Here is a 288,358-nt window from a genome sequence, read left to right as displayed (position 1 = left end):
TCTGGCCTCTGTGAGTGCTAAGCACTCTTGTAGTACACAGATAAACATGCAGGCAAACATCTATACACATAAAATAATGAGAATAGCAACAAATGATATTTATTTTAAAAGAGGAAATACGTCACTAAGGACATGCCTTTGAAGAGTGTCTCGTCATTGCCCCTCCCTCCTTTCTCCTAGCCACTCTGAGGTCCATCAAGTTTTCTTCAACTCCATGTACTGCCAACTCAACCAAAAGCAACAGCGAGAGTTGGCCATAGTCTGAACGCATGAACCAAAAGAGATATTTCCTGCCTTAAATGGTTTCTTTCCCCTATGTTTTCCACAGCTAAACATACTAAAATACAAGCATATGAATATCCAATAAATGGACTCAAAGATGCTCTGCATCATTAGTTGTTAGGGAAATGCACATCAATGCTACAGTGAGAGCCTTCCCCTCTCCTAGGACACTGAAAGGCACAAGAGTTGATGGTGCTGTGCAGGACGAAGAGATCTAAGACATTCATGGGGGAGAATCTAAAATGATGCTGGCCCCGAAGAGCAGGATGGCTTCTCATAAAAAACAAACAAAAAAATCAACGAACTGAACAAACACTGACTACGGACTTGCCATACAATTTGGTGATTCTGTTTGTAACTATCCTTACCCAAAGTGAAAACAAGGTCTATTACAGACAGTTGCATGTGAGTAGTTATATTAATCATAAAAATTGCCATTTGGGACAAGTCCATCAGATCAAATGATTAATGAAATCTGGTACATATAACAATATACTATTAGCTAATAATAAAGAGGCATGAACAATGGAGACAAGACTTCACTATGTAACTGTAGCTGACCTGGAACTCTATAGGTAGAATAGGCTGGCTTGGAACTCACACAGATCCTCCTGTCTCTGCTTCCTGTGTACTGAAAGTAAACGTGTGTGCTATTAGACTCTTCCACAAACAACTTCAGTGTATGCTACAATTTGAATGCACTATGAAATTCTTATACTTAATGGCACAATCCAGGGAAAGAGAAGTAAACATCATACATTTCCATGTATATAAACATTATGGTTCTATGGAATGCTTCAGAGGGAAATATCATATACTGAAAACAACAGAAATAAAATTCTTACAATTCTGGATTCAGGAATTCACCAGATTCGGGGTCTGGCCAGAGCCAGTTTCCTGATTCATGTGTTTGTTGTACGCCCACATTGCAGGGAGTGGAGGAGGCTCCTCTTGGGATTCTTTCACAGAGGTAATGATTCCATTTATGATGGTTCTATATTCCAAAGGAGTCACCTCCTGATACCAATATTCTATGTTACAATTGCCAAGTGTGAAAATTTGGGGGAATCCAAACATTTGGATCACAGCCATAAGGTACCATGAATAAGCAAATTAACATAGACAGAAGATCTAATTATGTCTACCAGGGATGCAGGGAGGGAGGCAAAATGTGCTGGTTAGTTTTTTCTCAACCTGTCACAAATCAGGACATATATGGAAAGAAGGAATCTTAACTGAGGAATTATTTCTATCAAATTGGCCTGTGGGGGCATTTTCTTGACTAATGGTTGATATGGGAGAACACTGCCCGCCATGAGTGGCTCCATCCCTGGAGAGGTGATCCTGAGATATATGAAAAAGCAGGCTGAGCAAGTCATGGGGAACAAATCAGCACTCTTTCATGCCCTCTGCTTTAGTCCAGTCCTTGCCTCCAGGTATCTGCCTTATGCTTTTACTCTGACTATCCTTTATGTCAGACCATAAACTGTAAACTGAGACCTTTTTTTTCCTCCAAGTTGCTTTTGGTTAAAGTACTTATCACAGCAATATGAAGTTAATTAAAATAAGGCGTTTTTATTTAATAATACATTTTAAAAATTAAAGTCATTATGGAAGTTTTGGGTACAGAAAGTGGTAATGACTGTACAATTTGTGGATATATTTAATGCACTAAACTGTAGTTAAAAATAAAAAAAAAAACTGGCCTTATGTGGTGGCTTATGCCTATAACGCCAGCACTCCCAAGACTGAATAAAGAAAACCTTGAATTTGAGGCTAATCGAGCTAATTAAGTCAAACCTTGTCTCAACTGGGAAAGAAAAGGTGAATATTATTATGTCTATTTTTTTCTGGAATGAAAAAAATAGGTCATCCCTTAAGCTGTTATAACAAGGGAGCCTGAGATCATCTGCCTAGAAGGGGCGGTGCCTCTGCTCTTGTGATGCTTTTCCCCATTGTCAGCATGTGTTTTATTGGTTTCCTTCTTTTTATTTTCCAACATAATAAGTTTTATTAAATAATTTGATTTATGTTTTCCAGCCGGATCACAGTTTCCCCTTCTGCCCTCCTTTCCTCCCAACCCCTCCCCCAACCTCTATCTCCACCACCCCCCCATCCACTCCTTTTGTTTTCTCTTCAGAAAAGGGCAGGCCTCCCTTGTATATCAGCCAGCCAGGGCATATCAAGTTGCAGTAAGACTGGACCCCTCCATTTTCAAGCAAAGTCTTCCTCCTCCCCAGGACTGACCAATATTCTCAAACCATTTCTGTGTCGTTTGCTTATTTTTCTCCCAACAGCATTTGCATATTGAAATAATCTATTATATACAACTGAATTTATTTTCCAGTTTTGAAAAGGAAAATAAAATACTGTGAGTATGATGTATATTGTGACCATCTAAAGCCTAGGTATCTGTGACATTTATTGAGTTGACCAGGTATCATGGGGCATTGTTAAAATGGTCAGTCCTGAAAACATGTAAGTACAAACAGCAATGTAAAGACTGAACAGAATGTATTTATGTGTTTGGGAGCACACACACACACACACACACACACACACGTAACAACAAATATAATAATTAAAGAAAAAGAGGACATGAATTGGAAAGAGAGCAAGGCTGGGGTTATGTGGTATATGGGAGGTTTTGGAGGGAAAAAGGGAAAGGAGAACTGATGTGATTATATTATAATCTCAAAAAATTAAAAAATGTAATCTAGTAATTGTGGCATGACTAGGCCACACACAAACAGAGTTAGAAAAACAAGTCTAATTATTCTATTGTTATATCACATAATTATCTATGATCAAATTATAGATTGTAAAAGGGATAATTATTCCTAATGGTCTCCAAGAGCTATCATTTTCTTTAATTTGAATGTGGCAGGACCTGAGTGAGGTGGTTGATTAAGAGGGGGTTTAGCAACGCATTCCAAATTTGAGTAATTCATTCTGAAGACTAATAATGCTGGTACGTTAAATAACTCTCCTGTGAGAGCCTGCAAACCTTCAAATAAAAGAACAGAATATTATGCGCTTTTCTGTCTCATAATTTGGAATAATTTTTTAGATAAATGCTCATAGCTTAAGGCATAAACACCATCAAAAAATAGAGGTGGGATTTGCAAGTTTTTATCTCTTCTTGGTTCAGACTAGAAATGATGAGTCTAGAATGGCTCCTCTGATGAATGCTTTAATTCTAAACAATAAGATGAATATTGACAAATTTGTATTCTGTAAACATTTTTATAAAATAATTCTCCTTCAATTAAATCCCTTTTATAGTGATGGTGACAGATATAGGGGATGCAGTGCTCTTGAGGATGAGGAATTCTATGATCTAAGTTAATTACACTGAAGTTATTTTATTGTATGTCCAATGTCTATTCCTACTTAGTTCTTTCATTAGTAATGTGTTTGTTTCTGAATTGTATAATTTGATCTATTTTTTCTAGATAGAAACAATTTTAAGTCCTTTTGAGCAAGTGATTAGAGTCTTTTAAAGGGTTTTTGTTGGGACTCAAAGAAGTTTGTGAATGATTAAGATGTATGTCTTTCTCAATGATCTAAGAGTTTTTCAGATGCTAAATGCTGTTAAATGCTGTTAAATACTTTTTTTCTTTAACTAAGAAATTGGTTGACAGAAAGATAAGCCAATTCATGGACTATTCAGGCGGTAGAAGCTGGTGAAATGTGATCAAGAATGTGGCTATATATACCCTACACCCCTGGTTTAAATTGTTAACACCTGGTTTAAAAAGTTCCCAATGTGGAACCTCATTTTTGGTCTACATGATTCTCTTAGATAGCCCTTTAAGTACAATGAGTAAATCAGTTTGGTTGCCATTTGTAAAACTTGTTGTTTTGGGCTAAATGTGACATGCAAATGTAAATTTCCATACTGGACCTTAGGCAGAGCTGAATTGCTTCACGCAAAAAAGGGGCAAGTATTTAAGGCTTCGTGTTTGTTTATAAAATAGCAGTTAGATGGAAAGACAAGATACCAGAACTCAAAGAGAAAGGTATCAAAGGAGGTCACACTCTTGGTTTTCTTTCTCAATAAAACATGCTAATCAAAGGAGACCTGTGCATTAGCCTCCCTAGTTCTGCTCTCTAGGTTTCCTAGGTGACTCTGCTAGTGCCGTGGAGAGGAATACCAGCGAAGAACCTCATAGCAATCTTAGAGATGCCCTCTGCATGTTCTCCATCCAGCACAAGAAAGAGAGCTGTGCTGTGGTTGGAAAATACCTTGGCTAGGCACAGGAATCTCATGTATGACTCCTAGGATTTTTGTGGTAAAATCTTTAGCAGTTATATTTATATCATTTAATGTGTATAGGGAAAATTTCTTGATAAAGTAAGCTATTAATGGAGTGGAAGTAAGCAAGTACACTTGGAGCTCTCTTACACTGAGTATAGCTGGCTCTGATTCAACACCCCTTGAGGTAGGTAGACATGTATCTGTAAGGAGGGGTTCAGCCGTACCACCTTTCTTTCTTATGTGATAATGTTCATTGTTGGTCATAATTTGTCATGTAACTACATGTAATTACATTCTTCTGTTGTCTTATCCAGAGATGTTAAAAAATCATCAGTTGGTTTTTCCTGGAGGACTACTTGGAGATTTCAAATGGGCTCTGAGAAAACAGGAGGAAATGGGAGAAATAGAATACAAGCTGGGAGGAACGGAAAAACTGAGAGGGAGGGAAGGATATATATATATATATATATATATATATATATATATATATATATATGAGAGAGAGAGAGAGAGAGAGAGAGAGAGAGAGAGAGAGAGAGAGAGAGAGAGAGAGAGAGAGAGAGGGATTTTCTTACTTCTGGAGTTTGCAGTTAGAGACAGTATCTGAAACCTGTTAAGTGCCCAGTCTAAAAAGCCTAATAGCAAGTTTACTTTGTGCTTTATTTTCTGTTTCCGGATGGTACAACTGAGCAGCATTTTGGAAGCTATATTCTTTAAATTGCAGCTAGGAAAACAGCAATCATACTTGAGTCTTTGACTTTTTCCTCAGGGGGTAATTCCTATGAAGCAAAAGCAACCATTGAGGACTTTCCATGACCAAGAGATAAACTCCCACTATAGCTGTGCTGCTTGGGGTCTGCTTGTTGCAGCAGTTGACATTATCTTCAATGTCTTTTTCATGCAGATTCACGGCTGAATAGAGATTGTTTTGTGTGAAGCAGGATCCCAGAATCAGGAGAAGCAAGTGTCTGAGCTGTGTAAAACAACAGGGAATGAAGAATGGTGAACTGATCATAATCCACCTGAAACCTAAAGCTGTAGTCACTATTCTAGACACCTTACAAGGTGTGTCGGTTATAAGGTAGGGAAAAAAAATATAGAGAGGTTAGACAATGCAAAACATGGCTGCCTCCCTCCGTGCTCAGTCGTTTTCAGTTTCCAAAAACTTTCGGTTTTCTCCTACGGGTTTCTCCTACGGGGGTTTTTCTTTGTTATGGTGGATCATATATATCTTCATTTTCAGAGAATTTGAGCATTTTGTTATTGAACTTCTAGCCTGTTAATTGATGACGTATTATCTATGAATAGTGGATGATATTGGAAAAGATCTGCTTGCCACCATAATAAAGCAGCCACCAACTTTCCCTTAAGTGGCCACGAGGTTCACAAATGGCTGTGAGAATCCAAGCCTTTGTCCACCGTTGCTGCTTTAGTAGCATGAGCAGCCCTAAGTGTCAGAGGTCAGTATCAACTTCCCACTTAGTGAAACAATAACTTTACTCCTTGGTGGAAACACGTCTCTTATGAATAGGAATGAAAACAAGGTGTTGGAAAGAAAGAAAATCCTTCATTGGTTTGTAAGAAAAAGTAGTGGAAGGCTCACTCCTGTCTCTGCTCCTTGATTTCTCAGCCCCCAATGTTCTGGCAAGAAGAGATAAAGCAGCACATTTTTTCCTTAGACGAGACATATGTCACTCACTCTAGCATCCTGTTCCAGCCACTCAGACTAGCCATGTGGGAAACTTCAAAGTCAGGGCACTCCATCTTTTCGTCAATCTGCTTCTTAGAGGGGGGCATGTGATAAAAAACAGAACATTCTATGGGTAGAAATCATAAAACTATAAAATAAGATATTTTGCCAGAAGTGTCAAGGATATTGATGCTGATAGAAGCAATATAGATAAAGAAAGACCATCCTCCTTTAAAACATACAAATTCGCCTCTGAAATTAGGTTTGGGTTGCTGATGATAAAAGGGAGTCACCAGTAATCAGGTCGCTAGGTTGTCTTCTCAAAGCTTGAGGGAATGTTATACAATGAGTGCTAATCCATGGTACCCAGTTGGCGGTGTTGATGATCTCCAGTCGGTATGAACACCAGAAGCTTGAGTGAATGCATGACCTCCTTTGGTGCCCTTGTTAATATCTGGTGTACACACAGCTCACTGAGAAAGTTCTGGGGTGGAGTATCAGCCCTCATCTGCCTAAGATTGCGAATCTTCTTTAATATTTCAGTTCTTGCAATGTTTAAAAGATATTCATTTTTTTCTTAAGATATTCTCTGCTGTTTATTGAATTTTGAAATTTGTCTCATAACATCATTGTTTCTTTCTTTTTTTTTTTTTGGTTTTTCGAGACAGGGTTTCTCTGTAGCTTTGGAGCCTGTCCTGGAACTAGCTCTTATAGACCACGCTGGTCTCGAACTCACAGAGATCCGCCTGCCTCTGCCTCCCGAGTGCTGGGATTAAAGGCGTGTGCCACCACCGCCGGTTAACATCATTGTTTCTTATGTTTATTTTTTTCTTTTTGAAGATTATATTTTGTTGTGGTATCTATTTTAATACTTGTTCAGAAATAATTCAATACCCACATATCTGTAATTGCCTGATGAATATTTTGGTTAGATATAGACTATGGAGTGTACAAAATTTTCTTTGTACTGTGATGGAAGAAAGACCTTATTCTATTTATTTCTGCTAATAAATAGAAATATTATTAGCTGTTATGGAGAATTCAGTTGACACTCTGATTCACAATCCTTTGTAGGTGACTTGTACCTGCTTTATTATTTTCTCTAGTTGGTTTTAAAAAATATTTTATTTCCATTTTATATTTGCATTATTATAGAATTTAATGCGATTATTTACGCTTGTTTCCTTAGTAGTGTTTAGGTTTTTATCTCAGTCTTTTCTATTTATTTCTTTGTTGTTTGTCTGTGTTTGATAATTTTCAGTTTCTCTCAAAAAATTTCATCTAAATAAATTTTTATTCTTTAAATGAATTCTCCTTAGAGAGTAAGACTTTGACTCAATGCATAAGAAAATAAACACATGAGACTTAGGATTCAGTTGAGGTGCTTGCCTTTCAGTCAATCATTTATTATGTCTCCTCTGGATCATCTAGTTGAATAGTTCTGGCCTCCATATTTTATGCTACTGTAGCAATAGAGTAAATAATGCCACTGGTTAAAGCAGACTTCCAGTTCCTTAGTCCATGAACCAAATGGAAGTTTGTTTTACTTCTCCCCACACTGAGGCCAGTGTTTATCTTCCGAGGCAGGAGTCCTTCCTGGGCAGAAGCTCTCCACGAGCAGTTACACCGCTTCTTGTTGCTGCCAAAAGACTTGAGGGAGAAGAGAACATGGTGGAGAGTCTCAGTCTGGACCAAGCCCGGAGGTAGTGTATTTCTGTTCAGACCCCACTAACCATCTGACCCTAAATGCAATGTTTATTTTGTATTCCGAAAGGGATAACAGATTTTATAAATCCATAGACTTGTTCTTGCCACAGTTTTTAAAATCAAGTATCTGCTGATGCTCAGTTGTCCACTGTGTTTATGAACAAAGAGATAGGCTGTTTATTCACCATAACTGACGAGCATTTCCTCTGGCAGTGCTGTCCTTCCTTCGTGGAAAGGCTGACTGCAAGTTTTCTAGCGGTGGGCGAGGTGTGTGGACTGGCAGACCCTGCTCAAAGATAAGCAGCCTCTACTCTGGAAGCAGTTCTCCTTCTAGGCTGTCGGTTCACTCCATCACATGACAGGGAGGCTTCCGTAGTCACACGCACAGATGTGACCTCAAAAGGGACTCAGAATCCATAGGAAGAACTAACAGCTCTTTAACACACTGAGCCCTGCCTTAGGTCCTTTCCCAGGATCCGACTATATGGCTAAGGGTCCCACCTCTCTCTCCTACACCTGCATTGTCCCACGGATCTCCCCACTCTGGTTTGTATACTACTGTAAACAGTCGCTGACAGACTTTCAGAAACTCACAGTCTCCTTTTGCCTTCATTTTCTAACAGCCATTATATCAAATGAATGAGTACAGGTAAATTTTTTTATGTATGTTCTTAACTAAAAGCTACTTTCTGTTAGCAGTATATCAATTTTGATGGCTGCAAAGCTCTGTTCTATACCATTAGTGATCTCCTAAACAGGTGTTAGAACATAAAAATATTCCATTTATGCCACGATTTACCTACTAAGACCCTTTAGGTGGCTATTCATGTCAGGTTGGTATTGTTTTAACAATTATAAGCAATGCTGCAATAGGCATTCTCGCAATTAGGATGTTAGAAATTGGATGATTTTTATAGGTCAGATCCCTTGTTGACTCAAATGCTTCTCTTTCTTTTACTCTATAAACACACAGGAGGTTGTTCTTGAGACACACCTTAGTATCTTATAGGTCCAATAGTCATAGGCATTGGCGTCTTCTAATATTCATATCATTTATTTTGACCAATACCATCAAATAACTGTGTATTTATGGCTCCTTAGTTGTGAAGTGTGGTCTAGGAATTGTGCTATTGCAATGATTAAACATGGCCCTCCCACATTTCCATCGTAAACTAAATACATAGTAAGTTTAGCAATGATAATTTGAAACAAATGACTAGTCACTTCTCAGGATTATTGTGAACACTAAATGACACAATGTGTACAAAAATAGAGAAAAAGATTACCCAGGTAGTTTATAAGTGTTTATTGCTTTTCTCCCTCATTTTTATCTGGTTCCTTGAATTCATCAATAACTTCAACCCAAGACTCTAGCAAGGACACAGGGACAGCAAACAAATCGTGTGTATAATGTCTGTGCTCTGGGCAAATAATAAACTTAAGCTCTCACCAATGAAGATAAAAGAGGATGGCTAAAGATTGACCTGGGAGGATTTATTTCCTCTTGGTCAAGCTTTCCATGCCCCTTTGCTTAGAGATGCCCACACATCTGTCTTATGAACACATTATCCCAAAGACTGAGACCACTTTCCCTTTCATAACTCCGTGCCTAAGCAACTTTCTGTTCCCTCCACCTTTACTCTCACTGTGTCTCTGTGTGCAAAGCATCAAGATTTTAAAAAAAAAAAAACACACACACACATTGTGAATATGACAAGGAACACTGAGAACTCGTTTCTGGTTTTCCAAAGTGGTGGAGGCCTTGATAAGAAACTGAAGGGACAAACTGTGAACGTAATAGGGAAAAAAAAAAAAAAAAAAAAAAAAAAAAAAAAAAAAACCTTAGGTGATAAATGTTGTGAGGGTGAAAGGGATAATCTTGGCCGTGAAAAGGTATATATCTAATACCAGAGAATCAGATTCTGAAATTATGAGCGCAAAGAGAAACTGAGTTTAACGGGCAGGCTGGTTTTCTAGGTGCACACCTGCCCTGGCCTTTATTGTGAATTCAGAATGAAACACTAGGAATAAAGAACAGTTTACCTTTAGAATCTTATCTCCTTTGTGCTCTTCTCTTCTCCTAATTTTACATCCTAGAATACACTGCAGCCTGCTAAACGAAGCCATTGCTTTACACTGCTCTTCAGCTCTGAAAATGGCTTGGTTCAGCATAAGTGTCACTAGACCCACTCAAGTAGTCATTGTGCCCTACTTTGTCTTCTACATCTGTGCTCCCGAATCGGTTTGACCATCCTCCATGCATTTTTTTTTTCCTTTGTGGAATAAATGTGCCAGTAAAACTGAACTGATAGGCCCCAGGATCAGTGAGCCATCTTCCCTCAAACAAAAGCTCAAGGGTGACTGAGGAAGAAAACCACGGCTGACCCTTTGTTTCCGCTTGTGTTGATATCTATGGGCAACCCCTCACCACCCCAGACACACAACAAAGTAGTAGAACCGTTTAAAAAACTTTAATTGGCAATGCCATGATGTTATCATTTTAGTGGATTTTTATTTTTGGTTTTGAGAATGGATAAGAACTATCAAGACATACCTTGCTTTGTAGGCAAGGCTGTCCCTAACTCACTTCTGCCTTAGCCTCCCAAGTAGTAGTATATGGGTTTGTATCAGCATGCCTGGAGGTGGATAGCTTTGATGCCAAAAATTTATACCGCAAAGTTTACTTTCAAAAATTTCCATTTGTCAAATAACGAATAAACAACTGATTAAATAACCTTATCTGCCTCAAAAGGAAAAAGACTCAATGGCATCTATTCTGAGTTTGTATCTGTGGATTGTTCATTTTTCTTCTGGGAAGAGATGTCAAATAGTCGCAGCTCACAAAAATCAAAGGAAGAAAGGAAACAAAGTTGCTTGCCCATTTGTTATGATAAGGAAGTAAGTTATGTGTGAGGCAGTAGGAAGCTAGCAAGCAGGCTGTGTGGAGCTTTGGGCAAGCTAGGTGTTTTCTTTCCACCTAAAATTCTGAGTGGATGTAGTTAGGACAGATAGTCCCACTGTGGAGGGATCTGGGATCCAGAACTCTGTTCTGTTTTGATTTCCTTAGGAACCAAAAATGAATGCAAGCTATCTGATTTGGATGGTAAGAAGCAGAATAGAGAGGAGAAAGTGGGCTTATACAGTTTCTTTTATGACACCAAGTGAAATTTGTACACAATGCTTACACCCCATGGCCAGAACTGATTTCAAACTGTATCTGGCTATACAGACACCTTGGAAAGATGTTTTAGGTTTTTTTTTTTTTAACCAAATATTCATGGGTCCAACTAAACATAATATCAGCTTAGTATCATAAATGCAGTAGAGAACAAGCATTACTAGGTAACTAGCATTTTTGCTATAAAAGGATATTTTACTTGGTAGGGAACATGAAATATACATTAGAATATGATAAAGTCTCATGTAGGTTGAATGCTGAATTTTCTTTGTAATGTATGGTTACTCATTTGTGCGTTTTAACCACTTTTGAATTTCTGGAATAAAAATCATCTTAATTAAAAAAGAATATGATAAAGTCAATTACTTTAAAGAAAGCAGTAAAAAGAATAAAAGTTATCCAAGAATTTGACTGTAGTAATCTGTACTACTTTGCATTAAGAAATTAATTATGAATATTTAATACCATAAGTACCAATTTTAAACTTGTAGAATCAAGTTATAAACAAGATACAAAAGTACTTGATTTTACTACAGAATAAATGTGAATATTGTCAGCCTTGACAATATGAAGGTAAAATTTAAGTTGAAATTTTTGTATGAAAAGAAGAAAAAAAAGAGGGAGGTTATTGGTGCCAATAGCATCATATTCTCACACGAGGAGACAAGAGAATCTAGAAGTTTTAAGTGTTAAAGAATATTGGTCTATTCTTTAGCTGTATGGAGTGTGAACACTTATTTGAGGTGCAAAAACAATTTGATGGGAATTTTAAATAAATAGTAAATAGTAAGATTCTCCTGGGAGAATGGAAGCTTAATCAGGAGAAAGACCCAATACCACGAATGATCTATACTCCATGCTCTGGTTGGGTCTGCCTTCCCAGTGAGGCAGTACCTCCAATTGTTCAGTATAATTGTAGACATGGATGGGACATATCTGTGTACTGAGGAGATAGTTAAGAAATCGCAACTATGATAGGAGTAGATTTAAAAAAGGCATAGAGTAGGTCAGTATGGGGGCACTTGCATATAATCTCAGCACTTGGGAAAGAGTTTAAGGCCAGGCTGGACTATATGAGAGCCTGTTTCAAACAAACAACAATATAGAGTATATGGATATACTATATAGGTAGCAGATAGATGGATGTAGGAAAATTCCTTCTCAACTGGATGTATCAGGTAAACCTAGGTTAACAGACTGTTTGAGCCATTGTTATCCATGAGTGACTTTCAGTTGTCATTTGAATTCCTGAATACCTTCTCTTCAGAAAAGCAGATGTGCTGGCTGAGGGGCATGCGCTTGGAATCCACAGCAATATCATTTTTCATGATTAAAATTTTAATTTACAAGTTGATCTTCTGCAGTCTTGTTGTTCACATAGCAACCGTTTATTTGAACTTGAGGGGACCATAAGACGGATTGATGGCAAACAAAATTACCTACAAGGAAAACTGAGAATTGTATCAAGGCTTGTGATGAGTTCACTCAAGTGTGTATAGAGAAATCTTTTGATAGCCAGCAAAGTCTTCGGGATGACATCACCTTTTACATTGCTCTCTCTCTCTCTCTCTCTCTCTCTCTCTCTCTCTCTCTCTCTCTCTTATTTTTGTTTTGTTTTGTTTTTTTGAGGCAGAGTTTCTATTTTCTCAGTGTAACAGCTCCGCCTGTCCTGGAGCTCACTTTGTAGACCAGGCTGGCCTCAAACTCACAGAGATCTGCCTGCCTCCGCCTCCCCAGTGCTGGGATTACAAGGTGTATACCACCACTGCCCCGCTTTAAATTATCTTCTCATCTGTAGAAGGATTCCCAAGGGAGTTAAACCCTGATTTTGTTTAACTTGCAGTTTTCTTCTTACATCTAACGACAGATCCTCTGTACGTTTTGGACATTTTAATGATCACCCTGTTATGTTTTGGATGTGAAATGATACTCCCCGAATTCCCCCCACCCCACCGTCATCTCCCGAGGCCACACACACACACACACACACACACACACACACACACACACACACACACACACACACACACACACACAGGCTCATGTTTTGAACTTTGTTCCCCAGCTGGTGTCACTGTTTGGGGAATCTGCAGGACTTTTAGGAAGTGGGGTGCCATCGAGGGAAGTAGGCCATTAGGCCCAGTTCTTGTTTCCATCCTGCCCACTGATTCTTGGTCTGTGGTGGTGTGAGGAGGGTCTGTCAGGCACCCTCACTGGTTTGAGTCCTGCTGTGTTTCCCTTGTGGTTCTAGGCTGCTGCGCTCCTCTGAAATTGTGAGCCCAAACCAACCCTTCCTCCATTAAGTTGGTTCTGTCAGTGTGCTGCGGTCACAAGACAAGAATTCTACATATCATTCCTGACTCTTGGTGCCTCAAGCACTTTCCGAAGATAAATGCATTTCTCCACTGTTGTCCCCTCTTTCCCTAGCTCCTCACTTCAGTCTCAGGTTCTGTGTTCCTATTCTTTGAGCAGTAGGATTGAAAACCATCTTCTATCATGGCTAAGATATGAGGTTCATGTGAGAAAACTGCTAATCAGAGTTGGGAGTCATTGTTTTCATCTATAAATACAATGAATGGATGTTCATGACCCCAAGGACTTCCACAGTGGGAAACACTGGACCTGTAGACTCACATGGGCTAGAAATAATTATTCTGCCAGTAAGTCCCAGCATATTCAGCTGAAGAGACTTTTTGATTGCCTGTAATAATTCAAAGGTTCAAAAATGATAGTATCATCTTATTTATTTAGGCTAAAACAATATTGCTTTGTTATAATTTCCTTTGCCAAGAACCGTGTCCTTCCTCTCACAGGCTCTGTTGATCAGACCTTTAATGAGGATGTTTTTAATCAGCACTCATCCTCCTGTGTCTGTTCTTATGGTCTGTCACAGGAACTCGCTCCCTTTGGCTGGCACTCTTCCTCCAGCACCCCTATACCTCAAGCCTGGCTCTTTATCCCCGCCCCTCCAGCTTTTCTCTCTGCTTCCACAGCCTGGTTCCTTTCACCCCGGCCGCAAGCTCTGCTTTGCTGCCTTCTGGAGATGTGGTTAGTTAGACTGGGAGCAGCTGCTTCCTTTTCTCCCTTCCTCTTTTCCCTTACCTCTGAACTCTCTAGACCTCTGTCAGTGTATTCTATTGCACATGTATCTGCACTTCGTATTGTGTGAATTCTGCTTGTGTCTCAGAAGCTGCTTGCTTGTACACTGGGCTTTGTTACTCTCCTTATTTGCCATTTTTTTCTTCTTTCTTTTTTTTTCTCATTTTTTTTTATTAAAAATTTCCATCTCCTCCCCTCCTCCCCCCCTTCCCTCCCCTCCCTTCCACCCATACTCACACTCCTCCCCTCTCCAAGACAAAGAGCCATCAGGGTTCCCTTCACTATGTTAAGTCCAAGGTCCTCCCAGCTCCCCCTAAGTCCAGGAAGGTGAGCAACCAAACTGACAAGGCTCACAGTGAGCCCGTCCATGCTGTAGAGTTCATGCTCATTGTCCTTGGTTTCTCAGTCCTCCTCCACCGTCAGCCACATTCAGAGAGTCCGGTTTGGTCCCCTGTTCTATCAGTCCCATTCCAACTGGACTTGGTGGTCTCCCGTTAGATCTGTCCCACCGTCTCAATGGGTAAACGCACTCCTCACGGTCCTGACTTCCTTGCTCATGATCTCCCTCCTTTTGCTCCTCATCAGGACCTTGGGAGCTCAGTCCGGTGCTCCTATGTGGGGCTCTGTGTTTTTCTCCATCCAATGCTTATTTGCCATTTTATCTCTACCACTGATGTAACAGGTTCAAATGATACAGCAGACACGCAGGGAAAGTATCTTTTAATTCCCTCTCCTCAACTCAATGCAGTGGTTTTTCACTGTCCTGATTTTTTTTTCCCTGAAGACTCTAGGCAAGTTGCCATATACCAACTCTTCTTCTAAACTTGTCTTTAGATTCTTTTCAGATGTGCACATTGTTAGGAGGGAATAGGAGAGCTCATTCTCTTGGCTTAGCTTTGGAGATGCTTTCAGGCAACCTTGTGCTGATGGTGAAAATATGTCTTGTTCATTATCTTTTCTTCTTTCTAAATTACAATGTTCTTAAACCTAGAGATAACAACCATGCTAGGGTGCTTTGTTTATTTGTTTGTCTTCCCATAATAGGGATTTTAAGGTCCATGCAGGACTCCTTTTTCTCTATTTTTCTCTCCTGGTGGATCTCCCCCTGACCTCTGTTCGTTCTCTCTCTCTCTCTCTCTCTCTCTCTCTCTCTCTCTCTCTCTCTCTGTGTGTGTGTGTGTGTGTGTGTGTGAGAGAGAGAGAGAGAGAGAGAGAGAGAGAGAGAGAGAGAGAGAGAGAGTTCTGCATGCTGGCACAACTCTGCATTGCAGAGCTGGCCTCAGCTACTTCACCTCAGACATAACGGATGACTGAGAGGATACTGTGACCTCGACCTGGCCACTGACAGCTTGGAATAACCTTTTTTTCCTCTATTTTAGTGACTCCCTCCACTTAACCCTGCTCGACTTTCAAACTTCCCCGGAATGGATGGGCATCGCTTCTTCAACCCTTGCCCAGATGTGTAGAGCAACTAAATTGCTCAATTGTTCTTCATTGACTTCTTGTAGCAATGGGTCATTTCCTCACGAGTAGAAAAGTACATTTAATTTAAATATACTTCACATTTAATGGAAAATTTATAAAATAAGGCCTCACGGGCACCCTTTGATGCAGCGTTCTCCTTTCATTCCCCCGCTGTGATCAAATGAAATAACAGCATCACTGGGAAATCTGTAACTTAAGAAGCGGCTCACCCAGGCATTTCTCTACGTGGCCCTCCTTGTGCCCTAATAAATCTGCTACTGACATCTCCATTAAATCAGCTGCTGTGCCTTGTACAATGTTCTTAGACCTTGTGGTTTCACTCCATGGTGTAAACATGGTGGTGCCTTTATTCCATGTCAACATAGCATGGGTCTCTCTCTCTCTCTCCTCCCCCCTCTCTCTCTCTCATATTTCTCTTCTTCCCTCTCCTTATATTTTATGTTTGCTTATACCAAGTTTTTAAGCACTTCTTTTTTCTTTTCTTTTTTTAACTTATTCTTTTTTGACTATGCTCTTAGAAAGTCTATCTTATTTCTAGAGTCCAAAAATTTGACCCTTGCTTATGTAGTGACATTTTAAAGATCTCTGATGAGATCTTATTGGTCTTGGGTTCCAATTTTCTCTCCACTGGTCGATGACTCAGTGCCCTGGAAGAGAATCTTATTGTCCTAATACAGAAAGAGAAAACAAGAAATTGTCTTGACAAGGGATGGGGTGCTCTGTGGTGTAGGGTCTGATATTTAATTACCCAATAAGTGCTTGTCTTTATCTTGCACTTCAGTTAAATTTACCTTTTCTTAAATCTAGCTTCCCATATTCCCTGACAACTTTACAAACTGTCCTTGGATTATATTGCTCTATGCAGAAGCCTTTAGTTTCAGGAGATGCTTAAGAATCCTGAAATTCTAAATTTCCGCAGCATGCCTATTATTAGCTTTCCAAATTCTTTTCAACTCTAGTGACCCAGAATACATGGTCAAAAATGCGGTCCCGTTTTGTGGTGGTTTTGTCTGCTCAACACTGTTGTGAAGAGGGAAATGAATTAGAATTTCTTGTCTCTGTACCTGGATTTTCTCTTTTTAAAATAATAACAGGGAAGCAACGACAAACATCTACAGAAATAGAGCACAACTCACCTTGCTTGGTTGCTATATCGACTCATCTACTACCCAAGCTTGGCACTGTGGACAGAAATATATAACCCATCTGCTTGCTCTGTTTCTTTTCTGTGGGGTGGGGGTGATGAGGAAAGCTCTCGCATTACACTGCCCTTTGCAGGATATGGTTATTAAGAACAGTGCCCGAGGAGCAGTAAGCTCTAATAGAGATGGAGGAAGGCATTGCCACCACACAGTAGCAACTGACTCCCTACTGCTCTCCCTGTGATGAGAAATAAGACATTGTGTAGATTAAACACTTGAGCCTTGTAGTCAGTCTGTGTTAGATTGGACCCAGATGCTGCCTGTGTGGTGTGACCCTGGGCAAGTAATTCAGGCTCTCCAAGCCTCAATGCCCTCATTTATTATATTTGATGCCTGCCAACTGCCTCCAGCCTTGTGGAGCTTTACTTTAAGGATGGTGAGGCCTGAAAAAAAAACTGATTTCAGGGGACACAGCAAGTAACCATGTTACTTGTTAGGAAAAAAAAAAAAAGAAACAGGTTATTTCTTTTGTCCCTCATTTAGAAACTTATTTTTGAAATTTCTTTGTACTTTATTTTCAATTTACATATAAAGTTGATTTCTTTGTTCATAAACACTTCCTTTGGAAACTCTTTGCCATCCTGAAACTTTTCCACGTTGCTTCTGTCTCCGCTTCCTTTGGTGATAATTCAATTAGAATCTAGCACAATCTTTGAACAGAGCACAGTGAGAAACTTCAAAGGGAGACGGAAAATGAAACTCTCACATCCTGGCTGCTCGTACTGCTTTGGGAATAAACATACCTGACAGGTCAGGTCATTGTTGTTATTGTTGTGACTCACTGGGGCCTTGAATTTGAATCTTAGGGAGTGTGTGTGTGAGAGAGAAATTATGTGTGTGTGTGTAATGCTTGTGTCCATTGGCCACTTGCCTCCTGAACATGCTTTTCTTGTTTTGACACACCACTGTATTGGGGTAACAGCAACCAGACACTCCAGGTTTCACCCCGACTTTCCCCTTGATGGCTCTTTTCCTGGTTGCCTACCCAAGTGTTTTTACTATCTCAATTAACCACACCCAGTGCTCTTCAGTCTGCCCTGTGCCCTATCCACTGTGACTAGCTCCTATTGACCGTCCTCTGTGGCACACAGAATCAGCCTTACTGTGCAGTTAGCATCTGCTTTTTGCATGCACTGTTCTCTTTTTTTCTCAACATTTTCTAGATTCCCAGCTTGTGCAATCTAAAACCTGTCTTTCTGTTCCAGCATCACACATTTTACTTTTCCATTCAGAGGTCTCCAAAATGAGTACCATAGGCAGAAGCACGGGAGGTGGTGGACTGATCTTACTTTTGGTCATCTTGACTCCTAATTTTCTGCTGGGTATCTTTTGAACTCTTTCCCTTTTATGACTACAGCCTACTTGAAATTGATGGCTTCACATTCTCTGCTGACCCATTTTCACATCCAAGGATGATTCAGGCCCTGATTCATGTTCTTTTCTCCATTTTCCCCCCCTCTGGACTTTATATATGTCGACAGTCTTTCTATTGAGTAACTCCTTGGGTCTTATATTTTAGATAACTCAAAAATATATGCTATAAATGAAATCAAGCCTCTTCTGGCAATAGTTTTCCCTGATCTTTCTACACTGAATTACTCACCATTATTATTAGGTGTGCATTTTTCTAGCCTTTCTTTTGATGCATTTTTGTATTTTACACAAAGTAAATAAAATGGAAATGTAAAGTGATCATCACTATAGACAAAATGAAAGGAAATGCATATGTACACATGTATGTGTTTATGCGTACAAACCAATATATAAACACCTACAACCAATGTATACATATAGACTGGTTTGCATATGTATTCATTAGCATATTTTTACAGAAACCATATTGCTTCATGCATGTTGTTTTGGCAACTTGCCTTTGCAGTTGAATAATATGTCTTGGAAATTTTCCATGTTACCACACATTGCTCTCTTTCATTCATTTCAATTTCGTGCTGCATGGCCTTGAAAATTATCTGCCCATTTATTTACCAACAGATACACAAAAATTCCATATGTCTTGCCATTTACAAATAATACTATAGCTTAAATCCCATTAATACTCAAATGTATATATGCTTTATGGAATTCTTTTATTTTGTTGTAGTATAAATGGCATGTACATTTTTAATGAATATTGCTAAGCTCCTTTCATAAAGTCATCTGAAGTTTTCTTTCCTACTGGGTATGAAAATGTTCCCCACATGCTCACCAACTTAGATATTATTGGTTCTTTTAACTCTGAAGATCTTTGTATCCAGTTTTTAAATTCACACTGATCATTAGTGAAATAAAACACCACTTTGTGTGTTTATTGGTCTTCATCATTGAAAGTCTATGCATACATATTATTCTTCTTTTTATTCTTCTTCAGAGGAAGAAATCCCCTTCTTAGTGAAATCTGTCTTTGGTGATTCTTTTATTTTCTACTGGATTCTCCCTTTAGCATCCTTAGATGTTTTATTTTCACAGATTTCTGCCTCTTGGCCTTCAAATATAATCGCATTACTAAAAACCTTGGCATAAAACAATACATTCTACTCCAGCACCTCCCTTGTACTCTGGACTCTGCTCTTTGCATCCCTAAGATTGCCTATGAATGTTCCATATCTGCTACTCTTGGCTCCTTCAGTCAGTGAAACTGATGAAGATACTAAGTCCTACTTTCATTGGCCTTGATATGTCTTCTTCACATGTACTGCGCTATCTTTCTAATCACAACATTCAATATGCCATCCCATTCTGCTTGCCTCCGACCACCTTCTTCGTTTCTCAAACTGTTTCTTCTTCTGTATAAAGTGTGGATAGCCAGAAATTCTGCTTTTGGTCATTGGATATGTTTTCTTCTTCACTAGCTTCTTTGGAGATCTCATCACTACAAACATTCCAACTGATGTTTTCATAAGTTATATGTAGGCAATTCTTGAGCAGCCATTACTAGTCCCAGTGTCTCATTAAAAACATACTTTAACTTTGACTTTTTTCCCCAGTAAATTAAATTCAAGGTCAGGGCACAAAGGAATCCATTTCATCACATTTCACCCAGTCAAGTTCTTCTTCTTTTTTTAAAAATAATCATTTGTTGTATGTGTGTATAGTAAGATGATAAAAATTTAATTTTCTAAGTAAGAGATATTTTTGCTTCCTGGGTAGAGAAGTTAACTATCCAGAAAAGTCTTTTGTGAGTTGCATTGTGAAAGAAAGTGGGTCAGAGGGTAACTCTGGCAAGGGTTAATTAAGCCTGTATAATAAGAGCTGGTCAAGTAGGTCTGATACGTTGTTGTTTCCCTGGAAATACTTTTCAAACTGAATGTCTGGGGCTGTAATGAGGTCGAGAGGAGCTGTGGGAAGACACACAGGAGAAGGTAGCTGGCATCCAGAATGGAAATCTGGCAAAAGAACGAGGCTGTGTCACAGGGACTCTGTGCAGCTCTGCCGTGCAGCACACACTGCAAATTGTTTGACTTGTCGCTTTGGAAAGTCTTCAGCATGAAACCGGTTTCTCATTTATTGCTTATAATTGACTGTGGTGAATTAATTAAAACATTATATTCATTATGAGACTCCCTTGCGCAAGTGTTCGCAATTGTTTACTGTTGTTTCCATGTTTCCATTGATTTTTACGCTGGTTTTGTGTAAGGTGTATTTGACAAGTAATACAATATTTAAAATGTATTATTTGATATATTTTAACCTATTAAACACCTAGGAAGCCACCAGTCAAACAAAAGAATTGAACTCACATGTACTTCAGTAGTCCCACCATCCCTTCTACTCCATACCTTTGCATTTTCTCGTTATAGGCTGCCATGCATTTTCTAGAATTTTATAGAATGGAATGATAAAATGTGTACTTCTTTTTATCTCTGATTTCATATCTGATAATTATTTGGGGATTTATCAATGTTGTTGTGACTATAAATGACTCATTCTTTTGTTGCTGAGAGATATGTCATTGTGGGCATATACCACAATCTCTTCATTTATTCATCATCCATTGATAGATAAAAGGCTTTTGACTAAGTTGGGGCTATTTCAGATAAGATTTTGATTAACTGTGACTATATATATATACATGTATACACATATATACTTTGTATACATACACACATATATGTATACATATATACACACATGTATTACTATACACACACATTGCAATCTATTTTCTTTTTTCATTTAATTCTGTCTTTAAACAAGTTTCAAACGTTGTTGAAATAAAATATATCATTTTTTGATGTCGTATGCTAAAGGATTGAGGACATGCAGCATGAGTGTCAGAATGTCTGGCAGTTTCCTCTGTCAAGCAGGAACCCTGAAGAAACATCCCATTTTTTTTTTTTTTTGAAAGTTCAGCAGTCACATTTCTTTGGGTCCTGCATGTCCAGTTTATACAGCACACAACCAAACAGTTCAGGCAAGAGCAGTTTCTTGCCCAAATGGCTAGCCTTGTCACATTGAAAGCAAAATCCGTAATGAGTTTCTTCGATGCCCACTGACCTCTCTGAAGTGATGGGTACTGCCAGAAGCAGGCAAGTATCACTGTTGAGAAAAATCTAAGTTCTTAAACATTTTGAATGTCATATTCTGTAGGTCTCTGACAGAATATGAATGTGAAATATATTCTGCAGGACACAGAAGAAAGCAACTAATGAACTTTCCCAGTACAAGGCAGAAGAGATCTTTAAATTCCCTGCTTCACTGAAAAGTCTGCCAGATATTAAGGGCCTATAGGCTGAAGATAGATGTCTCAATGATACAGAAGAAGTTTGGGTGATTGTCCGGGCAGTGAGATGATTCTAGACATCTAGAACTTTGGAAGTTGCTTACAATGTACTTCCTGTTTACTTTGGTACTGTTGTATCCTTCTGGGGTCTTTGATGGAGTTGAAGACTAGTAGTTATAATTTAGTTCAGCTTAGTTATAAAGGATAAATTAAACATGAAACTTTAGATGCACAAAGATAAAATAGAGGATAGAAAAAAGCCTTCCTTATTATGTAGACAGAAAAGGGGAGTTGATGTTGGATTCCCCTCTGTATGTTATGAATATTTTTTATTACCATTGGTTAATAAAGAAGCTTCTTTGGTCAATTGGTTTGCAGAGTAAAACAAGGTGGGGAATTCAAACATCTATCTATCTATCTATCTATCTATCTATCTATCTATCTATCTATCTAGAGAGTGAGCGCAATTACAGTCAAGCAGACACCATGTAGCAGCCAATGAAACAATATGTGATATAACACAGCACAAACTTCATGTTAAAATATAAAATAATAGAAATGGGTTAATTTAAGATGTAAAAGCTAGCTAGGAATATGCCTGAGCCATTGGCCAAACTGTGTTTTAATTAATATAGTTTCTGTGTGATTATTTGGATTTGGGTGGCTGAGAAACAAAAGCGCAGTGTCCATTTACAAACACTGATCCTTCTCTATATAGTTCTTCTAAGATACTGACAAAGAGGATGTATTTTAAAATTTTGGAAAATGAAATTAGAATTAATGATATACCAAGGCCAACCTTGGATACTATAAGAAAGAAAATTAGCAATCAGTATCTCTGGTGAACATAGATGCAAAAATCTTTAATCAGTTACTAGAAAATTGAATTCAATATCACATTAAAAACATCATTTACCATGATCAAATGGAATTTATCCTGTGATGCAAGGGTGGTTCAATATACGCAAATTAGTAGATGTGCTATACCACAACATCAGAATTAACAACAAACAACATGATCACTTCAATGGATTAAAAACGTATTATAAAATTCAGCATTTTTCATCATAAAAGTTCTTAGAAATTAGGTACAGAGAATGTATCTTAGTACAATACAAGCCATGCAGTATAAATGTAGTCAACCCATTCATAGTGAAAAGTTGAAAGCTTTTCCTTTGTATTCAGAACCAAGGGGCTAGAGAGATGACTCAATATTTAAGAGCATCTATGGAGCCTTCATAGGTCTGGGATAGGCCCTCTGCGTAGATGATATGACTGTTAACTTGGTGCTTTTTTTGAGACTTCTAAAAGAGGGAGTGTGTGTGGTAGGTGTCTCTGGATTATTTTTTTTACCTCCTTTAGGAACTCTTTTCCTCCTATTGAGTTACCGCATCCATCCTCTATATGACAGTATGTGTTTAGTCTTATTGTATCTTATTAAGCCGTGTTTGGTTGATATACCTGGGAGGCCTGCTCTTTTCTGATGGGAAATGGAGGAATAGAGGATCTGGGGGAGAGGGAAAGTGGAGGGAATCTGGGGGGACTGAAAGGAGGAGAAACTGTGATCAGGATGTATTGCATGAGAGAAGAAATAATGCTGCTGCTACTGCTGCTGCTGTTGCTGATGGTGATGTGATGATGATGATGATGGTGAGGATGATGATGATGGTGATGATGGTGTTGGTGGTGGTGGTGATGATGACAATGGTGATGATGATGGTGGTGGTGATGGTGATGACGATGGTGATGACAGTGATGATGATGATGATGATGATGATAATGATGATGATGATGATGTGATGATGTAATGATGGTGGTGATGATGATGATGATGATGATGTGATGGTGATATGATGATGATGATGATGTGATGATGATGATGATAATGTGATGAGGGTGGTGATGGTGATGTGATGATGATGATGATGTGATGATGATGATGATGGTGATGATGATGATAATGATGATGATGTGATAATGATGTGATGATGATGATGATGATGATGTGATGGTGATATGATGATGATGATGATGTGATGATGATGATGATAATGTGATGATGTGATGATGTAATGATGGTGGTGATGGTGATGTGATGATGATGATGATGATGTGATGATGATGATGATGATGTGATGATGATGATGATGTGATGATGATGATGTGATGATGATGATGATGTGATGATGATGGTGATGATGATGATGATGATGATGTGATGATGATGATGATGTGATGATGTGATGATGATGATGGTGATGTCTGCTGCTGCTGGTGCTTGCTGCTTCTGCTGTGCTGCCTGTGTCTGCTGCTGCCTGCTGCTCTGCTGTTGCTTCTGATTCTGCTGCTGTCTGCTGCTGCTGTGCTGCTGCTGCTGACTGTGCTGCTGTGCTGCTGCTGCTGTGCTGCTGCTGCTCTGTGCTGCTGCTGCTGCTGCTCTGCTGTGATGTGTGATGATGTGCTGGTGCTGCTGATGCTGTGCTGCTGATGATGATGTGATGTGCTGCTGCTGGTGCTGTGCTGCTGCTGCTGTGCTGCATGTGATGCTGCTTGTGATGCTGCTCTGGTGCTGTGCTGATGATGCTGATGTGCTGGATGCTGATGCTGATGAGATGATGTGCTGTGATGATGTGATAATGATGTGATGATGATGATGATGATGATGATGACGACGACAATGAGCATTGACTGCTCTCCCAGAGGCTCAGATTTGTTTCCTAGCACCTTTATCAGGTGAGTAACAATGCCCTGTGACCCCAGTTCTAGAGACCGTGAATATAGCCCGGCTCCTGCAGGCATCTACACTTGCATGTTGCACGTAAACTCACATGGGCACACAAACACATAAAAATAAAAATCAAACAACTGTGGTCCACAACTCCATATCACCAGATCTGTCTGTCTGTCTATCTATCTATCTATCTATCTATCTATCTATCTATCTATCCATCCATGATCTTATACTTACTCTTCTCATTCAAGAAGTCACAGCTGGGCCAATTAGGTTAAAGAACAACAAAAACCAGAAAACAAAAATCCAGCATGAACAAGAACAACAACAACAACAAAAAAACCCTCAAAAACCAAAACATCCTAGGACATTCAACTCTATGATGGAATTGTCTCTAAAATTGCAATAGTCTTTAATAGAAAATCATAAAGCACTCTATCTTAAATGATATGTTTAAGCTAGTCAGCAAATTCAGAAGTCTCAGGATACAAATGCTAGGTTCAAATTGGGCCCCCAAATAGTAGTGCTGGTGACGATGTTCTAAACAGAAGGATTGTGACTGGATGAACAAAAGGATTGCTACTGGGTAAACAGCCTAAATTCAGCATTTCCCAGGAATCTGAGGGTTTCTGTTTACCAAGAACTTCCTCAATACACCCCAAAGGTCAGCTACCTCAGGCAAGAGCATCTAGTTCCAGGCTAATAGGAACAACCTGCATCAGCCAAAAGACCCTCACCCTGCTCACTGATACAAAATCCTCCTGCTTTTACTGTTGTTTTGCTTCTCTTTGCCCCACTCTCACCCAGAGATCACCTTGGCAGTTTGAGCCCTAAAAACCCTTCTTTCTATCCCTGGAGTGGTCTAGTTTGGTGGCTTTATTATACCCTTACTTATAGCAAATCACTGCGAAAAATGCAGCTCTCTTTTCAAATGTTAACCTTGAACTATCAACAGAAAAGCAAAGCAGGCCCGTTTACAACTGAAAATGAAAACACGTGAGAACAAATGTCACTCAGGAGTTGAATTTGAACCAAATATTTTCTGCACACCAATGGAAATATCAAGGAAATGAAAAAGCAACCCTTGAAAAGAGGCAAAATATTTGGTTAATACTTAAAATTATAAAAAATTTATAGAGCTCAATTATAAAAGTAGAGATTCAAACCAAAACAAAACAAAATAAAAAATAACCCAATGCAAAATGGTAAAGTTCTTTTCTCGGAGAATAAACAAACCCTTATTTTTTCAAGCATGTGAAATAATGCTCAACTCTCTGTCATCAGGACATGCAAAACAACTTGCTGTCATCAGGACATGTAAATCAAAATCGTGATAGGGACTATCCCAAGCCTGCTCCACGGCTATGATAAAAACAACAGCAGGGTTTTTCAGTCTCTTAAATATATAAGATTTATCTGTGCTGTGTTTTATCAGGAAATTTATCTTCTTGTACTGTACAAAACATCGTTTTAATCTGGCTGTTCTTAGTGTTTTCTTCTAAAATTTTTAAAAAATAAACTTTATTATATAAAATGTGCAAATAAAAAACATCACATACTGAAATGAACTAGTCTTCTATACTTCATTGTGGCTTGTTTTCCTTATTATAATCGAGCTTTTAGCTTTGCTTTTTGACATAATATGATCTACATTAATCTTATCAAGTGTGTTTTTCTTGTCATGCATTATAGCTTTTAATCTCCATCAGTTTGATTTGGTGCTTTGGGATACCTCCCTGACTGAGTTTAACACAGTCAATCTCACTGCTTCTCCTTGAACATATGGTACACAGTTATAATTACTGTCTTAATGTCTTTGTCTTTAATTCTGACATCTGTGTCATTTCAGGGCCAGCTCAATTAATTCATTTTTGTCATCTTTATAAATTATGTTTTTCTACATTTCTTTACATGCCTGTACATTTTAATTAAATGCTACACATTAATTTTCACTTTTGTTTCTGAATTGTTATATTCTGCTAAATATCCTAGAGCTCCATTTTAGAACATTAAATTTTCTTGGGAGAAATCTAATTCTGTAGAGTTTGGCCTTAAAGATTGGTTGGTTGGGAGCAGAGTGGCATTGAGCTCAAGGGTAATTTTTTTTTTTTTTTTGCTCATAAACCAAAATACTTAGGAGTATGCACTTTCTAATCTATCAGGCTCACTGTCAAATTTATGTGAGGTCTTTGATTCATTTGATTCTGAGTTTTGTGCAGGGTGGTAAGAATGGATTTATTTGGATTCTTCTACATAGTGCCATCCAGTCTGACAGGCACCATTTGTTGAGGATGCTATCTTTTTTTCCCCCAGTGTATATTTCTGGCTTCTTTATCAAAAATCACATTTCCATAGATGAATATATTTCTATCTGGGTCTTCAATTCATTTTCATTTATTAAGAAAACAAATAACCACCTTTTAAAATTTGGGTATAGATCTATACAGAGAATTCTCAAAAGGGGAAATTCAAATGGCTGATAAACACTTAAAGAAATGTTCAACATCTTTAGTCATCAAACAAATGTAAATCAAAACTATGTTGAGATTTCATCTTACACCCAACAGAATGACTAGGATCAATACAAGTGACAACTCCATGCAGGCAGGGATGTGGAGAGGACAAACACCCATTACTGGTGGGACTGCAAACGTACACAGCCACTATGAAACTCAATGTGACAATTTCTTCCAGAAGGTGGCAATAGAGCTACCTTAAGATTTAGCTATACTACTTGTCTTAGAGTTTTTACCGCTGTAAAGGAACACCATGGCCATGACAACTCTTATAAAGGAAAATATTTATTTGGATGTGGCTTGTTTATAGTTGTAGAGGTTCAGTCCATTATCATCATGTTGGGGAGCATGGCTGCATGCAGGCGCATGTGCTGGAGCTGAAAGTCCTGTATCTTGTAGGTCACAAGAAGTTGACTGAGATACTTGGTGGTATCCTGAGCATAGGAAGCCTCAAAGCCCACCCCCACAGTGAGACACTTCCTCCAACAAGGCCATACTCAATCTAACAAAGTTACTCCCTGTGAAATTGGTAGTTCCAATTACATTCAAACTACCACAGTACTCTTGTATATTTACCCAAAAGTCACTTTATCCTACTATAGAGACGCTTGCTTAATAATATTCATTGCTGTTCTATTCATAATAACCAGAAACTGGAAATAATATAGATGTCCTTCAACAGAAGAATGGTTGAATAAAATGTGGTACTTGTATACAATAGCATATTACTCAGGCATGGGACTCTCTTCCTCCTATTGGGTTGCCTAGTCCAGTCTAGATAGGAGGGCTTTTGACTTGTTTTATTGTGCTTGGTAGTTGTTTCTTGGAGGTCTGCTCCTTTCTGAAGGGAAACGGATTTGGGTAAAAGAGGAGATGGGAGGGGGCTTCACCTTGGGGCTGGAGAGATGGCTCAGCGGTTAAGAGCATTGCCTGCTCTTCCGAAGGTCCTGAGTTCAATTCCCAGCAACCACATGGTGGCTCACAACCATCTGTAATGAGATCTGGCGCCCTCTTCTGGCCTGCAGGCATACATGTAGACAGAGTATTGTATACATAATAAATAAATATTAAAAAAAAAAAAGAGGAGATGGGAGAAAACTGGGAGGGGAAACTGGGGTCAAGCTGTATTGTATGAGAGGAGAAAATCTACAGGTAAATGAATCAAAAGAAAAAAAATCATCCTGAGTGATGCAACCAGACACAGAAAGAGAAATGTATACATTTGCTTAAATATGTGTATTTGCTGTTAATCAGTAATAACCAGATTATAATCCTTAGAACTACAGAGGTTTGGTATACATAAGGAACTAAGAAAAGAGATACATCCCCCTAGGAAAGCAAAATAAAATAGGTGTTATGGATGGATGGGAGGCTCCAACAAGAGGATCAAGTGTGGCGGGGGAAATGAGAGGAAGATGAGGGAGGAAAATGTATTAAGAGAAAGCTAAATTTAAAGGCCTTTAGAGGCACAGTATGGAAACCTAATACAGTAGAAGCTTCCTAGATGTATGCATATAGAAGGTGATCTAAATGAAATTGCCAAATAATGGGGGACACAGCTCCAAATGGCCATTACTTGCACCAATTGAAGCTTCCAGTACCAGAATCAGCTTACACCTAATGGACTTGTTGGCCAAGAGGTCCCATGAAAATCTCCAAACATCCCAGGCTGTTGCCAAGATGATAGATTGTTCTCCACAAACTGTCAGCAAGGCCCTGTTGCTGAAGACAGCACGTATACAACTCAGTGAACATGGAGACGTTGAGATGGTATTTGTATAGACCGTTCACACCTACATTCTAGTATCTTAGGTAGAAGAAAGAACTCTGCATGTTACCAAAAGAGAAACATAAACACCAACACAGCTTCAAATCTTTTGACCTACAATTATATCCTGTCTGCAAGATACTCAAGTGCAATGGTGGCACAAAGATTAAGGGAGTAATGAACCAATATCTGATTTGAATAAAGGCCCACTCTATATGATGAAACACCTACCAGAGACTGCTTGGGGAACCAAAAACCTGAGACTAGATGCCCAGGTGACTTAGGGTAAAACCAAATATTGCTGTCCTAAAAAAAATGAAAAGGATTAACAAAATGAATTCTAATGACATTCTGATATACTCATAGGTTGGCACCTTGCTCAGCCAACATTAGAGGAGATTCCTCTTGCATCTGGTGAAAATAAATACAGAGACCCACAGCTAGACATTTTGTGGACCTTGAAACTCTCAGATCTAAATGTGATGTCTCCATCAAATCCACCTTAAGGTTCAGGGAACCCTGCAGAAGAGGAGGCAGAAAAGGTGTAAGAGTTCATGTTTACACCAAGGAAACAAGGCCTTCTAAATCAACTTGATCAAAGTTAATATGAACTCACAGAGACTCAGAAAGCAAGCACACGGCCTGCATGGGTCTGTCTGAGGTTTTTCACTTATGTATTACGTTTTCAAGTTTAGCGTTTTTATGAGACTCCTGAGTGTGAGAATCAGTGGGTCTCTGTTTCTTGTGCCTTCTCCTTACGTTGTTTTCTTCTGTTTGACTTTGTCCTGTTATGAAATGTTAGGTTTCGGTTTGTATTACTATATATTACTATTATTCCTTAGAAGCCTGTTTGTTTACTAATGAGAGACAGGAAGGGGGTGGATTTGGATGGGAAGGGATGTGGGGAGGAACTGAGAGAAGTGGATGGAGGAGGAAATCATGATCAGAATATGTGAGAAAAAAATCTATTTTCAATAAAAGGAAAAAATACTGGTCTCCCATGTCCTTGAATTTTACGGTTTTCCAGTCTCACTGGGGAGAATTTACACCACTCTCCTTTGAGACTGGATGAGTATTCTCTTCACACTTTCATGCAGTTCCCAGCCCCCTATGTTAGGTAGATGTCCACATCTGTGCTTTGAGCAACACTTTTTGAATGTGGCAACTTCCTGGAAGCTTCTCTGTGTTCACCCCCTCTTTCCCATACTCTACCCCATGCGATGTACCTGCCTTCTTCCTGGATTCGCCTAAGTCTCTTGAACTCAGGACATTTGCTCATCTCTCCCTGGGGTTGGGGAGGGGTTGCTTTGTGCTATGGCCTGGAGACACTTTCAAGAATCAGCTTAGGCAACCAGAATTCTTTCTATGGGACCTGTGTTAGTCATGGTTAGACAAGGTGTGATGTCTAATAACTGGAAAATGGTTGACATATATTTTGTCTCATAGTTCATTTTGGTTGAAAATAAACTTTTAAATTAAAATATAAAATAAGAACTGCTTTAATACTTAGATGACATTTGCAATTGCGGTTTCACCACCACTATTTATCTCTTAGTAGCCCAGGAGGCCAAATTGTAAAATGTTAAGGAATTTCGTGAACTAGTTGTTAAATAGTTGACAGCTTAAATCTGGCCTGGCTGCAATATTCATGATATTTGCTAAAGCGTTAAATCTCATTTTTTTTCTTCTATTTTAACCCGCCTTTCTACACTCAGAGCCATCTGGAATTTTGTTCTTTATTTCCCTGAAAGATATATTTTAATAGTTCTTGTAGCAAATTCATCCCTCCTGCTGATGATTTTTAGTATTTTAAAATTTGCATGTCCAAGAAAAATTTATGAAATTTTTTTGCAAGGTACTTTCATTGAACAAAATTCTAGATTTGTAGATTCCCTCCCTACTTAAAGTTGTTGTCTTTTGCCTGGACTCTTGACGTCTTTCTTCAATTGCATGCTGTGTTTTTTATTCTATGGCTGCTTTTTAAAATTTCTTAACATTTTTCTTTGAGTGGGGGACACTTATGTATAATAGGTATGTATGAAGGCCAAAGGTCAATACTGGTGTCTTCAGTTGCTTTTCATCTCCGTTTGTGACAGAGTTTCTCATTGAATTTGCATCTCATTGTTTTGGCTACACTGGCCAGCATGCCCCAGGGATCCTCCTGTCATGGCCTCATCTCAGTGCTGAAATTATAGGCACACACTGCCATACTCTACTCTTTGATATGGATGGTGGACTTGAAGACAGGTCTTTATGGAAGTGCTTTACTGACTAAGCCACCTTGCTGTTCCCCTCCAGTCTGTTGTTGGTCAGTTCTTATTTCTGGTTCAGTTAGCCTGGAACTTCTGAACCCAAGTTAGTCTAAGATTTGGGCTCTTCCTGCTTTTGCCTGCACAGTGCTGGAGTTACAGATGCACACCACCGTGCCTTGCTCTTTGATATCTATTGGTTTATTTAATTTTAAAGTTGTCAATACTGATTTCAGGCTCTTATGCATGCTAAGGAGCCACTCTGCCGGTGAGATCCATCTCCAAGTACAAGAGCCTTTTCTTCCTTTTTGATTTTAAACAACGTGGCAGCTAGAAAGTAAAAATGAAGAAGAGGATGGTGCTAGAGCCAAGACGGACTCTTTAGATATCTGCCACCATGACCTGCTACGGTCCCCCTCCCTCCCCCACACGTCAGAGTCCACTCAAGTTTTGAATCCATAAGTGGATCAAATCATTGCTTATATCAGAGCCCCCACGTTCTATTCATCCCAGTCACCTACTTATGTGCATTTTACTTGTCCAGCCATGTCTCAATCTCATCAATTTGACACTCATTGGAGCTCTCAATATTAGTTGGCCTGAAGCTGTGCTAAAATTCACAGATGTTCTATTCATTTTTTTTGTCGTATTTTTCTACCCATTTTCACTCTAGATATTTATTACTTTATCTTTGTGTTCACACTGAGATATATAATTTGCTATTAATGAAATGCTATGTACTTCCAAATCATAGTCATTATACTTTTTCGTTTAAAAATATTTTATTTCAATATTTACTGTTCATATCTATTAATGTTACATTTTTTTACCATGTCGAATGTATAACACATATTAATTTTTAATACCCCTGCCTATTGCTTCTGTCATATGTATTATTCCTCAATCTGTCTCAACTAAGTTATTTTTCTCCTCTTTATGAACAATATTTCTTTTCTGCATATTTTATTAGATATCAAATATCTGAGCACTATATTGGTGGAGTACTTGCAGTCCTTTAAAAACCTCTCGATTTCGTTTGGGCATGCAGTAATTAATTATAGGGAAACAGGTTGGCATTGTCAAATCTTGCTTTGAAGGATTATAAGTCATATCTAAAATCACCTTTCATACATGACTAATTGGACCCAAGGCTGAAATAACATGCTTGTCAGAATTCTATTTAGCACAGGCTGAATGAGATCTCTACATTCTGCCTTATAGAGATGCCACCTATTTCTAGCCCTGGTGAATTTGAGGTAGTCCGCCTGCTCACTCTTAGTGGCTGCCCCTAGCTGTGGGCAGTGTCTTCGCATGTATTTGTTTCTTAGAACAGGTGAAAACTCTATTCAGGCATAATTAGGACTCTTAGCTTTAGAGTAGAAGACTTTTGGGATGAGCAAGTATAAAACTGTTTATTAAGAATTTTTAGGCAGATTATAAACATGAAGATTGAGAGAGAAAATAAAGAGGTTCTAGAGACACCTTCCAAAGCTGGGTGTGAGTTTCTTAGGGAGTCTTACAATGTAGTCTTCACAACAGCCATAAGGGTTTGAGGCTTTTAGAGAGCTATTTCTAGGGAAACTAAATGGATGGTTCCAGAGTGGTACTCACAAGATCGCCACTGATGAGGCAAATGTGTACGCTGTGGGGATGCAGAGAGGACAGCTTCACCAAAAACAACATTCAGTCCTTTTTGAGAGTCTCAGAGACTATGAGACAGGAGTGAGGCCCTACCCAAGTCACACACATTCAGTCTGTCAGCCTGGGTCACTACTATTCTAGCATAGCATATTTATGTCTGAAATGAATGCTTTGTGTGCTCCACCTTCACGGCAAATGCTACTTGTGCTGGAGCTCTTGCTTCTCGACCGGTGAGTAGCTTCCCTTTAATTCCCTAGTGAGGGGCTCATTTTTCCTTCCAGTGTCTTCCTACTCTTCCATTTTCCTAGCCCACCTCACACTGTGTTTAGTTTGGTTTTCTCTTTATGCATTGCCACCTAAGAAAACACCCCAGGGCTTCAGGCTGAGGCTATCAAGATCCTTGTTCACTTCTGTCAGGAATGAATATCTGTACCAAGGCCTAGAAACCAGTTTGATGGCCACTTTGAGGCCTTCCAAAGCTTCTAGAAGCTACCTGCCATTCTTGGCTCTGACCCATTTCTTCTTTACAAAGCCAGTAGTCTAATAACTCCTTACCCTCTGTCCTTCGCTGCTTTTTTGCTCCTTCTGTTTTCCCTTGCCATGTTCAAAAACTATTGCGATTAAATCGAACACATTAGGAAATTCTGGATATGCTCTCTAATTCTCCCTAATGTAAAGTTGTCCAATAACAAACTTTAATTTTGTCTTCGACATTGAGGTAAACAAGAATTTGTGCGGGTTCTTAGGGTTTAGGGTGAGGGCATCGATGGGAGGCCACAATTCAGCTCACCACAGGCATGTCTGCTTTCCAGGTTCTAGCCAATGTGACATGTCATGGATATAGGACCTTGTTTCTCTACACAGACAATAATCAAAATTCTCTCTTGATGTCTGGGTTGAGTTTCTAATTTTGCTCTCTCTCTTTCTCTCTCTCTCTCTCTCTCTCTCTCTCTCTCTCTCTCTCTCTCTCTCTCTCCCCTTTACCTGATTAGAACTCATATAAACCAAGGGAAGGAGAGTACCGTAGTCAGTTTTATGCTGCTGTAATGGAACACTGCAATTAGTACTTTATAATAAGCAGAAATTTGTTCATTATTGCAGAGGTTGCAATGTTCAAGATCAAGGACCTGATTCTAGAAAAAACCTTCTTGTAGTGCTATTTCATGATAGAAGCTCAAGGAGAAAAGTAGGATGGGAAAGGAATAAGAAGAAAGAGAGTAAGATAAGAAACAGGGAAGGAGAGAAGGACAAGGAGAGAAATAGAGAGAGGAGAGAGAAGAAATGATAGAAGACAGAAAGAAGGAGAGAGAAGGAATAATAATAATAATAATAATAATAATAATGAGAGGAGAGAGAGAGAGAGAGAGAATATGTCAAACTTACCATTTTAAGGAACTCATTGCCACCATAACACGATTAATTCATTATTAAGTCAAGTCTTCATGGTCTAATCACACTTGAAGGTTTCTATCATTGTTGGGGTAGTGATTAAATTTTCAATACATATGCCTTGGAGGACACGTGCAAGCCACAACAAGAAACTCAGACATGTGACTTTGACTGGCTCTCTGCCTCTTTCCATGAGCTGTAGTCATTTTAACTCCTGTAGAGGAACAAAGACACTTCACAAGTGTCTTCCAAGTTTATTATATAGCCATAAAAGTTTATAAATGATAAAGAAGAGCTGACTAATACAACCATTCTCTTCATGTGACTCATAATGTGTGTGGGGGGAAGCCCAAAAATGTAGCAAAAGGATTTGTTAGATAAATGGGCCCGTACCTACAAATGCTTGAAAGGTTAAGGAAATAGCAGGCCGTAGGTCAAGCCAGCCTCTGATTACATAGACTAGTGAACACCTCTCGGGGAGTTAAATGTGGCCAGATCCAACCCTCTCCAAGACCTGCAGTCATAGACTCCAGAGATCACGTCCCCACCAATAGAGAATGTCTTGAATGACTGAAGGAATAAGCAGTGTTGCAGATGGTGGTGGAGAAGGAAGAGAGCTTTTTTTCTTCCTCAGGCACCAGCCATATGGAAGGAGCTTCAAGCTAGAATTGTGATAATGATCAGGATTTAGGAGCCAGCTGGTTATTCTGCTCTGACTGCTATGCCTCCCTCACCCTCAGTCTGCTACTTCATGCTGAAGGAGGAGGACTGTGTTGTTTCTACACTTGGCAGTGAGACTGAGCCAGTCTGACCAATGGATTACGTCAGGTCCCATGGGCTAGGATGACAGCTAAATCTGCCAGCCTAATGAAAATATGATGCAGTCCCACTGGAAGCCAGAGTGATTAATTCACTTTCCTCCAGTGACACTCTCTACCTGCCTTCCTCTCTGTGCTTGCTTCTCACTCAAGGGCCCTCCCCTCCCATCCCTCCCTCCCCAGCAGCCAGCCCCGGAAATCGATCTAAGAACAAAGAAGAGTGACATAAATGGACAAAGCAGTCAAAGCCTGTATGTGTGCCTGTTATCTTGGGTCCAGTCCCCCAAATCCTGGCTTGCATATGTTCTATCAAGTGCTATCAACAGATTTGTATAAACGGAGACTGAGCAATTTTCCAACAGCCTTGGCCTCCTGGGTTGCCTATAGCCATATTTCTCATCCTCTTTCTAAGTGTTTATTGCGTGCACGATGTGAGCATCGCTTGCTTTCTCAGGAAAATAAATACTGTAAGAGGGTTAATTAGACTTAGCGAAGATGAAAAACCCCAACCAAACAAAGCACGCCCTTCATAAACATGGTGCACTCGGACAGAAACAAATGAAAACCGCTGCCCCTGAAGCCGTCGGAAGGAAGCGCTCCGATATTAATTAACTCCTGCTCTCACAGCATCAGCATCAATAACAAATGCATTAGGTCACCAGCCCCGGACGGACGAAGCGGTGAAGCACTTCAAACACCTCATTTGCTTCAGGCTCAAGCTCCCTGGTTGGCCGCCTCTACTCTTTCCTTTGCCAGGTCCTCACTTTAAAAACACTTCTCTCACATCTAAGATTGAATAATTGTTTTATAAATGAATGCTTCGGAGAACAAAGAACAGCATAAGTGAGGTTTTAAGGGACCAGTTGGCTGTCCTCCAAGAATCTTGGGGTGTTGTGTCTCATCTCAGTGGAATGAAGTTCCACCAGCTGCCTTTTAGACCTTTCCCCTCAGCTCAATGTCACTATACTTCTTGTGTCTCTGTCTTCTTCAGCTCCTACCTGCCGGGTCTGCCCCTTGTAGATCTTCCAGTCTTTGCTGCTCGCTTGGGCTGTAAAGGCAATAACTGTTAGAACACTCAACTGGGTGCCAGGCAAAACCACATCTTTGAGCCCTTTGTCATTTATTGGTGTTTTAGTCCTTCACATTGGGTATCATTCGTCACATCTAAAACACAGGACAAGTAAGGATCAGAATTAGCACAGGCTTCCTACACAGCAAAAGGAGAGAATTCTAGTACTGACCAAATCCCATTAAATTCCAGCCTTAGGAAGTGATGATCGCTCTGCCTCATGTTATAACTAAAGGGGAAAAATAGGTCTAGATAGGCCTTTGGAAGCACATGGAACGGAACACAGAGGCCAGTTTTCAACCTGCCAGACCAGGTCTCTAGTCCTACACACTCCTCTCCATCAGCACCCCCCTTCCACACCCACCCCGTTGGCTGTAGCAGCTTCCTTTACTCAGAACTACACTTTTCTGCTTTGAAATCCCAGGAGACCTAAATCCCTTGAGCTGCTCTGTGCTTTTATGTCCCTCCTTTCCAGCCATGCAGATGACCTAAGCTGGCACTGACCAAAATTCCCTTTCATTATCCTAGCAGCGTTAGTTGCTCTGATAGTCAAAGACACCCTGAGGTCTCCAGGAGGACCTAGAGAGTAACTCCTTGTTTGCAGGTAAATAATGAATCATTAGCTATATTTGCATACCAGAACATCAGCAGGATTGCAATAATGCTAACAAGTGCAGAGCACAGCTGGTTCCCAGGGAGGTGGGGATGATTCACCACCTGCTTAAGAAAGCCCAGCCTCATTTCCTCCCCAGCTCGAGGGGATCTAAACTTCCATTCTGGCAGCCTGTCTTGAGGTGGGAGGGGCCTGCACATCTCGGGCCTAGAAGAGGATGTACGGAGCAGACAAGTCCAGTCAGAGACCATCTTGAACTATGCTCCACTTTCTCCTTGCCTTTCTCCTGGGCACATTTTTGGGTGGGTTCACTTCTTTCTGGAAAGCTTCCCTTCAAATCTTTGCTCCCACCCCAATCACCCCAATACCTTTAACCTAGAGTCTTTGCTGCTGGCTTGCCTCTCCCAGTTGCTGGGATAAACACTGGCCTTTCGCCCCATTTGCAGTAGTGCCTCTCAGTTTTCGTATCCTTTAGAATGAACTTGGAACTCCTGGTCCTCCCATTGCCCTGAACATATTTCATTTCTGGCCCTTCCAGTGTGCTGCTCAGTTGCCTTCCCTGGGGGGGGGGGGGCTTCTTCTCTAAATAACTCTTTATCTTTTTTACAGGTGTCGGTGCTCAGATTATCCATCAACGGCCGGCTGTCAGTGTGCAGCCTGTGGGGAGTTCACTCTCTCTGGAGTGTACCATCAAGGGGAAATCAAACCCCAACCTCTACTGGTACTGGCAGGACAAAGGAGGGACCCTCCAGCAGCTCTTCTACTCTGTTAGTGTTGGTGATGTGGAATCAGTGGCAGCTAGGAACCTCTCGGCCTCCAGGCCCCAGGATGGCAAGTTCACCCTGAGCTCTAAGAAGCTGCTTCTCAGTCACTCTGGCTTCTACTTCTGTGCCTGGAGTATCACACTGACTGGGGTGGGGCAGGCGTCTGTGCAAAAACCACACCCTCTCCTTAGTCCTACCACCCTCCTAGGAGCCCTCGCTAGGGACGGGTGGAGGGGTTTGTCACTGAGTTTCTGGCTGGTAGCCAAGTCCAAGTCTGGAAAACCACATGATTCAAGTCAGAACTTTTCAAAGAAATTTATTAAATTCTTTATTGAGTGACTCACATGTGCAGAACCTATGAGTTGTCTACACATAGTAAAGTTCCTAGTTTATGGATATCTGGTAGTAGGCTAGCATACGCCAGTCCTCAAAACACGCTGTTCTCATCTAATGTCTTATGCTTGTCCAAAATTCTTACTGAGCTACATTGGGCATACTCACAGACATTTGTGCCCGAGAGAACTGAGATCTACCGGTAGCTGTACCTGATGTCAAGTAGACTGATGAGCAGGAGGGAATGCCAACTCATGTAGCTCAATTAGTTAGTTTCTCCTCTGAAAGTCTCTGCATCTTTCTGCTGAGGCTGGAAAGTTTACAGAGGCATGGACCTGAGACATTAATCAGGGAGAAACAAGATGTCATTAGACAGATATGCAGGATAAGCCTTAATATAGGGAGGTTGTCGGCATGCTCAATAAGGCCGAATACGAAAGTTTTGTGGAAAGTGTTCATTCAGGAATTAGGTGTTGTTGTTGTTATTTTGCTTTGTTTCGAGACAGGTTCTACTGTGTTATCTATGCTTGCCTTAAATTTGAAGCAATGCTCCTGCCTCAGCCTCGCGAGCTGCGCCACTAGGTCCAGTAATGGTCTTGTTGTCATTTTAACTTCCCAGTTCTTTTGCCTCTCATTTCTTCACGTACAAAAACAGAGATGAGACAGACAGATGGTGGCATAAGAAATGCAGGAGTCTGAGGATAAAGAGGAGGACTCTCTGTGTGTGATAGAAAAGGTTTAAAAAAGAATAGGGGCTTGGATGGAAAGGAAGAGGAGGAAAAGACTGATGTGAGTGGCTGAAAAGAGATACACTGGTTACCTTAGCAACTGAGATTCCTTTAACCCTTGGTCCTCACTAGCCCGAATTCCTAAAAGGGAATTTCCCCCCAAATGTCTCTTTTCGTCCACAAGAGGGCACAAGAAGACTTAAAATTCTCTGTTCCTGGCATCACACATATACATACCATCTAGGATGATTCTGACCTATGCTTATTTTCAATATCGTTTAATGTGCAGAGAAAAAAAATCAAAAGAGAGATACCAAATGATCAACAGAACACGTGACAATGTCCGAAGGTCCCTACTGCACTTGAAGGATGGCCTCTGTGCAAAGCAGCTAGGACACAGAGAGCAGTCATGAAGATTAAAACAATAACAAATATGAAAGATGCTATCAGGCAAAGTCACAAGTCACCCATTGAGCTTCAAGTCTCGATTTCCTAGTTGCTAAGACTTAAGGGGAGTTATGCAATCTCTCTAGATCTCATTTTCTTCTCCCGTAAATGTTTCCTCCGTGGATTGTTAGATATTAAATGAGACTATATTTTTGCCAAGTACTAGTACAAAGTCTAATATTTGGCAGGTGTCTTTTTCCTCTCTTGTTTGCTTACAAAGTGTTTTGATTGCAGCTCCTCCAAATCATCTCATTGTTAAACACTTAGCCAGAAAATACGTAACAAACATTAGAATGCTAAATACACTGTGTGGCAAACCCGGGGCAATTGTCCCACATGCTGTGTCTACACTAAATTGATCCTAGATCCTTCATGTTGGTACGCAATGCTGCCTCAGGATCTGTCTGCAGAGAGAAACATTGCAGGCATTGCCGCTAGTCACGTGGCACAAGTGGAACACCTTGGAGGTTTCATTCCTGTGCAGTTCTGCAGATAAATTCTAAAACTGACTTTAAAAGGAGAAACAATTTTAGCTGCATTTAAGACAATTACATTTCAAATGAGTGGGTTGTTTGAATAGAAACACAGAGATCTCAGTGAATTTAAGATCTGGAAAACAGTGGGAGAGAAAAAAATCCTGGTGGTGGCTGAAGGTAACCTAGCATATCCACAGACCAGATGAGGCTATTTAGGGAGATCCTCGAAGACCATGTGTGCACACTAGAACAAGCTAGCGTCCTGCAGTTAGTTTTCTGCCCTGGTTCATGCATAAGGATCCCGTTGTCATAACTGTTTCCATAGCACCCAGAACCCACAACCTCAGTCACTGTAACTTTTGAGGAAACTGGAAGGCAGTTCAAGATGGCGTATCCAAACACAGGTGCCAACTCCGGCCAATATCAATCCCATGCTTCCTGGCTAAGTGTGGCTCCTTTTCTAGAGAATTGCAGGGACCCCAGTTTTGACTCTGACTTTATAGGTGTGTTGATGTAACTATCCCCATATATCTCACGTATTTCACACATGTGTTACTGGGGACCACGGAAGTCAGAGAGACGCCCTTGAGGATCTCAGGCATCATGGGATTGGTGTGGGGATACACTGGGGCATCTGGACGGCTTTAGGAAGGTAGAGAAAGGCCCAGCCTTGGGAAGTTGCTGACCCTAAGACTGGGCTACTTCATGTGATTTTCAAAGGCTGTAAGATTTTTGTTGAATACAAGATGGGCCACTAACTGACTGCTATTGAGTAGGATTGGCTCATTGTGGATCTTGTAGAATTGGCTCATCATGGATCTTGCGACTGATCTCTCACTCCCACCTTCGAGAGTTTCTGAAGATCTAGCTTTCCATTTTTTCCCGTGTGTGTAGTTCTCTTCCTTGTCTTACCCATATAGGACAGGAAATATAAAACACATGAACTTCGCCTGCTTTACACAGAGGAGACTCCCAGTAACAGCCAGCCAAGGCAACCCAAACAGCTCACATGTCAAGAGACTATCCATTTTGCATTCTGTTTATTATTTAGCCTCTGTTCCTGTGACTTAGTTCATCCACGGACTCTCATTTCTTTATTAGAAGGAAATGAGAGATGCATGTGAAGAGAGAGGTTGGAGGGCCTGTGGGGGTGGTGGGAAGAAGGAGTGTCGGAGCGAAGCAGTGTGGAACCAGAGGAACTCCAATGAGGTCAGAGCAGTTATTGCAGCTGTCTCCATGGTGCACACTGCCGGCTTCTACTTCCTGTGTGACCTCCAGCAGGTGTGAGAGGGGTTAGGTGGGGGGCTTGAGCTGAGGTATAGGGGTTCCCCTTTAGAGACCCTCCCTGCCCCTCTTGCTCCTCCTCACTGTCATGGTAACAGTCAGAGGCCAAGGGAGAAAGGCCTGCATGAGAAGGGCTTGGGGGCAGGATGTGGCAAGTGTGGCTCCCAAAGTGCTCAGAATGTGGGTGAGGGGAGGAACGCTTCACAGGCACCCCAGATGTAGGACCTGGTAAATGTCAAGCCACATCCTGTTGTGACTCCCTGAGATGGAGCTAGGGCAGGTGGCTGTTCTGACTTGGTGCTGATGGTACTTCGAGATAAGCAGCCTGGCAGCCAGAACTGAGCTGAGATACTTTCATCCCTTCCCCCATTGTCTGCAGTCACCTGAAAGACCCCAACATGCATCCCATCACTTGCTGACGTTTGATGGAAAGCCATTCTTCTTATCACCGTTTTCTTATTTCATTCATGGTCCTATATATCTTTCTTGGAAGAGACCAAGGAAGCAGGTGTTAGAGATCCCAGTGTGCCTAATTAACTGTGGGACTCAAGATCAGCACTGTCCCTTTTCGGGTCATATGTCTTGTGAGATGTGTCACAGATATGTGTGCGTCTGGAGTTGGGAGGAACTGAAATTTCTCCAGTTATCATCTCAATGCTACAAGGCCTGCAGAATTTTGATCCCCCATACCAATGAGTAGAGCCTGAAGTCTCCTTCCAGAGCACCTTGGATCACAGGGATTGAGGAGGTTTGGAAGGCTGGAGAGGATAAATGCGTAATCTAGCACACTGTGGCTGGGGACAGAGGAGGGCGAAGTACTAACTCTTTGAGTCTTAGCAGATCCTGGACTCCAGGCACAGTTTGAGAACGTGTGCTCCATATGAAGCTGAGGTCTTGCTGTGTTTTGATGAATCACTTGTATAAGAATAAAGCAGGCAAGATGATCCCATTTAAGATAGTGTGAGGATGGAGGGATAAATATAATGAACTACAGAATTAGAATCCTGTAGAAACTAGAAACGTTGGAGCGATACACTAGAGAAATGTGAGAAGAATTACAGGACTTTTTGTTCCCTCCCACACCCTCAAAGATAGAAGAACGACGGTTTGCACCCACAGAGGGGATATACGGCTCAGGAGCAGCGCATGTGTGAAAGAGATAGAGTTTTGAGTCACAAAGCATCTCTGAGTCAATGGCAGGATGTAGATAAAAACTGAAAAGTTACCCCCACACAAATGACACCTAAGACCTTGAAAATAGGGTTATAACTAAGTCCCTCTTCCTTTTATGTAGGTCAGAACCCACCTGGTGTCGAGTCCTTCCTGAACATACTGTGTTATGCCTAGATCACAGAGTCCTTCCAAAATCAACTAGGAGACGGAGCCCTATATGTAAAAGCAAAGAGTCTTTATTCTTATACAAGTTTGCAAACTCAGATTCTCTCAGTGCCCAACATATTGGAATGATTGGAGAGCCCAGAGTTCATTTAGTGTTGGGTTTTTATAATAGCAAACGTAGGGGTGAGGGATTTCTAAGGTCCAGGACCTATGAATGACTGACAGTTGTCTAAGGGTGTGCTGGCAGGTGATCCTATCTACAATGGTTGGAATCTTAGGAATTTCCTTTGGATGGTCTGTTCCTAGATGGGACCTGAATGGTCTCAGTTTGTGACCTTTCATGGAACTAGGTTTTGCCTTAGTGTAAACTACAGAGACTCAGGCCTCTATTTGAACTTGTCATGGCTGGGTCCTACATCTGCCTTCAGAAGGCCAGAAGGATGGAAGTGAGCTAAAATTGTTTCATAAAAAAGTAAGCGATTTGTAAAGAGCTGAATGCTCAGAACTGTGTGTTTGAGGGGGGAAATGAGAGAACTGCCAACGCTGAGTATGGGAAACATATTTATGTGAACATAAATTACCGCACTTGGTAGTTACCAACTCTGTGCAATGTAGACATTGCATGGACTGACTAAGTGGTCATATTGAGTCTATCTAACACAAGGGGAAGCTGAGTCTTCTTTGGTGGCCACTTGCTTAAAGTCACATTGCTGAGGAAAAGCAGGGATAAAGCCTAAATCCAAATCTTTTTAGCTTTAAAGATTATGTTTATTATAGCCATTGTTTTTACTCTTGCTCATAGGTTTGCATAGTCCTCTCCAAGAGTTCCAACTGCTTCTGAAGCCCTCTCAGGGGAGCAGAATTATTAGCTGAGGAAAGTAAGACTCATGATATTAAAGAAGTAGGAATTCTTTGTAGGATGTCCAGGGATTGAAGCACTTATTCAGACAAGTGGAGATCTCTATGCGCAGGGACAGTTAAAACTACATGGAAAGAGTGGGAGGGTTCAATACTGTGTTGCTGTTCTTTGACATGTAGACTGTCTGTAATATCAAGGTCCAATTCAAACCAATTGATCATATAGTGGATGTGTAGTGCTGTAAGTTCTGATGTGTCCTAAAACTTTAATCTGATGTCACTGTTCCCAAACCCATCCCTTACATACAGCAATGCATCTGGCTGTAACACAGTGGGTGGCTGTACTTAGGGGATCAAGACACTCTTACATTCATAGATAACAGCTGGAATCAGTTTTCTAAAAATCTGATGAAACTTTGGAAACAGACACCATAGTTGGCCTATTTCAATGCCCTTTGCTAATGAACAGGTGGTGTTTTCTCTTCTCTGAGATGCTTTCCCCACAGGCAGCCTTCTTCAGAAAACAAGCACAGGATATGAAGAGACTATAGATAGAGAGGGAAGATAAACATGTAGCTGCAAATTAGGTGATGGGAATGGTTAACTGAATATATCTTGTCTGTTGGAAGGAGATGTTTCAGGTAAGATCTAACCAGTTAAAGTGAATCTCAAAGAGAAGCAGAGTGGCAGAAAATGAAGGGAGTTTTGATCTGCAAATATACAGGTTGCAAAAGGCCTTCAGAGGAAGGGGGAATATCTACCCTAACACTATGACATATTTTGTGTTTGAAGCCAGATTTCCTGAGCAATCTGAAAATGGACTTGTGGGCTCTAGTCACCCTTTGTTCCCCAACACTCTAAACAGAACTGACTAGGCATGCCCACATTTGCATTTTAACACAGAACTTCAGCGGAGTACATGAAGTACCAATCCTCCACTCCCACATCTACCCCTCATGAAGAGCTCTTATGTAAGGCATGTTGTACCATGCGTCACACCGTTCTCTCTGGGTCACTACAAAGAGGAAGGAAAGGGAAATGGCTCAAAATAAGAACTAGATTTGTTAGTAGGATATGTTGGAATTACAACGCTTTTTCTAATGTCGTTTTCTTTTTCTCCATAATTGCTTTATTAAGAAGGAACAAATCTTTGTCTCTCAGAGGATTGTGCAGACTCCTGAAGCATCTCCATTCCACAAGCTTACATAGCCCAACACTGAGAACTGTAGTGGGAAGATCTCCAAGGATACTGGTACCAATAGGAAAATTCCTTGGGGCTAATGGAGGTGACTCCAGTGTCATCCACACAGGAATCCTTTTGTCTTCCAGGAAATTGTCATTATCTTATGACTACCAGATGTCTTCTTACCCTTCATAATTGACAGATCTATATATGTTATGAGCTAATTCTTCTTTGAGAGTGCTATTTATGAGGAATTTGGGTGTATGTCAAAACTTGGGGACCTTCAGGAATTTTTTTATATGGTTTATTTTTTTATATTTAAAAATTCCCATCTCCTCCCCTCCTCCTCCCCCTTTCCTCCCCTCCTCTTCACCCATACTCCCCCTCCCTCCCTCTCCAGGCCAAGGAGCCATCGGGGTTCCCTACTCTATGTTAAGACCAAGGTCCTCCCAACTCCCCCCAGGTCCAGCAAGGTGATCAACCAAGCTGGGAAGGCTCCCACAGAGCCCGTCCATGCAGAAGAATCAAAGCTCAGCGCCATTGTCTTTGGCTTCTCAGTCAGCATCCACCATCGGCCACATTCAGAGAGTCCGGTTTCGTCTCATGTTCCACCAGTCCCTGGAAACAACCTAGATGCCCTTCAGTGGAAGAATGGATGAAGAAACTGTGGAATATATACATGTTAGAATACTACTCAGCGGTAAAAAACAATGACATCTTGAGTTTTGCATGCAAATGGATGGAAATAGAGAACACTATTCTGAGTGAGGTAACCCAGACCCAAAAAGATGAACATGGGATGTACTCACTCATAATCAGTTTCTAGCCATAATTAAAGGACATCGAGCCTATAATTCAGGAATTTTTTTAAGAGAATGTTTGATGTTTGTCTCTTCAGCCAGTAAGCATGCCTTGCCTCAGCCCTGTTGACACTTGTAGAGTTTGCTGTGGGCCATCTTACAATCTGTGTATCCTACTGACAAACAAGTTATATCAGATCTGAGTCTAGAGTGAGTGGACCTATTCAGATAAATGAAGGCTCTTTCTAGTGTCTTCCTTTGCAAAAATAACTCTGGACGCAACTGTTGTTTCACAACCTCCATCCTGAGATGTCCTGTGCTCTGTCTGGTCTTACGAGAACACTCACAGTTCACTCTCTGAATCCTAGGATCACATATCTTCAGTAGCCTCTCTGTGCTTACTTGTCTTAGATCCTACAACAAACATTATAAATAGCCCCACCTCACTCACTGATGCTCAGCTTACCCTCAGGGGGAATGGAAATGATGCCTGGACTGGTACAAAAGGATCCACTTTGATTCTAGAGAAAAGGACAGAGGCAGAAGTACTGTGAGTGTTGTGGTTTGTGTTATTTGGGACAGACAAGGAAACAAACAGTCGTTAAGACTCGGAGAGACATTTGGAGGCCTCCCTCAGTCAAGCAAAGCATTGGATGGGGGTAGAGTTTGTGATTTCATCTCCGTTATGGCCCCTTTACTGAGAGAGTGAACTCCTTCTGGCCTCATGTCTTCCAGAGGAAAGACCTGTTGACAAGCTCTGTGCCGTCATCCAGTAGGTCCTCCCACAGCCTCCCACCTCTTCCTGTGCCTGCTTTCTGCATCCAAAGGAAAGCAGCCACCAGGGCTTCAGACTCAATTATCTCCCACTCGGAATTATCCTCTCCCTACCTCCACTGTTGTCTAGTGCTAAAGGCGCTTCGTCCTTCACTGATCTGTTTATCCATACCTTGCTCTCTAACGCCCCTCCTTACTCTTTCCTCTCTGGTCCACAGAACACCCACACTTTCTTCAAAGCCTTTGTTTGCTCTTCGCATGTACTTAACTCCTCACCCCTACATGAGAATGGAAACATTGCATGTGCTTACTGTCTCCAAGGTCTAGGGCATGGAAGACATCTTTTTGTGAATGCTGGTATAGAGCTTAAAACACATCCCCACTGTTATTATATATTTTAGCCATCATCAAAACAACTACAGCAAAACTATATACAAGAAACAAGGATTACCACTAGAAAACCACAAAAGTAGTGCAATTGAGGCATCTAGAAAAAAATTATCATTTATAGATGTAACTAGAATGTTATGATCTCCTAGGCTGAGCCTGCCATGAGCCTCATCCTTTCTGGGCTGTGAAAACTTCCAATCTGGACATGCAGTGTCTTATAAGGAATAGACATTAGAATCATGTCTACCCAGACCCGCTGAAGGAGGCTTTGCTTGGAAAAAGGTCTCTGCAGCTGCAATTGGTTAAGGGCTCAAAATGGAAATGTTCAGGCTCTAAGGTGAGTCTAAAATATAATGACTCATGTCTTGAAAGAAAGACATGTGTACACAGAAACATGGGGAAGAGATGCCCAAGGCCAAGGCAGAGATAGGAGAGGAGCTGACACAAGGCAAGGAGTGCTGAGAGCAATGGGAAGGAAGAACAAGAAAGAATCACTTGTAGAAACCGCCAGAGAACACTGGCCTGCTGGCAGTGTGATGATTTTGGGCTTCGGGCCTCCAGAAATGCAAGAGAATTGATTTCCATTGCCCTAAACCACTTGGTGGCACTTTGTTGTATATCTTGTACATGTTGTATTGACAACCCTGGAAAACTGATAGTCTTTGGAATTTAGGCAGTCTCAGTGTGTTTCTTTCTAGAGGTCCTTTCCCAGAGGGTTCTAGCAGCTACTCTAGGGTCACCGTAAACACATGAGTGAGCACAGCACCATGATTACTGCTCCAGGGTCACCATGACTCCATGACTGAGCACACCATCATGGTCACTGCTCCAGGCTCACCAAGATGCCATGAGTAAGCACACCATCACGGTCACTGCTCCAGGGCCATTTTGACTCCATGACTGAGCACAACATCATGGTAGCTGCTCTAGGGTCACTGTGACACAGGAGTGAAAACAGCATCAAGGTTACAGCTCCAGGGTCACCTTGACTCCATGACTGAACACAACACCATCATGGTCACTGCTCCAGGCTCACCAAGACTCCATGACCGAGTACCCACTATCACGGTCCCTGAGAGGGTGAAGCTTCTAGATCATTATTTTTAGAAAAGCATACTGCAGTTTCAGATCTGCAAACCACAGTTTCTACAGCTATGAATTAGGAAAATAATTTACTAATAGTATCACTGTAGTTGTAAGCACGCGTGTCACTGCCAAGCCTAAGACCCAGAGACAGTGACAGTCTCTCAGAAAGGGACTTCCTCATTGCCTTCTCCTTTCTTTGCTTTTGGACTTTGCCTCTTACCCCGACACTAACAACTACTTTGATAGAGCCCCAACCCATCACTGTCTCTGTTCTATGCTATGTATTCTCTAATCTCTGCCAAGTATACTTTTCTATTATAATGATTAAACTTCATCGTTTGCACTTCCAAGGTAATTATCTCTGTCTAAGAACCTGCACCCAACATCCTCATCCCAATGTGATCTGGTCTCAATCTGACAGGGAAATTTACACATTGGAAGGGTTTACACTTCATATGTAATAAATACCTTAGCCTCGGCAGGGCTCCCACCCAGAATCTGAACGTGTGTGTCATGGTCCTGGAGAGACCACTGTTCCTAGACTTCACAGGTCAGTTTTTCTACTTTCATTGTCTTCTCTAAGACTCCAGGCTAGAGATAGAGAGTTGCACAGATCTTAAGTTAAAACTTTCAAACAAGATAAGCCAGAGGTATTAAGGACAAGCAGAGATAAAACTCAAAGATGTAACAAAAGGCATTGGACTCTGTAATCTATAGGTCTGTTTAGCCTCTGCCCTTTGCTGGGCGAGGTTATTGTTAGCGGTAGCTTTTTTTCTCTGTCCATATCCTGCTGGTGTTCCAGAGTGGATTCATTGCCTTTCAGAGGAAATGACTCATTTGAGGATTTGGAGTACAGTACATGGTGGTGGTGGCGGGGCTGGGGGGAGGGGAGGAAGAAAAGAAGCATTTTGGCAAGGAAACAGATCTGCCACTCTTTGTTTTTTCATACCCGTTGGAGTGTAACAGCAGGGCCCCCAAAGATACTGCTGAGACACAACCAGGTCCAGTCAACACTTTTATTGGCTTAGTCTGTTTCAGAGTCAGGAGGTCAGTCTTTGGGAAGCGGCAAGGAAAGACAGATATTCATGGAGGGGAAGCATGCTATGAAGAAAGAATAACTCCTTAGGAAGAGGGACGGGAGAAGGTGCAGAAGAATCCAGGATCAGGATAGAGAGCAACCCAGGATGCACAAGAGTCAGTCTCAGGAATTCTTTTTCTTAACCTGAGGAGGAAAGAACATTGTTAGAGCTCTAGAAGCCATGGAGGAGGACAGGTCAGGTAGGGTCTCGAGTATGATTTTGAAGAGAGTTCCTCATCCTCTAGGAAGGCATAGGTATCCTTTCCCGTATTTTCTCTTTGGTCTGCATCTCTTAAGGTTCTTTTGAGATGATGGGATATAATGGGTTCTCCTCTGAGATCCCCTTCCTTTCCACGTTCCGTAGTCTATACCCTCCCTTCAACTGCCTGTACCGTCCTACCATCCTTACCGCAGCCATCAGCACCAGGGCACTGACAAACACAGCATACAAGGCAGCCTTCCCCAGAAGGATCTCATAGAGGATGGTGGCAGACAGGACCCCTTGATGATAGGATTCTGTTGACAGGAAAGGAGAATGGGTAGTGACTGTGAGCAGGCCGTGCTGGAAAACCTCATCCTTGACGTTTGGAGGTTCTTGGCTTCCCAGAGTCCAGACCATGGAAGAATTAGAGAAAGGCTTACTCACCTGAGGTGATGCCACAGTCTGAAAAAAAAAAGAAGGGGCGGGGAGAAAATACGTGTTAGAGAATGCCACTGCTTGGGAATATTGAGTCCTAAACAACAAAATTTAAAGCTGGACTCAAACGGCACAATCACGTGCAGGTCAGATGGTATAGGCACCCCTGCACACTGCTATTCTTACACTGAAGAACAAGTACAAGACACTGCCACTGTGAACTTAAAACTCTAGAACCAGGGATGGGGCTGAGACACAGGTCGTAGATGCTGAGTGAGGAAACCCACCAGCACAGCTCAGAAGCACTAAAGAACTGCAGATCCAAAGGGCCTGAGCGGCCCCATTAAATTTAAGTACTCTGTGGGAGGAAGTAGATGCTAAGGTTTTCTAATACCATGTCCTGATTGTCCCTCTCAGCACCCTTGCTTTCCCCTGGTTCTATTCTTTGCTTCTATATTTTTCTGAGGTACTGGTGCTCTTCAGTCTCCTTAACAACATCCAAGATCCCACATACCTGCGCTGCCCCAGGCCTCTGCACTGATGTTCTGGGTGACAGGCTTGGGCGAGTCCTCGTTCCACACGTCTTCATCTGTAAGCCCATAGAACTGGACTTGGCAGCGGAAGCGGTTGCGAGGGTTGTGCCAGAAGGTCGCAGAGACCCTCAGGCGGCTGCTCAGGCAGTAGGTGAGGTTATTGTTCTCCATGTAGGGCTGAGGGTCTGTGCTGACTCCACTGTGGACCTCCTTGCCATTCACCCACCAGCTCAGTTCCACGTGGTCAGGGTAGAAGCCCCTGGCCAGACACACAAGGGTGGCCATTTGTTTGTCGACGATCTCTGCTTCTGATGGCTCAAACAAGGTGACCTTGGGCGGACTCACCTTGCTCAAATCCTCTGGAAAGTAAAGAGGGATGGGGTTGGCATTTTGCGGATCGCTGTCGGGATCTGCTAGAGGCTGTCTGTATCTGAGAAGAAGAACTCGAGAGATGAGAGGGTTTCTAAAAAAGCAATTGTGCTGCAGCGGGGCCCATTTGCTTTTGCAATCACTGTTCCATTTCTTTTTTCCTTCACCTGCTGTTTGTATTTATCTAGTGGACATCCATGTTCCCTGTCCTTCCATTCTCATAAGGGGAGACGATAAATGGTCCTGTTCAACACACAACACAATGTCCCTTTATTGACATTGTTTTAATTATTTTCCACCAAGATAAGGCTACTTCTGATCATCATATGCAGTAGTTAAAGGGGGCCTGCCACAGAAATTAGAATTGCAGAACTGAATCTCAACAGCAACCTCCCATGCCTGTGTGACCTTAGGAGAGTCGCTATAATGGCTCTGCACCGTGGTTTGTTTTGTTTTCTGCTTGCAGAGTGGGATGCTGTGCAGCACTGACTTCCAGAACTGACAGAAGGATTCAGAATATCCTGTCATAACTGGCTTCTCTGTATCTGAAGCTAAGGGGCAGAAAGAATGGAGGATAATTAAGGATGAGATAGATATTTGGCGTAAGGAAGCTACTCTTAGGCCCTAATCTATAGATGGCCCATTTTCATACATGACATGTGAAGATACCTTGGTCTACAGTGTGTTCAGGAGAATGTAAGGTTTGCTGAATTTTGTGGTGTGTGAAATAAACCTGTCAACTTCTCTGCCTCCAAACACCATCAGCTCTTTGTATTTTTCTGACTATTCTTGGTTTCCAAGCAATTTGGCGAAGATGAAGAGATAGACATATTTTGTTTCAGCAAACCACCGTCTTCTGAACAACGGAGAAACTTTATTCTGACCCTTTCTTATATTTCTACGGCTATCACCTCATTTCCGGACTCATGCCATTGGCATCCCACCTGCACAATTTGTGTACAAGATCCCAGACTCCTAGTGTTTGGTTTCCAACTCTGCAGCCATCTCTTTCTAGTAGAAGTCTGCAAATTTTTCTTTCCTGTTTCTCTCTCCTCTCTCTCTCTCTCTCTCTCTCTCTCTCTCTCTCTCTCTCTTTCTTTCTTTCCTTCCTTCTTTTATTCTTTCTCTTTATTGACAGGGTCTATGGCCCATAATGGCCTAGAACTCACTATATTGTCCAAGCTACCCTTGAACTCACTACGTAGCCAGGGTTGGCCTCACATTCCACTTGCCTCAGTTTCCCCAGTGTTAGGATTGCAGATGTGAGCCAGCACACCTGGCCACATTTTCCTTTTGGGTTAAGCTTGAAAGCAACCTCGCTGCCTCTGCATCTGCTCAGCCTCTTCCCCTGATGCCCCACTTTCTATTTAGCAATGTACCTAGGACTTTATGGGCTGAACCTCTATGGGAAAAATAATATTCTTACTTCTCTTTGTGGTCCTTGGTGCTCTCAATTCCACTGCTTAGGGTCTGACTAACCTCCCTGTGTCTCAGAGATCATGTCTATGAGAGTTGCCCAGCCTTCTGTGGGAACAATGGAATGCTCTCCTCTGACCACCTCACTCAGTAATCATCTAGTCTCTTTCTTCTGTGAAAATCAAAGGCTTCCTGAGTCAGGCATATCGCTCTCTGCCGTATTAGTCTAGGCCAAAGCCAGACAAATAGAGACAGATATGAACTATACTCTGAGGTATTACGTGCACCACTCCATAGGGAGCCTGGGTACCTATATACATCCATGTGTGTGAGTCCCCGAGGATTCTTGGGAGAAAGGATTGCCTATGAAGGGGAAGTGTGTTATAGTAAGCTGCTGCTGATATGTGCTTTGCTTTGAATGGCACTAGCTGAGGGTAAAATTGTAAAATTATTCTCCCCCCCCCCTTTTCAAATCACTGTCACATCTATCTCTACAGGAGAGGTTCACACATCAACTCACCTTATCACCAAAGAGCCAGGACTGAATTCAGCCGCAACTGGTTATAACATCTGGCTCTTTTCTCTATCCCACCTGATCACAGGAAACCAACATATTCTTTAGGCACACTTTAACATGGCTGAGTCGCCTTGGATCCAGCTTAGCATTCCAACCACAAATGCTGTCCACTGTTGCTATGGTTATTATATAATGCAAGTTCACACTCCCAGGCTGTGGGTTGTTTCTCTTCTATAGCTTCCATTCTCATTGCCAAGCGATAGTTAAGGTCCATTCTAGTACTGGGGTCGTAAGGTTGTTCAAGCATTTTCTTCATCTCCCAGACTAAATATTTGAACTTTAATGGGTGTTTGTGAACAACACCCTCCCTTCACACCTGTCTAGCCTGAAATATATGGTGTGCTCAGTGAAGATTTTAAGTCAGGATTCAGGGAAATGCTTTGAGGATAAATAGACCCCAGTGAATAAGATCCCCCTGACTTGGGACTGACTAGCCATGAGAAGGTGTGGACGCTAGCTAGGATTCCATCCCTGCATCAAGGGATCTCAAAGTCAAAGGGAAACAGTGATGGAGTTTAAAAATTAAAGATCTGTTTTTAACTGTTCAGGAAAGGAAAAACAATCAATAACATGTCGACACCACCAGGCTTTTGATTCTTCTGTTCCAGTTTATGTTTATCTGCCTGTCCTTGGTTTCTTGCCTGGCACATTCTTCCCCTTACAAAAGACCCTCATTCCAACGACTTTAGCTGATGAGACCAGTCTAGAGGTCCGCGGTACCAGCTCTGGGACCCCGCTCCCTTTATCTGCTCCTCAGTTCTTTACTCTCCTCTTAACTTATCAAAAACAAGTTTGTTCCAGAGCCCTAGATAAATCCTTTTCTTCACCGCCCACCCAGTGCGTTCAAACCTCAGAGAAAAGAGAACTAAACCGACTCTACCCTGGCTTGCGAAAGTAATATTTAGCACCAGAAACCCTGCCTCACACAGCCCTCCCAGAAGCGGTTAAGTTGAGAGCGGTAACCTACTGTTGACTCCCCAGGGAGCCCTAACCCTGGTCAACACCAGATTCCTCCAGGGAACCGGGAACAAAGGCTGGGAGCGCGCTCGCAAGATGCTTACCTAAGACTGTGAGCCGGGTGCCTGGACCGAAATACTGCTCATAGGAACACAGAGGCGCAGCCCCACACGCAAACCCCTACAGTGCAGCGAGCTAATGCCCAGATTCCGGACATTCTCTGTTACTTGGCCTCCCACAGGACCTGGGAACCCTGTACAAAGATGCCAGCTACCCCGAGGATCACTGCTGCAGCTGCCAAGCAGCTCACCTAGCAAGGTCAACTGGCTGCCAGTTCCAAAAGTCAAGCCAAGGACTGAGAAGCACAACCCAGGGACTCCCCAGAGAAACCCGGCCAAGGCACCGGCGCCCACTGCAGCCCCAGCCCGCCGGCACCGTGTGGGGCCCCAGCTCACCTAGCACGAGGAGACGCGTGCCTGGCCCAAAGTACTGGGTCTCTTGGTTCACGGCACCAGAGCCCAGCACAAAAACACCCCAACTCACCTAGGACTGACAGTCGGGTGCCTGCACCGAAGTACTGGGTGTTTTGGCTCACAGCCCCTTGGTACAGCACAAAAACTAGCCCTGGCCATTATTACCTGGGAATCCCGGTAAGGAGACATTCCCCATCCCCCCACCGCCATCACTAGCTCCAAACTTACCGAGCACAGTCAGTCTGGTTCCTGGGCCAAAATACAGAGTGTCTGTGCTCACAGCCTCTGGGCTCAGGACAAGAACCTGGGGTTGCCCACTCATGCTATCCCAAGCATTGCTCAGAGCCCCATCAACCACGAGTGCCCTCTTGATCCCAGCATCCACTCCAGAAATCCATCCACCTAGACAGGTCTGCTCAGGCGGAAAAGAAGCTGAGCAGCTGTTCTACTCTGTTCATCTTACCCCCCACAGTCCCTCCCCAGCGGCCCTGCTTACCCAGCACTATCAGCTTGGAGCCTTCTCCAAAGTACTGCTGCCCGGTGTTTGCACAGCTTTGGGGTTACTAGCACAAACCCTGTCTATCCTGATGCAGGGCCTCGGATGGCTCAGTGCCCATTCTGCTAAGGCTTTCTGGCACCAGGGGTCTTTCTGGCTTCCCTCCCACCTGTGTGGCCACTACCTTCTTACCTAGCACCGTGAGTCGCGTGCCTGGTCCGAAGTGCTGTTCAGCATAGGAACACAGCAGAAAAGGGCTGCCAAGAACTGTTCCTCTTTGTTCACCTTCCTTAGCATAGACTCAGGGTTACCCACTTTCTCCATCTACCTCTAGAACTGGTAAAGCAGTCCGGACGCTGCATGAGGCAAACTTCAATTTGAAGAGGAGATGCATCATTTGGCTTGGGAATTAATATCCCATCTAATTCACTCGGGGACTTGACAACAGTGAACTCGAAATCTGAAGGCTTCCTTGTGGGGTTGGGTAGCCTCTGACCAGAAAAGACTTGTAACGCCTTTCCACAATGTGTTTATTTATTTACTTAATATTTTTAATGAGTTCTTAATTTATCACTCATGTACAGATATATACTTTGCCAAGGGTAAGCCTTATGAAAGAGGCTAAACAGTGATCCTACTCTCTGGATAGGCTTTCACATTTATGAGAAACTGTCTAGGACAATGGGATGCATAAATATTGTAAGACCTTGTGAGATCACCCACATAGACCCCCCCTCCTCACACGACAAATGCATTCCTTGGGCTGAGAGCTGATGTTCTCCAGGATAGAGCTTTTTGTAAAAGCACCTCCTCTATTTGAATCATTGTGCCCCCCCCCCCAGTCCCCACAATGTTACACCATGATACAAAAATGTTTCATCCCCACAGATGCCCTCCCCCAGTGCCTTTCCTGCCCCAGGCAGGGACAGGAAGCCCAGGTGTTAGAGAGGTTAGCCCTACTGAGAGGGGCTGGGAAAAGACTAAGGCTGGGCAGATTTAAAGAGAGGAGGAGCTTGGAGCAGATCTTGGTACTAGTGTTGATGAGGTTGATGGGGGCAGGGAGCCCCCCTCGTTCTGATCACGCTCTCACTCTGGGAGACCATCTATGTCACTGGGTCTCCCCTCTTTGACTCACAGCGCCCACCTGCTCAGGCTGGCATTTATAGTGAGGTGGGTGGGAGGGGTGAAGCGGAAGGGCCCCAACAGGAGAATCTCCAGAGCAGTTGACGGCATCTTAGAACACAGAGACAAGTAGCTCCAAAGCTGCCATCAGTCATTGCTATTGCTTTCCGGATGAAATCCAGCTTCCTCACTCATTTATTCCTCAAGTATTTAGCAGGCACATATGTGTTAGGTCCCATGCTGTTTGCAAGGAGATGAGTCCATTCTCAGAGTGGCATGTGCTGGTATTATTTCTCAGCCTTGATCTTGATTATTTTTTTTTCTTACCCTTGTATCCAATAAATGGCTAAACTCTGAAGCCTCCAGCTATATTGTGTGTGCTTTTTCTGCTGCCTCTGGTGGGCAGGACCACTCCCTGAAGTGCACAGAGTACACAGTCTCATGCCCTCGTCTGATTATCTAGCTGCCAAGTGCAGCTTATCAGCCAGTTCACACAGCAACTTCAAAGCAACAGCTTTTATTTCTGCTTTTTCTTCATGACTTAGTCCCTTTATGGAGAAATCGATTTCTTGGGGACTGGCTTAGTTAGCTCTGTTCCCTGGGTTTTCAAAAGTAACACATTACAGTTATATTTGTTTAGTGAGCGGGTAATGTGAATGTACATGTAAATGTATGTGTCTGTATGTAGCTATACATGAACGTTGACATAGATTAAACTTTGAAATCATATGCAATACAGAGGGGAAGGACTTGTGGAAATGTAGATGACTGTTCTGAGAGGGTCCTACTGAGAAGACTGTGTCTAAAATAGGGTCACTTTTATGTCCCTCTTCATTCACAGATTCATTTAAAAATTACTACCAAGTATCTATCCTGAAACAAAATACCATGCAATATTCCAGGGTACTATGAAAAATAATATACTAGTTATGAAAGAACCACCAGTTACATGGGGGTTGTCAGATAAGAAGCAGTTTCCACTAAGTATGGTAAGAGTCTTGAAGGAGGTCTTCACAAGGCACCAGATGGCAAAATACAGACTGTAACTTAGGGAGTTAAAAGCAAGAAGTGAGTGAGCAACAAATGCTAGGGAAGGCTCCAGGAAGACACTGAAGCCAATGCTTAAAGCCAAATAGGGATTACTGAGGGAAGGGGGGCACCATGCTGTTCCAGGTAGGGTAGGCAAGAGAACATGCGGAATGGCATGGGAGTGATGGGAGGAGTTGGGTATGTGAGGTTATGAGATAAAGTGAATCATCAGTTCTTTATGCCATCTCCAGGATGGCAACTACCCCACCATGATGACATGACTCCCCCACCATGATGACATGACTCCCCCACCATGAGGACATGACTCCCCCACCATGAGGACATGACTCCCCCACCATGATGACATGACTCCCCCACAATGATGACATGACTCCCCCCACCATGGAAACATGACTATCCTACCATGCTAACATGATTACCCAACCATGGGGACAGCGAAAGAACACAGGGAGCGTGTGAAGGTTTTCCTCCCCCCCCCCCTTTTTTTGAAACAGGGTTTCTCTGCAGCTTTGGAGCCTGTACTGGAACTAGCTCTTGTAGACTAGGCTGGTCTCGAACTCACAGATATCCGCCTGCTTCTGCCTCCTGAGTGCTGGGATTAAAGGTGTGGCGCCACCACCACCCGTGAAGGTTTTCTAGATGAAGAAATAAGGCTTGTTCTTGATAAGAAGCAGCATTATTTGTACTTCTAGGCACAACCATGGGATGTTGTTTAAATCCCTCTATTTCACTAGCTAAAAATTTACCAACAGATTTATATCTTAAACAGAAGACACCTTTTCCACTGAAATATAATTTTCTAAGACAGTGCATGATCATGTGATCAGCTGGGAGCGTGGCTTGGTGAACAAACACATGTGTTCATTGAGAGGCTGAAAGGAAGATTGACACACAGGGACCCAAGCCTTGTTAGTCACCAGGACATGACCAGTTGCAGAGATTACATTTGTGTAACCTATACCTTCTCCCCAGAGTGCTTTTTTGAGGGCCAGAAACTTCCTGTACTCAGAACTCCTGTCTTTCTCTCTTGAGAATTTCTATTTCCCATCACCTCCCATTAGCCTCTTCTGTTACTCTCAGGGTTGGGGGCCCTCACTTTTCTTACCTGAACTGGGCACCATTTTTTGTTTTGAATATCTCATCTTTCATGATTGATCAGGGAGTACAAAGAGAGACAATAAAGACATCTACACACACTCGTTCTAGAACAAATTTATTGGTTATGTTTTTTGATTGTATATATGCTAGGTGCTCTTCAGGTCCCAGGGATTTCAGACGCACATGGGTAAGTGCACATGACTAGTAAGCAGACTTTGGGACACACAGACAAATGAGGACAGCTCTTCAGAAGTGCTGGCAAAAGAGAATCTGTATTGAAAGTTCTGGGCTCTGCCTCCAAGTCTGGCCTCAGGAATTCTTTCTTTTGACCTGCGGAAGAGAAGGGTTTTAGATTTACCAAGGGCCCTGCTCAGTGCAGCTTGAGGGGAAGTAGGAAGGCCATTCAGAGAAATGATAGGGCTCCTCAAATATCCCTTGGGGTTTTGGGTTACCACAGATGGTCCTCTGCATGGCTCATTCATTGCCATTCTGCTTGTCTTTTATGACACGGGAGCAGAACTCTCTCTATTGATTAGCTCTGGTTCTGCTAGAGCCCCTGAGCCCCTGGATCTTAGTTTCTTGTGTGCCCTGTGTCACCTCCTCTGTATGGCCCATTTGCCCCTTCCTTACCATCGCCATCAGCACCAGGGTACTGACAAGCACAGCGTACAGGGTGGCCTTCCCCAGCAGGATCTCATAAAGGATGGTGGCAGACAGGACCCCTTGTTGGTAGGATGCTGGGGAGAGTAAAGGAAAACAGGTAAGTACCTTTGGACAGGTAGCTAACTGCAGTCAAGGTCATGAGAGGTGAAAAGGGAGTCAGCTCACCTGAGGTAATGCCACACTCTGAAAGAAAAGAAAGGCAGGAAAATGAATGAGACCTCTTTTTATTAAGCAGACTGAGAATTAAGTCAGCCTTGAGGCTAGCATAGACTGACAGATCAGCCTCCCTGGGTGGCCCCAGAACCCTCGTTCTTCTATTGTGCCAATGCAAACCTATTATTCTTGAAACCCATACATACCTTAGGCACCAATAATAATGATTCAGAGGCTGCATTACACAAGGCCATGGAAAGGAGACCATACATGTAAGGGCTGCTGGGCTGAGGATCTGGTGTTAGGATTAGCTGTAGCTGTCTAATTTTGTCAAGTTTTAGTCTCCTGCCACTGTTTTTTTTTTTTTTTTGTGTGTGTGTGTCTGGACTTTCTGGCTTCTGCCTGCTTCTTTCCATTTTTCTTAGACACTAGCGATGCTCATTCTTCTTACCTGCTGCTCCCCAGGTCCCATGTACAGACGTACCTGCACTACCCCAGGCCTCTGCACTGATGTTCTGGGTGACAGGCTTGGGCGAGGACTCCGTCCACACGTCTTCATCTGTTAGCCCATAGAACTGGACTTGGCAGCGGAAGTGGTTGCGAGGGTTGTGCCAGAAGGTCGCAGAGACCCTCAGGCGGCTGCTCAGGCAGTAGGTGAGGTTATTGTTCTCCATGTAGGGCTGAGGGTCTGTGCTGACTCCACTGTGGACCTCCTTGCCATTCACCCACCAGCTCAGTTCCACGTGGTCAGGGTAGAAGCCCCTGGCCAGACACACAAGGGTGGCCATTTGTTTGTCGACGATCTCTGCTTCTGATGGCTCAAACAAGGTGACCTTGGGCGGACTCACCTTGCTCAAATCCTCTGGAAATGAAGAGAGGAGGGCTGCTTTGAGAGCTGTCTAGGTCTGGCTTAGACTGTGTGAGAGGCCTAGAAACGGTCATTCTAAAGTACAACTATGTCATAGTAGGTCCTGCTAGCCGTCTGTCACCATCTAACTCTGTTCTGGATCTCCCTTGATGCTCCCTCTTTCTTTTTTATGGGTTTATTTCTCCCCCATTTTCCTAAGGAGGAACCATAGCCTGATTTTCTGGACACTTTTGTAGTGCCTTACGTACTGTGACTTTGTTTGATTACCTGTGAAAAAGAATATATGCAGTTTTGTGTTTCAAAACCTTAATCCATGCATGACTATCTGATCTTTTAGATTTGAAATAGTGGAAAAGGCAGAGTTTGAATTTTGAGGCAAAAGTTTCATATTAACATCACGATACTAAGAGCTAAGGTGATTTTTTTCTTTTTTGCTTACTATTTTCCTTTTGGGGGTGAGGTACAAATTTTAATGTGTTTGGGTGATTCTACATACTATCAACATGTGTTGCCTAAAAGAGACATTTCCCCCCCTTAATATCCAGAAAAGTCTCCAAGTTTCTAAATACCTTGCTCAACTCTTCCCGCCCCCACTCTCCTCTGCATGCAGCTTGCTTTGAGGTTCCAGCTTGTCTCTGGCCAGCTGCCTATCTGATGTTCCACATCCACTCCTACGCTGAGGTGTAAGAGGGCTGTGGCGGCTTGCTCAGGAAAGCTGCCGTGCTGTGGAAGATGTTATTCATACGTTGAACTCTTCTAGTTTTCCAGTGCTCAGCAAACCTCCTCGATGAGTTTCAGAACTCAAGTTCACAGCCTAACTTTGCATCCCTTGATGAAGTGAGAGACTAATTGCTCCTCTAAACAAATCTTAAAGCAGAAAGGCCTGGGCCCCATATGCTCGGAAGAGGGGACAGCAAAAACTTTCTAGGACTATTGAAAAGAACCACTCCCTCTGAAGATGGAGTTTGCACACAACCTCCAAGCACCCTTCTTTTATGTGGAATTTAATGTCCTCCCTCTCTGGCTGGGTTCTGAAGGAAAAGCAAGGTTCTCAGGCAGAAACACAACAACAGGAGGTCTCTTTCTCTGTCTGAAGTTGAGGGCTTGTAAGGGAAATTGAGACATGGGTTTGGACAAAGACAAACAGTGGCTTGCAGTATAATGAGGTGACCTTTGAATCCTTCAAAAGAATTTGGGAAAGAGAAAGGGGTATGGGAGGAAGGAGAGAGGAAGAGGGCAGGATGGGAGTGATGTAGAGTCAATACTCATTCATGAAGTTCTCAAAAGTAAAAAACAAACAAAACCAATAATTTTGGTCTTAGTCCTTTAAATTAAAGTTAATTTTAAACTGTCCTTATTTTATATGTCTTGGAGAGCCTGGGACAGCTTAGCATTTTTTTTAAGGACTATCACCCCAGACAATCCACCCAACTTTATTTCTTTGAATCTTAGGCATTTGAAGCCAGTGTCAAGGAGTTTCCTTTAGCGTCCATGGCATCTGTCCTTTCTAGAAAAAAGTATCTATGCAAGTGTCCAGACCCAGGAGGATCGAGGTGCCCCATTCTCCCATCATTTTCTGTCTCTCAGACCTCATCGCTTCCCTCCCCACTACCGCAGCCTGTCTGCTTTCCTCCCAAGCACAATATCGGTTATGTTGGGCTTTCATGATAGATACATTAGTTTATTATCCCAAGAAGACCTGGGGTCTGAGGACCACTTATCTATTTTCTCTTTTTTTCGACATAATATCCTGCTAATATGTCATTTCTCTAGTTGTAAGCTTATTCATATCTATGCCAAAGATACCCACCGAGTACAAAGAACTTCAAACTCCCCTGCAGACAGCTAAAGCTCCTGAAATGCTATAACAAAGACTTGTGCCCGCTGCTCAGGATCAGCCTAATACCAGCATCCTGGTCCCCTCTGCCGTCCAGCCCTTAAACCACACTAGGAAGACAAACACAAGTCTTCAGAGACTGGTAGAGAGAGGGAGAAAGAGGAAGGCAGGATTAGATGTCTGCACTGGAGTTCAGGGTCATATTTGAAGTCAGAAGACAGAGCTATGCACCAAAGCACAGAAGGAGAATGAGATGGACAGGGTGGAGAAGTGGCACTAGAGAGAAAACAAGCAGTGCATCGGTCACAACGTACGAACGATCGGAGTCCAAAGAATAATAAAAAGAAGAGCGAGAAAACCCAAAGCCCCAAAGACAAGGCATTCTGTGAGTAGAAGGAGAAAGCAAGCCCAGGAATGAGCAAGCAACCAGGCTCTGGGGAAGGTTGGAGAGGGCATAGTGTTCCAGATGGGAACAGGTGACTCTACCTTCCAATCTTAAACCTAAGTTCCTTTCCCAGACCATCGTGATCCAACACAGGCACCCCTCCAGTCAGGAATAGAGCCCCCATACCTGTCACAGTGAGCCTGGTACCTGCTGCAAAGTAGAGGGGCGAATTATAGGAACACAGCTGCAGGAGGCCTTGGTAAAACCCACCAGCAGTCCCGAGGCAGAGAGCTAGCCCTAGTTCCCTGAGAGCCTGATGACTAGCACTCTCTGCCTGCAGGTAGGATTCTAGACTACAGTAATTCCATGGGGTATGTGACAGGAGGGGGACAAGAGCAAGGGACTCAGGAGGACATCCATGCAATCGAAAAGGTAAGATAACCATGGGAGGTAGAGAGGAGACCGCTCACAGACTGAAACAGTTGCTGGTTCATCTTGCCAAGAGGGAGACAGAGAAGTCGCTTAGATCCCAGCAAGTAAAGGGATAACTAAATTCCTTGGCCCCTTCCACCAGTGCTGGTGGGTACTCTGGCTCCAAGGGACAGTAGCCCCATCTTTTCAGTTCTGTAGCTTACCAAGAACAGAGAGTCGAGTCCCCTCTCCAAAATGCTGGGCCTGATTGTTACACAGTACAACACTGAGTGACAAACCCCTGAGGAACTGCTGGGACCTTCCCCAGGGGCTACGATACATCTCTCTCCACTCTTTCATCCTCTCTGAGCCACAACCTAGGGTAAGTTTGCAGTCCTTTCCGTCTCCAAGGAGCTCCCCTGCACCCCGAGACTTACCACATACCCTCCGGAGAAAGGAATCTTTTACGTACCCAGGACAGACAGCTTGGTTCCACCACCGAAAAACAATCGTTCGTTGGAACACAACATTAAAGCTTGGTGGTAAAACTGTCTCCTGCTCTCTGTCCCTCCTCCCCAGGCCCACCTGCCAGCTAGCTTCCCTCATCCCTGAGGACCGTTTGATCTCTGGGGAGTGGAAGGACTGACAACTATGCAGTATTAACTAATGAAATTGCCAATCAGTTTTTGTGGTGGGTCCATGCATCCTCCTCTCCGATGTCTGTCTTCTGTCTGTGTGAGAGGACCATACAGCAGGACTAGGGGCAGTATATGTAGCTGATTCCCAGGGGATCCTGCTTGCACTCGGCAGGGTGCCCAGGCTTGGCATAGCCGGCCTGTGAAATACTGAGACTGGACATTCTTCCCTGCTTGTAAGCATGAGCACAGGCATTTAGATCTTCCTGTCAGATGAGAACTGGGACACTGTAGGCACCCCAGATAGAGGCCCTAACTTACCTACAACAGTGAGCCGGCTTCCTTCTCCAAAATAGACTGTGCTTCCAGAACACAGCCTCCTAAGTCTACTTCAAAACCCTGCACTCTCTGTGAACCCACCTCCTTTCTCTTTCCTGTCCTCTGTCCCAGGCTCATCTTGACCCATCCAGGAACCTTCAGAGTACCTTTGTGCAATCAGCCTCCCTAGAATGTTGTCCCAGACACGAGCTGGTTTCTCCCTCAAGCAAAATCCATGAGCTAGCTCCTTCTTCTGGTTCCCAGGACACAGTCAGCCTTTCCATCCCACACCCAAACACCCTTAGGCCTTACCTAGTACCAAAAGCCTGGTCCCTGAGCCGAAGGTGTAGTCGTAATTTGCACAACAGTATACAGGTACCCGAAAATGGCCATGGAGGACATGCTTTGTCCTGGAAATTTATCTGAAAGATATCTTACCTATAACCGTGAGCCTGGTTCCTTTACCAAAGAAAACTTCTGTGTTTGCACAGTGCCATGGGGCAAGGAGGAAAACAAGCTTAAGGTGTGAAGAGACAATGGTCACAGCTAGTGTCTAGAAGAACCTAGCAGGAGTAATAACCTTGTGTGCTTTATAGATATTCCCAAAACATTTTGATATTAGATTTGTGGAAATGTAGAACATGGCAAATTCCATCCAGTAGGATCTACATCCCTTTTGTGAAGGATGCTCTCTCTATATCGTCTCTTTCTGAGGGTCCATTAAAATGAGGGAGGCCTGCTGAGAGCAGGTTCCTTGGACCAGAACAGAGCTGAGATCTCCATGGTTCTTTCTGAGCAATCTGCAGAACCATTCAATTCTGGTTCACCTTTCCATTGATGGTGGTCTTGTTCCAAAAAGGTTGTTTGAAGGGTGTCCCTGTAGCCTGTGCCTCTGGGGCCACTAAGTCATTCTTCTTATGCTTGTGTTGTTTTTGCATAGGAGGCTTTCGTTGATAAGGCTCTATTCTTTTCCATGATCTTGGTCTGGCAGATAGCAGAGGTGAAGTGGAAGCATTCTGGATCTAAACACCTCTAGGCCTGGGTCCTAGGAGAAAAGCAGAGGACTGTGGGTTTTAGGACAGACAGAGAGGTTTTTGTAAAGGTTTCCCATAGAATTGAATCACCGTGCCCCCTGTCCCCACAATGTTACAGCTTTATACAAAAACGACCCACCCATAGGCCCACCCCTTGGAGGCTGGAAGAAACCACCAGAACAGCTGCTCCTTTGAGGGGAGTAAAAGTTAAGGAAGGTGACATTTCCCCCATTGTGCAAGGTGGTGGGAAGAAGAGAGCCAACAGGGAGTTTCCTCCTTGCCCTGGGCCTTCTTTTGTCTGTCCTTTGTTCTTGGAGCTGGACGTCATTTGCAATGCTGTTTACTGAAGGGGATGGATCCCCTCAAGTATCCGCCCTTCTCAGGTTGTCATCATTTAAGGGAACCACCCACTCTATGAGGAAGTGACAGCCCAGTCTAGCCTGGCTCTGCCTGTGCCCCAAGGTGGTGCATCACCCAGAGGCGACAGCTTCCTCCCAAGACTAAGACTGTGCAATATACAGACTCTCTCTCTTTGTGACAGACTCAAGCCTTCTCCAGGGTTGACTAGACTCTGGACTTCTTAGAACGATGGCAAAGATGCACCGTCTTTCCAGGAATGGGTATGAAATGAGGTGAAGTGACCTCAAATGTTATGTTTAAACTCATCCAGATGGGCAAAGGGAGACAGAGATAAGTCTCCACGAAGGCTGCACAGAGACAGTTAGGAAATTTTTCTCATATAATCACAGGACCATATGATCGTAGCTGCATTGTGATCTTCTCTGAAGATGTTTCAAAACCATTCGTAGACATTTTGATCTTCCTGGCTCAAGATGAGTGTGTCAGGGAGTGAAAGCTTACACATCCTAGCATTGAGAGACAGAAGCAGGCAGATATGTGAGTTTGAGCCCAGTTTGGCCAATATGCAGATAGGTCTAGACTTTGAGACTCCATCTCAACAGCAGATGAGCTGACTCTGAAATCCAACCTGCCCTTGCGTGCCCTGCGTATCCCCTCCACACCCCATGTTTCCTTTCATTACCTGTCAAGTAGTGAATTAAAACTCAGGTGAAGAAAAGATAGACTTGACTATGTAATTTTGTCACATTTGTATAAGAAATAGAAACAGAATCAAAAGCTAAGTGAAAACCTGGGGAAATATTTGCAATTCTCACCACTAGGACTAGAAATCAACAGGAGATAATTCGACAGCTCAATTCAAAAAACAAAAAACAAAGGCAAATAGCAGATGTTTTAGCAAAATGGTGCTTAAGCATAGGGAAAAGTTCTCACCGTGGTAATACCAAAATACCAAGAAAACACATTGAAAGAATGCCTTGCAGCAATTTGAAAATTGGGCTATTAGGCACTGTTTTCTTAGGGACTTCGCAGAGAAATAAAGACGTTAGCTTATTTGTTGCTAGCAGGAATAGAAAAATGATAAAAACAACCCATATAGAAAATAACTAGAACCAACAATGAAACAAGTTGGTTCTCATTTTTATTTTCACCCAGAAATCTCACCCCAGGAAACTGACCTTGTAGGTACAATTACATGCAAATGAAATTTTAGCACTTGGGAGGCTGAGGCAGAAAGATCGCTATGAATTTAAAACCAAGTCTGATTTACAGAGAAAGAGCTTGTCTCCAAAAGTCCAGAAAGCTTAGGAATTAAAACAGTTTAAACAAGTGTGCAATAACTGTGTCATGTCAGTGTGCTCTCTCACACTCACTGTTAACTTGAAAGGACAAACTGGGGAATTGCATCGGTGTGTAGGCTGTGTTTGGTTGAACTCATGGGGTCGAATTAACTAAAGATCATTCCAGTGGACTTGTTTATATGACTTTTCATAAAGAAATCTGGAAAGAAGGCTGACAGCAATTCGTTGGTAATTGCTTGCATCATGGAGACCGTGGGTTTGAGTCCCCAGAACTGCAAAATAAAACCAAAAGGAAAAGCGGGTAAAAAGATGAAGCAAACTAAGGCCATTACCCCCTCAATAACAATGGCAGGGGATCTAAGGCCATTACCCCCTCAACGACAATGGCAGGGGATCTAAGGCCGTTACCCCCAACAACAGTGGCACAGAGAGAAACAGAGAACAGCCCTTTTCTCAGTGCTAATTCTATGGCAGGATTTCAATTTTGGAGCCATATACCTATAGTACTTGTTTTAAATGAAAAAAAAAAACAGTATCAAAGGGAATAAAACTAGTAAACTAGTCATTTTCTATTAAAAATCTTCTGCTGAAAAAAGTACTTAGCTTCAAGGTATTACTCTTTCCAAAGATTGGTTTATTAAGAAGCTGTTTTGTGACTGTCTTTTAGCTCCTTGAGGCCTGCGCTCCTCAGGAAGCTTGTCAGGGTGCAGATCTCTAGCCAATTCCCTGAGCTTCTGCATCAAGTCTCTAGGACTGGGTTTGCTAACACAGTTAAATAGATAACCAGAAGATGTTCTTAGGTATGCCTTTGTCACAGCGGGAGGCCAGCTACTTCCTAGGCCAAACAGGAACTGGTGCAGGGCAAAGGGGAGACAGTCTGTGTGACTCATCAACAGTGGCAGATCTTGGCACTCCACTGTAAGCTGCAGTAAAAAAGTCATTCAGTTTTACCACCGAATGGAAGGTGGGAAAAGCTACTCTTCATTCTTTTTTCCATTGAGCTACACATTTTATCTTGATCTAGTTTTCACCGTTTAATTTCTTACAACATTTTCCTAGCAATGATTTATTCATTAAGCCAGAGTTTTTTCCTTTAGTCATGTAGCTGGGTATCTTAATATTTTCTGGCCTTGAAGATAATAGTACCATGTGTCTTAGTGTCATGGGTTCTGGTAGCATTTTTCCAGTTTTCTCATCTGGGCATTAAGACCAAATACAAAGGTGGCAACATTAAAATAAAATAAAATAAAATAACATAAAATAAAAATTTATCCATCTGCTCGTCTGTCCATCCGTCTGTCCGTCTGTCTGTCTGTCTGTCTTTCTATCTATTCTGTTATTTACTTGCTCACTAGTTCATTGACTAATTCATTCAATTTTTTAACCTGTCAGAAATCATGTTGTAGTCATTCATATATATGGACAGCAGGGGGCAGCCTTTCCTTATTCAATCTCTCTCTCTCTCTCTCTCTCTCTCTCTCTCTCTCTCTCTCTCTCTCTCTCTCTCTCTCTCTCTCTCTCTCTCTCTCTCTCTCTCTCTCTCTCTCTCTCTCCTTTTTTAAGTCAGGGTCTCACTATGTAGCTCTGGCTGTCCTGGAACTCACTATGTAGACCAAACTGGACTCGAACTCACAGAAATCTGCCTGCCTCTGGGTCCCTAGTGCTTGGAATATAGGCATGCAACCCTAAAGAGGCCTTTTACTTTATTCTTTTCTCCTAATTAATTGCCATTTGGACTTAGCCAGCAGAGGGGATAAGAAGAGTGTGCAGAACACTGGTGGGGGCAGGAAAGGATTCTTTTTAAAGGTGTGTGTTTGTGCTGGTTATGGTGGCAGAAGCTGGTAGGATTTGCTGAAGGAGGCGAGGCTGAGACAGGAGGATCATGAGTTTGAGGCCAGCCTGAGTCACACATTTTAAAAAGAACAAAAAGAAAAAGATAGAAAAAGGTGTGCTTGTGGTAAAGGGGCTAGATAGGGAATCACACAAACGCGTTTACACAAGAACAATTTTGAGAATTTTAGAATATTAATGGGTTTCTCTCAGCCTGTCCTGCCCCCGTGAGCTTCTCAGGAACTAAAACATGATTAAGTTAAAATGAGTTAGCAAATAGTGAAAAGGTCACACTCGTCAAGACTCCTTATTTGAATTCTGGGGCTGTTGCACCTAGCTGATAGTTTCGTTTCTTGGGAAGTCCAATCCTGGTTCCCATCTTACTGGACTCATAAGGTCACCTTTTCTGGCTAGAGGACTTGGAGAAGTTATTAAGCCTTTTAAGCAATAAGTATCATTATATTTAAGGGTAATGATAGTAAAAATGTCTATTTTAGGCAGCTGCGGAAACCAAGTGAGATAATTCATGCAAACACAGCAGAGTGTGGTTTATTTTATTTTATTGACAAGTTTTTGTTATGTAGCCTTTTCTGGTATTTCTCTATTCAGCCCAGGCTGAATACAAGCTTGTATTCTCTTGCACCCACCTTCCTAATGCTGGGATTGTAGTGTGCACTGATATACTGGGCAACTAGGAGCACTGCTAGCACACTGGTTCTTAGGTCTCATCAAGATGAGAGCGGCCTGGAAGGTTCACTAAAGCACAGGTTACTGAGCCCCATCCCCGGATTTCTTACTCCATGCTCGCCTAGTGCAGGCTAGTGCTTTCTTTGCTAAGCCCTACTGATTCTGGTGCTGCTCTTCAAGGGATGTTCTTTCAGAACCATTCTGAAAAGTTGTCTTCGATCACATTTGTCTCCACTCTTCTTCAACGCTATACTCATTTAATCACTGCATACCAGGCTTATTTTAATCACTAGTATTGGGATGGTGAAGGCAACATTTCTTGTCAAGAGGTTCAGAGTCAGGGCTGGAGAGATGGTTCAGTGGTTAAGAACACTGGTTGCTCTTCGAAAAGACCTGGATTCAATTCCCAGCACCCACATGGCAGCTCACAACTGTCTGTAACTCCAGTTCCAGAGAATCTGACACCTTCACACCAATGTACACAAAATACAAAGTAAAATAAATTAATAAATAATGTTCTGTGCAGTTAAAGAGGCATAATAATTTGTAGGCTTGATTTTTATAAAAGAATCAAGTGTTCCATTCTTGGAGTTTTTGGATTTGATACATTTGATGAGTGAGTGAGCATATTCCTCTACCTTGTTCTCAGCACCCAAGTCTCTCTTCCAGTTGATCCTATGAATTCGTGAGGCTTTCCTCTGAGATTTTAAAATTATTATTACTATAGCTTTTCAGCACCACTTGAAACCAGGGATGGTGATGCCTCCATGCCTCCATCAAAAAAAAAATTTGTTTTTACTGTTCAATATTGTTTTTTATCTATTCTGTTTGTGTGTTCCCATGTAAAGTTTAAATTATCCTTTCAAGGTCTGCTAAGAATTGTGTTGGAATCTTGATGGGATTGCATTGAATTTGTAGATTAATTTTTGTAGGATGACTATTTTTATTCTATTAATCCTACTGATTCATAAGCACAGGCAATCGTTCCATCTTCTGGTATTCTTTTCAATTTCTTTCTTCAATGTCCTAAAGTTTTTGTCATATAAATCTTTCAATTGCTTGGTTAGATTTACCCCCAGGATGTTTTACATTGTTTGGGGCTATTGGTAAAAGGTGTTGTTTCCCTGATTCTGTCTGTTGGGCATTTGTATATAGTAAGGGCTCTGATTTTTCTGATTTAACTTTGTGTCCAGCCATTTTCTTGAAAGTGTATATCAGCTGTAGGAGTTTTCTGATGAAATTTTTGGTCACTTTTATATGATAATTTCATCTACAAATAAGGACACTTTGGCTTCTTCCTTTCCAATTTGTGTGCCCTTTATCTCCCTCAGTTGTCTTCCTGCTCTGGCTAAGAGTACAAGTACTATATAGACTAAGTATGGAGAGAGCAGAAAACCTTGTCAGGTGTAGAAGGAGATGCGGACTGCATTCCTGCCACCCGGATCCCAGCTGCCTGGCTAGCTTATGCCCCAAAACAACAACATACAAATTGTATTCATTTAAACATTGCTTGCCCCATTAGCTCTAGCCTCTTACTGGCTAACTCTCACATCTTGATTAACCCATTTCTATTAATCTGTGTAGCACCACGAGGTGGTGGCTTACCGGAAAAGATCTTAACTTGCGTCCATTTCGGAAAGGAGAGTCAAGGCGACCGCCTCATTTCCTTCTTCCCAGCATTCTGTTCTGTCTACTCCACCCACCTATGTTCTGACTTATCAGGCCAAGCAGTTCTTTTATTAATTAACTAATGAAAGCAACACATAGAAAGAAGACCCACCTACATCATTTCGCCTTTTTCTGTTTAAAAAAAAGAAAGGCTTTAGCTTTAACATAGTAAAATTACATATAACAAAACAGTTATCAAGTAAGAATTATAGTAACAATATTTATATCTATTTTATCTTTATCATAATAATGGAAAACTATAACTATCTATTTATTCTTCAACTCCATCAAAGACTCTAGAAGGATATAATATTACCTAAGCAAACAAGAAATAAGCAACTTCCAAACTCTAGAAATGACAGAGACATCTCGCTGCCTGGACAGTCACCCAAAGTTCTTTTGTACCGTTGGGGCATCCATCTTCAGCCTATAGGCCCATAGTTTCCAGCGGACATTTCCATGAAGCAGGAAATTTCAAAGGCAGTTTAGTCACTATCTGCTGTGTCCTGCAGAATGTCTCACAGACTCTTTCATGAATCAGGAACCCTGAAAGACCATCTCACCTTTAGGCATATTTAGCAGTTCTCTCTTTGTGGGTTCTTTGTGTCCAGTTTATGCAACAGTCCAGGCAAGAGCAGTTTCTTGCCCAAATGGCTTTCAAACTTTATAAGGAGCCTCTTCGATGCCCGTCTTCCTCTTGAAGTAGATTAGTGATGCCAGGAGCAGATGTGTCTCATTGTCCTGAAAAGCCCTAAGTTATTAAAACATTAAATGCCATATTCTGCAGTCTTTGAAAGATATGAAGAATGCCTATTTTAAATATATCTATGCACATCTAGAAAATCTAACATGACTACAAGCTTGAGTATTATTGATGATTATCTATTAACAATCTATATACATTACATTTTTTAATGAACTACATAATCACAATACCTTAATCAAGATTAGAAATATGCATATACATATAACAAAATTGACCTTAAAATCCATACCAAAGCAAGTTATTCATATCTATATCATATCCCCCTTTAAATGTAAAAGAATACTTATAAACAATATTTGGGAATATGGGCATGGTTATTTCTCTCCAAACTGCTTCGGGCTGAATGGAGGCACTGTTATTCAGGTCTTTCATGGTATAACCTATGTGCTAGATTCATCTCAGTCAGCAGTTGAGTGAAGTAATTTTTTGAAGGTGTTCACAGCAACCTTTCAGGAGGGTGTGGTTTATCATACCATATTGGGATAGAAGCACAGGGTTTCATCTGTGGAAACAAAAGAAGACCCTCTCCAAAGCATCATATCCTTAGACCCAAATTCTGAAATCATAATATTCTTATGATATCCATTCTGGTTTAGCTTGGCAGCCCATATAATGAAATGTCTCTCTGTACTTAGCTCCTTCACAGTCAAAAATTTTAAAGAAAACACAATAATACAAAGAATCCAGACTCTCTGTGAATTTTCCATTTTTATGTGCCTTATTTTTACTCTATCACTTTACTTTATTCTGTCTCTTTAAAGAATTTACTCTTTTTTAAAACTATTAACTTTATCCTCTATATTCTTTTTCTTCTCTCTCTCAAGCCTACGTACACTCATCCAACACTGTGACCCACTTAAAGGTCGTTTATGTATGAATCTGTCCTATTGTGAATCTGTAATTTTTTTACTGTCCAGGAACATTTTTAATTTGTGCCTTTAAATAGCTAAGCACTTAAGAATCTAAGCTGTGACATTCCTAGGTAAAAAACAGCTACAGCCTGCTTGCCATGCCCAGTCCAACATGGCGGAGCCACTTGTGCCTCTGAGCTGCAGAGCCACCGGGCTGCTCTGGATGTTGGCTCCACCTCTCTCCAATTTCAAAATGGAGGATGTGCCATTTTCTACTAGCTCTGGGGCTGCCAGGTAGGAACCGTACTCAGCACTTTAACTCTGAGACTGAGCGTGCGGCACAGAAATTCTTTTCATCCAAGTTACAGCCAAATCTGACATGCAGAGCACAGCGCAGTCTGAAAACATCCCTCTGTATGGTGCCAGAAATCTGCCATGCTCTCCTGCCTGCCTAAGCCTGATCCTGCCATCTGCCCAGGTGCAGGCCGAGAGCACTGAGCCATTGGCATGGTTCCAGAGTACTTTCCTTCCGATCCTGAGCAGGAACACAAACATCCAGTCCCATAAAAGTCATTGAAATGCTTTAATTCAGAGTTTGTACTGGTGGCACAGCCCCAGGAAACCGCGTTTTAAAATGACGCTATTGCTGAAACAGGAAATCTTTCTACGGCACGTCCTAGCAAACAGCAGAAAGCTGTGTTAAACTCTTTTTCTCTCCTTTTTAAGCTCTCTCAGGTTTTACACGGATCCAGTTTACCACATTGAGGCGCCAATTGTAGAAGGAGCGGCAGGCTCCATGCCTGCCTTCCTGCCTGGCTCCCACACGGCTAGCTTTATACCCGAAATAACAACACACAAATTGTATTCATTTAAACACTGCTTGGCCCATTATTTTCAGCCTCTTATTGGCTAACTCTCACATCTTGCTTTAACTTATATTTAGTAATCTGTGTAGCACCACAAGGTGGTAGCTTACCGGGAAAGATCTTAACCTGCGTCTGTCTCAGAGAGGAGAGGCATGGTGACTGCCTCACTGCCTTCTACCCAACATCCTGTTCTGTTTACTCTGCCTACCTAATTTTCTGTCCTATTAATGGGCCAAGGCAGTTTATTAACCAATGAAAGTAACACATAGGTAGAACACCCACCTATATCATTATTTCAGTGGAATTGCTTTGAGTTTCTCTCCATTTAATTTGATCTTGGCTATGGGCTTGCTAGAAACTGCCTTTATTATGGTTAGGTCTCTCCCCTTTATCCCTAATATCTCTAGGACTTTTATCATAAAGAGATGTAGTTTTTTTTTAAAGTTAGTTTATGTGATCAATTACAGTTTCTGATTTTCATATATTGAAACATCTCCTGCATCTCTGGAATGAAGACTACCTGACCATGGTGGATGATCTTTTTGATGTGTTCTTGGATTCAGTTTGCAAGCATTCAATTGAAGATTTTTACATCTATGTTCATAAAAATAACTGGTCGGTCATTTTCTTTCTTGTTGGATTTTTATGTGGTTTGGGTATCGGGATGACTGTGGCCTCATAAAATGAATTAGGCAATCATGTTTCTGCTTCTATTTCTACCATTTGTGGAATATTGGCATTAACTCTTGTTTGAAAATCAGGTAAAATTCTGTGTTAAAACCACCTGGCCCTGAACTTTTTTGTTGTTTATCTGTTCTTAATCTAATTTTGGTAAGTGGTACCTATTGGGAAAATTATACATTTTTTTTAAGTTTCCCTGTTTGGTGAAGTCCAGGTTTTAAATCTCTTTATTGTTCAGGTGGGAGCTCCACTCTAAGTTCCCCACTTCCCTGGAGTTGTCACAGCCCAGACTCTGTTTCCAAGAAAGCCCACCATTATGCCCAGAGGGCATTAAAAGGCCACACATCTTGGGCTTCCCCTGTGGCCTTATCTATTTCCCCTGGGGTCATTTAGGAATGCTTTGCTCAGAAAAGAACCTAGATTTATTAATTTGGTTTGATTGAGTTATTTCATCAGCGGTGGGTGATTCCCACTAACCAGGGATTTAATTTAATACTTAGATTCTTTGTGTCTGTCCTTAAAGTATTTATAATTTTGTTAGTTTGGATATTCTCCCTCCATCCTTCAGTTAATTTGGATAAGTGTTCGTCAATCTTATTGATTTTTTTTTCAAAGAAACAACTCTTAGTTTCATTGATTCTTTGTATTAGCTTTTTGTGGGTTTTTTTTTTTTTTTTTTTTGGTTCCTATGTAATTGATTTCAGCATTTACTCCTTTTGGGTGTGATTTCTTTCTTTTGTTCTAGAGTCTTCATGTGTTCTCTTAAATTTCTAATATGATATATCTCCATGTTTTAAAATGTAGGCATTTAGTACTATAAACTTGCCTCTTAGAACTGCCTTCCTTGTCCCATAAATTTGTCTATGTTGCGTATTTTTTTTCATTTAATCCTTGGAAGTCTTTAATATCTTTTTAAATTTCTCTCTTGACCCACTTTTTCATTCAGTAGTGAGTTGTTTAGTTTCCATGATTTGTAAGCTTTCTGTTCTTTCTGTTGTTGATATCCACCTTTAATCTGTGGTGGCCAAATAAGGTGCAGGGTGTAATTTTAACCTGTTGAGACCTGCTTTGTGTCTGGGTATGTGGTCTATTTTGGAGAAAGTTCCATGACGTATTGAGAAGAAAGCGTATTGTTTTGTGTTTAGGTGAAATGCTCTGTTAAGACCTATTAGGTCCATTTGGTATATAACATCAGTTAGCTTCAGCATTTCTCTGTTTAGTTTTTGTCTGGATGGTCTCTATTGGTAACAGTGGGATATTGAAGTTTACCACTATCAGGGTGTGAGGGTCAATGTGTGGTTTAAATTGCAGTGGTGTTTCTTTTACAAACTTGGGTGCCTTTTGTTTAGGATGTATGTATTAAGAATTGTAATGTCCTCTTGGTCAATTTTTCCTTTGATCAATATTTAGTACATTTTCTTATCTCTTATGATTAGTTTTTCTTTGAAGTCCAATTTGTCAGATACTAGAATGGCTATACCAACTTGTTTCATAGGTACATTTGCTGGGAATATTTTTGCCCATCATTTTACTGTGAAGCATTGTCTATCTTTGATGTTAAGATGTGTTTCTCAGATATAACAAAAGGGAGGAGCCTGTTTCACATCTCTTCTGTTAGTCAGTGTCTTTTTTTTTTTTTTTTTTTTTTTTTTTTGGTTTTTCGAGACAGGGTTTCTCTGTGGCTTTGGAGCCTGTCCTGGAACTAGCTCTTGTAGACCAGGCTGGTCTCGAACTCACAGAGATCCGCCTGCCTCTGCCTCCCGAGTGCTGGGATTAAAGGCGTGCACCACCACCGCCCGGCTAGTCAGTGTCTTTTGATGATGGAATTGAGACCATTCATATTTAGAGATATCAATGAGTAGTGTTTGTTGATTCCTGTTATTTTGTTTTTATGGTGTGTGTTTGTGTTTGTGTTTGCGTATGTGTGTGTGTTTATACCTCTTTTGATTTGCAGGTATGGGATTATTTGTTGCTTGTGTTTTCATGGATTTGGCTAACCTCTTTCAGTTGGAGCTTTCCTTCTGTAGGACTGGATTTGTAGATAGATACTGCTTAAGTTTGGTTTTATCATGGAAAATCTTATTTTCTCCATCTACAGTAATTGAAAGTTTTGCTGGGTGTAGTAGTCTGGGCTTTCATCTGTGGTTTCTTAGAGTCTGTAGAACATCTGTCCATGGCCTAATGACTTTTAGAGTCTCTACTGAGAACAGGGTCATTCTAATAGATCCGTCTTCTGATGCTTTTTGGTTTTTCTCCCTTACAGCTTGTAATATTCTTTCTGTGCTCTGTACACTCAGTGTTTTGGTTATTATGTGTCAATGAGACTCTCTTTTCTGGTTCAGTCTCTATGGTGCTCTGAATGCTTCTTGTACCTTGATAGGTGTCTTCTTATTTACATAAGGGAAATTTCCTTCTATGATTTGTTGAAAATATTTTCTCTGTCTTCCTCTATTCATATAATTCTTAGGATTGGTCTTTTCACAGTGTCCTGGATTTCCTGGACATGTTTTGTACCATGTTTTTTTTTGAAAGATCTAACATTTTCTTTGACCATTTCTTCTGTCATGTTTTCAATACTTGACATTCTTTCTTCCATCTCTTGTATACTGTTAGCAAGGCTTGCTTCTGAAGTTCCTGTTTGAGTTTCTAAATTTTTATATCTAAATTTTCCTCAGTTTGGTTTTCTTTATTGATTCTATTTCCTCATTCAAGTCTTGAACTGTTTTATTTATTTTTTCCATTGTTTGAGTTTTTATAGATTTTTTTAAAGGATTTTTTTTCATTCTCCTTTAAAGGACTCCTTTCATATTCACAAGGGTATTTTAATGTCTTGCTCTTGCAGTTTAGCTACGCTGAAATACTCTGAACCTACTATAGTAGGGTTGCTGAATTCTATTCAAGGCATGTTGTCCTGGTTGCTATTGAGTGTATTTTTATGCTGGTATCTAGGCATCTGGGTTTGGAAAGATTTTAAATCTAGGTGCTGATATCTAGTCTTGTTTTTGTTGGGTTTAATTCCTTGATTTCTGCTGCCCTGCCTAGTTCTTAGGAGAGTGTGGTATTTGTGCATTGCCTGGTAGAAAATTCCTCTGGGATCCTGATCGCTGTGGCCACCAGTGTTCCAGGCAAATGTGTTCCTAGGTATTAGAATATAACACATAGGAATGGGGATAGGCTGTGAGGGGACTGAGGGAGACCATAGGAGAGAGGAAATCCAGAAGTTCACCAGGATCTGCTTAGTTCCCTGGGAATGTGGGCAAAGAATGAGGAGAGTCCATAGCAGGTAGTCTGCTCCAGAGCTAAGGATAAAACGGGGAGCTTGGATATGGAGGGGAGAAGGGAGCATGATGGTCTGAAGCTCATTCGCCGGCTTCATTGATCTACTTGCCTTGCTGGCAGGTATTGTTATTGGGCTCTCAGAGAAGCCTGCTGGAGTCAGAATCTGGGGTAACATTGGGGAGGAGGTTTGGAGGAAAAAAGTCTGCACTTTCTATTGGAGATGAGGGCAGGGAGTAGGGGTGGTTACAGCATGTGATCTGCTACAGAGGTGGAGGTGAGACTGCCTGCCTTCTAGGCTTCCCAGGGAATGTCTGCAGGTCATGGAGACTAAACGAAAGAGGTGAGTGGAGGGGGAAAAGGGTTGTAAGAGAAGACCCTTTTCACTAGACACAGGGTCAGGGAGGGGGATGAGGTTGCAGCAGTTAGTCTCTACAGAGCTGGGGATGAGACTGGGAGATTGGACTTGGAGTAGAATTATATGTGGCTTGGGTTTTGGAGGAGACTTGAAGATCTGGAGTTAGATTGTTTGCTTCTGTAGCAGAAGTGGCCTGCAGAGTGGAGGGGGATGTCTGCTAGAATTTGGGAATGGGATAAAGCAATGAGTCTTGGGAAGGAAATTGGGAGGGGAAAATCTACTTGATCCAGTGGGAATTGGGGTTGCCCAGTGAGACCTTGTCTAAGGATACCCGCTATTAGGATGGAGTAGAACTACATTGGCATGAACATTTTTTTATGTAGAGAGTCAGCATTGCTAAGGTTTACATTGGATACAAAGAGTTTCTGCCATAGTCAAAGAAACCAGTAGTCTTATGAACCATAACAATCATTACAACTTGAAGCCTCACTGAAGAACTAAGGAAGAAAAATCGTTAGCTCTATTATTCAGACATGACATTTTTTTTTGAAAAAGTAAAATGAAATAAACTTCCCATTACGATTTCACTGAAATTATTTTTGTGTTTCATGTGCTGCTACTGATTATCTCAGGAGGCCCATTTTGCAGTCCAGGATAACTTTCCATGGAGACTCTGATCTCACGGTCTCAGATAAGAGCTTTCCTCCCAGAGCTAAGGTGCTAGAGAGGTCAGGCAGAGGAACAGGCAGTGAGGGCAAATGCACTTTATTGACATGCAGGACTGAGGAGGGATTGTGGATTTTTAGTTGGCAGCAATAGTCTCCTGAATCCAGTTCACATAGTTGCAGACCTTGGTGTACACGCCAGGACTACCTGCCAGGGCACAGCCATAGCCCCAGGAGACAATACCCTGGAGCTCTCCGTTGCAGACCACAGGGCCACCGGAGTCACCCTGGAATGGAGAAATAGTGTTTAAAGAAGGGTCATGCAGAAAAAGGATCACATCTACTCTTACCTTAAGACCTCATTCTAGCTACCTTGTAAATCCATTTGTTTTTCATTGAAACACATCCTCTAATCTTACTAATGAGATGGAATTACATCTGGAGTAAATCTCACTTGCCCCTGATCCCACTGCGTGAAACTTCTAGTCTCACAACATTAAACTTTCAAATCCCACTCCCAGGAGAACAGGGGCTTCATATGCAAAGGGAGCCAATCACCTGGCAGGAATCTTTGCCTCCCTCCAGGAAGCCAGCACAGACCATGTTATTGGTGATTTCCCCAGGGTAGGAGGCTTCACAGTCAGCCTGAGACAGCAGTGGGGCATCCAGGCACTGGAGCAGGTCTGGGTTATTCACTTTGAGGAAAGGTAATGAGCAAAGAAAGAAGAAATATGCATTAGAACACCCTGAGGAACAATAGTTTATCCCTGAACACCATTGGTAACCACCAGAGTGATCATTAAGACTATGAATTCTAGCAAAGAATTATAGCTTTCTAAATCTATAAAATGACCATTATTGATTCTTTTTTCAGTATAATAGCATTTATTTGCCCTCTTTAGGTTACAGGGATGAACTTCTCGGTATTTTGTATCCATTTGGTACCAGCTATAACTCTATTCTAGTTGGCACTTCAAACATATTTGCATCATAAAAGTCAATACGTTCAAATCCAGAGACATGGCTGGTTTGGAAAACATGGGAAAGAAGGGATGTAGCAGGTGACCGGTTCTACTCACCACCGAAGCTGAGTGTATTGCCCCACCCAGAGATGAGGCACTGAGTGCCAGCAGGTGCACAGGAGGTGGGCAGAGCTACAGCGGCCACTCGAGCATTGAGGGCCACAGGAGACGCGAGCTTGATCAGCATGATGTCATTGTCCAGGGTTCTTGAACTGTAGTTTGGGTGCCTAATGCTCTTGGAGGCAGTGATGAACTGCTCATTGCCTTCCAGGAGGTTGATGTTGTGCTCTCCCAGCCTCACTTGGATGCGGCTGTTGGAAAGAAGAGACATGGCAGAAGGGTTTCCGCACATTACCCAGAACACCCTAGGCTCCTAAGGTTCATGTTTGAGGTGCCTTAAAGGAGAAGCTCTCCAGTGGTGGACAGTTTCTGGTTAGGCATCCTGGCCTCTTTATCTACAGAGATTGTCAGTACATGGGGCATAAAATAAAGGAGAGCAGTTTGAATTGGTTTTTAATCTTCCATAACACAGTCCCTCATTTATCCAGGGATGTGGACCCCAGGTAACATTTAATGCACACCCCACTCTCTGAGTCTTTGTTAACTACAATAGGAACTATGAATAATACTTCTCACTTTGTTAAAAACTATTATGTGGGCCCTAATCCTGTGAAAACCAGATTGTTATGCCAGGACCCACACCAGTGTGATATAGAACTCAGAGAAATTTACATTCTTGCTTCAACTCCAGAACTATTATGAGCCAGAATCTCGGCCTGGGTTCAGTGTTTTAAGACACCACATCATGTTTGTGATGCACACTCAGGGCTGAGAACATACAGTAGAGACTGCATTAATTTCACCAATATTTAGCTGTATTTTTGAAAACTTGGAGTTCATTATTCTTTTTGGCTAGTGGTCCTTGTACAATGTTCTTGCTTAACTTTCTCACTGATGTCTAAGATAGCAAGATAAATTCTTGGTTTAATGATCCATGATCCTCGCTATTGTATGAGTTTGTTTGAGGAAGTGAGAGGCTTCCTAGTCTGGTATCACATTTCATTCTTGCTCATGTTACTTTGAGCTTCTGCCAGCAACTTCTTTTCTCCATGGCTTTCCCCATTAACCTTACAACTTCACCACTTGCTCAAGTGCTATGTTCTAAATATGACCCAGGTTGTGGGCTCTGCAGCCAGGTCCATCACTTACGTCTTGTAGCAGTGAGCTGCAGACACCACCCACTCGTTATTGATGAGGGAGCCTCCACAGAAGTGGTACCCAGAGTTCAGAGACACCTGGTAGGGGACAGAATTCTCGCTGCAAGTGTAACCTCCGACGATCTTGTCATCATCAACAGGAAAAGCAACTTGAATGGAGATAGGAAATGAAAACAAGCCAATTTATCAGGGTGTTAGAAGGTGAAGCCATTGGCTCTATGGCAGCTTAAACCCTAAGATTTCTTACTGAGCCTAATGACTGTAGGAAAACTGGGATTACTCTGTCTCCATTACGTAAGATACATTCTAGGGTTCCCCAGTATTGGGCTCTACAGGACAGATAGATGGTCCTCACAGTGCTCAGATATCTTCTGAGCATCAGGGTTGAGACAGCAAGAACTACCTAAGAACACACTTAGGGAGATCCCATTAGAAGCCAGTTTGCCCATGGCCTCCTTTACTTGTTTGTGCCACATGAATGACGGTTTTTTTTTGAATATCAGGATAATTTGACATAGGCCAGCTTCCCACAGAAATCAGCACTATAGCCTGAGGCCAGAACAGAAAGGAATTCCCAGCCACCTTAGACACAGGGAGAGCACAGCAACTGGGAAATGTAACAGCACTTCTTAACTTTCAGTATGTGACTGGTAAGATAAACCTTATCTCAGGACTTTAGTACCCCAGTAAACCGACAGGACCCAGTCAGAACTCTAATGGTCAAATCTTGAGCAAAAATATGTTTTCAGTGTCCTCAGGCATGCTTTTCCTTAATAATATCTGTGGAGGAAGTATTACAGACCCACTGGGACCAAGCAGTGGGCATGCTGGCTCATTTCACAGAACCTCTGCCAGGCCTACCTTTCAATAGTCCCTGCTCTTGGCACCAATTACAAAGAAGACTGGTGGCAAGAGCAGATTAAAGGGGGAGTGAGAAAGATGAAGAATGAGAGTCCAGGAAAATGGGGAGAAGACCTGCGTGGCTGGTGAGGCTATCAGAAGATAGAGAGACAGCATTGGGAAAGTTCATACATTCTAGTTAATGGGCTGGAACGAGCTTGGAGAAAGGCATAGAACTCACCAGCAGCTCCCACAAGGGCCAGAATCAGGAGAGCACTCATGGTGGCAGAAGGTAGTGAGTATGGGGAGAAAGCCTGTCTTTATAGCTCCCTAGAGAGAGGAAGGCATAACAGTGGAGGGGTCATTGTCCTGCGCAAACACAACTGCACATTTCTTTTTCCCAGAGTCTTGCATCAGCTTTGATGTCTGGTACCCTTGTCACTAGGAGACTTACAGGTGACAGGGAACCTTTTTTTCTCAGGCCAGAGAGTGAGAGCAAGCAGGGGAAGTCAAGCCCCCGTCGACAAAGTGGGATTTCTAAGGCTGACAAGAGATGAGATCTCATCTTCCTAAGATGAGTGTCAGGAAGAAAGAAAAGTGTCTAGGACCCTTAGAAATCCTCTGACTTTGTGGATGTTAATTTAAGAAATTTTGAGGATGGGCTAGTTCTGGTAGCTAGCTAGTGGGGCTGTTTGGAAACAGCCTGGCCTAAGCCTTTCACCTGAGAAGAAATTTGAGGGCCCTGAGGCTCTGAGGTCTACAATTAGAGCAGCAACGATGGAAAAGCAGGAGCTGCAGAGTTCCTTACAAGTCTGAGCTTTCAACTATTTTTTTATTCTCTAACTAGGCTCATGGGTTGCAGGGGTCTTGAACAAGATGGAAGAAACTTAAGTAGGCTCTTCTTGGATACATTACAGGGATGGAATACTTACACCCGAACTGCGGTCTTTTTTTTTTTTTTTCCCTTTGCATTTGTTAACCTCGTGTGTCATTTTTAAGAGTCATCAAGGCCCCAGACAACTGCACTAATTATAAATATCCCATATTAAGAAGACGTCTCCTAACCTAAGAGCATGCAGGATATTTTGGATATTAGAAAATGTTTGGACAGAGTCTGTACTCTGATCAGAGAATCAGCTGTGTAAAGATACGGAGGAACTCTGTAATTTTCTATTTTGTTTATAGCAAGAGAACTATGCTAGGCACAGTCCTCAATTTATTAAAGTAAAATCCGGCCAAAGGAGCTTATTGACTGACGATGTGTCAATCTGAATTAATTATACAGTCACTTGGAGGAGCCTTGCATCAGTTGCTCATCTTTCACTTTCTCCACTCCGACCAGAGGCTTAGGGAGGTGTGAGTTGGAACTTAGGTTATACATCAGTTTTCTGCAAGGTACTGAATGTTCTAGAGATGCTAAATAAAGGTATACAAACTTGGTTACAATTGTGGCGATTGTGTTAGAGATGTCAAGATGACTGGAGGATGGGAAAGATCGAATGAGCTACAGGAAAGGCCAACATGGGTTTCATAGGCTCTGCTGTGGCCCCATTCCTGCCATTGTTAGGCCAGCATTACAAGGAAGTATCTCTACTAAATGCTCTCATCTCTGTAACCTACACCCAATCTAAAGGCTTTTGAGCTCATACATCCTGAACAGTGTCTGACAGATTTAGAAAATCTCACATTTTTACTTTTCACCAATGATTTAGTATGAGGTATTCAGAAAGGATAGATTCACAAGAGTTCATTTTTACCCATGAAATTAATCGGAAACTGGCATGTTTCCCCAAGACTCTAAGAAACCATGGAATTTTTCAGAGTGTGAGATTTGTTGCAGGTGACTGTCAACTAGGAGGTCCTCATGGGACAAATTACACATCCGCTTTCCTTTTGTAAGCACCAGTCTTTCCGGAATGACATGAACAAGGAATTTGCATTCCACGTTGTATTTTGTCTCAGACCTTTACCTTGCCATGAACTCTCATCAGGTGCATGCCAGACACATTTGCAAACACCTCTGTGTTTATAGACTTAAACGATTTCACTCTGTGTAGTCTAGAATTTTCCACAATGTTGTTAGCATGCTGCTGGCTGGGCTGTGTTTGCAGGACTTCTATTTTAGTGGTGAGACGTTTGCTTTAGTGTCTGCTTATTTCCTTGTGCCCTGACAGGTGGCCCATGGTGAGGAGATCAGCAATATCTAAGGGATGATTTTTGACTAAACGGAGTTTAGGATTTGTCCTTGACACGCTGTATTTATACGTGTTTATGTACCTCAGACTTGAAGATAAGCATGCACTTGACATATTGCCAGAATGGAGTCTTTCTATTGTCTCTTTAGTGTGAAAGTCATCATCCCACAAGGTGGATGGGATGTCACCAATATGATGATAACTGAGATGATGTAAAATAGACTCCAGGCAGAACTTGAAAACCTTCCTCTAATAAGCTATACTACTGGAGGACCCAGCAAGGTCTTACTTCTTTATCGTATTTTGAGTTTTCTTCTCTTTTACTTTCCCTTTAACTGTTTTTTGTTATTCTCATATTTAATATTTATTTTATTTAAAGGTATCTTATATTTGGGTTTTTTATTATTATTTTCATGACTTTATATACATATTTTTTTCTTATTTTATATTTGGATTTAAATATCCTGCTCTTTTTATCCTCATTTCCTCATTTTCTTGCTCTTATTCCTTATAAATTACATTTTGAATATGCATATATTTTTTGAGAATTTCATCCATGCATAAAATGATTTTGTTCATTTCTATCCCTGTTTATAGCACATTATGTTTTTTGAATTTTGTTTTATGATTGTTAGTGGTATAGTATTTGACTACAATTATTCTCCTATTATGAATGAACATAAATATAAATAATTTATTAAAATAGTCTTATAGATCATATACATTTTAATTTTACCATACATTATTTTGGAGTGCATAACACTAAACTTTCTACACAACCTTAATGCATGCATTAATTTTAAAAGTATTGTCAATTGACTAGAAGGATCTTTTGTTTTTATTTGTTTTTCGAGACAGGGTTTCTCTGTATATCAGTTTTGGCTATCCTGGATGGAATTCACCTTTGAAACAGGCTTTTTTTGACTCATAGAGATCTGCCTGCTTTCGCCTTCCTTTTGATGGGTTAAAGTCATGAGCCACCACTGTCTGGATGATTGGAAGAGTCTTTTTCTAAAAGCAAAATGAATAAAATGAGATTGAAAGGAAGAAAATTGCCATCTTACTAAATGCAATTTTCAGATTCAGTGTGATCCATATAAAAATCCCAACACAATTCTTCACAGACCTTGAAAGAGCAATATTCAACTTTATATATATATAAAAACTCAGAAGAGTTAAAACAATCCTGAACAATAAAGAAACTTCTGGAGCCATCATCATCCCTGCCAGCAAACTCTCCTATAGAAATAAAAGGAGCTTGGTATTGGCATAGAAACAGACACGTGGATCAGTAGATTTGAATTGAAGACCCTGACATTAATCTACACACCTATGATCACCTGATTTTTTGACAAAGAAGCCAAAATGGTACAGTGAAAAAGGAAAGAATCTTCAACAAATAATGCTGACATGACTGGATATTGACATATAGAAGATTGCAAATAAATCCATATCTATTGTCATGCACAAAACTCAAGTCCAAGTGAATGAAAGGCCTCAACATAAATCCAGTTACCTGGTAGAAGAGAAAGTGGGAAGTAGTTTTGACCACAGTGGCACAGGAGACAACGTTCTAAATATAATACCAGTAGCACAGATACTGAGAGCAACAATCAATAAGTGGGGCCTCCTGAAACTGAAAAGCTTCTGTAAAGCAAAGGACATGGTCAATAAGACAAAATGACAGCCCACAGTATGGGAAAAATTTTTCACCAACCCCTACATCTGATAGAGGGCTGATCTCCTATATAATATATATATGTATACATATATATATGTATATATATGTATATATATATATATATATATATATATATATATATATATATCAAAAAACTAGACACCAAAATACAAAATAATTGATTTAAAAATGGGGTACAGATCTAAACAGAGAATTCTCAACAGAAGAATCTCAAACAGCCAAAAAACATTTAAGGAAATGCTCAACATCCTTAATCATCAGGGAAATGCAAATAAAAATGACTCTGAGATACCATCTTACACCTGTCAGAATGGCTAACATCAAAAATATTGAGGACAGCTTATGTTGGAGAGGATGCGGGGCAAGGAGAGCTCTCTTTCACTGCTGGTGGAAATGCAAACTTGCATAGTCACTTTGGAAATCCGTTTGGTGGTTTCACAGAAAATTGGGAATTCATCTACCTCAAGAACCAGTGATACCACTCTTGGGTGTATACCTAATGAATGCTCAATCATACTACAAGGGCACTTGCTCAACAATGTTCATAGCAGCATTATTTGTAACAGCCAGAATCTAGAAAAAACTTAGATGCTCCTCAACAGAAGAATGGATAAAGAAAATGTGTTACATTTACACAATGGAGTATTTATTCATTTGCTAAAAACAATAACATCATGAAATTTGTAGGCAAATGGATGGAACTGGAGAAAACCATCCTAAGTGAGGTAACCCAGACTCAGAAAGACAGACACAGTATGTACTCACTCATATGTGAATACTACATGATAAGGAAAGGATAACCAGACTACAATGTACAGTTTCAGAGAAGCTAGGTAGCAATCAGGACCCTGAGAGGGCGAAAGGGGTGCGATAAAGAAGGGGTTGGAGATGAGAAAGGAGCAGTCAGGATGGGAAAAGGGTGGAGGGGTAGAGTGGGGAAGCAATGAAAGAGATATCTTGATAGAGAGAGCAATTATAGGATTAGAGAGAAATCTGGTGCTAGAGAAATTCCCAGAAATCTACAAGGATGAACCCAGCTTAGTCTCCTAGCAATAGTGGAGGAGGGGTGGGATGCTTGAACTGACCTTCTGGTAAATACTCCAACTGTCGTCTTAGAGCCTTCATCCAGTAACTCATGGAACCAGATGCAGAAATTCACAACTAAGCACCAGGCCAGGCTCTGGGAATCCAGCCAAAGAGAGAGAGAGGAGGGAATATATGAGCAAGAAAAGTCAAGATCACGATGGAGAAATCTACAGATACAGCTGAACCAAGCTCATGGAAACTCAGGAACTTTAGATCGACAACTGTGGAGTCTCCATGGGAAAGAACTAGGCTCTCTGTATGTGGGAGACAGTGATGAAGTTTGGACTATCTGAGGGGGCCCTGTTAGTAGGACCAGGATCTATCCCTGATGCATGCTTGCTTTTGGAGCCTATTCCCTATGGTGGAATATCACGCACAACATTCATGCAGGGGAAAGGAGTATGGCCCTGCCTCAACTTAATGTGCCAGACTTTGTTGACTCCCCATGAAAGCTCTTAACTTTTGGGAAGAGTGGATGGGAGGGGGGTGGGAGAGCTGGGGGAATGTGGGGTGGTGGAGGCGGGAGGAAGGGTGGAAGGAAAAACTGTGATTGGAATGCAAAATGAAATTAAAAAAAAATAAAAATCATTAAAAAAGAGTTAGTATAAAACAAGATAAAAAAAGCTGAATGTTTTATTTATAAAATTTTGAGAAAGCATTGGTATATTTTAAAGGAAGACTCCTAGATAATTAGAATTTTCATATCAGACCATAGCCATAAAAGGAAGACATTTAAAATTTAGGTAATGGCAGAAAATATCCAAATACAAAATCAGTTGTGATGATTCATAAGGAACACTAAAGAGACAATTTTAATGATCAGGTATATGAGGTATTTCAAGGCTACTTTTGATGCTTAAATATTACCACAGTAGCTTATCAAACATTCTGAAGTATAAATAACAATAAAAAATTCACAGATTATGCAGGATTCCAGAGGAAAAATACTTTGTCTCTAACTATCAAAGTGCTAGACAATGATGGGAAAGTTAGGCGTAAACTTACAGGACTTCAAAGAATGAGAGACGTGAATAAGGAGATATTCTTCTCTCATTGCAAGAGAAATCAATTCAAGCTTCAGAAAAGTCACTTTTACAGAAACAGACTTCTCAAAAGTCTGTCTTCTCACTTAGATCTTGGGACCTCTCACCTGTGTTCTCTGGTCCACTCATCCTACCTATCTGGATTTATATTTTCTGTGTCGTCTTCCCATTCCAGGGCTCTTTTCTTTGGCCCACAAATGTGACTAGGCATGGCTTAGAGAAAGCAAGATTCATTTATTAAGATTATCATGATGTTTGCTGGAAGTCTCCCAGTAACTATTGTTTCTAGCCCAGTACTGTGCGTAGTAGGAAAGAAAGGCTATACTTTCTAAAGTCGAGAAGATTGCCTCTCTGAATGCTTCCTGGCATTTACATAGAAAGATTTTCAGTTTTCACACTGGCTTGCAACTATTGCCAATTTCTTAAAAGATTTATTGATTTATCATGTGTGCAGTGTTCTGCCTACATGTATGCTTTCAGAACCAGAAGAGGGCACCAGCTCTTGTTACAGGTGGCTGTGAGCCACCACGCTGTTAATGGGAGTTGAATTTAGGACTGGGAGAGCAGCCAGTGATCTTAATATCTGAGCCATCTTTTCAGCCGCACAATTGGCAATTCTTAGCTACAGTGATGAATTCGGACTTTGAGATCACAATCACAGTATTCTACGCTGATGAGCTTCTAAAATGACCACTAACTCAGAGAGAACGATACACACTTCCTCAAAAATAGGAGAGGGTTAAAATTACAAAAGCAACGCAATGAAAGTTGTCTTGCATAAGTCACTAAAATATCGATGACTGTTTTCCTTAAAGAAGGAATTTCAAAATCACTAGTACCACATGGGAGCTTCCGTGAGGCATTCTATGGTGGAAGTAAAAGAAATGTTAGCAGGGATTCAGCATTCAGTAGGAAGTACCCTCACCCAGAAGGATGAGGGTTCTGAAATTCTGTAACATCACATCCTTATGCAAATGCTACTCATCAGGGTCTAAGCAAGTCTCTAAGGAAAAAATAAGAGCCATGATTACACCCTTAAATGACATTTTGCCATACTATTTATTTTCATTTTATGAAATATATGAGGTATTTCAAAGCTGTTTTTGATGCTTTAATATACCACAGCTTATCAAACATCCTTTACGTATGTATTTCTTCTTAGAAGGATTTTATTCCATGTAGATTTTTTTTTTTTTGGTTTTTCGAGACAGGGTTTCTCTGCAGCTTTTTTAGAGCCTGTCCTGGAACTAGCTCTTGTAGACCAGGCTGGCCTCGAACTCACAGAGATCCGCCTGCCTCTGCCTCCCGAGTGCTGGGATTAAAGGCGTGCGCCACCACCGCCCGGCTCCATGTAGATTTGAACAGATTTCTAGTATATACTAGACAGTGATTTACTTTCAGGGTTTGAAATATATCATTATGTAACCCCTTCCTCATATGGGTTTCAACTCAGAAGTCTTATGTGATTCTGATGGGTTTATATTTGTGAGTTTGCTTTCTTTATGACCAGTTTTATTCTTTCCTGGTTCTGTAGTCTTTCCATCTTAACTATGTCATAGAGACATTCTTTTATGGCTGTGTTTACTCACGATTCTTGAATTCCATGTCTTTCCCTGGATTTGAGAAGTTTTCTGATGTAATTTTATCAAACTAATTTTCTGTGACTGGATTTTATTTTCTGTTCTTCCTCTAGATTACTGATTTTCAGGAGTGAACTCTTGATCATGATTCCAGAGTTCTTGAGAAAACATGACCTTGCCTACTTGTCAGTTTTGTTGGCTGAATGTAGTATTTTCTCTGTCTTTTCTTTGATTCTTGATATTTCTTATTCTGTTTAGTATAGTGTACATGTAATGCTTTCCATTATACTTCTTTGTTTTAGTTTTTGAAATTTTCATTTCTAACAGCTATGTTTTTGGTATTTTCATTATGTTTTGGTGTGGCTCAATATCTCAGAATCTTAACTACAGTTGTCAGTGATGTGCCATTCATGTGCTTGTTTTTCCCTTTTTGAAATAGTTGATTTCCTTGTTAAAAATAGATTTCAGCTGGGCATTGGAGGCACACGCCTTTAATCCTAGTACTTGAAAGGCAGAGACAGGTGAATCTCTGTGAGTTCAAGGCCAGCCTGGTCTACCAAGTGAGTTCCAGGACAGGCCCCGAAGCTACAGAGAAACCCAATCTCGAAAGAAGAAACAAAAAAATTAGATTTTGATTTATATATTTTTTGGCATTTTAACTTATTCACCATCATTGGATTCAGTACTTAAGGAGCCATTATTTTTTAGGGGAGCTAGGCTTCCTTGAGTTTCCATTCAGATGCACATTGGTTGGGTTGACTATTTCTTCTAGCTTTATTTGAGTCTTCTTTGGGAGTAGCCTCCTCTTAAAGTCTCAGTCCACAAGATCCTTCAGAAAAAAAGAAACCAACATAACAACAGTATTTCTTTATTAGTTACTTATTTTTAAAAATTATTTGTTTTTTTCAATTAACTTATTTATTATGCAGTGTTCTTTCTGCATGTTTGCCTACAGGCCAGGAGAGGGCACCAGATCTCATTACAGATGGTTGTGGGCCATCATGTAGTTGCTAGGAATTGAATTCAGTACCTCTGGAAAAGCAGCCAGTGTTTCTTATAACCTCTGAATCTTCTCTCCAGCCCTAGTTACTTGTTTTATTTCTGTGATAAAATACCTGAAATGTATTTAATCAACAAAATATTTGTTTTAGTAACCATTTGATGGTGCAGTCCATTATTGTGAGGGAGTTATGACAGGAGGAGCCTGAGATAGCTCACCATATCTCAGTGCTACAGGAGCAATAGGACTGTAGAAGTTGAATGCTCTTTTTGACCTGAGGTTTAGATTTCTCACACTTCATGGTAAAAAAGCACATCAAAGAAACACATTTGTAGATCATGCTGGCTTGTGGCTAATGGTATGGGTTGGTCAGTCTCCATGTATCCAAAGGTGATGGGATTCATCCCTGTTACAAATGGTCAGGTCATAAATCATAGAGTCCTTCATAGCTGGGCTGCCTGGCTAATTCATTTCAGTGTGTCCACATTTGTCTGTCCCATTGTTCACAAATGCCTCTTGGAGTCATCTCTCTCTGAGATGCTCTTGTAGAGTATCCCAGATCCATTTACTGTGGTTGTTTCTGTTTTTCAGGACTGCAGAGTAGTATGGTCTCAATCAACAGCCTCCCTTCTCAAAATGTTATCTTGTCTGAGCCCTCCATGGTATGAAGAACGGCCATGTATTTATCCTTCATGTTGACCTGTCACACAGAAGGGATCACTGTCACAGCAAAACTTTTCACCTGTGTGTAAGGCTTGTGACAACCATGTGCATGTTCTTTGTGTAAGATTGTGTCTCTTTCTAGTACCATACTTGACACGCTTTCTGAATGTTCTGTTTCTCCTCTTCATATGTGGTCCTTGCCTAGAGATAGATATATACAGTCATATTTCATATTTCTCCATGTTTTTAAGATTGTCTAATCACTTCTCTTGTGATTTCTGGTGTTCTTCCATTCTTTTTGTGCAGTAGTGTGGCTCCCCACTTACCCCGAGTCTTCTCTATCTTTACTACACTACAAATGGCGTCTCAGCTGCCATCTCATTCCAGAAGCTCAACATCTCTTTTCCTTAAGACATTTTCTTTACTAAATAAATATATGCTGAATTAGTTGAAAATTATAGGAATGAAAAACTGGAAGTAACAATGTTATAGAAAAGGAAGTAAAACCTTGCTCTCATGACATTCGTTTGTGCATTGTATGCTTCCCTAGACATGCAAGGGACAGAGAAGCAAAGTAGACAACAGACAATGGTAACACTACAGTTTATCCCAGAGAATGTGAGACAGTGTTACTAAAACAGAAGAAAGTATTACAAATGCATAAAATACAGGCACAGTGGTTGGGAACGTTCAATTATAGGAGGTGTATTTCAGTAAACAAAGTATGACAAGGTGTACTAAGGATGACTTCTATTATTCCCTTCTGACTCTATAGCAAAACCAAACTCTTTCTCTGTCTTTCTCCCCCCACAACACACTTGAACTTTTTGTAATTAAATAAATTCATTATCCAGATAGAAACCCTCTTATTAGTTTCAAACTATTAAAGCTGATGACATAAGAGATGGTCAACAATATATTGGGCTATTTTTGTAAGACACAGTATTTTTTTTTTTTTTTTTTGATTTTTCGAGACAGGGTTTCCCTGTAGTTTCTAGAGCCTGTCCTGGAACTAGCTCTTGTAGACCAGGCTGGCCTTGAACTCAGAGATCCGTCTGCCTCTGCCTCCCGAGTGCTGGGATTAAAGGCGTGCGCCACCACCGCCCGGCTAAGACACAGTATTTTTGACATGGAACGGTGTTTGCATTTGTATTTGCCTTTAGCAGACACACACTAACGCAATGTATATGATCCAATCACATTGCAATCGAGTGTTTCTTTTTCTCATATTAATAATCTGAGTATTTTATTCTAACTCTGAATTTTATTTGAGTAAAGTATAGAAAAAAGAAAGATGACTGCAGTCAAGAGTCGTTACAAGTTAAGGCAAAATCTAGATCAGGTAAAGGAACTAGACAGTCGGAAAATGTCAGGCAAGTGTTTGCCGACAGATTCAAAGTCAACAGCCATGCTGTTTTATGGTTTCTTGTGGGAGAATTTTATCATCCAATGTTGTCATCTTTTAGTGGTTGCTGAAGGGGAGTCTGGAAAGCTGTGCATATAGCGAACACAATGGCAGCCAGGGAAGCAACCCCCAGATCTATCCCCAGCTGTTTGGAAGTGTTCTGTGAGTCAATACTTTATGCACCTTTGCTTCCTACAAGAAAGCTGAAATAACAACCATTTCGAAGGAAAGAATGAACTAAGTGTAAAAATATCTGTACCACTCTCGAGATGGAGCATACGGAGAGGTTGTATATCATGAATGGAAGCCAATGTCTTCAGATTATGAAGAACAGAAACAGAGACAGTCTTTGTCATCTCTGTGGGATTATGAACAGTTCCTAGGTGTGTTTGCTCTTGGGACAAAAAGGCATCTAAATTAGTCCAGGAAGGCAATGCTTTGCAACCCATTGTGGTGAATAATTTGTTTATGATATAACAAATAAAGCATGTCTGAAAATCAGAGTGCAGAGTTAAACCACTAGTTAGTCATTGATGCCAGGCCATGATGGCACATACCTTTAATATCAGCACTAGGGAGACAGAGGCAGATGAATCTCTGAGTTCAAGGTCACCCTGGGCTACATGAGATTGAATCAGTCTAAAAGAGAAACAGCCAAGTGGTGGTGGTTCATACTTCTAACCCCACCTAAGGGAGTGGAGAAAGAAAGAGATATAGCTGAGTGGAGAGAGGAATATAGTTAGAAGGAGACAGGAGCTCAGGATTTAATCTGAGGTCTGAGATGGCGTTCGGTCTGAGGACTTGTAGACACAGAATAAGAAGTAAGAACTTTAATGGCTGACAGCTCTGCTTCTCTGATCTTTCAGCTCTTAGCCCTAATAACTGACTCTGGGCTTTTATTTAATAAGACTAAATGAAATCATGTTATGATCCATGCCTGTGAATGTTATCATCTTCAGAACCCACAGTAAGGAATGTTTTTATATTTTATTGTATATTTGTTTTATTAAAATGAATTATTCATTGTAATGTTCATTGAAAAAAATCACCTATAAAAATAAAAGACTGTTAAGAATGCTATGTAATATCACTTTTCTATAATGTATTTTTGCAAGAAAATGTATTTCCCCTCCTTGTTTTGGGTTTTGTCTCTTCAGTGCTACTGAACTCCATGCGATGTATTTGGAGATTTAAGATGCTCTCCAGAACTCTCAAGGGGAGAAAGGAATGATCTCCAATGTGAGTGTATTTCCCAATGTCAAGAAGTTAGAGAGAGGAGGCACAGATGAGGCAGTGAGACAAAACCACTTTACTGGCATAGTGACTAGAAGGGCAGGGCTTTTTAGCTGGCAGCAATGGCGACCTGAATCCAATCCATGTTGCTGCACAACTTGGTATGTATTCCTACTCTAGGATTGTTCTTATTTAAGGAGTGAATCCCTGGAGCTCCCCATAGCTGACCCTGGGAGGGAGAAAGACTGTGCAAAGAAGAGGGCCTTTGAAATCCAGTCACTTACTTGAGTTGTTTTGTGGCTCCATGTCTTTGTCATGGTGACTCATCTTATACTTTTTTCTAAGCAGATGGCATGCTGATCTAGAGAAGACTTCTTCACTTTTCTATAATCTTACTTCTTTTAGTTTTCCTACCCTATGCCCTTTGGAAATTCTACTCCTAGGCAAAGAGGGGTCTTTGCATGTAAGAAAGTCAGCTTAGAACAATATTGTTGGTGACCTTCCCAAGTTAGAGGTGCCACAGTCAGCTTGAGACAGCAGGGGGCATCTGGGCACCACAGCATGTCTGGGTTTGTTTAGTCTGTGGAAATAATCTCATAGAATAAATATGACTAAGGCCAGACAAGGTTGTTGCAACCAAGTATTAAATACTGTGGGTAACTACTGGTGAGATTCCCCATGATATTAAGTGTAGTAAGAGGCCGCTTGTTTGTTCCCGCCTGCTCAGCCCTGAAATAACCACACAGAAACTATATTAATTATATTATTGCTTGGTCCATTAGCTCTAGTTCCTTACTGGATAACTCTTACATCTTAATTTAACCCATTTCTATTAATCTGTGTATCACCATGTGGCTGTGGCTTACCAGCAAGGTTCGGCATCTGTCTCTGGAAGGGCTACATGACTTCTCCTGACTCCTTCTTTCTCCCAGCATTCAGTTTAGTTTTTCCCACCTACCTCTATTCTGCCCTGTGCAGGCCCAAGACAGTTCTTTATTAACCAATGGTATTCACAGCATACGGTGTGTGTGTAGGGGTGGGAAATCCCATATTAGTTAAGTCATAGCAAAGACCTGTGGCTCTGAGATCTTAGAATAGACACGTTCAACTCCACTCTGGAGGTAATGATAGAATATTCTGCATCTGTCCCTTTTATATTCTCTGGATAAGCTTACTATGTAGACATACCTGGAACCCACTGCAAAAGACTGTTTAAGGTGTGTACATGAACTGTATCTGAAGTTTAGATTCTGAAATGTATACACAGAAATGGAAAGCAGATGAAGGATCTTATTTACCACTAAAGTTCAGAGTGTTTCCTCAGCCAGAGATGAAGCACATGAAGCTTTCAGAGATACTGGGTTCAACCAAGCACTTAGGGTCAGAGAGGAAGAGAATATGGTTACCAGGAAACCATTGTTTTGAATCTTCCTAATGAAGCTGTGGTGGCTAATAGTCATGGAAGCAGTAACAAGTGGTTTTTGCTTTCAAGCACAGTGATGTTGTGTTCTCCCTGTCTCACTGAGGCCAACACTCCCCAGAAGACTTAATTGGCTAAAGGTATAGTCCACACCATCTGAAAGAACAGGTGAAGACCACAGCAGTGAAAAAAGTAGGCCACACCAGTCAGAAGAACAGAGACCCCATGTTATATGAAAAGCCAACCTGACTACCTGAAGGCCAGTGCTCAACGTGGACAGAGACTCCCTACCAGATCAGAGGCCACTCTGGCCACTAGAAATCCAGGCCACAAAGACTAGAAGACCAAAAAGGAAACAGAAACCAAGAAAAAAAACTCACCATCCAACAAAGACAGTTTCTAACTCAGAAATCAAGTCCTAGACCTATAATCATACCTAAACCGGACACCTAACCACCACTATAAGGTACAATCAGCAATCCCCAGGACAGTATGGCATCACCAGATACAAGTTACCCTATGACAGCAAGACCTGAGTTTTGCAGGGCAGCTGAAACACAAGAAAATTATATTAAAAACATGTTATGGGCGTAGAAGATGATAGAGGTCCTTAAAGAGGAAATGAAAAACTCCCTTAAAGAAATTGAGAAAAAGACAACTAAAAAATTGGAGAAAACTAATAAATACCTGTCATGGGCCATGACATAAATACAACAGATAGCAATCAACAATTCAAGTGTCAACCCACCAGATGAGTAACTCTCTGATGGAGGAATCTTGGTAAGCAAGGCTTATGGAACCACAGACTCTGAAACTGGATACTTCTGTCTGTAATTTTTCTCATTTACCGCATATTTCTTCCCTAAAAAGTTATGGGTATTTTCCCCACTGATTATGTCTTTATCTCATGTATATATTCCATCTAATGGGTACACATATAGCTGTGGATGGCCAGAAAGATGATTTCTTCTTAAGACACATAATTTTTATGAATAGAAATAATATTAGGATATTTTGCATAGCCCAGTCTGACACAGGAAAATTTCAATATTCTCAGCTACAACAACAGTGTTTTACACGTTTAGTTAGATTTAGACCTCAGAACAAATTCAAAATAGACAAGCTGTTCTGCAAAATATACACAGGGTCAAATCTCCAAGTTTCTGTTTGTTGAACCAAAGTCAAGCTGATAACATTAAGATATAATTCCCAGCAACAATTGACTTTCTGCAAGTACTCCTAACCTCAAGGTTCAGTCATCTAACTGCTTATTGTTTAAGTCTTAAATTTCAATGTCACTTTCTATCAGGGAACACTGACCACTTAGAACTACAAGCTTGCTTATTTACAGTCCGGTCAGTGTGACATCCCTAGCCTAAGAGAAATTGTGATTTTCTCATGCTTTACCAGAGTGGCTTGCACCCTGAATACATGACTCATATATTGCCCAGTGTTTTTCTGTTGAAGGAGATGTGTGTAGGAAGAGATATGTAGAAAATAGATGTAGCTGTATGTACAGATGTGTGGCCGTGTATAAGAGAGATGTAGCTGTGGGAGAGATATACAGCTATGTGAAGATAGAGATATTTTTTCCAAGATTGAGTAATAAAGAAAGTTACCATCAGAACACATGTGCTTTCTTCTGAATACCCCCCCTCCCCAGATATAAAAGTCTAGCCCTAACCTCATTCATGGATTTTTTTTTGCATATCATGTGTACAGTCTTGGAGCAGACTCTCCTAGAGACTGTGGATAAATACCTTAAAGAAAGCCAGGAAAACCAAGAAAAAAACATACAGGTGAAACTATTCAAGACCTGCAAATTGAAAAGGAAGCAATAATGAAAACATAAATTGAGGAAATTATGGAAATGGAAAATCTGAGTAAGCAGGCAGGGACTATAGACACAAGCATCACGAACTGAATTCAAGAGATGGTTGAGAGAATATCAGGTGTTGAAGATTTGACAGAAAAAAATAGATTCATTAGTTAAAGAAAATGTTAAATCTAAAAATTTCCTAACACAAACATCCAGGAAACCTGAAACAATATGAGAAACATCAAAACTAAGAATAATAAGAACAGAAGGAGAATTCCAGCTCAAAATCTCAGTAAACATATTTAACAAAACCATACAAGAAAAATTTCTTAACCTACAGAAGGACGTGCCTATAAAGGTACAAGAAACTTACAGAAAACCAAATAGATTTCATCAGAAAAGAAAATGCCCCCACCACATAATAATCAAAACACTAACCATACAGAACAAAGAAAGAATATTAAAAGCTACAAGAAAAAAAGGCAAGTAACATAAAGGTAGACCTACCAGAATCACATCTGATTTCTTCTAAAAGTCAGAAGAACTTTGTCTGATGACTTGTAGACTCTAAGAGACCACAGATGCCAACCCAGACAACTATATCAGCCAAACTTTCAATCACTGTAGATGGAGAAAATAAGATAATTCAAGACAAAGTCAAATGTAAAAAATACCTATTCACAAATTCAGCCCTACATAAGAATCTAGAAGGAAAACTATAACCCAAGGAAGTTAGTTACACCCATGAAAACATATGTACTAATCTCACATGAGCAAAATCCAAAGAAAGGAAACACACACACACACACACACTACCAACAACAACAACAATAAGAAATAAACAGGAATTATTAATCACTGGTAATTATTATCTCCCAATATCACTGGAATCAATTTGCCAATAAAAAGACACAGACTAACAGAATGGGTATGAAAACAGATCCATTCTTCTGTTGCATATAAGAATGGACCTAAGAAACAAGCTGGTATAGTTATTCTAATATCTAAGAAAAAAGACTTCAAACCAAAATTAAAGGGATGGAGAAAGACATTTCATTTTCATTGAAGGAAAACACATCTAGATGAGGTCTCAATTCTGAACATTTATGCCCCAAGTACAAGGAACCCACATTTGTAAAAGAAATATTACTAAAGCTTAAATTACACATCGGACCTTATACAATAATAGTTGGAGACTTCATCTAGATGGATCTGCCAGAGACAGACACTGGGAATTTTACCTGGTAAGCCACTGCCACATGGCAATATATAGATTAATAGAAATGGGTTAAATTAAAATAAGGGTTAGCCAATAAAAAGCTAGAGCTAATGGGCCAAGCATTATTTTAATTAAACAGTTTCTGTGTGGTTATTTTGGGGCTAAGCTAGCCGGGTGGCCAGGATCAACAAGTGGCCTAGTCCTCTCCTTGCAAAAGATTCATTATAAAGATAATATGGGAAATTTACATAATGGACTATTACTAAACTGTTAAAACAATCTCAGCAAACTTGAATAGAAATGGATGGAGCTAGAAAGACATTAACCCAAGCAGAATAACCCAGACCTAAAAAGACAAATATAGTATGTATTAGCTTATATGTTGTCTTAGTTAGAGTTTTGTTGATATGAAGATACACCATGATCACAACACCTCTATAAAGGAAAACTTACAGTTTCAGAGGCTTAGTTCATCATCATCTTGGTGGGAAGTATGGCAGCATGCAGGTACACATAGCACTGGAGAAGGAGCTGAGTGTTCTGCACCTTGATCTGCAGGAGCATCAGAAGTGAACTGATATCACAGGCTTTGTTTGAGCTTCTGAAACCTCAAAGCCTGATCCAGAAACACACCTCCTCAAACGAGCCATAACTGTAATAATGCCACTTTCTATGAGTCTATGGGGGATATTTTCATTCAAGCTGCCACATATGTGGATGTTAACTTTAAAGTTTTCAATAAGTAGGTCATAATCCTTTTAATGACATATGTTAGATATAGAGTTTGGAACTAGCCAAGAGTGAACAATCTTTTGAAGCGAGGAATAGAATATATAGTTATGGATATAGAGGGGTTGAGTACAGGAACAAAAGGATCAAAAAGAGAAGAGGAAAGAAAATAGGGTAAGGAAAGGAACAGAGAAAGACACTTCAACTAAGGGCTACTTGACGGGAATATATAGAATCCTACTGTGGATCTCAGGGCTCAGATCTCTTCTGAGCATCAGAGTTGGGACAGCAAGAACTACCAAGAACACAATTAGTGTGCTCCCATTCGAAGCCAGTTTTGCTCATTGCATCCTTTATTTTTCCATTTATTACCTGTTTTTGCCACCTGAATATTGATTTTTTAGAGTCTCAGCAGGGAACGCAACTAGAGAGGAGATGGAAAGAAGAATAACATTCATCATGCTGTTGGGGAGTGGATTGTTCAGTACCATATCACATTCCCACTCTTTTAGTATTACGTTCTGAGCAGAGTGATTAAGAGAAAGCAGTGAGAACACAGTCCCCAGAAGGCAGCACTAGGATTCAATACCAGCCAGGGGTAAAGAATGCAGGTCAGGTAAGTAGATTCTTGTGGGCTCATAATTCATCAAGAGCTCCAGGAAAATGACTGAAGAAATGACCGAAGATCACACTTTATGGGATCTGATTACATCAGTTACCTAACCCATAGCTTAATTATCTCTGAAATTCATAAGTAACTATGTTGTTGGATTTCCAAGTGCAGTAGCTGTTGAGGAATATGTCTCCTGGGTCATATCATGCCTCCCTTTCAGTTCCAGTAATCAAGGTCCTGGATTCAACAAAGGATGTTGTAGAGAGGGCATTGAGGGAGACAGGAACTAAAGCTTGAGATATTATGAAAGTTGAAAATAAGATACTAGAGAAAGAATATAAACATCAGAATTAAAGTAGTAGAGATAGCAGTGAAGAAGGAGGCGGTATTTTCTAATTAATTAGAAAAACAGGACCAGACATTGGATGAAACTCATCAGCAGCTCCCACAGGGGCCAAGATCAGGAGGGCACTCATGATGGTAAAAGGTAGTGAGCACAGAAGGGGAGCACGCATTTATATGACCAAGGAGGGAGAACTGTGCGACATTAATGATTCTTACTGAGCAAATACCTGAATTTTCCCCTTCTTGGATTCTTCTGTGAACTCTTTTTTTTTGATTTCTTGGCAGTAGAAGGCCTTCAGGTGTCAAGAAAAATTTTATTCTCAGAAAAGAGGGAGGGAAACAGATGACTCTTGAAAAGATGCTGGAACAGGAGAAACAAAGGTAGTTAAGCCTTTGTCAACACAGTTCTGTTTTACTATATCAAATTCTATGGTGTTGGAGAAGAAACCCTTTGGGATGCTTACAAATCCCTTAGTGAAGGCAGGTTGATTTTAGTAACTTTAAAGAGAGCCTGGTTATTATAAATCATGGGGTCTTAGAACAGACCCACCCCAAAAAGTTTATCAGTGGTTCCTAAATTTCTTTGTTCTGATTTTTCCAATCAACTTAATAATAAGAAATTGGGGCTTTCTGTCACTAGTGCTGGAGCATCAATGTTGTGAAGAAAGGAAGTACAGAGTTCCTGGTATGTATGGGCTTTGAGAGAATATGTTTTCCTACAAGGTTCAAAGATTTTAGACATATTGGATGAGAGAAGGGTTTAGTAAGAACGACTTACTTGGTAGGGGTGTAGAGAAATACATAAATATGATGGTGAAAGTCTGCGACAATTTCAAGGCTTTTGTCTCTCATGGTCCTTTCATACTAAGACCACCCAGGAAACTTGAGAGCATATAAACAATACCATGGTTTTCCTATGACTTATCAACGTTGTCCAGTATTCTATGTTAAACTGTATGGGCTAGAAACTTATATTCATTTTGAAGAATAGAAAGACTTTTGGCAATGTTCAACCTGACTTCTGAAAAAAAAACAAGGTAAACATATAAATGGAAGGATTATGGGTATTTCTATTATATACAAACCAGGAGTATAAGGCTGTTCTCAATTAGTGGTAACTCTTCATGTATTGAATCCAGTGGGTTTTTTTTTTTTTTTACCTTAAATCATCCATAAGGCAAAAAATAAAAAAAAAAAATCCTAAAACTAAGTTTCCATTTTCTACAGTATAAACCAGCTATAGAAGGGCAGTACCTGATGGTGTGTCAGCGAGTGCTTATTTATAAGACCCAGTTGGAGGGTCCTTCCTATCAGATGCTTTTCTCCCCACTGACTGCAGATATAGAAAATATATGTTGGAGGTGAGATCATGATTGAGTTCTCTAGACACTACTGATGGTTCTGGAGTTACATAGTAATGTAGACGAAGCTTAGCTACAATTGTGGCAACTGGGTTTGATAGGGCAAACTGACTGGAAGGTAGAGGAATTGGAACTCAGAAGAAACTGCAGGGAGTGCCAACATTGGATTAATAGCCTATTTTGTGGTTCTATTTCTGGCATGGCTGGGTAAGCTTCACATCCCCAAATGGTCACTCAGAGTTGTCATCTCTGCATCCTGTTTCTCATTTATTTCCTCCTGGGTCATTCTTGGGTGGAATAACTGTCATATTCCCATATTTGTCAAAATTTTCAGACTATTCACGGTCTTTAATTTTTCATAATCATGTTGGTGCAAGGTATTCAGAAATGACTGATTTTGATGGTCTCCTTTTCACTGGAGAAATTATCTATATCTGGCATCCTGCCCCAAGGCCATAGGGAGACATGGAAATTATGGGATCATGTGAGACTGGCTGCAGGTGGCAGCTAAATGTTCTACTAGAATCAGATGCCCCAAGAGAACAAACATTTTCCTTTTGGCATTTGTCTTCCTGGAAGAACACAGACACAGAATATTTTGTTTCCATAAGAGTGCACTGTTTCTTGCCACACTGTGTAAAGGGAACCACCTGAAGACAGGGATGTTTATGTTCTCAGGATGTGAAGTCCAGATTGCTTTTATTATGTTTAGATATGTTCCTTGTATTCCTGATCTCTCTAACCCCCTGCATATTATCCAATCACCATGGATTAAAGTTAGAATTTAACAATAATACTACTCCCAGAAAGCCTACAAACTCATGGAATTTGAACAGTGAACTATTGAACCACACCTGGGTCAAGGAAGAAATAGAAAGAAATTAAAGACTTCCTAGAATTCAATGAAAATGAAGGCACAATGTACCCAAACCAATGGGATATTATGAAAGCAGGGCTAAGAGGAAAGTTCATAGTAGTAAGTACTCACATAAAGAAAGTGGAGCAAGCTCACACATGTGGCTTAATAGCACACCTGAAAGCTCTAGAACAAAAAGAAGCAGACACACCCAGGAGGAGCTGAAGACAGGAAACAATCAAACTGAGGGCTAAGATGAACAAAATAGAAACAAAGAAAATAATACAAAAAAATCAAGAAACAAAGAACTGACTCTGAGAAAATGAACAAGATAGACAAACCCTTATCCAAACTAATCAAAATGCAGAGAGAGAACATACAAATTAACAAAATCAGAAATGAAAAGGGGGACCTAACAACAGACACTGAGGAAACTCAGAAAGTCATTAGTTCATGCTCCAAAAAGCTATACTCCACACAATTGGAAAACATAAAAAAACGGACAACTTTCTGGATGATATCATATACCAAAATTAAATCAAGGCCAGGTGAACAATTTAAATAGACCTATAAACTGTAAGAAAATAGAAACTGTCATCAAAAGTCTCCCAACAAAAAGAAGCCTAGGGCCCAATGGTTTTAGTGCAGAATTCTTTCTACTAGAACTTTCAAGAAGAGCTAATACCTATACTCCTCAAAGTCTTTCACATAATAGAAACAGAAGGAACATTGCCAAACTCTTTTTATGAGGCTACAGTTACTTTGATACTGAAACAACACAAAGACTCAACCAAGAAAGAAAATTACAGACCAATCTCACTCATGAACATAGGAGCAAAAATACTCAATAAAATACTGGCAAACCAAATGCAAGAACACATAAAATATTATCTACCATGATCAAGTCGGCTTCATCCTAGAGATGCAGGGATGGTTCAACATACAAAAATCTATCAATGCAATACACAAACCAAAAAAACCCCCATATAGTCATCTTATTAGATGCTGAAAAAGCATTTGACAAAATCCAACACTCCCTTCATGATAAAGGTCTTGAGATCAAGAATACAAGGAATATAACTGTGGTTTTAATCTGAAGGTAAATGAGAACTCTCTGTTTTAAGTTATCAAGAATCATTTGGGTTACTAAGCCAGTTGGTGAAATTTAAGCTTTCTCGTGGTTGGATATGGTACTGAATAATTTCTTGATTGGATAGTTTAAGACAACCAACCTCAGATCTGGGCCAATTCTCATACTGGCAGCCTACTTAAAAAGCACTTGGAAGAAGTAGCATTTTGCTTTTTGTCTGCTTATTTTCACACTCATTGGTAAGTTTGTATATACTAAAATATCCTGAGACATTTATTCATTGGTATTGGGACCTTCTTCTTGAGTATTCAACATAGACTGAAAACCAGAAACACTCTCATAATTCTCTAGGATTAATACAACATAGAATGAACAACTCAGGACTCTTGACCTATCTCTCCTGAGACAGCCATTGTTGAACTGCATGGGACACAGTCTGTAAGCTGTTTGAAAAAAAAAATCACCTTAATGTGTATTTACTCACAGTCTGTAAGGTGTTTGAAAAAAATCACCTTAATGAGTATTTACTCATTCTATCAGTTCTGTTCCATTAGAGACCCTGATATCCCACTCCATGATACATAATCCTTACCTGACGCTGCCTAAGAACCTGGGACTAGATAGTTTATAGTCACAGGAGACATTAATGTTATAATTCAGCTATAAGAACACAGAAATGAGCACTAGCCCAGGGCTGTGACATGGCAACAGCAGCAGCTCCACACCATGCCATGCTACTGGTGGGGGAGTACTCAATTAGGAGCCATGTGGGGACTCTAGCCCCAGGCTGAGACAGAGCACCAGTGATGATGGATTCCCCTCCGCATGCTGTGAATTTGTTTTATTTCCATTGCTTAATAAAGAAGCAGCTTTGTCCTATGGAAGGGCAGAATAGAGCAAGGTGGAAAATTCAAGCAGAGATAGAGGAGGAAAGAAGTAAGAGTCAGAGAGACGCCATGTAGCCATCCAATATGAGATATGGAAAATAATATACACGCTTGAAGATGTCACAGTTAGAGCCACAATATGGTTCATTAATTGTAAAATTTTAGGGGGGAGAAAGGAAAGGAAATTTGGTAAGGTCATAAAAATGAGGCTTCGGCAGAACATCAGTGTCTCTCTGGGCTAAAGCCAAAGCAGCAGCAGAGCAGCTAAGCCTCAGTGAAACAGCACAGCAGGGAGGCATCCCAGCATCACCACAGCACAGCAATGAGTCATCCCAGCATCACCACAGCACAGCAATGAGTCATCCCAGCATCACCACAGCACAGCAATGAGGCATCCCAGCATCACCACAGCACAGCAGGGAGGCATCCCAGCATCACCACAGCACAGCAGGGAGTCATCCCAGCATCATCACAGCACAGCAATGAGTCATCCCAGGATCACCACAGCACAGCAATGAGGCATCCCAGCATCACCACAGCACAGCAGGGAGGCATCCCAGCATCACCACAGCACAGCAGGGAGGCATCCTAGCAACATCACACTTTCTCTATCTCCTACTCAGATGTCCTGGACATTAGAGTCATGAATGATTTTGGTCTTCATGACCATCTAATTTAAGAATTTCTCAGTGTTGTTTTCAGCATCTGGTATTTTTTTTCCTCACCTGGTCTACTCTGCTACCTGATGCTTTTACTGTCTTTTGTGTAGTTCAGTCAGTGAGGTAGTACCAAGGTTGATTTTTTTTTCATAATTTCTAGCCGTTTGTGAAATTTCTTACTCTAGTCTTGAATTGTCTTTACTTCATTCAGTTCTTAATTTAATCTAATTTATGATTACTAATATTTTAAAAGGATTTATTTATTTATTATTTATTCAGTGTTTTGTCTGCAAACCAGAAGAGGGCACTGTATCTCATTATAATTGGTTTTGAACCCCGATGCGGTTGCTGGGAATTGAATTCAAGATCCCTGGAAGAGCAGCCAGTGCCCTTCACCTCTGAGCTACTCTCCAGCAGGATTACTAGTAATTTTTAAATGAATATTTTTTATTCATTTTATTTTGATCATGTTTTTCTCTAACATGTCATTCCTACCTTCTCACCCAACCATCTTCAAAAACATAAAACAGAAAGAAGAAAGCTAGAACAAGAAAACTAAAATGAGAAAATTGCTAGGAAAAAACACATAAGAAAAAGTACAAGAAAGCATGGAGTCCTTTTTGTGTGATCTTCTGTTCTTAAGCATGTGGCCTGCCCTGGAGTGTGGTTGGTACACTCAATGACATTTCACTGGGGAAATTGAATTTTCCCTTTCCCAGCAGGCATCACTTGTAAATAGCTTCCTGGGTAGAGGTGAGATGCTGTGTCCCCTTTGCACTGTCTATACTGAGACCTTGTTTGTTGTAAACACACATACACATGCACACACACACACACACGGACACACATACTACACATACTGGAATTAAGTATCAAAAGCAACACATTTTCATGAATAGTTGTTGGTGTTTTGTGTATAATTGTTGATATTTTATTGCCTAAATCATCATATTACTCCAGGTTGCATGTTAGTAATCCTTGATGTACTAGTATATTAGTCAAGGTTCTGTAATGGATCAGACATGATAGAATGAATATATTCAAATTAAAGGGAGATTTATTAGAATGGGATACAGGCTATGGTCCACGTACTCCAATCATGGCTGTTTCAAGTCAGAAAGCTAAGAATCCTGTAGTGGTTTATTTCAAGAGAACTGATGTTGCAGCTCTTCCAATGTACAATTGATTCTAAAGGGTTTCTTAAATAAATACCGGTTTCCAATTTATATTATACTTTTGGCTTAGTTACAGTTTCTATTGCTGCAATAAAGTATTATAATAAAAATGTAAGTTGGAGAGGAAAGAAATTATTTAGCTTATACTTAAATCTAACAGTTCATCCTAGAAGGAATTCAGGGCAAGAGTTCAAACAGGGTGTTTGTTGGAACCCATAGAAGTGGCTCCACTCCATCTTGACATAGGTCAGAGAGTTCGAGCTTTTTATTGCTCCTACAAGGACAAACAACAGGATGTGTGGCCTAAGGTGAAGTTGCTGTATGTCTTGCTGATAAGATGTTTTGTCTAATTACTGGATGTTTTTATTCCAATAGAAGGATGTTTGACTTAGAGCATAGTTATTAGGTGTTTTGCATGTTAAGGAACTAATCACTCTTGTTTGTTCCTTGTATCATGATAAAATGTCCTTTTGCCCTCTGCTTTGCCTTGGGGTATAAAAGGACTATGAAAAATAAACTTGGGATGAATTCGGTATTCACTGGAATGAATACCTTCCTGATGCTATCTTCAGTCTCTCTTCTATTTTTTCCTTAATCCACACTCCCTTTCTCAAGAATATACAGACAGGTCAACTGTACCAAGACAGGTATTCATCTGAAGCAAAGCTGATGCAGAAGCTGTGGAGAGGTGCTTGTTACCAGTTTGCTCCCCATGACTAGCTCAACCTGCTTTCCTATAAGCACCAGGACCACCAGCAGTGGGATAATATCACTCACAATGGACGGGGTCCTCTTCCATCAATTACTAGTTAAGAAAATGTCTTACAGGCTTGCCCACAACCTTATCTTATGGAGGAGGCATTCCCTCTCATATGACTTTAGCTTGTGTCAAGTTAACATAAAACTATGCAGCACAGCTCTCAAGAAGTGGGTTGTAATAACAGTGAAGCAGAGATTCAAATATTATAGGACATGAAAATGTGTCAGTGAGTGTGAGAGCAAGCAGGAAAAAAAGCAAAAACTTCCTTCTTCCTTGTCCTTTTAAATGGGTTCTGGCTATAAAGTTTGAGCCAGACCTAAAGTGGGTTTTTCCAGCTATCCAATAAAGAAAATTTCTCATTGCTGTACACAAAGGCATGGGTATGGTCTTATCAACAACACATGAAGTCAATTGACAACCTTGATTAGCCAACAGCACCCGTATGTGCTTGTAAGTTTAGTTACCTTATCTGTCAAAATGAGACAAGTCTCTCTTTCATGAATTAGTGTTAGGTCTGTAGATTATTTTGTTTCCTCTTTGTGTTACCTCTTTTTGAGTTATTATTATTATTATTATTTAGCAGTTGTGTAACATGTTCCTGCATTGCTCCTCTCCTTCAAATTCTGGAATGCAGATAGTATTTGTTAACCAGACTGATGATATTTTTGAAGGCCGATGATTTTTATTTGTGCCATGGAGGAATCAGCAGTTTCACCATCTGACCTAGGAATTCCAAGTAATTCTAGATACTTTAAACCCCAGAGAGTTCTCATTTAGCTTTACATGTTGACTAAATCACTTGAATAAATAAAATCCTCAAATGACGTAGACATGAAAATTGCAAGTCATGAGTAAATTAGAGGTGGGATAGAGAGAATATCTATGAAATTATATGATTGTCAGTGAGAAGTCTTGTGATCAGAGTTATTGTCTGAGATTTTACTATTGAAGAGGAAGACACAAAGGAATTCTTCACTGTACAGAGTAGAGGAATATTTCATGTTCTATTCAAGAAGCAAATTTCATTGGATAAAAGAAAGTGTGACATGAAAGAAATAGAAGTCTAGAGAAAATAAAGGAAGAAAATAGATGAGATTATAGGGAACATGTCCTCAAATTACAAAGTGGAATTTAGAGCAGTAAAGGATACAAGAATAAGGAAGAGTGAGTAAAGGTGATCAGAGATAACTGGAGAGTGGCTTAAATATGAAAATAACTATGTGGTATCTATAAACTTCCAACTTTCCTCTACAGACCTTCCAAAGAACCTCTACTTCATAATAACATGCCAGAAGCAATCTGGACTCCAGACTCTCCAGTCTCTGCATGCTACCATTTACACAGTGTGGCAAGAGATAGTGCACTATTAGGGAAACTGAAAATTCTGTGTTCGTGTTGTTCCTGGAAGACAAATGCTGAAAGAAAAAGGAGTGTGTAGTTTGTTCCACTGAGACATCTTGATTTGATTGTCAGCAGACCATTTAACTGCCACCTGCAGCCAGTCTCACACGATCCAACAATTTCCATATCTTCCTATGACCTTGGAGCAGCATGCCAGGTTTAGATAATTTCTCAGGTGAAAAGGCATCCATCAGAACCAATCCTTTCTGAATGCATTCCATCAACACGATAGTGAAAAATTAAAAGTTGTGGATAGTCTGAAAACCTTGACAGACATGGCAATATGTCAGTCCTTCCATTTAGGAATGACCCAGGAGGAAATAAATGGGAAACAGGATGCAAAGATGACAACTCTGTGTGACTGTGTGGGATTGGTGCTCACCCAACCAGTAGTAGGACTACCACATATACTATGAATCGTATGGGGACATTTTCTACAGTTTGCCCTGATTTCTAATTTCTTCACATTCCATTCAGTTTCCTCCTCTATTCCAACTGTCACAATTGTCACTGAACTTCTCCCACATTTCTTTGTATGTTCAGTTAAATCAGTAGTTTCTTAAATAGTAGTTACTTAAATCACAGTCTCACCTCCAACCTATATTTGCTGTATCTGCAGTCAGAGGGAGGGAAAGCATCTGATAGGAAGGACCCTCCAATTGGATCTCATAAATAGGCCCGAGCTTACACACCATCAGGTACTGCCCTTCTATGACTGCTTTATATCATAGTAAAATTAAAACTGAGTCTTAGGGATGACTTAAGATAAACAATAAGAGTCATCATTGACTAAGCACAACATTGTACTCTTGTTACACATATAATATCATCATCTATAAACCTCCCATTTTAACCTGTACTTCATCCTTGTTAAGAAATCATGTTGACCATTGTCAAAAGCTATTTTATTCTTCAAAATGAGTGTAGACTTCTAGCACAAGTGGTTTATTGTAGAATATGGGTTAGTCTTGTTTAATATAGATATTCAGGGCAGTATCGATGATCCTTAGTATCTTTATGGTCTATTTTTACATTATTGTTTGTATATTCTCTATGTTCCTTAGTGGCCTTAATATGACATGACTATGAGAGGTAAATATCTTCAAATTGAGATCAAAGTGGAGCATTATATTCATGTAGTTGTCTACTCCATTAATAAAGTAAGACATTTGCTACTCAAACCTCACCTCTTCCCTTCCATTGTGTCTAAAATTCATGAGCCAGGTTAAAAAGCAGATATCTAAAAGCCCATACTTGTTAAGGGCTCTACCTTTTTTTTTTTATTAACAACATTGATGTTCCAGTGCTGGTCTAAGGGCTCTTAAGTTTTCATTTCCTATTAAGTAGATTGAGGACAAGTTAAAGAAATTTAGAGACCATAGATAGACTCTTCAGGTGTAGGGGTTTTCATAGACATCCTCTACCTAACTCAACTAGACTTTCCTGAAAATTACTAAAATAAACTGATTTTAGCAAAGTATTTCTAAGCCATCCATAGAATCTTTCTTTTCTAACATCCATGAATTTCGTATAGTACAGCAGAGCTGCAGAACAAAGTGACTACCACTGTTCCCTCCATCACAGCATTCTTTTTATCAATGAGCTATTTCCTCCTCTTTTCCCTGAGAATATGATTTTTCTTCACACCTGTGGGTCTCCAGTTGCCAAGAAGGCTTAAGAACACAGGTAATGGATGTAAGAATGTAGGAAGAGAGAATACTGTGTTTGCTCAGTAAGAAGTAATGAGTCCAAACCCTACTTCAACAAGCAGCCTTCTTGTTTATAAGAGGTTTATAAGAGTAGGGCCCATTCAGTGCTTATCACTTTGGCCATGATGGTATTGTGGGAGCTTCTGGCCCTGGGTATTGTGGGAGCTGCTAATGGGTTCCATGCGAATCTGGCCCTGTCATTTCAGTTAACTGGAATACATGAACTCTCTCTTCCGTCACAGTCAGCTCACTTCCCTTCTCTCCAGCAGTCAGAATTACCTTTGGTATCCTACTTCCAACAGCTGTAATCTCTCTGGCTTTTGTGTTCTCACTTTCCCATGAGTCCACACTCTCCAAAATTTTTTGTCAGATCCATGGCCAGAAAGCTGCTCAAGGAGAGGTTCCACAAAATGAACTGACAAGCACATTCCTCCACTGAAGCAGTTCTGGAAATCCCTCATCATAGATTCTATTAAGGGAAATGTGCCTGAAGTCATCTGGAACTAATTCACCATAAGTCTCACTCTTAGTAATTCTGATGAAAGTGTCTCATGTATCTTATATATAAGGGTCATAGTTCCAAGATGACTTTAATATTTCCAGGATCCAGTCAGAGTTAATAACTACTGTTATACTGGCAAGCTTCTGGGCCCTTATTTCTTCTGCCTGACTTTGCTTCCTAACACCTCTCCCTCCTGGCCTCATTGTACACATTTCAGTGAAGTACCAACCAAGAACAACATTGTCTATGTCGCCTTGACATTTTCTTAGTTAGCAATATATAACTGATTTCATGAATGGTCCATTATTGTTGTAGCATAAGCAACTGATGAAACGTGAAGTGAAGCAAGCAGTGGATTAGAAAACTGACATACAATTTTATCCCACATAAATCCCCCAAAGTATGTATTTCTTCTTCTTCTTCTGAATTTCTTCTGAATTTTTCTTGAGCCCCCAAAAAACATCTGAGCCCTTCAAGATTTAGTTGCCTATCCTCAACTGTGGAACCTCAGATCCTACATTGCTTATGAGGGACAATGTGTTCCTTAATTTCTCTTAGTCATTCTGCTTAGAGAAAAATACTAAAGCATTAGGGGGGTGACAATATCTGAGGATCCACCCTCCAACATCCTAATGAATTTGCCTTTCCTTTTATCTCCATTCTAATGGATTTTCTGATAATTATTGTGAAGGCCTGAAAACGCAGGCCCATGTCCACCTTGTCTGAAGGTCAGAGAGTTTGGAGATTGACAGGCATAATTATACCTCTTAACTGAGGAGGTGGTTACCTGGCATCTTTGAAATTAAGATAGTTCAATGCCATCATGATGGGTGGTCAGGATATGCAAATATACTTCTGCTCCTTCTGTGGCAACTATGAGGGTAGTCTTCAGCCTAGGTGACTTAGAGCACCTCAGGTACCTAGATGACAGAAAGTTAAGGATTTAATGTCTCGGAGTGATAAGGCCATTGACTGTGTGAGTTATCTTTTGTGTCATGTTAATAAAGTCTTTTGTTTGTTCTCCCCCAGTTTACATTAGGTATAAAAGCTGTGGAAAAATAAACATGGGTCATTTCAGGATTTCAACAGTCACTGAAATGCCCTCCCTATGTTTTATTATTTTTATGTGTCTTCCTATCCTTTGCTTACATTTTTTTTTTCAATTTCCATGTCCCTGCCCTGATAAGAAGTATTTTTTGTCAATGCCGATCCTCAACAAATGATGATGACAATATGACAGAAGGATCCATCTGTCCGGAAAATGTTGTCTCTTACCAGGAGCCCTTGAACTCTGACCACCACTTATGTGGAAGTTCCATCGTCCATGACCAGTAAGTGTGTGATGTCTGTGGCTCACGGCTACAAGTAGTTATAAGTGATGGTTTCCTGACTGCAGGGCCCAGGAGTGGGGCATCTTTACAACAAGCATCAGTATGGGCAAGTGACAAAATTGTAGGAGAGTGGGGGAAAGATGTGTAAAAGAGAAGTTGCTGGCAGTAGTTGATACTCATGGTGTTTGGATGAACATAGACCCATAGTAGGATGGTTTAAGCACTGTTAAAGAAACAGAAAATAGGAACAAGAATGTACCATGAAAAAAAAAGAGAGTTACTGGTCACTGTTGCAAAATGAATTTTTCTATTTTGAGGAATGAACACTAAACTTACCTGTGGGCATAGGGAGAAAATTTATTCTTAAGCTGTTTACTCCACTACAGGGTCATCAGAAACAATTTACTATGTAGTGAAAGAATCAAGGAAACGAATTTCAGTTTTCAGAAGAATGCTTCAGGTGTCATCTATGAAGAAGTCACTTCTCTTCAGAGATGTAGATTCTTCATATCTAAAACAGAGATAACAATATCTGTTATCTGCCTTACACGAGATGAGGGCAAGTTAGGCACAAGAGTGAAGCAACCACAATGGTCTCGTCAGAATATTCCACTCCAGAGTATGACAACCATGCTCAAATTTAACAATAGTTGATGCATGAACTTAAAAACCTTAACCTCACCCTGTAAAGACCACTTAATCATCTATGAAACACAGAATAATAGAATAAATAAAATGTTCATAGATGACTATAATCTACAGCATAAAATACACATACGGAAAAAGAAACTGTTTCCAAAGTTGAAATGCAATTATTTGAATTGGGACTATGAGAATGTTTTAGAGAAATATACAAAGCAATTTTATATTGGAACTAATAGCAAAGGAATAGCACAGATTTTCAAATGGAGTGTAAACAGTTGGTTTAGCAAATCTGCCTACCAAATTATCTCAGTCTAGAATACGAGGTGATGATTATGAGCTGCCTCTTAACCTACGATTCCTGATATCCAAAAGAAATCTGATCTCAGTTGATAAATAGGAGCACAAAATATTAAGTGGTTAAAGATTATACTTTATCTATAGGGCACAGTTTTGTGCCCTTCAGTGTTTCTTTACAGCTAACATTATAGTAAGAACAATCAACCTGAATATCCCTGTAGCTGAAAAGATTTTCCAAATACTATTGAGGAAAATACCCTTGTGGGCCACCTGGCCAGTGTATGGTGGAATGTGTATTAGGACAAATACCTGACTTTCCTTCAAACTGTTGTTTTATAAATATTTCACAGCATGAAAATAAGACAACAGCATGCTAACTACATTACAGATAATTTTCCTACTATGCAGGCTTACTATAACGAGATTCTCACCTTCTTTATTGTGGAAATGGTCACCCTGAACATGGGCAACATCATTCAGTGTGCTGTGATACAAACTGTATTATTAAATACCTACTTTCCATGTAGGATTGTGTGGTATATCTGTAATATGCTTTATGTTATAATATGCAAATTACCGGTTTCATTTTGCTAGAGACATATGCTGGCATATTGTCAGTCTAAATCTGTGCAGGTATCCCCATGATGGCCATAACTACTAATAAATGTATAATTATAGAATCATCCTCAGTCAGTGGTGACTCTTCTTGTATTGAATCCATTTTTTGACTTTAATCTTCCACAAGACTCAGTTTCCATTTTACTGTGGCACAAGCTATTCATAGAAGATATGTGTGCCAGCTGAGTGTCAGCTGTGCCTAATAATGTCACCCAATTGGAGAATCCTTCCTGTCAGATGCTTTTTTGCCATAGGCCCTAGCTAGACATCAAGAAATGATTATTGGAGGTGAGATCATTGTTGATTTCTCTGAAAAGTAGCAATAATTGTGGTCTTAAACAGTAATGTGGGAGGAGCTTAGCTAAAATTTTGGCTATTGGTTTGAAGGGGTAAACTAACTGGAAGGCAGAAGAGTGGAATTCAGAAGAAACTACAAGAAAAGTCATCATGGGATTGATAGCATTTGTTGTGGCCCTATTAATGGCTTGACTGGGTGAGCTTCACACATGAAGAGCCATTCAGAGTTGTCATTTCTGCACCTCCTCTCATTCATTTCCTCCTAAGCTCATACCTACGTGGAAGGACTGGCATGTTGCCATGTCCTTCAGGTTGTTCAAACTATTCACATACTTTCACTTTTCACAAACATGTTAGTGGGAGGAGTTTAGAAAGGATTGATCTGGAGGGGTGCCTTTTCACCTGAGAAGTTATCTAAAACTGGCATGCTGCTCCAAGGCCATAGGAAAACATGAGCATTGTTAGGGCACGTGAGACTGGCTGCATGTGGCAGCTAAACCTTCTGCTGACAATCAAATCAGAGGTCCCAATGGGACAAACTACACACTCATTTTTCTTGGAACATTTGTATTTTTGGAAGGACATGAACTCAGAATTTTTAGTTTCCCTAATAGTGCACTCTTTCTTGCCACGCTGTATAAAGGGTAACATCCAAATACAGGGGAGTTTCTGGATGTGGAGTGTGAAGTCCAGATTGCTTCTTACATGTTCCTCTGGAGTGGACGTCCGTTGGAATGTTTGTTGAGGAAATATGGATGTTTATAAATTGCACATGATTATTTTCATATTTAGATTACTCTCCAATTTTCTCAGATCATCTTAGTCACCATTCCTTTTTTCTTTTACCTTTTACTCTACTATGCTCTCGCTTTCAAATTCCAGGACATGTTCCCCTTTAATTCAACCCTGTTATCCATTATTTTCCCTAGCCTACTATATCTTTCATGTCATACTTTTATTTTATCCAATGAGATTTCCTTCCTGAATGTGACACTCAATATTCCTCTACTCTGCATAGTGTAGAAACCTTTGTTGTTTTTCTCTCCCAATAGTGCTGTCTTAGTAAATATCTCTGATCACAAGGTGGTTTATTGGTAGTGACATAATTTTAGATATATTCTTTCTATACCACTTGAAGTGTCTGACCTTGAAAGTAGGCATGACAAGCAATTTTCATGTTCTAGGTCATTCAGGGATTTTATCTATTTAAATGTTTTATTCAACATATAGTGCTAAATGAGAACTCTGAAGGTTTTAAAATAGCAAGAATGATTTGGTATTCCTAGGTGAGATGCTGATAATGGCGAATCCTCTTTGGCACAAGTAAAAAAAAACCTCAGCCAGGTTAACAAATGACTGTGTACCTTGAAAAAGCAAAGCAATGCAGGAACACGTGACAAGGCTGTTAAAGTATACAAAGACACAAACAGGTATCGCAGAGAGTAAACAAAAGAGTCTATAGGCCTGACACTATTCAATGCAGCAGAGACTTGTGTCAGTTGAGAGATGAGGAAGCTAACGAAAACATCAGAGGCTGGATCTTCAGGATCAGGTGGGTGCTAATGGTTAATCATGGATGGCAACTTGACTTCATGTATTGCCAACTACTATCATATCCATGAAGCTTTTTTAATGTGAATGAGAAATTTTTTTTTTATTGGATAATTGGAAAACCCCACTTTAGGTTTGGGTCACACCTTGTAGTGGCAGTTCACTTAAGGGACAAGGAAGAAACAGGCATAAACTTATTTTCCTTCTTTTCGCCGCAGACACTGGCAAGTTGGCTTATCCTATAATATCCCAAGGCATTGCTTCACTGGTATTAAAACCTACTTCTTGAGATCTGTGTTGGATAGGTAAACCTGTAAAACATTTTCTTAATTATATTGATGGAGGAAAAGCCAGTCCATCATCAGTGAAGTAAGCACTGTGCTCTGGTCCCGGGTTCTACAGAAAATCAGGTTGAAAAATTCATGAGGAGCAAGCCAATAACAAGTACCACTTCATGGCCTCTGCATCAGCTCATGCTCCAACTTCCTTCCCTACTTGATCTCCTGTCCTGATTTCTTTCCTTTGAGGATGAATAGTAAAATAGAAGTATAAGGCAAATAATTTTATTTCCTCTCCAACTTGCTTTTTGATCATAGTGCTTTATTATACCAATAAAACCCGTAGCTATGTTGGGGTTCCAACATAGCATCAAAACCAGTAGCTATGGAAGAGCCCTCTTGGATCAGTTGCAAGTGCTGAGATATCAGGTCTCATGGAGTGACTCATTATAGAATTCTTGCCCTCTCTGACTTGAACAATCATGATTGGATTATGTCATAAGCCACCTTTTTGGCGATGACTTCTGCCAGGCTCTTCACCACAGTGGGATTTGTATAGGGTAGGAGCATGAGAATTAGAATTATTAGGTTATAGGAACATAAATATAGGAGAAATAAGAAACAGAACCATAGAATACCATCGGGTGGTACATCCAAAGACTACCGAAAGCTGCCCACATTTAATTTCTATTTGCATAAATACCCCTACCCCCAAAGGTAGGAGTAAGATAAAAACTACATTAACGTGATACAAGGAACTGAACAGACCTGTTGAAAGATTATTTGCTACATTCTTAGTTAAATATTCTGTTGTTAGAACAAGTAAAACTCATACTCTAGACCAAAATATTCTGTAGGCAAACCACTCCATGAATAGAACCCATTGTTATTTCCCTAAAGGAAATAGAAACTTGGTAGATTCCTTAGACTTTTTTTTTTTTCTGGACAAAACACTGCCACATCAGGGCTACCTTTGGAGAGCCTATCCCATGGTTACTTAGCAATTTCCTGCCATTTCCCTGCCTGCAGTGACTTGCACAGCTTTCTATTTGTGTTCCCTGTTCACAAGCTCTGGGTTTTTATGATATTCTAGCCACCCAAATTCTCTCCCTATACGGAGTTGATTTAATTGCTCTTAAGCATATTTGTTAGTATTTAAGTAGGCACCAATATGGAGCCTAGTGGGACTGTTGACACCACCATAGGTTGCAGTATCTCTCTACCAGGTGGCTGCAACTGCGACACCTGCTGGCCAATAAAGATTATTACACCTACTACAATTTAATGAACTCTGATAATAATGAAGGGAAGTTTAACTGATTAATAAATAAGTGAATAAATCTTGAAAGTTTATAATTTCAGACAATGTCATCATCATCCAGTAATTTAATAACCTTTTTGCTTATACTATGGATGGTATTCTGCAAGGCTTATATGTTTTTTCTGATACACCCACTTATTGGATATTGTGACTTAGCTTTGTTTTTCATATTATATCCTTAAGAAAATGGTTTGATAACAGAGCCAAGAATGAAGCACATCTACAAATGATACATACAGTCTTTATAGACTAATAATAAACAGCTAGCTGTCAAGATTAATACCACTGAAAGTCAAAAGTTAGCTGAAAAAATTAATATCCTTAAAAAGGATAAAACATTTTGACAGAAAAATTCAAGCCATGTCAAAAGGTGTTGAGAAATTAGTTAAAAGAATTCATATTGTTGAATTTGACAATCAAAATCTGTCAAAAATTATAAGTTAGCAGATAAAATATCTCCCCATGAAGGTAATCTGCACACCATCCAAATAATAATTAACAATGAGAAGTTATCCTTAACAGAAAAATTTCATACTTTGGAGTCATATGTGCAGAATGAGGACCAAAGGTTATGTGAGTCAATGAAATCATTTTAAATATTCACAGGTCAGGAGATTCAGGCTTTATAAAACACAGTGGTAAAAAGATATGAAATGATTGAGGAAATGATCAGAACTAATGAATAGGGAGAGGAGGTACAAGGAAAGGATTTAACATTGTCAATACTTGTCAGAGTCAGAGATGACTTACCAAGAGTTTTAGCTACTTAACCCATAACCACCTCTGACAAACCATCAAATACTCAATACCCCAAAGGGTCCAAAGAATGTACATGGAAACCTATATGTAGGAACAATCTAAAAGAAATTAAGCAAGCAATAGTATCTTATGGTTTGTAGTCACCATTTGTTAGGGAGATGGTAAAAACAAGGGCTCAGCAATAAGGCTATCCTACACCATTGGCTTCAATTAGCTTCAGTGGTCTGGGAAGATGGGCCACAACTACTGTGAAAATGGTACAAGCAAGAAGAGGCAAAAATTTTAGAACAACAGTGAAGAGCAAAAGAATTTGAGTCTTGCCAAGATCAAATTCTTGGTGAGAGCGCTTATGCTGACCCACAGGATCAAGCTCTTTATGATGAGCACATCTTGTCCCTATGCCACACAGCAGCTTTAAATGCTTGGGACAGGATCAAGAAACAAGGAAAAATTTGAATCATATACTAGGGTTAAACAATGCAAAGAGAACCCTTTAGTGACTTCTTACAAAGATTAACTAATGCTGTACAAATAGGAGTAGCAGACCCAGAAGCTAGATGAATCTCTGACTTTTGAAAATGCCAACTTACAAGGCAAAAATGTTCTTTTAAAGGTTAGATCAGCACCAGTGAATGAATGGATCCTGCATCAATGAACATTGAGACATTTGACTCTAATACTGAGTCTTGGGTAAGAGAAGCAATTCCCAAAGGTATGAGAGACATCAAAATGCCATATGTTTTAATTGTGGCAGAATAGGAAATCTGAGAAAGGGTTGTAGACAAATAATCCTAGGAATAATGTTTTCTCTGGGAATGACAAAAATAGAAAGTCTATTATCTTCAGGATTATGTAGAAGATGTGGCAAAGGCTGACATTAGACCAATGAATGTAGATCAAAAAAAAGACAAACAAGGCAACCCAATACCATCAGGAAACTCCTTGGAGAGTCTCTCCCAGGCCCCCAGGTCGAATGTGGTCTGTTCATTACCATTCACCGTGGAGTACATGTATCACCAGGAAAATTTAAAAAAATCTGGCGCCTGTTCTCAAAAACCATACTGTTCTGGATGAGGGATTAAACATGGAGGATGAATCAAAAATTCCAATAGAAAATAGGAAATGTATATTTTGGCAGACTTTTATAAAATGATAAAGACATTGCTGGTGGGAATGCAAACTTGTGCAACCACTTTGGAAATCAGTGTGGTGGTTTCTCAGGACATTCAGGATCAACCTACCCCAGAATCCAGCAATACCACTCTTGGAAATATACCCAAGAGATGCCCTATCATACTACAAAAGCATTTCCTCTACTATGTTCATAGCAGCATTATTTGTAATAGCCAGAACCTGGAAACAACCTAGATGCCCCTCAATGGAAGAATGGATAAAGAAAGTGTGAAATTTATATGCATTACAGTACTACTCAGCAGTAAAAACAATGACATCTTGAATTTTGCACGCAAATGGATGGAAATAGAAAACACTATCCTGAGTGAGGTAACCCAGACCCAAAAAGATGAATATGGTATGTACTCACTCATAAGTGGATTCTAGCCATAAATAAAGGACATTAAGCCTATAATTCAGGATCCTAGAGAAACTAAATAAGAAGGTGAACCCAAAGAAAAACATATACTTATCCTCACGGATATTGGAAGTAGACAAGATTGCCAGGCAAAAATTGGGAGTGTGCGGGTGGGAGTGGGGTGGGCGTAAGGGGAGATGGGGAGAGAGAAGTGAGAAGGGGAGGATAGGGAGAGCTTGGGGGAATGGGATGGTTGGGATGGAGGAAGGGTGGATATGGGAGCAGGGAAGTATATATCCTAATTAAGGGAGCCATCTTAGGATTATTAAGAGACTTGACTCTAGAGGGGTTCCCTAGTGTCCATGGAGATATCCCCAGCTAGATCCTTGGGCAGCTTAGGAGAGGGGGCCTGAACTGGCCCTATCTTATAGCCACACTGATGAATATCTTGCATATCACTATAGAACCTTCATCTGGTGATGGATGAAGATAGAGACAGAGACCCACATTGGAGCACTGAACTGAGATCCCAAGGTCCAAATGAGGAGCAGAAGGAGGGAGAACATGTTCAAGGAAGTCAGGACTGCAAGGGGTGCACCCACCGAGACAGTGGGACTGATCTAATGGAAGCTCACCAAGGCTAGCTGGACTGGGACTGATGGAGCATGTGATCAAACTGGACTCTCTGAATGTAGTTGACAATGAGGGCTGACTGAGAAGACAAGGACAATGGCACTGGGTTTTGATTCTACTGTATGTACTGGCTTTGTGGGAACCTGGTCTGTTTGGATGCTCACCTTCCTAGACCTGAATGGATGGTGGAGAACCTTGGACTTCCCACAGGGCAGGTAACACTGACTGCTCTTTGGACTGGAGAGGGAGGGGGAGGGGAAGGGAGTAGGAGGATGGTGAGGGATATGGGAGGAGGGAAGGAGATGGAAATTTTAAATAAAAATTAAAAAATAAAAAAAATAAAAAAGGAAAAAAATGATCAAAGACTAAAGCTAAGAATATGTATAAATAACATTGTAAGGAATTACTAGACATAGGTACTGATATGACTATCATTACTCCAGGATCTTGGCATCTGAATTAGCCTTTTTAAAGGGCAGATGTTCAATTACTAGGAATTGAAACCCTATCTCAAGTGAAATAAATCATGAGATGAGTTGAATGCATAGGGACAGAAGGACAGAGATGAAGGCTGAGGCCATATGTTGCTAATATCACATAAATTTATGGGGTCCTGACTTGCTGCATCAGTGGAATACTAGAATTAACATTCCTGCAGTCCCAGAAACTCATGTTTCTGGGAAGGATATTATAAGGCAATATAAAAAAGGTCACCAGTCATTCAGGCTGTACAGGAACACAAAACAACTAACAAACCTTCAGAGATACCAATGGCTTTACCTTTAAAATGGTTAACTGAAAAACCAATATGACTTAAACAATGGCCTTTAATAGAAGAGAAACTGTAGGCTTTAGAACAGCTGGTACAGAAGCAACTAGATGATCACCACATTGAAGAATCAACCAGTTCCTGGTATTCTCCTATATTTGTACTTGAAAAAAAATCTGGAAAAAAGAGAATGGTGACAGATCTAAGAGTTGTCAACAAGTTAATTCAACTTATGGGCCCTCTACAATATGGAATTCCTTTGCCTTCCCTATTCCCTAAATGATGGCCTGGTATAGTTATTGATTTAAAAGATTGTTTCTTCACTATACCTTCACAGGAACAGAACAGAGAGAAATGTGCCTACACTGTGCCTACTTATAATAATTCTCAGCCTACTAGGAGATATTAATGGACCATCCTCCCAGTAAAATGAGCAATAACCCCACCCTGTGCCAATACTTTGTATGTTCGTCATTGGAAATACTATGTAAACAATTTCTTAAATCTATAATTTACCATTACGTGAATAATATTTTGTTATCTAATTCAAATGCAGATACTTTGGAAAGAATGTTTGTGTATTTTGGAGATTGGTCCTCTGCTTGCTGTGGGGGTTGGTGAAGACCTTTTCCTATTCTGTTGGCTGCTGTTTTGTCTTGTTGACTGTGTCCTTTGCTTTACAGAAGCTTTTCAGTTTCAGGAGTTCCATTTATTAATCGTTTCTCTCAGTGTCTGTGCTACTGGGGTTATATTTAGGAAGTAGTCTCCTGTGCCAATGCATTCAAGTGTACTTCCCACTTTCTCTTCAATGATGTTCAGTGTAGTTGGCTTTATGTTGAGGTTTTTGATCCATTTGGACTTGAGTTTTGTGCATGGCATTAGATATAGATCTATTTTCATACTTCTACATATTGATATCAGCTATGACAGCATCATTTGTTAAATATTCTTCTTTTTTCCATTTTATATTTTTTAGCTCTTTGTCAAAAATTAGGTGTTCATAAGTGCGTGGATTAATATCTGGGTCTTTGATTTGGTTCCATTGGTCCTCCTGTCTGTTTTTATACCAATACCAGGCTGTTTTCAGTACTGTAGCTCTGTAGTATGTACTAACTCATAAGTGGCTTTTAGACATAAATCAAAGAAAACCAGCCTACATTTCACAATCCCAGAGAACCTAGACAGCAATGAGAACCCTAAGTGAGACATACATGGATCTAATCTACATGGGAAGTAGAAAAAGATAAGATCTCCTCAGTAAATCGGGAGCATGGAGACCATGGTAGAGGGTTGAAGGAAAAAGGAGAATAAGGGAGGGGAGCAAAGAAAAAAATGTACAGCTCAATAAAATAAATTAAAAAAGAATGTTTGAAGACATAAAGAAAGTGTTGCCTCATTGGAGATTATTAATTGTTCCTGATAAAATACAAAGAGGAGATCCTATCAATTACCTTGGTTATAAAGTAGGTTTACAGAAAATTAGAACACAAAAGTTCAAATTAGAAGAGACTGATTGCATACTTTTAATGACTTTCAAAGATTGCTAGGAGACATTTCCAATCTACAACCTGCTGTTGGGATAACACCTGTTCTAATAATTCATATAAGCAAAACCTTAGATGGTGACAAAGACTTAAATAGTCCCAGGAAATTAACAACTAAAGCTGAGAATGAATTACCTTTGAAGAGAAATTAGAGAAGGCATATGTGGACTGGGTGGATCCAAATCTTAAATGCATTCTAGTGATATTGCCCTCCATAATTTCTCCAACAGGAATTTTAATGTAGAAAGAAGATATCATTTTAGTATGGAACTTTTTTGCCACATAAACTGAGTAAAATTTTAAAAACTCATGTGGAAAAGGTCTCTGAATTAATTATAAAAGGAAATTTGAGACTTCAACAACTAGTAGGATTTGACCAAGGAGAAATTATTGTGCCTTTTACTACTGATAAAATAAAAAAGTATGGGAAGACAATGAACGCTGGCAAAGAGCTTGTGTTAACTTTTTAAGAAAAGATTAATAGTAATTAACCCAAAGTGATAGAATTAGCCTATAAAGAGAAGTACTTGCATTCTTTCCTGCATTGTACGTGACACACCAATAACTGGAACCTGTACATATTATACTGATGCAAATAAATGAGGAAAAGCAGGTTACAAATCAGAAGATTTAAATAAGGTATAATAAAGCTCATATAATTCTGTTGAAAAGGCAGAATTATATGCTATTCTCATGGCATTAAGATATCTTAAAGAACCTCTCAATGTAGTTACTGATTTGCAACATGCAGAGAGTTGTTTTCCATATTCAAACAACTGAATTTATACCAGATGATACAGAACTGACTTCATTATTCATTCAGGTTCAAGATATAATCAGGAATAGGCTTTGTTTCATATAAATAACACACATCTGATCCCAAATTGGTTTGCCAGGTCCTCTAGCACAAGGTAACGCAGAAATTGATCAATTATTGATTGGAAATGTGCTAAAGGCCTCAAAATTTGCTAAAAAATTATGTCAGTAGCAAAAGTTTAAAGAATTTTCCAATACATGGCAACAATCTAAGATGATTACAAATAGATGTCCTACTTGCTCCTTCTATAACCAAAGACTGCTACCTGCAGGCAGTAACCCACAGGGTACTTGAATGAAATCTGGTAGATGGATGTGATCCATTTAGCAGATTCTGGAAAATTAAAATATGTACATGCATCATTGTTACTTAATCAGGTTGTTAATGGGAAACTTCTTTGAGGTCAGAAAAGTCTGATTTAGTAATCACACATTTATTAGAAGCTATGGCCATCGTTGGTATACTTGCATAAATAATGGTCCAGCATATGTCTCTAAGAAAATGAAACAGTTTTCTGCTTATTACAATATAAAGCATATTACAGGTATACCAAGCAATCCTACAGGTCAGCCAGTTAGAGAAAAATCAAATAAACCCACAAAAGATATATTAAACAGACAGACATGGATGAAAAATACCCCCAGAAACAGATTGCATGATGCTTTATTAAGCTTGAATTTTCTTAATGTTAATAATAAAGGAAAAACAGTAGCAGAGAGACATTGGATAATAGAACAAAACCTTCTGATTTAAATCAGCCAGTATATTTCATGTATGTGTTGACCTCAGAATGGAAACCAAGAAATGTGCTTCATTGGGGAAGGGGTTTTAGTCTTGTTTCCACAGGGAAAAAAAGCTATCCAACCATCAAAATTAATAAAGATTTGGTTTAGAAATGATAGCTCATCCACAGAGGTGACAATCATACATGTGGTTGTCAACCTCATAAGGGTTAGGGAAAAGTTCTGTTCTTGTCTTTGCAGGAAAATACTTATCTTCAAAATATCGAAAGACTTTGGACATCTAGATGCCTAAAGAAGAAAAGTTAGCTATCCAGAAAGAATCATTAAGCAAAGAGAAATCTGTCTCATGATGATGTGTTATCTGTAGGGAAAAATTTCATTGCCTGAACATGTATTAATCTCCACTTAAAAATTAAAGATGGCTTTGGAGTTGGACAATGGCTATTCTCTAAATCCAAATGTGTTGTTAAAAGAAAAATTCAGAGTTTCTGTCTCATGTCAGGAATCATCTGTTATGGGACAGAAAGAAGAAAGAATTTAGAAAAAAATTTTATTTCCCTCCATACCTATTTTTGTCTCTATTGTACCTTTCATTGAATATATGTCTATATGAATAAGTTTTCTATAGTGAACAATAAATTTTCCTGCAGTAACTTTTGAAGTTTCCAAGAAGATGGTGGGGCCTCACAACGACAATTCCACCTGGATGATATGACGGAACGATGCTGACAGTGCTACTTTAAGACAGGTTTGAGGTACCAGCTGCTCAAAATGATTCCAAATTGGTTAGCTGAAATGGTGCACCTTCTTACAATGTTCTGGCCTGAACTTCAAATAAGAACTTTGGAAAAATCCCATCGACCACTCAGAGACCATTTGCAGTTATACCAGACAGTAATCTTGTAACTTAACCATTATTTAAATTTTACAGGCTCCCATAGACAGAACATTGTCCCCATGTCAGCTGGATGAAATTCTAGAAGATGATATCCCCTCTCCCAACAACGTTTGTTCTCAGGGTTAGGAACATCAATTAGGGGTGAAAATAACTGGTATAGGCTTGGGGTGGAAATTATATAGGCTCAGCGATCTTCTTTGACAAAAAAGGGAAATTTGATGGAATAATAGGTAGATTAGTGTGAGCTTACTCACACTAATAATAATTGTGAGTAATAGAGTGAATACTTGTGATGTATTATTTATAGACAAATTACATTGGTATAGATTTTTGTATATTGATACATATTCAAATTATGTTTGTTATACTGATTATGCTCCTATTTCTGTTTACAGTACTTGTACACCTATGCAAAATTATTTTGTTATATTTTATGCATGAGTGTTTCTACCTATGCTTAAGATATTTTGTGTATTGATACAATTTTAGGATATATTTATCATATTGCACTATATATTTCTACCTCTGATCAAGATACTCATACATTGTTCACATTTTGAGGTCATGGTTCTCATTTGCTGCATAGTTGTTTAAAGATTGTTTAATATTCTATTATGAAGTCTTACTCTTTAAGGTATATACATATTAAGAATTATAGGTCAGCAGTCATCCATGTTTGTCATACTTATAGTTATAGTATATATATAGTTAGTCAGGTCCTTTAGATACATAGAGATTGTATTCCACATAGATAGGTAATCATCAACCACTTCAAAGAACTGTAGAATATGGCAATTAAATAACTTAGGGTTCTGTTGACTTGAGACCTGATTGCTCCTGGAAGCACCTATCAATTCCTGAGAGAATATTGGTCACCTAAGACACTCCACTTGGAGATTATTTTCTTCTTGGCAAAACTGGCCTTTGGGCAAAGAACTGCCCATGCCTTGATCACAATGACAATGCACAGTGTCCAGATAGGACAACCAGGATACAAGCAAAAAGACTGCCAAACCTCACCAAGACAACATAAGATAGTTTTGAAAATTTTCTTACTTCGAAAGCTGGTCTGTCAGTTTTACTCTAGTCCTTCACCTAAGTTGGTTGTTCCAACATTGCAAATGAGACTTTGGGTAATTGCCCAGGTAGCCAGTTGTCTCTGTCATTTATTGTACATTTTGGAAGTTGCTTGATTGTACTTTCTGCTTACTCAAATAATATTATTTCCCTTCTTGGGTCTTTGATGGGGTTGAAGTCTAGATAGTTGTAGTTACTATCCTCTCATAACTTAGCCAAGTCATTTCTAATGTAAGACTTAGACTTTTAAACATAGGATAACTATTAAAACATTTAGCATATGTTTTTTGATTGATATTGTTTGTGCTGCTTGTAATTCTAATTTTTATACTTGATATTTGTTCTTATTGTATATAGAGTTATATTAGGCTTAGAACTCTCTTATTTAGACAAAAGGGAGAGGTGCTGTGGGAACTCCTTCAGCCACAGCTTTTAAGATATCAGCCCACATGGGTGTGGTCTCTTGTATTTTAAATGCTGACATAAATCTTGTGCAGTCTCCCTCTCAGCTGCTGGATTTGGTTCCTGTTCTCTGCTCATGCAGAGGTCTGTTTTCTGTGAGTCTAACTATAAATAAAGAACTCTTTATTGTACTGAGTTCTGAGGTAGTGTGGGACTACTTTATAGCATCCATCTACACTTGAGAGAACAGAACTCTTTGATCTATATCAGGGTAGAATGGGCCCACACCTATGGGCCCTGTCAGAGCAAAATGGACCCATACCTATGGACCTTTTCACCATAACCTGTATCATACTCAAATAAATCCACCTTTAACATATATATATATATATATTAATTATATCAGGTATGATCTATTAGAGAATCTTGACTATTATACTAGGATGTCAAGGATTACTACAGGTAGCCTGAAGTAAATAGATGGTTTTAATAGCAAAATATCAACAATTACAGCTAAACACCTGTGTTGTTTTCAATACTTAAATTCAGTGGAGTGTATGTGTGTGTGTTTGTGTGTGTGTGCATACATGTGTGTGATTAATATATCAAGATGGTATTGAGGTTTTTATTCTAAATGTTACTTTGTGTTACTAGTCAGCAATGGGTATGGCATTATTTTTACTGCTGCCATATCTTAGAGAAATAATAACTAGGCACACCTTGAGAAGGTACCTTTTTCATTTGTTTGTTTGGAGATACGCTTCTCTGTATAACATTTGTTGGTGTCTTGGATCTCATTTTGTAGACCAGGATGGCCTTAAACTCAACAATTCACTTGCATCTTCCTCAGACTGTTTATTTTTTGATATTGATTTTTGGGAAAATTTGCAAATGAGGAGAAAGTCTTAGATTTGGAAATGAGGACCAATTTGGTGCATTGTCTGTATAGAAGACAAGCATATTAGTCATGTATCAGGTTCTCAGGGAAACAGATTGAACAGCAGGGCATCTGAGGAAGGCGATGCAATTTGTAGTCATGTCCTCTAAAGCAAAGAAAGAGTAAGTCCTTTCATATGTGGATTACTGGAGCTAGTAAGATCTCCAAGATCCATGTATTTCTGTGTTCCCATGTAGGTTTTGCCAGGAAGCATTGAGAGTTCTGGACATATGTCCTTTAATTCACTCATTCATAGAGTCCTTCATCCTCAGTAAGGAGCAGCAAGTGGGATAGGAAAAGATTTCATCAAATTAGTTGATTACCTATTCCTCTTGATGGATATTTCCTGTGACTAATATAAAACATCATCCTTTGTCTCTTTTGACTGATTTTAGTTTGAAGTCTATTTTGTTAGATATTAAGATAGCTATACCCACTTGTTTCTTATGTCCATTTGATTGGAATATTTTTCCTAACCCTTTACTCTGAGACGACGTCTGCCTTTGAGGTTGAGTTGTGTTTTTTGTATGCAGAAGAAGGATGGATTCTGTTTTCATATCTAATCTGTTAGCCTGTGCTTTTTTATAGGTGAGTTGAGTCTATTTTTATTAAGGGATATCAATGACCAGCGATTGCTGTCTCCTGTTAGTTTAGTTTGCATTGTTGGTGATGTTAATTTGTTGCTTTTTTCCCTTCTTTGGGATGTGCTGCCATGAGACCATCAATTGTCTGTGTTTTTGTTGATGTAGCCAGCTTCCTTGGGTTGGAGTTTTCCTTTTAGTATTTGTATAGGGCTGGGTTTATGGCTAGATTTTGGTTAAATCTGGTTCTGTTATGGAATATCTTGTTTTGTCCTTTTATGGTGATTGAAAGTTTTGCTGGGTATAGTAGTCTGGGCTGGCATCCATGATTTCTTAATGTCTACATAATGTTTTACCATGATCTTCTGGCTTTCATTGTCTCTAATGAGAAGTTAGATGTAATTCTGATAGTTCTTCCTTTATATGTTACTTGGCTTTTTACCTTTGCAGCTATTAATATTCTTAATTCACTCTTATGTTTAGCATTTTGATTATTATGTGTGGAGGAGACTTTTTTTGATCCAGTCTATTTGGTGTTCTGTAAGCTTCTTGTATCTTCATATGCATATCTTTCTTTAGGTTGGGAAAGTTTTTTTCTATGATTTTGTTAAATATATTTTCTGTGCTTTTGAGTTGAACTTCTTCTCCTTTGGCTATACCTATTATTCTTAGGTTTGGCCTTTTCATGGTGTCCCATATTTCCTGGATATTTTGGATTAAGCGTTTGTTAGATTTAATGTTTTCTTTGACTGATGAGTCTATTTCCTTTATTATATCTTCAGCACTTGAGATTCTCTCTTTCATCTCCTGTGTTCTGCTGTTCATGCTTGTGTTTGTGGTTCCTGATCATTTTCTTATGATTTCTGTTCCTATAATTCCCCCAGCTTGTGTTTTCTTTATTGTCTCTATTTCAGTTTTCAAGGCTGAGATAGTTTATTTCATATGCTTGATTGCTTTTTCTTGGTTTCTTTAAAGGGATTTGCTGATGCCTTTAAATTTTTTGTTTGTCTTTTCCTCTATTTCTTTGAGAGAATTTCTCATTTCCTCTTTAAGAGTTTCAAACATTCTTCTGAAATTATTTTTTAGGTCATTTTCTTCTGCTTCATCCATCTATATTTGTTTTTTCAAGTCTTGCTGTTGTAGAGTTTTTATGTTTTTCTGGTGCTCTGTGGTGTTGTGTGTGTTCTTACCTATTCTACTCATCTTTTCTTCTAATAGGTGTGGTTGGGTCTGTCTGTAATTGTGTTGATTAATCTTCTATATGACAGTGAATCCAAGGCTCAGATGGTTGTTCCTCATTGTATAGTCATTGCCACAGTTCTAGTTACTCCATTGGTCACTGCCTGTTTCTGAAGGTAGCTCAGCGCTCTTGGGCTTTACTCTACTCCTTTGGAGTTTGCTGTCTCAGGCATACTCTAGCCTAGATTGTTGGCTCAGACCTGTTTCTGTAAATGTCCCTGGTCTGCATCAGTTTCTTCAGAGTTCCCTGCCTTGGAGTTGGTTCTGTAAAGGGCTGTGGCTCCTGTCTTCTCCCTCCGAGTTGCAAGGCATGATTATGTCCAGACCTGCAGAGGACTTGGCTCAGGCTTACTCCCTCAGAGATCCCAGACTCACACTCAGACCAGTAGATGTTTGTGGTTCCTACCTATTCCCTTTGACGTCTCAGACCAATGTCTGGACCCACAGAGGTCTCAAGCCTACTCCCCCTGAGGTCCCAGGCTCATGCCTGGACCTGCAGAGATCTCCAGTTCCTGCCTACTCCCTTGCAGTTCCCAGACTCATGCCCAGACCTACAGAGGTCCTGACTCAGGCCTAGTTTCTCAGAGGTCCTAGACTAATGCCTAGACCTACATGGGTCCTTGCTTAGTTCTACTCCCTTGAATGTTGCAGATTCACCCCCAGACCCTCAGTGGTCTCTGGCTCTGGCTCACTTGTTCAGTGGTTACTCCTCTGTACCTGTAGCTGTAGAATGTGCTGTCCCAAGTATACTCTGGCCCCAGTCTTTGGCTCAATGCTGATCTGCAAATGTCAGTGTACTAAATTTGTTTCCACTTCCATGAAGCTTGCTTTCTCAGGCCCACTGCGACATAGGTAGCTCATAAGTCCCACTCCTATGGAATTTGTTGCTGCAGGCCCACTCCAGCCATAGGTGGAGTTCCCACATTTTTATTGCAATCAGCAGAGTTCTCCCTTCTTGGTCATATAAAGGTTTTGCCCCCTTCAGTGCTCACTGTCTTTTGCCACCTTGAGTGCCCTCCTGATCCTAGCACTTCTTGGAGCTGCTGGTGAGTTTCAAGCCATGTTGGCCCTACTTTTCTAATCAATTAGAAAACACAGACTCCTACTTCACTGATACCTTTACTATTTTTCTGATGTGCATATTCTTTCTCCATCATTCTATTTTCAGATTTTGCAATCTCTCAAACTTCAGTTTCAACTATCTCACTTCAATGCAGTCTCTACACCCTCCTTTGTTGGCTTAAGGGGCGTGATTACTGAGGCTGAATGAGAAGCCAAATTGAGGGTGTATAAATTAAACAAGGAGACAATTTCCTAGCAGCTGGTGAACCGGTAATCAAACAACATAATTATTGAAGAACTGCAGAGGGATGCAAACAATGCATTAAGTAACTGACATGTAATCAGACCCAACGAATGTGCTCTAAGGTCCTTTCTTCCATCCCTTTCCCAGAACTCTTCAAGAATTCTGAGCCCACCAGGATCTACCTACCTGCCCTACATTCCTTTCCCCTGGTAGATATTGAATCCTAGTGCTGACTACTGGAAACTGTGTTCTCCCTACTTATGCAAAGTTATAAGCCATCGATTTCAAACAGTGTAAGAATGGAATATTGTAACTGAGATCAGAAAACACAAGAATAACCTGTATATTCAAATTATACTGATTTATGAACATATTGTGACTCATTTGAATACCTGGTCTGAACTCCCCAAATGATGGACTAAAAAATGGAGTAGTAAGGAAAGCTATTCTTTCTTCCCCTATTGGTTTTTGTGGTTTATTGGATTTGGCCATGACGCTATACTCCAGAAGCTAAAACTAAATTAAAACAAGTTCTCTTCTAGACACTCAGACGCTGCCTTGAATGGGCTGACTGGTTTTTAAGCAAGTCTGTGGTACAACATCTCTTTTTAATTGAAAAACATTGTTCTTCATCTAGTATATTTTCATTCTTCTTTGTTTTCCCCCAATTCTGGTCAGAAGCTCTCCATTTCCTTGTTATATTTCTCCGCCTTAAAACACAAATGATAGAATTCCCAAAGAACCCAGATTGGGGCCAAGATTAGACATTGCTCTCAACACACTGACAACAGGGTTCCACTGCTGAAGACAACACCTATACACAATGCGTTAATCATGGAGAAATTGAGCTGTTGCCTGCATAGAACTTTTTTCCTAAGTGCTGGCCTCTTTGGTACAGGAAGGTACTCTCAATTATCCCAAAAGAGAAATATAAACATTAACCCATCCTAAACTTCGATCTAAAATGGTGTTGTGCCTGCAAAATGTGCTGCAACCATGGTGGCATATAGCTTGTTTTAAAACTTGTCCAGAGTTTTACCTCTTCACATGCTGCTATTAAATACAATCTACTTTGGGATACAGGATGCTCTTCAGAACACTCAAATTAAGAGAGGAGTAACCTCAAGTAGAAGCAAGGTTCAAATGAAATGAGATAAAGAGATAAGGCAAAGACACAGGTAGTGAAGAAAATTTACTTTATTGGCATAGAGACTGCAGACAGATCGGGGATCTCTAGTTGGCAGCAATAGTCTCCTGAATCCAGTCCACATACTTGCAGACCTTGGTGTACACACCAGGATTATTTGGCCAGGCACAGCCCACACCCCAGGAGACGATGCCCTGGAGCTCTCCATTGCAGACCAGAGGACCACCAGAGTCACCCTAGGAAGAAGGAACACAGTACATGGGAAAGGGCATGTGAAATAGGGCTGTGTATATTCTGAACTCAAAAATACCTGTTTCTTCTCACTTGGTGCATTTCTTTTTCTCTGTAGTCTATCTGCTACCCTCACTACGGTATTGACATTCAGAGTGAACCTCCTCATTCTCCACAATCCACCAGAGAAAATGTGCTGCCTACAACCACTCTGCTTTGAAGCACCACTCCCAGGAGATGAGAGGTCTGAAGATGGGAAGGGAACCACTCACCTGGCAAGAATCCTTGCCTCCCTTAAGGAATCCAGCACAGACCATGTTATCAGTGATCTTTCCAGGATAGGAGGCTTCACACGCAGCCTGAGTCAGCAGTGGGGCATTTAGGCACTGGAGGAGATCTGGGTTTTTGACTGTGAAGAATAGAAAACATTGAAGACTACTGTATGCAGACACCAATCCGGGTGGGAAACAACTAAAAACAATGGAGTCTGCCCTATGTCAGTCTGGCTCATTTGGGAACTGTGGCTTCTTGATTCCACAATATTCACTGCTGATCCCTTTTCTGAAAGAGTAAGAGCACATTCTGCATGTGCCTGGATAGCATCCTGAGGATCAATGTATTTCTTGTACAAATCTCTCCTAGATGTGTTCCAGAACCTGTATGTACTGTGAACTTGCAATAAATTTGTACTTTAGAAGCCACTGAAGTAATTCCAGAGATGTGGGAGATTGCAGAGGGCATAAAAGTAGAAATAGTAGGTGACTGGTTCTACTCACCACCGAAGCTGAGTGTGTTGCCCCATCCAGATATGAGGCACTGAGTGCCAGCAGGTGCACAGGAGGTGGGCAGAGCTAAAGTGGCCACTCGGGCATTGAGGGTCACTGGGGAAGAGAGCTTGATCAGCATGATGTCATTGTCCTTGGTCTTCTTCACGTAGTCAGGGTGCATGATGATCTTGGCAGCATTGATGAACTGCTCATCGCCCTCAAGGACATTGATGTTGTGTTCTCCCAGCCTCACTTGGATGCGGCTGTTGAAAGAGAGGCATGCTAGATTCTTCTCCTCTATGACTCTAGGTATCACAAGTTTCTAAGCTTCCCACACTTGTCTGGCTCTGAATCTATGCACAATGTTGCTGTCTTATCATAGGAACAGAACCTGGATGGTGGATAGGATGTTTTTGTCTTGCTCTCCCATTAGTTTTCAGAGATATAATGTATATGCTGCTGAGATGAAGGACTTCAGGTGTAGACTGCTCCTCATTTGCATATACCCAAATATCCTGTGCTAAAGAGCTAAGGAGTTATTCGAAATCTTCTTCATTCACTGTGTCCTTGTTAACTACATATTTTCCTACAGCACTCATCACCTGCTCATATAGATGCCCGGTGTAAAGATACCCCACTCTTGGAGCAATGCAGTCTGGAAATCATCACTTACGACTTGTAGCAATGAGCTGCAGACACCACCCATTGGTCATTGATGAGGGAGCCTCCACAGAAGTGGTAGCCAGAGTTTAGGGACACCTGGTATGGAATGGAATTCTTCTGGCAAGTGTAGCCTCCAACAATCTTGTCGTCATCTTCAACAGGAAATGCAACTTGATGGAGATAGGAAATAAGAAATAATATTTCATCACGGTGATTGAAAGTGAGTCCATTGGCTCTATGGAAGCTTATACCCTTAGGATTTCCTACCGAGCACAATGACTGTAGGAAAACTGGGATCACTCTGTCTCCAGTAAGTAACACAGATTTTAGGGTTTCTCAATATTAGGATCTGCAGGACAGACAGGTAGTGCCAACAGGGCTCAATCACTTCTCAGCATCAGGGTTGGGACAGCATCAACTATCAAGAATACATTGAGGGGGATCCCATTAGAAATCAATTTTGCTCATGGCCTGCTTTACTTCTCCATCTATTACTTGCTTGTGCTACTGGAATGTTGGCTTTTTAGTCTCAGCAGGGAAAACAACTAGAGAGGAGATGAAAAAAAGAATAACATTCATCTTGGTGTTGGAGGGTGGATTGTTTCCTATCACACCAGCTTTTCCACTCTTCTAGTATTACCTTCTGTGCAGAATGCCTAAGAGGAAGCAGGGGAAAATGATCACAGTAGCCAGCACTAATGTTCAACATCTGCCAGGGGGAAAATGCAGGGCAGGTAAGCAGATACTGGTGGGCTCAGAATTCTTCCCGTGTTTCAGTTAAAGGATAGAAGAATTTACTGCAGAGCATGTTCTTGGGATCTGATTACATGTCATTTACCTAACTCCTTGCTCTCTTCCCTATGTAATTCATTCCCTGTGTAATTATTGGTTTATCAACTCAGCTGCTGTTGAGAATTTTGTCTCCTGGTTCACTTTAGTCACCCTCAATTTGACATCGCATTCATTTCTCAGTAGTCAAGGGCCTGAATTCAGTAAAGGACGTTGTTGAGACTGCATTGAGGTTGATAGGTTAAATTGAAGTTTGAGAGATCACAAAAGTAGAAAACAGAATGCTGGAAAAGAAGATGAACAGCAGAAAATTGTAGTAAATGTAGTGACGTAGTAGGATTCCACGTTTTCTAAGTAATTAGAAAAGTAGGACCAGACACGGTGTGAAACTCACCAGCAGCTCCCAGAAGGGCTAGGATCAGGAGGGCACTCATGGTGGCCAAAGGTAGTGAGCCCTGAAGGGGAGCCTGCATTTATATGACCAAGGAGGAGAACTCTGCTGGTTGAAGTGGAGATGTGATGTCATTGATTATTACTGAGCAAACACACCTGTTTTTTCCTCTTCTTGGATTTAATGTCAACTTCTTTTGGATTTCTTGGCAGTAGGAGACCTACAGGTGTCAAGAAAAATTTTATTCTCAGGAAAGATGGAGGGCAGCAGCTGATTTTTGAAACATTGTTAAAGTGGTAAACAGTGTTAGTCAAGCATTTGTCTACACAGCTCTGCTTTAATCACTAAATTCATGGGTGATGGAGATGAAAGACTCTGTGGGGTGCTAGAAATCCCTAAATGGACACAACAAGAAAATCCACAGAATTAACTAAGCTGGACTCCTAGAGGCTCACAGAGATCAAACCAACAACCAGGGAACCTGCATATGACTGACCTAGGCCCTCAGCATATACATTATAGTTGTTTAGCTTGGTCTTCTTTTAATAGTTGGAGCAGGGACTGTCTCTGATTACTTTCGGCTTTTTGGGACACTTATGCTCATACTGGAATGCATTGAACCATCAACTTCATGTCCATTATTTTGTTGATTTCCATGGAGTTTTGCCTTCCTCTGAAAAGAACCTGCAAAGGAATGGATGGGGTTCAGAGCAGAGAAAGAATGGGAGGGACTGAATTAAGAGGAAGGAAGGGGTACTGTGGCAGAGTGGTCAAATAAAAATTTAAATGAACAAATAAAAATTTAAGTAATTAAAAATGAAGTCCCTTGATGAACGTAGGTTGCCTTATCAACATTCACAAAGCCCTGGTTCTGGCAGATGTGGAACTCTTTAAACAGCACTGAATATAAAATGGGAAAAAGAAAGCATATTGAACAGACTGTCCTGGCATAACTGGATATCGACATGTAGAAGAATAAAAATAGATCTATATCTATCACATGCACAAAACTCATGTCCAAATGGATTGAAGACTTCAACATAAAATGGATTGAAGACTTCAGCCACACTGAACCTCATAAAAGAGAAAGTGGGAAGTACAATTGAACACATTGGCACAGGAGACCACTTCTTAGCTATAACTGCAATAGCACGGACAGTGAGAGAAACAATTAATAAATGGGACCTCCTGAAACTGAAAAACGTCTGTAAAGCAAAGGACATGGTTAGCAAAACAAAATGATAGCCTTCAGAATGGGAAAAGATCTCCACCAACCCCACATCAGACAGAGGACTGATCTCAAAATATACAAAGAACTGAAGTAATTGGCTGAAAAAATCTAGCAAAATACAGTCAGCAGCATTACTAACGAAGCAGGCAAGCAGAAGGAAAGAATTCCAGATGTTTTGGACAATGTTGAGAAATTATTATACCTGAAGAGTAATAATGAAATGATCATTCATGACACTAATGTCCAGGAGGTCTCTATGAGAGGTCAAACAAACAAGTATGTGATGCCTCCCTGACCTCTCTTCACTGAAAGATCAATTACTCTGCTTCTGTTGTAGCTCAGAGAGGCACTGAAAAAGCTTGTGTATTTCTGAACTCTCATTATTATTACCTTACCTAAAAAGGACTATAGTGTTTTTTTTTCCTCTAAAGTTTTAAAATTGTTGTACAGTATCGTGGAGTTACTGTGACATTTTCAGTCATATATATATATATATATATATATATATATATATATGTCATTGTTCACCTCTCACATTGTCCCTCCCCAGTAGTCTTTGACCCTTTATCTCTTGACCCTCCATCTTCGCTATTGTCTCCATTCTACTCTCATGCATTTGTTCATCTTATGAGCGAACAATGCAATATTCATGGTTTTGAGACCTGTGTCTTTCATTTAATATGAAAATTCCAAGTTCCACCTGTTTTCCCCCCTGGAAATAGCATAACATTATTGTCTATCATTGCATTATACTACTCCCTGTTACTTATTCATCAGTTTTTAAAATTCAAAATGCCATCCTGTATTTTTTATTTTATTTATTTATTTATTTATTTATTTTTTTAATTAGTGAATTAAAAACATTCACAGTTAGTTGTTATGGAGAGTAATGTGCTGATTCCTTTAACTGTATGGGTAATTTTCCTGATTGGTTTACATATTGTTTTTCCTTTCTTTTTTTATACATATTAAGGATTTTATTTTTTCTTTATTATTATATAGAACAATGAAATTATATTGGCAGATCAAGACAAAGGCAAAAGAAACAGGCAAGTACAAATAAGACAAGAGAATGAGGGAAAGAATAACAGGAAAAGTATGTGTTCAAAAGAAGGATATAAAAATCCAAATATAAGATAAAGGCTTATGTGAGTAAATTTCATACTGGTAGGAATAAAGGATACAAATACAAAATATTTTAAGATAAAATAAATAGTACATAATAATAGAGAAATGAAAAGTTTAGAGGAAGAAGAGGATAGTGAAAAAAATAAAAGGAAAACAAAGCCTTATCTATGTTTCCGGAAGGACCTCCTAATTTTATAGCCCACTTTAGCTAGTAGAAAAGTGTTGAATATCATGGGATGTTGTACTGTACATCCTCTCAGTGTCACCTCATTGGGTAGTGCTTTGGGTTTAATGTTGTATTCCAAGACATGCTTATATTATCAATGCCACATAAGCATTTATTGTGGAACTGTCTTTACTTTGCATACATGGGTTTACTCATGGTATTTCTCAGCTAGGAACTTTCTTATTCTTTTTTAACCATCCTAATTTTCACAAAACAGTAGAAAATCCTAGCACGTTGTGCGTTGAGAGTACATGAGATTGGAGAAGATGACCCAAGCACTGGGGTCTTCTCTGGAAGGGGAAGGCTGAGGAACCTGAGTATTGCACTGCACAGTTGTGGTGCACTTAGGTACTGCCCAGTAGTGATCACACAGTGGATGGAGGAATCTATGGAAATGAGAGAGCTGAAGGCGATATGCCCAGAACTCTCAATGCTTCCTGGCAAAACCTACACGGGAACACAGAAATACATGGATCTTGGAGATCTTACTGTCTCCAGTAATCCTTATATGAAAAGACCTACTCTTTGCTTTAGAGGATTTGACTAAAAATTGCATCACCTTCCTCAGGCTTCCTCAGTCTGTGTCCCTGAGAGCCTGAGGTGTGACTAATATGCTTGTCTTCTATCCAGACAATGCACCAAAATGCTCCTCATTTATAAATCTAAGACTTTCCCCTTATTTGCAAATCCTCCCAAAATCTCTGTCAAGAAATAAACAGTTTGGAAGAATAGGCAGGTGGATCACTATGAGTTCAAGGTCAGCCTAGTTTAAAAACTGTGATCCAGGCCAACTATAACTGTTACCCAGAGAAACCCTGTTTCAAAAAAATTGAAGAAACCAACAAATAAACAAATGAAAAAGGTATCTTCTCAAGATGTGTCTAGTTATAGTTCTTTGTGATATGGCAGCAGTAAAATGATATCTTACCCATTGCTGATTAGTAATTCAAAAATCATATTTGGAACAAAACCCAATACCAACCTTGATATATAATTATACACACACTCAGGAGCACACATACACATACACACATGTACTTCACTGGATTTAAGTATTTTACTGTTTATCCTCAAAGGAAATCAAAGCAAGAGATCAAGCAGGGAAGGAACTTGGAGCATGAACTGGTGCAGAGGCCATGAAGTGGTGCTCATTATGGCCATGAAGAGGTCTCTTCATTTTTTTTTTTTTGGTTTTTTTCAAGACAGGGTTTCTCTGTGGCTTTGGAGCCTGTCCTGGAACTAGCTCTGTAGACCAGGCTGGTTTCGAACTCACAAAGATCCGCCTGCCTCTGCCTCCCAAGTGCTGGGATTAAAGGCGTGCGCCACCATCGTCTGGCAGGTCTCTTCATTTCTTATTCAGGCTGATTTCCTACAGAAGGCAGGACCAGAAGCATAGTTATTATTTCACTGACAATGGAGTGTCTTCTCCTCCATCAGTCCCCAAGTAAGAAAATGCTTTACAGGTTTACCTACAACCTGATTTCATGGAGATATTTTCTTAATTTAGGTTCCCTCTCTGAGATAATTGTAGCTTGTGTCAAGTTCACATAAAACTATTGAGCACAACATTGAAGATGTTGGTTTTAATAACAGTGGAGCAATGCCTTGGGATATTATAGGATAAGCAAACTTGCCAGTTAGTATGACAAAATGAAGAAATATAAGTATGTGCCTGTTTCTTGTCCCTTAAGTGGGTTGCCACTACAAGGTGTGACTCAGACCTAAAGTGGGCTTTTCCAATTACCTCATAAAAAATTTCTTATTTACATTCAAATCTGCATGGATATGATTTTAGTTGACAACACATAAAGTCAAGTTGACATCCATAATTGGCCATTAGCATCCATCTGATATTGAAGATCCAGCTCCTGAGGTTTAGATTCCTCATCTCTCAAGTGAGACAAGTCTCTGTTGCATGGAATAATGTCAGACCTGTAGACTCTTCTGTTTATTCTCTGTGTTACCTATTTGCGTCTCTGTATTCTTAACATCCCAGTCATATGTTCTTGCATTGATTCTTCCCTTCAAGGTTTGGAAGGCAGACAGCTTTTGTTAACCGAACTGATGTTTGTTATTTGTGCCATAGAGGAATCACCATTTTCAGCATCAGATTTATGATTCAGATTTCCATGAATTGAACCTAAAAATTCTTTATATTTTAAAACTTAGAGAGTTCTCATTTAGGTCTAGATGTTGAATAGAACCTTTGAATAAATAAATTGCTTGAATGATGTAGGAGATGAAAATTGCATGTCATGTATACTTTCAAAGTCAGAAGCCTAAGTAGTATAGAAAGAACATATTTGAAATTATGTGATAACCAATGAACCCCTTGGGATCAGAGATATTAACTAATATTTCACTCTTGGAGAGGGAGACACAAAGGATTTCTTCACTATACAGAGTAGAGGAATATTGGGTGTCATATTCAGGAAGCATATATATATATATATATATATATATATATATATATATATATATATTTGTTTTTTTGAGACAGGGTTTCCCTGTAGTTTCTAGAGCCTGTCCTGGAACTAGCTCTTGTAGACCAGGCTGGCCTCGAACTCAGAGATCCGCCTGCCTCTGCCTCCCAAGTGCTGGGATTAAAGGCGTGCGCCACCACCGCCCAGCTCAGGAAGCATATTTTATTGGATGAACTGAAACTGTCATATGAAAGAAATAGTAGGCTAGGGAAGATAATGGAAGAAAAGAGTTGAGATTAAAGGGGGACATGTCCTAGAATTACAGAGTGGGAGTATAGAGAAGTAAAAGATACAAGAAATGAGAAATGGTGCCTAAGGTGAGCTGAGAAAACTGAGGGTAATTTCAATATGAAAATAACCAGTGGAATCTATAAACTTCCACTTTTCCTCTACAGACATTCCAAGGAACCTCCAATGCTAAAGGACCATTCCAGGAGTATTCTGGACTTCATACTCCATATACAGAAACTCTCCTGCTTTTGGATGTTGCCCTTTACACAGTGTGGCTAGAAACATTAAACTATTAGGGAAATACAAATTCTGTGTTCATGTTCTTCCAAAAAGACAAATGCCAGAAGAAAAATGTGTGTGTAGTTTGTCTCATTGGTACCTATGATATGATTGTCAGCAGAACATTTAGCTGCCACCTGCATCCTGTCTCACATGCTCTAACAGTTTTCAGGTTTTCCTATGGCCCTGGAGCAGCATGCCAGTTTTAGATAACTTCTCAGGTGAAAAAGAACCCATCCCTATCAATCCTTTCTAAACTCACCCCACTAACGTGTTTGTGAAAAGTGAAAGTATGTGAATAGTTTGAACAACCTGATGCACATGGCGACATGCCATTCCTTCCACTTAGGTATAAGCCTAGGAGCAAATGAATAGAGCAGGATGCATCAATGACATCTCTGAATGGCTATTCATGTGTGAAGCTCACCCAGCCATTCCAGTAATAGGGCCACAATAAATGTTATGAATCCTATGATGGCTTTTCCTGTAGTTTCTTCTGAGTTCCAATCCTCCACCTTCCAGTCAGTTTAACCCCTCAAACCCGATTGCCAAGATTTTAGCTAAGCCTTTTTCCCCTATTGCTGTTTAAGTCCAGAACCATTTCTACTTTCCAGAGATATCAACCATGATCTCACCTAAGCTTCTGACAGGAAGGATTCCCTAACTGGAATTCCACAGTATTAGGCACAGCTGATTGGATAACTTTTGCTGTAGTATATGTGGATAGTGTGTCTTGTGGAAGATTTAAGTTAAAAAATGTATTCAATATAAGAAGAGTCACCACTGACTGTTGCTGATTATGTAATAACACATTTATTAGCAGTTATGGATATCATGGGGATACCTGTACAAACCAAGGCTGAAAATAAGCCAACATATGTCTTTACTAAAATGAAACAAGTGTTTTGGCATATTACAGCATAAGTATATTAAAGATACACCACACAATCCTACATGGCAAGCAGGTACTTAATAGTGCTGTTTCTACCACAGCAAACTGAATGATCTCGGCCATGTTTGGTGTGATCATTTACACATCAATTAACTTTGCACAAACAATCCCTCACAGCATCTTTCAGTGGGTATAAATCAGAGCATCTAAAACCCAACCCTGGTTAGGAAATATACCACCTGTCTTAATATCATTGATGATCTAGTGCTGGCCTAGAAAAGTCTTACATTTACATTTTTCATTAAGTAGATAGATAGCATTTAGAGTAAAGGAATTAAGAGACAATTGATAGACTCTTTTGGGTGTGGGGTTTTCATAGCCACCCACAATCTATAAGAACTAGAATACCTTCAAAATACTAAAACCGCTTTATTTCGCATAGGCCTTTTCTCATCTCCTATAAATGTTCCAGAAATATGTGCTGGATTCTCATCCAAGGAGGGAGAGAGAGAGAGAGAGAGAGAGAGAGAGAGAGAGAGAGAGAGAGAGAGAGAGAGAGAGAGAGAGAAAGAGAGAGAGAAAGAGAGAGAGAGAGAGAGAGAGAGAGAGAGAGAGAGAGAGAGAGAGAGAGAGAGAGGACAGAGTGAACGAATACTCACATTGCAGGAACTTATTTTCAGGTATTACATCTCTGAAGAAAAGTGACTTCTTTATAGATGATACCTGAACCATTCCTTCGAAAACTAAGATTAGTTCCAATTATACTTTCCAGGGACCCAAGGCAGAACGGGGTGCTGGTGACCTTTGGTGTTCATAGCCAAGTGTCAGAGTGTGATAATCTCATTATGGTTAGGCTACGTAGGAATAAAATTTTCTGTAATGTAGTCAGCATGCTGTTGTCATATTTTCACTCTGTGAAATATTTGTAAAACTACAGCTGGAAGAAAAGTCAGGTATTTGTTCTGACATTTCCACAATACATCATACACTGACCCACGAGGGTATTTTCTACAGTATTTGGAAAACATTTTTTAGCCAGAGGAATGTTCAGGTTGATTGATCTCATTATAATGCTAGCTGTAAAGAAACACTGAAGGGCACAACAAAACTGTGTCCTATAGATAAAGTGTGATCTTTCACCACTTAATATTTTGTGTTCCTACGTATCAACTGAGATCAGCTTTCCTCAAGATATAAGGAATTATATGTTAAAAAGACTACTGCAGATCATAACCATCACCTCATATTCTAGACTGAGATGAATAAGGTAGATTTACTGAATGAACCACTTCACTCATTTGAAAGTCTTTGCTATTGCTTTGTTTTTCATCCCAATATACAAATTTCTTTGAATATTTCCCTCAAACACTCTCCTAATTCAAGGATTGCTATTTTAAGAATTGTATTTCAATTTTGGAAACAATGTGTTTCTTTTCCTGTGTGTGTATTTTATGCTGTAGATTATACTCATCTAAGGACCTTGTATTTATTCCTTTATTCTGCATTTCAAGATGATGAAGTGATCTTTAAAGAGCGAGGTTAAGGTTTTAAGTTTATGCACCAACTAGTGTAAAATTTGAGCATGGTAGCCATATTCTAGAGTGTGATGTTCTGATGAGACCATTATGGTACCGTACTTCCCTCACCTCATGAAAGAGGCAGATAACAGATGCTGTTATCTTATTTTCAGGTATTACATCTCTGAAGGAAAGTAACTTCTTTATAGATGATACCTGAACCATTCCTCCGAAAACTAAGATTAGTTCCAATTATTCTGTTGCTACAGAGGAATGTTTCTGATGTCCTTTTAGTGGATTTACAATTTGAGAATAATTATTCTCCTCATGCCCACAGGTAAGGTTAATTTTCACCCTCAATCAAGAGAAATTCTCTTTGCAACAGACAGTAACTAGTAACTCCCTTTTCTTTCTTTTTTTTTTGTAGTACACATTTTTTTCAGAGGCACATTCTTTTTCCTATATTATGTGTTTTCTTTAAAACAGTGCTTGAAACGTCATTCAGTAGATCTCTGTTCACCCAAACACAGTATCAATAGCTGCCAACAACTTTTTTTTTTTTTTGATGTCGGATTCCCTTCTGTATACCGTGATTACCATTAATGAATAAAAACAACCTGCTTTGGACCGATAGAAGGACACAACTTAGCTAGGTAAGAAAAACTAAACTGAATGCTGGGAGGAAGAAGGCAGAGTCAGAGAGAAGTCATATATCCCTGCTGGAGACAGACTCTGGGAACTTTACCTGGTAAACCACAGCCAAGTGGTGATACACAGATTACTAGAAATTGATTAATTTAAGATATGAGTTATCCAGAAATAGTTTAAGGTATTGGCCAAATGGTATTGCAAACAATATGGTTTCTGTGTGTTTATTTCAGGGCTGAGCAGACTGGAACTAACAAATGGCTCCTCCATCACTCTTTTATATGTCTTTCTCCTCTCTCCTAACACTTTATCAGTTGCCTATACTGATGCTTGTTTTAAAGATGCCACACTCCTGGGCACTGCGGTTTGGGAACCATCAATTATGACTTGTAACATTGATCCACAGACACAAGTCACTGGTCAGTGATGATGAAATTCCCACAGAAATGGTGACCAGAGTTCAAGGACACCCAGTAGGAGACACAATTCTCTGGACAGGTGTATCCTCCTGTGATATTGTTATCATCATTATCAGAAAAGCCATTAGAATGGAAATAAATGCAAAGGCAAATTCTTTAGGTAGTTGGAGGGTGGATCCTCAGATATATATCACCCTTCTAATACTTTAGTATGCTTCTCTGAGCAGAATGACTGAGAGAAATTATGGAACACACTGTCTCTCTTATACAATGTAGGATTTGAGGTTCCACAGTTGAAGAAACTATAGGACAGGTAGCTAAACCTTGGAGGGATCAGACATTTTCTGGGATCAAGGAAAATTCAGAAGAAATGACATAAGAACATATTTTTGGGGATTTGTGTGGGATACAATCACATGTCAGTTTTCTAATTTCCTGCTTGCTTCACTTCACGTTTCATCAGTTGTTTATACTACAAAAAATGGACCATTCATGAAATCAGCTAGATATGGCTAACTGAAAAAATGCCAAGGCTGCATAGACAATGTTGTTCTTTGTTGGTACTTCACTGAAATGTGTACAGTGAGGCCAGAAGGGAGAGGTGTTAGGAAGCAAAGTCAGGCAGAAGAAATAAGGGCCCAGAAGCTTGCCAGTATAACAGTAGTTATTAACTCTGACTGGATCCTGGAAATATTAAAGTCATCTGGGAACTATGACCCCTATATATAAGATACATGAGACACTTTCATCAGAATTACTAAGAGTGAGACTTATGGTGAATTAGTTCCAGATGACTTCAGGCACATTTCCATTAACAGAATCTATGAGGAAGGATTTCCAGAGCTGCTTCAGAGGAGGAATGTGCTTGCCAGTTCATTTTGTGGAACCTCCTCTTGAGCAGCTTTCTACCCATAGATCTGAGAAAAAAACTGGAAAGTGTGGACTCATGGAAACCTGAGAACACAGAAACGAGAGAGATTACAACTGCTGGAAGTAGGATACCGAGGGTAAATCTGACTGCTGGAGAGAAAGGATGTGAACTGGCTGTGATGGAAGATAGAGTTCATGTATTCCAGTTAATTGGAATGACAGGGCCAGATTTATGTGGAACCCATTAGCAGCTCCCACAATAGCCTGGGTCAGGAGTGTATTCATCATGGCCAAAGTGATGAGCACTGAAGAAGGTCCTACTCTTATAAACCTGTGGAGGATGTAGGCTGCTTGTTGAAGTAGGGGTTGGGTTTCATTACTTTTTACTGAGCAAATACAATATTCTCTTTTCCTACATTCTTACATCCACCATCTGTGCTCTTAGGCCTTCTTTGCAGCCGGAGACCCACAAGTGTGAAGGAAAATAATATTCTTAGGGAAGAGAGGAGGAAACAGCTCATTCTTGAAGGAATGCTGGAATGGAGGAAACAGTGGTAGTCACTTTGTAATACAGTTTCCCTTACTATACTAAATTCATGGGTGTTAGAAAAGAAAGACTCTATGGAAGGCTTGAAAATACTTTATTAAAATTGGTGTATTTTATTAACTTTCAAGAAGTTCTAGCTGAGGTAGATAGATGGTACCTATGAAACCCCCATAACTGAAGATTCGGTCAACAGTCTCTAAATTTCTTTAACTTGCTCTCAATCTATTTATTAGGAAATGGAAATTTAAGAGTCCCATGGTCCAATAATGGAACATCAAGGATTTTAAGAAAGGAGATAGTGTTCCTAACATGTGCTGGGTTTTTAGATACCTTGCTTTTTAACCTGGCTCATGGATATTAGACACAGTGGAAGGAAAGAGGTGAGATTTGAGTAGCAAATATCTTACTTTGTTAGTGGAGTAGACAACTACATGAATACAATGATCTACTTTGATATTAATTTCATGATATTAAGGCTAACAAGAGAGTTTATCAACAATATTGTAAAAATAGGCCATAAAGTTACTAAGGGTTATCAATGCTGACCTGGTTATGTATATTAAATAAAGGAACCTCACATTCTACAATAAACCACTTATGCTAAAATGTCTGTATTCATTTTGAAGAATAAAATAGCTTTTGACACTGGTCAACATGATTTCTTAACAAGAATGAAGTACAGGTAAAAATGGGAGGTTTATGGATAATAATATTCTATGTGTAACAAGAATACATTGCTGTGCTTAGTCAATGGTGACTCTTATTTTTTATCTTAAATCATCCCTAAAACTTATTTTAATTTTATTATGATGTAAACTAGTCATATAGGGGCAGTACCTGGTGGTGTGTTACTTTGTGCCTATTTATAAGATCCATTTGGAGGGTCCTTCCTAGCAGATGCTTTTCTCCCCACTGACTGCAGATACAGCAAATATAGGTTGGAGGTGAGATCATGACTTAGTTCTCTAGGAACTACTGATGGATCTGGACTTACACAACAATGTGGGAGGAGCTTAGTGCCAATTGTGGCAATTGGTTGTGGAGGAAATTGAACTGAAGGGGGAGGAATTGGAACTCAGGACAAACTGTAGGAAATGCCCCCACAGGACTCATAGCATATGTGGTGGTCCCATTACTGGCATGGTTGGGTGAGTTTCACACTTTCACGCGGTCACAAAGAGTTGTCATCGCTACATCCTGTTTCTCATTTATTTCCCCCCGGGTAATTCTTAAATGGAAGAAATGACATATTGCCACGTCTGTCAAGGTTTGAAGACCACCCGCATGCTTTATTTTTTTCCACCATCATGTTTGTGAAAGGTATTTAGAAAGCATTGGTTCTGATGGATGCCTTTTCACCTGAGAAATTATCTAAACCTGGCATGCTGCTCCAAGGTCATAGGAAGATATGGAAATTGTTAGAGCATGTGAGACTGGCTGCAGGTGGCAGCTAAATGATCTGCTGACGATCAAATTAGGTGTCCCAATGGAACAAACTATACCCTCGTTTTCCATCTGTCATTTGTCTTCCAGAAACAACATGAACATAGAATTTTCAGTTTCTCTAATAGTGCAATGTTTCTTTCTTTTTTTTTTTTTTTTTTTGGTTTTTCGAGACAGGGTTTCTCTGCGGCTTTGGAGCCTGTCCTGGATCTAGCTCTTGTAGACCAGGCTGGTCTCGAACTCACAGAGATCCACCTGCCTCTGCCTCCCGAGTGCTGGGATTAAAGGCGTGCGCCACCACCGCCCGGCTTAGTGCAATGTTTCTTACCACACTGTGTAAAGGGTAACATTCAAAGACTGGAGAGTTTCCGGATGTGGAGTGTTGAGTCCAGATTGCTTCTGGTATATTACTATGGAGTGGAGGTTCTATGGAATGTTTGTAGAGGAAAGTTGGAAGTGTATGAATGAGATGTTGTTATTTTCATATTTAAACCACTCTCCAGTTATCTTTTATTACATTTACTCAATCTTCCTTATTCTTGTATGCTTTACCGCTCTATGTTCCCACTTTGTAATGCGTGGATGTTTCATTATAATCTTATCTATTTTCTTCCTTTATTTTCTTTAGACTACTATATTTTATATTACACTTTCATTTTATCCAATGAAATTTGCTTCCTGAATAGGACACCCAATATTTCTCTACTCTGTATAGTGAAGAAATCCTTTGTGCCTTCCTATACTTCCAATAGTAAAACCTTAGTCAATAACTGATCACAAGGCTTCTCATTGACAACAACATAATTTTATAGATACTCTTTCTATCCCTCATATGGCCCCTAGCCTTTAAATTGTTCATGACTTGCAATTTTATGTCCATGCCATTTAGGGATTTTATTTATTCAAATTACTTGGTAAAGCTAAATGAGAACTGTCTAGGGTTTAAAGTATCTAGAATTACTTGGAATTCCTAGGTCAGATGGTGAAACTGCTGATTCCTCCATGGCACAAATAAAAATCATCAGCCTTCAAAAATATCATCAGTCTAGTTAACAAATGCTGTCTGCATTCCAGAATTTGAAGGAGAGGAGCAAAGCAGGAACATGTTACACGACTGATAATGAATAATAACAATAACAATAACAACAACAACAACAATAATAATAATAACTCAGAAAGAGGAAGAGGTAACACAGAGAAGAAACACAATAGTCTACAGGCCTAACACTAATGCATGAAACAGAAACTTGTCTCATTTTGACAGACGAGGAAAGTAAACTTCCAAGAACATACGGGTGCTGTTGGCTAATCATGAATGTCAACTTGACTTCATCTGTTGTTGATAAAACCATACCCATGCAGTTGTGTGCAGCAATGAGACATTTTCTTTATTGGAGAGCTGGAAAAACCCCACTTAGGCCTGGGTCACACTTTTTAGTCAGAACCCACTTAAAATAATAAGGAAGAAGGAAGATTTTGGTTTGTTTTCTGGTTTGTTTTCTTCATACTCACAGGCAAGTATTCATGTCCTAGAGTATCTGAATCACCTCTTCACTGCTATTGCAATGTACTTCTTGAGAGCTGAGCTGCATAGTTTTATGTCAACTTGACACAAGCTAATGTCATCTGAGAGCAAATGCCTCCAAAGGTATGGTTCTGGCAAGCCCGTAAGGCATTTTCTTTACTAGTGACTGATGGAACAGAACCCAGTCCATTGTGAGTAACATTATCCAAGAGCTTGTGGTCCTGGGTGCTATAGGAAAACAGGTTGAGCTAGTCATGAGGAGCAAGCCGGTAACAAGCACTTATCCACAGCCTCTGCATCAGCTTTGCTTCAGATGAATACCATTCTCAGTACAGTTGACCTGTTTGTATATTCTTGAGAAAGGGAGTGTGGATTAAGGAAAAAATAGAAGACAGACTGAAGATAGAGTCAGGAAGGCATTCCAGTGAATACTGAATTCACCTCAAGTTTATTTTTATAGACCTTTTATACCCCAAGGCAAAGCAGAGGGCATTTTATTATGATACAAGGAGCAAACAAGATTGATTACTTCCACTGACATATGTCAGGTAGCTATAACCTGGAACTATCTTTCTCATTACTGAGATTTGAGGAGGATCTGAAAATTGGGTTAAAATCTTAGGTTTCAAACCCAGGAACTATCTGTTGCATTGTCTGGAGAGAATACAACCATTTTAGATAGTCAAATATGAGGCTCTGAGGAAAATAGATTGATTGAACAGCAGGAATTGCAGGCTATGGGAATATTGTTTGATTTCTGATCCTGTCCTCTAACTCAAGGAGTAATATTTCCATACATGAAGTACTGGAGACAGTAAGACCTCCAAGGTTCATGAATTTCTGTGTTCCCATAAATGCTTTGCTAGGCTTATGTCCTTTAACTCACTCATTTCCATAGAATCTCCATCCATTGTGTTATTACTGCCGAATAGTATTTGAATGCTCCAAAACCAGGTAGTAGAATTTCAGTTCCCTTAGCTTTCCCCTTTCAGAGCAGATCTCAATGCTCTGGTCATCTTCTCTACTCTCATGTACTTTCAACATGCCACTTATCTCAGAATATGTTCGGTTATTTTGTACAAACAAGGATGCCTCTATTAACAATAAGAATCTTACCATCTGACAAAGAGCAAAGGTCACTGTTCCATGAGTAAATCCATGTAGGCAAATAAAGACAGTTCTAAAATAAATGCAAACTGATATTGACATATAAACTTGACCTGGAAGCCAACATTTTACCAAAAGCTCTAACAACTGAGCTGGTAACTGTGAGGAACAACATCTCATGACATAAAACACTCTTTCCAACAAAAGTGGGTTATAATGTTAGAATACCCATTAGGAAATAAAAATGTCTTTATATCCCTTTTTTTCTTTGTCTTCTTCTTCATCTAAAACTTTTCTTGTCACTATTATTTTGTAGATTTATTTTATCTTCAGATATTTCATATTTATATTTATGTTCCTACTGGTATCTAATTTCACACATACTCTTATTTTACATTTGAATTTTTATATCCTTTCTCTTTTAATTACATGCTTCCCCTGACATTCTTTCCCTCATTCTCTTGTCTTATTTATCTTCATCAGTTTCTTTTTCCTTTGTCTTACTCCACCTCATTAATTTCATTGTTTTGTTAGTATTACTTGTATCTTCAGCAAAAGACAAATATTGGATGGGTTTAATTTCATGTAAGGGTTGGCGCTTAAGCTTATAATATGTGTACTGCAGTATTAATAACCACAGGGGTTATGCAATGTTTAAGATCAGGGAGCAGGGAGGGTTCTCATGGAATGGAATAGTGTAGTGTTACAAAGAGGAAAGGGAGAAACTAAAATAGGATGATTACATAGGGATGAGGATTGGAAGTCAAGCTAAAGCACAGAATGTAAAAGTGGACAATTAACACTAAAATCCTCCTTAATGAATATGTAAATCTCCTACTATAAAAACTTCCTAAAATAGATTTATGAAAAGAATTTCACTGAAGTCACCATATATAACATGATGTATGTCTGAAGTAAAAGTGTTACACCACCAAGTATAATCCTCAGTTCTAGGAATGTGTTGCATCTTGTTGAGTCATTGACTAAAAGTATCCCATAGACCCACCCCAAACACCAAAAACTATCATGGTTGTTCTTAGTTACATCCTATAACCTGAACATAAGGCCCTAATGCTAAAGAGACCATTTACTTGTCATTAAACATGGAAAAATCAAGCTACTGCCAAAATAAAGCCTCATCCCTACGTACTAGCTTTCACAATGCTGGAAGTTCCTTTGAACAGTATCAGAGGAGGGATGTTATCCTCAATATCACTGAGTCCTGTTGTCTGTAACCAACAAAAGTCATGTGCCTGCAAGAAATATTGGTACAAGACACAAATAGTATGGATAAAACCAGCCACAATCTGATTAAATTTAATGTCCATTCCATGAGTTTGAACTCATATCTGACACTACTAATCTAACCAAGAACTCGATACTAGATAGTTCAATGACCCCATAAAACTGTCTCCCTATTACATTTCTATACCCATGGAGCAGACCAACACTCAACACTCTTTAGAAAAATTTCTTCCTGCATTAATTGACTCTGGTACCACAACTGGGCAATATGTAGAGAATGAGAAACTTTTTGGGAAGCCAGCCCCAAATGGGAAGTCTTCATCAACCTTTCCCCTCAAGGTTTAGAGATCTATGCAGAAGAAAAGCAAGAAATATCTTAAGGGTCAGAAGTGGTAGATTTTTCCAAGAAAAGAGCATCTTAGAGATGCTCTCTAAGATGCACCCACACTCGTGCACATTTGACCTCTCAGAAACTAAGATAGCATCCACTAGTCCTGCTAAATTCCAAAGCAAACATGTCCCAGTATGGAGAGTGGGAAGGGGACACAGCATCTGAGGCCTACCCAAGTAGCTATTTGCAAGTGATGCCTGCTGGGAAAGGGGCAATTCAGTTTCCTCCAGTGAAGCGTCATTGAGTGTACCAACCACACAGAATATTTCCCATTGGCATAAAAAGCTTCATGGGTATTGATTTAATTGAAAAGCCTAAAGTTAAGGTGTCATCCTGATTAACCATCAGCATCCATCTGTTCATGGAGATCCAGTGTCTGAAGTTAATTTTCTTATCTGTCAAAATGAGTCAAGTCTCTGTGTATGGAGTAGTGTTAGGCCTGTAGATGATTTTATTAATTCTCTGTATTACCTATTTGTATTTTTATACTCTTTAACAATATGACACATGCTCTATGTCATCCTGCATAGCTTCTCCTCTTCACAGTTTGGAATACAGACATTCATTTCTTTTTTTTAAATAAATAAAAAATTTGTTTTAAAGATTTAACATCTTTTTTATTTCTTTTTTCCATTTTAATTAAATTATATAATTTTACAAATTTTCTCATCCTCCCCTCCTCCCATTTTAGCTCCCCTCCCCACATCTGCCCTCCCTCTCCCTCTCCAGTCCAAGGAGCAGTCAGAGTTCCCTGCCCTGTGGGAAGTCCAAGTTCCTCCCCCATCCATTCAAGTCTAGGAAGGTGAGGATCCAAACAGATTAGGTTCCCACAAAGCCAGTACATACAGTAGAATCAAAACCCACTGCCATTGTCCTTGGCTTCTCAGTCAGCCCTCCTTGTCAGCCATGTTCAGAGAGTCCGGTTTGATCCATCAGTCCCAGTCCAGTTGGCCTTGGTGAGCTCCCATTAGATCAGTCCCATTGTCTCAGTGAATGGGCACACCCCTCACATTCCTAACTTTCTTGCTCATGTTCTCCCTCCTTCTGCTCCTCATTTGGACTCTGGGAGCTCAGTCCAGTGCTCCAATGTGGGTCTCTGTCTCTATCTCCATAGACCGCCAGATGAAGGTTCTATAGTGATATGCAAGATACTTATCAGTGTGGCTATAGTAAAGGGCTAGTTGAGGCCCCCTCTCCTCAGCTGCTCAAGGAGCCAACTGGGGACATCTCTAGAGTCCAATCTCTTGCCTACCTTCAAATGGCTCCCTTAATTAAGATATATACTTCCCTGATTCCATATCCACTCTTCCTCCATCCCAACTGTCCCATTCCCCCAAGCTCTCCCCATCCTCCCCTTCTTACTTTTCCCTCCCCATTCCCCTTACCCCATTCTACCCCCACCCTCAAGCTCTCAATTTTTGCCTGGCAATCTTGTCTACTTCCAATATCCAGGAGGATAACTAGATGTTTTTCTTTGGGTTCACCTTCCTATCTAGCTTCTCTAGGCTCCTAAAATATAGGCTCCATTTTATGGCTAGAATCCACTTATGAGTGAGTACATACCATATTCATATTTTTGGGTCTGGGTTACCTCACTCAGAATGGTGTTTTCTATTTCCATTCATTTGCATGCAAAATTCAAGATGTCATTGTTTTTTGCCGCTGAGTAGTACTCTAATGCATATAAATTTCACACTTTCTTTATCCATTCTTCGATATTCATTTCTTAAACTGATGACTTTTGTTTGTGCCATGGAGGAATTGCCAGTTTTATCAGCTGGTGAAGGAGTCCTAAACAATTGTTGATACCTCTAAATCTAAATAGTTCTCATTTAGCCTTAGATGTTGAAAAAGAATATTTGAATAAATAAATGAATAGAATTCCCAAATGAATAGAAACACAAAACTTGCATGTAAGGCACAAATTAAAAGTGAGCCATATATAGGGAAAAAGAATATTTGAAATTATGTGATTACCAATGAACTGTCTTGGAATCAGAGATATTATCAAAGATTTCACTATTGGAGAAGACACAAATGATTTCTTCACAGTATAGGGTAGGGGAATATTGGGTGTCATAATCAGGAAGCAAATTTCATTGTATAAATAAAAGTGTGATGTGAAAGAAATAGGATAAGAAAAAATTATGGAAGAAAATAGTTGAGATCATAAGAGGAATATGGGCTTGACTTACAAAATGGGTGTAGTAAAAGATACAAGAAATAAAGAATGGTTACTAAGGTGATCTGAGAAAATTGGAGAGTAGGTTAAATATGAAAACAACCATTTGGCATCTATAAATGTCCACCTTTCCTTTACGGATATTCTAAAGAACCTCTACCCCAGAGGAACAAGCCAGGAACCATCTGTACTTTAACCCGATGTACAGAAACTCTCCAGTCTTTGCATGTTACCCTTTACACAATGCGGCAAGAAATAGTGCATTATTAGAAAAACTGAAAATTCTGTGTTCATGTTGTTCCGGGAAGACAAATACCAGAAGGAAAATGACTGTGTAATTTGTCCCACTGGGACCTCTGATTTGATTGACAGCAGATCATTTAGCTGCCACCTGCAGCCAGTCTCACATGATTCAACAATTTTCCTATCTTCTCTTAGCCTTGGAGCAGCATGCCAGGTTTAGATAATTTCTCAGGTGAAAAGGCTTCCATCCAAATGAATCCTTTCTGAATGCATTCCCACAACATAATGGTGAAAAAATAAAGTGTGTGAATAGTCTGAAACCTTGACAGACATGGCAGCATGTCATTCCTTCCACTCAGGAATGACCAAGAAGAAATAAATGAAAAACAAGATGCAAGTATGATCACTCTGTGTGACTGTGTGGGAATGTGAAGCTCACCCATCCATGCCAGTAATGGGACCACCACATATGCTATGAATCCTATGGGGGCATTTCCTACAGTTTGTTCTGAGTTCCAATTTCTCCCATTTCCAATCAGTTTCCTTCTCTAACCCAATTGCCACAATTGTTGCTATGCTTTTCCTACCTTACTGTGTAAGTCCAGAACTATCAGTAGTTTCTAGAGAACTCATACATGACCTCACCAATATATATTTCTTATATCTGCTGTCAGTGGGAAGAAAATCATCTGATAGGAAGAATCCTCCAATTAGGTCTTATAAATAGGCCCAAACTGACACACTATCAGGTATTGCCCTTCTTTGGGTGGTTTATACAATAGTAAAATTTAAACAGAGTCCTAGGGCTGAATGAAGAAAAAAAATAAGATTCATCATTGACTGAGAACAGCACTGTACTCTTATGAAACATATAACAGTAGTATCTATGAACCTCACCCTTATTCAGAGATCCTGTTGAACATTGCCCAAAGTCATTCTATTCTTCAAACTAAGTACAGACTTCTAACAAAAGCTGTTTATACTAGATGATGGGCTAGTTTTGTTTAGTACAGATATTCAGGTCTACATTGATGAGCCTCAGTACCGTCATGTTTTATATTTACATTAGTATTTATCCACTTTCCATGTTCCTTGGTGACCTTAATATAACATGACAATGAGAGGCAAATACCTTGAAATTGATATCAAGGCAGAGCATTGTATTCACATAATGGTCTCCTCCATTAATAAAGTAAGACACTTGCGACTCAAACCTCACCTCTTCCCTCCCACTGTGTTTAATTGATGAGCCAGTTTCAGAGTATCTAAAAGCCAACACTTGTTAGGAGCTCTACCTCCTTTCTTAACATCCTTGATGTTCCACTGTTGGTCCACAGAGATCTTAAATTTCTATTTCCTATTAAGTAGATAGATGAAAAGTTAAGGAAATTTAGAGACCGTTGATACATTATTCAGACATGGGAAGTTTCATAGACACCCTCTATCTACCAGAACTAGACCTTCTTTAAAGTTACAAAAAAATAATCCAATCTTCAACCAAGTATTTCAAAGCCACCCATAGAGTCGGTCTTTTCAAACACCCATGAATTACACTAGTATAACAGAGTTGCATAACAAATTGACTACTACTGTTTCTTCCATTCCAGCATTCTTTTACCAATGAGTTGTTTCTTTCACTATTCTCTGAGAATAAGCTTTTTCTTCACACCAGGAGGTCTCCTGCTAACAAAAAGGCATGAGAGCACAGATAATGGATGTAAGAATGTAGAAAGAGGAGAATGTTGTACTGGCTCAGTAAGAAGCAACAAGACCCTACTTCCATTTCAACAAGCAGCCTTCTTGCTCCACAGTGTTATGAAGGCAAGAAACCCTTCAGTGCTCATCACTTTGGCCATGATGAGTACACTCCTGACCCTGGCTATTGTGGGAGCTGCTGATGGGGTCCATGCTAATCTGGCCCTGTCATTCCAATTGACTGAAATACATGGCTCCTATCTTCCAGCACAGCCCGCTCACCTACTTTCTCTTCATTAGTCAAATTTACAATTTGGTATCCTACTTCCAACAGTTGTATTCTCTCTGGCTTTTAGTTTCTCACTGTTCCATGAGTCCACACTCTCCAAAATTCTTAGTCATATCTATGGCCGTGATCACTAAAGCTAGAACGCTGATCAAGGAGAGGTTCCTCAGAATGAACTAGCAAGAACATTCCTCCACTGAAGCAGCTTAGGGAGTCCTTCACCATAGTTTCTGTTAAGGGAAATGGGCCTGGAGTCATTCACCAATGCCTCAATCTTAGTAATTCTGATGAGAGTGTCTGGTATATCTTATACATAGGGGTTAAACATCTGACATTACTTTAATATTAGCAGGTTGCAGTCAAATTTAATAAGTACTGTTATACTGGCAAGCTTCTGGGCCCTCATTTCTTCTGCCTGATTTTGCTTGGGAACTCCTCTCTTTTCTGACTTCACTGTACACATTTCAGTAAAGTACAAACCAGGAACAACATTGTCTATGCAGCATTGGCATTTTCTTAGGTAGCCATATCTGAAAAAGAGATGACAATATCTGACATCTACCTTTCATGAGGGGAGGGTGTCTATGATAAGAGAGCGAGGCAACCATAATGGCCTCGTCAGAACATTCCACTCTAGAGTATGACTACCATGCTCAAGTTTTACACTGTCTGTGGCATACACTTAAAAACCTTAACCTCGCTCTGTAAAGGCCACTTAATTTTCTACAAAATGCAGGTTAGAATAAATACAAGGCTCCTAGAAGACTATACTCCACAACATAAAGTACACACACAAGGAAAATAAACACTGTTTTCAAAATCAAAATTCAATTATTTGACATAGAAATCATTGAATTGGGACTAGGAGATTTTTTTTTTTTTTAGAAAAAATATACAAAGCAATTTTATATTGGTATAAATAGCAAAGGAATAGTACAGAGTGTCAAATGGAGTGTAAACAGCTGTTTTGATAAACCAACTTACTCATCTCGGTCTAGAATATGAGGTAATGGCTATGATCTACAGTAGTTTTCTTAACCAATGATTCTTGATATCTTAGGGAAAGGTTATCTCAGGAGATAAGTAGGAGCAAAATTATTAAGTGGTTGAATTTCATACTTTATCTACAGGATACAGTTGTGCCCTCAATGCTTCAATGTTTCTTTTTTTTTCTTTTTTTATTAATTAAAAATTTTCACATCCTCCCATCCTCCCATTTCCGTCCCCTCCCCTTCCCCCTCCCCCTCACTCTCCATTCCTAAGAGAAGTTAGGGTACCCTGCCCTGTGGAAAGTCCAAGGCCCTCCCCTTCAATGTTTCTTTACAGCTAGCATCATAGTGTAAACAATCAACCAGAGCATCACTCTGGCTAAAAGATTTTCCAAATACTCTTGAAGAAAATACCCTTGTGGGCCACCTGGGCAGTGTGTGCTCGAATGTGGAAATACTAGAACAAATACATGACTTTTTCTTTTATAAATATTTCACAGAGTGAAAGTAAGACACCAGCGTGCTAAGTACATTACAGAAAATTTTCTTACTCTACAAGCTAACCATAATGAGATCCTCACCCTCTGTCATTTGGCTATGAACACAAGGCAAGGTCACCATACTATGTTCTGCCTTGGATACGTGGAGGGTGGAAAGGCGCTCTCTCTCTCTCTCTCTCTCTCTCTCTCTCTCTCTCTCTCTCTCTCTCTCTCTGTTCTCTCTCCTCCTTTAGTGAACTTCTACTTGGCTGAGAAGTCTGCACATATTTCTGGAAGGTTTACCAGAGATGAGAAAAGTGTATGAGAAAAGAACCAGTTTGAGATGATATAGTTCTTATAGATTGTGAGTGGCTATGAATCCTCTACAATCAGTAGAGCCTGTCAATGGTCTCTAAATTTCTTTACTCTAAACTGCTTAATAGAAAATGGAAATGTAAGAGTTTTGTGGGCCAGCACTGGATCATCAATGATGTTGAGAAAGGAGGTAGAGTTTCAAACAAGTGTTTACTTTTAGATACTCTGCTTTTTAACCACTGAAAGCAACTGTGTGGGATTGTATATATAAATATAACTGATGTAGAAGTGGTCACTCTGAATATTGGTGACACCATTCAGAGTGTTGTGGTACAAACAGCATTATTAAGTACCTGCTTGTCATGTAGGATTGTATGGTATATGTTTAATATGTTTTATGTTGTAATATGTCAAAATTTGTTTTATTTTACTACAGACATATGCTGGTGTATTGTCAGTCTTAATTTGTACAGGTATCCCCATGATAGACATAACTACTAATAAATGTATAATTACAGAATTAGCCTTAGTATGTAGTAACTCTTCTTGTACTGAATACATTTTTTTAACTTAAACCTTACACGAGACTCATTGTTCACATATATTATGGCACAAGCTATCCAGAGATGGGACATGCGTGTCACCTGTGCCTGATAATGTTACCCGACTGGAGAATCCTTCCTGTCAGATGCTTTGCTGTCTATGGGCCCCAGACATCAAGAAATGATTATTGGAGGTGAGAGATCATGGTTGACTTCTCTGAAAAGTAGAAATGGTTTGGAACTTAAACAGCAATAGGGGAGAAAGGCTTAGCTAAAATCTTGGCAATTGGGTTTGAGGGACTAAACTGACTGGAAGGTGGAGGATTGGAGCTCAGAAGAAACTACAGGAAAAGCCATCATAGGATTCATAACATTTGTTGTGGTCCTATTACTGTCTTGGCTGGGTGAGCTTCACACATGAAGAGCCATTCAGAGTTGTCATTTCTGCATGCTGCTCTCATTCATTTGCTCCTGGGCTCATACCTATGTGGAAGGACTGGCAAGTTGCCATGTCTGTCAGGTTGTTCAAACTATTCACATACTTTCACTTTTCGCAAACATGTTAGTGGGAAGAGCTTAGAAAGAATTGATTTGGAGGGGTGCCCTTTCTCTTGAGAAGTTACCTAAGCTTGCATGCTGCTCCAAGGCCATAGGAAGATATGAAAATTGTTAGAGCATTTGAGACTGGCTGCAGGTGGTAGCTAAATGTTCTGCTGACAATCAAATCAGAGGTCCCATGGAAAAAAACTACACATTCATTTTTCTTCTGGCATTTGTCTTTTTTGCAAGAACATGAACACAGAATTTGCTTTTCCCTAATAGTGCACTGCTGTCACACAGTGTAAATGGCAACATCCCCAAACATGAGAGTTTCTGTATGTTGAGTATGAAGTACAGATTGCTCCTGGAATGGTCCTTTAGCATGGAGGTTCCTTGGAATGTCTGAAGAAGAAAGGGGGGGAGTTTATAGATTACAATGGTTATTTTCATATTTAAATTACTCTCCAATTTTCTCAGCTCACCTTAGGCACCATTTCTTACTTCTAGTATCTTTTACTTCTCTATACTCCCATTCTGTAATTCCAGGACATGTCCCCCTTTAATCTCAACTCTTTTCTTCCATTATCTTCCCTAGCCTACTATTTCTTTCATATGACAGTTTCAGTTCATCCAATAAAATATGCTTCCTGAATATGACACCCAATATTCCTCTACTCTGTATAGTGAAGAAATTCTTTGTGTCTCCCTCTCCAAGATTGAAATATTAATTAATATCTCTGATCCCAAAGGGGTTCATTGGTTATCACATATAATTTCAAATATATTCTTTCTATACCACTTGAGGCTTCTGACCTTGAAAGTGTACATGACATGCAATTTTCATCTCCTACCTCACTCAAGCAATTTATTTATTTAAATGTTTTATTCAACATCTAGAGCTAAATGAGAACTCTCGGTTTTAAAATATAAAGAATTTCTAGGTCAGATTCCCAGGGTTTGAATCATAACTCTGATGCCAAAAATGGTGATTCCTCTATGGCACAAATAAAAAACATCGTCTTGGTTAACAAAAGCTGTTTGCATTATAAACCTTGAAGGAAAGAATCAGTGCAAGAACATATGACTGGGATATTAAGAATACAAAGACACAAACAGGTAACACAGAGGATTTAAAAAAGCATCTAAAGCCCTAACACTGTTCCATGCAACAGAGATTTGTCTCATTTGAGAGATGAGGAATCTAAACCTCAGGAGCTGGATCTTTGATGGAGGAATGTCTATGTGTTACTTTCATTATTAATAAAGATACTGCCTTGGCCCTTTAAAAGAACAGAAAATTAGGTAGGCGGAGTAGACAGAACAGAATGCAGGCAGTGGGGAGATGCTTCAGGCATTCACCATAGTGAGTCGCCATGCTTCTCCTCTCTGAGATGGACGCAGGTTAAGATCTCTCCTGGTAAGCCACACCTCGTGGTGCTACACAGATTACTAAATATGGGATAAAGGAAGATGTGAGAATTAACCAATAAGAGGCTACAGAGAATGGGCCAGGCCGTGTTTAAATGAATACAGTTTCCGTGTAATTATTTTGGGTAAAGCTAGCCGGGTGGCGGGACACAGCCCGCTGCTCCTTCTACAGATCTTCAATATCAGACGGGTGCTAATGGCCAATTATGGATGTCGACTTGACTTTATGTGTTGTCAACTAAAACCATATCAGTGCAGATATGAATGTGAATGAGAAATTTTCCTTATTGGTTAATTGGGAAACCCCACTTTATTCTGGGTCACACCTTGTAGTGCCAGCCTACTTAAGGGACAAGGAAGAATCAAACACACACTTATTTTCCTTCTTTTTGTCACACTCACTGGCAAGTTTGATTATCCTATAATATCCCATGGCCTTGCTTCACTGGAATTAAAACCCACTTCTTCAGAGTTGTGCTTGATAGTTTTATGTGAGCTTGAAACAAAATACCTCCATGAACTTAGGTTGTAGGTCAACTTGTAAAGCATTTTCTTAGTTAAACATTGATTGGGGAGAAGCCAGTCCATGGTCAGTGAAGTCTTCCCTGGGCTTCTGGTCCTGGATTCTGTAGGAAACCAGTAGAAGCCATGAGTAGCAAGCCAGTAATGAGCATTAGCTCATGGCCTCTGCATCAGCTCATGCTCCAAGTTTCTTCCCTGTTTTTCTCCTGCCCTGATTTCCTTCGAGGATGACCAGTAAAATAGAAGTATAAGGAAAATAATTTCTTTCCTCTCCAACTTGCTTTTTGATCATAGTGCTTTATTACACCAATGTAGCTATGCCGGGATTCCAATACAGAATCAAAGCCAGTAGTTATATAAGAGCCTTCTTGGATCAATTGAACTTTGGAAGTGCTGAGATACAGTTATCGTAGGATTCTTGCTCTGTCAGACTTGAGATACCATGAATGGATTACCTGGACCTTAACCTGTATCCTATTCTAATAAATCCCACATTATTATGTATGTATATATATATATATATATATATATATATATATATATATATATTCACTATATCAGGTCTCTTTCATTAAAGAAGCTTGATTATTATAGTAGACATCAAAGATTACTAACAGGTATCCTGAAATAAACAGATGGCTTTGAAAGCAAAATATCAATAGTTATAGTAAAACACAGAGACCTGTGTTGTTTTCAATACTTAAATCCAGTGAGGTGTGTGTGTATGTGTGTGTTTGTGTATGCATCTGTTTATTAGTGTGCTTGTGTGTATGTGTGTGTGTGTGTGTTTAATATATCAAGACTGGCTTTGGGTTTTGTTCCAAATATGAGTTTTCCATTACTAATCAGCAGTGGATAAGATATCATTTTTACTGCTGCCATATCACAAAGAACTATAACTAGGCACACCATGAGAAGATACTTTTTCATTTGTTTATTTGTTGGTTTCTTCAATTTTTTTGAAACAGGGTTTCTCTGGGTAACAGTCATAGTTGGCCTGGATCACAGTTTTTAGACTGGGCTGACCTTGAACTCATAGTGATCCACCTGCCTATTCTTCCAAACTGTTTATTTCTTGACAGAGATTTTTGGGAGGATTTGTAAATAAAGGGAAAGTCTTAGATTTGGAAATGAGGAACAATTTGCTGCATTGTCTGAATAGAAGACAAGCATAATTTTCATACCTCACGCTCTTAGGGAAACAGATTGAACAGCTGGGAACTTGAAGAAGGTGATGCAATTTGTAGTCATATCCTCTAATGCGAAGAAAGAGTAAGTCCTTTCATTTATGGATTACTGGAGACAGTAAGATCTCCAAGATCCATGTATTTCTGTGTTCCCATGTAGGCTTTGCCAGGAAGCAGTGAGAGTTCCGGGCATATAGACTTCAGTTCCCTGATTTCCATAGATTCCTCCATCCACTGTGTGATCACTACTGAGCAGTACCTAAGTGCACCACAACTGTGCAGTGCAATACTCAGTTTCCTCAGTTTCCCCTTCCAGAGCAGACCCCAGTGCTTTGGGCATCTTCTCTAGTCTCGTGTACTCTCAACACACCACGTGCTTTGATTTTTCTACTGTTTTGTGCAAAGTAAAATGGCTATAAAAAGAATAAGAAAGTTCCTAGCTGTCAAATACCATGAGTAGACCATGTATATAAAGTAAAGGCAGTTGTAAAATAAATGCCAATGTGACTTTGATAATATAAACATGTCTTGGAATACAGCATTCAACCCAAAGCACTACCAGTTGAGTTGGCAACTGAGAGGAGATACGGGAGCAACATCCCATGGCATTCAACACTTTCCTCCAAGCTAATGTGGGCTATAATATTAGAAAATCTGCCAGGAAACATAGAAGAGGCTTTGTTTTCCTTTTATTTTTTTCATTGTCTTCTTCTTCCTCTAAAAGTTTTTATTTCACTATTATTTTATAGTACTAACTTTATCTTAAAATATTTTATATTTGTGTTCTTTATTTCTACTGTTATTTAATATTACTCACATATGCCCTTTTTATATTTGAATTTATATATCCCTGCTCTTTTCATCACATACATTTCCTGTTATTCTTTTCCTCATCTCCACCAGTTTCTTTTCCCTTTTTCTTGATATGCCTTTTTAATTTCATTGTTTTATATACTAATAAAGAGTAAAAATAAGATCCCTAAGGTGTATAGACAAAAAAGAAAGGGACAAAGAATATGTTAACCAATCAGGAAATTTACCGATACACTTAGAGGGATCGGCACATTCCTCTCCTTAACAACTAACTGTGAATGTTCTTAACTCTCCAATTAAAAGATTCAATTCTTTTTGAATTTTAAATTTTGAATTCTAAAAACTGATGAAAAAGTATCAGGGAGTTTAATGCAATGATAGACAATAATGTTATACTGTTTCCTAGAAAAATGGGTAGAACTTTGAATTTTCATATGAAGTGAAAGACACAGGTCTCAAAACCATGAATATTGCATTGTTCACTCATAAGAAGAACATATCCATGAGAGTAGAATGAAGATGATAGGAAGATGGAGGGCCAAGGGATAAAGAGTCAAAGACTTTACTTTTACACTCCACAGTTGTGTACACTAATTGTAAAATTTTAGAGGAAAAAGGCTGCAGTCCTTACTTGGTAAGGTGATAATAATGACAGTTGAGAAGTATGCAGGCTTCTTCGGTGTCTCTCTGGGCTATAACAGAAGTAGCAGCCGAGTAACAAACCCCTCAGTGAAGAGAGGTCAGGGAGGAATCATACACTTCTTTGTTTGTACTCCTATGGAGATTTCCTGGACATTGGTGTCATGAATGGATTTTCATCATTACTCTTCATGTATGATACTTTCTCAACATTGTCCAATCATCGAGAGTTCTTTCCTTCAGCTAGTCTACTCCATTAATAATGACTGTATTTTCTTTCTTTATTCAGTCTTGTAGTACCAAGATGGATTCAAATTCAAATGGTTGAATTTCTTGGTCTAGTCTATCCTTGTATTTGACTCATTCAATTCTTATTTTAATTCCCTTTTTGAAAATTGATATTTTTTTTTACAAATGTTCTTGCAACATTTATTTATCATAATATTTCTCTTCACATCTTATCACCATATTCCTACACAACTAACATCATGTTCTTTCTTTCTTTCTTAAAAATATAAAATAAAAAGTGGAAATCAACAAGCATACCAAAAAGAGAAAGTCAGTAAGACAAAAAGAAAAACCCAACTAAACAAAAAGTATATAAAAACCATGGGAACAATTTTCTATTGATCAACTCACATGGGTATATGATGGTACCAATATGTAGATGATATACCCAGTGACACTCCATTGTAGAAAATGGATTTTCTCTTTCAAAAATATCAATTGCAAATAGCTTCTTGCATAGTATTGCGACCCTGAGTCTGGAAACCTGTAAGTCTTAAAGTTTTACAGGTATTGTGATGCTACCATAGGCTCTCTGTGCTCCTATAAGCATTATTCCTGTAGCATCTAAATTTAATATTACCTTGGTGCCATCTGCCACCTTTGAAGATTCAAAATTGTTTGTCTCCTCTTATGCATATAGTTCCAAGAACCTTCATGAGAGATCTAAAAGCTTCCCATCCTCTGAACATTGTCCAGTTGTGGGTATCTCTGCCAGTTATTATCTACTATAAGAAAAGGGTTGTCTGATGAAAGTTTATGAGTATATCTCTAAGGGTATAGCAATCTGCCATAGGGAATCATATTTTACTATGTTACTTTAGTGAATAGTAACATTAGGCTTTCCCCCTTCTCTATTAACTGGTTCTTGCAAACTTTAACTTTGTCAGGTATAAGTTCCATCTCATGGAAGGGACTAATCAGGGTCTCTATGGAACAGAACTGATAGAATAAATAAATACGTAAATTAAAAGGGGACTTTAGAGTGTCTTACAGGTTGTGTCCCAAGTAGTTCAACAATGGTTATCTCAAGACAGATGGGCCAAGGATGCTGAGTTGTTCATTTTATGAGGGTGGCTGTTATTGCATTCCAAATGTGGTATTGATCCTAGAGAATTCTGAGAGAGCTGCTGGTTTCAGTCTATGTTGGATTCCCAAGAAGTAGATTCTAATACCAGTGAACCGATGTCTCAGAATACTCTAGGATCTAGGATATACAAACTTGTCAGGGAGTGTGGGAGCAATCAGACAAAAATCAAAATCACACTTCTTCCTTTTCCTTTGAAGTGTGGTATCAGTACAAGACATGGTCCAGATCACAGGCTGGTTGTCTAAACTATCAAATCAAGAAATCACTGAGTGACATATTGAGCCGATGAAGAGATTAAATTTCACTTTTTGACTTAGGAACCCAAATGATTCTCGGTACTTTAAAACCCAGAGTGTTCTCATTTACCTTAGAATGAGAATAAAACCACAGAATAAATAAAATGTCCAAATGGAACTACAAAGGGCAGGGGAATTGCATGATATGCACACATTCAAAGTGAAGAACAGCAAGTGGGTAGGAAAAGAAGATCTAGACAAGTTAGTTGATTACCTGTTCCCATCCTTGAGTTCAGAGACTATGAATAAGTTGTCAGTTTCTGAGAAGAAAACAGTGAGAATTCTTCACCACACAGAGAAGAATATTGGATGCAATAACCAAAAAACACAAAGCAAATTTTACTGGATAACATGGATGTGTGACATGAAATAAACAGTAGGTTAGGGAAAATTAATGGGATAAAATAGTGGAGATTAAAGAAGAATATGTCCTCACATTGCAAAGTCGGGGTATAGAGTAGTAAAAGATACAAGAAATAAGAAAGGAATGGCTATGAGGTGAACTGATTAAACTTGAGATCATTTTAAATATGATAAATCATGTGGAATATATAAACTTCTACCTTTCCTCCAACAGACAACCCAGAGAAATTTCACTCCATAGAAACATGCTGGGGTTAATGCGGACTCCACACTCCAAGTACAAAAACACACCTGTCTTTGGATAGTACTTTACAGAGTGTGGAAAAATGGTGCTTTATTAGGGAAACTGAAAAGTGTGTGTTCCTGCTCTTCCAGGACGACAAATGCCAGAGGGAGAAATGAATATATAGTTTATTCCATTGCATCAGGACATTTGCTTTGATTGTCAGATGAATGTTTAGCTGCTATCTGCCTCCAGTCTCACATACTGCGACACTTTCCTTATCTTCCTATGGCCTTGGATAATTTACGTAATTTTTTTAAAAGATAATTTCTCAGGTGAAGAAGAATTCATCTAAATCATCTATTTCTGAAAATGCCACCATTTCACTAACATATTTGTAAAAAATGACAGTATGTGAACTGTCTGAGAAATCTGACAGACATGGCAGGATGACATTCCTTCCATCAGGAATGACCTAGGTTTGAAAATGAGAAACAATGCAGAGATGGCATTCACATGTTCAGTCGTTTGACGCTCACCCAGCCATGCCAGTCATAGGGCCACAACATATGCTATAAAACCCATGGTGACATTTCGTGTTGTTTATTCTGAGTTCCAGTTCTTCCACCCGCCAGTCAGTTTCCCCTCTAACCCAACGGTCACAATTGTAGCTAAGCTTCTCACTGTGAAAGTCCAGAACCCTCATTAGTTTTAAGAAACTCAGTCGTGATTTAACCTCCAACATATATTTTTTATATCTGGAATCAGTTGAGAGAAAAACATCTGAGAGGAAGGATCCTCCAATTGGGTCTTATAAATGGGCACAAGCCAACCCACCATCAGGTATTGCTCTTCTATGGCTAGTTTATACTATAGTAAGATTACAACTGAGTCTTAGGGATGAGTAAAAATAACAAAAATACATGGGTTCCAGAAGAGTCCTCACTGACTGAACACAGCCTGATACTCTCCTTATAAAAATATAATAGAAATATCCATAATCCTCCCATTCCTTCCTATACCTCATTTTTGTTCAGAAATCAAGTTTAATATTGCTGAAAGCTATTCTGTTATATTCAGAATTAGTACAGACTCCCAGTATAGGCAGATGGACCTTGAAAACAGGGTAGTTATTTTTAGTATAGTTATCTAGGCCAATATTGATATTTCATAGGATAACCATAGACTATACCCATGGTATTGTTTATACACATTACTATGTATACAAACTCAAGGGACATTGGTGGCTTTAATACAACATGAGAATGAAAGGAAAATATCTTGAAATTGTTGCAGAATTGGACCACTGTATTTATATAGTTCTCTACTCCCCTACAAAGAAAGCCATTTCCTAATCAGCCCTCATCATTCTCATCCAGTATGTCTAAAATCCCTGATACTGGTTTGAAAGCAATTTCTCTAAAAGCCCATCTTATTAGTAACTCTGCACCTCCTTTCTTCACGTCATTGATATTCTCATGCTGGTCTGTATAGATCCTTTATTTCTTATTATTAAGAAGATTAGCCAAGATCAGAGCAAACCAATTTAAGAACCGCTTTTGTAACAGTGCTGTTTGAAGAGTCCCACATCTACCAGAATCAGGGCTTATTCAATGTTGCTAAAGCATCCTACATTCATCAAAGTGTTTCATATTTGATTACTTATCTTTTTATTTGTTCATTTACTTTTTTATTTTACCACCCTGCCATTGTTTTCCATCCTTCCCCTTAACTTAGCCCCACCCATCCCTTCTCTGCTCTTCACCCCCATCAAATTCTTCTGTTACTTTTCAGATGAGGGCAGGCCTTCCTTGGAAATCAGAATAATAAGGTATATAAAGTTGATGGTTCAATGCAGCAGCCCAGTATGAGCATAAGTGTCCCCAAAGCTGACAATAGTCAGAGACAGATCCTGCTCCAACTGTTAAACTCCCCCCAAAAAGACCAAGCTAAGCAACTATAACATATATGCTGAGGGCCTAGGTCAATCACATAGAGGCTCACTGGTTGTTGGTTTGGTCTCGGTGAGCCTCTATGAGCCCAGGTTAGTTAATTCTGTGGGTTTCCTTGTGTCCATCTAGGGATTTCTAAGCACCCCACAGAGTCTTTCTTCTCCATCACCCATGAATTTAGTGAGTAAAGCAGAGCTGTGTAGACAAATGCTTGACTGACACTGTTTCCCATTATAGCATTCTTTTAAAAATCAGCTGTTTCCCTCCATCTTTCCTGAGAATAAAGTTTTACTTGACACCTGTAGGTCTCCTACTGCCAAGAAACCCAAAAGTAGTTGACATAAGAATCCAAGAAGGGGAAAATACAGGTGTGTTTGCTTAGTAATAATCAATGACATCACATCTCCACTTCAACTAGCAGAGTTCTCCTCCTTGGTCATATAAATGCATGCTCCCCTTCAGGGCTCACTACCTTTGGCCACCATGAGTGCCCTCCTGATCCTAGCCCTTCTGGGAGCTGCTGGTGAGTTTCACACCGTGTCTGGTCCTACTTTTCTAATTACTTAGAAAACATGGAATCCTACTATGCCACTACATTTACTACAATTTTCTGCTGTTCATCTTCTTTTCCAGCATTCTGTTTTCTACTTTTGTGATCTCTCAAACTTCAATTTAACCTATCAACCTCAATGCAGTCTCAACAACATCCTTTATTAGATTCAGGCCCTTGACTATGGAGGAATGAATGGAATGTTAAATTGAGGGTGACTAAAGTGAACCAGGAGACAAATTTCTCAAGAGCAGCTGAGCTGATAAACCAATAATTACACAGGGAATGAATTACATAGGGAAGAGAGCAAGGAGTTAGGTAAATGACATGTAATCAGATCCCAAGAACATGCTCTTCAGTAAATTCTTCTATCCTTTAACTGAAACACGGGAAGAATTCTGAGCCCACCAGGATCTGCTTACCTGCCCTGCATTTTCCCCCTGGCAGATGTTGAACATTAGTGCTGGCTACTGTGATCATTTTCCCCTGCTTCCTCTTAGGCATTCTGCACAGAAGGTAATACTAGAAGAGTGGAAAAGCTAGTGTGATAGGAAACAATCCACCCTCCAACACCATGATGAATGTTGTTCTTTTTTCATCTCCTCTCTAGTTGTTTTCCCTGCTGAGACTAAAAAGCCAACATTCCAGTAGCACAAGCAAGTAATAGATGGAGAAGTAAAGCAGGCCATGAGCAAAATTGATTTCTAATGGGATCCCCCTCAATGTATTCTTGGTAGTTGTTTCTGTCCCAACCGTGATGGTGAGAAGTGATTGACTGTTGGCACTACCTGTCTGTCCTGCAGATCCTAATATTGAGAAACCCTAAAATCTGTGTTACTTACTGGAGACAGAGTGATCCCAGTTTTCCTACAGTCATTGTGCTCGGTAGGAAATTCTAAGGGTATAAGCTTCCATAGAGCCAATGGACTCACTTTCAATCACCATGAAGAAATATTATTTCTTATTTCCTATCTCCATCAAGTTGCATTTCCTGTTGAAGATGACGACAAGATTGTTGGAGGCTACACTTGCCAGAAGAATTCCATTCCATACCAGGTGTCCCTAAACTCTGGCTACCACTTCTGTGGAGGCTCCCTCATCAATGACCAATGGGTGGTGTCTGCCGCTCATTGCTACAAGTCGTAAGTGATGATTTCTAGACTGCATTGCTCCAAGAGTGGGGTATCTTTACACCGGGCATCTATATGAGCAGGTGATGAGTGCTGTAGGAAAATGTGTAGTTAACAAGGACACAGTGAATGAAGAAGATTTCGAATAACTCCTTAGCTCTTTAGCACAGGATATTTGGGTATATGAGAATGAGGAGCAGTCTACACCTGAAGTCCTTCATCTCGGCAGCATATATATTATATCTCTGAAAACTAATGGAACAGCAAGACAAAAACATCCTGTCCAACATCCAGGTTCTGTTCCTATGATACAGCAACATTGTGTGTAGATTCAGAGCCAGACAAGTGTGAGGAGCTTAGAAACTAGTGATACCTAGAGTCATAGAGGAGAAGAATCTAGCGTGCCTCTCTTTCAACAGCCGCATCCAAGTGAGGCTGGGAGAACACAACATCAATGTCCTTGAGGGCGATGAGCAGTTCATCAATGCTGCCAAGATCATCATGCACCCTGACTACGTGAAGAAGACCAAGGACAATGACATCATGCTGATCAAGCTCTCTTCCCCAGTGACCCTCAATGCCCGAGTGGCCACTTTAGCTTTGCCCACCTCCTGTGCACCTGCTGGCACTCAGTGCCTCATATCTGGGTGGGGCAACACACTCAGCTTCGGTGGTGAGTAGAACCAGTCACCTACTATTTCTACTTTTATGCCCTCTGCAATCTCCCACATCTCTGGAATTATCCTAGTGACTTCTAGACTGCAAATTTATTGCAAGTTCACAGTACATACAGGTTCTGGAACAGATCTAGGAGAGATTTGTACAAGAAATACATTGATCCTCAGGATGCTATCCAGGCACATGCAGAATGTGCTCTTACTCTTTCAGAAAAGGGATCAGCAGTGAATATTGTGGAATCAAGAAGCCACAGTTCCCAAATGAGCCAGACTGACATAGGGCAGACTCCATTGCTATTTAGTTGTTTCCCACCCGGATTGGTGTCTGCATACAGTAGTCTTCAATGTTTTCTATTCTTCACAGTCAAAAACCCAGATCTCCTCCAGTGCCTAAATGCCCCACTGCTGACTCAGGCTGCGTGTGAAGCCTCCTATCCTGGAAAGATCACTGATAACATGGTCTGTGCTGGATTCCTTAAGGGAGGCAAGGATTCTTGCCAGGTGAGTGGTTCCCTTCCCATCTTCAGACCTCTCATCTCCTGGGAGTGGTGCTTCAAAGCAGAGTGGTTGTAGACAGCACATTTTCTCTGGTGGACTATATGAGGACATCCCTCAGTATGTAAACACAGTAGTGTGGATAGCAGATAGGCTACAGAGAAAAAGAAATGCACCAAGTGAGAAGAAACAGGTATTTTTGAGTTCAGAATATACACAGCCCTATTTCACATGCCCTTTCCCATGTACTGTGTTCCTTCTTCCTAGGGTGACTCTGGTGGTCCTCTGTTGTGCAATGGAGAGCTCCAGGGCATCGTCTCCTGGGGTGTGGGCTGTGCCTGGCCAAATAATCCTGGTGTGTACACCAAGGTCTGCAAGTATGTGGACTGGATTCAGGAGACTATTGCTGCCAACTAGAGATTCCTGATCTGTCTGCAGTCTCTATGCCAATAAAGTAAATTTTCTTCACTACCTGTGTCTTTGCCTGATCTCTTTATCCCATTTGATGTGAAGCTTGCTTCTACTTGAAGTTATTCCTCTCTTAATTTGAGTGTTCTGAAGAGCATCCTGTATCCCAAAGTAGATTGTATTTAATAGCAGCATGTGAAGAGGTAAAACTCTGGAGAAGTTTTAAAACAAGCTGTATACCACCAGTGTTGTTGCATGTTTTGCAGGCACAACACCATTTCAGATTGAAGAATTTGAGGAAAGCTTGGTGTTTATATTTCTCTTTTGGTAGTATTTTGAATAACTTCCTGTACTAAAGAGGCCAGCACTCGAAGGCAAAAGTTCTCTGCAGGCAGCAACTCAATTTCTCCACGTTTAATGCATCGTGTACAGGTGTTATGCTCAGCAATGGAACCCTGTTGTCAGTGTGTTGAGAGCAATGCTTAATCTTGGCCCCCATCTGAATTCTTTGGGAATTCTATTGTTTGTTTTTCAAGGAGAAAAAAAAATATAACAGAAATGTGTGTGTTTAAGGAAATGGGAGCATCTGGTTGAAATTGGGGAAAAGCAAACAGGAATCAAAATATACACTATGAAGAACAATTTTTTCAATTAAAAAGAGAAAACGTATCAAAGACTTACTTAAAGGCCAGCCAGTCTTTTCAAGACAGTGTCTAAGTGTCTAGAAGAGCACTTGGACTTATTAAGTTTCAGCTTCTGGAGTATAGCATCAATGCCAAAACCAAACAACCATAAACACCAAATAGGGGAAGAAAGAATAGCTTTCCTTACTACTACTTCATGTTTTAGTACATCAGTTTGGGAGTTCAGACCAAAAACTCAAATGAGTCACAATACATTCATAATTCAGTATAACTTGACTATACAGGTTATCCTTGTGTTTTCTGACCCCAATTACCATTCTTCACTGTTAAACTGCTTGAAATCAATGGCTTATACTTCTGAATGAGTTACAATTTGATTTATCGATTTGGTCATTCTGATGGTTATAAGACTAAATCTCAAAGTAGTTTTGAATTGCATTTCCCTAATGATGAAGGATGTACAACATTTCTTTAAGTTCTTCTCAGTCATTTGTGTTTCTTCTTTTGTGAATTCTATATTTATCTGCACCATATATTTTAATTGAAGTATTTGTTTTCTTGATGATCAATTTATTTATCTCTTTGTACATTTTTTTATTTTAATCCTTTCAGATGTGTAGATGGTAAAAATCTTTTCTCATTGGGTAGCCTGCCACTTTGTTTGAATGATGGTGTCCTTAGCCTTACAGAAGCTTTGCAAATTCATAAGGGCCCATGTAGTAATATTTGATCTTACTACCTGTACTGAAAAATAAGGCACTAAGATTTTTGGGGGTGGTAAGCATGGATCTATTTTAATTCTTCTTACATGCAATCTAGTTTGACCATCACTACTTGTTGAAGATATTTTTCATTTTTCTATATAAAATTCTGACTTATTCATGACGTACCAGGTATCCACAGGTGTATGATCATATGTCTGGGTGTTCAACTTGGACTCATTGATCAACATGACTGTATTTTGTGCCAATGCCATATTGTTTCTATTACTATATTTCTGTAGTTTAATTTGATATCCAGGATGATACCTAAAACAATTCTTTCATTACTCAGGTTTGTTTTACATAATAATATCATGGTATTATTATGTTTCCATATGAAACTGTAAATTGTCTTTTCAAAATCTGCTAGCATTCTATTGGAATTTTATAGCCTTTTATTTAAAATAGATTATTTTCTGACACCCTATATCCTGAATACAGTTTCCCTCCCTCTGCCCTGCCTAGTACCTCACTACTTCCCCTGACTTCAAGCTTCATTATGTTCTGTTCTATGTTTTATTTGTTTTTTGGTTTTTTTTTTTCGAGACAGTGTTTCTCTGCAGCTTTAGAGCCTGTCCTGGAGCTAGCTCTTGTAGACCAGGCTGGTCTCGAACTCACAGAGATCCGCCTGCCTCTGCCTCCCGAGTGCTGGGATTAAAGGCGTGCGCCACCACTGCCCGGCTTTGTTCTATGTTTTAGAAGGAGCCTGCAGCTTAGACCTGAAATAACCACACAGAAACTGTATTATTTTAAACACTGTTTGGCCCATTAGCTCTAGGGTCTTTTTGGCTAACTCTTACATCTTAATTTAACCCATTTCTAGTAATCTGTGTATAGCCATGTGGCTGTGGCTTATGTGGTAAAGTTCTGGCATATGTCTCAGGAGGCGCTACATTGCTTCTTTCTGCCTCTTCCTCCTTTCTCCCAGCATTCAGTTTAGTTTTCCCCACCTACTTAAGTTCTACCCTATCAACAAGCCAAGGTAGTTTCTTTTTTCACCAATAATATTCACAGCATACATAGGCGAATCCCACATCAGTTTTAGATATGGCTTCTAAGAGATAATAACATAATAACAAAATAATATACAATAAGATTAAAACAAAAATAGCCACAACAAAGTTGGGCAAAGCAAACCAACAAAAGGGAAATAGCCATAAGGGAAGGCACTAGAAACAGAGACCCACTAATATATTCTCTTAGGATTCCCATAAAATTATCAAAATAAAAGCTATAATGTATGCACAGAGGACCTGGTGAAGACCCATGTAAGCCCTGTTCTTGCCATTTAGGTCTCTATGAGTTTATATGAGTTTAATAAGCTGATTTAGAGGGCCTTGCCCTCCTTTTATTTTCCTTCCTCTCTAGTTCCAGTCCTCTAGAGGAGATGGGTACATCTCCTTTTCTGTATGGTTTACTGAATACTGAGGGGACAAATTTAATGGAGACATCTCTTTTAAAGTTGTTTGTTCAAAGATCTGTGTGGGTGAGTGTTTTTGTATGTGTGTATATGTTGCTGTGGAATATTAGTTGAAAATGTGTTAAATTTTTTATGCTGTGCAAATTTTTTTTAAAGATTTATTCATTTATTAAGTATACAGTGGTTTGCCTGGCCTGCAGGTCAGAAGAGGGCACCAGATCTCATTACAGGAGGTTGTAAGCCACCATGTGGTTGCTGGGAGTTGAACTCAGGACCTTTGGAAGAACAGGCAGTGCTCTTAACCACTAAGCCATCTCTCCAGCCCTGTGCAAATTTTTTAAAAGTTGTTTTTATTGAGCTCTATGTTTTCCCCTAGTCCCTTCCATTCCCCCTCCCCTTCTACTTTGTCCCATGGTCTCCTAAGTTACTCAGAAGATCTTGGCTTTTCTACTTCCCATGTACATTAGATCCATATATGTCTCTCTTAGAGTTCTCTTTATTGTTTAGGTTTTCTGTGAACTGTAGGCTTTCTTTCTTTGCTTTATATCTAAAAGCCATTTATGAGTGAGTACATATTATATTTGTCTTTCTGGGTCTGGGTTACATCAATCTATATATTTTATTCCCCTCCTCTCCCTCCTTACTCTCTCATCCTCTTCTGCCCTCTCCTATGATCCCTGAGCTCCCAATTTACTCAGGAAGTTTTGTATTTTCATTTCCTACATAGATTAGATCCATGTCTGTCTCTCCTAGGGGCCTCTTTCTTGTCTAGGTTCCCTGGGGTTATAAATTACAGGGTAGTTTTTCTTTGCTTTAGGTCTAAAAGTCACTTATGTGGGAGTTCATACTATATTTGTCTTTCTGGGTCTGGATTACCTCACTCAATATGATGTTTTCTAATTCCATCCATTTGCCTGCAAATTTCAATATGTACATTTTTAATGATGCAAAGATATATTGTATTCTTTTATGATGCGTTTGTTTAATGCTGTGAAGCTGTGCTGCTTTGCTTGTCTGAAGCACCGGATTGGTCTAATAAAGAGCTCAAAGGCCAATAGCAAGGTAGGAGAGGGAAACAGGTGGGGCTGGTAGGCAGAGAGAATTAATAGAATGAGAAGAAAGTAAGAGGCAGAGAAAAAGACAAACAAGAAGAGTAAGAGAGAAGGACATCAGGGACAAGTCACCTAGTAATACAGCCAAACAAAGAGTAAGAAGCAAAGAAAAAATATATAGAAAAGAGAAAGTTCAAAGCCCGGAGACAATAGATGGCCTGAATAATTTAAGAAAAGTTGGATAAAAACAAGCCAAGATTAAGTGTAGCATTTATAACTAAGAATGAGCCTCTGTGAGATTTATTTGGGAGCTGGATGGATGACCACTAAAAGTGTCAATCAAAACAGTCAAAAAGTAAAAAGCTCCCTCCCCCGTGTGTGTATGTGTGTGTTGCATGTATTTGTGTGTGTGTGTGTGATGCATGTCTTTGTGTGTGTGTGTGTGTGTGTGTGTGTGTGGTTCTTGGGTTTTTTTATGTGTATGTATGTGTGTGTAATGTCTGGCTGAGTCTCTGTATTTGTTTCCAACTGATGCAGGAGATAATAATTCAACTCTGATAATAGTTGAACAAGGAACAGATCTATGCATATACATTAGGAATTATTTTATTGTTACTTTAAAAAAGTAATATTATGTTTTACCTTGAATCTCTAGGCTCTATGGTCTCTGATTATAATTCACCTCAACAATGTTGAGTCTGGGTCATTTTAGGGGAGTGGGCCATAATTAATATCAGACATTGGCTGGTTACTCAACCAAGTTTTGTGAACGATTGCCCTAGCATAATTTGCTGGTGAACAGCAGTGTAGTCAAAGGTTTTGTGGGTGGGTTGGTGCTTGTGTTTCTCTTTCAGTTGCCTTTAGAGTACACTCAATATCAAGATACTAGAAGATGGGGGTGAAGGTTCTGTGTAGGTATCATCTCCAATGAGTGGTTTGGATGTTGTTTTCAGTAATGGGATTTGCTGTCCATTTCTGGAGAGACAAATTTTATACTGCAATTGTCTATTGTTTGGAGATTCCCAAGAACTCCTTGGGCTAACAACTCCATTGAATCTATGCCAGTGTTGGTACTGGAAGCTTCCTTTGGTGACAAAACATGGCCAATTGGTATTCTGTCTCCTGCATTATTTGGAGACTACATTAGCATCACCTATCTCTTAACTAGAGGTTTTTCATTGTACTAGACCCATAAGCCCCCATCAACTGCTCCTTAATTCTAGATATCTTACCCACATTTCTACCCTCAACCCTATCTCATCTGCTTATCCCCATATGATACATGAATTCTTGCTATGCCCACGGCTGTCACGCCTGTGTAGCAGAAAAATGCCGCTAAGGTGAAACGACGCTGAAGGGTTGGGGTCTGCGCTCCCAGGAGCTGAGCCCCAGGTGGTTCCCTGGCAATTAGCCACAGTCGTGATTCCGGATCAGCAAACTCGCCTTCACTAGCCCTGGTGCTGTATTGAGCTTTCTGGTCTTTGTTTCTGTATTCTGTGTAGTTCTTTTATCTTGCCAGCAGATCAAGATGTTTTAAGACATTACCGATAATAATCAAACTACTGAGGACATATTGGACTCTGACTCGCTCTCTGGGGGAACTTATGGATACCCTAAAACAGAAAGAACTCATGATAGGAGAAGATGAGTAAATGATGAAGGAAAACGTATGGAGTGACATGAGTTACCATCTATGGAGAGGCTAGCCAGAATGAAAAACTCCTGGTGCATTTTAGATAGGATGCACAATTTCTTTCATAATAATGAGTCTTTATATATACAAGACAAGGATCATTCTCTTCAGGAACAGCTTTGAGACAGGGAAGCACAGTATGGGAATGTATGAAACTACAGCAGAACCTTTGTCATACACGGGGAGTATGATGAGCAAGGGAATAGATGGGTTAACGTTGATGGAAAAAGACTTATGTTTTACTTTGAACTCTATGAATAGGCTTCCTAGATTCCAACACCCATGGTGTCTCCTGCATAAGAAGATACTAAAAAGTACATCTCCACAGGTGCAGAGAGCTGATTAGGCATATTTGGTCACTAGGTGATATGAAGAAAAGGTTAGAAAGAGAGAAGGCCATGATAGTTATAATGAGACAGAAACTCTCTGTTCATAAGATGTAACCACTTGTCTGAGGTTTAAGTTCTCAAGGACAAGATTTACTCTTCTAAGGATGCTTTATGTCTAACACCTGTCCCTGATAATGTGACTAACTTTATCATACTGTGCCAACTGATGACACATGACCTTCTGGTTTGTTCTTTGTTGGAATACTATATAATGAAAACATGAATTTAGTAAAATTGCAGCAGCATATTCAACCTTATTGAGTGTGTCTGTCTGTCATTTCCTCGCTGATTCCTGATTTCTCCTGGCCTTCACCCTTGTTCTCCCGCGGTCGGTGGTCTCCACGAGAGGTGGTCCGTGGCAAATTCTCATCTCCCAATCCCAAGTCAAACCATAAAATCTATTTTCCTTTCCCAGGGAGATTCATATGCCCTTCTCCTCTTTACCAGACCTCTATCCATTTCCTCTGTTGTATGTTCAATGCCTGAGGTTCTGTCTTTTCTTTCTTTCTTTCTTTCTTTTTTTTTTTTTTTTTTTTTTTTTTTTTTTTTTTTTTTTTTTTTTTTTGGTTTTTCGAGACAGGGTTTCTCTGTGGCTTTGGAGCCTGTCCTGGAACTAGCTCTTGTAGACCAGGCTGGTCTCGAACTCACAGAGATCCGCCTGCCTCTGCCTCCCGAGTGCTGGGATTAAAGGCGTGCGCCACCACCGCCCGGCCTATTTCTTTTTTTTAAATAATATTTTATTTTATTTATTTATTTTTTTTAAATTTCCATCTCCTCCCCTCTTCCCACTTCCTCCCCTCCCCTCCACCCATAGCCCCACTCCCTCCCTCTCCAGGCCAAATAGCCATCAGAGTTCCCTACACTATGTTAAGTCCAAGGTCCTCCCAACTCCCCCCAGGTCCAGGAAGGTGAGCAACCAAACTGACAAGGCTCACACAGAGCCCGTCCATGCCGTAGAATCAAAGCTCATCGCCATTGTCCTTGGCTTCTCAGTCAGCCTCCACTGTCAGCCACATACAGAGAGTCCGGTTTGAGCACATGTTCCATCAGTCCCATTCCAACTCGTCTTGGTGATCTCCTGTTAGTTCTGTCCTACCGTTTCTTGATCATGTTCTCCCTCCTTCTTCTCCTCATCAGGACCTTGGGAGCTCAGTCCGGTGCTCCAATGTGGGGCTCTATCTCTATCTCCATCTATCGCCAGGTGAAGTTTCTTCTTGTTATCTTCTCTAGGATCATGAATTATAGGCTCGATGTCCTTTATTTATGGCTAGAATCCGATTATGAGTGAGTACATCCCATGTTCATCTTTTTGGGTCTGGGTTACCTCACTCAGAATAGTGTTTTCTATTTCCATCCATTTGCATGCAAAATTCAAGATGTCATTGTTTTTTATTGCTGAGTAGTATTCTAATATGTATACATTCCACAGTTTCTTCAACCATTCTTCCACTGAAGGGCATCTAGGTTGTTTCCAGGTTCTGGCTATTACAAATAATGGTGCTATGAACATAGTTGAACAAATGCTCTTGTAGTATGAATGGGAATCTCTTGGGTAAATTCCCAAGAGTGGAATTGCTGGGTCCTGGGGTAGGTTGATCCCGGATTTCCTGAGAAACCACCACAGTGCTTTCCAAAGTGGTTGCACAAATGTGCATTCCCACAAGTTATGGATGAGTTACCCCTTATCCCACAACCTCTCCAGCAAAGGCTATCATTGGTGTTTTTGATATTAGCCAATATGACAGGTGTAAGATAGCATCTCAAAGTTGTTTTGATTTGCATTTCCCTGATAGTTAAGGAGGTTGAGCATGACCTTAAGTGTCTTTTGGCCATTTGAACTTCTTCTGTTGTGAATTCTCTGTTCAGTTCAGAGCCTCATTTTTTAAATGGGTTAATTAGCATTTTAAAGTCTAGTCTCTTGAGTTCCTTATATATTTTAGAGATCAGACATTTGTCAGTTGCAGGGTTGATGAAGATCTTTTCCTAGTCTGTAGGCTGCCTTTGTGTCTTAGTGATGGTGTCCTTTGCTTTACAGAATCTGCTCAGCTTCAGGAGGTCCCATTTATTCAATGTTGCCCTTAATGTCTGTGCTGCTGGGGCTATACGCAGGAAACAGTCTCCTGTGCCCATATGTTGTAGAGTACTTCCCACTTTCTCCTCTACCAGCCTCAGTGTGTTCCAATTAATATTGAGGTCTTTAATCCATTTGGACTTGAGTTTTGTGCATGGTGATAGATATGGATCTACTTTCATTCTTCTATAGGTTGACATCCAGTTATGCCAGCACCATTTGTTGAAGATGCCCTCTTTCTTCCATTGTGTACTTTTGGCTCCTTTATCAAAATTCGGGTGTTCATAGGATTGTGGGCTAAGATCTGAGTCTTCTATTTGATTCCAATGGTCGACTTCTCTGTTTTTATGACAATACCAAGCTGTTTTCAATACTGTAGCTCTGTAATAGAGTTTGAAGTCAGGGATGGTAATGCCTTCAGAAGTTCCTTTATTGTATAAGATTGTTTTGGCTATCCTGGGTTTCTTGTTTTTCCATATAAAGTTGATTATTGTCCTCTCAAGATCTGTGAAGAATTTTGATGGGACCTTGATGGGTATTGCATTGAATGTATAGGTTGCTTTTGGTAGAATTGCCATTTTTACTATGTTGATCCTCCCAATCCATGAGCAAGGAAGCCTTCCATTTTCTGGTATCCTCTACAATTTCTTTCTTCAAAGACTTAAAGTTCTTGTCAAATGGATCCTTCACTTCCTTGGTAAGAGTTACCCCAAGATATGCTATTTGTGGCTATTGTGAAAGGTGATACTTCTCTAATTTCCCTCTCTGCTTCCTTATCCTTTGTGTATAGGAGGGCAACTGAATTTTTGGAGTTGATTTTGTATCCTGCCACGTTACTGAAGGAGTTTATCAGCTGTAGGAGTTCTTTGGTGGAGTTTTTCAGGTCTCTTATGTACACTATCATATCATCTGCAAGTAACGAAAGTTTAACTTCTTCCTTTCCAATTCGAATCTCCTTGATCCCCTTATGTTGTCTTATTGCTATTGCTAGAACTTCAAGCACTATATTGAAGAGATAAGGAGAGAGTGGACAGCCTTGTCTTGTTCCTGAATTTAGTGGGATGGCCTTGAGTTTCTCTCCGTTTAATTTGATGTTAGCTGTCTGCTTGCTGTAAATAACCTTTATTATATATAGGAATGACCCTTGTATCCCTATTCTCTCCAAGACCTTTACCATAAAGGGGTGTTGAATTTTGTCAAAAGCTTTTTCAGCATCTAATGAGATGATCATATGGTTTTTTTCCTTCAGTTTATTTATATGATGAATTACATTGATAGATTTTCGTATGTTGAACCAGCCCTGCATCTCTGGGATGAAGCCTACTTGATCGTAGTGGATAATTTTTCTAATGTGTTCTTGGATTCGGTTTGCCAGTATTTTATTGAGAATTTTTGCATCGATGTTCATGAGTGAGATTGGCCTGTAATTCTCTTTCTTGGTTGGGTCTTTGTGTGGTTTAGGTATCAGGGTAACTGTAGCTTCATAAAAGGAATTTGGCAATGACTCTTCTCTTTCTATATTATGAAATACCTTAAGGAGTATAGGTATTAGGTCTTCTTGGAAGTTCTGGTAGTAATTTGCATTGAAACCATCTGGTCCTGGGCTCTTTTTGGTAGGGAGGTTTTTGATAACAGTTTCTAATTCTTCGTGATGAACAGGACTATTTAGATTGTTCACCTGGTCCTGGTTTAACTTTGGTATATGGTACTTATCTAAAAAAAATATGTCCATTTCTTTTACATTTTCCAATTTTGTGGCATACAGGCTTTTGTAGTAAGATCTAATGATTCTGAATTTCCTCTGTGTCTGTGGTTATGTCCCCCTTTTCATTTCTGATCTTATTAATTTGCGTGTTCTCTCTCTGCCGTTTGATTAGTTTGGATAGGGGTTTGTCAATCTTGTTGATTTTCTCCAAGAACCAGCTTTTTGTTTCATTGATTCTTTGGATTGTTTTCTGTGTTTCTATTTTGTTGATTTCTGCCCTCAGTTTGATTATTTCTAGTCTTCTACTCCTCCTAGGTGAATCTGCTTCTTTTTTTTCAAGAGCTTTCAGGTGTGCTGTTAAGTCTCCAATGAGTGCTTTCTCTGTTTTCTTTAAGTGGGCACTTAGTGCTATGAAATTTCTTCTTAGCACTGCCTTCATTGTGTCCCATAGGTTTGAGTATGTTGTGTCTCTGTTTTCATTAAATTCAAGAAAGACTTTAATTTCTTTCTTTATTTCTTCCTTGACCCAGGTGTGGTTCAGTAGTTGACTGTTCAGTTTCCATGAGTGTAGGCTTTCTGGGGGTAGCATTATTGTTGAATTCTAATTTTAATCCATGGTGATCTGACAGGACACAGGTGGTTACTACTATTTTTTTGTAACTATGGAAGATTACTTTGTTACCGAGTATGTGGTCAATTTTCGAAAAGGTTCCATGAGCCGCAGAGAAGAAGATATATTCTTTTTTATTTGGTGGAATGTTCTATAGATGTCTGTTAAGTCCATTTGGTTCATTACCTCCATTAAGTCTTTCAATTCTCTGTTACGTTTCTGTCTGATTGACCTGTCCATTGGTGAGCGAGGTGTTGAAGTCTCCTACTATTAGTGTGTGTGGTTTGATGGCTGTCTTGAGTTCTAGAAGTGTTTCATTTACATAAGTGGGAGCTTTTATATTAGGGGCAGATATTCAGGATTGAGACTTCATTCTGAAGGATTTTTCCTGTTATGAGTATAAAGTGTCCTTTTTCATCTCTTCTGATTGATTTTAGTTTGAAGTCAACTTTGTTGGAAATTAGTATGGCCACACCCGCTTGTTTCTTAGGTCCATTTGCTTGATAAACCTTTTCCCAACCCTTTACTCTGAGTAGATGTCTGTCTTTGTGGTTGAGGTGTGTTTCTTGTAAACAGCAGAATGTTGGATCCTGTTTTTGTATCCAATCTCTTAGCCTGTGCCTTTTTATAGGTGAATTGAGTCCATTGATATTAAGTGATATTAATGACCAGTGGTTGTTAACTCCGGACTTTTTTTTTTGTAGTAGAATTTGTATGTTTCCCTTCTTCTAGTTGTGCTGGTGAAGGGTCGCTAGATGTCTGAGTTATTGTTGGCCTTCTTGGACTCCTTGGTTTGTGAATTTCCTTCTATTACTTTCTGTAAGGCTGGATTTGTGGCTACATATTGTTTAAATCTGTTTTTGTCTTGGAATATCTTGTTTTCTCCATCAATGGTGAATGCAAACTTTGCTGGGTATAGTAGTCTGGGCTTGCATCCATGTTCCCTTAGTGTCTGTAGCACATCATCCAAGAACTTCTCACTTTCATGGTTTCCAGTAAGAAATCAGGTGTAATTCTGATAGGTTTCCCTTTGTATGTTACTTGACCTTTTTCCTTTGCAGCTCTTAATATCTGTTCTTTATTCGGTATGTTTTGTGTTTTGATTATTATATGGCATGGGGATGCTTTCTTTTGATCCAGTCTATTTGGTGTTCTGTAGGCTTCTTGTACCTTCATAGGAATATCCTTCTTTAGGTTGGGGAAATTTTCTTCTATAATTTTGTTGCCTATATTTTCTGGGCCTTTGAGTTGCAATTCTTCTCCTTCTTCTACCCCAATTATTCTTAGGTTTGGTCTTTTCATGGTGTCCCAGATTTCCTGGATGTTTTGTGTTAAGAATTTGTTGGGTTTGATTTGTTCTTTAATCTGTGAGTTTATTTCCTCTATAGTATCTTCCGAGCCCGAGATTCTTTCTTCCATCTCTTGTATTCTGTTGGTAATACTTGTCTCTGTAGTTTCTGTTAGTTTACTCAGAATTTCCATTTCCAGTCTTCCCTCAGATTGTGTTTTCTTCATTACCTCCATTTCATTTTTCAGGTCTTGTACTGTTCCCCTTACCTGTTTGATTGCTTTTTCTTGTTTTTCTTTTTTTTCTTGGGTATCTTTGAGAGATTTATTTATTTTGTCTACCTTTTTGTTTGTCATCTCCATTTCTTTATGGCAGTTTTTTATCTCCTGTTTAAGGTCCTCTATTATTTTCATAAAGTACTGTTTAAGATCGATTTCTTCTATTTCCTCTGGAGTAGGGCGTACAATTCTTGTTGTTTCGGGAAGCCTGGATTCTGGTTATGTCATGTTGCCTTTCGGGTTGTTTGGGTAGTTCTTGCATTGGTGCCTGCCCATCTCTTTCTTCAAATGGAGCTAGGATAGACTTGGTGTCTTGGTCCAATCTTTGCTGTGACTGAATCTGGGTGGCTCTCCTCAGAGCTGGAGAAGGAGCTATTCCTTGCAGCACAATCTGAAGGAGCCAGCACTCCCTTGCCAGAATCCTCAGACCTGCCTAGAGGGCAGCCTATCTCACCTCTGTGTGGGTGGCCTTGGTACAGGGTCAGGACACTTGAATACACTAGGGTAGGCTTGGGAGAGATAGGGACGTGAGTACCAAAGACACCCCTGCACCAGGTGCTGGGGCAGGGGGGATGTGCTCTACTTCCAGGACAGGTCACCCCAGGATAGCACCCACTCACCCGTCCAGATGGAACTCCACAGCACTGAATCAGGGATTCCTGATAGCCTAGGAACACTGCAGGGACCAAAGGGCGAAGGTGGGGGCAGGGTGGGATGGAGCGAACCTAGCAGCACAATCCTCCACTGGGTCTTCAGTTTCAGGCTAATGGCTCCTTGCTGGGCAGCTATCTCAGACAAAGGCCCAGCTTGCCTGCAACAAGCTGAATGAGGTAAAGGAACTCCCCCCTCACCAATGACTCCCAGCCCGGGTAAGGGCCAAGCAGAGTGGTTTTGTGGCCCCCTCCACTGGGTCTTCAGGTTCAGGCTCCATCATTGGCTTTTCTATGTCCAGTTTGGCATATGTATTGTTGCTGTTCTTCTCAGCCTATGCGTAGACAGTCACATTGTTTAGACTATATGGGCTTAGCATCTGACCTAACTAGGAGTAACAATCTCACAGCAAAACCGCTTAACCTCTGTCTCTGAAAGCTTCCCACCTCCTCTTCACAGATGCTTAGGTACAGGAATTACTTTGTTGATGTACCTATTGGGACTGAGCTCAACAACTACAAATTTTTATTGGTCATGATTTTCTTTAGTGTTCTCCATCTGTTGCAAAGCAAAGGAAACAAGTCCACAAATCACAATCCCAGATAATTTAGACAACAATGAGGATCCTAAGAGAGACATACATAGAATCTAATCTACATGGGAAGTAGAACAAAACAAGATCTCCAGAGTAAATTAGGAACATGGGGACTTTGGGGAAAGTTGAAGAGAAGGGTAGAGGCAGGGAAGGTAGCAGAGGAAAATGTAGAGCTCAATAAATATCAATAAAAAAAATTAAAATAAAAAGAGCCATTTTCTTTTTTATGATAATTATTGTAATTTTTATTACAATGTAGTTTCCTTTCTATTTTACACCATAAATTTTTACATTTGTATAACTTTAATCTCGAAAATTTCTTTATATATACAAAGTTTTCCTGATATTTTACAATGTATACTTACTTGATTTGAGCTATAAGTAAAAAAAAATCTATGGAGACATTAATTTGACATTTCTTTTTTGTGTAAGAAGTCTGAAAAATATGGAACGCTTCACGAATTTGCGTGTCATCCTTGCACAGGGGCCATGCTAATCTTCTCTGTATCATTTCAATTTTAGTATATGTGCTTCCGAAGTGAGCACAAGAGTCATTTTCTTAATGGAGCATGAGGACTATGCATATCTGTAGGCATAAAGACAAATATTTAGAATGTAATAAGTAATTATACTCTTTTAGTAAAGTAATGGTTGTAGCTTTTTATTAAGGATTTGTGACTCAGCTAGCCCTGTGTATTTTGTTCTTTTTCAATACCAATCATACATTTCCACCTGTTTAACAGGTTTTATAGTCCAATTAGGGAGCTGTTGTTTACTTCCAGGTTTGATATCAGAGGTAAAAATTGTAAACAACCTAAATATCCTTCAACCAGATGAGCAGATATGAAAGTGTGGTACACATACACTATGGAATATTATTTCCCTGTAAGGAAAATGGAAATCATGGATTTGCAGGTAGATGAATGGAAAACAATAAAAGATTATATTGAGTGAAATGGCCCAGACTCCAAATGACACATATTCTTTCTCATTGGAGGCTCCTAGCTCTAAATATTGATATGTGGGTAGATATCCTGGAATAAAAAGGAAAAGTTAAAAACTAGAAAGTAAAAAGAGGCCATGGGCAGAGTAGGGGCATGGGAGAGCAATGATAAAGAAAAGGAAAAATATAAGAGATCTTATTGGGTGAAAAAGAAAATGACAGGTGAGAGAGTGGCAAGGAAGATAAACCCGGAAGAAAGAGATCGGAGACTAAAATAAAAGCAGTGGGACCTGAAAATATAGTTAAGAATTGTAACGACAAACTTTTTAAAAGAAACTCTATAATACATATAAGCTTATATATGCTTGTGTGTATGTCTGTGTGAGCATATATATTTTCTTTTTTTAACATTATTATTATTATTATTATTAAAAATTTCCGCCTCCTCCCCACCTCCCATTTCCCTCCCCCTCCCAAAAGCTCCCCTTCCCCTCCCTTTCCAGTCCAAGGAGCAGTAAGGGTTCCCTGCCCTGCGGGAAGTCCAAGGTCCAACCAACTCCATCTAGGTCCAGGAAGGTGCGCATCTAAACAGACTAGGCTCCCCAAAAGCCAGTACATGTGGTAGCATCAAAACTCAGTGCCATTGTTCTTGGCTTCTCAGTCAGGCTTCATTGTCCACCATGTTCAGAGAATCCGGTTTGATTCCATGCTGTTTCAGTCCTGGTCGAGCTTTCTTATCTAAGCTAAGAATCTTTCTTCCAGGAGCCAAAACTCTAAACAGACCCAATATCCTACTTTTGGAAAGACCCCTTTTGATTTGTTCATTAGGGTTGTCCAAGAGGCTCCTGAAAACTTACAGGCTATTGCTACTGCATTTGTTTGCACCTAGAGATGATAGGTGAGTGAGTCCCTTGTGTTGAATACACCTGCATTTCAAACACAGGGCCCAGAGGCTTCTGAGTTGAACAGACCTCAGTGCCTTCTATGGGACTAGGTTTCATGGTACCAGAAGTTGTTAGCAAGACCGCAGATGTCCTAAGCTCCAATAGTCCTAAACAGTCATGAAGCCAAGGATCACCTTACCTTTATGAGAAACTGTCATTTAAAAAATCTATTTGTGCACATAAAACACACAAACACACATAAACACATGTACACACTCACACACACAAAGGCATACAAACCTTTTTAATAAATATAATCAAGGAAATAGAGGGTCATGGGAGAGGCTGAGGGGAGGGTTTTGGGGAGAGATTGGAGGAGGTAAGGGAGAATGAAGTGATGGAAGTTTTTAAATTAAAAATACTTTTGAAAAAACTGTGGTTGTTCAAAGGAGGCTAGAGAGGGAAGAAGACAGAATGTCAACCAGTAACTCGCAGAGAGACAACGCAGAGTGGACAACGCAGAGTGATGATTTCAGCGTTTTGCCTGAGCTGAGATTCTTTGCCATGATGATTCACAGCACCTAGGCAGACAATGTGCATGCTGCACAAAGTCCTCATGGTTGGCAGAGTTGCTGCAGGAGCGAATGCAATGCAGGGCAGGGAGCACAAGGGAGAAGAGGCAACCCCAGGTTCATCATCTGCTTGGAGAAGGGTGCTGTACGACATTGCCCTCTGTGCATTTGTTGTCTAGCTTTGCCACTCCAATGACAATGACTCTATAGGGAGAGGAGGAACCTAAGTGTGGGAATGTCTATGTAGATCTCAGACTGCTGCATACATATTGTCTTATATAATATAATGGAAAGGAAATGTTATAGGCATATATATAGGAAAAGAGATAATGGGAAGCTATTCATATGGGCACATGAAAAAGCCCTACATGTGTTTTCTTTGAGGAAAAAATTATATCCACAATAATCAATGTGTGTAAGAATCTTAGTATTGATGATGATAAATGAGTATATTAACACTTTCAAGAACCACTGCAATCACTCCTGTTTAAAAAACTCCTGTTTAAAATACGTATTTATTCCTAACTAGGAATGAGTTCATGACAGTGTTCATTTAAAAATCACACAAAAATGTAAAAGAAAACGATGACTTTTTATCAACTACATTCTGATATATGATTTCTAGAAGAAAACCAAAACCACTGCTTCTTCTACTATTTAATGTTAGGTTTTTTTTTCAACTTCTGTTGAACTACTATTCCATGTAACATGTTTGGAGGTGTAGGATGCTCATTATATTTTAAGTATATATAAAGATAACCTCAAATAGATGTATATTTTTTTTTACAGAAAAGAGTATAAAGAGATCAACCCAAGACACAGAAAGTAAGGAATTCAGTTTATTGCCATAGTGAGTTCAGAGGATTGAAGGATTCTTAGTTGGCAGCAATGGTGTTCTTAATCCAGGTAACATAGTTGCAGACCTTGGTGTACACACCAGGGAGATTCTTCTGGGCACAACCATAGCCCCAGGAGACAATGCCCTGGAGCTGTCCATTGCAGACCACAGGGCCACCAGAGTCACCCTAGGATAGAGAAATAAAGTAATTAATGAAAGGGCATTTGAAAAAAAGACTACATTCACTCTGACCTGAAGATACAATTCTAGCTTCCCTGGATCTCCATTTTTTATTCAATCCCCTATTCTTGCTAATGTGTTGAAATGACATCTGAAATAGACCTCTTCCTTTTTTCATGGAACTATGAGAGGAAACTTCCTGACCCACACACTAGGCCAATCCACTCCCACTCCCTAGAAAACAAGATATTTATATGAGAAGGGGGCCAATTACCTGGCAGGAATCTTTGCCTCCCTCCAGGTAGCCAACACAAATCATGTTACTGGTTATCTGTCCAGGGTAGGCGGATTGACAGGCAGACTGAGACAGGATTGGGGCATTCAGGCACTGGAGCAGGTCTGGGTTGTTCACTGTGAGGAAAAGAGAAGAAGGAATGTGAGAGAGACCAGACTAGGGATCAATATTTCAGTGTTGTCCAGTATGTGACCCCTGAAGCTGCCATTAAAGAGGCACTAGAGTCACCCTGGGATAGACTGGCAGAAAGGATTACTGTGTTTTCTTCAAGATATTAAGAATAGTCATTATTGAAGTCTTTATTGGAACTAATGATTGTTCATTCTGCAATTCTCCTGTTTACATTCTGGAACCAGATTATTCTGTAGGTCAATGCCTCTTGTGACCATCTTGGAACCTTGTGTTTGGGGTACTGCCATGCATTTATGGCCTAGAAGCCAATGATTTATGTGTAGAATCTGTCTTAGCTCTTGAAAGATGTGGATGAAATACTCACCGCCAGAGCTCAAGGTGTTGCCCCAGCCAGAGATGAGGCACTGAGTGCCAGCAGCTGCACAGGAGGTGGGCAGAGCTACAGTGGCTACTTGGGCATTGAGGGTCACAGGGGAAGCGAGCTTGATCAGCATGATGTCATTGTTCAGAGTTGAGGAACTGTAGCTGGGATGCTTGATGATCTTGGAGGCAGTGACAAACTGCTCAGTGCCTTCCACGACATTGATGTTGTGTTCTCCCAGTCTCACTTGGATGCGGCTGTTGGAAACAAAATACATGGCAGAAAATTCCTATCTGTTACCTCAGATACTCCAGGTCATGTACCCCTTTTAGCTGGATAAGTCTAAAGATAGGATACAGCTGGTTTAATATCACAAAAGTAGCCGATGTGTGATGTGGAAGTACCAGAGTGAAACCCAAATTTCTCTCTAATTCTAGGACAAGTCATATGAGCAGATGAAGACTGCTCACCAACATGTTGTTCCCTAACAGATACACACCATCCAATAAAATGGTGTAATGCTCGGCAGTTCATACACACACATGCCTTTATTCCTTCACTCAGGGGCAGAGGCAGGAGGATCTCTGAGACCAAAGGCAGCCTGGACTACAGAGTTCTAAGACAGTCAAGGCTACACATAGAAGCCCTATTGCAATAAAAACAAACAAAACATGATAGCTTGAACCATTGCAACTATGGCACCTCAGAACTTGCTTTGAATTTTAGCAGTCTGGGTTTATTTCTCTACTTTCTGAATTAGATTCTGGATGATCCAGATTCATGATCAGATGGGAAAACCTCTTGTAATGCAACTGACTCCTGGTTTTCTTTGTATAATGAAATGAATTGAAATAGTTTGAGCTCATGGCCTGTGTCTTCTTCACTGTGTCTTCTCAGTATGCCCTGGGTGTGAGGAGGCCAAGGGGACAAGTATGACATTAGAATTCCAGAGGTTACTTTGCTATTTCTACAGGTGGCACCTCTTCCCAAGTCTACTACCCCCAATCATGGCTTCATTCTCTGCCATTTATAAAGTGCAGATATTTTCCCATGTTTTTACAGATCTCCCATCACCCTTTTACAATACTGGGACTTAAAAACCAATACTGTATTGCTGTGGGACAATGGTCTTGTACTCTGAAAAGGTTTGTCACTTGTACTGGTTTAATAAAATGTTGATTGGCCAGAAGCCAGGCAGGAAGTATAGGTGGGGTGACCAGAACAAGAGAATTCTGGAAAGAGGAATGTCAGTCTACAGTTGTCACCCAGACACAGAGGAAGCAAGATGAGAATGCCTCACTGATAAAAGGTACCAAGCCACGTGGCTAACACAGACAAGAATCATGAGTTAATATAAGGTGTAAGAGTTAGTTAATAAGAAAACCTGAGCTACTAGACCAAGCTGTTTATAATTAAATTAATGTAGACATCTCTATGTTTCTTTGAGACTGAACAGCTGTGGGGACTGGGCATGACAGAAACTTCTTTCAATACTACATGTTGCTGAGCAACATGATTTATAGAAATTCTGAAATATTAGGGACTACATATCAAACATTTAAGGACCAAAATAATAGAAGTATCACAGAAATGCAGTTGATTTTGACAACTAGTTGGATTTTATAGCTAAAATAATAATTTTTATGTTCTCCCAAGTGACTTCTGTCCATGTCTCAATTGATAATGAATATAGTAATAGTCTTTAAATTCCAAAAAAGGCTTACAGATACTCCAGAAAATTCTATTTATCTCCCTGCTGCTATGTACTTATCTCCAGGTGTAATGATGTGAAAGCCTTTTTGTGATTTCATGTTGGTTCTTAAACACCTCAGTTGATGCCTGATCTAATCCCATTTCCTTAGAAACGTCACATGTGTTCTGTAAAGACAGAGCTCATAACTTACGACATGTAGCAATGAGCTGCAGACACCACCCATTGGTTATTGATGAGGGAGCCTCCACAGAAGTGGTAGCCAGCATTCAGAGACACTTGGTAGGGGACAGAATTCTTCTGGCAGGTGTAACCTCCAACGATCTTATCATCATCGTCGACAGGGAAAGCAACTTGAGTAGAAAAGAAGAGAGAAGAGAATTCATCAAGATACTGGAAATTGCAGCCTTCAGTCCTGTGTCAAACTTAAGCTAATTAGGAATCCTTATTTACAGAAACTAAAGGCAAACAGGCAACATTAGGCCTATGGTGTCTTATGAGAGTTTATAATACAGAGCCCTGTTCATAATACAATAGAAAGATTCTCTGTATGTAGCAGTGTTCTGATGGGTTACAATGGCGAGGGAAAGGTATGACCTCAGAATGCAGGAATGGGGCACGGGTATTGTGGTCTGATCTACTACTTGCTTTGACCTCATTTTCGTAATTCATTGATACTCCTTTGTCTAACAAGGGTTAAAGGAATTAAAATATTTGGAACTATTTTGGAAATTATCCTGGGTATGTAGATGTCAATATGCCAAAGGGATTTTATAGCTCAGTCTATGTATTAAGGCCTTATGTAGAATACAGGGATAGAATGATATTGACCAAAATCATTGATTTTTAACCTTGATTACATGTTTATAAGTCTTAATAAAATTTCGGCATTTAATAGGTATTAATAAATAACGATATATAATAGAAATTATAATGTTATTAAATTCCAAAGTTTTAAACATATTACAACATATATAATATGTAAGATTTTATATATATGCATATATATATATATATATATATACAGAAATTTCCATCATATTAAAAAGTGACTGCTCCAGACAAAAAGGTCAGAACTTTAAGATTTTGATCCCCAGTAAAATTAAGTTTTCAACTTTTAAATTTAGAATATTTATCTGTAAATATATATGTGGCTGAGCTATCCCCAAACTGTTCATATGGTTCACTTCATGGAACCTCCGCATGCCTCCCATTTCTAGATTTTGGCATCACATTATAAACAACAGTACAGGGTAAGAAAGATGAAGCTTACAGAGAAATCAGAAAATACAGATGCAGAGCTGCTGTAGGAAGACAGGTTATTGGAATACTATAGAAGAAAACAGCATCTGTATTAGTGGGGTTCGTGGCCTCTAGGAGAGGGAAGAGTAGGACCTGGATCAAGGCATGGAACTCACCAGCAGCTCCCACAAGGGCCAGGAACAGGAGTGCACTCATCGTGGCAGAAGGTAGTGAGTGCTTGGGGAGAGCCGGCATTTATACTCTGCTGGAGGGAGAAGGGGGTACAGAGGGGAGGTGCCCCACTGCCCCTTCCCAAGCACACCTGTGGGTTTCCCCTTCCTAGGTCATGCATTATCTCTGCTTTATTTGTCCATTCTCTGGGTAGGTGAGGAACATGTGATAAGGAAACTTTTCTTCTTGGAGAGGAGAACAGCTGATTCTTGAAAGGCAGCCAGGATACAAAAACAGTAGAACCACAGACTATCTATGTAGCTGGGTCTTCCTAGGCTTATATAAAGACATTAGATGGTAGAGCACAATCATGGTCCTTAGACATACCCAGACTTCAAAGAAACTTAACTTCAAGATGACCTGGTATTGGTAGTATTTAGAGATCTAGAGCCCTATGAGAAGAATTACATTGTTTCTGTATCTAATAAATATAAGCTGAAGATTCTTATCTCTAGAATAATCTATCATATAGAAAGGTCATCTTCAAGGGCTTGGTGATCAGAACTAGAGATGAATTCATGAGAAATGGATGACTGGACTTGCTCAAAACTGTTGGCTTTCACCTGAACAACTCTGTAACAAGGCCCATAAATAGCAAGTGATTTAAAGATTGAGGGATAAAGTATGAGTAGGAGCCTTCTCAGTGTGTCCCAAATACAGACCAATACCACATTCTCCTTTCCTCTGTGTCATGACCTTTGACTCTCACTGTTTATGCTTTTATGGATCCAGTTTCAACTTCTTCATATTTGTATCAGCATTCTGCATAAAAATTAATACTTCCCTGTCATCTAGAATTAGGAAGTTTGAAATAGAAATGCATTCTCCAAATGAGGTACGAGAAAGGCCTTGAACAATAGTCACTCTGACTTCTGTTCAAAATAAATTATCATCTAGAAGATCCATGAGTTCTAAAAAAACCCCACTAAGTCCCAGTCTTGAAATTTATTGAGAACTAACCTGCCAGAAAAGATGCATTGAAAAATGGTGTGAGATTATATCTAATTTATCATACAACTTGAGGAACCCTGTTGTAGGATCTATTTACTTTCTAATTAGTCTGATGTCAGTGTTGTGGACAAGAACAAGCAAATTTCATGACTGAATTATCTAAATTGTAGAAAAAAACATTCTAGAGGTGCTTATAAGAGTGGAAAAATCTGAGTTCAGTATCTTGTGATTGGTTTTGATATACTAGGTATGCAGGGTGTTGAAAGAAATGGTTAGCAGCATTTACTGGAGAAAACAACCTTGAGAGGCCTGTTAAATATCTCTATACCCACTCCTGGCATGACTGGCTCAGCTGCACAACAGAATCAGCACTTTGAACTCTTACCTCAACTATCCTCTAAAGGTTATAAAATAGTGTGTGGTGCCATGCCTGAGTGGAGTACTATTTTATTTCTAAAATACGTCATAGATTTTTCAAGACATTTCATATGAGAGACACACACTACATTCCCTATGTATGGAACCTCATTTCTTTTTAAAAACTCTTTTATGGTGAAGAATGAAGAAAGCATTTTTTCTAATTAATAAGGATGGATGGTACATTGACTCAGATGGATTCATTTTTGTTTTTGCAAGAAACTATCTAAAATTGGCATAAGGTTTCAAGGCTTTAGAAAGATATGGAAACTCATGTGAAGTATCAAACTTGTCACAGGTGGCATGCAAACAGGTACTGCCAAAAAGCCAATGGCCCCCAGGAAACAAGGTAAACATCTGGCTCCTCTTGTCATTTTTTCCCTTGGCACAATGTGAACACCAAATTTATATTTTCCTGGCACTGTGTCTTAGAACCTTACGTTATCATGACCCACCTGTGCCATGTATAACACAGGAACACATATTTAGGACCTCATGTCCAGATGACAGAATGTGATGGTATCATTATTTTTAGCTTCAATAGTAAGAATTTTTTCTGCAATATTGGTAAATCCAATTGTAAAATTGGTGTTTTACTTTCTTGCCTGAAGTATTTTTAGGCCTACTGGTTTGGAGGACAATGTCAGATATTTCTTCTAGTATCTCCATATTCCACTATATACTAACCAGGTGGCCACAATAGGATTATCCCTAATGAGTGTGGAAAATCATCTTAGTCAGAGGGATGGTCTCTCCATTGATTTTACTATGACCCTATCTGTAAAGCAATATTGAAAGGTATAGCACACCAGTGTTCTATAGCTAGAGCTTGAATTTTAGTCATTTAATATTTGTGCTCCTATTTATGACCTGAGGTCAGCTTTCTCCAGGCTATCAGGAATCATAGTTTAGAAGACTACTGTGGATCATGACTATTTTCTTATGCTCTAGACTGAGATAAGTAGTATAGATTCACAAAACAGCTATTTAAACTCCATTTGAAAGTCCGTGCTATTCCCGACCCTATTCATCCTAAATTTTAAATTCCTTTATATCTTTCTCTAAAATAGTCTCTTAGTCCCCATTCAATTTTTGTCATGTCAATGATTGCAATTCAACTTTGGAAACAGTGGTTCATTTCTCTGTGTGCATCTCACAATCAATTATAATCTTTATGAACATAATATGTATCCTACTCTTCTGCATTTCTAGACAATCAGGTGGGCATTACAGTGTAGAATTAAGGTTTTTAAGTTTATGCAACAACTAGTGTAAAATAGAGCACTGGAATTATATTCTGTACTGGTAAACTCAGACAAGAGTTATCTGTTTGCCTTGCCCTTGACTATATTTGCTTCCATGTCATGAAAGAGGCAGATAACAGATAGTGTTATCTCATTTTCAGATTTGAAGAATCTACATCTCTGAACAGAACTGACTTCTTCATAGATGACAGCTGTACCTCCTTCCTCTAAAAATTGAGGTTTTTTTTTCCCATTATGTTGCTTCAGAATGGAGTGTTTCTGGGTTTTTTGTAGTTGAGTAAAGGGATTAAAAATACATTTACTCTATATGCTAATAGGTAAGTAAAATCTTCACCCCATCAAGAAAAATTCTCTTTGTAACAGATAGTTATCACTACAGAAAACCATAATGAATCAAAACACAGAATTATGAAGCCCAGTCACAGTGGATATCTGCAGAACAGACTAAACACCTAAGGCTCTGAGAACATTGCAGAAGTGGAAGAGGAAAATCTCTAAAGCCAGAAGAAATTTTTTCTTTAGTAATGTCAGTAGCTGTGCCCACAATTTCTCACTAGCATTACTTCTCAAATAAGACTTGAACAAATACTAGACTAGTTGGCATGCCAAAGTAGATAGGAAAAAATGACAACTCAGACCTACACAAGAACCATAAGCACCCAAGCAAAGCTAGAAATGAGAGAAGTGGTCTTCCCTAAGGAATAGCATACTAATTAGTTGTCCATTGCCAAATGGTAAGCCCCCAAAACATACATACAAGGAACATTTACAGACTGATAAGATTATAGTCAGAAATATACATATGTATGTATATAGACACATATAGAAACGAAAGGAGAGACCATGAATTTTAAGGAGAAAGGGAAAGGATAAATGTTATAATAGTATCATAATCTCAAATGTTAAAAAATTATTTTCCTTGTTCTTGAGAATTTCATATATTTATTCAATGAAATATGATCACATTTAACCACATTTCTCATTTATTATTCTCTGTCCCCACAACCTGTCTTTCTCCCAATTATATATCTTCTTTTTTAATAACTCCCTAAGTTCAACTAGTGCTATCCATATGATCAATAAATAGAAGTAGCAAAGTAAGGAGTGAAATTATTGTGTTTTGCAAGCTGATATGATCCTGTACCTAATGAAACTAAAAGATTTCAACAGAAACTTCATGTACGTGATAAACACCACCAAAGTAGCATGGTAAAATCAATATACAAATTTTGGTAGGCATTACATAGAGCAATAATAAACTCAGCAAGAAAGAAATCAGGATAAAACCCTCATATACAATATAAAAAAAACTAGTGTTACTACCCATGAGGGTAAAAGATATTATAATAAAAATGAAAGAACATTAAATAAGGTAATTTTAAAAATTACATTACCAAATTGGATAGGCACTTTTAATTTAATCTCTATCATAATTCTAATGTTATTCTTTTAAGATCTAAATGAAATAAAACTAAAATTTATATCAACTTGAAAAGTCAAAGTAATCCTAAGTAGAAAGAAAAAAAGCAGGCTATATTACAGTACCCATCCAAGTTATGATATATAGTCATTGTAACAAAAAACAACCTAGTACCAATAAAACCCAGATATGTAGATTAATTTAATAGACATAAAATCCACATAGCTACAGTTACCTGATCATTACAAAGATGCCCAAAAAACACTCTTTAAAAAGATAACTTCTTCTGCAAATAATGCTGGGGAAAGTATATCTTAAAAGAACAGAGAAATCAGAAAATTCCAAAGCTATGAGATCTACTACTAAGTGATGTCATCTAGACATGACACAGAAAATGCCCCCTTATAATATCAAATATATGGATGTCTGAGAAAAATAAGCATTATGACAACATGCGTTGACATGTTAACATAGATGGGTAAAATTCCATGTGATCCAATATTGGGATGAAGAGCCATAAGTAGTCAATGGCTTTGGAGAGAAGCATAAGTTGTTTCCTACATAGATAACCTACTTCTTAATTTCTCTAGCTCTAAATGGTCAGTCAAAGATACATGTACATATGATTAATGCTAAATTAGCTTGATATACTGTTTATAAATGTTTTTATATATACAACACAGCACATATGTACATGTACACAGAGAGAGAGAGAGAAAGAGAGAGAGATTATTGAAAAGGAGACAGTGAATTTGGAAGTGATAGTGGAGTTGGAGGGGAGAAGGAGGGAGTGATGTGATATAGAAGGAGTGTTCACACATGAAGTTCTTAAAAAGAAAAGGAAGAGAATATACATAAAGAAAAGAATAAATGTAGATATTCATCTTTCACCCTTGATAAAAAAAGCCCAAAATGATTCAAAGATATTATCTTAAGACTTGGAAACATCTGGATGAAAACATAGGGAAAGTGCTTTGGTACATAGGCATACACAAGGACTATCTATAGTATTTTGATATTTTGATTACACTGATTATCAGATTCAATAGTGAAGGAATTAATAACAAGAACAGGTAAATGGAACAACATAAAATTAAATGTTTCTGAACAATAAAGTCAATATTTAAAAAAAGCTAGCCTTCAGTATGAGAGAAAAATCTAAAAATAATTCATTACAACCTAAATCATCAAATTAAGTATGGGCATTGAAAAGAATTTGTTAAAATTTAGATGTACAAATGGCCAATAAATACTTAAAAATCTCAACAACCTTAGCCATGAATAAAAGGAATTCTGTGTTGCCTCAATAAGATTGGTTGCCATTAACAAATAAAACATTCTAACAGTAGTGACATTTATAAGGGCTATCATTAAGTAAATGGGCTGGAAGAATATAAATGAGTACAGCCACAATGAGATTAAAGACAGACGTTTCTCAAAAAATTATCAATAGATCTACCATACAATCCTGTGATATTACCAATAGGTATATGTTGTGTGATATTTTGTTTATGTTATGACAAATACAGCTTACTTGGAGTCAGATTGCAGAGCTAGGTTATTTTTTTAATGACAATATGACATGTCTGATCCTGGTAATACCAAAGTACTTCAAAGAAGATGATGGACATTAAAGAAACTCCCTATGGGGTATATTTTCTTTACAGCAAGAGTTAGCTGCTGGGCAAGAAAATGTTTTCCTCAACTACAGATAACAGAAAGAATATTAAGAGCTTCAAAGGAAAAAGGTCAAGTAACTTATAAAGGTAAACCTATCTGACTTACACCTGACTTCTCTATGGAAACCATGAAAGCCAGAAGGTCCTGGATAGAGTTACTACAGAAACTAAGAGACCATGCATGCAAGCCCAGACTACTATACCTAGCCAAGCTATCATTCACTATCAATGGAGAAAACAAAATATTCCAGGATAAAAACAAATTTAAACAATACATAACCACAAATCCAGCCTTACAGAAAGTAAAAGAAGGAAAGTCACAACCCAAGGAATCCAACATTGCCAACACTGCCTACAATAATTCAGACATCTAGCGACCATTCACAAGAAGGGAAACACACAAACTCTACTACCCCCCAAAAAAGTAAAAAAATAACTGGAGTAAACAACCACTGGTCATTAATATCACTTAATATCAATGGACTCAATTCACCTATAAAAAGGCACAGACTAAGAGATTGGATAGACAAACAGAATCCAGCATTCTGCTGTTTACAAAAAACACACCTTAACCACAAAGACAGACATCTACTCAGAGGAAAGGGCTGGGAAAAGATTTTTCAAGCAAATGGACCTATAAAACAAGTGGGCGTGGCCATACTAATTTCTAACAAAATTGACTTCAAACTAAAATCAATCAGAAGAGATGGAGATGGACATTTTATACTCATAACAGGAACAATTCATCAGGATGAAGTCTCGATCCTGAATATCTATGCCCCTAAAAAAAAAGCACCCACTTATGTAAAAGAAACACTTCTAGAACTCAAGGCAGTCATCAAACCACACACACTAATAGCAGGAGACTTCAACACACCTCTCTCACCAATGGACAGGTCAATCAGACAGAAACCTAAAAGAGAAATAAGAGAATTAATTGAGGTAATGAAACAAATGGACTTAATAGACATCTATAGAACATTCCACTCAAATAGGAAAGAATATACCTTCTCTGCAGCTCATGGAACATTCTTGAAAATTGACAGTATACTGTTTAAACTGGATAAGAAGGAAACAAAAGAAAGCACCCACCAAACTTTGCCAAGAAAAGGTAGGAAAGCCCTTCAAAACTTCACACTTCTGAGAAAATATCTGCCAGATATTCTGGGCTGACAGCCTGAAAATGGATGCCCCAATATAACACAGGAAATTTGGATGAATTTCCGGGCAGTCAAATGTTTCTGTCATTGTTTAATTTTGGAAATTGTTGGTTCTAAATGTTATATTTATTTAGGTAATATTATTTGTTTTTCAGGTTTCTGATGGAGTTGATGACTAGTTATAGTTATAGCTATAGCTTTTCTTTTTACCAAAATCAGAAAATAAACTTATGAAGAGGTAGATATGAAGTGTTTATGTTTGACAGACATAAAAAATAGTTTTGGGTTAGTAATACACGTTAAGATAGAAGGTGAATTAGGTACAGCATTCTTGACTCATTTAGATAAGATGGAGTATTTAATCTGAATTTGTCAACTCACTGGACACTGTGAATGTAAATCTTGCCTGTATACATTTATTTATATTGTACTTATTTTATATAGTTTTTCTATGTTAGTTAAAAGCTTTGCCTTTTATTTAGACAAAAAGGAAATTCTTTGTGATATTATTTGTGTTCTTACAAATAAAACTTGTGTGTAATCACAGAGGAGAGTTAGCTGTTATTGAGGTCTGGAGGACTATGCAGAGAGATAGGAAAGTGGGTGGAAAGAGGATTTGGGTATTTTTAGATGGAGGAAGAGGGAAAGTTAGGGAGCAACGAACACCTTCTCCAGTGCTCTTATCTTCCATGTTTTTAACCAAATATATGACTCCTGTTTTTATTTATTAAGATTAATTATACTAACACTTCAGGTATATGACTGATTAAATAATAGTCAGCAGACACTTGAAGTACCGGAAAACATAATGCTTACTATGATAGCATTAATAATAGCCAAGGCTATCATCAATAGATGAGTAAGGGAAATGTGGTATATATACACAACATTGTTACTCATTTATAGAAAAAATGAAATTTTAAATTTTGTAGGAAAATAAATCAAATTGAAAATTATCATATTAAAAATTTGGCCAGACTCACTAAGACAAATACTCTATTTTCCTCTCTTACTTAGAGTCTATATATTTGCAAAATGACAGAAAATAACAATACAGTATATTTGGAGGAAGGGTTAACAACATAAGGGGTAAGGAGCAAAACTGGAAAAAAGACCCCGCAATGAATACATGTGTAGAAATATCACCATGGAAACAATTATTTGTAACAGTTAATATATGGTGAGAAGAAGAAAGGAAATGCTCATGATAAAAAGAGAGATACTGTTACAGCAAGAAATTTATATACAATTATTAACAATATTTTTTAAATTATTTATTATTTTATTTATATGTGTTTTTGTTTGCATATAAGCATGTATGTTTGTACACAATATGCTTCCCTGGGACTAGAGTTACAGATAGTTTTAAGCTGCCATGTGAGTGTTATGAATGGAATCGGGGTCTTCTGAAAGAACTGTCCATGCTCTTAATTGGTGAGCTATGTCTCCAGTGTCCACCTAAAATAGTATTTACTTTGTATGTATCTCAACTCTACCACATCGAGGTTGCACTTGAACATTGCAAACACCTCTGCTAAAAGAACATTGCAGAGAAAAGAATAAAGCAAGCAGTGACATAACTCCAGATATGTACATCCCAATTCAGTAATATAAGGGAAAGGAACAGCATAAATTATCAAAAAATAACTAATTATACAGTAATGACATCCAGTAAGTAAGTAATTTAGGTAAAATTCCAGACAGAGAACTCAGAAGGATAATCTAAATGATTATAAGTTCAAAGAAGATAGGGAAGAAAAAAAACCTCTGAATGAATATACAAACAGCTGAATAAAGAGAGGAAAAGGATGTAAAACAATAAAGAGAGAATTTTAAAATTAAAGCAGAAGATTTTTTTTAAAAAAATAGAAATACTGAAGAAAAGTCAACATGAAGTTCTAGAAAGGAATAAAGTATAATTGTATTGGCTTTTGGGAGCTTATTCTCTTTGGATGTATACTTTGCTCAGCATAGATATAGTAGGTATAGTATAGAGAAAAGCTCCATGAAAAATCTCATTAGAGGCATCAATCAAGGAGAGATTGGAATATCTGGGCTTGAAGACAAAGTAGAGTAATTATAAAAATCCAAAATGGACAAAAGTAAATGAAGGTGGAATATGAAGTCTCACATAATTCTATAAAAAGATAAAATGTAGAGGTCATAGAAAGAGAATATCTAACTAAAGTCATACAAACATTTTCAAAAGATTCACAACAATATTTCCTAGTGTTGACCAAATAAAACAGATACAGGATGCATTTAGTTCAGCAAACATATAAGACTGGGAAAGAGTCTCACCTCATTATATTATATCCCAAACACTAGATAATACAGAAAACAAAAATTATGTTGAAGGTAGCAATCTAAAAACACCAAATCACCTAGAAAGGTGGGCCCATAAGACTAACAGTAGAATTATTACTTAACTTTCAAAGACAGAAAAGATATATTTTAAGTCTGAAAAGACAAAATCTGTGTCATTCCAGACTATTAAACCCAGATGATATATTATAATTGATCCCAGGAACCCCTAATGGTTTTCAACATTGCTAATGCAGTGACCTTTTAACACAATTCCCCAACCATAAAATTACTTTTATTGCTACTTTGTAACTGTTATGAATTGTAATATAAATGGCTTTGAAGATAGAAGTTGGCCAAGGGGGTCTCACCCTACAGGTTGAGAACCACTGCCCTAAAAGATGTAGATGTAAGGAAGAAATATAGCTCCATAATATAACCACCAAGAGCTTGAAAAGTTCCCATAAATCTTTAGAGACACTAAGGAAGTGAATTACACATAGTTCCTTTGAAAATCAGCTGGAGAATTTATTACAGACATTTTTATTTAGGTTTTAGAATAAGGTTTGGGAGCAAAAGTAATCCTCAAGGAAAAAATAAGACTTACTCAAACTTAGGTATAAACTTCCTAAGTAGCCTGATATCTAAACTAAAAAGTTTTAGTATATCATGGGATTTTTTTTCTAGGTTCCATTCTAAAATAGGCGATTAGTATTATTTAATTTTTTTGAGAATTTAGATGATTAGAAGGATGAAAACTGTCAGGTTTCTCAAAATGTATCTTTAGTTCTGACATAGAATTTGAATTTTAGATTAATGTTCTATTTATTTAAAAAAATTTAAACCAGCTATTTCTAGAGACCTTACTTGTTTTTCTGTTTGATTAAATTTTTTATATAATTTTACAAATTTTCACCTCCTCCCCTCCTCCCATTTCCCTTCCCCTCCCCCATCCCCCTTCCTCCTCCCTCTCCAGTCCAAGGAGCAGTCAGGGTTCCCTGCCCTGTGGGAAGTCTAGGTTCCTCCCCGGTCCATCCAGGTCTAGGAAGGTGAGCATCCAAACAGTTCCCACAAAGCCAGTACATGCAGTATAATCAAAACCCAGTGCCATTGTCCTTGGCTTCTCAGCTCTCCTTGTTAGCCATGTTCAGAGAGTCCAGTTTGATCACATGCTCCATCAGTCCCAGCCCAGTTGGCCTTGGTAGCTCCCATTAGATCAGTCCCATTGTCTCGGTGAATGGACGGACCCCTCACGGTCCTGACTTCCTTGATCATGTTCTCCCTCCTTCTGCTCCTCATTTGGACCTTGGGAGCTCAGTCCAGTGCTCTAATGTGAGTCTCTGTCTCTATCTCCATCCAACGTGAGATGAAGGTTCTATGGTGATATGCAAGATAATCATCAGTGTGGCTATAGTATAGGGCCAGTTCAGGCCCCCTCTCCTCACCTGTTCAAGGAGCAAGCTGAGGACATCTCCTTGGATGCCTGGGAAGAACTCTAGAGTCCAATCTCTTGCTACCTTCAAATGGCTCCCTTAATTAAGATATATACTTCCCTGATTCCATATCCACTCTTCCTCCATCCCAACTGTCCCATTCCCCCAAGCTCTCCCCATCTTCCCCTTCTTACTTCTCTCTCTCCATCCCCCCTTACCCCCATAATACCCCCACCCCCATGCTCTCAATTTTTGCCTGGCTATCTTGTCAACTTCCAATATCCAGGAGGATAACTACATGTTTTTTTTGGGGGTACACCTTCATATTTAGCTTCTCTAGGATCATGAATTATAGGCTCAATGACCTTTATTTATGGCTAGAATCCACTAATGAGCAAGTACATATCAAATTCATCTTTTTGGGTCTGGGTTGCCTCACTCAGGATGGTGTTTTCTATTTATATCTATTTGCATGCAAAATTCAAGATGTCATTGTTTTTTACCACTGAGTAGTACTCTAATGCAAATATATTCCACATTTTCTTTATCCATTTTTCCATTGAGGGGCATCTAGGTTGTTTCCAGCTTCTGGATATTACAAATAATGCTGCTATGAACATAGTTGAACAAATGCTTTTGTAATATGATAGGGCATCTCTTGTGCATATTCCCAGGAGTGGTATTGCTAGATCCTGGGGTAGGTTGATCCCAAATTTCCTGAGAAACCTCCACACTGCTTTTCCAAAGCGGTTGCACAAGTTTGCATTCCCACCAGCAATGGATGAGTGTACCCCTTACTCCACATCCTCTCCAGTAAAGCTATCATTGGTGTTTTTGATTTTAGCCATTCAGACAGGTGTAAGATATTATCTCAAAGTTGTTTTGATTTGCATTCCCCTGATTGCTAAGGAGGTTGAGCATGACGTTAAGTGTCTTTTGGCCATTTGAACTTCTTCAGTTGAGAATTCTCTGTTCAGATCAGTACCCATTTTTAATTGGGTTAGTTAGCATTTTAAAGTCTAGTTTCTTGAGCTCTCTATATATTTTGGAGGTCAGACCTTTGTCTGTTGTGGGGTTGTTGAAGATTTTCTCCCAATCAGTAGGTTGCCTTTTTGTTTTAGTGACAGTGTCCTTTGCTTTACAGAAGCTGCTCAGTTTTACAAGGTCTCACTTACTCAATGTTGCCCTTGTTGTCTGTTCTACTGGGGTTATACATAGGAAATTGTCTCCTATGCCTATATGTTGTAGACTCTTTCCCACTTTCTCTTCTATAAGGTTCAGAGTGTTCAGATTGATATTGAGATTTTTAATCCATCTGGACTTGAGTTTTGTGCATGGTGATATATATGGATCTATTTTCATTCTTCTACAGGTTGACATCCAGTTCTGCCAGCACCATTTGTTGAAGATGCTTTCTTTCTTCCATTGTATACTTTTAACTCCTTTGTCAAAAATCAGGTGTTCATAGGTTTGTGGGTTAATATCCGGGTCTTCTATTCGATTCCATTGGTCGACTTCTCTGTTTTTATGCCAATACCAAGCTGTTTTCGTTACTGTAGCTCTGTAATACAGTTTAAGGTCAGGGATGGTAATGCTTCCAGCAGTCCCTTATTGTATAGGATTGTTTTGGCTATCCTGGGTTTTTTTTTTATATAAAGTTGATTATTGTTCTCTCAAGGTCTGTGAAGAATTTTGTTGGGATTTTAATGGGGTTTGTGTTGAATTTATAGATTGCCTTTTGTAGATGGAGCGGCGGGCTGCATCCCGCCACCCGGCTAGCTTTACACCTGAAATAATTACACAGAAACTGTATTCTTTTAAACACTGCCTGGCCCATTAGTTTCAGCCTCTTATTGGCTAATTTTTCACATCTTGTTTTAACCCATATTTAGTAATCTGTGTAGCACCACGAGGTGGTCGATTATCAGGAGAGATCTTACCTGCATCCATCTCAGAGAGGAGAGGCATGGCGACTGCTTATGGTGACTGCCTGAAGCATCTGCCTGACTCCCTTCTTCCCATCATTCTGTTTACTCCACCCACCTATGTTCTGACCTATTGGGCCAAGCAGTTTCTTTATTAATTAACCAATGAAAGTCCTTCATCCACCTTTGGTAGAATTGCCAGTTTTACTATGTTGACCCTACCCATCCAAGAGCATGTGAGGTCTTTCCATTTTCTGGTGTCCTCTTCAGTTTCTTTCTTCAAAGGCTTAAAGTTCTTGTCAAATAGATCTTTCAATTCCTTGTTTACAGTTACCCCAAGATACTTTATGCTATTTGTGGCTATTATGAAAGGTGAAGTTTCCCTGAATTCCCTCTCTGCTTTTCTGTCATTTGTGTATAGGAGGGCTACTGATTTTTTTGAGTTGATCTTGTAACCTGCCACTTCACTGAAGTTATTTATCAGCTGTAGGAGTTCTTTGGTAGAAGTTTGGGGGTAACTAATGTACACTATCATATCATCTGCAAATAATGAAAGTTTTACTTCTTCTTTCCGATTCGAATTCCCATGATCTCCTGGTCTTGTCTTATTGCTATTGCTAGAACTTCAAGAACAATATTGACGAGATAAAGTGAGAGCTAATGAAATGATCATATGGTTTTTTTTCTTTCAGTTTATTTATATGATGGATTACATTGATAGATTTTCATATGTTGAACCAGCCCTGCATCTCTGGAATGTAGCCTACTTGATCATAATGGATATTTTTTTAATGTATTCTTGGACTCTTTTTGCCAGAATTTAATTGAGAATTTTTGCATCGATGTTCATAAGTAAGATTGGTCTGTAATTCTCTTTCTTGGTTGGGTCTTTGTGTGGTTTTGGAATCAGGGTGAATGTAGCTTTGTAAAAAGAGTTTGGCAATGACTCTTCTGTTTCTATTATGTGAAACACATTAAGGAGAATAGGTAAAATTCTGCATTAAAACCACAAGGTCCTGGGTTTTTTTGGTTGGGAGGTTTTTTACGACAGCTTCTATTTCCTCATGACTTATAGGTCTGTTTAAATGGTTCACCTAGTCTTGATTTAATTTTGGTAAGTGGTACTTATCTAAAAAGAAGTCCATTTCTTTTACATTTTCCATCTTTGTGGCATATAAACTATTGTAGTAAGAGCTAATGATTCTCTAGATTTCCTCAGTGTCTGTTGTTATGTCCCCCTTTTCATTTCTGATCTTGTTGATTTGCATGTTTTCTCTCTGCCTTTTGATTAATTTGGATAAAGGTTTGTCAATCTTGTTGACTTTCTCAAAGAATCAACTCTTTGTTTAATTGATTCTTTGGATTGTTTTCTGTGCTTCTATTTTGTTGATTTCAGCCCTCAGTTTGATTATTTCCAGTCTTCTACTCCTCCTGGGTGAGTCTGCTTCTTTTTTTTCTAGAATTTTCAGCTGTGTTGTTAATTCTCTAATGTGAGCTTTCCCCATTTTTTTTTAATGTGGGCACTTAGTGATATGAACTTTCCTCTTAGCACTGCTTTCATAGTGTCCTATAGGTTTGGGTATGTAGTGTCTTTACTTTTGTTGAATTCAAGGAAGACTTTAATTTCTTTCTTTATTTCTTCCCTGACCCAGGGGTTGTTCAGTAGTTGACTGTTCAATTTCCAAGAGTTTGTAGGCTTTCTGGGGAAAGAATTATTGTTAAATACTAATGTTATTCCATGGTGATCTGATAAGGCACAGTTGGCGACTAATATTTCTTTTGTATCTGTTGAAGTTTGCTTTGTTACTGAGTATGTGGTCAATTTTCAAGAAGGTTCCATGAACTGTAGAGAAGAAGGTATATTCTTTCCTATTTGGGTGGAATGTTCTATAGATGTCTATTAAGTCCATTTGATTCATAACCTTAATTAATTCTCTTATTTCTCTGTTAGGTTTCTGTCTGATTGACCTGTTCATTGGTGAGAGATGTGTGTTGAAGTCTCCTACTATTAGTGTGTGTGGTTTGATGACTGCCTTGAGTTCTAGAAGTGTTTCTTTTACATAAATGGGTGCTTTTTTTAGGGGCATAGATATTCAGGATTGAGACTTCATCCTGATGAATTGTTCCTGTTATGAGTATAAAATGTCCATCTCCATCTCTTTTGATTGATTTTAGTTTGAAGTTAACTTTGTTAGAAATTAGTATGGCCACACCAGCTTGTTTCTTAGTCCATTTACTTGAAAAACCTTTTCCCAGCCCTTTACTCTGAGTAGATGTCTGTCTTTGTGGTTGAGGTGTGTTTCTTGTAAACAGCAGAATGTTGGATTCTGTTCTGATAGCCAATCTCTTAGCCTGTGCCTTTTTATAGGTGAATTGAGTCCATTGATATCAAGTGATATTAATGACCAATGGTTGTTCACTCCAGTCATCAGGTTTTTTTTGGTAGTAGAGTTTGTTTATTTCCATTCTTTGAATTGTGCTGGTGAAGGGTCGCTAGATGTCTGAGTTATGGTGGGCAGTGTTGGACTCCTTGGTTTGTGATTTTCCTTCTTTAACTTTCTGCAAGGCTGGATTTGTGGTTATGTATTGTTTAAATTTGTTTTTATCCTGGAATATTTTGTTTTCTCCATTTATAGTGGATGAAAGCTTGGGTGGGTATAGTAGTCTGGGCTTGCATCCATGGTCTTTTAGTTTCTGCAGTACATCTATCAAGGACCTTCTGGCTTTCATGGTTTCCATAGAGAAGTCAGATGTAAGTCTGATAGGTTTACCTTTATAAGTTACTTGACCTTTTTCCTTTTCAGCTCTTAATATTCTTTCTTTATTCTGTATGTTTTGTGTTTTGATTATTATATGGCAAGGGGATTTTTTTTGATTCAGTCTATTCGGTGTTCTGTATGCTTTTGAAACTTCATAGGAATATCTTTCTTTACGTTGGGAAAGTTTTCTTCTACAATTTTATTAAATATATTTTCTGGACTGTTGAGCTGTAATTCTTCTCCTTCATCTACCCCCATTATTCTTAGGTTTGGTCTCTTTATTGTGTCCCAGATTTCCTGAATGTTTTGTGATGAGAATTTGTTGGATTTGCTGTTTTCTTTGATCAGTGCATTTATTTTCTCTATGGTATCTTCAGAATCTGAGATTCTTTCTTCTATCTCTTGTATTCTGTTGGTTATGCATGTTTCTGTAGTGTCTATTCATTTACCTAGATTTTCCATATCCAGCCAGCCCTCGTTTTGTGTTTTCTTCTTTTCCTCCATTTCAGTTTTCAAGTCTTGCACTGTTTCCATTATCTGTTTGATTGTTTTTCCTTGGTTTCCTAAAATATCATTTTTGGATTTACTCAATTCTTCAAACTTTTTGTTATTTTTCTCATCCATTTTTTTAAGGAAGTTTTTCACCTCCTGTTTAAGGGACTCTATCATTTTCATAAAGTCAATTTTTTCTACTTCTTCTTGATTAAGGTGTTCAAGTCCTGCTGTTGTAAGTTCACTGGGTTCTGGTGCTTTCATGTTGTTTTTCAAATTGTTGGAGGAATTCTTGCATTGGCGCCTGCCCATCTCTTCCCCCAACTACTCCCCTATGGAGCTTCTTTTACAGGTTCAGTTCTCCTTGCTGGCCTTGGAGCTTGCAGACAAAAGGCCTACCTTGCTGGAATCAGGTTGAAACAAAGGAACTCCCGCCAGCCTGGTTGCGCTCACTACCTGGTCCACCGCCCAAACAGGCTGAGCTGGGGGATTTTATGGCCCCAAAGAGGGGAGGATGAAGGGGGGTTCTGTGTGCAAGCTGGGATGGAATAGGAAGAGAGAGGCAGTAGCTGGTGAGAACAGACCCTGCTGGAAGACCAGGAAGTATGTTGATTAAAATTTTTAAATTTTAAAATAAAGCAATATTTTTCATACATACCAATCCAAGTTCCTACTATCTCCCCTCCTCCTATTCCCTTGACATACCCACCCACCCCTATCCACTCTTTAGAGAGTGTAAGGCACATTATTTGGGGGAAAGTCTAAGGCCCTCTCTACTATATCTAGGCTGAGAAAAGTATACATCTAAAGAGAATAAGCTCCTAAAAGTCCAGTACGAGCAGTAGGGATAAATCACAGTGCCACTGCCAGTGCCCCCAAAGTCTGTCCCAGCCATTTAACTGTTACCCACATTCAGAGGGACTAGTTTGGACCTATGCTGTTTCCTTCCCTCTCTGACTGGTGTTGGTAAGCTTTTATTACTGTAGGAGGGCGGGCTGCTTGTTGGTTCCTGGCCACCTGGGTAGGTTAGACATAAAACAATCACACAGAAACTGTATTAATGAAATTACTGCTTGGTCCATTTGTTTTACTTCTTACTGGATAACTCTTACATCTTAATTTAACCAATTTCTATTAATCTTTATATCACCATGAGGTCATGGCCTACAAACAAAGTTTCAGCATATCTATCTCCAGCAGCTCTATGACAACTCTCCAACTCTACCTTCTTCCTCCCATGCTATATAGGTCAAGTCAGTTCTTTATTCATTAACCAATAAAAGCACCATAGACATAAGTACCTCCCACATCATTTCTCCTTTTCTGTTTAAACAAAAATGGAAGGTTTAAACTTTTAACATAGTAAAATTACATATAAGAAAACAGTTACCAAGCAAAAATTACGGTTACAATATTTATATCTTCTTTATATTTTATTATAACTAAGAAAAACTATGATAATAACTATCTATTCTTCAGCACCATCAAAGACTCCAGAAAGATATACTATTACCTAAATAAATAGGAAGTGCATTGTAAGCAGCTTCCAAAGCTCTAGAAATGACAAAGACATCATGGTGCCTGGAAAGTCACCCAAAGTTATTCTGTACTGTTGGGGCATCCATCTTTAGCCAACAGGCCCATAGCATCCAGCAGACTTTTCCACTAAGCAGGAGATTTCAAAGACATGTCTGCCTATATTGGCAGTTTGTCAGTCATTTTTTTTTGTTTCCTGCAGAATATCTGGCAGTCTCTTTCATGAAGCAGGAACCCTGAAGGACCATACCACCTTGAGGCAAGTTTATCAATCATTACTCTGTGGGTCCTGCATGTCCAGTTTATGCAACAGTCAAGGCAAGAGCAGTTTCATGCCCCAAAAGCTAACCAGCTCCATAAGGAGCCTCTTTGATGCCCATGTTCCTCTTAAAGTTGCTAGTGCTGCCAGGAGCAAGTATGTCTCATTATTATAAAAAGTCCTAAGTTATTAAAACTTATTAAATGCCACATTCTGAAGTTCTCTGAAAGATTTAAAGATTTATCTAACTAAAATATATCTCTATATATCTAGAAAACCTTACCAACATGACTACAAGCTTGACTATAATAGATGATTATCTATTAGCCTGTATTTCTTAATTATACATTACATTTCTAAATAAATTGCACAATCAGAATATCTTAATCAAGATCAGAAATACATGTATATATGACAAAATTGACCTAAAATTTGTATCAATAAACAAAGACCCATACCAATGCAAATTATTCATATGTATATCATATTCCCATTTAAATATTAAAACATTTAAAAACAATATTTGGAAATATGGGCATAGTTCTGTCCAAACGTCTTCCTCCTCTTACTTTGGTAAAGAAATTTTTGAGGTGTGTTCCAATCAACCTTTTAGGGGGTTTTGTTACATCAAGCCATACAAGTCTGGAAGCAATCCACAGGTTCTCATCCTCAGTGAAATCAAGAGAAGAAACTCTTTTATAAAGCAACATATCCTTAGACAAAATTTGGAAGTCATTATACCTTTATAATATACATTCTGGTTTAGCTTAGCAGCCTGTACAATGAAATGTCTCTCTGTACTTATCTCATTTACAGTCAAAAAATTTAAATATAACACAATAATATTCATAATCTAGACTCTATGCATATAGTCCATTTTTACATGGCTTATTTTTCTTTACTCCTTTAAATCTATGACTATCTGTACTCTGTCTTTTTAAAGACTTACCCTCTTTTTTTAAAAGCATTAACTTTATTTTATGACTCTCTATACTCCTTTTCTTCTCTCTTCCAAGCCTACATACATTTATCCAAATCTATGACTCACCTGGATTGTCTTTATTGAATATCTGTAATTGTTTTCTGTCCAGGAGCACTTTTTAAAATGTGAAGCACTTCTTAAAACTTAAGGTAAATCATTACTAGGGTATATGTGGTATTGTTGCACAATCCAGCTTGGCAGAGCACTTGCACCTCTGAGCCTCGCACACCACCCTAGTTCTAGGCACACAGCCAGTCCATGCTGCCATCGATCAAACTGCATAACACTCTTCACAAACCCCACTCAAATGCTCAGTTTCCTGAAAGAGTCAGAGTTCAGGCTAGCAGCATGGCCCACCTCTGGGAAGCTGCCATTTTGAAACCATGCAGTGGCTAGTGATGAATCAATAGACCTCTCTTAAAGGAACAGCTGCCTGCAAACTCAAGCAAACAAATTTGAAAAAAAATGCAGCTTAACTTTATTTTTTTAGTGTCTAAATTTTTTTTCAAGCCCTCTTGGGTTGGTTTTTAAGTGGATTTTAATTGACCACATGGGTGCCAATCTGTTGTATGGAGGCTGTTTGTCCCAGCCACCCAGACACAAAAACTACACAGAAACTACATTAATTAAATCATTGCTTGGCCCATTAGCTCTAGCTTTTTATTGGCTAACACTTACATGCATAAGGAGCTGTGGGCAGGCCTGCTTTTTGTCCCACCTGGCTCCCACATGGATAGCTTTACACCCGAAATAACAACACACAAACTGTATGCATTTAAACACTGCCTGGCTCATTAGTTTCAACCTCTTACTCACATTTTGACTAACCCTAATAATCTAATAATCTGTGTAACACCACGAGTGGTGTCTTATTGGGAAAGATTCAGCATGTCTGACCTGGCGGCTGGCTCCATCACGTCTGTCTCAGAGATGAGAGGCATGGCGATTGCCCAAGGCATCTGCCTCACTCCCAGCATCCTGTTCTGTCTACTCCACCCACCTATGTTCTGACCTATCAGGCCAAGCAGTTTCTTTATTAATTAACCAATGAAATCATCAGATAGATAGAAGACACACCTACATCACTTACACCTTAATTTAACCCATTTCTATTAATCTGTATATTACCAGGAGATCGTGACCTACCAGCAAAATTTCAGCATGTCTGTCTCTGATGGCTCCATATGTTTCTCCAACTTGCCTTCCTCTTCCCATGTTATAGGCCAAGCAAGTTCTTTATTCATTAACCAATAAAAGCAACACATAGACAAAAGGACCTCCCATACCACGTTACCTCAGGAAAACTGTTTCAGTGGGTATCCCTATTATGGTGTTGACTTCTTTGCTCATATTCTCACTCTTTCCACTCTAACTGGACATTGGAAGCTCATTCCTCTACTCTTGTGTATGTCTCTGTGTCTGTTCCCATCAGTTGCTGGATGAAGGTTCTATAGTAATATTTAAGATATTCATCAGTCTGACTAAAGGACAAGGCCAATTCAGAACCCACTCCTCTATTGCTTAGGGTTTTAGGTAGGGTCATCCTTGTGGATTTGTAAAAATTTTCTAGAGCCAGGTTTCTTCCTAAACATATAATGGCTCCATCAATCAAGATATCTCTTTCTTTCTCTCATCTCTATCCTTCTTCCATCTCAGCTATGCTGTTCCCTTAAGTTCTCTTTGCCCCTCTACTTCTCCCCCCTCTTCCCTTTTCATCCACCCTTCTCTCCAGACCCCTGTATTCCCATTTTGTCTGGTGATCTTCTCTATTTCAACTTTCCAGGGAATCTATATATGTTATTCCTAGGGATCACCTTGTAGCTTAACTTCTCTAGGATCATGAACTATAGGCTCAATATCTCATGTTTATGGCTAGTGATTACATACCATATTTATCTATTTAGGTTTGGGTTACCTCACTCAGGATGGTATTTTCTAGTTACATCCATTTGCATGCAAATTTCAAGATGCCAGTTTTTTCCACTGAGTAGTAAAGTGTAAATGTGCTACATTTTCTTTATTGATTTTTGAGCTGAGGGGCATCTAGGTTGTTTGCAGATTCTGGATATTACAAACAATGCTTCTATGAACATAGTAGAACAAATGTCTTTGTAGTATGACTGAGCATCATATAGATTTATGCCCAAGAGTGGTATTGCTGCATCCTGAGATTTTCAATTCTCTGAGAAACCACCTTACTGATTTCCAAGTGGTTGTACAAGTTTGCATTCCCACCAGCAATGAATGAGTGTTCCCCTTAAGCTACATCCTTTCTAGCATAAGTTTTCATTGGTGTTTTATATCTTAGCCATTCTGACAGGTGTAAGATGTATCTCAGGGTTGTCTTAATTTGCATTTCCCTGAAGGGTCGTGGTCGATCGGTAGTAAAAATTAACCAGACCAGCTTAATATAAAATATTTAGCTTTAATAAACAGTTTTATTAAGCATTTTATTTTAAGAGTTTAAGTAATGTAGAGAGTAATTACAATTATCTAATCTTTAACACCATCAAAGATCTGAGAAGGGACGTAATATTATTTGAGCAACCAGGAAGTACAAACGAGAAACTTCAAAAATGTGCAACAAATGACAGAGACAACTGACTATCTGGGCAATCACCCAAAGTTTCATTTGTAATGTTGAGGCAACCAGCTTTCGCTAAGGCCTAATGTAACTGACATACCATTTTTAAAGGCAAGGAAATTTTTAAAACTATCTTACCCTGCCTTGGCAAGATAAGACAATCTTGTTTTTATCCATTTATGGATATTCTGTATCTCTGTCAGTAGACAAGGTATGGGCTTTTTTTTTTTTACCCAAAGGCCAGTTCTGCCAAGAAGAAGACAAGCTCCAAGTGGAGTGTCTTTGGTGCTCAACGCTTTCTCAGGAGTAGTGTGGTGTTGTCAGGAGTGATTGTGTCTCATTAGCATGGAACTCTAGGTTAGATTAAAGGCCATTTTTTTTATAGCTCTTTGAAGAGGTTGAAGATTATACTATCTATACTAAATATAAACTCTATGTATCTAAAAAATCTGATTAGCCTAAATATAAATATGACAAACATATATGACTATTGATTTATAATTTTCAATACCTATCTAACTTGAAGACTAAGAGAATAAACAACTGTGTAATAAATGAGGACAATGACCTCCAAATGTAAACAATGTCATTACATAAATAATATCAAAGGTAGAAATGTACATTGCGATATGGTAAATATATCAATACTATATATATATATATATATATATATATATATATATATATATATAAAACAAATGTTTTAAACTGAGGTAGAAGCATACTCATATACAATATTTAATATATCAATATACAAGAATCAATACCAATATAATTTTCTAAAAATAATAACACACAAATACCAATTATCCCATCTAAGAAGAAAGGGAACTTACAAAACCAGGGTTCCAGTGATCCAGGAGATCAAAAAACAAAAGAGAAAGGGACAAGTGCACCTATATCTTTTATCTGTTTTATTTGGCCCCAGGGGGACACACCCTAAACAGAACGTGATTGGCTGAACTTCCCCATCATTTCCCTGATGGCTAAGGATATTGGACATTTCCTTAACAGCCCTTTGAGATTCTTCTGTTGCGAATTCTCTGTTTAGTTCTGTACCCCATTTTTTAATTGAGTTATTTAGAATTTTGATGTCTAATTTCTTGAGTTCTTTATATATTTTGGAGATCAGTCCTTTGTATGATCTTAGTGAAGATCTTTTCCCATACAGCAGGCTGCCTTTTTGTCTTATTGATGCTCCTTTGCTTTACAGAACCTTCTCAGTATCAGGAGGTCACATTTATTTATTGTTTCTCTTTGTTTTTGTGCTATTAGGGTTATATTTAGGCAGTGGTTTCTTGTGTACCTGCATTGAAGGCTATTTTCCACTTTCTCTTCTATCAGGTTCTGTATCATCAGATTTATATTGAGGTCTTTAATTCACTTGAACTTGACTTTTATGCATGAAGATAGATATGCATCTATTTTCATTCTTCTACATATTTGCATCAAGTTGTGCCAGTACCATTTGTTGAAAATGCTTTCCTTTTTCCATTGTATAATTTTAGCTTCTTTGTAAAAAAAAATGTCTCAAGTGCTCCTAGTTATGTGGATTTATATCCGGGTCTTCAATTTGATTCCATTGTTCAACCTCTCTGTTTTTATGCCAATACCAAACTGATTTCATTGCTGTATCTCTGTAATAGAGCTTGATGTCAGAAATGGTGATGTCTCTGGAAGTTCCTTTATTGTACAGGATTATTTTGGCTCTCCTGGGGTTTTTTTGTTTTTCCATATGAAGTTGATTATTTTCTTTCAAAGTCTGTGAAGAATTGGGTTGGGATTTTGATTTGATTGTTTCTGGTACAATTGTCATTTTTATTATGTTGACCCTACCTATGCAACATCATGGGAGATCTTTCCATTTTCTGGTATCTTCTTCAAATTCTTTTTTCAAAGACTTAAAGTTCTTGTAAAGTTCTTGTCAGGTCATTCACTTCTTTGGTTAGTGTAATCTCAACATATTTTATGTTATTTGTGGCCATTCTGAATGGTGTTGTTTTTCTGATTTTTTTCAGCTTCCTTATCATTTGTATATAGGAGGGTAACTGATTTTTTTAAGTTGATCTTGTATCCTGCTACATTACTTAAGGTATTTATCAGCTGGAGGATTCCCTAGTAGAGTTTTGGGGGTTGCTTATATATACTATTATATCATCTGCAAATAATGAAAGTTTGACTTCTTCCTTTCCAATTTGAATTCCCGTGATCTCCGTTGTTGTCCTATAGCTATAGCCAGAACTTCAAGAACTATGTTGAAGAGCTATGGAGAGTTGACAGTCTTGTTTTGTTCCTGATTTTAGTGGAATTGCATTAAATTTCTCTCTATTTAATTTGATGTTGGGTGTCAGTTTACAATATATTGCTTTTATTATGTTTGGATATGTTGTTCCCTGTATCCCTGATCTCTCCAAGATCTTATTATGAAGGAGTGTTGGATTTTGATGGATGATCAACTAATGAGATGATCATATGGAATTTTTATGATGAACTACATTGATAGATTTTAGTATGTTAAACCATCCCTGCATCTCTGTGATGAAGCCAACTTGATGATGATAGATGACTTTTTTTAATGTGTTCTTGGATTCAGCTTGGCAGTATTTTATTGAATATTTTTTCATCCATGTTCATGAGGAAGATTGGTATAATCTCTTTCTTGATTTAGTCTGTGTAGTTTGGTATCAGGTTAACAGGAGCCTCATAAAAAGTGTTTGCAATGTTCTTTCTGCTTCCATTATGTAGAACACTTTGAGGAGTATATGTGTTAGCTCTTCTTGGGAGTTCTGGTAGAATTCTGCACTAAAACCATCCTGCCCTGGCCTTTTTTTGGCTGAGAGATTTTTGATGACAGCTTCTAGTTCCTTGCAGCTTAATGGTCTATTTAAATTGTTCACTTGGTCTTGATTTAATTTTGATATATGATATCTAACTAGAAAATTGTCATTTTTTATATTTTCAAATTTTGTGAAGTACAGTGTTCTGTAGTATGACCTAGTGGTTCTCTAAATTTCCTCAGTGTATTGTTGCATGGTAAAGGCCTGCTTGTTTACTTGTTTGTCCCATCCACTGAGCTAGCTTAGCCCCAAAATTACTACACAAAAGCTGTATTAATTAAACCATTGCTTGGTCCATTAGTTTTAGCCTCTTATTGGCTTACTATTGCATCTTGATTTAACCCACTTTTATTAATCTGTGTATCACCACATGGAAGTGGCTTACCAGGAAAGATTTAGCATGTCTCTCTCTGGAAGCTTCATGGCATTCCTCTGACTCTGTTTTCTTCCTTCCAGAATTCAGGTCTGTCTTCTCTGCCTACCTAAGTTCTTTCCCTATCAGACAAAGGCAGTTTCTTTATTCATTAACCAATATTAAGCAACACATAGAAAGAAGTGTCTCTTGGTATGTCCCCTTTTTATCTTCTGAATTTGTTAATTGGATGTTCTGTCTCTGCGTTTTAATTAGTATGGATAAGGGTTTGTCTATTTTATTGATTTTCTCAAAGACCAGCTCTTTGTCTCATTGCTTCTTTGTTTTTATTTTATTTATTTCTTCCCTCAATTTGATTATTTCCTCTCTTCTACTCCTGGGTGAATCTACTTCATTTTGTTCTAGAGCTTTCAGATATGCTGTTAAGACACTGAGGTAAGCTTTCTCCATTTTCCTTATGTGGGCATTTGTTGCTATGAACCTTCCTCTTGGCACTGCTTTTTTAGTGCCCCATTGGTTTGGGTATGTTGTACTTTAATTTTCATTGAATTCTAGGAAGAATTTAATTTCTTTCTTCTTTCTTTCTTTCTTTCTTTCTTTCCTTCTTTCTTTCTTTCTTTCTTTCTTTCTTTCTTTATCTATCTTTCTTTCTTTCTTTCCTTCTTTCTTTCTTCCCCTCTTTCTTTCTTCCTTGACCCAGGGGTGGTTTAATAGTTTACTATTCAATTTCCATGAGATTTTAGGCTTTCTGAGAATAGTGTTGTTGTTAAGTTCTAACTTTAAACCATGGTGATCCAATAAGATACAGGGGGTTACTACAACTTTTTTTTGTATCTGTTTAGGTTTGTTTTGTTACCAAGTATATGATCAATTTTAGAGAAAGTACTGAGATGAAGTACTGAGAAAAAGGTATATTCTTTTGTATTTGGGTGGAAAGTTCTATAGATGTCTGTTAAGGCTATTTGATGCATGATATCATTTAGTTCTTTTATTTCTCTATGTTTCTGTCTTGTTGGCCAGTCCAATGGCAAGAGTAGAGGGTTGAAGTCTCCTACTGTTAATGTCTAGGGTTTGATATGCAATTTAAGTTTTAGTAATGTTTCTTTAGCATATGTGGGCTCTCTTATATTAGGAGCATAGATGTTCAGGATTGAGACTACATCTTGATGGCTTGTTCCTGTTATGAATATAAAGTGTCTTTCTCCATCTCTTCTGATTGGTTTTAATTTGAAATCTATTTTTTTAAATATTAGGATAGCTATACCCACTTGTTTCTTAGGTCCACTTGATTGGAAAATCTATTCCCAGCATTTTCTCTGAGGTAATCCCTGTTTGAGGTTGAGGTGTATTTCTTGTATACAGCAGAATGTTGGATCCTGTTTCTGTATCCATTCTCTTAGCCAGTGTCTTTTTATAGGTGAATTGAGTCCATTGATATTAAAAGATATTAATGACCAGTGTTTGTTAATTCCTGTTATTTTTTGTTAGTAGTGTTTGTGTGTTTCCCTTCTTGTATTTCTTGGTGGGAAGTTATCTTTTTGCCTGTGTTTTTGTGAGCACAGTTAGCTTCCTTGTGTTGGGGTTTCCTTACAATACTTTTTATAGGGTTGGGTTTGTGGATACGTATTGTTTAAATCTGGTTTTGTTATGTAATATCTTGTTTTTTTCATTGATGGTGATTGAAAGCTTTACTGGGTATAATAGTCTGGGCTTGCATTCCTGATCTCTTATTGTCTGTAGGACTCTGCCCAAGACCTTCTGGCTTTCATGGTTTCCATTGATAAGTCAGGTGTAATTCTGTTAGGTCTTTCTTTACATGTTACTTGACCTTTTTTACTTTGCAGCTCTTAATGTGCTTCATTTATTCTGTATGTTTGCATTTTGATTATTATATGGTGAGGGAATTTTTTGATCCAATCTATTTGATATTCTGTAAGTTCTTGTGCCTTCATAGGGATATCCTTCTTTAAGTTGGGAAAGTTTTCTTGTATGATTTTGTTGAATATATCTTCTGTGCCTTTGAGCTGGAGTTCTTTTCCTTCTTCTATCCATAAAATTCTTAAGTTTGGTCTTTTCATGGTATCTTAGATTTTCTGGATGTTTTATGGTAAGAATTTTTTGGATTCAATGTGTTCTTTGACCAAACTGCAACACCTCAGATTCTTTCTTCTATCTCCTGTGTTATTTTGGTTATACTTATCTCTGTAGTTCCTTTCCATTTATGCAGATTTTGCATATCTAGAATTCCCTTGATTTGTGTTTTCTTTATTGCCTCTATGTCAGTTTTCAAGTCCTGAACTGTTTGCTTAACCTGTTTGATTGTTTGTTTTTCTTAGTTTTCTTTGGTTTCCTTAGGGGATTTATTAATTTCTTCTATTTTTGTTTATCTTTTGTCCATTTCTTTAAGGGAGTTTTTTTTTATTTCCTCTTTAAAGTTTTCCATCATCTTCATAAAGTTACATTTAAAGTTATTTTCTTCTGCTTCTTCTGGGTTAGGATGATCAAGTCTTTCTCTTGTGTAACCACTACATTCTTTTATTACCCTGTTGCTTTTTAGGTTGTTGGATGCATTCTTGCATTGATGCTTACTCATCTCTTCCTTCAAATGAGGCCAGCAATGACTATGTGTCTTGTTCCAATGCTTGCAGTGGATGTCTGAGTCTTTAGGAATTATTCTTGGTCTGCTCTATACTGTCAATGTCTGAGTCTCAGGGAGCCATTGAGGTCTCTTTAAGGCTGTTATATTGGTCTCCACTCCTGATTTACTCTCTTGGTCAATTCAGTGTTATAGCAAGCTCTTTGTCCCAGCAGTATTGTTGCAAGCTGTGTTTCAGAGTTCCAGTGAGGTTGCAGGATGATAGGCAAGTTTGGAGGCAGGATAGGGCTAGTAGCTTGCAGGGTCCAGTGGATGGGGTTGGGTATTGAGGTAAGCTACCTGCAGGAAACTCTCCTGTAGGCTGGCTAGAGAAGCTGAGGCAGTTGGGAAAGGGGCCCAGAGTTTTGTCCCACTATGGATTTCCTAGAGAGTGGGGTGTTACACCACATGGCTGGTCACTCATCTTTTAGTCCCCTCAGTATTGAAACAAGCTATAGTTCAGATTTCCACCAAGGTGGCAGAAGGTTAGGCAAGATTGGGAGTGGGATGGGGCTAGTAGTTTGCAGGGTGTGTGGTTATTGGGAGTGGTTACTGGGCAACCTTACTAATTTGTAAGTTGCCTATTTTATCGGTTATTTTTCAGTTGTTATAGATACTAACTGAGAAAAGCTACCCATATATATTTATATGTTGTCCATATGATTTTATATTTATTCTCTTGTCTAGGATGTCCAGGTAAGGATACAGAATAAACAAATTTCAAAATAATAAATGTCACATATTGAAAGAGCTATTAAGCCAAATTATCTTTGCTTATATTTTCAAATTAAAGAAAATACTTACAAGTAGAACCATATATTTACCTACATAAAGCTATCTGTAGTTCTAAATATTGTTTTTCCTAATATTTCATCCATACTTAATTAAATATTGGAATATATATAGATCACCCTGAGAAGGAGAAATAGATCTCCTGAGAAAATGTACATTGGAGGGCTGAAGGGGAGGAGGTGATCAGGAGAGAAAGGAGCACTTGAGGGAAAGGGATGGTTGAAATGGAAGAAGGACAAAGATGTGGAGCAAGGAAAAAGTTACCTTGATTGAGGGAGCCATTATAAGGCTAGCAAGAAAACTGACACTAGAGAAGTACCCAGCAGTTTATTCTTAATCAAAATAGTTTTAGCTTTCCTATTATTTTTGTGTTTCCATATGAACTGTAAATTGTCATTTCAAGATCTATGTAACTAGAAAACTAAGACCCACTAGTTTCTAAACTAAGCAGTCTCATAAAATATATTAAATTAAAAACTTCAATTAATGCACAGATCTAGTGAAGACCCATGTTATCCCTGTGCTTACTTCTTTGAACCCCATGAGTTCATATGAGCTTTGCTTAGTTGAATTACTGGGCTTAGTTCTTTTAATAGTGTCTTCTATTCCCTCAATTGTTACACTCTATCCATTTTCTCTTCTGGGTGGTACCCTGAAAACAGAGTGGAAGGATTTGATGGAGACATCCTTTTTAGAGCTATTTGTTCAAAGGTCTCTGTCTGTGTTTCTGTGTCTCTGTCTCTGTCTATGTCTCTCTCTCTCTCTCTGTGTGCGTGTGTGTGTGTGATATGTGACGTCTGACTGTGGATCTTTGTATGTCTTTGTATTTGTTCTGATTTTCCCATCTGCTGCAGTAGAAAGTTTCTCTGATAATGTCTGAATAATGCACTGATATACGAGTATGAAAGAATATCTCTAGGAGTTATTTTATTGTTACTTTTTAAAAAAATAGTATTTGGTTTTATCCTGGATCTCTAGGCTCTCTGAATTCTAGTACTCATTCATAACAGCAATGTTCAGTATGGATTCAAGTTAGAGGAATAGGCCATATGTCTAATTAGACATTGGTTGGTTACTTATCCAAGTTTTGTGAAGCCATTGGCCTAGCATATTATGCAGACAGAACAGCAGTGTAGATCAAGGGATTTGTGGCTGGTCTGGTGTTTATGGAATTTTTTTGTATCCTGTAGAGTAATCTTCCTTCCAAGACACTAGAAGATAGGGATAAAGATTGTATGTAGGTTTCTTGTTCAATGAGTCGCATGGGATGTCATTTTTAGGAACCAGATTTTGCTGTCCACTTGTAGAGAGAAACCTATTATATTGGCAATCTTTTGTGTTGTTTAGAGATTTCCAAGGACTCCTTGGGCCAATGACTCCACTGAATATAATCCAGTCCTGGTAATAGAAGCCTCCTTTGATGAAAATATGTGGTTAGTTGGTACTCTGTCTCCCTTAATATTTGGAAGCCTCATTAACATTATCTATATATACCAATTATGCAATTTCTACTGTACTAGTTTCCACACCAACCCTCAACTGTCCTCAATCCTAGCTGTCTCTCCACACATTTCTACTGTGAAATATCCCTTTACACTGTGTGACTGTATGATGCTGTGATCAGTTTAATAAAGAGGCTGACTGGTGAATAGCTAGAAAAAAGTAAATAGGCAGGAAAGACTGATTAGGCGATGCTGGGAAGAGGAAAGGCAGAAGCAAGGAGTTGCCAACAAGCCAGAGAAAGAATCAGATATACAAAATGGGGTAGGGTTATAAGTCACAAGCCTTGGGGCAGCACATTGATTAACAGAAATGGGTTATGTTGTAAGATCTAGTTAGTAACAAGCCTGAGTTGTTGGCTGAGTATTTGTAATTAATATAAGCCTCAGTGTGATTTTTGAAAGAGACTGCCTGATAGGAAAACTTCACCTACTCATTTCCTCCTTCAACCCTATTTCCCCTGCATGTCCCCTACTCGATCCTTGCATTCTCATTCCCCCATTCCCAATGGAATAATAAAATATAACCTGTTTTCTTTTTCTAATGAGATACATGTGAATTCCCTATTGCTAATCCCTCCCTCTATACTAGCGCTCTATCCATTTCCTCTATTATATCTTCAACACCTGAGGTTGTCTCTTCCATTTCTTTGTTCTATTAGTTTCGCTTGTATCTATAGTTTATATTCAAAATCCTGAATTTTTCATTTACATTATTCTCTCAGGTTGTGTTTTATTTACTCCTTCTTTTTCCACTTTCAGGTCTTGAACAGATTCATTACTTTCTTTCCACTCTTTGTTGTAAAAGGAGCGGTGGGCTGAGTCCTGCCACCCAGCTCCTGCATGACTAGCTTTACACCCGAAATAACAACACACAAATTGTATTCATTTAAACACTGCTTGGCCCATTAGTTTCAGCCTCCTATTGGCTAATTCTCATATCTTGATTAACCCATTTCTAATAATCTGTGTACCACCATAAAATGATGGCTTACCAGGAAGATTCTAGCCACCGTCCATCTTGGGTAGGAGAAGCATGGCGACTGCCTGAGGCATCTGCCTGACTGTGCTTTCTTTCTCCCACAATTCTGTTCTGTCTACTCCGCCTACCTAATTTTCTGTCCTATTAAAGGGGCAAGGCAGTTTCTTTATTAACCAATGAAAGTAACACATAGACAGATGACCTTCCTCTATCACTTTGTGTTTTCCAGGATTGCTTTAAGGGATTTATTAATTTCTTATTTAAGCACCTCTATCATACTATTACAGGCTCTTTTAAAGTCCTGTGCTTCAGCCATGTTTGAATATTCAGGACCTGCTGTGGTCAGATCACTGGGATTTAGGGAAGACATATTGCCCTGGTTCTTATTATTTTGTTTTCATGCTGGTGTCCAGGCATTTGGGATAATGCTGATTATAGTTTTAGGGGATGTATCTGCTTTTGACTTTGGTGGGAGATGTTTTGTTCTACAGTTTCAGTTTCCTCTCTGGATTTTAGGAGAGCCTGATGACTCTGTGTTGTCTGTTAGAAAATTTTCTGTGAACCTACCTGGTAGGTTTGGCCATTGGGGGTTCTAGGTAGAATGTGTTTTAAGTATTGAGAGGTGACACATAGGAATGGGGATAGGCTAGGTATCTGAAGGGCTTCACAAGAAGGAGAAGTACAGAGAGTCCAAGAAGCAGAGGATCTGCTTCTTTAGTCTCCTTACAATAGGGGAAGACAATGAGGAGAGGTCACTCCCGGAGATCAAATATATTGCTTGAGATGAGACTTGAAGGTTGGATCAGTGTCTTTGGCTTCTTCATATTTGCCTTTGGAGTGAATGCATACTGGTATTGGATTATGGGATGCATTGAAAGTATGAATTTTGGAGAAGATCTTTGTGGTCCCTTTGAGATGAGGACAGAGGGGAAATGGAGATATTTCCATATTCTGATATATTGTCTTAACTGGCCTTACCCTGTAGTCAGATTGATGATTATCTAAAATATCACCATAGTACTTTCATCCAACAACAGATGGGAACAGAGGCAATGACCCACATAGGAGCACTGGACTGCACTCCCAAGATCCAGTTAAAGAGTGGAAGGAATGAGAGTATGAACAAGGAATTCAAGATCATGTGGGATTCATTCACTGAGACACTTTGCTTGAGCTAATGGTAGCTCACCAGCTCCAACTGGACTGGGAGTGAATGAGCATGGGAACAACCAAGCCCCTTTGAAGAGGGTTGATAGTTAGGGCAGACTGCAGGGCCACTGATAGTGACACTGGGATTTGTCACTAATGCATGTACCGGCTTCTTGGGAAACTATTCCCTATGGATGTAAACCTTGATCAACCAAGATGTAGTAGGGAGGGCTTTACACAGGGCGGGGTTAATGGCCCTCTTAGGATTAGAGGGGGTGGGGTGGGAGGATCTGAGAAGGGAGAGTAGTGGGAGGAGGGGAGGGAGTGGGAGTTTTTTTTCATAGTCCACCATCTTGAAATTACTTTTAATGAGTATCTTGACATACACTTTGAGGTAAGACTAAGTCCCTATATCTAGGCTGAGCAAGGTATCCCGCCTTTTCTTTGGAGGGAGTGGGAATTTGGGAAAAAATTTAAATAAATAAAAAACCAAAAAAAGAAAAGTGTTGATTATGTAGGTTTTTATACTTGCTTGGTTAGAGTAACTCAAATACATACATTTGACGTTATTGCCAAAAGTATTGTTTCCATCATTTCTTTCTCAGTCTGCTTGCCATTTGTATATGGGAAGGCTGCTGATTTCTTTGTATTAATTTTATATCCTGCTTTTTTACCCAAAGTGTTTTTCAGGTGTTGTAGCTTTAATGGATAATTTGGGTCATTTATGAACACCATCATATCTTCTGCAAATAAATATACTTAGACATTTTTCCTTCCAGTTTGCATCCTCTTGGTATCATTTAGTTGTCTTATTGTTCTAGGGACAACTTCATGTACTATATTGAGTAGGTATAGTGTTGATAACCATATCTTGTTCTTGATTTTATTGTTAATAATTGGAGTTTCTTTCCATCAAGTTTGATGTTCGCTATGGACTTGTGTATATCACCCCTATCATTTCTAGAGATGTCCCTTATATCTTTAGTTTTTCCAGGACATTGATCATGAAGGGATATTGTATTTTGGTAAAGGCTATTACTTTTTCTTCTACTAGAATAATCATGTGACCTTTTCCTTCTGGTCTGTGCATGTGGCAGATTTTACTTAGTGAGTTACTCATATTTAATCATCCATGTGTCAATGTCTAGTGCGTTGGGGTCCCTGGGTAAGGCTCTCAAACAAATCAGGACACAGGGGATGCAGAGTGTGAACAACTGTATAACAAGCTTTATTTTGTATGGCCTTTTATACAGCCTAAGAAGAATTACCTCAACTATGAAACCCCCCCTTTACTCACATACATGATCATGAGAATCTTGTCTCTCCTTGCAAGAAAAAAATACCTCAATTAATAACAGTAATAAAAATGAAAAGAAGTACATAGAAACAAGGCAAAAAGTATAGAGAAGCAAAGCATTCCTTTGTAACTGGTAGAGCGTGAAGACTGAGCTCAAAGGTCACTTCCTTATCCAAGGTACAGATTCTGACAGAACATTTGAGAAATGGGCAGAGAAAGTTTGCTTTCATCTATGCTTGGTTTGCCAAGCAACTGTTTCCCAACTTTGTCTCATCTGTCCCAGGAGCCTGCACTCTAAGCCAGTTCTGTGTCTCCACATCTATGTATCCCTTAGTTGAAACACAGAAGCATGCTTAGTCATGCTGGATAATTTTTTCGATGTATTTTTGCATTTGTTTTGCAAGTGCTTTATTGAGAAGTTTTCCATTTATGTTGAAAGGGACTGAAATTCTCCTTTATTTCTGAGTCTTTATGTAGTTTAAGAATCAGTGTAATAGCCTCTCATAAAATGAATTGGGCAATGTTCCTTCTGTTTTTAATATGTAGAATAATTAAAGCAGTATTGGCATTAACTCTTCTTTGAAAGTCTCCCTCTCCCTGACATTCTTTCTTCTCCTCAATCCTTTTAGAGAATTCTTTCATTGCCATTTCTATTTAATTTTGTGAGTTTTTCCCTTGCTTACATTTATGTTTGGTGTTTTTGCTTTGTTTCAAAATTTCAATATCACAGCTAAATTTCCCCTTCATCATGGTGAATTTCTCACCCAGACTCTCAGTTCATTTTCTCATGAACTCATATTTGCAACCTTTTGAAGTCATTCATCATTTCACAAGTAAACATTCGTTTTTTCATACTTTTAGAAATGTCTTTGAATTCAGTATTTGTGGAGCTAGTCCTCTGTACAATTTATGTTGTCCTATATATGCTTTGTGTCACAGTTTGCACATTTAAGAATTGGATATTTGTTTTGGGGAAACGTTTTCTTAAGAGGTAGTCTGCTTTTGGAGTATAAGTGCCTATTACCTTCCTGACAAAGAAACAAATAATACCAACAAAAGAACAAAAATGACAAAAAAACCTCTGTCGCAATAGCCAAATTTCATTATTCACTCATTTTGTTGATTCTTTTAAAATACCTAACAAAGCGATTTAACTGTGAAAGGATTTATTTTTATTTACAGTTTTAGGACAACCTATCATGCTAGAAAAGATAAAGATATGGGTATTGAATTTGGGTTGGCTCGTTGTACTATGTGGTCATCTGGGTGGCAGAGAATGATGAAAATTAGTGCTCAAATTGTTGTTTAAGTTTTTAATATTATATTTCAAGTAAAGGTTCCTCTCCATCTTGTTTTGCAATTCCCTGCCCCACCTCCCATTCACCCCTTCCATCCAATCCTTCTTTGTTCAGAAAGGGGTAGGTATCCCATGGGACTCACCAAAGGATGTCATATCACGTTGAGGCTGAACCAAGCATCCCCACTGCATCAAAGTCAATAATTATTTAAAATACGGTAAAAATTGTAAATAAACACTGAATAGTACTGCACATGATAACTACATAAGAAAAAGAAAGATTTATTGTAAAACATGATTAAATAAAAAGAAGGCAAAATGTGAATTTAAAAAAATGAGACTGTAAATTTTAAAATAGAGGGCCATGGGAGAGGCCCGAGGGAAGGTGTTTGGGAGAGGCTGGAGGAAAAAAAGGAGACCAAATTGATGGATGACTTTTTAAATTAAAAACACTCTTGAAAAATGTAGATGTGCACAGAAGGTTGGAAAGAGAAAAAGGGGAAATAGTAATAGGTAGCATAGAGACAACTCAGGGGAAATGAGCCCTGCCTCCTTATTCATTTCAAATTTTATTTTTTATTTCTGTGAGAAAAAGAATCTTTATTAGACTCAGACGTATTGATTCACACTGAAAGTTCAAGGGTCACCCAAGAATCAAAGTAATATGTTGTCTCAAAAAGAAAAAAATACATGATGCAATTTTACATTGTAATGTAGCATGTAGAGAAATGACTGAGCTTGCTCAAGGTTAAATCTAGTGATAAAGACACAAAAGCAAGTGATGATTTGAGTGTGTTTTGCCTGAGCTGAGATTCTTTGCCATAATGTTTCACAGCACCTAGGCAGACAATGTGCATGCTGCACAAAGTCCTCATGGTTGGCAGAGTTGCTGCAGGAGCGAATGCAAAGCAGGGCACAGAGCACAAGGGAGAAGAGGGAATCCCTAGGTTCATCATCTGCTTGGAGAAAGGTGCTGTACGACATTGCCCTCTGTGCATTTGTTGTCTAGCTTTGCCACTCCAATAACAATGACTCTATAGGGAGAGTAAATAAGTGTGGGAATGTCTATGTAGATCTCAGAATGCTGCATACTTATTCTATTATCATGGATAACTGAAAGAAAATGTTATAGGCATATATATAGGAATAGAGACAATGGGAAGGTTTTCCTGTGGGCACATGAAAAAGCCCTACATGTGTTTTCTCTGAGGAAAAAAATGATACCACAATAATCAATGTGTGTAAGAATCTTAGTGTCTCTGATGATAAATGAGTACATTAACACCTTCGGGACCCATTGCAATCGAATAGTAAAACTCCTGTTTAAAATACATGATATTTATTGCTAATGATGAAATGGAAGTGTTCATTCAAAAACCACACATGAATGTAAAAGAAAATTAAGACTTTTCACCATCTATATTCTGATAAATGACTTTCTAAAGAAAACCAAAACCTCTATATTTCTACCATGCAACGTTAGGTTCTTTTCAACTGCTTTTGACCTACTATTCCATGAAACATGTTTGGAGGTGTAGAATGCTATCCCTATCTCAAGGATAGAGAAAAATAACCTCAAATGGATGTGAATTTCTCACAAACAAAAGTATAAATAGATCAACTCAAGACTCAGAAAGTAAGGAATTCAGTTTATTGCCATAGTGATTTCAGAGGATTGAAGGATTCTTAGTTGGCAGCAATGGTGTTCTTAATCCAGGTAACATAGTTGCAGACCTTGGTGTACACACCAGGGAGATTCTTCTGGGCACAGCCATAGCCCCAGGAGACAATGCCCTGGAGCTGTCCATTGCAGACCACAGGGCCACCAGAGTCACCCTAGGATAGAGGAATAAAGTGATTAATGAAGGGGCATTTGAAAAAAAAAAGACTACATTCACTCTGACCTGAAGATACAATTCTAGCCTCCCTGGATCTCCATTTTTTATCCAATCCCCCATTCTCGCTAATGTGTTGGAATGACATCCAGAATAGAACGCTTCCCTTTTCCATGGATCCATGAGAGGAAACTTCATAACCCACACACTAGGCCAATACATTCCCAAGATATTTATATGAGAAGAGAACCAATTACCTGGCAGGAATCTTTGCCTCCCTCCAGGTAGCCAACACAAATCATGTTACTGGTTATCTGTCCAGGGTAGGCGGATTGACAGGCAGACTGAGACAGGATTGGGGCATTCAGGCACTGGAGCAAGTCTGGGTTGTTCACTGTGAAGAAAAGAGAAGAAGGAATGTGAGAGAGACCAGACTAGGGATCAATATTTCAGTGTTGTCCAGTTTGTGACCACTGAAGCCTCCATTGAGGAGGCACTAGAGTCACCATGGGATATAATAGTATAGAGGATTGCTGTGTTTTTCTAATACTAAGAATAGTCATTATTGAAGTCTTTCTTGGAACTAATGGTAGTACATTCTGCAATTCTCCTGTTTACATTTTGGAACCAGATCATTCTGTAGGTCAATGCCTCTTTGACCATCTTAGAACCTTATGTTTTGGGGTACTGTCATGCATTTATGGCCTAGAAGCCAATCATTTATGTGTAGAATCTGGCTTAGCTCTCAAAAGATGTGGAGAAAGTACTTACCGCCAGAGCTCAAGGTGTTGCCCCAGCCAGAGATGAGGCACTGAGTGCCAGCAGCTGTGCAGGAGGTGGGCAGAGATACAGTAGCCACTTTGGCATTGAGGGTCACAGGGGAAGCGAGCTTGATCAGCATGATGTCATTGTTCAGGGTTGAGGAGCTAAAGCTGGGATGCTTGATGATCTTGGAGGCAGTGACATACTGCTCAGTGCCTTCTGCGACATTGATGTTGTGTTCTCCCAGTCTCACTTGGATGCGGCTGTTGGAAAGAAGAGACATGGCAGAAAGTCCCTATGCATAATCTCTGATAGTCCACAGTCATTTAACCTTTTTTGCTGGATAAGTCTGGAGAGGGGATGAGGCCTGGCTTAACCTCAAAAAGATAGCAAAGGTGTGATGTGGAAGTACCATCTTGAGACCCAAATTTCTTTCTACTTTAAAGACAAGTAATATGAGCACATGGAGAATGCTTAACAACTTACTGTTCCCCAATGAATACGAACCATCCAATAATATGGTCTAATACTGGGCAATAGATACACATGCGCTTTAGTCTCTCAATCAGGGGTAGAGGCAGGAAGATCTCTGAGACTAAGGCTAGCCTGGACTACAGAGTGATTTCTAGGACATTCAGAGCTTCACAGAGAAACATTATTTCAATAAAAACAACAAATAATCAAAAAGGAATAGCTTGAACCGTGCAACTATGTCACCCCAGAACTCGCTTTGAAAATTAATAATCCGGGTTTATTTCTCAAGTTTCTGAATTAGAACCAGGATGATCCAGATGGATATTCTGGTAAGAAACCCTCTTTTAATGAATCTGACACCCGGTTTTCTCTTTATAATGAAATCAATTTAAATAGACAGTTTGAGCTCAAAGCCTGAGTTGTCACTGTGTCTTCTTAACATGCTCTAGGTGCCTGAAGGTCAAGAAGACAAGTATGACATTAGAATTCCAGCTGTCATTTTCCTATTTCTTAGGTGGCACCTATGTCCAAGTCCACTCTCCCCAATCACGGATCAGTCTCTCCCATTTGTGTATGCAGATACTGCCTCATGATTGTACAAACCTCCAATCACCCATTTAGAAACCTGGTACTCAAAAAACCAAAACTACTTGTTCCTCAGCAACATAATTTATAGAAACTATGCCATCATAGAGACTACATATGAAAACATTTAAGGGCCAAAACTGTAGTAGCATCACAGAAATCCAGTTGATGCTGACATCCAGTTAGATGTAATAGTCAAAATACAAATTTTTATGATCTATCAAGATACTTATATCCAAATTCAGAACGAGAATAGATATATTAGATAGCCTTTATAATTCAAAAAAAGGCTGTTGATTTTTCCGAAATCTAAAAATCTCTGTTTATATCCCTGCTACAGGAACCACTATAACTATGTGAAGCCTTTGAGTGACTTCATGTTATTTCTATTATCCCTAAAATTAACTTTCCTTTCTTTTGTTATTTATATCCCTGATTGACTTTGGATCATTCCAGGGTATAAAGGGCTTCATATTCTTTGTCCTTATTCTCTACAAACTCATGAAAGAAGTTGTAGTCAATAGTCTCTCTTCTCTGTCTCTTTCATTCATCTAAACAGCTCAGTTCATGCCTGATCTAATCCCATTCCCTTGGAAATGTCATATTTGTTCTGTAAAGACAGAGCCCATCACTTACCTCTTGTAGCAATGAGCTGCAGATACTACCCATTGGTTATTGATGAGGGAGCCTCCACAGAAGTGCTAGCCAGAGTTCAGAGATACCTGGTAGGGGACAGAATTCTTCTGGCAGGTGTAGCCTCCAACAATCTTATCATCGTCGACAGGAAAAGCAACTTGTGTAGAAAAGAATAGAGAAGACAATTCACTAAGATCCTGAAATTTCAGTCTTCAGTCCTTTGTCAACCTTAATCTAATTAGGAATCTTTATTTATTACAGTAACTAAAGGCAAAAAGGCTACAGTAGGCCTATGGTGTCTTATGACAGTTCATAATACAGAGCACTGTCCATAATATAATAGAAAGATTCTCTGTAAGTGATAGTGTTCTAATGGGTTACAGAGGACAAGGCAAGGGATGACCTCACAGGAATAGGCACAGGAATTGTTGTGCTTATTAAAACTACTTGCTTTAATCACTTGTAAATAATTCCTTGATACCCTGTGTCTAACAGAGCTTAAGGGGATTAGAATAGTTAAAACTATCTTGGAAAATAACTTGGTTGTGTAGTCCTCAATATGTCTAAGTGTTTTTACAGCTCAGTCTATATATTAAAGTCTTATGTAGAATATAGGGATAGAATGTTATTGACCAAGATCATTGATTTTTAACCTTGATTGCATGTTTATGAATCTTAATATCATTTCTGAATTTAATATATGTTAATAAATAACAATACATAGAAATTATAACATATTAAACTCATATATATATATATATATATATATATATATATATATATATAAATTTGTCCTTCCTAATACATAAGGTCACAACTTTATACATTAATCCCCAGTATAATGAGGTGTTCAGCTTTCAAATTAGAGTATTTATCTGTAAATATGTTTGTGGCTGAGCTAACCTCAAACTGTTGGACCCAAAGCAGAGTTCTTATGGTTCATTTCATAGAACCTCCACATTCCTCCATTTCTAGCCATTGGGATCCCATAGTAAACAACAGTACAGGGGATAAGAAAGATGAAGCTTACAAAGAAACCAGAAAATACAGATGCAGAGCTACTGTAGGAAGACAGGGGACACTGGAGTACAGAAAGCACAAGAAGCATCTTTAGTGGTAGGGTTCATGGCCTCTAGGAGAGGGAAGAGCAGGACCTGGGTTAAGGCATGGAACTCACCAGCAGCTCCCACAAGGGCCAGGAATAGGAGTGCACTCATCTTGGCAGAAGGTAGTGAGTGCTTGGGGAGAGCTTACATTTATACTCTGCTGGAGGGAGAAGGAGATACAGAGGGGAGGTGCCCCACTGCCCCTTCCCAAGCACACCTGTGGCTTTCCCCTTTCTAGGTCATTCATTATCTCTGCTTTATCTGTACATTCTGTGGGTAGGTGAGGAACATGTAATAAGGAAACTTTTCTTCGTGGTGCGGAGAACAGCTGATTCTTGAAAGGCAGCCAGGATACAAAGACAGTAGAACCACAGACTATCTATGTAGCTGGGTCTTCCTAGGCTTATATAAAGACATTAGAAGGTAGAGCACAATCATGGTCCTTAGACATACCCAGACATCAAAGAAACTTAATTTCAAGATGACCTGCTAAAGTTGGTTAAGTGGATATTCAGAGGTATAGAACCCTCTGAGAAGAATTACATTGTTTCTGTATCTAATAAATATAAGCTGAAGATTCTTATCTCTAGAATAATCTATCATATAGAAAGGTCATCTTCAAGGGCTTGGTGATAAGAACTAGAGAATGAATTCATGAGAAATGGATGACTGGACTTGCTCAAAACTGTTGGCTTTCACCTGAACAACTCTGTAACAAAGCCCATAAACAGCAAGTGATTTAAAGATTGAGGGATAAAGTATGAGTAGGAGCCTTCTCAGTGTGTCCCAAATACAGACCAATACCACATTCTCCTTTCCTCTGTGTCATGACCTTTGACTCTCACTGTTTATGCTTTTATGGATCCAGTTTCAACTTCTTCATATTTGTATCAGCATTCTGCATAAAAATTAATACTTCCCTGTCATCTAGAAGTAGGTAGTTTGAGATAGAAACCCATTCTCCAAATGAGATATGAGTCTTGAAAAATGGTCAGTCTGTCTTCTGTTCAGAGTATACACTCCTCTAGAAGATCCATGAACAGTTCTAGAAAAATGCTAAGTCCCATTCTTGAAATTTATTGAGAACTAACTTGCTAGAAAAAGTGTATTGAAAGATGCTATGTGAGATTATATGTAATTTATCATACAACTTGAGAAATCCTGTTGTACAATCTATTTTCTAATTAGTCCGATGTCTGTGTTGTTTAGGGACAAGAACACAAAAATTTCATGACTAAATTCTCTAAATGGTAGGGGGAAATGTCTTAGATGTGCTTCTAAGAATGGAAAATCTGATTTCAGATTCTTGTGATTGGTTTTGATAATACTGGGCATGCAGGATATTGAAAGAAATGGTTAGCAACATTACTGGAGAAAACAACCTCGACAGGCCTGTTAAATATCTCTGTGCCCACTCCTGGCATGACTGGCTCAGCTACACAACAGAATCAGCACTTTGATCTCTCACCTCTATCCTCTAAATGTTATAAAATGGCCCATGGGGTCATGCCCGAGTGGAGTACTATTATATTTCTAAAATACCTCATAGATTTTCAAGACATTTCACACAGGAGTCATGCACTACATTTCCTATATATGGAGGCTCATTTCCTTTAAAAAATTCTTTTATGGCGAAATATGAAGAAAGGAATTATTTTAATTAACAAGGAATGTATATTGATTCAGATGGATTCAATTTTTTGCAAGTTATGATCTTAAATTGACATAAGGTTTCAAGGCTTCAAGAAGATAAGAAAACTCTTGTGAAGTATCAGACTTGTTACAGGTGGCATGTGAAAGGCTACTGCCCAAAGCCAAGGGTTCCTAAGAGACAAGGTAAACATCTGGCTCCTCTTGCCATTTTTCCCTTGACACAGTATGAACACCAAACTTACTTTTTCCTGGCATTGTGTCTTAGAACCTTACTTTATCATGACCCAGCTTTTCCATTTTGGTCCTCATGTCCAGGTGACAGAGTGTGTTGATATCATTAGGTTAGCTTGGATATAAGAAATACTTCTGTAATATTGGTAAATTAAATGCAAAATTGGTGTTTTACTTTCTTGTCAGAAGTATTTACAGGCCTACTGGTTTGGAGTAAAAAGTCAGATATTTCTTCTAGTATTTCCACATTCCACTATATTCTAGACAGGTGGCCCACAATGGGATTATCTCCCAATGAACATGTAAAATCATTTTAGCCATAGGGATACTGACATCCATTGATCTCAGTATGACACTATCTGTAAAGCAACGTTGAAGAGTATAGCACGCCAGGGTTCTATAGCTAGAACTTGAAATTTAGTCATTTAATATTTGTGCTTCTATTTATGACCAGAGGTCAGCTTTCTCCAGGCTATCAAGAAAAATAGTTTAGAAAAGACTACTGTGGATCGTAACAATGTTCTCATGCTCTATACTGAGGTACGTAGGGTAGATTCACAAAAACAGCTGATTACACTCCATTTGAAAGTCTGTGCTGGTCCTGATATTATTCATTCTAATACAAATTCCTTTGTGTCTTTCTCTAAAGCATTCTGTTAGTCACCATTCAATGCTTGGCCTATCCATGAATGCATTTCAATTTTGGAAATAGGAGTTATTTTCTTGGTGTGTATTTTACACTTGATTATATTATTTCATGAACCTCATACTTTTCTTAATATTCTTCATTCCTAGATGATCAAATGGGCTTTACAGTGTAGAATTAAGGTTTTTAAGTTCATGCAACAAGTAGTGTAAAATAAAGCATGGTGACCATATTCTAGACTGGTACTCATACAAGAGCTATCTGGCCTTGGATGTCTTGCTGCCATTTCATAAAAGAGGTAGATAACAGATATTGATTTCTCAATGTCAGATATAAAGACTTTATATTTCTAAAGATAATTGACTTCATAGATGATATCTGAACTAACTCTTCCTTGAAAATTAATCTCCCCCCAATATTCTGCTACAAATTGGAGTGTTTCTTGTTTTCCTGTAGTTCAGTAAACAAATTCAGAATACATTTTCTCCTTATGCCAACAGGTAAGTGTAGTCTTCACCCCCAACAAGAAAAATCCTCTTTGCTACAGACAGTGGTAATTACAGAAAACTATAATCAATCAAAATGTGGAACTGTGAAACCCAATCACAGTGGATATATCTGCAAAACTGCCTTATACCTAAGGCTCCGACAACATTGCAGAAGCAGAGGAGGAAAGACTCTAAAGCCAGAAGATGAGGGAATTTGTTGTGTAAAATATTTCTTATAGCCCAAATGAGAACTGAACAAACACTAGACTTGTTGTCATGCCAAAGTAGATAGGAAAACACATGAGGACTCAAACCTACGTAAAGAACTATAAGTACCCAAGGAAAGCTGGAAATGGGAGAAGTGGTCTTCCCCAGGGAAGAACACACAAATCGAATTTCCTGAACCAAATTGTAAGCCCTGAAAACATCCATAAATGTATTATTATACACACTGATCAGATTATACTCAGGAATACACACACACACGTGTGTGTGTGTGTGTGTGTGTGTGTGTGTGTGTGTGTATAGAGACAAAGTATTTTAAGGGGAAAAGTAAAGGAGAAATGTTATAATAATATGATAATTTCAAATAATTAAAAGCAAAAATATTTACTTTCTTCTTGAGAATTTCATATATTTATACAATGAAATATGATCCCATTTAACCACATTTTCCCTTATAATATTCTATTCTCTACAACCTGTCTCTGTCTCAATTTTATGCCTTCGTTTTTGATATCTCACTAATTCAATTAGTGCTATACATGTGCTAAATGAAGAAAATAGCAAAGTAAAAAATGAGATTATTGCTTTTTGCAAGGAGATATGATACTATACCTAATAAAAACTAAAGGACTTATGCAAAAATTTTATGGACATGATAAACACCACCAGGTAGCACGATAAAGTCAATATAACAATCCCAGTAGCCTTTTCATAGAACAATAATAAACTTAATAAAAAAAAGGAGGATGAAAGCCTCGTATAAAATACCATCAACAAAAACTAGTTATGCCTACCCATGAGGGTAAAAGACATTTACAATGAAAATGATAGACATTAAATAAAGTAATTAAAAGATGTTTATTTTACAAAATTTGATTGTCACAGTTAACTCGTTCTCCATCACAATTCTAGTGCTGTCCTTTAAAGAACTAAGTAAAACAAAATTAAGATCCATTCCTACCTGAAAGGTAAAGTAATCTTGAGTAGGAAAAAAAGGCAGGCTAAATTATAGTACCCATCCAAGTTAATACACAGTAATTGTAACAAAACACAGATATATAGATTAATTTAATAGAGTAGAGAACTTATTTTAAAATCCACAAAGCTACATCTACCTGATCACTACAAAAGGTGCCCAAAACACACTCTTTAGAAAAGTTAATTTTTTTCACAAATAATGCTGGGAAAAGTATACCTAAAAAGAACAGAAAAACCAGAAAAGACCAAGGCTCAGACTTCTGCTGGTTTGTAATGTTTTCTAGACATGATATGGAACAATGAACCCATGTAATATGAACTATACAGTTTCCTGAGAAAAATAAGAATTATGACAACACCATGTTGTTCTTCCATCACCAGGTAACATGATAACTTGGATCACATGAAATTCCATGTGATCCATTATCTGGATGAAAAACTACAAATAGTCAATGGCTTTGGAGAAAAGCATAAGTTGTTTTCTACATGGCGAAGCTACCCCCCTATTTTTTTGTGGCTGCAAATGGTGGTTGTATTTTGTGGGCATTCAGGTGGCAGAGAATGATGAACATTAGTATTAAAATTGCTGTTTATGTTTTTAATGTTTTATTTCAATTACAGTTTTCTTCCCACATTATCATCCAATTCCCTGCCCCATTTCCCATTTGCCCCTTCCATTCAATCTTTCTTTGTTCAGAAAGGGGTAGGCATCCCTTGGGACTTGACAAATCATGTCATATCACATTGAGGCTGAACCAAGATTCCCCACTGCAACAAAGTTAAGAATTAATTACAATATAGTAACAATTGTAAATGAAGACCAAACAGTAGTGCATGTGATAACTGCAAAAGAAAAAGAAATATTTAATTTAAAAACCGATTAAATAAAATGGAAGCAAAATGTGAATAACAAAGAAAACAGTGTAAGATTTCCCTCCATGGAAAAAAATCTGTTTGACAATAAAGAGATATGAGAAATGTATGCAGAGAGAAATTTAAAAAAATAGTTTGGGATATTTAGTTATTATGGTGGAGAAGATAAATAAAGTAAAGGAAATGAAACATAAAAGTCAGTCTTTACAGAAAAGTCAAGATATAGATCAGCTTCGTTTTAGGTTCCATAGAATGGATGTTTACCTTGTGAAGGTTCATCAATTGGTAGGAGAATCTTCTGTAATTATTTTCATTTATAGGTGCTGAATCAAGATTAATCAAGGGCCAATTGTCTTCCAAAATTATTTTCTTTTTAGGACGTTCCTAACTTGTAATCCAGGAACCCACGTTGGCCTTTGCTTTGCCTTCTATGTTCAGGGCAACTTCTCACTCACTTTATGTTCTTCCCAGGATTTGTATCTTATGTGATTTATAGCAAAGTGGTGAGATGCCCTGAAAATGAGTTGAATACAGGAGGCAGCAAGCACAATACTGAATACAATAATAGAGGATCAGTAGCATTCTCTCAATCCTGCCCAGAACTTTCTATACAAAAGAGAGAGAATCGCAAAAATTGAGTGCTGTGTTGGTTTAGTTTTAGCTGTCAATGTCACACGATCTAAAACCACCTGAGAAAAGAGGCACATTGCAATGGTCTTGATCCATCATTACAACCACCCTTCTCCACTTTTGGTATATGATAACTGATAGCTTTTCATAGGCAACCTTGTCTTAGAAGTATAATATTATTTTTCTCAAGCTAGATAATTTCTTATCTAGGTTAGGAACACCTCCTCCAGGAGCCAAACATTTAAGAAGACCCAATATCCTACATTTGGAAAACCCCCCTTTGAGTTTTTCATTAGCGTTGTCCAACTGCCTCCTGAAAACTTAAAGACTATTGCAATTGTTTGCACCCAGAGATGATAGGTAAGTCCCTTATGTTGAATACAGTGTGCAGTTCAGACACAGGGCCCAGAGGCTTCTGAGCTGAACAGACCTGAGTGTCTTCTGTAGGAATCATGGTGCCAGAAGTAGTCAGCAAGACTGCAGATGTTGGAAGCACCAATAGTCCTAGACACTCATGAATCCTAGGATCACTACACTTTTATGAGTAGCTATCATTTAAAATTCTATTTGTGAATACAAAACTGACAAGCACACACACACACACACACACACACAAAGACATACAAACACTTGAAATAAATATAACCATAGAAAAAGAGTCTGTAAATTTTAGAACAGAGGGCCATGGGAGAGGCCTGAGGGAGGGTGTTTAAGGCAGGCTGGAGGAAAAAAAGGAGGCCAAAGTAATGGAAGTCTTTTAAAGTTAAAAACATTTTTGAAAAAAAATGTAGATGTGCAAAGTAGGCTGGAAAAAAAAAAGAGAGAAAATAATACTCGGTAGCTTACAGAGAGACAACTCAGAGGAAATGAACCCTGCCTCCTTATTGATCTCATTTTTTTTTTATTTCTGCGAGAAAAAGCATCTGTATTGGACTCAGACATAGTGGTTCAAACTGACAGTTCAAAGGCCACCTATCATCAAAGTCATGTGTGTTTCAAAAAGAAAAAATAATACGATGCAATTTTACATTGTAATGTAGCATTTAGAGAAATGACTGAGCTTGCTCAAGGTTAAATCTAGTGATAAAGACACAAAAGCAAGTGATGATTTGAGTGTTTTGCCTGAGCTGAGATTCTTTGCCATGATGATTCACAGCACCTAGGCAGACAATGTGCATGCTGCACAAAGTCCTCATAGTTGGCAGAGTTGCTGCAGGAGCGAATGCAAAGCAGGGCACAGAGCACAAGGGAGAAGAGGCAACCCCAGGTTCATCATCTGCTTGGAGAAGGGTTCTGTAAGACATTGCCCTCTGTGCATTTGTTGTCTAGCTTTGCCACTCCAATAATAATGACTCTATAGGGAGAGTAAATAAGTGTGGGAATGTCTATGTAGATCTCAGAATGCTGCATACTTATTCTATTATCATGGATAACTGAAAGAAAATGTTATAGGCATATACATAGGAATAGAGACAATGGGAAGGTTTTCCTGTGGGCACATGAAAAAGCCCTACATGTGTTTTCTCTGAGGAAAAAAATGATACCACACTAATCAATGTGTGTAAGAATCTTAGCGTCTATGATGATAAAGGAGTACGTTAACACCTTCAGGTTCCATTGCAATAAAATAGGAAAACTCCTGTTTAACATACATGATACTTATTGCTAACAATGAATGTGTTCATGAAAGTGTTTATTCAAAAATCACACATAAATGTAAAAGAAAATTAAGACATTTTATCATCTATATGCTGTTATATGACTTTCTAAAAGAAAACCAAAACCTCTGTTCCTTCTACCATTTAATGCTAAGTTTTTTTCAACTGCTATTGACCTACAATTCCATGAAACATTTTTGGAGGTGTAGGATGCTATTCCTATCTCAGTGATTAAGATAACCTCAAATGGGTATGTATTTCTTATAGACAAGAACATAAAGATATTAGACAAAGACAAGGAAAGTTGGGAATTCAGTTTATTGCCATAGTGATTTCAGAGGATTGAAGAATTCTTAGTTGGCAGCAATGGTGTTCTTAATCCAGGTAACATAGTTGCAGACCTTGGTGTACACACCAGGGAGATTCTTCTGGGCACAGCCATAGCCCCAGGAGACAATGCCCTGGAGCTGTCCATTGCAGACCACAGGGCCACCAGAGTCACCCTAGGATAGAGGAATAGAGTGTTTAACAAAGGGGAATGTGAAAAAAGACCACATTCACTCAGACCTGAAGATACAATTCTAGCCTACCTGAACATTTTTTATCCAATCCCCTATTCTCGTTAATATGTTGAAATGACATCTGGAATAGACCTCTTCCCTTTTCCATGGAACCACGAGAGAAACCTTCCTGACCTACACACTTGGCCAAAACATTCCCACTCCTGAGAAAACAAGATATTTATATGAGAAGAGAGCCAATTACCTGGCAGGAATCTTTGCCTCCCTCCAGGTAGCCAACACAAATCATGTTACTGGTTATCTGTCCAGGGTAGGCGGATTGACAAGCAGACTGAGACAGGATTGGGGCATTCAGGCACTGGAGCAGGTCTGGGTTGTTCACTGTGAAGAAAAGAGAAGAAGGAATGTGAGAGAGACCAGACTAGGGATCAATATTTCAGTGTTGTCCAGTTTGTGACCACTGAAGCCTCCATTGAGGAGGCACTAGAGTCACCATGGGATATAATAGTATAGAGGATTGCTGTGTTTTTCTAATACTAAGAATAGTCATTATTGAAGTCTTTCTTGGAACTAATGGTAGTACATTCTGCAATTCTCCTGTTTATATTTTGGAACCAGATCATTCTGTAGGTCAATGCCTCTTGTGACCATCTTAGAACCTTATGTTTTGGGGTACTGTCATGCATTTATGGCCTAGAAGCCAATCATTTTTGTGTAGAATCTGGCTTAGTTCTCAAAAGATGTGGATGAAGTACTTACCGCCAGAGCTCAAGGTGTTGCCCCAGCCAGAGATGAGGCACTGAGTGCCAGCAGCTGCGCAGGAGGTGGGCAGAGCTACAGTGGCCACTTTGGCATTGAGGGTCACAGGGGAAGCGAGCTTGATCAGCATGATGTCATTGTTCAGGGTTGAGGAGCTAAAGCTGGGATGCTTGATGATCTTGGAGGCAGTGACATACTGCTCAGTGCCTTCTGCGACATTGATGTTGTGCTCTCCCAGTCTCACTTGGATGCGACTGTTGGAAAGAAAAGACATGGCAGAAAGTCCCTATGCATAACCTCTGATAGTCCAGAGTCATTTAACCCTTTTTGCTGGATAAGTCTGGAGAGGGGATGCGGCCCAGTGTAACGTCACAAAAGTAGCAGATGTGTGATGTGGAAGTTGAGACCCAAATTCCTCTCTACTTCAAAGACAAGTAATATAAGCAGCTGGAGACTTCTTAACAGCTTACTCTTTCCCATTGAATTTAAACATCCAATAATTAGGTCAAATACTGAGCAGTTGATACACAAGCATTTAGTCCATCACTTCGGGGCAGAGCCAGAAAGATCTCTGAGACTAAATCTAACCTGGACCACAGAGTGAGTTTTAGGACAGTCAGAGCTACACAGAGAAACCCTATCTCAATAAAAACAATAGACAAACAAAAGAGAATAGCTTGAATCATGCAACTATGGCACCTCAGAACTTGCTTTGAATTAAAGCCATCTGGGCGTATTTCTCAACTTCCTGAATTAGAATCCTGATTATCCAGATACATGTCTGGATAGAAACCCTCTTTTAATGAATCTAATACCCAGTTATCTCTATATTGTGAAATGAGTTTAAATAGGCTGATTGAGCTCATGGCCTGAGCTGCCATTGTGTCTTCTCATCATGCCCTAGGTTAGTGGATGTCAAGGAGACAAGTGTGACATTAGACATCCAGCTGTCCCTTCGCTATTCCTTTAGGTGGCACCTATGTTCAAGTCTACTATCCTCATTCATGGTTTCATTTTCTCCCATTTATAAAATGAAGATATTGCCCCATGACTGTATAAACCTCCATTAATCCATTTAGGTTAAAAACCAAAACTACATTTTGCTGAACAACAAAATTTATAGAAACTGTGCCATCATTAAAACTACATATGACACCTTTTAAGGACCCAAACTGTAGTTACATCACAGGAATGCAGTTGATGTTGACATCCAGTTAGATGTTATAGTTGAAATAAGAATTTTTGATTTATCAAGAGACTTCTGTCTACTTCTAGAATGAGAATTGATATATTAGATAGGCTTTATAATAAAAAAATGCTTACTTATTGTCCAAACTCTAGAAAACTGTTTATCTCCTTGCTACAGGAACCAGTGTAACTATATGAAACCTTTGAGTGACTTCATGTTATTTCTATTATCCCTAAAATTAACTTTCTTTTATATCTATATCCCTGATTGACTTTGGATCATTCCAGGGTGTGAGGGTCTCATATTCTTTGTCCTTATTCTCTACAAAATCATGAAAGAAGTTGTAGTCAATATTCTCTCTTCTCTGACTCTTCCATTTATCTAAACATCTCAGTTGATACCTGATCTAATCCCATTCTCTTGGAAATGTCATATTTGTTCTGTAAAGACAGAGCCCATCACTTACCTCTTGTAGCAATGAGCTGCAGACACCACCCATTGGTTATTGATGAGGGAGCCTCCACAGAAGTGGTAGCCTGAGTTCAGAGATACCTGGTAGGGGACAGAATTCTTCTGGCAGGTGTATCCTCCAACGATCTTATCATCGTCGACAGGGAAAGCAACTTGAGTAGAGAGAATAAGAGAGAAGACAATTTTAATACATCAAGCTACTGGAAATTGCAGCCCTCCGTCCTGTGTCAACTTTAAGATAATTAGAAATCTCTATTTATTGCAGCAACTAAAGGCAAAAAGGCTACAGTAGGCCTATGGTGTCTTATAATAGTTCATAATACAGTGCATTGTCCATAATAAAATAGAAAGATTCTCTGTAAGTGACACTGTTCTGATGGGTTACAGAGGACAGGGAAATAGATGCCTTCAGACTGCAGGATTGTGCACAGGAATTGTTGTTTCATACACTACTTGCTGTTATCTTTCATTCATAATTCCTTGATACCCTGTGTCTAATAGAGCTTAAGGGGATTAGGATAGTTGAAACTATCTTGGAAAATATATTGGGTTTGTAAACCTCAATATATCTAAATGTGTTCATAGCTCAGTATATATATTTAGGTCTTACGTAGGATATAGGGATAGAATGCTATTGACCAAGATCATTGATTTTTAACCTTGATTGCATGCTTATAAATCTTAATATTATTTCTGCATTTAATATTTCTTAATAAAAATAATATATAATAAAATTATGATATATAATAAATTCCTATATATAAAGTATATATTGGAAATGTACATCCTATTACAAAGTTACTGTTCCAGACAAATAAGCTCAGAACTTTAAGACATTAATTCCCATTATAATGAGGTTTTTAACTTTCAAATTAGAGTATTTATCTGCAAATATTGTCATGGCTGAGCTATCCCCAAACTGTTGGACACAAAACAAGTTCTTATGATTCATTTCATAGAACCTCAACATGACTTCCATTTTTATCCTTTGGGATCCCATAGTAAACAACAGTACAGAGGATAAGAAAAATGAAACTTACAAAGAAACCAGAAAATACAGATGCAGAGCTACTGTAGGAAGACAGGGGACACTGGAGTACAGAAAGTACAAGAAGCATCTTTAGTGGTAGGGTTCGTGGCCTCTAGGAGAGGGAAGAGTAGGATCTGGGTCAAGGCATGGAACTCACCAGCAGCTCCCACAAGGGCCAGGAATAGGAGTGCACTCATCTTGGCAGAAAGTAGTGAGTGCTTGGGGAGAGCCGGCATTTATACTCTGCTGGAGGGAGAAGGGGGTACAGAGGGAGGTGCTCCACTGCCCCTTCCCAAGCACACCTGTGGCTTTCCCCTTCCTAGGTCATTCATTATCTCTGCTTTATTTGTCCATTCTCTGGGTAGGTGAGGAACATGTGATAAGGAAACTTTTCTTCGTGGTGAGGAGAACAGCTGATTCTTGAAAGGAATCCAGAATGCAAAAACAGTAGAACTATAGACTATCTATGTAGCTGGGTCTTCCTAGGCTTATATAAAGACATTAGATAGTAGAGCACAATCATGGTCCTTAGACATACCCAGACATCAAAGAAACTTAATTTCAAGATGACCTGGTATTTGTAGTTAAGTGGGTATTTAGAGATCTAGAGCCCTGTGAGAAGAATTACATTGTTTCTGTATCTTATAAATATGAGCTGAGTTTTTTTCTCTAGAATAATCTATCATATGGAAAGGTCATATTCAAGGGTTTGGTGATCAGAATTAGAGAATGAATTCATGACAAACGGATGAATGGACTTCCTCAAAACTGTTGGCTTTCAGCTGACTAATCTCTGTAACAAGGCCCATACCTAGCAAGTGATTTGAAGCATGGGGGATAACATGAGAGTAGGAGCTTCCTCAGTGTGTCCCAAAGATAGACCAACACCACATTCTCCTTTCCTCTGTGTCATGACCTTTGACTCTCACTATTTATGCTTTTATGGTTCTAGTTTCTACTTCATCATGCTTGTATTAGAAATCTGTCTATAAATTAATACTTCTCTGTCATCTAGAAGTAGGTAATTTGTAATGGAATTCCATTCTCCAAATGAGATATGAAAAAGGCCTTGAAAAATGGTTATTCAGTCTTCTGTTCAGATAAGCATTTCTCTAGAAAATCCAGGAACAAGTTCAAAAAAAAAAAAAACCCACTAAGTCCCAGTCTCGAAATTTATTGAGAACTAACCTACCAGGAAAAGTGTATTGAAAAATGCTATGTGAGATTATATCTAATTTATCTTACAACTTGAGGAACCCTTTTGGAGGATCTATTTACTTTCTAATTAGTCCTACGTCTGTGTTGTTGAGGGACAAGAACAAGTAAATTTCATGACTGAATTCTCTAAATTGTAGGGAAAATGTCTTCAATGTGCTGATAAGAGTGGAAAATCTGAGTTCAGAGTCTTGTGGTTGGTTTTGATCTATTGGGCACAAAGGATGTTGAAAGAAATGGTTACCAGCATGTACTGGAGAAAACAACCTTGACAGGTCTGTTAAATATCTCTCAACCCATTTTTTGGACTGACTGACTCAGCTACCCAACAGAATCAGCAATTTGAACTCTCACCTCTATCCTCTAAATGTTATAAAATGGCCCATGGGGTCATGCCTGAGTGGAGTACTATTATATTTCTAAAATACCTCATAGATTTTCAAGACATTCCACGCAAGAGTCATGCACTACATTTCCTATGTATGGAGGCTCATTTCCTTTAAAAAAATCTTTTATGGTGAAATATGAAGAAAGGAATTATTTTAATTAACAAAGAATGTATATTGACTCAGATGGATTCATTTTTTTGCAAGTTATGATCTTAAATTGGCATAAGGTTTCAAGGCTTCAAGAAGATAAGAAAACTCTTGTGAAGTATTAGACTTGTCGCAGGTGGCATGTGAAAGGCTTTGGCCTGGAGACAGAGGGAGTGGGGGGTCTGGGTGGAAGGGATGGGAGGGAAGGAGGAGGAGGAAGGAAGGAGATGGAAATTTTTAATAAAAAATGAAGAAAAAGAAAGAAAAGAAAGGCTACTGGCAAAAGCCAAGAGTTCCTAGGGGACAACGTAAACATCTGGCTCTTCTTGCCATTTTTTCCCTTGACATAGTATGAACACCAAATTAATATTTTCCTAGCATCGTATCTCAGAACCTTTCTTTATCATGGCCCAGCTATTCTATTTATAACACTAGACACATATTTTTGTGCTCATGTCCAGATGACAGAGTTTGACAATATCATTAGGGTTAGCTTGGATACTAAGAAATACTTCTGAAATATTGGTAAATCCAATTGTAAATTTGGTATTTTACTTTCTTGAAAGAATTATTTAGAGGCCTACTAGTTTGTAGGAAAAAGTCAGATTTCTATTATTTCCACATTCCAATATATTCTAGACAGGTGAGCCACAATGGGATTATCCCCAATGAATATGGAAAATTATTTTAGCCAGAGGTATGTTGACATCCATTGATCTCAGTATGACACTATCTGTAAATCAATATTGAAGGGTATAGCACACCAGGGTTCAATAGCTAGAGCTTAAAATTTAGCCATTTGATATTGGTGCTCCTATTTATGACCTGAGGTCAGCTTTCTCCAGGCTATCATGAATCATAGTTTAGAAGACTACTGTGGATCGTAACTATTTTCTCATGCTCTAGACTGAATTAAGTAGGGTAGATTCACAAAACAGCTGTTTACACTCCATTTGAAAGTCTGTACTGTTCCTGATATTATTCATCCTAATGTGAATACCTTTGTGTCTTTCTCTAAAATATTCTCTTAATCTTTATTTAATGCTTGGCATATCAGTGACTGCATTTTACTTTTGGAAACAGGGGTTAGTTTCTCAGTGTGTATTTTATACTTGATTATAGTATTTTATAAACATATTTTTTTAAACATTCTGCATTTCTAGATGATTGAGTGGGCTTTACAGTGTGGAATTAAGGTTTTTAAGTTCATGAAAGAATCAGTGTAAAATAAAGCATGATGATCATATTCTAGACTGCTATAATCAGACCAGAACTATCTGATCTTGGCTGTACTTGTTGCCATCTCATGAAAGAGGTAGATAACAAATATTGTTATATCAATTTCAGATTAAAGACTCTATATCTCAGAAGAAAACTGACTACATAGATGATACCTGAACTACCTCTTCCTCTGAAAATCAAAACCCTCAAAATTTTGCTACAGAATGGAGTGTTTCTTGTTTTCCTGTAGTTCAGTAAACAAATTCAGAATACATTTTCTCCTTATGCCCACAGTTAAGTATAGTCTTCACCACCAACAAGGAAAATCCTCTTTGATGCAGAAAGTAATAATTACAGAAAACTATAATGAATCAAAATGTGGAATTGTGAAACCCAATCACAGTGGATATATCTGCAAAGCTGTCTTATACCCAAGGCTCTAAGAACATTGCAGAAGAGGGGGAGGAAAGACTCTAAAGTGTGAAGATGAGGGAAATTTTGTGTAAAATTTTTCTTAGAGCCAGTAGCTACGCCTGTAATTCCTCACCAACATTACTGCCCAAATGAGAACTGAACAAATACTAGACTTATTGTCATGCCAAAGTAGATAGGAAAACACATGAGGACTCAAACCTACATAAAGAAACATAAGTAACCAAGGAATGCTGGAAATGGGAGAAGTGCTCTTCCCCAGGGAAGAACACACTAATTGATTTTCCTGCACCAAATGGTAAACCATAAAAACATAAATCAAAGTAATATTATACAGACTGATCAGATATTAGTCAAGAATATACATATGTATACATATTGCAATGAATATAAAGACCAAGAATTTAAAGAAAAAAGGCAAATATTTTAATCTCAAATAAATAAAAGAAAAATATTTTCTTCTTGAGAATTTCATATATTTATACAATGAAATGGGATCTCATTTATCCACATTTTCCCTTATAATACTCTATTCTCCACAACCTGTCTCTGTCCCAATTTTATACCTTCTTTTTTGATATGTCACTAAGTTCAATTAGTGCTATGCATGTGCTCAATGAAGAGAAATATCAAAGTGAAAAGTAAAATTATTACATTTGGTTAGGTGATATGATCCCATACCTAATAAAAACTAAAGGACTTCTGCAGAAATTTTATGAATATGATAAACACCACCAGGTAGCATGATAAAGTCAATATACAAATCCCAGTAGCCTTTTCGTAGAACAATAATAAACTTGATAAAAATGAAATGAGGATATACGCCTCGTATAAAATATCATCAACAAAAACTGGTGATGTCCACCCGTGAGGGTAGAAAAACATTTACAATGAAAATGATAGACATTAAATAAAGTAATTAAAAGATGTTGATTTTACAAAATTTGATTGTCACAGTTAACTCATTCTCCATCACAATTCTAATGCTGTCCTTTAAAGAAGTAAGTGAAACAAAATTAAGATCCATTCCTACCTGGAAGGTCAAAATAATCTTGAGTAGAAAAAAAAAAAACAGGCTAAACTACACTATCCATCTAAGGCATTATACTCAATAACCGTAATGAAGAAAACACTCTAATACCAACCAAACACAGACATGTAGATATTTAATAGAGTAGAGAACTTATTTAAAAATCCACATAGCTATAGCTACCTGATCATTACAAAGGTGCCCAAAACTCACTCTTTAGAAAAGTTTCTTTCATAAATAGTTCTGAGGAAGTATACCTAAAAAGACAGAAAAGACCAAGGCTCAGACTTCTGCCGGTAGGTGATGTCCTCTAGACATGACATAGAAAAATGAACCCATGCAATATCAACTATGTGCTTTCCTGAGAAAAATAAGAACTATGACAACATGGGTTGACATGATAATACACATTGGTGAAATTCCATGTTATTCAGTATCTGGATGAAGAACTACAAATAGTCAACAGCTGTGGAGAGAAGCATAACTTGTTTTCTACATGGACAAGCTACTTTCTAATTTTTCTAACTCCAAATGGTCAGCCAAGGATACATGTATACATACTAAATTGACTTGATATATTGTTTATGCGAGTTTTTATATATACCAACACAGCACATACACACACACACAATTTAAAATGAGATCATAAATTTTGAAGTGTTAGTGGAGTTGGAGGGAGAAAAGCGGGAATGATGTGTTCCCATATGAAGTTCTCAATAAGAAAACAAGACAATATACATAAAGAAAAAAATAAATGTAGATATGCTTCTCTCATGCTTGACAAAAAAATCCAAAATGTTTAAAATACATTAGATTAAGACTGAAACTTCTGAATGAAAACATAGGAAAAGCACTATGGTACATATTTTGAATACAGTGATTATCAGATTCAATAACCAAGGAGTCAAGGGCAAGAAAAACTAAATAGGACTATATGAAATTAAAAGTTTATGTACAAGAAGGTAATTTTTTTAAAAAAACTAACCTTTAGGATGAGAGAAAAACTACATATCTTAGAGAAGATTAACATATAAAATTGATTAAATAAATCTAAAAATAATTGATTACAATCCAAGTCATCAAATTAAGTATGGGCACTGAAAAGAATTTCTTGAAAGATAGAAGTAAAATGGCCAATAAATATTTGTAAAACCTCAGCATTCTTAATTTTAAATAAAAGGCGAATAAAGGATTCATTAAAATCCTGTGTTACCTCAGTCAGATTGGTTTTCATCAACAAATAAAAAGTTCTAACACTACTAAGAATTATAGGGGTTATATCTAAGTACTGGTATTGAGAGTGTATAAATTAATACAGCCACTATGGGAATCAAGACAAATATTTCTCAAAAATTAAAAACAGATCTATCATAGAATCCTGCAGTAAAAATTTAATTCAGAAAAGATGATGGGCATCAGTAAAACTCCATATGGGGTTTACTTTCCTTGCAGAAAAAGGTAGCCACTGAACAATAAACTTTGCTAGCCTCAATTGCTGACAGTGTGCTGTCCTAATTGGAAAAGTAAGACACAGAAGAAAGCAACTCCCAAACTTTGCCAAGACAAAGAAGGAGAATCATTCAAAATTGACTGTTTCTGATAAAAGTCTGCCCAATAATTTAGGCCTGTAGTCTCAAGATAGATGCCCCTATGTCATAGAGGAAGCTTGATGACTTTCAAGGGAGCAAACTGTTTCTGTAATTTCATAATTTTGGAAGATGTTTGCTCTAAACTTATTTATTCAGCAATATTTCTTTTTCATGTCTCTGATGGAATTGAACACTAGATACCTAGAGTTATAGTTTTCTTTGTTACCAAAGTCAGAAAAAAAATTCACAAAGGAGGTGTAAAGGGTATAAGTTTGAAAGACATAAAAAGATAGTTTTGGGTTGATCATAGATGTTAGGATAGAAAGTGAAATAGGTACATCACTTTGGACTCACCAAGATAGGATAGATAATGGAGCATCTTCTCTGAATTTGTGAATGGGCTGAACTATGTTAATGTAATTCATGCCTGTATTTATTTGTATATAGTTATCTTACTTATGTATATATTTTTTCTATATTAGTTAAAACCTTTGATTTTTATTTATACAAAAAGGGAAATGTTGAGAAATATTTTGTTTGTGTTCTGAGAAATAAAGCTTGCTTGGAGTCAGAGAGCAGAGCTAGTCACTCATTAACCATGGAGGTCTGGAGGACTGTACAGAGAGATAGAAAGTGAAGTAGAGTGGAAAGAATAATTGTGCCCTTTTGGATGGTGGAACAGAGAAAGTTGAGGAAGCAACTTCCACATTCTCCCAATTCCCTTATATACCAAGTTTTTACCCTGATATATCAGTCTCCTGGTTTTTATTGAATAAGATTAATTAGATTAACACTTCAACTATATACCTGATTAAAGCATATTCAGCTGGCAATTGAAATAATTGAATACTTATTGCTTACCATGGTAGCATTAATAATAACCAAAGCTAACATCAGTAGGTTAATATAAATATGTGCTGTATATACACAACAGTATGTTACTCATTCATAGAAAAGAATGAAATTATATCATTCGCAGGAAAATTAGTCAAACTGGAAATCATCGTATTATAAAATAGGCCAGACTCATGTCGACAAATACTCCAATTTTCTCTCTTATTCAGAGTCTAGATATTTATAAAGTGATAGAAAAATACAATAGGGTCTATTCTGAGGAAGGATTAACAATAGAGAGGGGAAGTGGAAAAACTGGAAAAAACCCATTATATATACATGTGTAGAAATATCATAATGGAAACCATTATTTGTAACAGTAAATATATGGTGTGAAGAGAAAGGAAATGCTTATGATAAAATGAGAGATATTGGTACAGCAAGAAACTTATATGCTAATTATTAACAGTATTTTTAAATTATTTATTATTTTATTTATATGCGTTTTTGTTTGCATATATACATGTATGTCTGTGCACAATATGCTTCTCTGAAACTAGAGTTACCGATAGTTTTAAGCTGCCATGTGAGTGTTATGAATGGAATCGGGGTCTTCTGGAAGAACAGTCCATGTTCTTAATTGGTGAGCTATGTCTCCAGTCTCCAACCAAAATAGTATGTACTTTGTATGTATTTCAACTCTACCACATCAAGGTCACACTTGACCATTACAAACACCTCTGCTAAAAGAACATTATTGAGCAAAGAATAAAGCAAGCAGTAAAATAATTCCAGATATGTACATCCCAATTTAGTAATATAAGTGAAAGGAAGAGCAAAATTCATCAAAAGATAACCAATTCTACAGTAATGACATTCAGTAAGTAAGTTAGATGAAATCCCAGACAGAGAACTCAGAAGAATTATTTCAATAATTATAAGTTTAAAGAAGATGAGGAAGAAAAGAAGCCTCTGAATGAATACAAACAGCTGAATAGAGAGGAAAAGGATGTAAGACAATGAAGGCAGAATTTCAAAATTAAGGCAGAGTTTATAAAATAAAGACAGAAATACTGAAGAAAATCCAACTGGAAAATCTGGGAAAGAATAAAGCATAATCAAATGCAAAGCTCCATGGAAAGTCTCATTAGGGGAATTGATCAAGAAGAGATCAGGATATCTGGGCTTGAAGACAAATTAGAAAAATTAGTAAAATCCAAAATGGACAAAAATAAATGAATGTGGAATATGAACTCACATAATAAAATGTAGAGGTTACTGGTCATAGAAAAAATATCTATCTAAAGGTATAGAAAACATTTTGAAAAGATTCACAATATTTCCCAGAGTTAAGCAAATATTACAGATACAGGAAGTATTTTGTTTAGCAAACATATACCACTGGAAAAGAACGTTGCTGCATTATATTATATCCAAAACACAATAATACAGAAAACAGATTATGTTGAAGGTAGCAATCTACAAACACCAAATCACATAGGAAGGTGGGCCCATCAGACTAACAGTAGAATTATCACTTAAAACTATCAAAGACAGAAAGGATCTAATTTAAACTTTGAAAGACACAATCTGTGTCATCCCAGACTATTAAACCCAGATGATTTATTATAATTGATCCTAGGAGTTCCTAATGGTTTTCAACATTGCTAATGTTGTGACCCTTTAACACAGTTCCCCAACCATAAAATTATTTTTTATTGCTACTTTGTAACAGTTATGAATTGTAACATGAATTGTTTTGAAGATAGAGGTTGGCCAAGGGGGTCTCACCCTACAGGTTGAGAACCACTGCCCTAGAAGGTGTAGATATAAGAAATACAAATATAGCTCTATAATATAACCACCAAGAGATTGAAGAATACCAATAACTCTTTAGAGAAACTAAGGGAATGAATTATACATATCCAGTTTGAAAAACAGTTGGAGAATTTATTTAAAATATTTTTATTTTGGTTTAAGAATCAGGTTTGGGAGAAAGAAACACACTCAAGGAGAAAATAAGACTTACCCAAATATGGGTATGGACTTCCCAGGTAGCCTGACCACTAAACTGAAAAATCCTAATATATCATGGGATGTTTTTTTTTCTAAGTTACATCCTAAAATAGGCTATAAGTATCACTTACTTTAATTGAGAATTTGGATGAATAGAAAGATGAAGACTGTCATGTTTCTCAGCATGTATCTTTAGTTCTGACATAGAATTTGAATTTTAAATTAATTTTCTATTTATTTTAAAAAAATCTTTAAACCAGCAATTTCTAGAGACCTTACTAGCTTTTTTATTTTTCAAAATTTTTAATTTAAAAAATATTTTTATTATACATACAAATCCAAGTTCCTGCTACTTCCCTTTCTCTCATTCCCTTTATATACTCCCTTGCTCCACCCCTAACCATTCTTCAGAGAGGGTAAGGCTCATTGATTTGGGGAAGGTCCTAGGTCCTCTCTACTATATCTAGGCTGAGCAACGTATACATCCAAAAAGGATAGATTCCAACTGAGCCAATCTATCCATATATATTTATATCTTGTCCATATGATTTTATATGTATTCTCTAGCCTAGGATATTCAGATGAGGTTACAAAATAAATAGACTACAAAATAATAAATGTCCCATATTGAAAGAGATATGAAGCCAAATTATCTTTGCTTATATTTTCAAATTAAAGAAATTAAAGAAAATACTTACATGTTGAACCATATACTTACCTAAATAAACTATCTATAGTTTCAAATATTGGTTTTTCTAAATATTTTATCCATCCTTAATTAAATATTGGAGGATGTGTAGGTTCCCTGGGAAAGAGAAATAGACAAGATCTCCTGAGAAAATGTGAATGGGAGGGTGGAAGGGGAAGAGTAGTGTTGCAAGTAGAAGCTGCCCTGCTAGCTTAGCCTCGAAATAATCACACAGAAACTGTATTAATTAAATCACTACTTGGCCCATTAGGTCTAGCATCTTATTGGCTAACTCCTATATTATTATTTACCCCGTTTCTATCAATCTGTATATCACCATGAGGTCGTGGCCTACCAGAAAATTTTCAGCACATCTATCTCAGGCCACAGATCCATGGCATCCCTCTGACTCTGCTTTCTTCCTCTAAGAATTCAGTTCTGTCTTCTCTGCCTAACTAAGTTCTGCCCTATCAGGCCAAGGCAGTTTCTTTATTCATTCATCAATACAAGCAACACAAAGAGGGGATTCCACCATCAGAGGAGAGGAGGAGGGAAAGAAGAACTTGAGGGAAAGTGATGGTTGAGATAGGGGAAGGACAGAGATGGAGAGCAAGGAATGAGATATCTTGATTGAGGGAAGCATTATGAGGCTAGGAAGAAAATCGACACTAGAGAGTTAATTCTTAATCAAAATAGTTTTAGTTCTCTCATTGTTTTTGTGTTTCCATATAAACTTTGTCTTTTCAAGATCCATGTAACTAGAAAACTAAGACACACTATTTCATACACTAAGCAGTCCCATATACTATAGTAAATTAAAAGCCATAATATATGTACAGAGGATTTAGTGAAGTCCCATGTTAGCCCTGTGTTTACTTCTTTGAACTCCATGAGTACATATGAGCTTTGCTCAGCTGAATTAGAGGGCCTAGTTCCCCTTTTGTCTTCCATCCCCTCAGTTCTTACACTCTTTCCATCTTCACTTCTGTGTGGTACCCTGAATACTGAGTAGAAGGATTTGATGGAGACATTCCATTTAGAGCTATTTGTTCAAAGGTCTCTGTCTGTTTTTCTTTCTCTGTCGCTCTCTCTCTCTCTCTCTCTCTCTCTCTCTCTCTCTCTCTCTCTCTGTGTGTGTGTGTGCATGTTTGTGTGTGTGTGTGTTTGTGTGTGTTTGTATGTATGTGATGTGTGATTATGGGACTTTGTATTTGTTCTGATGTTCTTATCTACTGCACCAGAAAGTTTCTCTGACAATGTCTAAATAAAGCACTGATATATGTATAAGGAAGAATATCATTAGGAGTTATTTTATTGTTACTTTTTTTAAAAAATAGTTTTGATTTTACTCTATATCTCTAGGCACTCTGATTTCTGGTAGTCATTCACCACAGCAATGTGTGGTGTGAACTCAAATTAGAGGAATAAGCTATAAGTCTAATCAGACATTGATTGTTACTTAACCAAGTTTTGTGAAACCATTGGCCTAGCATATTCTGCAGGTAAAACAGCTGTGTAGATCAAAGGTTTTATGGCTGGGTTGTTTGTGCTTGTTTTTGGTAGCTTGTAGGGTACCCTCCCTTCCAAGACACTAGAAGATATGGGTAAAGGTTGTATGTAGGCATAATGTTCAATGAGCTGCATGGGATGTTGTTTTCAGTAATCGGATTTTGTTGTCCATTTGTAGAGAGAAACTTATTATATTGGCAAATTTCTATGTTGTTTGGAGATTTCCAAGGACCCCTTGGGCCAAGGACTACATTGAATATAACCAGTCCTGGTAATAGAAGCCTCCTTTGGTGAAAATACATGGTTAGTTGGTACTCTGTCTCCCTTAATATTTGGAAGCCTCATTACCATCTATATATACCAATTATGTGATTTCTACTGTACTAGTTTCCACACCAACCCTCAAATGTCCTCAATCCTAGCTCTCTCTCCACACATTTCTGCTGTAAAATATTCCTTTACACTGTGTAAATGTATGATGCTGTGATTGGTTTAATAAAGAAGCTGACTGGCCAATAGCTAGAAAGAAAGTGAAAGTGCAGGAAAGATTGACTAGGAGAATGCTGGGAAGAGGAAAGGCAGAGGCAAGGAGTAACCAGCCAGCCAGAGAAAGAGTTGGATACACAAAATGGGGTAGAGTTGTAAGTCACAAGTTTTGGGGCAGACCATTGATTAACAGAAATGGTTTAAGTAGTAAGTGCTAGTTAGTAACAAGCCTGAGCTCTTGACTGAGTATTTATAATTAATATAAGCCTCAGTGTGTTTTAGACAGAGACTGCCTGAAGGGAAAACTGCCTACTCATTTCCTCCCTCTATTCCTCCTACATGTGCCCCCACTCTATCCTTGAATTCCCACCCCCCCCATTCCCAGTAAAATCATAAAATATAATCTATTTTCCTTTTCTAACGAGATCCATATGACTTCCCTAATGCTAATCACTTCCTCTATACACGAGCTCTATCCGTTTCCTATATTATGTCTTCAACATCCGAGGTTCTCATTTCCATTTCTTATGTTCAATTAGTGTATCTTGTATCTGTAGATTATATTCAAAATCCTAAATTTTTCATTTACATAATTACCTCACTTTAGGTTTTCTTTATTCCTTCTTTTCCACTTTCAGGCCTTGAACAGATTCTTTGTTTTCCTCCCACTCTGTGTTTTCCTGGATTGCTTTAAGGGATTTATTAATTTTTTAATTTCTTACTTAAGCATCTCTATCATCCTATTACAGATGCTTTTAAGGTCAGCCATGTTGGAATATTCAGGAACTGCTGGGCTTGGGTCACTGTGAAGACATATTTCCCTGGCTGTTATTGATTTTATTTTCATGCTGGCATCAGGCATTTGGGATAATACTGATTAAAGCTTTAGGGGCTGTATCTGCTTTTGACTTTGGTGGGAGATGTTTTGTTCTACAGTTTCAGTTTCCTCTCTGGATTTAAGGAGAGCCTGATGACTCTGTGTTGTCTGTTAGGAAATTTTCTGTGAACCTAACTGGTAGGTTTGGCCATTGGGATTTCTAGGTAGAATGTGTTTTTGAGTATTGAGAGTTGACACATAGGAATGGGGATAGGCTAGGTATCTGAAGGGCTTTACAAGAAGGAGAAGAGCAGAGAGGTCAACAAGGATCTACTTCTTTAGTCTCCTTGCAATGGGGGTAGACAGTGAAGAGGTCATTCCCAGAGGTCAGCTATAGTGCTTGGATGGGACTTGAAGGTTTGATAGTTGTCCTGGTTCCTTCTTATTTGCCTTTAGAGTGAATATATACTGATATTGGATTGTGGAATGAGTTGAAAGTTTGAATTTTGGAGGAGATCTTTGTAATCCCTTGGAGATAAGGACAGAGGGAAAATTGAGTTCTTTCCATATTCTGATATATTGTTCCTTTTTTTCTTCAGTGTCTTTAAGTGTTGATTATGTAGGTCTCATACTTGCTTGGTTGGAGTTACCCAAATAAATATATCTGAGGCTATTTTGAAAAGTATTGTTTCCATCATCAGTCTGCTTGTCATTTGTATATGGAAAGGCCACAGATTTACTTGTATTAATTTGATATCCTGCTTCTTTACCCAAAGTGTTCTTCATGTGTTGTAGTGTGTAGTGGATAATTTGGATCATTATTGAACACTATCATATCATCTGTGAATAAATACACTTAGGCTTCTTCCTTCCAACTTTCATCCCCTTGGTCTCCTATACTTGTCTTACTCTTCTAGGGATGACTTCATGTACTATATTGAATAGGTATAGTGTGAATGACCACGTCTTGTTCCTGATTTCATTGGTAATAATTAGAGTTTCTTTCCATCAGGTTTGATGTTGGCTATGGGCTTCCTGTGTATATCACCTCTGTCACTTATAAAGATGTCCCTTGTATCTTTAGTCTTTCCAGGAATTTGACCATGAAGGGATGCTGAATTTTAGTAAAGGCTACTTTTTTACCTTCTAATAAAATGATAATGTGGCATTTTCTCTTCGGTCTGTGCATGTGGTGGATTTTACTTAGTGAGTTACTCATTTTTAATCATCCATGCATCCCTTAGTTGAAATATAGAAGCATGCTTAATCATGGTGGATGATTTTTTTTCAGTATTTCTTCTTTTTTTGCATTTGGTTTTCAAGTGCTTTATTGAGAAGTACTCTATCATTGTTGATGGGGTAGCTGGACTGCAATTCTCTTTTATTTCTGGGTCTTTATGTAGTTTAAGTGTCAGTGTAATAGTCTCTCATAAATTGAATTAGGCAATGTTCCTTCTGTTTTTAATATGTAGAATAATTAGAGGAGTATTGAACATCTTTAAACGTCTCCCTCTCTTTGGCATTCTTTCTTCTCCTCAAGCCTTTTAGAGAATTCTTTCACTGCCATTTTTATTTAATTTTGTGAGTTTTTCCTTTGCTAACATTTATGTTTGGTGTTTTGCTTTGTTTCAAAATTTCAATATCATAGCTAATTTTTTTCTTCATCATGGTTAATTGCTCACCCAGACTCTTAATTCATTTTTCATGTTTTTCATGTGCTTATTTGTAGCCTTTTTGAAGTAATTCATTTATTCATCATTTCACAAGTAGGCATTCATTTTCTTGGTACTTTGACAAATGCAATGCCTTTGGATTCAGTATTTGTGGAGCTAATCCTTTCTAAAATATATGTTTTCCTATATATACATTTGTGTCACAATCAGCACTTTTATGGATTGCATATTTTAGTTTTGGGGGGAATATTTTTAAGACATAGTAGAAGTAGTCTTCTTTTGAAGTATAAGTGCCCATTACCTTCCTTACAAAGAAACAAATAATACCAACAGCAAGAACAAAATTATCAAAACCTCTATCTCAGTAACCAAACTTTGTTATTTACTCATTTTGTTGTTATTTTTAAAATACCTAACCAAGTAATTTAACTTTGAAAGGGTTCATTTGTATTCACAGTTTTAGGGCAATCTATCATGCTAGGAAAGAAGACAAAGATATGGGTACTTGAATTTGGGGTTATTTGGTTGTATTATGTGGGCATTCAGGTGGCAGAGAATGATGAAAATTAGTACTTGAATTGCTGTTTAAGTTTTTAATATTTTATTTCAATTACAGTTTTCACTCCATCTTGTCTTCCAATTCCCTGCCCCACCTCCAATTTACTCCTTCCATCCAATCTTTCTATGTTCAGAAAGGGGCAAGTATCCCATGGGACTCACCAAAGGATGTCATATCATATTGAGGCTGAACCAAGCTTCCCCACTGCATCAAAATCAATAATTATTTACAATATGGTAAAAATTTTAAATGAAAACCAAATAGTAGTGCACATGATAACCACAAAAGAAAAAGAAAGATTGAATGTAAAAAAAATGATGTTTTTCACTGCCTGTTAGCTGCTTAAACCTTGATAATTTTATGTCTATAAGTAACATATAATGTGCTTTATATACATAATCTCTGCTCAATTTTTTATTATTTCTTTTCTTTTTTGGACTAAAATATAATTACATTATTTTCACCTCCCTTACTTCTGAACTCATTCCTAGGCACTTATTTGCTTTCTTTAAACTCATAGATTGTAGAAGGAGCGACGGGCTGCATCCCCGCCCAGGTCCCGCACTGCTAGCTTTACACCAGAAATAACCACACATAAATTGTATTCTTTTAAGCACTGTCTGGCCCATTAGTTCTAGTCTCTTACTGGCTAACTCTCATGTCTTGCTTTAACCCATATTTAGTAATATGTGTAGCACCACGAGGTGGTGGCTTACTGGGAAAGATCTTAACCTGTGTCCATCTCAGAGAGGAGAGCTGTGGCGTCTGCCTCACTGCCTTCTTCCTTCCAGCATTCTGTTCTGTCTATTCCACCTATCTAAGCTGTTGTCCTATCAAAAGCCAAGGCAGTTTTTTTATTAGCCAATGAAAGTAATAGACAGATGACCCTCCTACATCAATAGATTTTTAAAATTTTTTACTATATGCATATATATTTATACACACACACACACAAATATATTCAGCTTTGCCTGTATTAGGCTACTTACATGTATGTCTTGGTAGTGACCATTTTATATTGAATGTCCACATGATTCATTCTGCCTGGTGATGAATATTTCTACTTATTACAGCATGCCTTAGTTAGCTATGGTTCATTGTGTAAGGCTGGGACATCATTGGCTTTGCTATGTACACTTTGGCATATGTATTGTTGTTGCTCTTCTCAGCCTATGCTTAGGCAATCATATTGTTGAGACTTTATGGGCTCATCATCTGACCTAACTAGGAGTAACAATCTCACAGCAAAACCACCGATTCTCTGTCTCTTAAAATTGATTAACCTCTTCTTTCTTTGAGACTTGGGTTCGGTAATTATTTTGTTGATGTATCTATTGGACTGAGCTCCACAACTACCAATTTTTATTGGTTATGGTTTTCTTTAGTGTGCTCCATCTGTTGCAAAGAAAAGTTTCCTTAATGCAGAGTCAGGACTATGTATATCTGTAGGCATAAAGACAAATATTTAGAATGTAATTAGGGATTGTACTGGTTTGGTAAAGTAATGGTTGTAGCTTTTTCTTAAGGATTTGTGACTGAGCTAGCCCTGGGTATTTTGGTTTTTTTTTTTTTTTAATAGCAGACATGCATTCCCTCTTGTTTGGCAGGTTTTACAGTTCAATTAAGGAACTGTTGTTTACTTCCAGGTTTTCTATCAGAGGTAGAAATTGTAAACAACCTAAACATCCTACAACCAGATGAGCAGATATAAAACTGTAGTACATATTCACTATGGAATATTATGTCCCTGTAAAGAAAGATGAAATCATGGACTTTGCAGGTAGATGAATGGAACACATTAAAAGAGCATTTTGAGTGAAATAACCCAGATTCCAAATGACACATATTCTTTCTCATTGGAGGCTCCTAGCTACAAATATTAAGATGTGAGTAATATCCTAGAATAAGTAGGAAATGTAAAAAACTAGGAAAGTAAAAATAGGCCATTTCCAGAGTAGGGGAATGGGAGAACAATGGTGAAAGAAAGACAGAATATAAGAGAGATAATTGGGGAAAAGGAAAGGTGAGTGGCAAGAAGAATAAACACAGGAAGCAGGAGGGTAAAATAAAAGCAATAGTACCTGAAAATACAATAAAGAATTATAACAATAAACTTTAAAAGCTTATAATACCTGTAAAAACATGTGTGTGTGTGTGTGTGTGTGTGTGTGACACACATACATAGATAATCTTTTTATCTGGGATAAGAATACTTCCTCCAGGAGCCAAAACTCTAAGCAAACCCAGTATTTTACATTTCAAAAGCCCCCTTATTCAGTTGTTCACTAGGGTTGTCCAGAGGCTCCCGAAAACTAACAGGCTATTGCTATTGCATTTGTTTGCACCCAGAGATGATAGGTGAGTCCCTTGTGTTGAATAAAGCATGCATTTCAGACATAGGACCCAGAGGCTTCTGAGGTGAAGAGACCTGAGTGTCTTCTGTAGGACTAGGTTTCATGGGACCAGAAGTTGTTAGCAAGACCGCAGATTTCAGAAGCACCAATAGTCCTAAACACCCAGGAAGCCTAGGATCACCTCACTTTTATGAGAAACTGTCATTTAAAAATCTATTTGTGCATTAAAACTCAAAACGCATGCACATCTTGACACACACAAAGGTATACAAATGTTTGAAATAAATATAAACAAAGAAAAAGAGGCTGTATATTTTAAAATAGTGGGCCATGGGATAGGCCTGAGGGAAGTGTTTTGGAAAGGATGGGGGAGAAAAGGGAGACCAAAGTAATGGATGATTTTTAAATTAAAAACACTTTTGAAAAAAATGTAAATGTGTAAAGAAGCCTGGAAAGGGAAAAAGAGAGAAAATACTAATGGGTAGCATACAGAGAAATAAATCAAAGGACATGAACCCTGCCTCCATATTGAGCTCAAATATTATTTTTTCATTTCTGTGATAAAATAATCTTTATTAGACTCAGACATAATGGTTCACTTTGAGAGTTCAAAGGCCACCTGAGAATTGAAGTAATATGTTGTCTCAAAAAGAAAAAATATATGATGCAATTTTACATTGTAATGTAGCATGTAGAGAAATGACTGAGCTTGCTCAAGGTTAAATCTAGTGATAAAGACACAAAAGCAAGTGATGATTTGAGTGTTTTGCCTGAGCTGAGATTCTTTGCCATGATGATTCACAGCACCTAGGCAGACAATGTGCATGCTGCACAAAGTCCTCATAGTTGGCAGAGTTGCTGCAGGAGCGAATGCAAAGCAGGGCACAGAGCACAAGGGAGAAGAGGCAACCCCAGGTTCATCATCTGCTTGAAGAAGGGTGCTGTACGACATTGCCCTCTGTGCATTTGTTGTCTAGCTTTGCCACTCCAATAACAATGACTCTATAGGGAGAGTAAATACGTGTGGGAATGTCTATGTAGATCTCAGACTGCTACATACATATTCTCTTATCATGGATGAGAGGAAGGAAATGTTATAGGTATATGAGGAATACAAATAAGGGGAAGCTATTCTTTTGGGCACATATACAAGTCCTATATGTTTTCTGTGAGGTAAAAAATGTTTCCACAATAATCGATGTGTGTAAGAATCTTAGCGTCTATGATGATAAAGGAGTACATTAACACCAGGTTCCATTGCAATAATATAGGAAAACTCCTGTTTAACATACATGATACTTATTGCTAACAATGAATGTGTTCGTGAAAGTGTTCATTCAAAAAATCACATATAAATGTAAAAGAAAATTAGAACATTTTATCATCTATATGCTGATATATGACTTTCTAAAAGAAAACCAAAACCTCTGTTCCTTCTACCATTTAATGTTAAGTTTTTTTCAACTGCTGTTGACCTACAATTCCATGAAACATTTTTAGGTGTAGTATGCTCTTCATATCTCAAGGATAGATAAAGATAACCTAAAATTGGTATGTATTTCTCATAGACAGGAACATAAAGATATTAGACAAAGACAAGGAAAGTTGGGAATTCAGTTTATTGCCATAGTGATTTCAGAGGATTGAAGGATTCTTAGTTGGCAGCAATGGTGTTCTTAATCCAGGTAACATAGTTGCAGACCTTGGTGTACACACCAGGGAGATTCTTCTGGGCACAGCCATAGCCCCAGGAGACAATGCCCTGGAGCTGTCCATTGCAGACCACAGGGCCACCAGAGTCACCCTAGGATAGAGGAATAAAGTGTTTAACAAAGGGGAATGTGAAAAAGACCACATTCACTCTGACCTGAAGATACAATTCTAGCCTTCCTGAACCTTCATTTTTTATCGAATCCCCTATTCTCGCTAATGTGTTGAAATGACATCCAGAATAGAGCTCTTCCCTTTTCCATGGAACCACGAGAGGAAACTTCCTGACTCACTCACTTGGCCAATACATTTCCACTCCTGTGAAAACAAGATATTTATATGAGAAGAGAGCCAATTACCTGGCAGGAATCTTTGCCTCCCTCCAGGTAGCCAACACAAATCATGTTACTGGTTATCTGTCCAGGGTAGGCGGATTGACAGGCAGACTGAGACAGGATTGGGGCATTCAGGCACTGGAGCTGGTCTGGGTTGTTCACTGTGAAAAAAAGAGAAGAAGGGATGTGAGAGAGACCAGACTAGGGATCAATATTTCAGTGTTGTCCAGTTTGTGACCCCTGAAGCCTCCATTGAGGAGGCACTAGAGTCACCATGGGATATAATAGTATAGAGGATTGCTGTGTTTTTCTAATACTAAGAATAGTCATTATTGAAGTCTTTCTTGGAACTAATGATTGTTCATTCTGCAATTCTCCTGTTTACATTTTGGAACCAGATCATTCTGTAGGTCAATGCCTCGTGTGACCATCTTAGAACCTTATGTTTTGGGGTACTGTCATGCATTTATGGCCTAGAAGCCAATCATTTTTGTGTAGAATCTGGCTTAGCTCTCGAAAGATGTGGATGAAGTACTCACCGCCAGAGCTCAAGGTGTTGCCCCAGCCAGAGATGAGGCACTGAGTGCCAGCAGCTGCACAGGAGGTGGGCAGAGCTACAGTGGCCACTTTGGCATTGAGGGTCACAGGGGAAGCGAGCTTGATCAGCATGATGTCATTGTTCAGGGTTGAGGAGCTAAAGCTGGGATGCTTGATGATCTTGGAGGCAGTGACATACTGCTCAGTGCCTTCTGCGACATTGATGTTGTGTTCTCCCAGTCTCACTTGGATGCGGCTGTTGGAAAGAAAAGACATGGGAGAAAATTCCTATCCATTACCTCAGATACTCCAGGTCATGTAACCCTTTTACCTGAATAAGTCTGGAGAGGGGATGAGGCCTGGCTTAACCTCAAAAAGATAGCAAAGGTGTGATGTGGAAGTACCATCTTGAGAGCCAAATTTCTTTCTACTTTAAAGACAAGTAATATGAGCACATGGAGACTGCTCACCAACTTACTGTTCCCCAATGAATACGAACCATCCAATAATAAGGTCTAATGCTCGGCAGTGGATAAACACATGTGCCTTTAGTCCCTCACTCAGGGGCAGATGCAGGAAGATCTCTGAGACCAAGGCCAGCCTGGACTACAGAATGAGTTCTAGGACAGTCAGAGCTACACAGAGAAACCCTATCTCAATAAAAACAAACAAACAAACAAACAAAAAAGAATAGCTTGAACCATGCAACTATGGCACCTCAAAACTTGCTTTGAATGTTAGCCATCTGGGTATATTTCTCAACTTTCTGAATTTGAATCTTTATGATCCGGATGCATGTTCTGGTTAGAAACCCTTTTTTAATGAATCTAATACCCAGTTATCTCTACATAATTAAATGAGTTTAAATAGGCAGTTTGAGCTCATGGCTTGAGCTGTCACTGTATCTTCTCAACATGCCCTAGGTTAGTGGATGACAGGGAGAAACGTATATTAGAATTCCAGCTGTCAATTTGCTATTTCTTGAGTTGGCCTCTCTGTCCATGTCCACTATCCCCAATCACAGCTTCAGTCTCTCGCATTTATAAAATGAAAATATTGCCCCATGATTGTACAAACCTCCAGTCACCCATTTTGAAACCTTGTGCTTAAAAACCAAAACTACATGTTGCTGAGCAACATAATTTATAGAAGCTATGCCATCATAGAGACTACATATGAAATCATTTAAGGGCCAATACTGTAGTAGCATCACAGAAATGCAGTTGATGTTGACATCCAGTTATACCTAAAAGATGAATTTTTATGATCTATCAAGAAAGTTCTGTCTACTTCCGGAATGAGAATAGATATATCAGATCTTTTTTATAATTCAAAGAAAAAATTTGCTGATAGTCCAAACTCAGAAAACTCTGTTTATATCCCTGCTACAGGAACCGGTGTAACTATGTGAAGGCTTTGAGTGACTTCATGATAGTTCTAATATCCCTAATATTAATTTTCCTTTCTTTTGTTATTTTTATCCCTGGTAGACTTTGGATGGTTCAGTATTGTAAAGGGCTTAATATTCATTGACCTTATTATTCTCTACAAACTCATAAAAGAAGTTGCAGTCAATAATCTCTCTTCTTTGACTCTTCCATTCATTTAAACACCTCAGTTGATGCCTGATCTAATCCCATTCCCTGGGAAATGTCATTTTTGTTCTGTAAAGACAGAGCCCATCACTTACCTCTTGTAGCAATGAGCTGCAGACACCACCCATTGGTTATTGATGAGGGAGCCTCCACAGAAGTGGTAGCCAGAGTTCAGAGATACCTGGTAGGGGACAGAATTCTTCTGGCAGGTGTATCCTCCAACGATCTTATCATCGTCGACAGGGAAAGCAACTTGAGTAGAGAGAATAAGAGAGAAGACAATTTTAATTCATCAAGCTACTGGAAATTGCAGCCCTCAGTCCTGTGTCAACCTTAAGCTAATTAGGAATCCTTATTTATTATAGTAACTAAAGGCAAAAGGCAACAGTAGACCTATGGTGTCTTCTAATAGTTCATAATACAGAGCACTGTCAATAATACAATAGAAAGATTTTCTGTAAGTAACAGTGTTCTGATAGGTTACAGGGGACAGGGCAATGGATGTCCTCAGACTGCAGGATTGGGCACAAGGATTGTTGTCTGATCCAGGATTTGCTGTTATATCTTGTTTATAATTCCTTGATAATTTGTATCTAACAGAGCTTAAGGTGATTAGGATAGTTGAAACTACCTTGGAAAATATATTGGGTTTGTAAACCTCAATATATCTAAGTGTTTTTATACCTCAGTCTATATATTAAGGTTTTATGTAGGATATAGGGATAGAATGCTATTGACCAAGATCACTGATTTTTAACCTTGATTGCATGCTTATAAATCTTAATACCATTTCTGCATTTAATATGTGTTAATAAATAATAATACATGATAAAATTATGACATATGTTAAATTTTATTATATATATCAGAAATATCATTCATATTACATACTTACTGTTCCAGTCAAATAAGCTCAGAACTTTAATACATTAATCCCCAATAGAAAGAAGTTTTCAACTTCCGAGTTAGAGTATTTATTTGTACATATCATTGTGGCTGAGCTATCCCCAAACTGTTGGATCCAAACCAGAATTCTTATGGTTCATTTCATAAAACATCCTCATGCGTTCCATTTCTAGCCATTGGAATCCCATTGTAAACAACAGTAGAGAGGGTAATAAAGATGAAGCTTATAAAGAAACAAGAAAATACAGATGCACAGCTACAGTAGGAAGACAGAGGACACTGGAGTACAGAAAGTACAAGAAGCATCTTTAGTGGTAGGGTTCGTGGCCTCTAGGAGAGGGAAGAGTAGGATCTGGGTCAAGGCATGGAACTCACCAGCAGCTCCCACAAGGGCCAGGAACAGGAGTGCACTCATCGTGGCAGAAGGTAGTGAGTGCTTGGGGAGAGCTTACATTTATACTCTGCTGGAGGGAGAAGGGGGTACAGAGGGGAGGTGCCCCACTGCCCCTTCCCAAGCACACCTGTGGGTTTCCCTTCCTAGATCATGCATTATCTCTGCTTTATTTGTCCATTCTGTGGGTAAGTGAGGAACATGTGATAAGAAAACTTTTCTTCGTGGTGAGGAGAACAGCTGATTCTTGAAAGGAATCCAGGATACAAAAACAGTAGAACCATAGACTATCTATGTAACTGGGTCTTCCTAGGCTTATATAAAGACATTAGATGGTAGAGCACAATCATGGTCCTTAGACATACCCAGACATCAAAGAAACTTGATTTCAAGAAGATCTGGTATTGGTAGTATTTAGAGATCTAGAGCCCTATGAGACGAATTACATTGTTTCTGTATCTAATAAATATGAGCTTAAGAGTCTTATCTCCAGAATAATCTATCATATAGAAATGTCAGGTGATCAGAATTAGAGAATGAATTCATGACAAATGGATGAATGGACTTGCTGAAAACTGTTGGCTTTCAGCTGACAACCCCTGTAACAAGGCTCATACCGAGCAAGTGATTTGAAGAATGAGGGATTAAGTGTGAGTAGGAGCTTCCTCAGTGTATCCCAAAAATAGACCAATACCACAGTCTACTTTCCTCTGTGTCATTACCTTTAACTCTTACTGTTTATGTTTTTATTGATCCCATTTGAGCTTTTTCATGGTTGTGTTAGCAATCTGCATAAAATTAATACTTCCTTGTCATCTAGAAGTAGGCAGTTTGAAATAGAAATCATTCTCCAAATGAGTTATGAGAAAAGCCTTGTACAATTACTTCCGTTCAAAATAAATTTTCATCTAGAAGATCCATGAATGAGTTCTTTAAAAAAAAAAAACACCAAATACCAGACTTGAAATTTATTGAAAACTAACCTGCCAGAAAAAGTGCATTGAAAAAAATTGCTATTTCAGATTATATCTAATTTATCATACAACTTGAGGAACCCTGATGTAGGAGCTATTTACTTTCTAATTAGTCCAATGTTAGTGTTGAGGGACAAGAACAAGCAAATTTCATGACTAAATTCTCTAAATTGTAGAGAAAAATATGTTCTAGAAGTTCTTAAATGAGTGAAAAATCTGAGTTCAGAGTCTTGTGATTGGTTTAGATATACTGTTCATGCAGGATGTTCAAAGAAATTGTTACCAGCATTACTGGAGAAAACAACCTTGAGAAGCCTGTTAAATATCTCTGTGCCCACTCCTGGCATGACTGGCTCAGCTGCACAACAGAATTAGTACTTTGAGCTCTCACCTCCATACGCTAAATGTTATAAAATGGCCCATGGGGTCATGCCTGAGTAGAGTACTATTTTATTTCTCTAATTCCTTACAGATTTTCAAGACATTTCTTTCACACAAGAGTCATGTGCTACATATTTTGTGTATGGAGCCTCATTTCCTTTAAGAAACTCTTACATTTTTTTATGTATGGAACCTTATTTTCTTTTGGGAAACCCTGTCTCAAGAAACAAACAAAAAACCCTCTTTAATGGTGAAGTAAAAAGAAAGGAATTATTTCTAATTAATAAGTGAGGTACATTGACTCAGATGGATTCAATTTTTTGCAAGAACCTATCTTAAAGTCTTATAAGGTCTCAAGGTTTCAAAAAGATAAGAAAACTCTTGTGAAGTATCAAACTTGTCACAGGTGGCATGTGGAAGGCTATTGCCAAAAAGCCAATGGTTCCTAGGGGACAAGTTAAACATCTGGCTCTTCTTGCCATTTTTTCCCTTGACACAGTATGAACACCAAATTAATATTTTCCTGGCACTGTGTCTCAGAACCTTACTTATCACAGCCCAGCTATTCCATGAGTAACCCTAGGCACACATTTTGGTCCTCATGTCCAGATGACAGAATATGATGTTACCATTATGGTTAGTTTGGATTCTAAGAAACATTTCTGTCATATTGGTAAATTTAATTGTAAAATTGGTGTTTTACTTTCTTGTCACAATTATTTAGAGGCCCACTGGTTTGGAGAAAAAAAGTTAGATATTTCTTCTAGTATTTCCACTTGCAATATATTCTAGCTAGGTGCCCACAATGGGATTATCACCAATGAATATGGAAAATTATTTTAGCCAGAGGGATGTTGACATTCAATGACCTCACTTTGTCCCTAACTGTGAAGCAATATTGAAGGGTATGGCACAGCAGTGTTCTATAGCTAAAGCTTGAATTTCAGTCATTTAATAGTTTGTGCTTCTATTTATGACCTGAGGTCAGCACTCTTAGGCTATCAGGGATCATAGTTTAGAAGACTACTGCGGGTCATAACTATTTTCTCATGCTCTATACAGAGGTAAGTAGGGTAGATACACAAAAACAGCTGTTTACACGACATTTCAAAGTCTTTGCTATTCCTGGTATTATTCATCCTAATATACGAATTTCTTTTTATCCTTCTTTAAAATGTTGTCCTAGTCCCCATTCAATGCTTGACGTATCAGTGATTGCATTTCAGTTTTGGAAACAGGGGTTAGTTTTTCGGTGTATATTTTATAGTTGATTATAGTCTTTTATGAACCTCATATTTATCTTAACATTCTGCATTTCAAGATGATCAAGTGGGCTTAACAGTGTGTAGTTAAGGTTTTTAAGTTTATGAAACCATTAGTGTAAAATAAAGCATGATAATCATATTCTAGACTGGTACACTCAGACAAGAGCTATCTGGTTGCCATGACTTGGATATGCTTGATGCCATCTCATGAAAGAGGCTGATAAGAGACATTGTTATCTTAATTTGATATAAAAAAACTCTACATCTTTGAAGAGAACTGACTCCATGGATGATAACCTGAACTACCTCTTCTGAAAATTAATCCCCTCCATTATTTTGCTACAGAATGGAGCATTTCTTATTTTCCTGTAGTTGAATTAACAGATTGAGAATACATTTTCTCCTTATGCCTACAGGTAAGTATAGTCTTTACCTCCAACAAGGAAAATCCTGTGCAACAGATAGTGATCATTACTGAAAACTATAATCAATCAAAATGCAATATTTTGAAATCCAGTCACAGTGGATATATCTGCAAAATAGTCTTATACCTAAGGTTCTGAGAACATTGCAGAAAAGGGGAAAGAAAGACTCTAAAGCCTGACGATGAGGGAATTTGTTGTGTAAAATTTTCTTATAGTAATGTCAATAGCTATGCCCCTAATTCCTCACCAATATTACTGTCTAAATGAGAGCTGAGCAAATACTAGCCTTGTTGGCATGTTGATGTAGATAGGAAAAACATGAGGACTCAAACATATATAATAAACTATAAGTATCCAGGGAAAGCTAGAAATGAGAGAAGTGGTCTTCCCCAGGGAAGAAGACACTAATTGTTTTTCTTGTGCCAAATGGTAATCCCAGAAAACATACATAAAAGTAACTTTATACAGATTGATCAGATTATAGTCAGGAATATACATATCTATGTATATAGCCACATATAGCAATGAAAGGAGAGACCATGAATTTAAAAAAAGGGAAAAAAGAAATGTTATAATAATATTATAATCTCAACTAATTAAAAGCAGAATTATTTTTCTTCTTGAGAATTTCATATATTTATTCAATTAAATATTAGTGATATGCATATGCTCAGGAAATAGAAATAGCAAAGTAAAGAATAAAATTATTGTGTTTTGCAAGATGATATAATCCTATTGCTAATAAAAAATAAAAGACTTCAGCAGAAATTTCATGGACACGATTATCACCACCAAGTAGTATGATAAAATCAATATACAAATCTCACTAGCCTTTTATAGAGAAATAATAAATTTGTTAAAAATGAAATCAGAATGAAACCCTCAAATGCAATATCATCAACAAAAAATAATATGAGGTAAAAAGACATATATAATGAAAATGGTAGAACATTTAAAAAAGAAATTAAAGGAAAATTATTTTATCAAATTTGATTGGAACAGTTATTTTATCAAATTTCATTGGAACAGTTAATTTAATCTCCATAATAATTCTAATGCTATCCTTTAAAGAATTAGGTGAAACAAAAATAAAATCCATATCTACCTGAAAGGTCATAGTTATCTTGAGTAAAAAGAAAAAAGCAGTCTAAATTATATTACATATCCAAGCCATGATACATAGTAATTTTAACAAAAAAACACACTAGTATCAACAAAACACAGATATGAAGATTAAACTAATAGACTAGAGAACTTATAAAAAAAACCACATAGCTACAGCTACCTGATCATTACAAAGGTACCCAAAACACACTCTTTAGAAAAGACTAATTTCTCTACAAATAGTGCTGGGAAAAGTTTATCTAAAAAAAAAAAGAAAATCCCAAAGCTCAGATATCAGCTGCTAGATGATGTCCTCTAGACATGACATAGAAAATGAGCCCATGTAATTTCAACTATATGATTGTCTGAGAAAAATAAACATTATGACAACATGAGTTGACATGCTACCATAGATTGGTGAAATTCCATGTGATTCAATATCTGGATGAAGAACTATAAGTAGTCAATGGTTTTGGAAAGAATCAAAAGTTGTTTCCTTCAAGGACAAGCTACCCCCTAATTTTTCTAGCTTCAAATAATCAGCTAAGGATACATGTACATATGTTAAATTAACTATTAGGTTTCTTATATATGTTTTCTTATATACCAACACAGCACATATACACATGTACACACACATATAATTTAAAATGAGATCCTAAAGTGTTAATGGAGTTGGAGGGAGAAAGGCAGGAGTGACATGTTCACATAAGAAGTTCTCAAAAAGAAAACATGAGAATATACATGAATAAAAGAATAAATGTAGATATGCACCTCTCACCCTTGACAAAAAAAAATCCAAAAGGGTTAAGATATATTAGCTTAAGACTAAAACTTCTGAATAAAAACATAGGAAAAGCACAATGGTACATAGGTCTGCACAAGGACTATCTACAGTATTTTGATATTTTGATTACAGTGGTTATCACTTTCAATGACCAAAGAGTCAATAGCAAGAAAAACTAAATGGGACTGCATGAAATTAAAAGTTTCTCTACAAGAATATAAATGTTTGAAAAAGCTAACCTTCAGGAAGAGAAAAAACTACATATCTTAGAGAAGATTAACATGTAAAATTGATTAAATAAATCAAAAAATAATTCATTACAACTAAAGTCATCAAATTAAATATGTGTATTGAAAAGAATTTCTTAAAATATAGAAGTGCAAATGACCAATCAATATTTGGAAAACCTCACCATTCTGTTTTAAATAAAAGGCAAATAAAAGATTCACTAAAATCCTCTGTTACCTCAGTCAGATTGCTTGTCATCAACAAATACAAAATTCTAACACTAATAAGAATTATAGGGGCTATTATTAAGTACTGGTGCTGAGAGAGTATAAATTAGTACAACCACTATGGGAATCAAGAGAGATATTTCTCAAAAACATTAAAAACAGATCTAATATACAATCCTGTGATACTTCTAATGGGTATATGTTATGTTATATCTTGTTTGTGTTCTGACAAATAAAGCTTGCTTGGGGTCAGAGGGCAGCACTAGTTTATTTTTTAAATAACAATGAGACAGGTCTATTCCTGGCAGTACCAATCTACTTCAGAAAAAATGATGGGCATCAGTGAAACTCCATATGGAGTTTACTTTCTTGGCAGCAAAAGGTAGCAACTAGACAAGAAACTGCTCTTGCCTCACCTGCTTACTCTATGATGTCCAAACTGGAAAAGCAGGACATAAAAGAAAGAAACTACCAAACTTTGACAAGACCAGTCAGAACAGTCCTTCAAAATTTCCTTCTTCTGATAAAAGTCTGCCAGTAATTCTAGGCCTGTAGTCTGAAGATGGATGCCCCTATGTCACAGAGGAAGCTTGATGACTTTCCAGAAAGGCAACTGTTTCTGTCATTTCAAAATTTTGGAAGCTGTTTGCACTAAAGTTTTTACTTATTCAGGTAATATTTCTTCTTTGGGTCTCTGATGGAGTTAAAGACTAGATAGCTGTAGTTATAGTTTTCTTTGTTACCAAAGTCAGAAAAGAAATTCACAAAGGAGGTATAAAGTGTATGTTTGAAAGACATAAAAAGATAGCTTTGGGTTGGTCATACATATTAGAATAGAAAGGGAAATATTACAGCACTTTGGATTCACCAAGATAGGATATATAATGGAGCATTTTCTCTGAATTTGTCAGTGGGCTAGACATTATTAATATAATTCTTGCCTGTGTTTATTTGTATAGTTATCTTACTGATTGTACGTATTTTTCTATGTTAGTTAAAACTTTTGCTTTTATTTATACAAAAGGGGGAAATGTTGAGTAATATTTTGTTTTTGTTCTGACAAATAAAGCTTGTTTGGAGTCAGAGAGCAGAGCTAGTCACCCCTTAACCACGGAGGTCTGGAGGACTGTACAGAGAGATAGAAAGTGAAGTGGGGTGGAAAAAGTAATTGTGCCCTTTTGGATGGTGGAACAGAGAAAGTTAGGAAGCAACTGTCACCTTCTTCAAATTCTCTTATATACCAGGTTTTTACCCTGATATCTAACTGCTGGTTTTTATTAATCAATAAGATTAATTAGATGAACACTTCAGGTATATGCCTGATTAAAGCATACTCAGCAGGCAATTGAAGTACTTGAATACTTAATGCTTACCGTGGCAGCATTAATAATAACCAAGGCTATCATCAATAGGTTAATAAATGAAATGGATATACACAACAACGTGTTACTCATTCATAGAAAAGAATGAAATTATATCATTTTCAGGAAAATTAGTCAAACTGGGATTCATCATATTACAAAAAATAGGCCAGACTCATGAAGACAAATGCCCCAATTTTCTCTCTTATTCAGAGTCTAGATATTTACAAAATGACAGAAAATTACAGTAAGGTCTATTCTGAGGAAAGGTTAACAATTCAGAGCAGAAGAGGAAAAACTGGAAAAAAGACCCCACAATGTATACATGTGTAGAAATATCATCTTGGATACCATTATTGTAACAGTTAATATATGGTGAGAAGAAGAAAGAAAATGCTCATGATAAAATGGGAGATATTGCTACAGCAAGAAATTTATATGCTAATTATTAACAATATTTTAAAATTGTTTATTATTTTATTTATATGCACTTTTGTTTTATATGCATGTATGTCTGTGTACAATATGCTTCTCTGGGAGTAGAATTACAAATAGTTTTAAGCTGCCAAGTGAGTTTTATTATTAGAATCTGAGTCTACTGGAAGAACAGTCCATGCTCTTAATTGGTGAGGTATTTCTCCAGTCTCCACCCCAAATACTATGTACTTTGTATGTATCTCAACTCTACCACATCTAGGTCAAACTTGAACATTGCAAATACCTCTGTTAAATAAACATTGCTGCAAAAAGAATAAAGCAAGCAATTGAATAACTTCGTATGTGTACATCCCAATTCTGTAATATAAGAAAAAGAAAAGGCATGATTAATAAAAAATTTATTTATTATTTTTATTATTTATTTTTATAAATAATAAATAATGTATAAATAACATATTTATTATTTCTTATTATTTTATCATCATGAAATTATATTAATTTTATATATTATATTTATATTTTATATTCTATGTTTATATTTATATTATATTTATATATGATATATTTATGTAACTATATTAATAAATATAAATAAATAATATATATTATTTTATTATTATTTTATTATTATATTTATTAATCAGAGAACTCAGAAGAATGATTTCAATGATTAGAAATAAATTTAAAGAAGACCAGGAAGAAAATAAGCCCCTAAATGAGTATACAAACAACTGAACAGAGAAAGGAAAGGAATGTAAGATAATAAAGGCAGGATTCTTAAAAAAGTGATAGAAATGCTGAAGAAAATCAACCTGGAATTCTGGAAAGGAATAAAGCATAATCAAATGCGAAGCTCCGTGGAAAGCCTCATTGGGGAATCGATCAAGAAGAGGAAGAGCCGGGCGGTGGTGGCGCACGCCTTTAATCCCAGCACTCGGGAGGCAGAGGCAGGCGGATCTCTGAGTTCGAGGCCAGCCTGGTCTACAAGAGCTAGTTCCAGGACAGGCTCTAGAAACTACAGGGAAACCCTGTCTCGAAAAACAAAAAAAAAAAAAAAGAAGAAGAAGAAGAGGAAGAATATCTGGGCTTGTTGACATAGTAGATGAATTAGAAAAATTCAACAGGAACAAAAGTAAAAGAAGGAGAAATATGAAAACGCACATGATTTTCTATGAAAAGATAAAATGTAGAGGTTACTGGTTGAGAAAAAGAATATCTATCTAATGGCATAGCAAATATTTTCAAAAGATTCAACAACAGTATTTCCCAGGGTTGACATCTTTAGTCAAATGCTTTGAAAGTAAGCCAAAATATATCTACCAAATAGAACTGTACAACAAGTTCAGAATAAAATGGATCATTGACCAAATCAAGGGAGAGTTAAAATTCAAAAATAATTTTAAAACACACATCAGAGGAGGCAGCAATGACATTTGCACACCAACAGTTTGCTTAGCACCTGCCTCAGATTTAGTGACTTCCCTAGCATGAAGTGATTCATTCTGGGGAGTCAACATTTAGGACCCTTAAGTGTTAATGTAACAAATTAAAAATACCAAACCACCTACCAACCAACCAACCAAACATACAAGTTAACTAACACAGAATGAAAATAAGGACTTTGTAACAAACGAGATGAGACAGTTTATAGCTTATTCTAGAGTCAAATATGACTGACAATGATTCAGATAACTGATTCAATTACCTAAATTCAATCTTTCAACATGATAACTATTTCTTAATTTTTTTGTAACATATCAAAAAAAAAAGTCATAAGTCAAGGCGCTTCTCAAATATGTTGCTGGAAATGTCAGCATAGTTGGTTACAGTTAATCCTGAAAACCTTGGTTATAAGCTCTAGATCTGAAGATGTCCTTAACTTCTGAGTTGGAAGCAAATAGTCTGCTTTCTTAATACATTGCAAAAGGCTTCACAAGGTGGGCAAGGAATGACTATTAAAAGATTTATTATAATTTGGCTTTGAACCAACAGCATTCCAGCAGTCCCACATCTCTGAATTCTAATTAGTTAATCATCCTGTAAAATATTCATAATCACATGTGCCTTCTTTCTAGAAAATTTCATTCACTATCTCAACAAAACTTGCATTAAAACTTCTAAAAGAATACCAGAGAGGTCTTACAAAGTGTACCATTGTCAAAGTTCATGGTGGGTAGCTTATCATAAGGTAATGTGAGATGTTGTAAAGGTGAAGCTGACATAGTCAAGACCTTATAAGCTACAGATGCCATGAAGACAGAATGGCATTTAAGGAAAGCTGGAGGAAGGGATCAGAGTTGTACCAACAAAGAGATCATGTGGCCTGCAACTAGAAAGAATGGGATGCCGAGGCCCAAATGGAGCTAGATTTACTATGTGACTTTCTTGATCTTGTCCTTGCTTTATCACATTCCTTTCACAATATCTTCCTAAAATAAGAATGTATGCCATGTGTTTTTATATGTGATAAATACATAGCTTTAGTTTTATACTGTATTAGGTCCCACAGAAAAGAATGTCTTGAGTCTCAGATGATATACTTGTCTTGGGAATTTGAAACATAGCAATTAAGATACTTTGAGATTCACTGGCTGCCTTTGAATAATAAGATAAGCATTAGTCACTGAAGTGGGATTGAAACATTATGGTTTGACTATGAAATATCTCACAAAAACTCACTGTGGAAGATATTGAATACATCTGGTGATGTTATTCAGGAGTGATCTAGAAAAAGTAGAATATGGGGCCTCTCTATAGAAGATACTACATTACTGTCTTGTCCTTGTTCCAGTGTCTTGCCTACATCCTGTCTCCCATTGAGTCTGTGCTTCCTCTTCATACTAAAAGAATTGAGGTTCAGCCTTACCATAGGCATAGAAGCGCAGAGCCAAAGACTGTGAAATTGGAACTTTGAATTTGTGATCCAAAATAAATAAATCCCTCTTTTAAGAAACTCATATTAGGTATCCAGTCACCGTGATAAGTGTGACTAATACACACCCTCATACCTCCTGCCCCTATTTCCTGTTCCTGTTTCCCATATTGAACTCAAGACCAACACAAATGTTGCATATTGACGATGTGCTATTTGCATTTTTTAACTTCTTACTTAGGTACCATTCATCATAAAGAGTCAAAGATAAATGATTAGCAATTACAGTGCTCTAACTATTAAAGATTGTCCATCTGGTATAATGAAATTGTGAGTGTTCATCTTTATACAACAGTCACTTCTATTCATTTTCTGGGCTTACTGGAACTGCTTAGATGAATTGAGACTAATGAAGAGTAATCTGGGAAAATCCAGTGGAGAGTCCAGAAGCTGTAATTATGTGGACTATCATTATGGAAGCACCCGTGACTTCCATGAAATGCAAAGTTTGATACATTAAGGTTTATATCATAATATGTCATATTAGATTCAGATTATATCACCTGTCAGCAGCTCCCTTCACTTGACTTTGTTCATAAAGTGTATAAATTGTGCCATACATTTGGAGGACCGAGAGATGGTAAGTTCATCTCATCTAGGTGTACAGGACTAGAAAAATCTTGTAAAGATTTCCAAGCCCATAGAATTATCCATCTGCCTATGCCAGCAAGAAAACCTTGTATATTTATATCATTGTGCTTGAGCTGGTTTTGGCATTGCCTGGCCAAACCCATCACATCTGCTCTCTTTCACAATCTTGGGAAAGCCAGCAGAGGGGAAGCGGGTACATACACATTGCTAGCCTTAATCAAATATGTAGCTTTGTTCAAATAAATATCTTTTAGAACTTCCCTTTTAGAACAACCTTGCTAATTTTTATTTATTTGGAAACAGAGGCTCTAACAATCCCTGGTATACTCATAATCACAATTATCCTGCCTCAGCTCTTGGGTACTAATGCTGGGTTGGCAGCTATGTGCCCATGGCTGTCTAATCTTTTATTGGCTTAGATCATCTAACCTCAGGTGAACGACTAAAGTTCTTTTTGCGTGAAGAAATCTACAACTGCTTGACAAATTTTCCCTTTACATAGAGGATATTTACTTAACAAATATTTACTGAATTTCTGGTTTATTTCCATACTTCTATGTTTAAAGTGAACACAAATAAAGGAGAAAAATGGGACCTTGTTTTAATTGAACTTATATATGTACATGTGATTAAAGTCAGAAAATAAATAAATATAACTAATTCTATCGATCATCTATCATCTATCTATCTATCATCTATCTATCTATCTATCTATCTATCTATCTATCTATCTATCTATCTATCTAAACATGCATACTTTGTTTTAAAAATAGTGACCAGGTGTTCTTAAAGCAGAGTAAAACTTCAACATCATATGGTTTTCAGGGTGAATGGACAGGGAAGTTATCTTTGGAGAGATGTTAGTACAATAAACTCTTGTATAAGAAGTAACTACGAAGATAAGGAATAAAGAAGCCTGCCTTATTCTATCCCAAGTTTTAACAAATAACCAACACACACACACACACACACACACACACACACACACACACTCAGTTTGCTTTAAAATAAAGTAATTCTGTCATCCAGCATGTAAATAATTACCCTTCCATTGGTTTTGCTTATAAAAATGTGAAGATATGAACTAAGGTGCTCAACATAGTAAAATACATTCATAAGTGCAAAAAGTAATATTTGAATGCAATAATTGATATGAAATATTGTTTGCTTAATAGAACAAATTTTAAACAATATATATCATGTGATCTGATTTTATTGCAACTGAGTGATTTCCCAATATCTCATTTTAACAATTTGGAATGCATGTAATTAAAATAACCAATAGAAAGAGAAGCAACTTTATAATAAATCAACTTCATTAATAAAGTATGGTTTCTAATGTTGAAAAAGGAACTGGTCGTATCAACCTGTGATTTACCAAACTGATGTATAAGTTCAGAGATCTGTATACCACAAAGTAGACAGGTGGCAGTAATAATGCATTGGCACTGCACAGGTTACTCATGTATATAGGGGATTGGCCTTAGGAGATGACATGCAGTAACACTTCTCAGCGAGATATTAGCTAGGACAATATGTTTTAAAAATCTAAATCCCCAAATTTCACCCATCTTCTCTATATAATCATGGGAACATCTTGAGAATCAGTATGAGCATTGGAAACTGGTGGATACATGACCTCCAATTAACAGAAGCATCATATCTTCTTGTATGAAATGTGCCACCAGGCCCATGAGATAAGCTAAGGATAACACACCAGTGGAACTAAATCTTGAACTAGCTTGAGAGACAAATGATCCTTGAGAAGATAATAAGAAGGTGAACCCAAAGAAAAACATATAGTTATCCTCCTGGATATTGGAAGTAGACAAGATTGCCAGGAAAAAATTGGGAACTTGGGGGTGGGCTGGGATGGGGGAAAGGGAAGATGGGGAGAGAAAAGAGTGAAGGGGAGGATGGGGAGAGCTTGGGGAAATGGGATGCTTGGGATATAGAAAGGGTGGCTATGGGAGCAGGGAAGCATATATCTTAATTAAGGGAGCCATCTTAGGGTTGTCAAGAGACTTGACTCTAGAGGGGTTCCCAAGTATCCAGGGAGATGCCCCCAGCTACTTCCTTGGGCAGCTGAGGAGAGGGAGCCAGAAAAGGCCAGATCCTATAGCCATACTCATGAATATCTTGCATATCACCATAGAACCTTCACCTGGCGATGGATGGAAATAGAGATAGAGCCCCACATTGGAGCACCGGACTGAGCTCCCAAGGTCCTGATGAGGAGAAGAAGGAGGGAGAACATGAGAAAGAAAGTCAGGACCGTGAGGGGTGCGTTCACCCACTGAGACGGTGGGACAGAACTAACAGGAGGTCACCAAGTCCAGTTGGAATGGGACTGATGGAACATGCGACCAAACTGGACTCTCTGAATGTGGCTGACGGTGAAGGATGACTGAGAAACCAAGGACAATGGCAATGGGCTGGGACTCTACGGCATGGATGGGCTCTGTGGGAGCCTTGTCAGTTTGGCTGTTCACCTTCCTGGACCTGGGGGGAGTTGGGAGGACCTTGGACTTAACATAGCGAAGGGAACCCTGATGGCTCTTTGGCTTGGAGAGGGAGGAAGTGGGGGTATGGGTGGAAGGGAGGGGAGGGAAGGGGGAGGCAGAGGGGAGGAGATAGAAATTTTTAATAAAAAATGAGGAAAAAAGAAAATTAAAAAAAAGACTCATCCTTGTGTTAATACAAGTTGCAAGGGAAGTGTTAAAGCAGAGAACTGTGAGTCCAGGCCTATGAATCAATTTAAGATTCATACTACACAACAGTTCAGCTTGAATACTTTGAACATTCTCATAGTGGAACTCATAGCTGATCTCAGAGAACAACAAAAACATCTTATGTCCAAAAACTTCTCACACAAAACACACATAGAATACTTTGGTGGGAGAAGAGGATGCTGTGGTGGAAGGAGACATTAAAACAGATGTACATTATTAGGGTGACTTGGTGGGAGCAATTTGTGGGTGATTCCTCTACATGGATTCATTCTGGCTGGAAAGAAGAGATGAAACTCAGAGTTCAATCCTTTCTGGTTTAGTTTATTTGGATGTTATGGATATAAACGTATAAAGGCTTGCTCCCACTCCACCTCCTGAAAAGGCAAGCTTAGATATCAAGCCTGAGAAGATAGATACATCCTGTTTCCTATAAGAAAGATATATTTCATTTTTATGCTTTCTTCCTCTCTGAACATTCTATACTCTCCCTCAGTATTACTTCTTCATTTTTTGCTTTTGTTTATGTGTATATGTTGTGTCTGAAGGAATTATGCTATAATTCAGGAAAGCAAGTGTCCACAGAAACAGGAAAAGGCAATAGATTCCCTGAAGCTTTAATTCGGGGCAGTTGTGAGCTGCTGGTGTGGGTGCTGGAAACTGAACACAGGTCCTCTGCAAGAACATCAAGCACGCTTAAGTAATGAGCCATCTTTCCAACAACAGTGTCGCTTCTTACAGGTTTATCCCATATATTTATCTACTCTTTGTTTTCTTCTATTTGTTTACTTTTGCAAGGCTATCTTCTTATTATTACTTAATTATGAAGAATTTCATTCCAAGTATGTATACATTTTTTGATTTTTAAATAAATATCATAGTTACTTTGTTTTCAAACATTGATCATAGATTTGATATCTCCAGTGTAGTGTCATTAAACAAAAACTCTGGCTGTTGCTGACTGCATTTGTTACTAGTGGTGGCTTTCCCTTCTAAGAGTAATAGTTGTGATCTAAGAACAGTATTCCTCTGAGGAATAAAACCAGAAAAATCACAACACGATATACAACATAACACATGAATAAATAGCAATGTAAAACCCAAAATTATATGAAGAAGGCAAGAATATAATACTTCTAAAAGTTTTCAACTTCTCAATGAATAAATTCTCTTCCAACAAAATGATTCAAATATTAACGGGGCCTTGAACTATTTCATTTATAAAATTAGCTGTGATCACAGAGAAAACTAAAAAAGAAAAAAAGGTGAGGTAAGACCCTTGCTTCATGATCTTAAGCAGCAGATTTAGCAAGATTATGGTCCTAAATGTGGCTAAGATATTTTGGAATGAGACAGCTAAAAAAAATTAATAGAAGCACTATGAGAAGAAAGGCTGACAGCATGGGTGAATCTAGAAACAAACAAACAAAAATCAATAAGGTCTTGAACACAAAGATGAGGGAAATTTATATTCAGAGAAAAATGAAAGACAAGAAAACAGAACATGAACACAAACTTTAGGAATTTGGGGAATGACCATAAATATAAAATCTAAGGATCCACAGGGGTACCTTAGATTTTGAGATACCAATCAAAGTAAAAGATAACCTATTTTGTGGATTTATTACCAAAATTTTCCAAATCTAGAAACTAAATGGATATTCAACTACAAAAGGCATTACAAAGTAAAATGTTCTATTTTAAATTATAGTTAAAATTACTAAGACTACAGATAAAAGAAAGAATATTTGACATAGTAATAAGAATTTACCAAAATACATAAACATAATTATCCCCAATCTCTCAGCAGAAACCCTAAAGTCTATAACAAAGTTAATAGTAGCTGCTTACCACTGTAAAAACACTCCTGTTAAGAAAATTATTACATATATGCAATAAGGACAAATTCGGATGGATAAGACCTCTAAATGGATCAGAGTATTGGATAAATGTGCTTAGGCTTGAGGGGGGAGAGCATAGACTATTATAAAAAGAAGTAAATTGTTTTTAAACATAAAACAAAATCTTCAGAGAGACACAGTACAGAGTAAGATAAATAAGTCACATAAATATGGAATATACATAGAATGTCTGGAATATATATACATACATATATACATATATACATATATGTATATATATATAATTGTGTTTCTTTGAATTTTTTGACTGTGAATGAGCTAAGTACAAAGAGACATTTCACTGTATGGGCTTCTAAGCTAAACCAACATATATATTTTAAAGGTATCTTGACTTAAAAATTTGGGTCTAAGGATACACTGCTTTGAAAAAGAGGTTCTACTTTTATTTCCACAGAGGATGAGAATCTAAGGATTCCTACAAGACTGATGTGGTTTAATCAAAAAAGACCCCCTAAAATGATGGTCCAGATGGTCTAACATCCATGGCAGCTTCAGGACTGCTGGCTGAGATGGACACAGGATACCCCATGAGAGACCTGATTTATAGCATTTCCAGCAGGAAGTAGTCTAGAAAACAATGCACAAATTCTCTAAATGGTTGTTTTAAAATGTTTATTTACAGGTAAGGGGGATATGCTATAGATATGAATACTTTGCATTGGTATGAATGTTGCTCTATTCATAAAAATTTTAGGTCACAGAATGTGGCATTTAAAACGTTTTAACAACTTATTTAAGACTTTTCTCAACAATGAGACACATCTGTTTCTGGTAGCACTAATCTATTTCAAGAGGATGATGGACATCAAAGAGGTTTCTTATGAAGTTTGTTAGCCATTTAGGCAAGAAGATGCTCTTGTCTGGACTGCTTGATGTTATGCTGTATGAACTGGGGATGCAAGATCCACAGAAAAATGACTGCTGAACTTGCCTGAAGGTGAGACAATCCTTCAGGATTCCTGCTTTATGAAGGAGTCTGCAAGACATTCTGCAGGACACAGAAGAAAGTGACTGACAAACAGCCAATATAGGTGGAATTATCTTTTAAATTTCCTGCTTCATGGGAAAATCTGCTGGATATTATTGCTCTGGGTGACTATACAGGAAGTGAGATGTCTCTGTCAATTCTAGAGTTTTGGAAGTCGCATACAATGGACTTCTTCTTAACTTAGGCTGGACTGGAATTATGGACAGCAGGCTGGTCTCAAACTGAGAGATCAACCTGCCTCTGGCAATAGACTCTTTAAAAGATCAGGGTCTAAAAAGATCGGGGTCCAATTGGCCTGTGCCCTAGCAGCAGGAAGCTTTCATCATAGGTTTATTCACTGTTTCACTTCACAAGCACCATCTTAGCTTTGCATGTTATGTCACAAAGAGAGAAGAATAGTACAGCCAAGTGGAGCACATCCAAAGGAAGGACTGAACACTGAGCCTCTTCCTTTGTGGTGATAATAACACAGTGACAACTATTAAAGGAGATAGTCCAATGTGAATCAGACCTCTTGGGATACTCCAGAGCTCACTGATGGAGCAGGCTCCTGAAATTTTTCAAATTATACACTGATCTAACATTCACACGTCACGTTGGGATGACCTTACGATCCTATTTAACAACATCAGTCAACAAACATTACTACAAAATGCTATACCCAATCGTGTGAGATAAAATACAGAAGAAATAAGCAAAATATATCATTGAGATAAACAGCTAAAGAGTGATTTTTGGCTTTGTTACTTGGAAACAGATTGTATCTGTGTTAGCAGAGTATTTGTAAGTATATTTTTGGGTGAAAATTTGCCCTGAGTCTCTTATGAGCTCTCCAGTGAGTCCTAAAGGTTCGCTCTCCTTACTCACCTTCCGTTCCCATCCATGGTGCCAGCAGACATATGAACAACTGTCACTCAGAAGCTGTGGTTTTCATACTGAGTACATTGGCAGAGCCCTTAGGCTCATCTCGGCAGAGCTGGGTGGAAGGAGATAGGGTTCTTGCTGAGATCTCTCACTTGTAACCAGCACTGTGTCTCCAGCACTGCAGAAATAGGAGCTGCTGTCTTCAGGTCTCGCATTGCTCACTGTCAACGTGGAGAATGTTAGGTTTGAGCGGCTGATAGGAAACTTGTCCTTGGTGAATTCTTTCTCATACGTGGCTTCTGAGCCTTCATTTGCAGTTGCCATGAGCACCAAGCTCTGTCCTGGGACCTGTCTGTACCAGAACATCCCAGCCACTTGAATGTCAAGCACACACTGGATTTTCAGCGAGGTTCCACTTTGACAAATGTCCCTTCGGGGCTTTTGGGAGACGAGGACACTGAACACAGAGCCTAGTTATAGAGAGACAGAAATCCGTGAAGGCAAACAAGTTTCCAGTCAGACACATCTGACAAAGATTTCTTCTTTATCTACTCTGATATCACCCTACTCCCCAAACCATGTAGCACGCCTCTCCCTTTTACCAACACTCTCTGACAGAGTCCTCTAATGTAAGGCATCGTCTTCATCCCCTGGCTTATATAGTCTGTTTTGGTGCAAGAAAGTGTCCTCATACCTCAATTCAGCATTAACATTGACCCAAGGCTTTGTTTAGGACAAAGTTCCTACCTTGGCCCAGGAGAAATAGCAGGAGAGTCCACATCCTTAAGCAAGGGTCTTTTTTTTTTTCTGAGAAAAGGCACTAAAACATGAAGGTCACACTCATCTTTCCTCCCCCACTGCCCAACTGCTCTGCTTCCTTACTCATGCTGTTAATTTCTTTTTGTAGGAAGGTGACTTTTTGCTAAACATATAAAATAAAAAAAAAAAAAATACATTGCCCCCTAGAGGAGCTATGTAGTTGTTCACCGAGGCTGGGTCATTCATTCGAAAGGCATCCCACAATGCAGTTTCCACCTTTATGACGTTCACTTACCCATTGTTACTGTGCTACTTTCTGAGTATACAAACACAAAGGAGATGACTTTATTCAGTTTCAACTGTCTGTTGTCTTCATCATGCTGTCCCTGCTTGAACTTAGTGTTCCTCCTCCGTGCAGTACTCCTCCATGCAGTACTAAACTAACACCTGTTTCTGAATTTCAATCCTTCCAATAAGTGGCATTTCATTGTTTTGGTTCTTTAGGTTAAGAAAGTAATTAAGGTACTGTTTCTCACCTGCCTTATTTATTCAATCAAAAGTTAGATGAAGAAATATTTCTCATAAGTCTTCCTTTAGTTCAATATCACAATAATTAATATTTTAAATAGTCCTTGGAAATTTGTAATAATATTTATTTTATTGTATTTCAGTTCAGTGTAGACTACAGATCAGGTCATTCCTCTCTATTGTTTGACCACAGCGCTATGATTTGTCATTATTTTGTAATAAATTCATTATATCATACAATTACTTATGCATATTACTTAGGGGAAAAGTAGAGCTAAGTTTCTTTTTATTTATGAGCTGAGTTAGTTTTTATTATAATTATTTATTTATTTTATGTATAAGAATGTTCTTGAGCTCTTGAAGGTCAGAAGAGATCCTCTTGATTGGAGTTGCAGATAGTTATGAGCCATAATGTGGGTAGGAACCAAACCTGGGTCCGCTGGAGAGCAGCAAATGCTTTGAACTTCTGAGCCATCTCTCCAGCCCCAGGTGCTGTCATTTAGACATGATTGTCACTGTGTTTTACTAATTTTTGCACATAAGACCTAGAGAGCATAACTTACATAACTTTCAAGAAGAGGTGACAAAAAATTATGGCTCAAATTCATGTCTTTGTAATCCCCGAACCATGGATTAGCATCAGAGCTACTAAAGATCACCTCACTTTTACAGTTTACTGTGTTTTACTAACTGGCAACTGAGAATGGCAAGCCTGGCTTTCTAAAGCAAATATAGAATCCAGGAAGACGGTCTTGCAAAACTAACCTGTCTTATTCCCCTGATTCCAAGATTCTGTTATAAAATTATTCTCTCACTTTCTCTTACACCATCCCACCATTTATATTCAAATGTATGCGTATATGCATATGCGTGTACAACAAACATTTTCCTGCGTGTTTAATAAACATAGGACAAATGAATCAGAGGTTTATCTTCACAGAATTTCAAAATCCTGAGAATTAAAAATGTTCAGTACAAGAAAACTTATGAACTGAAACTATAAATTAAAAATTAAAACTATTCTATGGTGATATGCAAGAAATTCATCAGTATGGTTATAGGAACTGGCCTTTTCAGGCTCCCTCTCCTCAGCTGCCCAAGGAACTAACTGGGGGCGTCTCCCTGGAAACCTGGGAACCCCTCTAGGGTCAAGTCTCTTGACAACCCTCAGGTAGCTCCTTAAATTAAGATATATGCTTCCCTGCTCCCATATCCACCCTTCCTATATCCCGAGCATCCCATTCCTCCGAGCTCCCCCCATTCTCCCCTTCACATTTTTCTCTCCCCATCTTCCCTTGGCCCAGTCTCGCCCAACCCTCAAGTTCCCAATTTTGCCTGGTGATCATGTCTACTTCCAATATCCAGGAGGATTACTATATCTTTTTTTGGGAGTTCACCTTCTTATTATCTTCTCAAGGATCCCAAATTTATAGGCTCAATGTCCTTTAATTATGGCTAGAAACCGATTATGAGTGAGTACATCCCATGTTCATCTTTTTGGGTCTGGGTTACCTCACTCAGAATAGTGTTTTCTATTTCCATCCATTTGCCTGCAAAATTCAAGATGTCATTGTTTTTTACCGCTGAGTAGTATTCTAGCATGTATATATTCCACAGTTTCTTCATCCATTCTTCCACTGAAGGGCATCTAGGTTGTTTCCAGGATCTGGCTATTACAAATAATGCTGCTATGAACATAGATGAGCATATGCTTTTGTTGTATGATTGGGCATCTCTTGGGTAGATTCCCAATAGTGGAATTGCTGGGTCCTGGGGTAGGTTGATCCCGAACTTCCTGAGAAACCGCCACACTGCTTTCCAACATTGGAGCACCGGACTGAGCTCCCAAGGTCCTGATGAGGAGCAGAAGGAGGGAGAACATGAGAAAGAAAGTCAGGACCGTGAGGGAACCTCCAGCTGGCGACAGATGGGGAAGGTGACTGAGCCCCACATTGGAGCACTGGACTGAGCTCCCAAGGTCCTGATGAGGAGCAGAAGGAGCAAGAACATGAGGGAGAAAGTCAGGAACGTGAGGGGTGCGTTCACTCATGGAGACGGCGGGACAGAACTAAAGGGAGATCACCAACTCCAGTTGGAATGGGACTGATGGATCATGCGACCAAACCCGTCTCTCTGAATGTGGCCAACAGCGGGGGCTGACTGAGAAGCAAAGGACATTGGCGCTGGGCTCTGATTCTTCTGCATGGACGGGCTCTGTGGGAGCCTTCTCAGCTTGGTAGATCACCTTCCTGGACCTGGGGGGAGTTGGGAGGACCTTGGACTTAGCATAGAGTAGGGAACCCTGATGGCTCCTTGGCCTTGAGAGGGAGGGAGGGGAGGTATGGGTGGAGGGGAGGGGAGGGAAGGGGGAGAAGGAGGGGCGGGAAGGGGGAGGAGGAGCGGAGGGAGGAGGAGGAGGAGGAGGGAAGGAGATGGAAATTTTTAAATATAAAAAAAATAAACCATGAGAAAGAAAAAAAATTAAAACTATTGACTCTAGGCACAAGATGCTAAGGTGACACCAATGAGACACAAAGGGAGTTGGTCCTACAAAATAAAAGAAAATCAAAAAGAAGCTAGTCAGTGTTGGCACACAACTTTACTACCAGCACTTGGGAGGCAGGGGCATGTGGATCTCACTGAATTTGATGTTAGCATGGTCTACAGAGTAAGTTCCAGGACAGCACAGCCAGGACTGTTACAAAGAGAAACCTTGCCTTTAAATGCCAAACCAAAAACAAACAGACAAAAACATTAAAAAGGTTTTCTTAAAAAAAAAAAAAAAACACATGGTAAAACACCTATAAATAGAAGGATGTTAATTTAAGTTACAAGAGCTAGTGAGACAAGCATGAGCCAAGGCTGAGCTTTCATAGTGATTAAGTCTACATGTCGTTTGTCGGTGCTGGAGACTGGACAGGATAAGGATGGTTTCAGAGGCTTCTGGGACATTAGGCCCACCACTGTTATCTGTAAAGGGCAAGTCAAATGACACAGATTCATCACAAGAACTACTGAGGATGTTGATCATTTCCTTAAGTGTCTTTCAGCCATTTTTAATACCTCTGTTGAGAGTCCTCTGTTTAGGTCTGTACTCCAATTTTTATTGGATTAGTTGTTCCTTTTCTTCTCACAAATTTCCACCTGCCTCTGCCCCCTGAGTATTGGGATTAAATACTATATTTATTTTTATGTTTTTGTGGGTTTTGATGCATGAAATTACATATAACCATGTGTGTGTTTGATGCCCTTGGAAGTCGAGAGAGGGTGTGTGATCCCTTGGAACTGCAGTTACGGGTGGTTGTAAGACATCATTTGGGTTCTGGGAACTAAAACTGTGCCCTCTCCAAGAGCAATTATTGCTGTTAACAACTGAGCCATTTCTCTAACCGTTTTCACTTGTTGCTCTTGCAAAGATCCCAGAATTAGGAGGCATGCTGGTAATTTTTTACAGTCCTTCAAGACACGAATATAAACCACTCTTGCAGGCAGGCCACAGTTGAGGCAGGAATGAGAGCCGTACATCTAAGACACTGCAGTTTTCACTAAAACAAAATAATCCTGCTGGGATGCTGGCTAGTTTCATGTCAACTTGACATAAACTATAGTCATTTGAGAGGAGAAAACCTCAACTGGGAAAATGCTTCCATAAATTTCGGCTGTGGGCCAGCCAACTAGCATTTTCTTAATTAGTGATTGATGGGGAACAACCCAGTCCATTGTGAGTGGTACCACCTCTGAACTGGTGGTTGTGGGTTTTATAAGAAAGCAGGTTAACCAAGCCAAAAAGCAGCACCTCTCCATCACCTCAGCTCCTGCCTCCTGGTTCCTGCCCTCACTCTTTTTGTTGGGTGGTTGGTTAGTTGGTTGGTTTTGGAGACAGGGTTTTTTTTTTTGTATAATTTTAGTCTTGGGTGTCCTGGTGTCTGTGGCCTCAAACTCACAGAGATCTGCCTGCCTCTGCCTGCCGAGCACTGGGATTAAAGGAGTGTGCCAGTGATGTCTGGCACCCTTAATGCTTTTTGATAATGAACTATATGGAACAATGAGTGAAATAAACCTTTTCGTCCCCCTCAATCAAACAACTGAAATGGAAAATACCATTAGACTATTTTAGTGATTGTAAAAGCCATACATGCGAAAAATGTATTTTATCCAGTCCACTCTCCTCATTCCTGCCTCCATAATTCCTCACATATCTCCCCACCATCATTTTTACTTCTCAATTTCATATGCTCTGCATTTTATAAACCTACTGAGTCCAATTAGTGCTGTCTGTGTGTGTGGGTATAGGACCATCTGCTGGGCTACAGCTAGCCTCTTCAGTCTCGCGTCCCTAGGGAAAACGGACTCTTCCTCCTTTAGCAGTCATCAATCTCTTGGTAGCAATGATTTATAAGATGTCATGGAAAAGTCTATACCATTCAGATAAGATGTAATTTTCAACACAGATTTCCCTACTCACACAAGATTTGAAAAACATTTTAAAAAAGACGTTTTCATTTATGCTAAGTACAAAACTTTTACTTTTATTTCATTTTTCTTAGGACATTACTGGATAATGTTTTCCTAGCAGATCGATACAGTGAACCAAAGGTAAAAGAATCTAATTCAGACTAACAAATAAAAGTCTCAGGGTGACAACAGGACAAAGAAACAATGAGCAATCAGACCAGACAGGAGTAGAGGTTTCCAGAAAGCAAATGTTGTCAAAATACAAGCTGCGTGCTCCATCTACACGTGCCCACTGAACAAAATAAGGTTTTATCACCTTGCAAAGCCCTAGAACTACAATGGGAAAGTGATCCTGTTAAAAGAAGAGACTCTTTGGAAGCACCGTGTGTAAAAAGGAACCAGAAAGTCTAGTGGCTACTGAGCAGGGGTCAAAAAGACTAAACCAAGTCGAGTGTTGTGTGCTGACTCTTCTAAGAGCCAACAAATCACAAATAGAATTGGAGAACAAACAATTTAAAGCATATTGACCAGGTTCATCAGCTGTGTGTCCATGAGCAAGTTATTTTAATCCAGTTTATCGTTAATTGTAAGGAAATAGTCTGTATGTGCCAGGAACATTGTGTTACAATGCCTGGAACACCTCTAGAGAAGTGACTTCCAGCTCTCAATGTCCTTGTTCTCTGCAGGGAAAGCTCGGCCTCACTGTGTCCCAGAAAAGAATGCTATGGAAGTGTCCACATTTAAACATCTTTTCTCTCTTTCTTTAGAGTCATCTTTCGGCCTCCTCCTTTGCATAGCTCCCTGAACCCTGAGGGGAGGGGTTTGGTGAAGACACCTCAGTTAGGACTGAGTCTTCGAAAATCTCTCACTTTCTGGGAAAGCTCCAATCTTAAAATGATGCATATGTGTTGAAATAATAGGCAGTATTTTCAGAGGATTTTGTGAGGTTTTATATGTCTATATGAAGTTATATTTCGAACATTCATTGCTTAGAACATTACTTTCGGTTTATGCCCAAACTCAAACACCCTTCCTATTTCAACCATCTTTCAGTCCCACGAGCACCATTTCATTGCTGCATACTGTCATGTTATTCTAGTTCCCTTCCTTTCTGCGAGGCTACAATACATGGACACAGTAGGGGAAAGAAGTGACAGCTATGGCAGGACCTGAGAGTCACGTGACAAACTTTGCACCAGGGACTCGACTTTGGTGGCATGATGATGATCCCTGGTGGCAACGGGAATGCAAACACCGCTTAGACCTGTTCCTCTGTCCTTCACCGGATCTGAGTGTCAGCATTGCTTATGGTGGGAAATAGTGCATTTGTGGGTAATGTGAGGTTTGCACACACACACCAAAGATCCCTGTATGTAGTCCTGCTAAGTAATTATATCCTGTGAGGATCCTTTGTCTCTGTTCTGGATGTTAACTTCAGTCAGGAGACGTTTCCTTCACTTCAGGGGTATTGTACGCAAAACAGAACACTTTTTCTATTTGTAGTTCCTCTATTCTTGCTTTCCATTAGTCACATACCAGCTAGTTTCCAATTTCTCATGTAAACGTAGTCCTAAACTTTATAATACGTATTTACTTTTCATCCCTGTCTTCCTGTACGTGCACCGAATATTAATACATTGTCATACAACAAAACTACACGTCTTAGTGGGTAAAGGCACCGGAAACCAAACCTGTCAACCTGAGTTTAATCCCTGCAAGTGGTTCTCTGATATGTCCACGAAAGCATGCATGTACGTGTGCATGAGCAATATGTGTGCACATGTACACATACACACAAATTGCAAAAAATAAACAAACAAACAAAATTTAAAATATAGGTCAGGTTTGTTTGGTCTTATTAGTTGTTTAATAAATATCTCATAATTTGGGATCCAGCTAATATTTTCTGTGTTTCACTCTCCCAAACAAACACACTATAGAGGTGGTTGTGAGAATGGTTACAGCCTGACCACCTGCACCCTGGTTTACTCTTGCCTTGATTAGAGACCGTCCAGTGAAAAATAATTGATAAGAAAATCTGAAGTTTCATTTTTGATCAGTCAGACTTGTTCAGTTTTCAAGGAAATAAATTCAAAAATGGGATAAATAAAATCCAAGCTTTATAAGCCTTTTGGGACAGACAATAAAGTCTATCTAGGGAGGAGAGATGTGTTAATGCCCTCTGGCAACATGCTACAAAGAACAAAGCAAACCAAGTCCATTATTGGGAGGGATTGGAGCCTATCATGGAAGGATGAAATTATTTAAAATGTTAAGCACTGCTTTTGTGCAAATATGGAAGATGACATCTTGTAGGATGTCAGTCTCATGAATTTAGTTTAGGGACTATTCATATTTGGGGCCATGTTAAGTTCACATTGTCTCCCAAATTATGAAGGAGTGAGAATATCTCATGGCCTTCTTTTTCTAAGTTAAGAATGTGTAGAAATTCCCCTTTAGTGCCCACCTCTTTCTAACTGGCACTATGTGACACGAAAGGCAGCATCAAGCTGGAGGCAGAGCCATCTCCTTCCCGTAGGTGCTTTTTGTGTGAAGAGGATGTGGCTGTGCAGAGCTGTGGATAAACTGCTGGCACAGAAGTACACAGACGTCTGGCTGGTTTTCGCAGACTCCAGAATCAGGGAGAAAGACTCCCGCTTCTTTCGAGAGACCCTGTATCCTTCAGGGATGTCTCCTTCGCTGTTACTGTCAACATCATATGAAAAATGAATCAACCGTAGCCCTAGACCTGGGTCTTGTCGATACCAGTACATTCTTTCATGGCCCAAATACTGTACACAGTCCAGCAAAACTTCCTCTCCCGTTCTTGTGACCAGATATCTTGGCGTCTGGGTTACGTCCATGTCCACAAGGCCTGCTAATGAAGAAGAAGTGAAAGCAAGGTTACCAATCAGCTTGATACTAGAAAAGTCTGATAGCGCAGCCTAGAAACAACAGTATGCAGTTTGCCCTCAGTGTCCAGGACATACCAGTCTCCAGAACTCACCCAGTCCTAGGAAGCAAAGCACCACAGCAGGGATGAGTCTAATTCTCATCGCCATTTTGAAGAATGTCTGGGTCTTCTTGCCACTTGACACTGACTGCCTGTGATGTCACTGTTCCTGACCACACTCATGAGCTTGTCTCTGCCATCTAGATTGAAACATCTGGAGATCTCAGAGAGGAAAGAGGGTATCACAGAACTCTCTCTCTCTCTCTCTCTCTCTCTCTCTCTCTCTCTCTCTCCCTCTCCCTCCCTCCCTCCCTCCCTCCCTCCCTCCCTCTCTCTCTGTCTCTCTGTCTCTCTGTCTCTCTCTCTCTCTCTCTCTCTCTCTCTCTCTCTTTCTCTCCACTTTTATGCACATGCTTCTGGAATGGCATTTTGCAAGTCTGGAAGTATACTAATTGAGTCTGCTGAAAGTACTTATTTTTAGATACTTCTAGTTATTGTATCCATAGATAGGGGCAACTGTAGTTGATGTTTTCCATATGCAATAGATGAGTTCCCCTCGCGTTGCATCTTGTTCTCTTCAAGTTTCACTGGTGGTAGTGATGGCAGTGGTGTAAATATTATTTAGCGGTTTAGCAAGAGAAGAGAGCTGGAAGGGTCAGGGGTTCAACAAGAGTGGGTTTATGGCCAAGCAATAGAGTGTGAAGAATAGGCAAATAAATTGGAAAACATACTTTAAATTTTTCTTTTTTTGTCCTGTGTCAGAAATTCCTAGGAATGTTGGTGATAGATAACTCCATGCAATGTCTGTGCAAATGTTAACAAAGTCGGCAAGTGCACAACGTAGTATGATGTGCTTAAGCAAGAGTTACACTAATATTTTAATGCTCTCTGACACACAGAGATAAATGCAAGGAAAGCTTTTGTGAGTCTTAGAGGACCACTCTGTAGAATGCAGATATCTTCCCTGGAGGTGAGGTGAAGCATACTGGGTGGATTAAAGCTAATTCTGTTACAGGGTCTGGATTGAAGAGTCCCCACTAAAAAAGTCAATAAAAAATAGTTGAAAAAAAACCACTGACAATTCCAGTGGTTCTCAACCTATGGGTCACATCCCCCACAGGGGTCACATATTAGTTATCCTGCATATTTTACATTACAGTTCATTACAGCTGCAAAACCACAGTTATGAAGTAGCAATGAAATATTTTCATGTTTGGGGGTCACCACAACCTGAGGAACTTGCATTAAAGGGTCACAGCAGCAGAAATGTTGAGAACCATTCAGATTGTAAGCCAAAATGGTCCGTTGTGACTCCTAACACCAGGGCACCTGGGACTTGAGATGTGTTCCTGTGCGGGGAGATGGAGAAATCTTCTGTGTGCTTCTTTTCTGTGGGAACAGTATTTCCTCCCACGGTAAGGGAAGGGCTCAGGAAGCAAGGGTCACCGCCTCCCTTTGTGACAACCACTTTTGTGCATGGAGGATGTGACTTTCAGTGTTGTGGTCTAACTGATGGCAGAGGGCAGAGAGTCTACATATTTGGAGCGTGGGAGAAATGCTTAGTCTTATTTAAAGAAACACCCTATCTTTTAAACAATTGCTTTCACTTAGCACTCCAGGAATCAAGTGACTAATAGGTTAAAAACTGTCCTATGCCAAGATCCACACATGGAGGCCAAGGTACATATTCTAGTTACATTGCAGACTTAATTTCTTTCTTTCTTTTTTTTTTTTTTTTTTTTTTTTTGGTTTTTCGAGACAGGGTTTCTCTGTGGCTTTGGAGCCTGTC

The 288,358-nt window shown here is 38.8% G+C and overlaps 6 protein-coding genes, 1 non-coding gene, 1 pseudogene and 3 gene segments (V, D, J or C); 2 read left to right on the top strand and 9 right to left on the bottom strand.

The window, feature by feature from the left end:
- Positions 1–36,588: 36,588 nt before the first annotated feature.
- Positions 36,589–40,453, top strand: LOC119807375. The segment is given in 3 exon segments: positions 36,589–36,720; positions 37,028–37,332; positions 40,268–40,453. Coding segments are annotated over 3 exon segments (534 nt in total).
- Positions 40,454–47,881: 7,428 nt separating this feature from the next.
- Positions 47,882–286,684, bottom strand: LOC119806829. The segment is given in 7 exon segments: positions 47,882–48,101; positions 48,367–48,473; positions 48,604–48,621; positions 49,109–49,486; positions 52,551–52,598; positions 286,189–286,491; positions 286,624–286,684. Coding segments are annotated over 7 exon segments (930 nt in total).
- On the bottom strand, positions 56,785–61,213 carry LOC119806830. The segment is given in 5 exon segments: positions 56,785–57,015; positions 57,316–57,422; positions 57,514–57,531; positions 57,986–58,363; positions 60,778–61,213. Coding segments are annotated over 5 exon segments (783 nt in total).
- Positions 76,436–79,658, bottom strand: Prss2 (serine protease 2). Its single transcript, XM_038318862.1, has 5 exons — positions 79,619–79,658; positions 78,530–78,686; positions 77,378–77,631; positions 76,857–76,993; positions 76,436–76,585 (listed from the first exon to the last, which is right to left on the bottom strand). Exons 1-5 carry the CDS (start codon positions 79,656–79,658, stop codon positions 76,436–76,438), a joined length of 738 nt encoding a protein of 245 aa, XP_038174790.1.
- On the bottom strand, positions 128,637–131,434 carry LOC119806815 (anionic trypsin-2-like). 2 transcript variants are annotated; one of them, XM_038318851.1, is made up of 5 exons: positions 131,395–131,434; positions 130,222–130,381; positions 129,558–129,853; positions 129,054–129,190; positions 128,637–128,786 (listed from the first exon to the last, which is right to left on the bottom strand). In XM_038318851.1, the coding sequence occupies exons 1-5, from the start codon at positions 131,432–131,434 to the stop codon at positions 128,637–128,639; spliced, it is 783 nt and encodes a 260-aa protein (XP_038174779.1). The 2 variants fall into 2 exon arrangements, with proteins under 2 accessions (XP_038174779.1, XP_038174780.1); XM_038318852.1 differs by having other exon boundaries at positions 129,558–129,811.
- On the top strand, positions 164,126–166,911 carry LOC119806817 (anionic trypsin-2-like). Of its 2 annotated transcripts, none has more exons than XM_038318854.1 (5): positions 164,126–164,165; positions 165,175–165,334; positions 165,742–165,995; positions 166,364–166,500; positions 166,762–166,911. In XM_038318854.1, exons 1-5 carry the CDS (start codon positions 164,126–164,128, stop codon positions 166,909–166,911), a joined length of 741 nt encoding a protein of 246 aa, XP_038174782.1. The 2 variants fall into 2 exon arrangements, with proteins under 2 accessions (XP_038174782.1, XP_038174781.1); XM_038318853.1 differs by having other exon boundaries at positions 165,700–165,995.
- Positions 180,499–180,605, bottom strand: LOC119808618. Its single transcript, XR_005284527.1, has one exon. It is a non-coding gene; the product is annotated as a U6 spliceosomal RNA (small nuclear RNA).
- On the bottom strand, positions 183,334–187,433 carry LOC119806820 (anionic trypsin-2-like). Its single transcript, XM_038318858.1, has 5 exons — positions 187,394–187,433; positions 186,169–186,328; positions 184,268–184,521; positions 183,751–183,887; positions 183,334–183,483 (listed from the first exon to the last, which is right to left on the bottom strand). Exons 1-5 carry the CDS (start codon positions 187,431–187,433, stop codon positions 183,334–183,336), a joined length of 741 nt encoding a protein of 246 aa, XP_038174786.1.
- On the bottom strand, positions 223,162–226,984 carry LOC119806821 (annotated as a pseudogene).
- On the bottom strand, positions 234,609–238,422 carry LOC119806822 (anionic trypsin-2-like). Of its 2 annotated transcripts, none has more exons than XM_038318860.1 (5): positions 238,383–238,422; positions 237,191–237,347; positions 235,530–235,789; positions 235,021–235,151; positions 234,609–234,758 (listed from the first exon to the last, which is right to left on the bottom strand). In XM_038318860.1, the coding sequence occupies exons 1-5, from the start codon at positions 238,420–238,422 to the stop codon at positions 234,609–234,611; spliced, it is 738 nt and encodes a 245-aa protein (XP_038174788.1). The 2 variants fall into 2 exon arrangements, with proteins under 2 accessions (XP_038174788.1, XP_038174787.1); XM_038318859.1 differs by having other exon boundaries at positions 235,021–235,157; positions 235,536–235,789.
- LOC119806823 (anionic trypsin-2-like) lies at positions 256,839–260,682 on the bottom strand. Its single transcript, XM_038318861.1, has 5 exons — positions 260,643–260,682; positions 259,457–259,613; positions 257,769–258,022; positions 257,254–257,390; positions 256,839–256,988 (listed from the first exon to the last, which is right to left on the bottom strand). The coding sequence occupies exons 1-5, from the start codon at positions 260,680–260,682 to the stop codon at positions 256,839–256,841; spliced, it is 738 nt and encodes a 245-aa protein (XP_038174789.1).
- Positions 286,685–288,358: the final 1,674 nt, after the last annotated feature.

The sequence above is a fragment of the Arvicola amphibius genome, chromosome 2, assembly GCF_903992535.2.
Source record: "Arvicola amphibius chromosome 2, mArvAmp1.2, whole genome shotgun sequence".
Lineage (NCBI taxonomy): Eukaryota > Metazoa > Chordata > Mammalia > Rodentia > Cricetidae > Arvicola > Arvicola amphibius.
Note: the sequence above shows the minus strand (reverse complement) of the source record. Positions and strands in the feature narration are given on the sequence as shown.

Coding starts and splice junctions, on each gene's coding strand:
- LOC119806822 (XM_038318860.1), bottom strand. CDS start 238,422: ATGAGTGCACTCCTATTCCTGGCCCTTGTGGGAGCTGCTG. Junction 235,790..237,190: donor GCAGCTCATTGCTACAAGAG/GTAAGTGATGGG, acceptor TCTTTCCAACAG/TCGCATCCAAGTGAGACTGG. Junction 234,759..235,020: donor GAGGCAAAGATTCCTGCCAG/GTAATTGGCTCT, acceptor CCTCTATCCTAG/GGTGACTCTGGTGGCCCTGT.
- LOC119806815 (XM_038318851.1), bottom strand. CDS start 131,434: ATGAGTGCCCTCCTGATCCTAGCCCTTCTGGGAGCTGCTG. Junction 130,382..131,394: donor AGCCCTTCTGGGAGCTGCTG/GTGAGTTTCACA, acceptor ATCTCCATCAAG/TTGCATTTCCTGTTGAAGAT. Junction 129,191..129,557: donor CAACACACTCAGCTTCGGTG/GTGAGTAGAACC, acceptor TATTCTTCACAG/TCAAAAACCCAGATCTCCTC.
- Prss2 (XM_038318862.1), bottom strand. CDS start 79,658: ATGAGTGCTCTCCTGATTCTGGCCCTTGTGGGAGCTGCTG. Junction 77,632..78,529: donor GCAGCTCACTGCTACAAGAC/GTAAGTGATGGA, acceptor TCTTTCCAACAG/CCGCATCCAAGTGAGGCTGG. Junction 76,994..77,377: donor CAATACACTCAGCTTCGGTG/GTGAGTAGAACC, acceptor CTTTCCTCAAAG/TGAATAACCCAGACCTGCTC.
- LOC119806820 (XM_038318858.1), bottom strand. CDS start 187,433: ATGAGTGCACTCCTGTTCCTGGCCCTTGTGGGAGCTGCTG. Junction 184,522..186,168: donor GCAGCTCATTGCTACATGTC/GTAAGTTATGAG, acceptor TGTTTCCAACAG/CCGCATCCAAGTGAGACTGG. Junction 183,888..184,267: donor CAACACCTTGAGCTCTGGCG/GTGAGTATTTCA, acceptor TTTTCCTCACAG/TGAACAACCCAGACCTGCTC.
- LOC119806817 (XM_038318853.1), top strand. CDS start 164,126: ATGAGTGCCCTCCTGATCCTAGCCCTTCTGGGAGCTGCTG. Junction 165,335..165,699: donor GCCGCTCATTGCTACAAGTC/GTAAGTGATGAT, acceptor AGTGATACCTAG/AGTCATAGAGGAGAAGAATC. Junction 166,501..166,761: donor GAGGCAAGGATTCTTGCCAG/GTGAGTGGTTCC, acceptor CCTTCTTCCTAG/GGTGACTCTGGTGGTCCTCT.
- LOC119806823 (XM_038318861.1), bottom strand. CDS start 260,682: ATGAGTGCACTCCTGTTCCTGGCCCTTGTGGGAGCTGCTG. Junction 257,391..257,768: donor CAACACCTTGAGCTCTGGCG/GTGAGTACTTCA, acceptor TTTTTTTCACAG/TGAACAACCCAGACCAGCTC. Junction 256,989..257,253: donor GAGGCAAAGATTCCTGCCAG/GTAATTGGCTCT, acceptor CCTCTATCCTAG/GGTGACTCTGGTGGCCCTGT.